At 45.9% G+C, this 288,358-nt stretch overlaps 2 protein-coding genes across 2 annotated transcripts in view; one reads left to right on the top strand and one right to left on the bottom strand.

Moving 5' to 3' along the window:
- The window catches only part of MAPK15 (mitogen-activated protein kinase 15), a 263,796-nt gene extending 246,645 nt beyond the window's left edge, over positions 1-17,151 (top strand). The window contains exons 12-15 of the mRNA XM_088461832.1: positions 3,689-3,974; positions 13,864-13,952; positions 14,586-14,750; positions 16,719-17,151. Coding sequence (XP_088317958.1) covers positions 3,689-3,974; positions 13,864-13,952; positions 14,586-14,750; positions 16,719-16,922 — 744 coding nt within the window. The 3' untranslated portion in view covers positions 16,923-17,151. The remainder of the gene's footprint in view (positions 1-3,688; positions 3,975-13,863; positions 13,953-14,585; positions 14,751-16,718) is intronic.
- A 29,998-nt stretch (positions 17,152-47,149) lies between these two features.
- On the bottom strand, positions 47,150-266,602 carry HGH1 (HGH1 cochaperone). Its single transcript, XM_088461833.1, has 7 exons — positions 266,518-266,602; positions 228,196-228,728; positions 176,954-177,054; positions 170,414-170,512; positions 116,308-116,399; positions 87,521-87,643; positions 47,150-48,101 (listed from the first exon to the last, which is right to left on the bottom strand). Exons 1-7 carry the CDS (start codon positions 266,530-266,532, stop codon positions 47,967-47,969), a joined length of 1,098 nt encoding a protein of 365 aa, XP_088317959.1. The 5' UTR covers positions 266,533-266,602; the 3' UTR covers positions 47,150-47,966.
- Positions 266,603-288,358: the final 21,756 nt, after the last annotated feature.

Below are 288,358 nucleotides of genomic sequence, written 5' to 3'. Positions count from 1 at the left end.
TGTCAGATTAATGCATCAGGTGTTGATTTCCCATAGTTGGATCATCAATTTTGCAAAATCCAACCTAGTTCATTGCTGTTTCTGGCCATAATTTTCAGTACCTCTCTCCAGAAGGTCCTCTGCCTCTGGACAAGAGTTTGTCATACAGTCCATGATTCGCTTGGGTTTGAGAAAGAAAACAGCCTTGACACACATTTATATGTACCTTTTGGGAATGTTCTCCTAATCTTTTAAATTGGTCCAGTTTAACAGGTTTCCATTCCAGGGAACTCCAGATCAACCTGCGTACTAAATGGAACAGATCTTCTTTTCTCCTGTTCCGGGGCATCCATCTTCCTCAAAGGCTTGATTGTTATTGCTCCAGGACCAGATATCCTGCTGCTCTTTTGGTTGATGCCATGGTTATTCCTTTGTGCATCCACTTTACATCATCTGAATTATTTTTTTTTGCAATATATTTTTATTAGGTTGAACCGGACAAAATGTATTATTATTACCAGTTATTTATATAGCGCACACATATTCCGCAGCGCTTTACAGAGAATATTTGCCCATTCACATCAGTCCCTGCCCCAGTGGAACTTACAGTCTATATTCCCTACCACATGCACGCACACATACATACTAGGGTTAATTTTGTGGGGAGCCAATTAACCTACTGTACCAGTATATTATTGGAGTGTAGGAGGAAACCAGAGCACCCGGAGGAAGCCCACGCAAGCACAGGGAGAATCTCTAAACTCCACACAGTTAGGGCCATGATGGGAATTGAACTCATGACCTTATTGCTGTGAGGCAGTAACGGTAACCATTACACTGTCTGTGCTGCCCCAAAATCAAAGCGAGATGTCCATAAGTATGATAGATATGTAAGAGTACACCTTTATATAAATGCAGAAATCGGTACAGTAAACAGAGGTACACAGCATATCATGGACTTTAAAATACTGTAGCCATAAAACATGACTAAACACATGAGACGAGACACGGGGAGGAAGGGGAGAGGATAGAAAGGGCAATTGGAAAAGTAAGACACCTAGTGTATCTATTGAGAAGATTCCAGCAAAAAAAAGGGCATAGAGACAGGATGCTGGAGGCACTTGGGTATTAGCTGCCTTATAAGTCGTGGAGGACTTAAATTCCAACCAAGAACACCAGATTCAGCGGGATGTTGTTTTTCATCTCCCAAAAGAAGGTCATTCATGTATAGGTCTAGTCTAGTGAACCATTCCTTTAATGAAGGTGGGGAAATAGACCTCCAGTGTACTGGAATGACTGCATTTGTGGCACTGTTAAGGTATTTGAGGAGGGATTACTTACATGAAGCCACAGTACCAGGGTATAAATTTAATAACTAAAAAGAGGAACTTCACTGCCAGTGATTGTTATAGAAAGGGTTATAACCTCCCAAAAGGGGTGGGGAATGGGGCAGTTCCATCAGGTATGTAGCGGGGAACATTCTACTGAGTTACATCTGCAACAACCGGCCGATACCCCAGGTTCGAATTTTGCAAGAGCAACGGGGCACCAATACCAGTGAGAGAAAACTTGTTGAGTTTCTATAACTGATTAACTTACAGAACTGGCAAATGTATTTAGAAAAATATTTTGCTGGTATCTGGTTGTACCCGCAAATCTCTTGCCCAATCCCCAATGAATTTAGGAGGTTCCTGAAATGAGTTTTCAATCAAAAATGTATTGCCCTTGGAGAGAAAATGTGTTGAATGCAAACGGGCCAGGCACATGTCCTCGAAAGCAGTTAAGGGTCTGTTACAGGTCAGCCGAACCTCCCAGCTTTGACCAAAGTGTTCAAGCTGCAAAAACCGCTATATCCCATCACCCGGCAATGACCATTTGGCCTGTAAGGCACTAAAGAACACACCCCATCATCCACCAGGTAGCCAACATATAGAATTCCACTCTGTATCCATTCCCGAAAAGCAGTATTTGGGATGCCTGGAGGGAAACTGGGGTTGCCAAACAGTAGGGTCAGGAGTGAGAATACAGAAGAAACCCAGGGCGGCCTCCTTAATTTATTCCATCTAGCCAACGTTGGGCCGACTAGTAGGATGTGAAATGACCGAAACCTTAGACCTCCAAGGAAATAGCAAAGTGGTAATAGGGAGAGAGTGGTCTTCCAGGTTAACCCACTGCTTGGCATCCCTGTTCTTGTCAAGTCATTGACCTGACTGAGCATAATAGCATCGTAGTATGTGGGTAAATATGGGATTTGAAGACCCCCCCCCATGTGTTTGCGTCTGAACAGGGTAGCGTGGTTTCCTACCCCTCCATGCAAAGTCCCTCACGAGGTTATGTAAGTCTCATCCACTCTTTGGGGACGTGGATGGGAGATCTTCTGAATTTAACATCTTGGCTGTTGATGCTTCCATATTGAGATCCAAGGGTTTTACTGAGTGTCATCCAGACGATTCTAAAAACTATGAAACTAGTTCCACCAAAGATTATCACTGGATTTGGCAGACTTATACATCCTGTTGGGAAGCTAAACATTTTCTTACATCTACCTTGCGCCTGCCTCATCTTTAGTTTTTGCAGGAAGGTTTGGATGCTGGCTTGAGTCTGGGATCATTCAGGTGTCGGCTTGTGTTGATAAAGTGCAAACCTTTCTGCAGAGGGTATTGCATGTTTAGTCCCTATTTGTTCCTCCCACTACTCCATGGGACCTTAATATGGTCCATTATTCCTTGCAGCGGTAACCCTTTTAGATTCCACTGTTTCTCATTTTTGTCACCATTGCTGCCGTCACAAGGGCAGTTCCCCTTTTTAGTATTTTGTGAAGATAGTTATGACCTATGGACAAATACCTCTTTCTTACCAAAGGTTGTGTTGACATTCCCTATTAATTCACAGATTGTAGCTTTAAGTAGGGGGAGGTCCCCTGAAGATTCTCTTCAATCTTTGGACGGTTTGTGCTTTAAAAATCAGATAAGCATACTTCCGACTTGCGTAGGATGGATAATTTGTTTGCTGTCTATGACCCTCACAAGTGGGGATGACCAGCTTCTAAACAGACTATTGTTCGTTGGCTTTGAGCTGCCATTCAACAGGGTTACATTGTTCAAGGTCAGCTGGTACCTCCCCGGATTATGGCTCACTCCACTAGGTCCCTAGGCACCTCTTGGGCTGCGTTTCATGGGGCTTCGACTGAACAGTTGTGCAGGGTGGCCACCTGGGCATCCATGCACACTTTTTTGCCAAATTCTACAGGTTTGACACATTGCATCCAGGAATTTGAGTTTTGACTGCTTGAGAGCGCTCCCTCCCTTGAGGACTGATTTCAGACGTCCCCAGTGTTCTAGTGTCTCCCAGTGGAAGGAGAAAGTGGGATTTTAGTACTTACTGTAAAATCAATTTCCCTGACTTTATGGAGGTGACTGGATGCACTTTCTGTTATTATTCTTGTTCTGCCCATATTTCTGTTGGCACAGTTTGTGTGTTCTCTCTTCCCTTTCTCTGTCTTGGGCTTAATTAGAATTAACTGAAGTCTGTGATCATCATATAGGGGGTTCAAAGCAATTCAGGCTCCACACACCACCATCTATACCACAGTATTTTAGCATCCACTATGGAAATGGACAAATGGGTTTTACCATAAGTACAAATCTGCTTTTTCATTCTGAAAGTAAATCTCAAATCACCTTACTGACCTGTTGCTGTTTTCCTGCAGATGATTCTTGAGAGAAAAATTAACACTCGGCGACAAAAACGAGAAACCCTGAAAGAGAGTGTGGACCCTGTGGCCAAACATTCCCAGGAGCCAAGTTGTGTACAAGCAAAAGAGGACACAGAAGCTGCTAGATCAGATACTGGCAGTGCTCCAGGATGTACTAGCCACACAGCTCACCATGCAACAGACCGCTTTACTGCGCCTACGGAGCATACAGACAGCATGCAATATGGCCCTAAACCTAAGGCTCCCATTTATAACCCTATAACGCACAGTGTGACACAGCGTATGTAATATAGACCTAGATCATAAGATGTGATCCATGCCATGCCTTGTGTACTTGCATTTACTGATATTCATCACCTGTCTTTTGAGTCAATCCATACAAAGTGGTCAAATTATGAATTTTCTGGTTGCGTGACCATTTTTTTTTTATTTTTTTATAATATTTTGTCGGTTATCTCCCCAATATGCCAATAGTTCAAGACCACTAAAAAAAATTTTTTTTTTTACTTGCTTCCTTGTCATAATTGTGGCCAGCTTTAATTCATGGCAGACAGTGATTATTGTGTTTCCAGGTATTTACATAAATGCAAATATATCAGGACTGGGATGTGGTAGAGCCTCTCAGCAACGTTTGGGCTACATTTTTGGTTTGATGCATAGATTACCTTATTTCACTTTAATGGTGTAAAAGAGGGCCTAACGAGAACAAAATATTTGTGAAAATATGATTATATGGAAAGAAATATCAGGTTTCAGTTATTTGTGAGACGTACATATGTACTAGTAGTTTGTTACCACAATTGCTGAAGTCTGAGATTTGTGTCCTACTGTGTTACCAACTTTAGCCCTAAAAATCTCGGGTTAATTGTTGGCTCAAGTCAAGGTTCATATGATATTAAGCTACTGTGACAATTTTAAGTTTGAGACTGAAGGTAGAATAAAGTTGTTGATACAGAAAATGTTTATTTTTTTACAGGAGCCATATACCTTTATAATACTGGACTTAATGTCTAAACTTAAAGGATTATTTTTAATAATAGGGCAGGAGCTACCATCGATTTGATCCTCTGTCAGAGAGCAAGATTAAATGCTACTTAGCTGCAACCTCTGGAGAGTATGAAGACGTCCAAGTGAGCAAGTCTGTCCCTCTCACAATCAGGATCAAAGACACCGATGACTATGTGTACGATGGACTGTGGTGACTGGGAGACGTGGATGACATCCGTGTACAGAACATGACATTCACCTGGTTTTCTATCATCCATCAGGACAAAGGACCACATTTCAGAAGAACAACAAGGACTTAACCTGGTTTCCGTTGCATTGTTTTCTCAGAATAGTTTTCAATCAATGGAGCTGACAACATCAACTGGATGATCACACAATATTCAGCCTAAACTTTCTGAGGATATTTCCCACCTACTGCTGGAAAAACAAATGTAGTCACTTGTGAGTACATAAAAAGTCTTATTAAATATATATGTCTAAATATAGTTTTTTTTTTTAATAATAGGGCATTAAGTCCAGTATCATAAATGTATATGGAGGTATGTTGTTTTTTTTTTTTTTTTTATCAATAACTTAATTCTACCTTCAGTCTCAAACTTGACATTTTCACAGTAGCTTAGAATCATATGAACCTTGACTTGAGCCAAAATTAAAATTTTTGCCAACCTGGGATTTTTAGGCCTCAAGTTGGTAAACTTTTGAAAAAATTTAATTTTCAAAATCTCAGTCTTCAGCATTTTTGGTAGCAAACTACGAGTACAGCCATGGCCAAAAGTTTAGAGAATGACACAAGTATTGGTTTTCACAAAGTCTGCTGCATATACTCCAGAATGCAATTAATTCATCTTATCACTCTTCATGACAAAGTCCCTCTTTGCCATCACAATGAACTTAATCCCAAAAACAAAATTTCCACTGCATTTCAGCCCTGCCAGAAAAGTACCAGCTGACATCATGTCAGTGATTCTCTCATTAACACAGGTGAGAGTGTTGACGAGGACAAGGCTGGAGATCACTCTGTCATGCTGATTGATTTAGAATAACAGACTGGAAGCTTTAAAAGGAGGGTGGTGCTTGAAATCATTGTTCTTCCTCTGTTCAGCATGATTACCTGCAAGGAAACACGTGCAGTCATTATTGCTTTGCACTAATTTCACAGGCAAGGATTTTACTGCTGGTAAGATTGCATCTGAATCAACCATTTATCGGATTATCAAGAACTTCAAGGAGGGAGGTTCAATAGTTGTGAAGAAGGCTTCAGGGTGCCCAAGAACATCCAGCAAGCACCAGGATTGTTTCCTAAAGTTCATTCAGCTGCGGAATCTGGGCACCACCAGTGCAGAGCTTGCTCAGGAATGGTAGCAGGCAGGTGTGAGTGCATCTTCACGTGAGGCGAAGACACTTGGATGATGGCCTGGTGTCAAGAAGGGCAGCAAGGAAGCCACTTCTCTCCACTAAAACATCAGGAACAGACTGATATTCTGCAAAAGGTACAGGGATTAGACTGCTGAGGACTGGGGTAAAGTTATTTTCTCTGATGAATCCTCTTTTAGATTGTTTGGGGAAATTGAAAAACGCTTGTCTGGAGAAGGAAAGGTGAGCGCTACCATCAGTCCTGTGTCATGACAACAGTAACGCATCCTGAGACCATTCATATGTGGGGTTGCTTCTCAGCCAAGGGAGTGGGCTCACTCACAATTTTGCCTAAGAACACAGCCATGAATAAAGAACGGTACCAACACCTCCTCCAAGAGCAACTTCTCCCAACCATCCAAGAACAGTTTGGTGAGGAACAATGCCTTTTCCAGCATGATGGAGCACCTTGCCATAAGGCAAAAGTGATAACTAAGTGGCTCGGGGAGCAAAACATCGAAATTTTGGGTCCATGGCCAGGAAACTCTCCAGACCTTAATCCCATTGAGAACTTGTGGTCAATCCTCAAGAGGTGGGTGGACAAACATAAACCTACAAATTCTGACAAACTCCGAGAAGGTGAGTGACTGCATGCCAGGGTGAATTGGAGAGGTCTTGAAAAAGAAAGGTCAACACTGCAAATATTCACTCTCTGCATAAACTTAATGTCATTGTCAATAAAAGCCTTTGACACTTATGTAATGCTGTAATGTTACCTCAGTATACCATAGTAACATCTGACACTTATGTAATGCTGTAATGTTACCTCAGTATACCATAGTAACATCTGACACTTATGTAATGCTGTAATGTTACCTCAGTATACCATAGTAACATCTGACACTTATGTAATGCTGTAATGTTACCTCAGTATACCATAGTAACATCTGACACTTATGTCATGCTGTAATGTGACCTCAGTATACCATAGTAACATCTGACACTTATGTCATGCTGTAATGTGACCTCAGTATACCATAGTAACATCTGACACTTATGTCATGCTGGAATGTGACCTCAGTATACCATAGTAACATCTGACACTTATGTCATGCTGTAATGTGACCTCAGTATACCATAGTAACATCTGACACTTATGTAATGCTGTAATGTGACCTCAGTATACCATAGTAACATCTGACACTTATGTAATGCTGTAATGTTACCTCAGTATACCATAGTAACATCTGACACTTATGTAATGCTGTAATGTCACCTCAGTATACCATAGTAACATCTGACACTTATGTAATGCTGTAATGTTACCTCAGTATACCATAGTAACATCTGACACTTATGTGATGCTGTAATGTTACCTCAGTATACCATAGTAAGATCTGACACTTATGTAATGTTACCTCAGTATACCATAGTAACATCTGACACTAATGTAATGCTGTAATGTTACCTCAGTATACCATAGTAAGATCTGACACTTATGTAATGCTGTAATGTTACCTCAGTATACCATAGTAACATCTGACACTAATGTAATGCTGTAATGTTACCTCAGTATACCATAGTAACATCTGACACTTATGTAATGCTGTAATGTGACCTCAGTATACCATAGTAACATCTGACACTTATGTAATGCTGTAATGTTACCTCAGTATACCATAGTAACATCTGACACTTATGTAATGCTGTAATGTCACCTCAGTATACCATAGTAACATCTGACACTTATGTAATGCTGTAATGTTACCTCAGTATACCATAGTAACATCTGACACTTATGTGATGCTGTAATGTTACCTCAGTATACCATAGTAAGATCTGACACTTATGTAATGTTACCTCAGTATACCATAGTAACATCTGACACTAATGTAATGCTGTAATGTTACCTCAGTATACCATAGTAAGATCTGACACTTATGTAATGCTGTAATGTTACCTCAGTATACCATAGTAAGATCTGACACTTATGTAATGCTGTAATGTTACCTCAGTATACCATAGTAACATCTGACACTTATGTAATGCTGTAATGTCACCTCAGTATACCATAGTAACATCTGACACTTATGTAATGTTACCTCAGTATACCATAGTAACATCTGACACTTATGTAATGCTGTAATGTTACCTCAGTATACCATAGTAAGATCTGACACTTATGTAATGCTTGTAATGTTACCTCAGTATACCATAGTAAGATCTGACACTTATGTAATGCTGTAATGTTACCTCAGTATACCATAGTAACATCTGACACTTATGTAATGCTGTAATGTTACCTCAGTATACCATAGTAACATCTGACACTAATGTAATGCTGTAATGTTACCTCAGTATACCATAGTAACATCTGACACTTATGTAATGCTGTAATGTTACCTCAGTATACCATAGTAAGATCTGACACTTATGTAATGCTGTAATGTTACCTCAGTATACCATAGTAACATCTGACACTAATGTAATGCTGTAATGTTACCTCAGTATACCATAGTAACATCTGACACTTATACTGAGGTAACATTACAGCATTACATAAGTGTCAGATGTTACTATGGTATACTGAGGTAACATTACAGCATTACATTAGTGTCAGATGTTACTATGGTATGTAATGCTGTAATGTTACCTCAGTATACCATAGTAACATCTGACACTTATGTAATGCTGTAATGTTACCTCAGTATACCATAGTAAGATCTGACACTTATGTAATGCTGTAATGTTACCTCAGTATACCATAGTAACATCTGACACTTATGTAATGCTGTAATGTTACCTCAGTATACCATAGTAACATCTGACACTAATGTAATGCTGTAATGTTACCTCAGTATACCATAGTAACATCTGACACTTATGTAATGCTGTAATGTTACCTCAGTATACCATAGTAAGATCTGACACTAATGTAATGCTTGTAATGTTACCTCAGTATACCATAGTAACATCTGACACTTATGTAATGCTGTAATGTTACCTCAGTATACCATAGTAACATCTGACAAATAGGTCTAATAACACTCAAGCAGCAAACTTTGTGATAACCAATATTTGAGTCATTCTCAAATCTTTTGGCCACGGCTGTACATATGTATAACTGAAACCAAGCTGAGATAATTTCACCCTGAAAAGTAATATTTGTTCTCTTTGGGCCCTCTTTTGCACCATTAAAGTGAAATAAGGTAATCTATGGGGTATATTCAATTAGCCACGGGGTTGTCCTCTGTGACTAATTGCTGTCCTAAACCCCTGCGGTGCGGGGAAAAGCTATTGAATTAAATAGCCTTTTCCCCGCACCATAAAATCGGGACTCACGCAGGTAAACACATTGATTCCGCGTAAACTGCGGAATCAATGTGTGTTTTTACCCACGCGCAAAGGCCGATTTAATTGTATTAACAAGGATTTTACCTCGCACCTCCAGGAGCAGCGTGGTAAAATCCGACTTTGGGGACTCCCGTGCGAGGAATCCTCGGCAATTGAATAAGACCGGCACAGCAATTAGTCGTGGGGACAACCCCGCAGCTAATTGAATATGCCTCTATGCATCAAACCAAAAATATAGTGTCTGCCGTGATTTAAAAATGGCCACCATTTCAAAAAGGAAGCAAGTAAAAAGAAATATTAGTGGTTTGGAAGTATTGGCATATAGGGGAGATAACAACGATATAAATGGTCATGCAACTGATGTTGGACTACATCATATGGGAGACCCTTGTACCTTCACCCTTTACTCCTCAACCTCTCTCTTACCCTCTTGCCTTCACCGCTTGCTCTGGCATTTATCTCTCGCCCTCCCCCCTTGCTCTGGCATTTCTCTCGCCCTCCTGAAGTCACCCCTTGCTCTGGCATTTCTCTCTCACCCTTCTGCCCTCACCATTTGCTCTGGCACTTCTCTCTCACCCTCCTGAAGTCACCCCTTGCTCTGGCATTTCTCTCTCGCCCTCACCCCTTGCTCTGGCATTTCTCTCTCGCCCTCCTGTCCTCACCCCTTGCTCTGGCATTTCTCCCTCACCCTCCTGAAGTCACCCCTTGCTCTGGCATTTCTCTCTCGCCCTCACCCCTTGCTCTGGCATTTCTCTCTCGCCCTCCTGCAGTTACCCCTTGCTCTGGCATTTCTCTCTCACCCCCTTGCCCTCACCCCTTGCTCTGGCATTTCTCCCTCACCCTCCTGAAGTCACCCCTTGCTCTGGCATTTCTCTCTCTCCCCCCTGCCCTCACCCCTTGCTCTGGCATTTCTCCCTCACCCTCCTGAAGTCACCCCTTGCTCTGGCATTTATCTCTCGCCCTCCCCCCTTGGTCTGGCATTTATCTCTCGCCCTCACCCCTTGCTCTGGCATTTCTCTCTCGCCCTCACCCCTTGCTCTGGCATTTCTCTCTCGCCCTCCTGCAGTTACCCCTTGCTCTGGCATTTCTCTCTCACCCTCCTGCCCTCACCCCTTGCTCTGGCATTTCTCTCTCGCCCTCCTGCCCTCACCCCTTGCTCTGGCATTTCTCTCACCCTCCTGCCCTCACCCCTTGCTCTGGCATTTCTCTCGCCCTCCTGCCCTCACCCCTTGCTCTGGCATTTCTCTCTCGCCCTCCTGCCCTCACCCCTTGCTCTGGCATTTCTCTCACCCTCCTGCCCTCACCCCTTGCTCTGGCATTTCTCTCGCCCTCCTGCCCTCACCCCTTGCTCTGGCATTTCTCTCGCCCTCCTGCCCTCACCCCTTGCTCTGGCATTTCTCTCTCGCCCTCCTGCCCTCACCATTTGCTCTGGCATTTCTCTCTCACCCTCCTGCCCTCACCCCTTGCTCTGGCATTTCTCTCTCACCCTCCTGCCCTCACCCCTTGCTCTGCAACTTCTCTCTCACCCTCCTGCCCTCACCCCTTGCTCTGGCATTTCTCTCTCGCCCTCCTGCCCTCACCCCTTGCTCTGGCACTACTGTCTCCTGCCCTCACCATTTGCTCTGGCACTTCTCTCTCGCCCTCCACCTTGCTCTGGCATTTCTCTCTCACCCTCCTCAAGTCACCTCTTGCTCTGGCATTTCTCTCTCACCCTCCTGCCCTCACCCCTTGATCTGGCATTTCTCTCTCACCCTCCTGCCCTCACCCCTTGCTCTGGCATTTCTCTCTCGCCCTCCTGCCCTCACCCCTTGCTCTGGCATTTCTCTCTCGCCCTCCTGCCCTCACCCCTTGCTCTGGCATTTCTCTCTCACCCTCCTGCCCTCACCCCTTGCTCTGGCATTTCTCTCTCACCCTCCTGCCCTCACCCCTTGCTCTGCAACTTCTCTCTCACCCTCCTGCCCTCACCCCTTGCTCTGGCATTTCTCTCTCGCCCTCCTGCCCTCACCATTTGCTCTGGCATTACTCTCTCGCCCTCCTGCCCTCACCCCTTGCTCTGGCATTTCTCTCTCACCCCCTTGCCCTCACCCCTTGCTCTGGCATTTCTCCCTCACCCTCCTGAAGTCACCCCTTGCTCTGGCATTTCTCTCTCTCCCCCCTGCCCTCACCCCTTGCTCTGGCATTTCTCCCTCACCCTCCTGAAGTCACCCCTTGCTCTGGCATTTATCTCTCGCCCTCCCCCCTTGGTCTGGCATTTATCTCTCGCCCTCACCCCTTGCTCTGGCATTTCTCTCTCGCCCTCCTGCAGTTACCCCTTGCTCTGGCATTTCTCTCTCACCCCCTTGCCCTCACCCCTTGCTCTGGCACTTCTCTCTCACCCCCCTGCCCTCACCCCTTGCTCTGGCATTTCTCCCTCACCCTCCTGAAGTCACCCCTTGCTCTGGCATTTCTCCCTCACCCTCCTGAAGTCACCCCTTGCTCTGGCATTTATCTCTCGCCCTCCCCCCTTGCTCTGGCATTTCTCTCTCGCCCTCACCCCTTGCTCTGGCATTTCTCTCTCGCCCTCCTGCAGTTACCCCTTGCTCTGGCATTTCTCTCTCACCCCCTTGCCCTCACCCCTTGCTCTGGCATTTCTCTCTCACCCTCCTGCCCTCACCCCTTGCTCTGGCATTTCTCTCTCGCCCTCCTGCCCTCACCCCTTGCTCTGGCATTTCTCTCACCCTCCTGCCCTCACCCCTTGCTCTGGCATTTCTCTCGCCCTCCTGCCCTCACCCCTTGCTCTGGCATTTCTCTCTCGCCCTCCTGCCCTCACCCCTTGCTCTGGCATTTCTCTCACCCTCCTGCCCTCACCCCTTGCTCTGGCATTTCTCTCGCCCTCCTGCCCTCACCCCTTGCTCTGGCATTTCTCTCGCCCTCCTGCCCTCACCCCTTGCTCTGGCATTTCTCTCTCGCCCTCCTGCCCTCACCATTTGCTCTGGCATTTCTCTCTCACCCTCCTGCCCTCACCCCTTGCTCTGGCATTTCTCTCTCACCCTCCTGCCCTCACCCCTTGCTCTGCAACTTCTCTCTCACCCTCCTGCCCTCACCCCTTGCTCTGGCATTTCTCTCTCGCCCTCCTGCCCTCACCCCTTGCTCTGGCACTACTGTCTCCTGCCCTCACCATTTGCTCTGGCACTTCTCTCGCCCTCCACCTTGCTCTGGCATTTCTCTCTCACCCTCCTCAAGTCACCTCTTGCTCTGGCATTTCTCTCTCACCCTCCTGCCCTCACCCCTTGATCTGGCATTTCTCTCTCACCCTCCTGCCCTCACCCCTTGCTCTGGCATTACTCTCTCGCCCTCCTGCCCTCACCCCTTGCTCTGGCATTTCTCTCTCGCCCTCCTCCCCTGCTCTGGCACTGCTCTCTCACCCTCCTGCCCTCATTGCTCTGCAACTTCTGTCACCCTCCTGCCCTCACCCCTTGCTCTGGCATTTCTCTCACCCTCCTGCCCTCACCCCTTGCTCTGGCATTTCTCTCTCACCCTCCTGCCCTCACCCCTTGCTCTGGCATTTCTCTCTCGCCCTCCTGCCCTCACCCCTTGCTCTGGCATTTCTCTCTCGCCCTCCTGCCCTCACCATTTGCTCTGGCATTTCTCTCTCGCCCTCCTGCCCTCACCCCTTGCTCTGGCATTTCTCTCTCGCCCTCCTCCCCTGCTCTGGCACTGCTCTCTCACCCTCCTGCCCTCATTGCTCTGCAACTTCTGTCACCCTCCTGCCCTCACCCCTTGCTCTGGCATTTCTCTCACCCTCCTGCCCTCACCCCTTGCTCTGGCATTTCTCTCTCGCCCTCCTGCCCTCACCCCTTGCTCTGGCATTTCTCTCTCGCCCTCCTGCCCTCACCATTTGCTCTGGCATTACTCTCTCGCCCTCCTGCCCTCACCCCTTGCTCTGGCATTTATCTCACCCTCCTGCCCTCACCCCTTGCTCTGGCATTTCTCTCTCACCCTCCTGCCCTCACCCCTTGCTCTGGCATTTCTCTCTCACCCTCCTGCAGTTACCCCTTGCTCTGGCATTTCTCCCTCACCCTCCTGCCCTCACCCCCTGCTCTGGCATTTCTCTCTCGCCCTCACCCCTTGCTTTGGCATTTCTCTCTCGTCCTCCTGCCCTCACCCCTTGCCCTCACCCCTTGCTCTGGCCCTCCCCCCATACTCTGGCATTTCTCTCTTGCCCCCTTCTAAGTTTCTCCCTTTTGCCCCTCCCACACTATGGCACTTTACTGTCTTTACTGCCTTAGCCTCTGTCTTCTGGTGTTTTGTTCTGACTCTCTCCCATACAAGTATCTGCAGTCTGTATAGTATTGTGCTATGAAATATGAATTTAATTTCGTTTGTGCATAAAGGAAACAACCAAAATGATCAGTAACAGTTTAGCGGTTTCCCCACCTAATAACATTGTAACTTGTTTTATATTTGAATCTCAGCTGGGTCTGGGCATTGGCGAGGTAACACACCACACAAGAAGTCAGGATGTCAGGAACAGAACGTGGCCTCACAGTCTGGCATGCATGGGGTAAGTTACTGCTGCGGGATGTAGTCAGGATACGCTATCCTGACACTAAACGCCAGACATGGGACTAAAGATAATCCCGACACCTATCATTAGCCCCATGACGAAATCCTGACACCCGGCATACTGAACGAAGGAAAGCCGGGTGTCTTAGGTTATAGCCGCGGAGTGGGGGTGGGGTGGGTTTAGCTTCAGTAACCCCCGGGGGCACTTGGGGTAAGGCACCCCCTCGGGGGCTAGGTTAGGGTTAGACACCCCCCTGGGAGGGTTAGATTTAGGGTGTGGGAAGAGGGGGTTAGGTTTACGCACCATCGTGGGGAGATTAGGGTTAGGCATTTAGGGGGGAGGTTAGGGTTAGGCACCACTAAGGGAGGGTTAGGGTACTTACCACACCCCTGTCTGTCTTCCGCTTACATACCGATTCCGCCGCTGCTAGGCACAGACAGGGAGAAGTAAACAGCTGCTGCCTTTATTATCGGTTATCTCCATCTTCTGTATATATTGTATTGTATGCCAAGGGATGCCATTTGGATGCCAAGGGATTGATCACAGTAAATGTTTATTTGTTCTACCATATTAAAATAACTGACTTTGGCTGATTAACTAAAAATAATGGATATATATTTTCCCATAAAGGTGAATAAAAACTTGGAACCAAGAGGAAAATCTGCTCCTATTGTCAGGGCTCGTTCTCTCTCACTAACCCAGCAAGCACGTGCCGCAGCTCCTAACAACCTTCTCACTCGGAAGGATGCAGCACCCCCAGGAGCAGTAAGCGTAGCAGCAGTTAGTGCCAGGCTGGTGAGTAATCGGGAGCATACAGCTGGTGTGACCGAGGTCCAATCTAGCCTGGTGAGTGTGGGAGGTGTGCATCTGGTGGCACTGGACTAGGCTGGTGGGTATGGGAGGTGGTACTGGACTATTCTGGTGAGTGTGGGAGGTGTGCATCTGGTGGGACTGGACTAGGCTGGTGAGTGTGGGAGGTGTTCATCTGGTGGGACTGGACTAGGCTGGTGAGTGGGGGAGGTGTGCATCTGGTGGGACTGGACTAGGCTGGTGAGTGGGGGAGGTGTGCATCTGGTGGGACTGGACTAGGCTGGTGAGTGGGGGAGGTGTGCATCTGGTGGGACTGGACTAGGCTGGTGAGTGGGGGAGGTGTGCATCTGGTGGGACTGGACTAGGCTGGTGAGTGGGGGAGGTGTGCATCTGGTGGGACTGGACTAGGCTGGTGAGTGGGGGAGGTGGTACACCTGGTGGGACTGGACTAGGCTGGTGAGTGGGGGAGGTGGTACATCTGGTGGGACTGGACTAGGCTGGTGGGTATGGGAGGTGGTACACCTGGTGGGACTGGACTAGGCTGGTGAGTGGGGGAGGTGTGCATCTGGTGGGACTGGACTAGGCTGGTGAGTGTGGGAGGTGGTACACCTGGTGGGACTGGACTAGGCTGGTGAGTGTGGGAGGTGTGCATCTGGTGGGGACTGGACTAGGCTGGTGAGTGTGGGAGGTGTGCATCTGGTGGGACTGGACTAGGCTGGTGAGTGGGGGAGGTGTGCATCTGGTGGGACTGGACTAGGCTGGTGAGTGTGGGAGGTGGTACACCTGGTGGGACTGGACTAGGCTGGTGAGTGTGGGAGGTGTGCATCTGGTGGGGACTGGACTAGGCTGGTGAGTGTGGGAGGTGTGCATCTGGTGGGACTGGACTAGGCTGGTGAGTGGGGGAGGTGTGCATCTGGTGGGACTGGACTAGGCTGGTGAGTGGGGGAGGTGTGCATCTGGTGGGACTGGACTAGGCTGGTGAGTGTGGGAGGTGTTCATCTGGTGGGACTGGACTAGGCTGGTGAGTGGGGGAGGTGTGCATCTGGTGGGACTGGACTAGGCTGGTGAGTGTGGGAGGTGTTCATCTGGTGGGACTGGACTAGGCTGGTGGGTATGGGAGGTGGTACACCTGGTGGGACTGGACTAGGCTGGTGAGTGGGGGAGGTGTGCATCTGGTGGGACTGGACTAGGTTGGTGAGTGTGGGGGAGGGGGGAGGAAATACACTTAGTGTGACTGAGGACTAGACTAGTGAGTAGGGGTTGTGTAGGTACATCCTATACTGGAGAGTAGTGGGTAAGTACACTTAGTGAGCCTGAGGTCCAGACTAGACTGGTGAGTGGGAGGGGTACACCTGGTGTGACTGGTGAGTAGAGGTTGTGTAGGTATGGGCCACACTGTAGAGTAGTAGATGACTACCACGGTGTGAGGTCCAGATTACACTGTTGAGTACATAGGGTATGATTTAGGTAAGTAAAGCTAGGTACATACTATGCTAAATCGGCCCAATAATTGTAATCGCATGATTGCCTCATTTATTGTAGTGTGTACACATGAGCGTTTAGCTGACGGAAACTGTAAATAAAAATCCCAGCTACAAACGCACTTCTACGATTATCCGATGTTCCGATATCATGCAGTGTGTGTGCATTCTCAATAATCTGACCATATTTCCTTAGATTTTTTCCTGATTTCTTCATCATCCTTGTGGGCGTACATGTGAAATTCACTAGGTAAATTGTATAGTGTGTACCGCAGATATTTGGTGCTTGAATTTGCCTAAAAATTGTCCCGATTTTCGGTTTGATCAAAAAAATTGCACGGTATGTACCTAGCTGTAGGAAGAGTCCAGACTGGTGAGCACTAATGTCTGTCATTGAGCTATGATGCAACCAGAGGATTCTACTAAATTTGTAGACTTGTCAGAGCCGATATTTTTGTTTTCTTCAATTTAGAATCAGCGCACTCCAATAGCCGGGGCTCGTGAGCTGCGATCCGCTCAGAAATTCAGCAGGAAAATGTTCCAGGGAACAAACAACATCGGCACAGCCGGTGACCCCAAGGCTTCTCTACAGAGTTACACACAGGCCTATGGGACCATCAGTAAGTCAGCGTTGCAGAGTCTGCCCTTACAGAACTGCTCACATGGGGACAAGTGATCGGGTAAAGAAACTTTTCTACTGTAAGCTGCTACTGGCCGTATCTTCCAGGGGCCGAGTATTACAGCTGTATGCGGGATCTCTCATCCAGCACCTAAGTGCCTGTTACTTTTGCTGTCCTCAGATGACATTTTGTTTCTGTGTCACATATAACATACCATATAATATGTGCCTTGTATATAGTCCAAACCTGGGACCACCGATCAGGCAATAAACAATGTGCAATAAATTCCAAGTGATGTATTTTCATGGGCGTCAAACCCTTTTGCGATGTGATATTTCTACCTGTTAGGGCTTCTTTTATACTGGTCCAATGAGACAATAATAGAGGTGGTTTCTTTATTCCAGCTGTCTTGTGTGGTTATTTTCTAAATGTTCCTGTGTATAGTGAAAGTACAATTTGTAAAGCATTACATTACTTCATGTGAAATAATATGATTGTTATATGCATCCTGAAAGACATAATTCAGCTGGTCATCCACTACCAGGATAGAAAATTGTGAGCAAATGGACGATTGTATAATGTATGGGAGGAAATGACAAACACTGGAAAACAGACAAATTGGTTAAAAGAAACACTGTGAGGAATATAGAGATATGGCACATAGCGCAAATTATAGTTTTAATGTCATAACAGATTGGTAATTACAAGCCATAGAATAACTGGTTTTCTAAATGTGAGGGCAGGAGAGCTGTCTGTCCTTAGTGTCTGTCCTTAGTGTCTGTCCTTAGTGTCTGTCCTTAGTGTCTGTCCTTAGTGCCTGTCCTTAGTGCCTGTCCTTAGTGCCTGTCCTTAGTGCCTGTCCTTAGTGCCTGTCCTTATTAGGTCATGTATCCTGGGAGTCCTGTTACAAGTTAATGAAAGGCAGGGAAGATGGTAACTAACCCTTTGACATGTAAATGGCACCTAGCTCTGTAGGTTCCTGAAAGGGCTTATTCTCACATTTCGGAGACACAGCTCAATTTTAAGAATTGTTAAATGTAATATGACTGTCACATGATAATTATTCCTGGAAGTGTACAAGGCAGGAAACCTTTAGGTTAAAGTATTACCCAGGTAAAGAAAATAACAGGGACAGGCTAAGTTCCCTGTTAATGAAATTAGGAAATACAACACAGATTTGTCTATCTTGGAGCCTGTCTGTGTCTCCTTTCCGTTATGGTAACGTTGTCACCAGGGCCTGTGTATTGCTCAGCCTTTGTGTCTGCATCTATAGACGGTCCGCACCATAGGGGGTAAAACAAATAGGAACCAGGCTGATGAGATATTCCGATGATTTATGTGACAAAAGTGATGTATCAGTGATAGCTGGAAGCTTGGGAAGTTATATACATATAACTGGACTCCATATCCAGGTTGTGTGCGATTCCCAGATCACTGAGACATAGTGCATTCCTGAGATATCTCCTATCTTCCAATCTCTATCACAACCACATCATATTTACGCTTGTATAACAGATATGGACCAGTAAGATGAACACCCCATATTGTAGGTAGTCCATCCACAGGGGAAGTTATTAGGTTTATTCTGTTATGAGTTTAAAGATATTTAAACTTAGATAATTGAAGGTCAGGAACCTCCCAGCTAATTCACCAATCAGAGCGGGTGGGTATGACCTCACCTGAGGTACGATGCGCTTCTGATAATAGGGATTGAAATCCTGTGTTCTGTGTTATAACTGGGGGATCAATTTGTCGCATTGAAGTTTAACCTGCAGTCTCTGTATTTCTTACCATCCCTCCTGGGCAGAACGCTACGTGTTTTCTAACGCAGCGTGTTTTCCGTAAGTCTACCTCTACCATTTTTATTTTATATTGCTGTATGTACCTTTGTAACCATTCTTTTCTCTGTAACATTCATATTTAAGCATTATACTACCTTTTGTGTAAATAAAGTATTCTCTATTAGTTTATTTCATATATGCTATGAAACCTCGTCTTTGAAGAGATTATTAGTGACGCTACACATATTGTTAAGTACAGGAAGCAGAGGGTTGGTGTCAGCGAACTGTGTGGTCGTCTGGGACGCCGAGTATGCGCAATTGTGGAGAGGTTAAGCAACAGATTAACTGCGTGGGGATCTTGTTGCTGAGCCTGTGCAATTATTGGGGTAATAGAGGACCGGTGGCCTCTTTGAATTGTTTCCTTCGGTGGTGGCAGTTTCGTAAGTAAGGTATTTGTATCACGGCGCTCTGTCTATAGCAGAGGTGCATCCTCCCACGTCAGGGATACTGGGTACGGGTCCCTGACAAATGATCCCTGACGTGGGAGGATGCACCTCTGCTATAGACAGAGCGCCGTGATACAAATACCTTACATACGAAACTGCCACCACCGATGGAAATAATTCAAAGAGGCCACCGGTCCTCAATTATCCCAATCTGTTATGACATTAAACTATAATTTGTGCCATTTCGCTATATTCCTCACACCTCCCCCTTTTAAGAGATGACATGGCGATTGACTGCTCTGTCATTCCCCAAGCTCATCTCCTACAAATTCCTTGTAAGGTATCACCTTAGCTTCTGCTATTGATTCTAACTCTTGGCAAAAGCTTTTCGTCTCAAATAAACAATTGACTTTTTCTTCAGGCAGGGGCTCTGACTGACTGACGGGGGCTGTGCCTGATCCCTCCTTTCTGGCTCTAGCCTGACACCCTCTCTGATCTCACAGGGATATCTGCTTTGACATCTAGGGAAACTCTATAAGCAGATTGCCTAATGGGAAGATGGTCTCCGGTGTTCACCTGGTGAACAGCGGGGATTGTCTTTCCCAGGATCCCTGTGAAGGAGGTTAAGGCTAAAAAGTGGCGAAAGCATTCGCTCAGCTGGGCCCACTGCGGCTTAGAAAGCCGGACTCCATATTCAGCATCTTCTATTGATCCTGCCTCCCTGGCTGTACCGACTATGTCCACTAGAGGGTCGATTTCACCATCTTCTGGCAGGGCCCAAGACTCCCTGTCATGATGAGCTTTTATCATGTTTACATGAAAAACTTTCTGTTTTTTCCTAACATGGTCTATAGTGACCACATAAGTCACGTCATTCAGGAGTTGGTGAATGACATATGGGCCCTCCCAGGCAACCTGGAGTTTATTTTGGGTCATTGAGACTAGCACCCAGACTCTCTGACCCATCTCATAAACTCTCTCCCGGGCAGTGCGGTCATACCACTGTTTTTGGTCCGCTTGGGCCTGCGCCATATTCTCCTGCACCAACCCTGTATGAGCTTTCATTTCCTCACTGAGTTTTATGACATATTCTACAACTGCGACTTCAGGGGTCTCTAATTCTGGTCCTGCAGGACCCACAGTTTCCCAATTACTGTACGTTTTGCCCCCTATAGGCACCACCTCAGGGTTACCTAAACCTAGTCCAACAGCTGTAGACATAGTATCTGCAGTCCCTACCTCTGGGTCTGAGCTATGCCAAGCTACAGGGCTAGATTCTGGCATTATAGGGTTAAATGTGGCAGAATCTTCACCCTGTTTAACTAGCTCACTGACCACACCAGTACCAAGTACAGAGTGAGTGGTTTCCACCATGCAGGACACACTAGTGTTGCAGGTGACCTTCTCATTCTCATACCTATTCTCTTTCTTTTCCAAGCATTGCATAGCAAGATCAGAATACACTTCTGCACAGTCATGTACATTTACATTTTGGTAGTTATCAAAGGCATTACCAATTATGTCAGCATTATCACAACCTTCTACACAACTGCAGGCTGTGGACCTGATCACTAGTGCACAGGAGAGAAGAATCCTCATTTCCTATCTCAACTATCTCAACTCTCTCACAGCAGTCTGTAGTATCCAAACAGTCCTCATTCTCAGTGACCTGTGACCTCTGGTGTGGGCTTTCCTGTCAGCAGAAATGGTCACTATTATATCGGAGAGCAGAAGCATTACCTCCTGCCTCATATATACCCTTGAACTCTGGTGAGGGTATGGGCTCACAGCTGGCCCCTCCTCGTGGGCTCTCATGTCAGCAAAAAGGTCAGTCTGCAGATGAAGATCTGCAGGCTGAACCCCCTGAGTGCACAGGCCTACAGCTATATACAGGGAACTCCCCACCTTCTGGAACATTGTATACAGCCTTCTCCCCACAAGTTCTAACAGGTTCAATATACATTTCTTCCTTATTCTCTAAATGTACCTCTAAACATAAATCATCAGTAGTACATTTTACCGCATAATCTGTACACAAACTCATGTCATGGCACAATTTATTATCAGCTCATACAACCTGTGGTGAATCCGGCAATTTCCCTAAGTCCACAAGATCATCAAAAGTATTAACAGCCAGTCCTCCGAGCTCCAGATGCAAGGTGGACTGCAAATTATCCACAACATCAGAATAGCTCTCATCAGTTCATGCCGTCAAAGCCAAGCAATGCAATTTGGGGTGACAGTATGGACCCTGAAGCAACAGATCTGGACTCAAAGGTAGACTATACGGAATGTCTGCCAACATGGCCCGAAGAATTTTATACCAATGATGGCCTGGCCAGTCTGGAGCCACCAGATTGACCGGCCGTGGCACCTGTCGAATCCTCTGAACTACCCTTGGTAACATTACCAGAGGAAAGATGTAACCCAGCTGGAACACCCAAGGTGCTTTCATGGCATTCACCAGAGATGCCTGAGGGTCCCGGGAGCCAAACCTTGTTGAAATGAGAAGCTATACAGTCTATGGCCCTCATTCATAGGCGGTCGCAAGAAGCGAGCGCTCGCTCTGAATGAGGGCGGCCGCTTGACTTTTCCAGTGCGGCCTCCCGGTCGCTAGCTAAGCTGTGGGTTACCACCCACAGCTTTAGCGACCGACCAGGTTGATGGTCGCGATGGTCAAGACCATCGCGACCATCGGGGCTTGCAACGAGACCCTAAGGTTGGGTCTCTGCCACCGCAAGCCCCAGGTAGCTTCCTGCTCTGATCGAGCAGGAAGCTCCCCACTGACATCACTGCTGATGTCAGTGCGGCCGCCCACAAAACGGCAGGCCTCCGTTTGTCAAACCACCCCCCCGCCACGCCTACAAAACGGGTCGATCAACATCGACAGCCGCCCCTTTTGTAGTGAGCTCCAGAGCCAGAGAATTGCTCTCGCTCCGGGGCTTGCGCACGCGCAGTGCGGCCGCTGCGTGTGCGCAGGGTCTAAACATCGACCCGGTTGCGAGCGCTCAGCGCTTGCGACCGGGTCTGAATGAGGTCCTATGTCTGGAGATCTCCATCTGGCAACTATTTCTGCAGACACCTCTTGGTGTAATTCCCATTCCCCTGGGTGCACACTGTGGCGACGTAAGAAGTCCACCCCTGGAATGTAAACTGCTGAAATAGCCGGAATCAATTTTCTGACCAATGAAGGATGTGAGAAACCTCCCTCATTGCTAGTGAGCTGCGTGTGCCACCTTGCTTGTTTATGTAAGCAACTGCTGTAGCATGGTCTGAATGGATTCGTACTGGTAAATTCTTTAGATAGCATTGAGCCTGAATCAATGTAGATTGAATTGCCCTTAGTTCCAGTATATTGAAAGGAAGAGCGGTCTCCTGAACAGGCCAAGGATCCTGTAAGTGTCTGTCCAGAACAACCGCCCCCCAGCCTGTTTGGACCATTGTCACCACAAAAGTCAGCCTGTCTTTTACTGACAATTGGCAACCCCTGTTTGGATTTGCATCCTGCAGCCACCACCGGAGAAATCGCCGGGTCTGCGGTAATAATCTGAACATCTGATTGTTTAATCGAGGGTCTGGTTTTACCCATCGATGAAGCAAATGGTTCTGTAGAGGTTGGGCATGGAATCTGGCAAAAGGAAGAGCTTCGAATAAAGCTACCATTTTCTTCATAGCCCTTAGAACCGATATATGAGTCATCTGTAAAATGGTCCTAATTCAAGATTGCAGATCCTAAATCTTTGCCTGCAGCAGAAACACTTTGACACTGAGTGTCGAAGAGAAGACCCAAAAATACCATGCTCTGAGATGGAATTAAATTTGATTTGGGAAAGTTGATGATCCATCCGAATCTCTGGAGCATGTCTAAGGTAATCTGAAGATGTTGTTGCAATAGAGCTATTGAGGGAGCTCTTAGCAACAAATCGCGTCCAGATAAGCCAACACATTTATCATCCTGAGTAGGGATATCATGTATGCAATAACCTTTGTAAATACTCTGGGGGTGGTGGCCAAACCGAATGGCAGGGTCTGAAACTGAAAATGCAGATGCCCTACTGCAAACTGCAGAAGATGTTGATGACCTTTCCATATAGGAATATGGAGATAGGCATCCTTGATATCTATGGAAGCCAGAAAATCCTCTTCCTCCATAGAACATGACTGACCTTATTGACTCCATCTTGAATTTCTCCGAGTGAAGATAAGCATTTAACCCAGAGGTTGAGAATGGGTCGGAATGAACCGTATGGTTTGTCTACTAACAAATATTGGATTACAACCCAAGGCTTTCCTGTAGTACTGGAACCGGAATAATTACTCTGGAGTCAGAAAGCACAGAAATTGCCTGCATGAGAGCCGCCTTTCTGCAACCATCCACAGGGAGAGCAGTGAAAAGAATCTTTTTGGAACAGGACCCTCCAACTCCAAAATGTAACCCCTGGTGACTATTCGACTTACCCAAAAATCCAGACTGGAAATGATCCAATTTTCCAGGAACTTGAGTAACCGACCTCCCACCAGAGGGAGGGACCCAGTCCTGTGGCTGTCATGTGGATCTACCTGCTGGCTTAGCAGCAGGCCGACTGGTGCCAGGGCCACCCTGTCCCCTAAAAGTCCCTCTTCGGGGACCCCTATGTACATCTCAAAGCCTGAACGCTTCCTCTGCCTTCATTCCGAAAAGAACAAAACCTAGGAGTTTTTGTTTTAGGTGTAGTTACAGGAAGGTAAGGACTTTTTCCTCCTGTAACCTGATATAGAATTTTGGTTAACTCTAGATCAAACTTCCTTCAAAAGGCAATGCTTCTAAAGCATGTTTTGATTCTATGTCTTTGCCTTCCATGTTTTAAGCCACAGCGAATGCCTAGCAGAAACGGCTAAGGCTGAAATATGAGACTGTACCTGAAAAGTATCTAATAAAGTGTCACCTATATAGGTTAGAGCTTCTGAAATCTGGTCAGCTAGGGAGTTAGCGTCAGATTCATCCTGTTTGAAACCAGTAATCATCTTATTTATCCAGGGACCGGTAGCCTTTACTACCCAGGCGCTGGCCAGAATAGGGCACAGCAAGGCTCTTCAACAAGGTGAATAAAGATTTCAGATTAGCCTCATTCTATCAATAGGATCTTTAAGAGTTCAGGACTGAGTAGTGGGAATAAACATATTCCTGACCAACCTGGCAATAGGAGCATCCACCATAGGTAAAATTTTCCATTATTTGGTATCCTCTTCCGAAAGAGGATAAAGACCCTTAAATTTTTTCTAAATACGAAATTTTGAATCTGGTTTTAACCAAGCTTCTCTTAATATTTCCCACAAAATGAGAAAATTCGGGGAAAACCTCAACCTGTTTCTACTTACGTTTAAAGAAAGAAACTGCAATAGTCTCAGGAAAAGCTGCGTCCTGTAACTGCAGAGTTTCCCTATCATCTATCAACATAAAGACTCCTGAATCTGACTGAGAAGATGCCTATATCTGGGAGGGTGACTCCCAGTCATAATCCAATTTCCCTTCTTCCTGGGAAGAGGTAGCTGAAGCCTCTACTCCAGGAAAATCTACAGAGGAATATGAACGTCTTAACTGCTGTAGCCCCTGTAGACGTTGCATTTTATTTAGTGACTTTGCCACATGTGTGAGACATCGTCCCATATTTTGGGCTCTACCGAGGGATCAGCCAAAGGAGGCGCTTGAGCACAGGGTATCATAATTTTCCTGAAAGTGACTTAATTCACCTGTGGCATCCGCCATAGACCTAGCCCAATCAGGCATCACCGACTATTAAGAGTAGAACCCAAGGCTTGCTTCTAGTACTGGAACCGGAATAATTACTCCGGAGTCGGAAAGTGCAGATTTTGCCTGCATGAGAGCTGCCTTTCTGCACCCATCCAAAGAGAAAGGAATGGAAAAGAATCATTTTGGAACAGGACTCTCCAAATCCAAGATGTAACCCCTAGTTACTATCTGATTTACACAAAAATCTGGACTGGAAAGAACCCAATTTTCCCACCAGAGGACGGGTCCCAGTCCTTTGACAGTCATTTGGATTGTCCTGCTGGTTTTGCAGCAGGGCGACTGGTGACAGAGACACCTTGTCCCCCAAAGGTCCCTCTTCGGGAAACCCTAGGCACACCTCTGAAAGCTTGAAAGCTTCCTCTGCCTTGAGTCCTAAAACAAGTCTTCTAGGTCAGTTCCTTTCGGTGTTGTCACAGGAAGGAAAGGACATTTTCCTTCTGTAACCTGAGCAATAAATTTAGTTAACTCTGAATCAAAGAACCTCCTTCAAAAGGCAATGACTCTGTCTGCCTTCCATGTTTTAAGCCATGGCGAACGCCTTGCAGAAACCGCCAAGGCTGAAATATGAGACTGTACCTGAATAAAATCTATTAAAGTGTCACCTATATAGGTTAGAGCTTCCGAAATCTGATAGGCCAGTGTTGGCTAACCTTGACACTCCAGCTGTTGTGGAACTATATATCCCAGCATGCCCTGCCACAGTTTTAGCATGCCCTAATAGCAAAACTGTAGCAGTGCATGCTGGGTTATGTAGTTCCATAACAGCTGGAGTGTCAAGGTTAGCCAACACTGTGATAGGCTAAGGAATTAGCTTCAGACTCATCCCGATTGAAAACCAGTTATCATCCGATTCATCCAGGGACTGATAGCCTTTATCACCCATGTGCTGGCTAAAATTGGCCGCAGCGATACTTCTGACAAAGTAAATAAAGATTTAAGTACAGCCTCATTCCTTCTATCCATAGGATCTTTAGGAGTTAAAGACTGAGTTGTGGAAATAACAGTATTGCTAACCAACCTAGCAATAGGAGCATCCACCATGGGTGGAATTTCCAAAGGTTTATATTTTTAATTTTTTTTTACATTTCTATTTTTTTGGGGATACGCCCATGCAAACGGTATCATTTTATTTACAGACATCGCAATCTGAGTGATACATTATCCTATATTCTGGGCCCATCTGGGCTCTACTGGGGGATCATACAAAGGAGGAGCTTGAGCACAGGGTATCATATAATTTTCCTGAAAGTGACGTAATTCACCTATGACGTCCGCCATAGATCTGACCCAATCTGGCATCACCAATTGTTCAGTCGAACATCCCGGTAATGAAGCCCACTGTGAACAACCAACACAAAGCGACCCTGGGTCCGTATCTTTTGCCAAATTTTTCTCACATTTTGTACAAGTATAAGCAGTGCCCTTGTCTGGCTTATCCCTACTGAGAAATAAAGACTAGTCTACTCCAAACAGATAGCTAGTTAAATTCTCATAGACAAAGTGTAGCCCTGAATGAATAGAAAGAGAGGTTAATCAAGACTCTTATCCAGCCATCTGTTGAGATGCAATAACCCCATGCTCTTAACAGACCAAATTATTTGGCAATAAACCAAAGGTAAATAAAATGTGACACATCCCTGTGTGTTACTGCCTACATTTCAGAGAGACAGTGCAGTAAAAATATGCTTATATAGCTATATGCACAGAACACCAGGTTAAATACAGAAGAGTAATAATCCCAGGTTACTCTTTAACTTGTCAGCTTCCATCCTCCCATGTTTGCTGTGAGTTCTACACAGACTTCAGCTGCTGCGGCTTTGCAGCAGCTTGTGCTAATAAAGGGGTGGAGGCCTGATGACATCACCCAGCAGCTTCTTCTCACACAAGCCACCTGCCTGATGACATCACCCGCTGTGCGACTGCAGCAGCGCCATACTGACTCTGGCCACCTGTTTTCCCTTAGCCTCCAGCGTTCCCTGGAAAGTACTTGTGGGCCAGCCCTGATGACATCACTGGTGTGTGCCTACACATGCAGCGGCATCCTGGAACCCAGCAAGCCCCTCACTCTTTTAAAGGCAGCATGTTGCTGCTCTGTAACCCCTCCAGTGTCAAAAATCTTACCTTTTTGCCTGCGGCCCCCTCAGATGTGTATCTGGCATGGAGAGAGACACAGGGACTATGTAGTTTGGGGACTTTGGGGGGCCATCTTAAGAGTGGGATACAGGTTCACACAGACCTCTAATCTACATAACTCCCTGCTAGTACTTAGTTCCTGGAGACAGGCAACAAGCACACAAACCAAAAACATTAAAATAAAGAATTAAAAGCTAGGATCCCATCTAGCCAGTGCCTTACTCCAAAGGCACTAAAAACAAGACTGAGCTTACGGTGGAAGGGGTGGGGTTATATAGGGGGTGGGAGACAGTTTTCAACTAGCTAGTGTCCGACTCCACCCTTCACTAGGCATCCCCCAGATGGATGAAAAAGGAAACAAGATTCCACAGTCACAACTGAACACATTTTTCATTTTCTCCTCAAAAAGGGGATTTATTGTCTTACCTTGTTCAATCCTTTTCTACGACGCCATAGGGGCACAGGGATCACTCTGGGTATAGCCTGGAGAGGAGAGTTTTGGCACCAAATAGTTATTTTTTTCCCAGCAGTCCCAGGCTCCCTCTCCACTTTAACCCACCCCCAGCCAGTCAGTTTAAGCCTATGACAGAAGCGAGGAATGTATCTGGCCACTACCCTAGTAGTGACTGTCTCATCTAAGATGACGAGGATCTCCCCTAATTACAGAAGGGTTCCAAAGATTCCTAGAGTCCGTGACAGCATGCCAGGAATGCAACCAGAGGACTGTCCTAGCTGCCAGAGGTTAAGACACTGTCAATGACCTAACAAAACTAGGTAGGAGCCCGTCTGCCCCAATAGAAACAAAAACTCCAATCTATATGTCCTCAAACTAATGCCACCCTTGCCAAACAGCCCCTAGCCCTAGCTACCCAAGCAAATGCCAGGGATGTGCACTAGCATAGATCATCTCAAGGAAACTATCCAGCTGCCCAAGCCAAAAGATCTAACAAGTTGGGCAGAAGAGCAACAACCGGAGGGGGGAGTCTCCCACATTGCCAGACCTGCTGCTGGTAGCAGATAAACTGAAGCCATGGAAGCACCTACTAGAGTGAGTCCATGACTCCGCTAGGAGGTCCTCATCTACATAAAAAAAGGAACATGGTCATCACACCCGCAGCTGACACTTAAGCACAAAGGCTCTGGACCAAGGGGCTGCTTGGAATTCCTGCTTAAAAGTAGATATTTCGTTACCAGCACTTTGGTTTGTCCTCGGAACAGGAAACTAGTGTCTCTGTTCCCTCAAAAAGTAAGAGTCACAACCAGACAGGACGTAGTGCTATTTGGCCTGCTCTGAGCTGTGCCATCACTGGCAAGCATCTGCCGTTCCTGGAGTGCATCCACTTGGCTCTGTGGCAGACAGGTGCAAACCTCCCCGAAGGAAATGTAATTGCAGCTCGGTGATTGATGCGTCTATATTAACCTGTTGAAATCTGGGCTGCACCTGAATACATACTGTCGGAGAGCTGGGCCAGGAGCTGCAAGCTGATTAGTTACCAATAACATCACCCGTAATAGCCTGGAAGCCTCTACCAGTTTCTTGGACTTGTAGCCATGGTCGAAGGAACCTCACGCAGTGTAGCTTTGAAATACTAAGCACAGAGGCCTGTGATAGGGATTCCTCTGTCATCGTGTTCGGAGAAAGTATGTCAAGTTCAACAGCTACGTAACACTGGAGCACCCCATTCCTTGGGTGCTTTAATCTTGGAAGACTTTTTTAGCAATTCAAGAGTATCCCCCATACAAAAGTATAAAACAGTGGTGTGTACTTTATGGGGTAAAGTGCCACAAATCGAGAAATAAGTGGGGCTATAGAGTAAGACTCAGATCACACTGCTGCTAAGCAAATTTCTTCTTCAGGGTCTATAGGGATCCACAGGGATGCCATGGGGATAATGTGGTTGGAGAGATCCAGGTACCAAACAGTTAAAGCTTTCAGCTCCCAGGATGCCTCGGTTCCTCCCTCATACAGTCAGGTCCATAAATATTGGGACATTGACAGAATTTTCATATTTTGTCCTCTATTCACCACCACAATGGCTTTGAAATGAAACAAACAAGATGTGCTTTACCTGCAAACTTTCAGATTTAATTTGAGGGTAATTACATCCAAATCAGGTGAACGGTGTAGGAATTACAACGGTTTCTATATGTGCCTCCCACTTTTTAAGGGGCCAAAAGTAGTGGGACAAACTAAACAATCCTAAATCTAACTTTCACTTTTTAATACTTTGTTGCAAATCCTTTGCAGTCAATTACAGCCTGAAGTCTGGAACGCATAGACATCACCAGACGCTGGGTTTCATCCCTGGTGATGCTCTGCCAGGCCTCTACTGCAAATGTCTTCAGTTCCTACTTGTTCTTGGGGCATTTTCCCTTCAGTTTTGTCTTCATCAAGTGAAATGCATGCTCAATCGGATTCAGGCCAGGGGATTGACTTGGCCATTGCATAACATTCCACTTTTTAGCCTTAAAAAACTCTTTGGTTGCTTTTGCAGTATGCTTCGGGTCATTGTCCATCTGCACTGTGATGCGCCGTCCAATGAGTTCTGAAGCATTTGACTGAATATGAGCATATAATATTGCCCGAAACACTTCAGAATTCATTCTGCTGCTTTTGTCAGCAGTCACATCATCAATAAATACAAGGGAACCAGTGCCATTGGCAGCCATACATGCCCACGCCACGACACTACCACCACCATGCTTCACTGATGAGGTGGTATATTTTGGATCATGAGCAGTTCCTTTCCTTCTCCATACTCTTCTCTTCCCATCACTCTGGTACAAGTTGATCTTTGTCTCATTTGTCCATAGGATGTTGTTCCAGAACTGTAATGGCTTTTTTAGATGTTGTTTGGCAAACTCTAATCTGGTCTTCCTGTTTTTGTGGCTCACCAATGGTTTGCATCTTGTGGTGAACCCTCTATATTCACTCTTGTGAAGTCTTATCTTGATTGTTGACTTTGACACATATACATCTACCTCCTGGAGAGTGTTCTTGATTTGGCCAACTCTTGTGAAGGGGTTTTTCTTCACCAGGGAAATAATTCTTCCGTCATCTACCACAGTTGTTTTCCGTGGTCTTCCAGGTCTTTTGGTGTTGCTGAGCTCTCTGGTGCGTTCTTTTTAAGAATGTTCCAAACAGTTGATTTGGCCACACCTAATGTTTTTGCTATCTCTCTGATGGGTTTGTTTTGAGTTTTCAGCCTAATGATGACTTGCTTCACTGATAGTTGCTGTCAACTCTCAATATGAGATCCAAAGAGCTGTCACTGATTCCAAATGCAAATGTCACACCTAGAATCAACTCCAGATCTTTTACCTACTTAATTGATAATGAAATAACGAGGGAATAGCCCACACCTGTCCATGAAAACAGGATTTTGGTACTTACCGATAAATCCCTTTCTCCGATTCCACAGGGGACACTGGAGTTCAAGACAGTGGGGTATAGACGGTGGTAGAGCAGAGCTTGGCACTTTAAATAATTTAAAAGTGTGACTGGCTCCTCCCCCTCTATGCCCCATCAGCCCCAGTTTAAGAACTGAGCCCGAGAGGAGACGGAGGACAAGAGAAAAGAAAACGAGGAGAAGGAGAAGACCACAGAACGGAACAAGACCGACTGAATGAGAACAGTGGAACCCATAACAGGGAACCATGCAGTCACACAACCATATAATGAACCCAACAAAACGTCAGGTACGCAGCGCTGGGCGGGCGTCCAGTGTCCCCTGTGGAATCGGAGAAAGGGATTTATCGGTAAGTACCAAAATCCTGTTTTCTCCTTCATCCACTAGGGGACACTGGAGTTCAAGACAGTGGGGACGTCCCAAAGCCAACCTCCTGGGTGGGAAGCGCGGAGAACTTGCTGACCCCTCGGCCAAACCGAAATAGGGACTGCCAAGAACAATAGGCCCAGCAGAGGCAGAGGATCAAGTGTCGTAGAGCACAGTAGACAAACACTACTCCTCAGGAGACAGTCACAGAAGAACTTCCACAGCGTACGCACATCGGAAGCCAAAATGAACAGAACGGCTGGCGAGAAAACAATCACAGTTGAGAAGCGGCTGAAAATAGACCAAACCAGACAGCTGGTAGCAGAGAGCCCCAACAAGAATCCATAGGAGAAGGGCAAAAAATGAGAAAAACTCGTGAATCGTACTAGAGTCTGCACAGGAAACTGCAACAGCTGCAGACAGCAGAATCCCAGCACCGCTGGTCATAATCATATAGATAGAAGTATGACAATACCAATCAACAGATACAAAGTTGATCCTGTCCACAGACTCCCAATAAAGAGTATACTGGGAGGTCAAAGACAAGACCGAACAATCGCTTGGAACGATAATTGAGGTCCCACTACAACAAAGTTGTGAACCAGCGGAAAGGTTACACCATAGAAGTCTCCAACGTGTGGAGATCCCACGGGACATGAGGCAGAGGCGAATACGAGAGGATGGAGACTACAATTCCTTTCAGAGGGTCAGACAGCAGTATAACCCATACTGAAAACAGGGATAAAAAGACAACTTCCAACCTGATGGAAGTGCGTAGTCAGTACCAACTGCCGGCCCGAACATAGTGTGAAAACAACCAGGAACTTAGCAGTAAAGGAGCACGAATGTAACCCCACCCAGGGAGAGCTACCAATATAGGGAAGCATCCCACACAGCAAGGCCAGGGCAGCAGGACAACCATGCAAGTACCCGTCAGGTACCTATTAGTGTGATAAAATATAAACATATACTGAACAGGAAAACCCAACCAGGCCCCCTGCGTGGAACATAGTGACTGTCACACTTATGTAAAGATGTGCACTAGCCCAGAGATGCGCTTTGGTCCATAACCCCAACAGATTCTAGTAGAATAGTGTCGCTAATCTCAATGTACAAACTATGCACCCACACACCAGGGAAACTCTAAAGTGTAGAGCCAACTGATTAAAAGAGCAGAGGGCTGCTAGGACAGCCGCTAGGCTCCGTATGGGAGATTAACGTTATGTATGTCAGGTTGCATGAAATAGGAGCATCTTCCTAGGCATTAGTGAGGTAAGCTCTTACCTGTGAGCGACCAGAAGCACTCTGGACGCTATGTAGAATGTCACTGACCTTTTATCACACAGCAACCCGCCATGTTAGGTATAAAGAGTAGCTTCAGTGGGCGAAGACCAATGCTCCACAGCACGGACCTTAGTCTGGAGAAGTGCAGTAGAAATTACTGTGGAAACTAATAAAATGTTAGTGGAGACAAGGTGGTCGTATAACAGGACTCTAAATTGAGCCTGTTCTGTGGGCGGCCCAAGGCCTCATGGTATGAATTGTACCTAAGGCCCTTTTGAGACTCATTTTATTGAGATATGCGACAAAAATATGGAGTACCGGAATAGATACTGAGAAGGGTACCTGTTCGGAAATATTAATACAAGTGCACCACTGTAGTTGTAATGAGAATAGATCCCCCGAATGGGGCGCGCCCCAGGACATGTATAGGGACCATACTGGAAGCAATGCCCAGGGAATTGTGACTATCACTATGTAAGCTGCAGAACATGATTCTAGTTTATAGAACCACCAAATAGGAATGGATATAGCCTACAGCTTATGGTAAACCCAGACGGCTACGCATCCGTGGAATAATAGGTAAACCTAATGAATGTGGAAGTATAAACATTATATATTCACACACACACACACAACCCAATTCTAGGGAGAGATAGTGTAAAGCGGAGTCATTGTACCAACTACCGCATCAGGAGCGTCCAGCCTCCAATCGTAGCATCTTTAATTATGCTAGTATGTTATGGTAAGGATAAGACGCGATATCCACATATGCATACGTGTACCTACATACAAGTTTAGTAGGCGACGATAAAATTTAAAATAGAACCTGAGCATAATTAGCGCCATGGATGGACAAATTCACTCCAGCATGTATATATTCTAAAGCAGGGCTGGTATAAAATACTCTATATATATATATATATATATATATATATATATATATATACACATACACATATATATATATATATACATACATACATACACACATATATATATACCGTGGCTTACCTCCACGCCGGGAGGCTGCTCATGTGGCCGTCATTCTGTTATGGCGTAGAGGCAAGATGTGTTAGCAGCGTGCTGTCCCAGACTGGTGTCGTTCCTGGGACTTCTGTTACTGGTGTACTCGCCTTATATATTATGAGCGTGCGTGCTTCAGGTGAGCTATTTTAGCTCCAGAATAACCCGTTTTTTGAAGAGGGAATCAAAAAGACGATCTCAGTTTAGGCAGAGTAGCTAGTACACCATGGAGTAACCTTCACAGGCTATGATATCAGGCCATTAGATTAAGCTAGGCGTCCTTTGTTATAAAGCCAAGGGGAAGCCTGACAGTGGGTAATACCCTGCGCTGCAATGGCGGCACTGTGTCCCGTCAGCCCAGCGCCTCTAGCCGGGAATGTGCACCGGCTGAGTAACTGGCCCCTCTCAGAACCGCATAACGCGGTGTTATAGTGCAAACAGGGGTTTACGCTAGTTCCCATTCTGCTAACAACTAGCTATGCACAGTAGCTAGCACTATACAGAACTGGAAGGTTTTAAAACCAGCCTATAATGTAGTATATGTGCTGGCACCTATATAAGCCTACAGCACCTGGTATTCCCAGGTGGTCTCCCATCGAAGTACTAACCAGGCCTGACCCTGCTTAGCTTCCAAAAACAGACGAGATAGAGCGTGTTCAGGGTTATGAGGCATAAGCCTGGGGATGGGACGCAATAATGTGCTAACCCTGGTTACGGGTAAGCTATAACCATAAGTTTTGGCCCCAGCAACCCGAACAATGACTAGTACAAGTACTATACATACTATATATCTTTAATTAGGTTAAGCCAGGTGCCCTTTATAGAACCAAGGGGAAGCCATGACAGGGGGTAACACCCGTTGCTTGCAAACTCCACACAGCTAGGACCACGGTGGGAAGAGAACCCACGACCTCACTGCTGCGAGGCAGCAACGCTAACCACTACACTGTCTGGCAAAATGGCGGGACCGTGTCCCGTCAGCACAGCGTATTTAGCTGGGAATACTCCTGTCATACAGTGACGGACATCCTATTATTTACTGAAGCACTCCCAAAAAGGGAGGGGTCTCGTAGGAAACCAGTGCTAAAGCACTCCCTGCTGCAGGTAGTGCACTGAGCTATACTGCTTGTGTGCAGGTAGATACTGCTGCCCATAATAGGGAAGCAGGGGCACTGTTGCAGTCGCTGGACTGTATGCATTCCTGAATTACCACACTGTGTGAGCCACTGATATACTCCAGTCAACACAGCGCTACTTGCCCCCGCAGTAGAACCGCATAAAAGCGGAGTAGTTGAAGGTCCAGCCAATGCCGATAACACGGGAGGAGCGATCATGGCTCCTACACAAGCGAGGGGGGCTTAATCATCATTTGGAGGAGCGGGCATGTAAAGTTGCTCAGCACAGCCAGGAACTGCGTAACGCAGCGTCTCCTCCTGTTAATAGATGAGAGCTGCTAATCGCTAAGGCAGTGCTGTATTATGCCTAGCCCGAATACTGAAATGGAGGGCCCAGGTCTGTAGCGCGTGGAGTGCGCGCCACCGGAAAGCCTTCTCCCTGTACAAGCACTGCAACAGCGCCCGCACCTCCCTGCAAGTGACAACGCAGCATACAGGGCGGGAGGGTGCGCGGTGCAACGCAGACCTCACCGCTGTCAGCCTACTAACAGCCATGCTGGGGAAGGGGCAGGAGACCCGGACTCTACCGATTTCAGCTATGGCAGGTCCTGTCTTCCAGCCTCTCTCCTGAGCAGAGGGGGCGGGGGGGAGGGCGGGGGGGGTGGGGGGGAAGTCAGCGCTTGCCCATCTGTGTTGGAACTGACTGCTGGCATTGCTCAGGCAGGATGTTCCAGAGCGTTGAACAGGGAAGCGCCATTATTACAGTGAGCAGCTTACTAACCTCAGGGATGCTGCTGCAGTGCAGACTACATGAGGGGGGATCCCGTACAAAGGCGCAGCTGTGCTCATTAGCTCTAACCGCAGCGTGGCACGCGCTGTCCTTGAGCCCAGCGTTTTGGCCTTGGCCGGGTCGCCGCTAAGCCCCGCCCCCAACGCCACATTAATGGCGGTAAATCAACCCCGTCCCGCTAACGGGGACTCTGCACTACAAGCGCTGTTATTTTCCAGCCTCTCTCTCTAGGCAGGCATAGCGCTGTGAGAGCCAGCGTCGGTGCTTCTTCAAATAAGCACCGGCACAGCAACCAACCGCTAAGAGCGCTGTACCACGCTCTACAGCGGCTAATGAGCATAAGCCAGCGCCGGTGCTTTCATACAAGCACCAGCGCGGCAACTTAGAGCCGCGTTGAGCGGCTCCTTAAGCCCCGCCCCAGCCTCGTTATGCAGGGCTATAATAGCGGGGCTGCAGACTCCCGTTATGGTAGCAGTGGGACGCAGCAGTCTTGCTTTATCCATCCCCTCATTTAAATAGGAGAGGGGGAACAGTGGCTAGGATAAGCCAGAGACCCGGACGCTGACTGCCGAGTGCAGCAGCGGGTCTCATCAGCAGCTCCGACACTGCCTGTTTACTGGCAGGGGAAGGAGGCTGTGTAACAGCCGCGCAGCGCGCGCTGTCCTGAGCCCAGCATTTTCGCCCACCACTCCAGCTAGTCAGGAGTGGTGGGATATACTTACGGGCTGTTGCGGCCGGGATGCTGGGCTGAGGGGGCGGCGAGGAACCCGGACACATGCCGGTGTCAGCAGTGGCGGGTCCTCGCAGGGTCCGATGACTCCATCTGCTGGTGCCCCCTCCTCAGGGTCACCGGACACAGGCTGCAGTAGCCGTGTGGTGCCCTCCCGGCGGCTCCCCCGTAGCAGTCTGCCTGTCCTCAATGCTTGAAAAATAAAAAATATGAAAAAGGCTGGAGACAGCCAGATGTGCGACCGGCTCTCTCGGGCACATTCTAAAAACTGGGGCTGATGGGGCATAGAGGGGGAGGAGCCAGTCACACTTTTAAATTATTTAAAGTGCCAAGCTCTGCTCTACCACCGTCTATACCCCACTGTCTTGAACTCCAGTGTCCCCTAGTGGATGAAGGAGAAATAGCTTTTGAGTTGATAGTCCCATTACTTTTGGCCCCTTAAAAAGTGGGAGGCACATATTGAAACTGTTGTAATTCCTACACCGTTCACCCAATTTGGATGTAATTACCCTCAAATTAAATCTGAAAGTCTGCAGTTAACGCACATCTTGTTTTTTTCATTTCAAAACCATTGTGGTGGTGAATAGAGGCCAAAATCTGAAAATTCTGTCAATGTCCCAATATTTATGGACCTGACTGTATATACCCCACCCCTAGCCACAGGCCTTTCAGTTGTTCGTTTGGTGTGGCAGGATAAAGACGAACCTTTGTAATGGGAATGCTTAGGCAGTCCTAAGCTTTTATTTTGTTTTACTTTTTTCATGTTTTTAGGTTGTCAGGACTAGCCATCTGAATTAAGGCGCATATACTGCGACTCCAACTACCTCCACCGGGCCACACCAGTAACAGGGCTGGTGATTACAGAGGGTCCCGGACTGCAACAGGACGCATGGAGATGTCAGTTAAGACTATTCCTAGCTTACAAAGAATCGTGCGCGGCAGTACTTGCTTCCGGAGATGCACCGGAAGCCGCTGCAGTCAGGGCCCGGGAGCGTCCATGTCCTTACTAGTACACAGGGGCCTTATCGTCTGACGCCGGGGATCGCCAGCAGATGCAAATCTGTTGCCATGAGGCCAGCGTACCAGGTTGGTTGTTGCAGCTTAGGGAAGGTAGGCACTTCTCCCCTGACCCAGTACCTACAAAGGATTTCGCGAGTCTGGGTTGCTTCGCCTACCCTCCACGTCTATACGAGATGCTCACGGTCCACTATCAGTGCGCTGCTGTAGCTGTTGGTCTCGGAAGGGTTTGGGTCATTCTCCCTGTACACCTCTCCCTTGGTTAAGGTATATAGTGCTCTATGTCCTACCATTCCTGGTGTTCGTGTAGTTTATCTACAGTCCATTGTAATTGTATTACATGTGCATTGTATGTAATATGTTTGCTAGCTGCTGTATTGACCTTATTATTTCTGTCTGTCAATTATAACTATCACTGTGTTTCTCTCCATCCCCTTGGGGTGGAGTTTTCTCCTTGAGTACTTCACATTCTTTAAAATTTTTGTGAAGACTGTCCAAAATAATTGCAATAAATGCATGTTATTAACATGTCAAAAGATAAAAGTAAACAGGAGGGGGAGGCCCCTGTGTTGGTTTCATGTAAGTCATGTACGGCCTACGTGTCCTCTCAGGATGTAAAGGATGGTTTGTGTGTTGTTTGTTATAAAGAGCCACCTCACCAGTCCAGTTTACTTGTCCCTGGACAAGAGCCATCTTGGGTATCCTCTTTGTCCCAGGTAATTAAGTAGTTTGTGGATCGTATGGCTGCTCCCACACTGCCTCCTTGGATGGGGTGTCCACAGCATGCCATGTTTGTGCCTCCTACAGTATGCATGCTTCCTGGAAGGATGTTGATGGCCATTCTAGTCAGATTATGGCAACATCTATTGTAGAAAGCAGACCGGTACTTACGAAGGTGCCTAAGCGCAAATTATCTTATTATTAGTCTGCTCAACATATGGATTCAAACGCATCATCAGAGGATTCAGATGATGCGCAAGGTTCCTCTCCCGGGTCTAGCTCGGGGGAGGAGGACCATCCATACACAGTGGATGTTTCTTTGGTGAGGGCAGTTAAATCAATCCTAGATAGTCAGGTTGATGAACCAGCTCCTAGTAAGAAGGCTCCAGTGTTTAATCACCACCAGAAGGTGGAAAAACTGAGTTTCCTATATCTGAACAGCTGAGATTATGGATGAGGCATGGGGTAACCCTGACAATCGGTTTTATGTGAATAAGAGAATAACATCGTTGTATCCTTACCTGGCTTCTGTATGTACTAAGTGTGAGGTACGTCCTACTGTGGATGCTCATGTAACGCACTTAGCTGAATTTCCATATGCTGGGAGCGTGCGGATCTGAATCTGGTTCTAAGTGACGTCAAGGCATCTGCTCGCAGAGCAAGACATAAGCACGTCCACTATGTCTTGGCGAACGATCACTTTGTGTTTACAGACACCCACCAGCCTGTCTTTAGCCGCCCACTTGCGTACGTCATCTCCAGGAAGTATATACAAGCATCGGGAACCATCGGATCTGACCGCAGCACTTGCGGTTGACTATACCCTACCGCAAGCACTGCGAGCAGTTCAGTGTAAAAATCAACCAGGTGACGTGTACTATGATGGTGCCTGTTAATTATGTACGCCCCAGAAATGGCGTTGAAACACTGGCACGCCTGCAACTCCACTCCCCCATTACTACTGCCCTGCCCGTTACCACCCACAAATGGCCTCTCCTGTCACTCATTCCACTGGGCAGTCATGGCAGGGCGAGTGAGCACATTCCGATCGCTTGTAGTAGTTTGCGCGCTGCAAGCTACATGCATGCGCAGATTAGCGAAAATTGTCAGCAATGAGCGGTCGCTTGCTAGCGAGCAGCTCTGAATCAGGCCCTTAATCAGAAATGTTACTTTGCCTATTCCATCAGCATCTTCTCTGAAGGATTCCACAGATAGAAAAATTGAGGCAATATTTTCTGGAGCGGTTACTCGTCCAGTTATGGCTGGAGCCTGGGTAGCCAAAGCTGTTGAAGAATGGATGGGGGGCATTGGAAGAATCTCATCATCTGTTCTCTGGTAGCATCTGGAAGTCTCTGATTTACAGGAAGCAGCTTCCTATCTGGGAGGAGCTGCAGTAGATGCTGGAATTTTAGCTTCTAAGGCATCAGCAGCTTCAATAGTGGCACGCAGGGCTCTTTGGTTAAGATCCTGGAAAGCTGATACAGGTTCAAAGAAGGCTCTGGAAGTCTTACATTTCTATGGAAAGGTACTTTTTGGAGCAGAGTTAGATAAAATAATAGCTTCTCTGGTGGCTTCAAAGTCAGCAGGTCTGCCATCTACGGCTACAATAAAGTCTAGACAGGTCTCTTTTTGGCCCTTCCTTCCTCAGGGATGAGCAAGAGAACTGTCTTCCTCTAAGCAGTCTAGTTTTTGCAAGACAACAAGGCGACAGACTAAGAGGTCTGGCCCAGCAAGACGTCCAGCTTCTACACTAGACGATAAATCCTTGGCATGATGGGTGGGCCTCCTCCTGGGAGATACCAAGGTGGGAGGCCGACTTCTTCATCCTGCAGATTACTGGCGTCAGACAACAGATGCCTGGGTCCGAGTAGTGGTCTCTCAGGGGTATGCTCTCACTTTCAGGAGGCATCCTCCCCACAGATCCTCCATCAGATGCGATCAAAGCCATTCACTCCCTGCTGCAGGCAGGGGTAATAATCCTGGTTCCTGTGACGCAACAAGGAAGGGGCTATTATTCCAATCTATTCTTGGTTCAGAAACCAAATGGGGATCATTGCCCTATTCTAAATCTAAAAACCCTCAACAGGTTTATCCATGTACCCAAGTTTCGTATGGAAACTCTACTGTCAATTACTTTGGCAATGGCGCCTGGAGATTATATGGTTTCCCTGTACATTTAGGATGCATATCTGCATGTTCCTATCATGTATCCCACCAACAATTTTAACGGTTTGCAGTCCTTCAGCAACATTACCAATTTCAGGCACTACTCTTTGGCATATCTACGGCTCCCAGGGTATTAACCAAAATAATGGCGGTAATGACGGCCTCTCTCAGGCGTCAGGGAGTCTGAATACTACCATATTTGGATGGCCTTCTGATATTGGCGCAGACTCCGATTGTTTTACAAAACCATCTTCAGCTTACCATAGCCTGAATAGAAAAGCACGGCTGGATCATCAACTGGAAGAAATCATCGCTTTCTCCACCACAGCAGATGGTGCATCTTGGAGCTCTTCTGGATTCTCAGGCACAAAGGGTTTTTGTGCCAGAGGACAAGATTGCGGCCCTATTATTGCATATACAAAAGCTGCTACACAAGCGAAGCGTATCCGTTCTGTTAGCAATGCAGGTCCTTGGATCAATGGTATCCACCTTCGACATGGTTGGGTATGCTCAGTTCTATTCCAGGCCTCTGCAAAGATTGATTCTTTCCAGGTGTAATGGACAGTATCATCTAATGGGGTCCCAGAGGATCCTTCTCACGCCAGAGGTTCGTCACTCCCTCCTGTAGTGGCTGAAAAAGGACCATCTGAACAAAGGGTGCCCATTTTGGATTCCAAATTGGGTGCTTCTCACTACGGACACCAGTCTTCGCGGATGGGGGGCAGTGACAGGTCATCACACCTTTCAGGGAATAAAGAAAAATCAGGAAAGTCATCTGCCAATAAACATTCTAGAACTACAAGCAGTATACAAAGCACTTATCATCATGGTTTAGGACCTGCTCCAGGGCAAACCGGTCCTGAACCCATCCGACAACGTGACTACAGTGGCCTATCTCATCCATCAGGGAGGCACAAAAAGTTATGCAGCCACGAAAGTAACAAAGGTTCTGATTTGGGCAGAACCTCATCTTCCGGCCATCTTGGCAATATTCATACTGGGAGTACACAATTGGGAATCTGACTTCCTAAGTCGTCAGGACATACACGCAGTAGAGTGGTCTCTCCATCCGGGAGTGTTTCAGCTCCTGGTAAACAAGTGGGGTCTACCAGAAACATCTCATGGCCTCACGTCGCAACCGCAAGGTCCCCAGGTACGGGTCCAGAGACCCATCAGCAGCCTTTGTGGACACACTGGCAGTAAGATGGGACTTCAAGCTGGTGTTTCTCTTTCGTACGATTTCCCTCCTCCCAAGAGTTCTCAGGAAATTCAAGCAGGAAGGCGGAACAGTAATACTGGTAGCTCCGGCTTGGCCCAGACGGCATTGGTTCACCGACATACAAAATCTATCCATAGACAGTCAGTGTCCTCTTCCTCTATGGCAGGATCTGCTAACGCAGAGTCCCTGTCGGCATCCGGACTTACCTCGTCTGGCTTTGACCACGTGGCTCTTGAATCTTCCTTCTTAAGTGCAAAGGGTTTTTCCAGTTCTGTAATTCAGAAAATACTTAGGGAAAGGAAGCCTGCCCGCATCTATTACTGGGTTTGGCATTCTTTTGGTCAATGGTGTTCCCACAGAAAATATGATCCTAAGGTGTTTAGGATTTCCAGGGTAGTGGATTTCCTCCATGCATGTTTAGAAAGGGGTCTACGCCTGGCCACTTTGAGATTGCCTTATTACCAGATGTTAGAATTTTTTTTAAAGTTCTGTGAGTTCAGCCTCCTTTTGTCCCACCAGTAGCACAGTGGTATTTGTCTTTGGTTCTTAAGGGGCTACAAGCTCCCCCATTTGAACCTCTGGAGTCTGTAGATTTGAAATGGTTGACAGCAAAGACACTTTTTCTCCTCTCTATCTCTTCTGCTCTCAGAGTCTCTGATTGGCAGCGGTCTCGTCACTCCCCATTTTTTATTTTTCACCAGGATAGAGCTGTTCTCCGTACAAGGGAATTGTTGTTCTAGCTTTTCAGGCTTCAGATCTTTCTGTAGGTGAAGCCTCCCTGGATGTAGTTAGTGCTCTCTGTATCTATGTGGAGCGTACAAATTCTGTTAGAATATCAGATGCTGTTTTTATTTTATATAGTCTGCACAAACGAGGATGGCAGCTAATGATCAGACTCTGGGGAGATGGCTACGCAGTTCTAACTCTCAGGTTTACACACAGGCTGATCTCCCTGTCCCAAACACAGTGGGCCTGATTCAGAGCCGTTCGCAAGCGGCCGCTCGTTCGCTCCGAGCGATGTTCGCACATCTGCGCATGCGTCGTTATGTGCATGCGCCAACCAGTCAGTGCGGTCGGAAAACGTGTGTTCGCAAAATTGCGAGTGCCTGCTAATTTGAGTGACAGGATGAGGCGTTTGTGGGTGGTAACAGGTGAAGGTGCTTAAAAACGGGGAGTGGAGATCCGAACGCAGGTGTGCCAAACGGTCAAAACGGGCGTTTTAAGGGTGTGCATAATTAACAAAGCAGCGTCCTCGGCCATGTCACTTGGTTGTCTCTTAGCCTGAACTGTTCGCATGATTGTGGTAGGAAAATCCAACCACAAGCACTGCGAGCAGTTCAGACGCCTTTTGATGTATTCGATTAATCAAATAGCGGAGATGACGTAGGATGCGAGCGGCCATCTTTACAAAATAGCGAGCGCATGTTTAGTTCACTCGCTCAGACATAGAGGCGTCAACAGACCGCAAAGAGCGAGCGCTCAATTTAAATAGCTGGCCTCTTTTTCTGAACGAGCGAGCGCAAATAGCGTCCGGCTCTGAATCAGGCCCAGTGACAGCACATTCTACTCGGACTGTAGGGATATCGTGGGCATTTAGTCGTGGTGCCTCTGCTGAACAGTTGTGTAAGGCAGCCACGTGGTCTTCTGTCCACACTTTTCTTAGGTTCTACGCCTTTGACACTATTGCCTCTCTGGATACTTCCTTTGGGCGTCAAGTTTTCATTTCTGCTCAGGAGCGTCCCCCACCCTAGGGGTCCTGATTTAGGACATATCTGTGGCATCCTTGTGGATCCCTATGAACCCTGAAGAAAATTAGTTATGGTAGACTTACCTAGGGTCCACAGAGAACACACCCTGACACACCTGGCTGCATGGGTAATGGTTTATTTTGGTCATGCATTCCCTCATCCTGTGTGTGTTTCTGGTGTATGATTGCTCTTCCTTCTCCTGCCTTGAGGCTTGTTAACAAAACTGAAGGCCTATGCCTAGGGGTGGGGTATATATATGGGGGCAGACCCAAGGCATCCTGGGAGCTGAAAGCTTTAACTGTTTGTTGCCTGAATCTCTCCAACCACATTATCCCCATGCTATCTCTGTGGACCCTATGGACCTCAAAAGAAAATGAGTTATTAAGGTGAGTCTACCATAATGGAGCGTACACACGGTCAGATTTGTCAGACTTGTCAGATGAACGACTGAACGATTAAACGATTTGAACGATTTGACCAAAGTTTTGAACGATTTGAACGATTGAACGATTTTTGACTGCATTAAAATGAATGGAATCGTCCAAGTCTGACTGCAAACCCATCAGATGTCAGATATCGTTATCTGACAAACGGGAACGTGCATCGTTGATCGTCCGTCGTTCAGGCATGTCAGATATGAACGATTTTCCTTCAGATATGAACGACTGAACGATTTTTAAATCGTTATCGTTCATATCTGAAGGAAAAATCTGATCGTGTGTATGCACCATTACTCTAATTCTCTTCTTCAGGGTCCATAGGGATCCACAGGGATACCGTAGAGATTGATTTATTTACTGATGGAGCTATCTCACTATAATGCATGAAGAACAGCAATTAGTCAGAAATCAAATACAAAGTATAATATTGCATTGTACTTCTGCACACATAACATTCAAGTACAGAACAAATTGACAATAGTGCTCAACAAACCAGCTCCAACAGATCAGGAAAAAGCTAAATGTATAATCAGACCAGCTATAATGAGGTATACATGGAGATGGGAGCCCCTACTCTCTGGAGATGTACAGAGGCATATATTTAGCAAAATGACATCCCAGCGTTTCTCTATAGGTGTGAGAGGAATCACTCTGGGACAGGCTATCTGATGTTAGCCCCTCCCCCACCCCTAGGCAAGTTTGATAACAGGAAGAGCCTACCTCTCCCTCTAGTGTGGACCCCTGGGCCATTGTCATCACTGCAGCTAGCGGTGTCCTGTTCCTTTACCAACGCCGCCAGTCGTCTCCACACTGGTGGTGTAAAGCCGCAAGCATGCTGCTCCCTGCAAGTGTTTACCTGTTCCCGACCGGCTGCAGGCGTCGGGATCGGTGATGTGCTGTCTCTCCTTGAATCCCGCGGCGGAAGTCATCGACCCAGTCACGGGAGATGCCGACACCGGTGCTGGGGTTGTCGGAGCGGCAGTGACGGCGTCGTATAGGACACCCTTCACTGCCCGCTCTGCAAAAATATAAAATAGATTAACAATAACAGGGGGCCACTTAAAAGCAGCACCCACAAAATGATGCCAGCTCCTGCTTGGCACCAAACTAAAACTTGGTGGCTTGGGGCAGGATATAGTGGAGATGGAGCCTGGGGCTGCTGGGAAAAAAATAAGTAACTACAGTGCCTTGCAAAAGTATTCACCCCCTTGGCTTTTTACCTTTTTTGTTACATTAAAAAAAATAAAATTCAGATTACAACCTGTAATTTATTTATGTGATGGATAGTCTAATTTGGTGAAGTGAAATGAGAAAAAAAAAAAAAATATATATATATATATATATATATATATATATATATATAAAAAAAGAATCTTTACATATGCCAATTCTCAGAATTATATTTATAATCACCCCCTTTGCTATGAAGCCCCTGGTGCAACCAAGTACCTTCAGAAGTCACATACACTACCGTTCAAAAGTTTGGGGTCACCCAGACAATTTCGTGTTTTACATGAAAACTTTTATTTATCAAATGAGTTGCAAAATTAATAGAACATATAGTCAAGACATTGGCAAGGTTCGAAATAATGATTTTTATTTTAAATAATAAATTTGTCCTTCACACTTTGCTTTCGTCACATAATGCTCTTTTTGCAGCAATTACAGCATTGCAGACCTTTGGCATCTAGCTGTTAATTTGTTGGGGTAATCTGAAGAAATGTCACCCCACGCTTCCTGAAGCACCTCCCACAAGTTGGATTGGCTTGATGGGCACTTCTTGCGTACTATACGGTCAAGCTGCTCCCACAACAGCTCAATGGGGCCGAGATCTGGTGACTGCGCTGGTCACTCCATTACAGACAGAATACCGGCTGCCTGCTTCTTCCCTAAATAGTTATTGCATAATTTGGAGGTGTGCTTCGGGTCATTGTCCTGTTGGAGGAGGAAATTGGCTCCAATCAAGCGCTGTCCACAGGGTATGGCATGGCGTTGCAGAATGGAGCGATAGCCTTCCTTATTCACAATCCCTTTTACCATGTACAAATCTCCCACTTAACCAGCACCAAAGCAGCCCCAGACCATCACATTACCTCCACCATGCTTAGATGGCGTCAGGCACTCTTCCAGCATCTTCTCACTTGTTCTGCGTCTCACAAATGTTCTTCTGTGTGATCCAAACACCTCAAACTTCGAATTAGTCTGTCCATAACAATCTTTTCCTTTTATTGGCCACAGACATTGGACAGAGGAAGATTGGAAAAAAGTAATATGAGAAAAAAAACAGTCTCAGTTATGGCTTTTTCTCTGCCACTCTGCCTAGAAGGCCAGCATCCCGGAGTCGCCTCTTCACTGTAGGACGTTGACACTGGCGTTTTGCGGGTACCATTTAATGAAGCTGCCAATTGAAGACTTGTGAGGCGTCTATTTCTCAAATTAAAGACTCTGATGTATTTGTCTTCTTGCACTGTTGTGCATCGGGGCCTCCCACTTCTCTTTCTACTCTGGTTAGAGCCCATTTGTGCTGTTCTCTGAAGGGAGTAGTACACACCATTGTAGGAAATGTTCAGTTTCTTGGCAACTTCTCGCATTGAATAGCCTTCATTTCTAAGAACAAGAATAGACTGTCGAGTTTCACATGAAAGTTCTCTTTTTCTGGCCATTTGGAGAGTATAATCGAACCCTCAATTATGATGGTCCAGATACTCAACTAGCTCAAAGGACGGCCAATTTTATAGCTTCTCTAACGAGCAAACCAGTTTTCAGCTGTGCTAACATAATTGCACAAGGTTGTTCTAATCATCCATTAGTCTTCTAACGTGCTTAGCAAACACAATGTACTATTAGAACACTGGAGCGATGGTTGCTGGAAATGGGCCTTTAAAAACCTATGTAGATATTCCTTTATCCTAGCTGCAAACGTCTGGTTTTTAGTCATTTACCACATTAAATTAATCAGAAATACATTCTATACATTGTTAATGTTATCATCATTGAAAATAACAGTGTTTTTCTTTAAAAAATAAGGAAATTTCTAAGTGACCCCAAACTTTTGAACGGTAGTTTAATTAGTGAAATGAAGTCCACCTGTGTGAAATCTAAGTTTCACATGATCTGTCAGTAAAAACACACCTTTTCTGAAAGACCCCAGAGGCTGCAACAACACTAAGCAAGAGGCATCACACCATGAGGACCAAGGAGCTCTCCAAACACGTCAGGGACAAAGTTGTTGAGAAGTACAATTCTGGGTTGGGTTATAAAAAAAATATCCAAATCTTTGATGATTCCCCCGGAGCACCATCAAATCCATCATCATCAAATGGAAAGAACATGGTACCACAACAAACCTGCCAAGAGAGGGCCGCCCACCAAAACTCACAGACCGGGCAAGGAGGGCATTAATCAGAAAGGCAGCACAGAGACCAAAGGTAACCCTGAAGGAGCTGCAGAGTTCCACAGCAGAGACTGGTGTATCTGTGCCTGTGACCACAATAAGCCGTACACTCCATAGAGCTGGGCTTTATGGAAGAGTGGCCAGAAAAAAGCCATTACTTAGTGATAAAAATAAGAAGACACGATTTGAGTTTGCCAGAAGGCATGTGGGCGACTCCCCAAATGTATGGAGGAAGGTGCTCTGGTAAGATGAGACTAAAATGTAACTTTTCGGCCCCCAAGGAAAACGCTATGTCTGGCGCAAACACAACAATCCCATCACCCCAAGAACACCGTCCCCACAGTGACACATGGTGGTGGCAGCCTCATGCTGGGAAACTGATTTGAGTCGAGGGAAAGATGTATGGTGCTAAATACAGGGATATTCTTGAGCAAAACCTGTGTCAGTCTGCCTGTGATTTGAGACTGGGACGGAGGTTCACCTTCCAGCAGGACAATGACCCGAATCATACTTCTAAAGCAACACTCCAGTGGTGTAAGGGGAAACATTTAAATGTGTTGGAATGGCCTAGTCCAGTGTTGGCGAACCTTGACACTCCAGCTGTTGTGGAACTATATATCCCAGCATGCCCTGCCACAGTTTTAGCATGCCCTAATAGCAAAACTGTAGCAGTGCATGCTGGGTTATGTAGTTCCATAACAGCTGGAGTGTCAAGGTTAGCCAACACTGGCCTAGTCAAAGCCCAGATCTCAATCCAATTGAGAATCTGTGGTCAGACTTGAAGATTGCTGTTCACAAGCGGAGACCACCCAACATGAAGGAGCTGGAGCAGTTTTGCCTTGAGGAATGGGCAAAAATCCCAGGGGCAAGATGTGTCAAGCTCATAGGGACTTCTCCAAAGCGACTTGCAGCTGTAATTGCCGCAAAAGGTGGCTCGACAAAGTACTGACTTTAGGAGGGGGTGATGCACGCTGAAGTTTTCTGTTATGTTGTCCTAATTGTTATTTGATTCACAATATAAAAAACCACAAGCTCACAGTTGTAGGAATGTTCTGTGTGTGAAATGAAGCACACCTACACACAATCCATTGTAATTCCAGGTTGTGAGGCAACAAAACATGAAAAATGCAAAGGGGGTGAATACTTTTGCAAGGCACTGTATTTGGTGCCCAGACTCTCCTCTCCAGGCTATACCCAGAGTGATCTCTGTGCCCCCTAGTGGAGGAAGAATAATTATCAAATTTAGGTTTATATTTATATAGTATGCAAAGCCAAGAATTAAGAAACTACTTACAATTTTTGTTTACGGAATATGGTACATTTTGTCTTGTAGAAAAAATTTACTCTTTTTATTCTACAGTTTTCAAAAACATTTTTATAAAATATGACTGAATTCTCAGCTTAGGAACTGAAATGAGTGGAACTGTGGTTCATCACCCCAAACACACAGGTCATTCCTATGACACTGATATTACAGTTCTACATTTCAGCCAAATTCTGCAGCAGAAACGTTGACTCTCCGCTGTTTTACGAAGCATCATTTGGGTCTAAGGCTACTTCTTCCTCTTCATCTAGTAGCTTCAGTTTTTCCTCCACCTCAGGTGGAACAGTTACTTCTAGAAGGTTTTCCATGCCAGGTGCAGGCTCATCACCTATCAGAACCTAGGACACAGAAAAACCTCATTAGCTATGTGGCATTACACATTATGGAGCAGTGAAAACAAACATCCCAAGCTGTCACACACACAGAGAACATAGACATGCTGTATATCATGGTAACCAGAAGCTGTCACACACACAGAGAACATAGGCATGCTGTATATCATGGTAACCAGAAGCTGTCACACACACAGAGAACATAGGCATGCTGTATATCATGGTAACCAGAAGCTGTCACACACACAGAGAACATAGACATGCTGTATATCATTGTAACCAGAAGCTGTCACACACACAGAGAACATAGGCATGCTGTATATCATTGTAACCAGAAGCTGTCACACACACAGAGAACATAGGCATGCTGTATATCATGGTAACCAGAAGCTGTCACACACACAGAGAACATAGGCATGCTGTATATCATGGTAACCAGAAGCTGTCACACACACAGAGAACATAGACATGCTGTATATCATTGTAACCAGAAGCTGTCACACACACAGAGAACATAGACATGCTGTATATCATGGTAACCAGAAGCTGTCACACACACAGAGAACATAGGCATGCTGTATATCATGGTAACCAGAAGCTGTCACACACACAGAGAACATAGACATGCTGTATATCATGGTAACCAGAAGCTGCCACACACACAGAGAACATAGGCATGCTGTATATCATTGTAACCAGCAGAAGCTGCCTGTGCTATCTATACACTCACACACACACACACAGAGAACATAGGCATGCTGTATATCATTGTAACCAGCAGAAGCTGCCTGTACTATCTATTCCCATCACATGTACATACACACACACACACACACACACACACACACACACACACACACACACACACACACAGAGAACATAGGCATGCTGTATATCATTGTAACCAGCAGAAGCTGCCTGTGCTATCTATTCCCATCACATGTACATACACTCACACACACACACAGAGAACATAGGCATGCTGTATATCATGGTAACCAGAAGCTGCCTGTGCTATCTATTCACATCACATGTACATACACACACACACAGAGAACATAGGCATGCTGTATATCACTGTAACCAGCAGAAGCTGCCTGTGCTATCTATTCACATCACATGTACATACACACACACACAGAACATAGGCATGCTGTATATCATTGTAACCAGCAGAAGCTGCCTGTACTATCTATTCACATCACATGTACATACACACACACACAGAGAACATAGGCATGCTGTATATCATTGTAACCAGAAGCTGCCTGTGCTATCTATTCCCATCACATATACATACACTCACACACACACAGAGAACATAGGCATGCTGTATATCATGGTAACCAGAAGCTGCCTGTGCTATCTATTCACATCACATGTACATACACACACACACACACACACACACACACACACACACACACACACACACACACACACACACAGAACATAGGCATGCTGTATATCATTGTAACCAGCAGAAGCTGCCTGTGCTATCTATTCACATCACATGTACATACACTCACACACACACACACACACACACACACACACACACACACACACAGAACATAGGCATGCTGTATATCATTGTAACCAGCAGAAGCTGCCTGTGCTATCTATTCACATCACATGTACATACACACACACAAACACACAAACACAGAGAACATAGGCATGCTGTATATCATTGTAACCAGCAGAAGCTGCCTGTGCTATCTATTCACATCACATGTACATACACACACACACACACACACACACAGAGAACATAGGCATGCTGTATATCATTGTAACCAGCAGAAGCTGCCTGTGCTATCTATTCCCATCACATATACATACACTCACACACACACACACAGAGAACATAGGCATGCTGTATATCATGGTAACCAGAAGCTGCCTGTGCTATCTATTCACATCACATGAACATACACACACACACACACAGAGAACATAGGCATGCTGTATATCATTGTAACCAGCAGAAGCTGCCTGTACTATCTATTCACATCATATGTACATACACACACACAGAGAACATAGGCATGCTGTATATCATTGTAACCAGCAGAAGCTGCCTGTGCTATCTATTCACATCACATGTACATACACACACACACAGAGAACATAGACATGCTGTATATCATTGTAACCAGGAGAAGCTGCCTGTGCTATCTATTCACATCACATATACACACACACACACACACACACAGAACATAGGCATGCTGTATATCATTGTAACCAGGAGAAGCTGCCTGTGCTATCTATTCACATCACATGTACACACACTCACACACACAGAGAACATAGGCATGCTGTATATCACTGTAACCAGCAGGAGCTGCCTGTGCTATCTATTCACATCACATGTACATACACACACACACACACAGAACATAGGCATGCTGTATATCATTGTAACCAGGAGAAGCTGCCTGTGCTATCTATTCACATCACATGTACACACACACACAGAGAACATAGACATGCTGTATATCATTGTAACCAGGAGAAGCTGCCTGTGCTATCTATTCACATCACATGTACACACACACACAGAGAACATAGACATGCTGTATATCATTGTAACCAGGAGAAGCTGCCTGTGCTATCTATTCACATCACATGTACACACACACACAGAGAACATAGACATGCTGTATATCATTGTAACTAGGAGAAGCTGCCTGTGCTATCTATTCACATCACATGTACATACACTCACACTCACACACAGAGAACATAGGCATGCTGTATATCACTGTAACCAGCAGAAGCTGCCTGTGCTATCTATTCACATCACATGTACATACACACACAGTCACACACACACACACACACACACACACACACACACACACACACACACACACACACACACACACAGAGAACATAGGCATGCTGTATATCAGTGTAACCAGCAGAAGCTGCCTGTGCTATCTATTCACATCACATGTACATACATGTACATACACACACACACAGAGAACATAGGCATGCTGTATATCATTGTAACCAGCAGAAGCTGCCTGTGCTATCTATTCACATCACATGTACATACAGCATGCCTATGTTCTCTGTGTGTGTGTGAGTGTATGTACATGTGATGTGAATAGATAGCACAGGCAGCTTCTGCTGGTTACAATGATATACAGCATGCCTATGTTCTCTGTGTGTGTGTGAGTGTATGTACATGTGATGTGAATAGATAGCACAGGCAGCTTCTGTTGGTTACAATGATATACAGCATGCCTATGTTCTCTGTGTGTGTGTGTATGTACATGTGATGTGAATAGATAGCACAGGCAGCTTCTGTTGGTTACAATGATATACAGCATGCCTATGTTCTCTGTGTGTGTGTGTGAGTGTGTGTGAGTGTATGTACATGTGATATGAATAGATAGCACAGGCAGCTTCTGCTGGTTACAATGATATACAGCATGCCTATGTTCTCTGTGTGTGTGTGTGTGTGTGTGTGTGTGTGTGTGTGTGTGTGTGTGTGTGGAGTGTATGTACATGTGATGGGAATAGATAGCACAGGCAGCTTCTGCTGGTTAAAATGATATACAGCATGCCTATGTTCTGTGTGTGTGTATCTACATGTGATGTGAATAGATAGCACAGCCAGCTTCTGCTGGTTACACTGATATACAGCATGCCTATGTTCTCTGTGTGTGTGTGTGACTGTGTGTGTATGTACATGTGATGTGAATAGATAGCACAGGCAGCTTCTGCTGGTTACAATGATATACAGCATGCCTATGTTCTCTGTGTGTGTGTGTATGTACATGTATGTACATGTGATGTGAATAGATAGCACAGGCAGCTTCTGCTGGTTACACTGATATACAGCATGCCTATGTTCTCTGTGTGTGTGTGTGTGTGTGTGTGACTGTGTGTGTATGTACATGTGATGTGAATAGATAGCACAGGCAGCTTCTGCTGGTTACAGTGATATACAGCATGCCTATGTTCTCTGTGTGTGAGTGTATGTACATGTGATGTGAATAGATAGCACAGGCAGCTTCTCCTAGTTACAATGATATACAGCATGCCTATGTTCTCTGTGTGTGTGTGTGAGTGTATGTACATGTGATGTGAATAGATAGCACAGGCAGCTTCTCCTGGTTACAATGATATACAGCATGTCTATGTTCTCTGTGTGTGTGTGTACATGTGATGTGAATAGATAGCACAGGCAGCTTCTCCTGGTTACAATGATATACAGCATGCCTATGTTCTGTGTGTGTGTGTGTGTGTGTATGTACATGTGATGTGAATAGATAGCACAGGCAGCTCCTGCTGGTTACAATGATATACAGCATGCCTATGTTCTCTGTGTGTGTGTGAGTGTATATCATTGTAACCAGCAGAAGGTGCCTGTGCTATCTATTCACATCACATGTACATACACACACACACACACACACACACACACACACACACAGAACATAGGCATGCTGTATATCATTGTAACCAGCAGAAGGTGCCTGTGCTATCTATTCACATCACATGTACATACACACACACACACACAGAGAACATAGGCATGCTGTATATCATTGTAACCAACAGAAGCTGCCTGTGCTATCTATTCACATCACATGTACATACGCACACACACAGAGAACATAGGCATGCTGTATATCATTGTAACCAGCAGAAGCTGCCTGTGCTATCTATTCACATCACATGTACATACACACACACACAGAGAACATAGGCATGCTGTATATCATTGTAACCAGGACAAGGACACAGAACATAGGCATGCTGTATATCATTGTAACAAGCAGAAGCTGCCTGTTCTATCTATTCCCATCACATGTACATACACACACACACACACACACACAGAGAACATAGGCATGCTGTATATCATTGTAACCAACAGAAGCTGCCTGTGCTATCTATTCCCATCACATGTACATACACTCACACACACACACACACACACACACACAGAACATAGGCATGCTGTATATCATTGTAACCAGCAGAAGCTGCCTGTGCTATCTATTCACATCACATGTACATACACACACACACAGAGAACATAGGCATGCTGTATATCATTGTAACCAGGACAAGGACACAGAACATAGGCATGCTGTATATCATTGTAACAAGCAGAAGCTGCCTGTTCTATCTATTCCCATCACATGTACATACACTCACAGTCACACACACACACAGAGAACATAGGCATGCTGTATATCATTGTAACCAACAGAAGCTGCCTGTGCTATCTATTCCCATCACATGTACATACACACACACACACAGAGAACATAGGCATGCTGTATATCATTGTAACCAACAGAAGCTGCCTGTGCTATCTATTCCCATCACATGTACATACACTCACACACAGAACATAGGCATGCTGTATATCATTGTAACCAACAGAAGCTGCCTGTGCTATCTATTCACATCACATGTACATACACACTCACACACACACACACAGAGAACATAGGCATGCTGTATATGATTGTAACCAACAGAAGCTGCCTGTGCTATCTATTCACATCACATGTACATACACACTCACACACACAGAGAACATAGGCATGCTGTATATCACTGTAACCAGCAGAAGCTGCCTGTGCTATCTATTCACATCACATGTACACACACACACACACACACACACACACACACACACACACACACACACACAGAGAACATAGGCATGCTGTATATCATTGTAACCAGCAGAAGCTGCCTGTACTATCTATTCACATCACATGTACATACACACACACACAGAACATAGGCATGCTGTATATCATTGTAACCAGCAGAAGGTGCATGTGCTATCTATTCACATCACATGTACATACACACACACACACACACACAGAACATAGGCATGCTGTATATCATTGTAACCAGCAGAAGGTGCATGTGCTATCTATTCACATCACATGTACATACACACACACACACACACACACACACACACACACAGAGAACATAGGCATGCTGTATATCAGTGTAACCAGCAGAAGCTGCCTGTACTATCTATTCACATCACATGTACATACACACACACAGAGAGAACATAGGCATGCTGTATATCATTGTAACCAGTAGAAGCTGCCTGTACTATCTATTCACATCACATGTACATACACTCACAGTCACACACACACACACAGAGAACATAGGCATGCTGTATATCATTGTAACCAGCAGAAGCTGCCTGTGCTATCTATTCACATCACATGTACATACACACACACACACACACAGAACATAGGCATGCTGTATATCATTGTAACCAGCAAAAGGTGCCTGTGCTATCTATTCACATCACATGTACACACACACACACACACACACACACACACACACACACACACACACACACACACAGAACATAGGCATGCTGTATATCAGTGTAACCAGGAGAAGCTGCCTGTGCTATCTATTCACATCACATGTACATACACTCACACACACACAGAGAACATAGGCATGCTGTATATCATTGTAACCAGCAGAAGGTGCCTGTGCTATCTATTCACATCACATGTACATACACTCACACACACACACAGAGAACATAGGCATGCTGTATATCAGTGTAACCAGCAGAAGCTGCCTGTGCTATCTATTCACATCACATGTACATACACTCACACACACAGAGAACATAGGCTTGCTGTATATCATTGTAACCAGCAGAAGCTGCCTGTGCTATCTATTCACATCACATGTACATACACTCACACACACACACACACACACACACACACACACACACACACACACACACACACACACACACAGAGAACATAGGCATGCTGTATATCAGTGTAACCAGCAGAAGCTGCCTGTGCTATCTATTCACATCACATGTACATACACACACACACACACACACACAGAGAACATAGGCTTGCTGTATATCATTGTAACCAGCAGAAGCTGCCTGTGCTATCTATTCACATCACATGTACATACACTCACACACACACACACACACACACACACACACACACACACACACACACACACACACACACACACACACACACAGAACATAGGCATGCTGTATATCAGTGTAACCAGCAGAAGCTGCCTGTACTATCTATTCACATCACATGTACATACACACACACAGAGAACATAGGCATGCTGTATATCAGTGTAACCAGGAGAAGCTGTCTGTGCTATCTATTCACATCACATGTACATACACTCACACACACACAGAGAACATAGGCATGCTGTATATCATTGTAACCAGCAGAAGGTGCCTGTGCTATCTATTCACATCACATGTACATACACACACACACACACACACACACACGGAGAACATAGGCATGCTGTATATCATTGTAACCAGCAGAAGCTGCCTGTGCTATCTATTCACATCACATGTACATACACACACAGAGAACATAGGCATGCTGTATATCATTGTAACCAGGACAAGGACACAGAACATAGGCATGCTGTATATCATTGTAACAAGCAGAAGCTGCCTGTGCTATCTATTCCCATCACATGTACATACACTCACAGTCACACACACAGAGAACATAGGCATGCTGTATATCATTGTAACCAGCAGAAGCTGCCTGTACTATCTATTCACATCACATGTACATACACACAGAGAACATAGGCATGCTGTATATCATTGTAACCAGCAGAAGCTGCCTGTGCTATCTATTCACATCACATGTACATACACACACACACAGAGAACATAGACATGCTGTATATCATTGTAACCAGGAGAAGCTGCCTGTGCTATCTATTCACATCACATATACACACACACACACACACACACAGAACATAGGCATGCTGTATATCATTGTAACCAGGAGAAGCTGCCTGTGCTATCTATTCACATCACATGTACACACACTCACACACACAGAGAACATAGGCATGCTGTATATCACTGTAACCAGCAGGAGCTGCCTGTGCTATCTATTCACATCACATGTACATACACACACACACACACAGAACATAGGCATGCTGTATATCATTGTAACCAGGAGAAGCTGCCTGTGCTATCTATTCACATCACATGTACACACACACACAGAGAACATAGACATGCTGTATATCATTGTAACCAGGAGAAGCTGCCTGTGCTATCTATTCACATCACATGTACACACACACACAGAGAACATAGACATGCTGTATATCATTGTAACCAGGAGAAGCTGCCTGTGCTATCTATTCACATCACATGTACACACACACACAGAGAACATAGACATGCTGTATATCATTGTAACTAGGAGAAGCTGCCTGTGCTATCTATTCACATCACATGTACATACACTCACACTCACACACAGAGAACATAGGCATGCTGTATATCACTGTAACCAGCAGAAGCTGCCTGTGCTATCTATTCACATCACATGTACATACACACACAGTCACACACACACACACACACACACACACACACACACACACACACACACACACACACACACACACACACAGAGAACATAGGCATGCTGTATATCAGTGTAACCAGCAGAAGCTGCCTGTGCTATCTATTCACATCACATGTACATACATGTACATACACACACACACAGAGAACATAGGCATGCTGTATATCATTGTAACCAGCAGAAGCTGCCTGTGCTATCTATTCACATCACATGTACATACACACACAGTCACACACACACACAGAGAACATAGGCATGCTGTATATCAGTGTAACCAGCAGAAGCTGCCTGTGCTATCTATTCACATCACATGTACATACATACACACACACACACACACACACACACACACACAGAACATAGGCATGCTGTATATCATTTTAACCAGCAGAAGCTGCCTGTGCTATCTATTCCCATCACATGTACATACACTCACACACACACACACACAGAGAACATAGGCATGCTGTATATCATTGTAACCAGCAGAAGCTGCCTGTGCTATCTATTCATATCACATGTACATACACTCACACACACTCACACACACACACAGAGAACATAGGCATGCTGTATATCATTGTAACCAACAGAAGCTGCCTGTGCTATTTATTCACATCACATGTACATACACACACACACAGAGAACATAGGCATGCTGTATATCATTGTAACCAGCAGAAGCTGCCTGTGCTATCTATTCACATCACATGTACATACAGCATGCCTATGTTCTCTGTGTGTGTGTGAGTGTATGTACATGTGATGTGAATAGATAGCACAGGCAGCTTCTGCTGGTTACAATGATATACAGCATGCCTATGTTCTCTGTGTGTGTGTGAGTGTATGTACATGTGATGTGAATAGATAGCACAGGCAGCTTCTGTTGGTTACAATGATATACAGCATGCCTATGTTCTCTGTGTGTGTGTGTATGTACATGTGATGTGAATAGATAGCACAGGCAGCTTCTGTTGGTTACAATGATATACAGCATGCCTATGTTCTCTGTGTGTGTGTGTGAGTGTGTGTGAGTGTATGTACATGTGATATGAATAGATAGCACAGGCAGCTTCTGCTGGTTACAATGATATACAGCATGCCTATGTTCTCTGTGTGTGTGTGTGTGTGTGTGTGTGTGTGTGTGTGTGTGAGTGTATGTACATGTGATGGGAATAGATAGCACAGGCAGCTTCTGCTGGTTAAAATGATATACAGCATGCCTATGTTCTGTGTGTGTGTATCTACATGTGATGTGAATAGATAGCACAGCCAGCTTCTGCTGGTTACACTGATATACAGCATGCCTATGTTCTCTGTGTGTGTGTGTGACTGTGTGTGTATGTACATGTGATGTGAATAGATAGCACAGGCAGCTTCTGCTGGTTACAATGATATACAGCATGCCTATGTTCTCTGTGTGTGTGTGTATGTACATGTATGTACATGTGATGTGAATAGATAGCACAGGCAGCTTCTGCTGGTTACACTGATATACAGCATGCCTATGTTCTCTGTGTGTGTGTGTGTGTGTGTGTGACTGTGTGTGTATGTACATGTGATGTGAATAGATAGCACAGGCAGCTTCTGCTGGTTACAGTGATATACAGCATGCCTATGTTCTCTGTGTGTGAGTGTATGTACATGTGATGTGAATAGATAGCACAGGCAGCTTCTCCTAGTTACAATGATATACAGCATGCCTATGTTCTCTGTGTGTGTGTGTGAGTGTATGTACATGTGATGTGAATAGATAGCACAGGCAGCTTCTCCTGGTTACAATGATATACAGCATGTCTATGTTCTCTGTGTGTGTGTGTACATGTGATGTGAATAGATAGCACAGGCAGCTTCTCCTGGTTACAATGATATACAGCATGCCTATGTTCTGTGTGTGTGTGTGTGTGTGTATGTACATGTGATGTGAATAGATAGCACAGGCAGCTCCTGCTGGTTACAATGATATACAGCATGCCTATGTTCTCTGTGTGTGTGTGAGTGTATATCATTGTAACCAGCAGAAGGTGCCTGTGCTATCTATTCACATCACATGTACATACACACACACACACACACACACACACACACACACACAGAACATAGGCATGCTGTATATCATTGTAACCAGCAGAAGGTGCCTGTGCTATCTATTCACATCACATGTACATACACACACACACACACAGAGAACATAGGCATGCTGTATATCATTGTAACCAACAGAAGCTGCCTGTGCTATCTATTCACATCACATGTACATACGCACACACACAGAGAACATAGGCATGCTGTATATCATTGTAACCAGCAGAAGCTGCCTGTGCTATCTATTCACATCACATGTACATACACACACACACAGAGAACATAGGCATGCTGTATATCATTGTAACCAGGACAAGGACACAGAACATAGGCATGCTGTATATCATTGTAACAAGCAGAAGCTGCCTGTTCTATCTATTCCCATCACATGTACATACACACACACACACACACACACAGAGAACATAGGCATGCTGTATATCATTGTAACCAACAGAAGCTGCCTGTGCTATCTATTCCCATCACATGTACATACACTCACACACACACACACACACACACACACAGAACATAGGCATGCTGTATATCATTGTAACCAGCAGAAGCTGCCTGTGCTATCTATTCACATCACATGTACATACACACACACACAGAGAACATAGGCATGCTGTATATCATTGTAACCAGGACAAGGACACAGAACATAGGCATGCTGTATATCATTGTAACAAGCAGAAGCTGCCTGTTCTATCTATTCCCATCACATGTACATACACTCACAGTCACACACACACACAGAGAACATAGGCATGCTGTATATCATTGTAACCAACAGAAGCTGCCTGTGCTATCTATTCCCATCACATGTACATACACACACACACACAGAGAACATAGGCATGCTGTATATCATTGTAACCAACAGAAGCTGCCTGTGCTATCTATTCCCATCACATGTACATACACTCACACACAGAACATAGGCATGCTGTATATCATTGTAACCAACAGAAGCTGCCTGTGCTATCTATTCACATCACATGTACATACACACTCACACACACACACACAGAGAACATAGGCATGCTGTATATGATTGTAACCAACAGAAGCTGCCTGTGCTATCTATTCACATCACATGTACATACACACTCACACACACAGAGAACATAGGCATGCTGTATATCACTGTAACCAGCAGAAGCTGCCTGTGCTATCTATTCACATCACATGTACACACACACACACACACACACACACACACACACACACACACACACACAGAGAACATAGGCATGCTGTATATCATTGTAACCAGCAGAAGCTGCCTGTACTATCTATTCACATCACATGTACATACACACACACACAGAACATAGGCATGCTGTATATCATTGTAACCAGCAGAAGGTGCATGTGCTATCTATTCACATCACATGTACATACACACACACACACACACACAGAACATAGGCATGCTGTATATCATTGTAACCAGCAGAAGGTGCATGTGCTATCTATTCACATCACATGTACATACACACACACACACACACACACACACACACACACACACAGAGAACATAGGCATGCTGTATATCAGTGTAACCAGCAGAAGCTGCCTGTACTATCTATTCACATCACATGTACATACACACACACAGAGAGAACATAGGCATGCTGTATATCATTGTAACCAGTAGAAGCTGCCTGTACTATCTATTCACATCACATGTACATACACTCACAGTCACACACACACACACAGAGAACATAGGCATGCTGTATATCATTGTAACCAGCAGAAGCTGCCTGTGCTATCTATTCACATCACATGTACATACACACACACACACACACAGAACATAGGCATGCTGTATATCATTGTAACCAGCAAAAGGTGCCTGTGCTATCTATTCACATCACATGTACACACACACACACACACACACACACACACACACACACACACACACACACACACACACACACACACAGAACATAGGCATGCTGTATATCAGTGTAACCAGGAGAAGCTGCCTGTGCTATCTATTCACATCACATGTACATACACTCACACACACACAGAGAACATAGGCATGCTGTATATCATTGTAACCAGCAGAAGGTGCCTGTGCTATCTATTCACATCACATGTACATACACTCACACACACACACAGAGAACATAGGCATGCTGTATATCAGTGTAACCAGCAGAAGCTGCCTGTGCTATCTATTCACATCACATGTACATACACTCACACACACAGAGAACATAGGCTTGCTGTATATCATTGTAACCAGCAGAAGCTGCCTGTGCTATCTATTCACATCACATGTACATACACTCACACACACACACACACACACACACACACACACACACACACACACACACACACACACACACACACACACACACAGAGAACATAGGCATGCTGTATATCAGTGTAACCAGCAGAAGCTGCCTGTGCTATCTATTCACATCACATGTACATACACACACACACACACACACACAGAGAACATAGGCTTGCTGTATATCATTGTAACCAGCAGAAGCTGCCTGTGCTATCTATTCACATCACATGTACATACACTCACACACACACACACACACACACACACACACACACACACACAGAACATAGGCATGCTGTATATCAGTGTAACCAGCAGAAGCTGCCTGTACTATCTATTCACATCACATGTACATACACACACACAGAGAACATAGGCATGCTGTATATCAGTGTAACCAGGAGAAGCTGTCTGTGCTATCTATTCACATCACATGTACATACACTCACACACACACAGAGAACATAGGCATGCTGTATATCATTGTAACCAGCAGAAGGTGCCTGTGCTATCTATTCACATCACATGTACATACACACACACACACACACACACACACGGAGAACATAGGCATGCTGTATATCATTGTAACCAGCAGAAGCTGCCTGTGCTATCTATTCACATCACATGTACATACACACACAGAGAACATAGGCATGCTGTATATCATTGTAACCAGGACAAGGACACAGAACATAGGCATGCTGTATATCATTGTAACAAGCAGAAGCTGCCTGTGCTATCTATTCCCATCACATGTACATACACTCACAGTCACACACACAGAGAACATAGGCATGCTGTATATCATTGTAACCAGCAGAAGCTGCCTGTACTATCTATTCACATCACATGTACATACACACAGAGAACATAGGCATGCTGTATATCATTGTAACCAGCAGAAGCTGCCTGTGCTATCTATTCACATCACATGTACATACACACACACACACACACACACACACACAGAGAACATAGGCATGCTGTATATCATTGTAACCAACAGAAGCTGCCTGTGCTATCTATTCACATCACATGTACATACACACACACACGGAGAACATAGGCATGCTGTATATCATTGTAACCAGCAGAAGGTGCCTGTGCTATCTATTCACATCACATGTACATACACACACACACACACACACACACACACACACACACACAGAACATAGGCATGCTGTATATCATTGTAACCAGCAGAAGCTGCCTGTGCTATCTATTCACATCACATGTACATACACACACACACGGAGAACATAGGCATGCTGTATATCATTGTAACCAGCAGAAGCTGCCTGTGCTATCTATTCACATCACATGTACATACACACACACACAGAGAACATAGGCATGCTGTATATCATTGTAACCAGGACAAGGACACAGAACATAGGCATGCTGTATATCATTGTAACAAGCAGAAGCTGCCTGTGCTATCTATTCCCATCACATGTACATACACTCACACACAACCACACACAGAGAATATAGGCATGCTGTATATCATTGTGACCAGCAGAAGCTACCTGTGCTATCTATTCACATCACATGTACATACACACACACACACAGAACATAGGCATGCTGTATATCATTGTAACCAGCAGAAGCTGCCTGTGCTATCTATTCACATCACATGTACATACACACACACACAGAGAACATAGGCATGCTGTATATCATTGTAACCAGGACAAGGACACAGAACATAGGCATGCTGTATATCATTGTAACAAGCAGAAGCTGCCTGTGCTATCTATTCCCATCACATGTACATACACTCACAGTCACACACACACACACAGAACATAGGCATGCTGTATATCATTGTAACCAGCAGAAGCTGCCTGTACTATCTATTCACATCACATGTACATACACACAGAGAACATAGGCATGCTGTATATCATTGTAACCAGCAGAAGCTGCCTGTGCTATCTATTCCCATCACATGTACATACACACACACACACACACACAGAGAACATAGGCATGCTGTATATCAGTGTAACCAGCAGAAGCTGCCTGTGCTATCTATTCACATCACATGTACATACACACACACACAGAGAACATAGGCATGCTGTATATCAGTGTAACCAGCAGAAGCTGCCTGTGCTATCTATTCACATCACATGTACATACACACACACACACACACACACACACACACAGAGAACATAGGCATGCTGTATATCAGTGTAACCAGCAGAAGCTGCCTGTACTATCTATTCACATCACATGTACATACACACACACAGAGAACATAGGCATGCTGTATATCAGTGTAACCAGGAGAAGCTATCTGTGCTATCTATTCACATCACATGTACATACACTCACACACACACAGAGAACATAGGCATGCTGTATATCATTGTAACCAGCAGAAGCTGCCTGTGCTATCTATACACTCACACACACACACACAGAGAACATAGGCATGCTGTATATCATTGTAACCAGCAGAAGCTGCCTGTACTATCTATTCCCATCACATGTACACACACACACACACACACACACACACACACACACACACACACACAGAGAACATAGGCATGCTGTATATCATTGTAACCAGCAGAAGCTGCCTGTGCTATCTATTCCCATCACATGTACATACACTCACACACACACACAGAGAACATAGGCATGCTGTATATCATGGTAACCAGAAGCTGCCTGTGCTATCTATTCACATCACATGTACATACACACACACACAGAGAACATAGGCATGCTGTATATCACTGTAACCAGCAGAAGCTGCCTGTGCTATCTATTCACATCACATGTACATACACACACACACAGAACATAGGCATGCTGTATATCATTGTAACCAGCAGAAGCTGCCTGTACTATCTATTCACATCACATGTACATACACACACACACAGAGAACATAGGCATGCTGTATATCATTGTAACCAGAAGCTGCCTGTGCTATCTATTCCCATCACATATACATACACTCACACACACACAGAGAACATAGGCATGCTGTATATCATGGTAACCAGAAGCTGCCTGTGCTATCTATTCACATCACATGTACACACACACACACACACACACACACACACACACACACACACACACACACACACACACACACACAGAACATAGGCATGCTGTATATCATTGTAACCAGCAGAAGCTGCCTGTGCTATCTATTCACATCACATGTACATACACTCACACACACACACACACACACACACACACACACACACATAGAGAACATAGGCATGCTGTATATCATTGTAACCAGCAGAAGCTGCCTGTGCTATCTATTCACATCACATGTACATACACACACACAAACAAACAAACACAGAGAACATAGGCATGCTGTATATCATTGTAACCAGCAGAAGCTGCCTGTGCTATCTATTCACATCACATGTACATACACACACACACACACACACAGAGAACATAGGCATGCTGTATATCATTGTAACCAGCAGAAGCTGCCTGTGCTATCTATTCCCATCACATATACATACACTCACACACACACACACAGAGAACATAGGCATGCTGTATATCATGGTAACCAGAAGCTGCCTGTGCTATCTATTCACATCACATGAACATACACACACACACACACAGAGAACATAGGCATGCTGTATATCATTGTAACCAGCAGAAGCTGCCTGTACTATCTATTCACATCATATGTACATACACACACACAGAGAACATAGGCATGCTGTATATCATTGTAACCAGCAGAAGCTGCCTGTGCTATCTATTCACATCACATGTACATACACACACACACAGAGAACATAGACATGCTGTATATCATTGTAACCAGGAGAAGCTGCCTGTGCTATCTATTCACATCACATATACACACACACACACACACACACAGAACATAGGCATGCTGTATATCATTGTAACCAGGAGAAGCTGCCTGTGCTATCTATTCACATCACATGTACACACACTCACACACACAGAGAACATAGGCATGCTGTATATCACTGTAACCAGCAGGAGCTGCCTGTGCTATCTATTCACATCACATGTACATACACACACACACACACACACACAGAACATAGGCATGCTGTATATCATTGTAACCAGGAGAAGCTGCCTGTGCTATCTATTCACATCACATGTACACACACACACAGAGAACATAGACATGCTGTATATCATTGTAACCAGGAGAAGCTGCCTGTGCTATCTATTCACATCACATGTACACACACACACAGAGAACATAGACATGCTGTATATCATTGTAACCAGGAGAAGCTGCCTGTGCTATCTATTCACATCACATGTACACACACACACAGAGAACATAGACATGCTGTATATCATTGTAACTAGGAGAAGCTGCCTGTGCTATCTATTCACATCACATGTACATACACTCACACTCACACACAGAGAACATAGGCATGCTGTATATCACTGTAACCAGCAGAAGCTGCCTGTGCTATCTATTCACATCACATGTACATACACACACAGTCACACACACACACACACACACACACACACACACACACACAGAGAACATAGGCATGCTGTATATCAGTGTAACCAGCAGAAGCTGCCTGTGCTATCTATTCACATCACATGTACATACATGTACATACACACACACACAGAGAACATAGGCATGCTGTATATCATTGTAACCAGCAGAAGCTGCCTGTGCTATCTATTCACATCACATGTACATACACACACAGTCACACACACACACAGAGAACATAGGCATGCTGTATATCAGTGTAACCAGCAGAAGCTGCCTGTGCTATCTATTCACATCACATGTACATACATACACACACACACACACACACACACACAGAACATAGGCATGCTGTATATCATTTTAACCAGCAGAAGCTGCCTGTGCTATCTATTCCCATCACATGTACATACACTCACACACACACACACACAGAGAACATAGGCATGCTGTATATCATTGTAACCAGCAGAAGCTGCCTGTGCTATCTATTCATATCACATGTACATACACTCACACACACTCACACACACACACAGAGAACATAGGCATGCTGTATATCATTGTAACCAACAGAAGCTGCCTGTGCTATTTATTCACATCACATGTACATACACACACACACAGAGAACATAGGCATGCTGTATATCATTGTAACCAGCAGAAGCTGCCTGTGCTATCTATTCACATCACATGTACATACAGCATGCCTATGTTCTCTGTGTGTGTGTGAGTGTATGTACATGTGATGTGAATAGATAGCACAGGCAGCTTCTGCTGGTTACAATGATATACAGCATGCCTATGTTCTCTGTGTGTGTGTGAGTGTATGTACATGTGATGTGAATAGATAGCACAGGCAGCTTCTGTTGGTTACAATGATATACAGCATGCCTATGTTCTCTGTGTGTGTGTGTATGTACATGTGATGTGAATAGATAGCACAGGCAGCTTCTGTTGGTTACAATGATATACAGCATGCCTATGTTCTCTGTGTGTGTGTGTGAGTGTGTGTGAGTGTATGTACATGTGATATGAATAGATAGCACAGGCAGCTTCTGCTGGTTACAATGATATACAGCATGCCTATGTTCTCTGTGTGTGTGTGTGTGTGTGTGTGTGTGTGTGTGTGTGTGTGTGTGTGTGTGTGAGTGTATGTACATGTGATGGGAATAGATAGCACAGGCAGCTTCTGCTGGTTAAAATGATATACAGCATGCCTATGTTCTGTGTGTGTGTATCTACATGTGATGTGAATAGATAGCACAGCCAGCTTCTGCTGGTTACACTGATATACAGCATGCCTATGTTCTCTGTGTGTGTGTGTGACTGTGTGTGTATGTACATGTGATGTGAATAGATAGCACAGGCAGCTTCTGCTGGTTACAATGATATACAGCATGCCTATGTTCTCTGTGTGTGTGTGTATGTACATGTATGTACATGTGATGTGAATAGATAGCACAGGCAGCTTCTGCTGGTTACACTGATATACAGCATGCCTATGTTCTCTGTGTGTGTGTGTGTGTGTGTGTGTGTGACTGTGTGTGTATGTACATGTGATGTGAATAGATAGCACAGGCAGCTTCTGCTGGTTACAGTGATATACAGCATGCCTATGTTCTCTGTGTGTGAGTGTATGTACATGTGATGTGAATAGATAGCACAGGCAGCTTCTCCTAGTTACAATGATATACAGCATGCCTATGTTCTCTGTGTGTGTGTGTGAGTGTATGTACATGTGATGTGAATAGATAGCACAGGCAGCTTCTCCTGGTTACAATGATATACAGCATGTCTATGTTCTCTGTGTGTGTGTGTACATGTGATGTGAATAGATAGCACAGGCAGCTTCTCCTGGTTACAATGATATACAGCATGCCTATGTTCTGTGTGTGTGTGTGTGTGTGTATGTACATGTGATGTGAATAGATAGCACAGGCAGCTCCTGCTGGTTACAATGATATACAGCATGCCTATGTTCTCTGTGTGTGTGTGAGTGTATATCATTGTAACCAGCAGAAGGTGCCTGTGCTATCTATTCACATCACATGTACATACACACACACACACACACACACACACACACACACACACACAGAACATAGGCATGCTGTATATCATTGTAACCAGCAGAAGGTGCCTGTGCTATCTATTCACATCACATGTACATACACACACACACACACAGAGAACATAGGCATGCTGTATATCATTGTAACCAACAGAAGCTGCCTGTGCTATCTATTCACATCACATGTACATACGCACACACACAGAGAACATAGGCATGCTGTATATCATTGTAACCAGCAGAAGCTGCCTGTGCTATCTATTCACATCACATGTACATACACACACACACAGAGAACATAGGCATGCTGTATATCATTGTAACCAGGACAAGGACACAGAACATAGGCATGCTGTATATCATTGTAACAAGCAGAAGCTGCCTGTTCTATCTATTCCCATCACATGTACATACACACACACACACACACACACAGAGAACATAGGCATGCTGTATATCATTGTAACCAACAGAAGCTGCCTGTGCTATCTATTCCCATCACATGTACATACACTCACACACACACACACACACACACACACACACACACAGAACATAGGCATGCTGTATATCATTGTAACCAGCAGAAGCTGCCTGTGCTATCTATTCACATCACATGTACATACACACACACACAGAGAACATAGGCATGCTGTATATCATTGTAACCAGGACAAGGACACAGAACATAGGCATGCTGTATATCATTGTAACAAGCAGAAGCTGCCTGTTCTATCTATTCCCATCACATGTACATACACTCACAGTCACACACACACACAGAGAACATAGGCATGCTGTATATCATTGTAACCAACAGAAGCTGCCTGTGCTATCTATTCCCATCACATGTACATACACACACACACACACACAGAGAACATAGGCATGCTGTATATCATTGTAACCAACAGAAGCTGCCTGTGCTATCTATTCCCATCACATGTACATACACTCACACACAGAACATAGGCATGCTGTATATCATTGTAACCAACAGAAGCTGCCTGTGCTATCTATTCACATCACATGTACATACACACTCACACACACACACACAGAGAACATAGGCATGCTGTATATGATTGTAACCAACAGAAGCTGCCTGTGCTATCTATTCACATCACATGTACATACACACTCACACACACAGAGAACATAGGCATGCTGTATATCACTGTAACCAGCAGAAGCTGCCTGTGCTATCTATTCACATCACATGTACACACACACACACACACACACACACACACACACACAGAGAACATAGGCATGCTGTATATCATTGTAACCAGCAGAAGCTGCCTGTACTATCTATTCACATCACATGTACATACACACACACACAGAACATAGGCATGCTGTATATCATTGTAACCAGCAGAAGGTGCATGTGCTATCTATTCACATCACATGTACATACACACACACACACACACACAGAACATAGGCATGCTGTATATCATTGTAACCAGCAGAAGGTGCATGTGCTATCTATTCACATCACATGTACATACACACACACACACACACACACACACACACACAGAGAACATAGGCATGCTGTATATCAGTGTAACCAGCAGAAGCTGCCTGTACTATCTATTCACATCACATGTACATACACACACACAGAGAGAACATAGGCATGCTGTATATCAGTGTAACCAGCAGAAGCTGCCTGTACTATCTATTCACATCACATGTACATACACACACACAGAGAGAACATAGGCATGCTGTATATCATTGTAACCAGTAGAAGCTGCCTGTACTATCTATTCACATCACATGTACATACACTCACAGTCACACACACACACACAGAGAACATAGGCATGCTGTATATCATTGTAACCAGCAGAAGCTGCCTGTGCTATCTATTCACATCACATGTACATACACACACACACACACACACACAGAACATAGGCATGCTGTATATCATTGTAACCAGCAAAAGGTGCCTGTGCTATCTATTCACATCACATGTACACACACACACACACACACACACACACACACACACACACACACACAGAACATAGGCATGCTGTATATCAGTGTAACCAGGAGAAGCTGCCTGTGCTATCTATTCACATCACATGTACATACACTCACACACACACAGAGAACATAGGCATGCTGTATATCATTGTAACCAGCAGAAGGTGCCTGTGCTATCTATTCACATCACATGTACATACACTCACACACACACACAGAGAACATAGGCATGCTGTATATCAGTGTAACCAGCAGAAGCTGCCTGTGCTATCTATTCACATCACATGTACATACACTCACACACACAGAGAACATAGGCTTGCTGTATATCATTGTAACCAGCAGAAGCTGCCTGTGCTATCTATTCACATCACATGTACATACACTCACACACACACACACACACACACAGAGAACATAGGCTTGCTGTATATCATTGTAACCAGCAGAAGCTGCCTGTGCTATCTATTCACATCACATGTACATACACTCACACACACACACACACACACACACACACACACACACACACACACACACACACACACACAGAACATAGGCATGCTGTATATCAGTGTAACCAGCAGAAGCTGCCTGTACTATCTATTCACATCACATGTACATACACACACACAGAGAACATAGGCATGCTGTATATCAGTGTAACCAGGAGAAGCTGTCTGTGCTATCTATTCACATCACATGTACATACACTCACACACACACAGAGAACATAGGCATGCTGTATATCATTGTAACCAGCAGAAGGTGCCTGTGCTATCTATTCACATCACATGTACATACACACACACACACACACACACACACGGAGAACATAGGCATGCTGTATATCATTGTAACCAGCAGAAGCTGCCTGTGCTATCTATTCACATCACATGTACATACACACACAGAGAACATAGGCATGCTGTATATCATTGTAACCAGGACAAGGACACAGAACATAGGCATGCTGTATATCATTGTAACAAGCAGAAGCTGCCTGTGCTATCTATTCCCATCACATGTACATACACTCACAGTCACACACACAGAGAACATAGGCATGCTGTATATCATTGTAACCAGCAGAAGCTGCCTGTACTATCTATTCACATCACATGTACATACACACAGAGAACATAGGCATGCTGTATATCATTGTAACCAGCAGAAGCTGCCTGTGCTATCTATTCACATCACATGTACATACACACACACACACACACACACACACACACAGAGAACATAGGCATGCTGTATATCATTGTAACCAACAGAAGCTGCCTGTGCTATCTATTCACATCACATGTACATACACACACACACGGAGAACATAGGCATGCTGTATATCATTGTAACCAGCAGAAGGTGCCTGTGCTATCTATTCACATCACATGTACATACACACACACACACACACACACACACACACACACAGAACATAGGCATGCTGTATATCATTGTAACCAGCAGAAGCTGCCTGTGCTATCTATTCACATCACATGTACATACACACACACACGGAGAACATAGGCATGCTGTATATCATTGTAACCAGCAGAAGCTGCCTGTGCTATCTATTCACATCACATGTACATACACACACACACAGAGAACATAGGCATGCTGTATATCATTGTAACCAGGACAAGGACACAGAACATAGGCATGCTGTATATCATTGTAACAAGCAGAAGCTGCCTGTGCTATCTATTCCCATCACATGTACATACACTCACACACAACCACACACAGAGAACATAGGCATGCTGTATATCATTGTGACCAGCAGAAGCTACCTGTGCTATCTATTCACATCACATGTACATACACACACACACACAGAACATAGGCATGCTGTATATCATTGTAACCAGCAGAAGCTGCCTGTGCTATCTATTCACATCACATGTACATACACACACACACAGAGAACATAGGCATGCTGTATATCATTGTAACCAGGACAAGGACACAGAACATAGGCATGCTGTATATCATTGTAACAAGCAGAAGCTGCCTGTGCTATCTATTCCCATCACATGTACATACACTCACAGTCACACACACACACACAGAACATAGGCATGCTGTATATCATTGTAACCAGCAGAAGCTGCCTGTACTATCTATTCACATCACATGTACATACACACAGAGAACATAGGCATGCTGTATATCATTGTAACCAGCAGAAGCTGCCTGTGCTATCTATTCCCATCACATGTACATACACACACACACACACACACAGAGAACATAGGCATGCTGTATATCAGTGTAACCAGCAGAAGCTGCCTGTGCTATCTATTCACATCACATGTACATACACACACACACAGAGAACATAGGCATGCTGTATATCAGTGTAACCAGCAGAAGCTGCCTGTGCTATCTATTCACATCACATGTACATACACACACACACACACACACACACACAGAGAACATAGGCATGCTGTATATCAGTGTAACCAGCAGAAGCTGCCTGTACTATCTATTCACATCACATGTACATACACACACACAGAGAACATAGGCATGCTGTATATCAGTGTAACCAGGAGAAGCTATCTGTGCTATCTATTCACATCACATGTACATACACTCACACACACACAGAGAACATAGGCATGCTGTATATCATGGTAACCAGAAGCTGCCTGTGCTATCTATTCACATCACATGTACATACACACACACACACACACACACACAGAACATAGGCATGCTGTATATCATTGTAACCAGCAGAAGCTGCCTGTGCTATCTATTCACATCACATGTACATACACACGGAGAACATAGGCATGCTGTATATCATTGTAACCAGCAGAAGCTGCCTGTGCTATCTATTCACATCACATGTACATACACACACAGAGAACATAGGCATGCTGTATATCATTGTAACCAGGACAAGGACACAGAACATAGGCATGCTGTATATCATTGTAACAAGCAGAAGCTGCCTGTGCTATCTATTCCCATCACATGTACATACACTCACAGTCACACACACAGAGAACATAGGCATGCTGTATATCATTGTAACCAGCAGAAGCTGCCTGTACTATCTATTCACATCACATGTACATACACACAGAGAACATAGGCATGCTGTATATCATTGTAACCAGCAGAAGCTGCCTGTGCTATCTATTCACATCACATGTACATACACACACACACACAGATAACATAGGCATGCTGTATATCATTGTAACCAGCAGAAGCTGCCTGTGCTATCTATTCACATCACATGTACACACACACACACACACACACACACACACACACACACACACACACACACACAGAACATAGGCATGCTGTATATCATTGTAACCAACAGAAGCTGCCTGTGCTATCTATTCACATCACATGTACATACACACACACACAGAGAACATAGGCATGCTGTATATCATTGTAACGAACAGAAGCTGCCTGTGCTATCTATTCACATCACATGTACATACTCACACACACGGAGAACATAGGCATGCTGTATATCAGTGTAACCAGCAGAAGCTGCCTGTGCTATCTATTCACATCACATGTACATACACACACACACACACACATAGAGAACATAGGCATGCTGTATATCATTGTAACCAGCAGAAGCTGCCTGTGCTATCTATTCACATCACATGTACATACACACACACACGGAGAACATAGGCATGCTGTATATCATTGTAACCAGCAGAAGCTGCCTGTGCTATCTATTCACATCACATGTACATACACACACAGAGAACATAGGCATGCTGTATATCATTGTAACCAGGACAAGGACACAGAACATAGGCATGCTGTATATCATTGTAACAAGCAGAAGCTGCCTGTGCTATCTATTCCCATCACATGTACATACACTCACACACAACCACACACAGAGAACATAGGCATGCTGTATATCATTGTGACCAGCAGAAGCTGCCTGTGCTATCTATTCACATCACATGTACATACACACACACACACAGAACATAGGCATGCTGTATATCATTGTAACCAGCAGAAGCTGCCTGTGCTATCTATTCACATCACATGTACATACACACACACACACAGAGAACATAGGCATGCTGTATATCATTGTAACCAGGACAAGGACACAGAACATAGGCATGCTGTATATCATTGTAACAAGCAGAAGCTGCCTGTGCTATCTATTCCCATCACATGTACATACACTCACAGTCACACACACACAGAGAACATAGGCATGCTGTATATCATTGTAACCAGCAGAAGCTGCCTGTACTATCTATTCACATCACATGTACATACACACAGAGAACATAGGCATGCTGTATATCATTGTAACCAGCAGAAGCTGCCTGTGCTATCTATTCCCATCACATGTACATACACACACACAGAGAACATAGGCATGCTGTATATCAGTGTAACCAGCAGAAGCTGCCTGTGCTATCTATTCACATCACATGTACATACACACACACACAGAACATAGGCATGCTGTATATCATTGTAACCAGCAGAAGCTGCCTGTGCTATCTATTCACATCACATGTACATACACACAGAGAACATAGGCATGCTGTATATCAGTGTAACCAGCAGAAGCTGCCTGTGCTATCTATTCACATCACATGTACATACACACACACACACACACACACACAGAACATAGGGATGCTGTATATCATTGTAACCAACAGAAGCTGCCTGTACTATCTATTCACATCACATGTACATACACACACACACACACACAGAACATAGGCATGCTGTATATCATTGTAACCAGCAGAAGGTGCCTGTGCTATCTATTCACATCACATGTACATACACTCACACACACACACCCACACACACACACACACACACACACACACACAGAGAACATAGGCATGCTGTATATCAGTGTAACCAGCAGAAGCTGCCTGTGCTATCTATTCACATCACATGTACATACACTCACACACACAGAGAACATAGGCATGCTGTATATCATTGTAACCAGCAGAAGCTGCCTGTGCTATCTTTTCACATCACATGTACATACACACACACACACACACACACACACACACACACACACACAGAGAACATAGGCATGCTGTATATCATTGTAACCAACAGAAGCTGCCTGTGCTATCTATTCACATCACATGTACATACACACACACACACGGAGAAGATAGGCATGCTGTATATCATTGTAACCAGCAGAAGGTGCCTGTGCTATCTATTCACATCACATGTACATACACACACACACAGAGAACATAGGCATGCTGTATATCATTGTAACCAGCAGAAGCTGCCTGTGCTATCTATTCACATCACATGTACATACACACACACACGGAGAACATAGGCATGCTGTATATCATTGTAACCAGCAGAAGCTGGCTGTGCTATCTATTCACATCACATGTACATACACACACACACAGAGAACATAGGCATGCTGTATATCATTGTAACCAGGACAAGTACAGAGAACATAGGCATGCTGTATATCATTGTAACAAGCAGAAGCTGCCTGTGCTATCTATTCCCATCACATGTACATACACTCACACAACCACACACAGAGAACATAGGCATGCTGTATATCATTGTGACCAGCAGAAGCTGCCTGTGCTATCTATTCACATCACATGTACATACACACACACACACAGAACATAGGCATGCTGTATATCATTGTAACCAGCAGAAGCTGCCTGTGCTATCTATTCACATCACATGTACATACACACACACACAGAGAACAGAGGCATGCTGTATATCATTGTAACCAGGACAAGGACACAGAACATAGGCATGCTGTATATCATTGTAACAAGCAGAAGCTGCCTGTGCTATCTATTCCCATCACATGTACATACACTCACAGTCACACACACACACAGAGAACATAGGCATGCTGTATATCATTGTAACCAGCAGAAGCTGCCTGTACTATCTATTCACATCACATGTACATACACACAGAGAACATAGGCATGCTGTATATCATTGTAACCAGCAGAAGCTGCCTGTGCTATCTATTCCCATCACATGTACATACACACACACACACACACACAGAACATAGGCATGCTGTATATCATTGTAACCAGCAGAAGCTGCCTGTGCTATCTATTCACATCACATGTACATACACACACACACACACACACACACAGAACATAGGCATGCTGTATATCATTGTAACCAACAGAAGCTGCCTGTGCTATCTATTCCCATCACATGTACATACACTCACAGTCACACACACACAGAGAACATAGGCATGCTGTATATCATTGTAACCAGCAGAAGCTGCCTGTACTATCTATTCACATCACATGTACATACACACAGAGAACATAGGCATGCTGTATATCATTGTAACCAGCAGAAGCTGCCTGTGCTATCTATTCCCATCACATGTACATACACACACACAGAGAACATAGGCATGCTGTATATCAGTGTAACCAGCAGAAGCTGCCTGTGCTATCTATTCACATCACATGTACATACACACACACACAGAACATAGGCATGCTGTATATCATTGTAACCAGCAGAAGCTGCCTGTGCTATCTATTCACATCACATGTACATACACACAGAGAACATAGGCATGCTGTATATCAGTGTAACCAGCAGAAGCTGCCTGTGCTATCTATTCACATCACATGTACACACACACACACACACACACACACACACACACACACACACACACACAGAACATAGGGATGCTGTATATCATTGTAACCAACAGAAGCTGCCTGTACTATCTATTCACATCACATGTACATACACACACACACACACACAGAACATAGGCATGCTGTATATCATTGTAACCAGCAGAAGGTGCCTGTGCTATCTATTCACATCACATGTACATACACTCACACACACACACCCACACACACACACACACAAACACACACACACACACAGAGAACATAGGCATGCTGTATATCAGTGTAACCAGCAGAAGCTGCCTGTGCTATCTATTCACATCACATGTACATACACTCACACACACAGAGAACATAGGCATGCTGTATATCATTGTAACCAGCAGAAGCTGCCTGTGCTATCTTTTCACATCACATGTACATACACACACACACACACACACACACACACACACACACACACACACACACACACAGAGAACATAGGCATGCTGTATATCATTGTAACCAACAGAAGCTGCCTGTGCTATCTATTCACATCACATGTACATACACACACACACACGGAGAAGATAGGCATGCTGTATATCATTGTAACCAGCAGAAGGTGCCTGTGCTATCTATTCACATCACATGTACATACACACACACACAGAGAACATAGGCATGCTGTATATCATTGTAACCAGCAGAAGCTGCCTGTGCTATCTATTCACATCACATGTACATACACACACACACGGAGAACATAGGCATGCTGTATATCATTGTAACCAGCAGAAGCTGCCTGTGCTATCTATTCACATCACATGTACATACACACACACACAGAGAACATAGGCATGCTGTATATCATTGTAACCAGGACAAGTACACAGAACATAGGCATGCTGTATATCATTGTAACAAGCAGAAGCTGCCTGTGCTATCTATTCCCATCACATGTACATACACTCACACAACCACACACAGAGAACATAGGCATGCTGTATATCATTGTGACCAGCAGAAGCTGCCTGTGCTATCTATTCACATCACATGTACATACACACACACACACACACACACACAGAACATAGGCATGCTGTATATCATTGTAACCAGCAGAAGCTGCCTGTGCTATCTATTCACATCACATGTACATACACACACACACAGAGAACAGAGGCATGCTGTATATCATTGTAACCAGGACAAGGACACAGAACATAGGCATGCTGTATATCATTGTAACAAGCAGAAGCTGCCTGTGCTATCTATTCCCATCACATGTACATACACTCACAGTCACACACACACACAGAGAACATAGGCATGCTGTATATCATTGTAACCAGCAGAAGCTGCCTGTACTATCTATTCACATCACATGTACATACACACAGAGAACATAGGCATGCTGTATATCATTGTAACCAGCAGAAGCTGCCTGTGCTATCTATTCCCATCACATGTACATACACACACACACACACACACAGAACATAGGCATGCTGTATATCATTGTAACCAGCAGAAGCTGCCTGTGCTATCTATTCACATCACATGTACATACACACACACACACACACACACAGAGAACATAGGCATGCTGTATATCATTGTAACCAACAGAAGCTGCCTGTGCTATCTATTCACATCACATGTACATACACACACACACACACACACACACACACACACACACACACACACACACACAGAACATAGGCATGCTGTATATCATTGTAACCAACAGAAGCTGCCTGTGCTATCTATTCACATCACATGTACATACACACACACACACACACACACACACACACACACACAGAGAACATAGGCATGCTGTATATCATTGTAACCAGCAGAAGCTGCCTGTGCTATCTATTCACATCACATGTACATACACACACACACACACACACACACACAGAACATAGGCATGCTGTATATCATTGTAACCAGCAGAAGCTGCCTGTGCTATCTATTCACATCACATGTACATACACACACACACAGAACATAGGCATGCTGTATATCATTGTAACCAGCAGAAGGTGCCTGTGCTATCTATTCACATAACATGTACACACACACACACACACACACACACACAGAACATAGGCATGCTGTATATCATTGTAACCAGGAGAAGCTGCCTGTGCTATCTATTCACATCACATGTACACACACACACACAGAGAGAACATAGGCATGCTGTATATCATTGTAACCAGGAGGAGCTGCCTGTGCTATCTATTCACATCACATGTATATACACTCACACACACACACACACACACACACACACACACAGAACATAGGCATGCTGTATATCATTGTAACCAGCAGGAGCTGCCTGTGCTATCTATACACATCACATGTACATACACACACACACACACACACACACACACACAGAACATAGGCATGCTGTATATCATTGTAACCAACAGAAGCTGCCTGTGCTATCTATTCACATCACATGTACATACACACACACGGAGAACATAGGCATGCTGTATATCATTGTAACCAGCAGAAGGTGCCTGTGCTATCTATTCACATCACATGTACATACACACACACAGAGAACATAGGCATGCTGTATATCATTGTAACCAGCAGAAGCTGCCTGTGCTATCTATTCACATCACATGTACATACACACACACACGGAGAACATAGGCATGCTGTATATCATTGTAACCAGGACAAGGACACAGAACATAGGCATGCTGTATATCATTGTAACAAGCAGAAGCTGCCTGTGCTATCTATTCCCATCACATGTACATACACTCACACACAACCACACACAGAGAACATAGGCATGCTGTATATCATTGTGACCAGCAGAAGCTGCCTGTGCTATCTATTCACATCACATGTACATACACACACACACACAGAACATAGGCATGCTGTATATCATTGTAACCAGCAGAAGCTGCCTGTGCTATCTATTCACATCACATGTACATACACACACACACAGAGAACATAGGCATGCTGTATATCATTGTAACCAGGACAAGGACACAGAACATAGGCATGCTGTATATCATTGTAACCAGCAGAAGCTGCCTGTGCTATCTATTCCCATCACATGTACATACACTCACAGTCACACACACACACAGAGAACATAGGCATGCTGTATATCATTGTAACCAGCAGAAGCTGCCTGTGCTATCTATTCCCATCACATGTACATACACACAGAGAACATAGGCATGCTGTATATCATTGTAACCAGCAGAAGCTGCCTGTGCTATCTATTCCCATCACATGTACATACACACACACACACACACACACACACAGAGAACATAGGCATGCTGTATATCATTGTAACCAACAGAAGCTGCCTGTGCTATCTATTCACATCACATGTACATATACACACACACACACACACACACACACACACACACACACAGAACATAGGAATGCTGTATATCATTGTAACCAACAGAAGCTGCCTGTGCTATCTATTCACATCACATGTACATACACTCACACACACACACACACACACAGAGAACATAGGCATGCTGTATATCATTGTAACCAGCAGAAGCTGCCTGTGCTATCTATTCACATCACATGTACATACACACACACAAACACACAGAACATAGGCATGCTGTATATCATTGTAACCAGCAGAAGCTGCCTGTGCTATCTATTCACATCACATGTACACACACACACACACACAGAACATAGGCATGCTGTATATCATTGTAACCAGGAGAAGCTGCCTGTGCTATCTATTCACATCACATGTACACACACACACACACACAGAGAGAACATAGGCATGCTGTATATCATTGTAACCAGGAGGAGCTGCCTGTGCTATCTATTCACATCACATGTACACACACACACACACACACACACACACACACACACACACACACACACAGAACATAGGCATGCTGTATATCATTGTAACCAGCAGGAGCTGCCTGTGCTATCTATACACTTCACATGTACACACACACACACACACACACACACACACACAGGACATAGGCATGCTGTATATCATTGTAACCAACAGAAGCTGCCTGTGCTATCTATTCACATCACATGTACATACACTCACACACACACACACACACACACACACACACAGAACATAGGCATGCTGTATATCATTGTAACCAGCAGAAGCTGCCTGTGCTATCTATTCACATCACATGTACATACACACACACACACGGAGAACATAGGCATGCTGTATATCATTGTAACCAGCAGAAGGTGCCTGTGCTATCTATTCACATCACATGTACACACACACACACACACACACACACAGAGAACATAGGCATGCTGTATATCATTGTAACCAGGAGAAGCTGCCTGTGCTATCTATTCACATCACATGTACACACACACACACACGGAGAACATAGGCATGCTGTATATCATTGTAACCAGCAGAAGCTGCCTGTGCTATCTATTCACATCACATGTACATACACACACACACAGAGAACATAGGCATGCTGTATATCATTGTAACCAGGACAAAGACACAGAACATAGGCATGCTGTATATCATTGTAAGCAGAAGCTGCCTGTGCTATCTATTCCCATCACATGTACATACACTCACACACAACCACACACAGAGAACATAGGCATGCTGTATATCATTGTGACCAGCAGAAGCTGCCTGTGCTATCTATTCACATCACATGTACATACACACACACACACAGAACATAGGCATGCTGTATATCATTGTAACCAGCAGAAGCTGCCTGTGCTATCTATTCACATCACATGTACATACACACACACACAGAGAACATAGGCATGCTGTATATCATTGTAACCAGGACAAGGACACAGAACATAGGCATGCTGTATATCATTGTAACAAGCAGAAGCTGCCTGTGCTATCTATTCACATCACATGTACATACACACAGAGAACATAGGCATGCTGTATATCATTGTAACCAGCAGAAGCTGCCTGTGCTATCTATTCCCATCACATGTACATACACACACACACACACACACACACAGAACATAGGCATGCTGTATATCATTGTAACCAGCAGAAGCTGCCTGTGCTATCTATTCACATCACATGTACATACACACACACACACACACACACAGAGAGAACATAGGCATGCTGTATATCATTGTAACCAACAGAAGCTGCCTGTGCTATCTATTCACATCACATGTACATACACACACACACACACACACACACACACACAGAACATAGGCATGCTGTATATCATTGTAACCAACAGAAGCTGCCTGTGCTATCTATTCACATCACATGTACATACACACACACACACACACACACAGAGAACATAGGCATGCTGTATATCATTGTAACCAGCAGAAGCTGCCTGTGCTATCTATTCACATCACATGTACATACACACACACACACACACACACACACACACACAGAACATAGGCATGCTGTATATCAGTGTAACCAGCAGAAGCTGCCTGTGCTATCTATTCACATCACATGTACATACACACACACACACACACAGAACATAGGCATGCTGTATATCATTGTAACCAGCAGAAGCTGCCTGTGCTATCTATTCACATCACATGTACATACACACACACACACACACAGAACATAGGCATGCTGTATATCATTGTAACCAGCAGAAGGTGCCTGTGCTATCTATTCACATCACATGTACACACACACACACACACACACACACACACACACAGAACATAGGCATGCTGTATATCATTGTAACCAGGAGAAGCTGCCTGTGCTATCTATTCACATCACATGTACACACACACACACAGAGAGAACATAGGCATGCTGTATATCATTGTAACCAGGAGGAGCTGCCTGTGCTATCTATTCACATCACATGTATATACACTCACACACACACACACACACACACAGAACATAGGCATGCTGTATATCATTGTAACCAGCAGGAGCTGCCTGTGCTATCTATACACATCACATGTACATACACACACACACACACACACACACACACGCTGTATATCATTGTAACCAACAGAAGCTGCCTGTGCTATCTATTCACATCACATGTACATACACACACACACACGGAGAACATAGGCATGCTGTATATCATTGTAACCAGCAGAAGGTGCCTGTGCTATCTATTCACATCACATGTACATACACACACACACAGAGAACATAGGCATGCTGTATATCATTGTAACCAGCAGAAGCTGCCTGTGCTATCTATTCACATCACATGTACATACACACACACACGGAGAACATAGGCATGCTGTATATCATTGTAACCAGCAGAAGCTGCCTGTGCTATCTATTCACATCACATGTACATACACACACACACACACACACACAGAACATAGGCATGCTGTATATCAGTGTAACCAGCAGAAGCTGCCTGTGCTATCTATTCACATCACATGTACATACACACACACACACACACAGAACATAGGCATGCTGTATATCATTGTAACCAGCAGAAGCTGCCTGTGCTATCTATTCACATCACATGTACATACACACACACACACACACAGAACATAGGCATGCTGTATATCATTGTAACCAGCAGAAGGTGCCTGTGCTATCTATTCACATCACATGTACACACACACACACACACACACACACACACACACACACACACACACACACACACACACACACACACACACACAGAACATAGGCATGCTGTATATCATTGTAACCAGGAGAAGCTGCCTGTGCTATCTATTCACATCACATGTACACACACACACACACACAGAGAGAACATAGGCATGCTGTATATCATTGTAACCAGGAGGAGCTGCCTGTGCTATCTATTCACATCACATGTATATACACTCACACACACACACACACACACACACACACAGAACATAGGCATGCTGTATATCATTGTAACCAGCAGGAGCTGCCTGTGCTATCTATACACATCACATGTACATACACACACACACACACACACACACACACACACGCTGTATATCATTGTAACCAACAGAAGCTGCCTGTGCTATCTATTCACATCACATGTACATACACACACACACAGAGAACATAGGCATGCTGTATATCATTGTAACCAGCAGAAGCTGCCTGTGCTATCTATTCACATCACATGTACATACACACACACACGGAGAACATAGGCATGCTGTATATCATTGTAACCAGCAGAAGCTGCCTGTGCTATCTATTCACATCACATGTACATACACACACACACAGAGAACATAGGCATGCTGTATATCATTGTAACCAGGACAAGGACACAGAACATAGGCATGCTGTATATCATTGTAACAAGCAGAAGCTGCCTGTGCTATCTATTCCCATCACATGTACATACACTCACACACAACCACACACAGAGAACATAGGCATGCTGTATATCATTGTGACCAGCAGAAGCTGCCTGTGCTATCTATTCACATCACATGTACATACACACACACACACAGAACATAGGCATGCTGTATATCATTGTAACCAGCAGAAGCTGCCTGTGCTATCTATTCACATCACATGTACATACACACACACACAGAGAACATAGGCATGCTGTATATCATTGTAACCAGGACAAGGACACAGAACATAGGCATGCTGTATATCATTGTAACAAGCAGAAGCTGCCTGTGCTATCTATTCCCATCACATGTACATACACTCACAGTCACACACACACACAGAGAACATAGGCATGCTGTATATCATTATAACCAGCAGAAGCTGCCTGTACTATCTATTCACATCACATGTACATACACACAGAGAACATAGGCATGCTGTATATCATTGTAACCAGCAGAAGCTGCCTGTGCTATCTATTCCCATCACATGTACATACACACACACACACAGAACATAGGCATGCTGTATATCATTGTAACCAGCAGAAGCTGCCTGTGCTATCTATTCACATCACATGTACATACACACACACACACACACACAGAGAACATAGGCATGCTGTATATCATTGTAACCAGCAGAAGCTGCCTGTGCTATCTATTCACATCACATGTACATACACTCACACACACACACACACACACACACACACACACACACACACACACACACACACAGAGAACATAGGCATGCTGTATATCATTGTAACCAGCAGAAGCTGCCTGTGCTATCTATTCACATCACATGTACATACACACACACACACACACACACACACACACACACACAGAACATAGGCATGCTGTATATCAGTGTAACCAGCAGAAGCTTCCTGTGCTATCTATTCACATCACATGTACATACACTCACAGTCACACACACACACAGAGAACATAGGCATGCTGTATATCATTATAACCAGCAGAAGCTGCCTGTGCTATCTATTCACATCACATGTACATACACACACACACACACACACACACACACACACACACAGAACATAGGCATGCTGTATATCATTGTAACCAGCAGAAGGTGCCTGTGCTATCTATTCACATCACATGTACACACACACACAGAACATAGGCATGCTGTATATCATTGTAACCAGGAGAAGCTGCCTGTGCTATCTATTCACATCACATGTACACACACACACACAGAGAGAACATAGGCATGCTGTATATCATTGTAACCAGGAGGAGCTGCCTGTGCTATCTATTCACATCACATGTATATACACTCACACACACACACACACACACACAGAACATAGGCATGCTGTATATCATTGTAACCAGGAGGAGCTGCCTGTGCTATCTATACACATCACATGTACATACACACACACACACACACACACACACACACACACACAGAACATAGGCATGCTGTATATCATTGTAACCAGCAGAAGCTGCCTGTGCTATCTATTCACATTATTATTATTATTATTATTATCGTTTATTTATATGGCGCCACAAGTGTTCCGCAGCGCCTTACAAGGTACATATCCAAAAAGTGACTTACAGTAAAATACAATACAATGAAGGACAAGGACATGGATAATATGCTTTGATACATAGGTGGCCATAACACCCACATAAGCAGCAAAGCATAGGCACCAAGTGTTAGGTGTCCTAGTGGTGAGTAAGAGGTAGATGAACATATAGTAAGGAGAAGCACAAGAGGGTAGAGGGCCCTGCTCGCAAGAGCTTACATTCTCAAGGGGAGGGGCAGACAGATGGGTGTGATACAGTTGGGGAAGACAGGGAGGAGGGAGCATGTAGTAGCAAGTTAGGATGAGAGCTGGAAAGCGTTGATGAAGTAGTGGGTCTTGAGAGCCCGTTTGAAGGATTGTAGAGAGGTGGAGAGTCTGATGGGGAGAGGGAGAGAGTTCCAGAGGTGGGGAGCGGCACGGGCAAAGTCTTGGAGGCGGGAGTGGGAGGAAGTAATCAGCTGGCAGGAGAGGAGGTGTGCATTTGTTGAACGAAGAGGGCGGACAGGAAAGTGAAGGGGGATGAGGTCAGAGATGTAAATGGGAGAGGAGTGTGTGAGGGCTTTGTAAGTGAGTGTGAGAACCTTGAATTGGGCTCTGAAGGGGAAGGGGAGCCAGTGGAGGGCTTGTAGGAGAGGGGAGGCAGATGTAGAGCGTTTGGAGCGGAAGATAAGCCGTGCAGCAGCATTAAGGAAAGACTGGAGAGGAGCGAGATGGGATTTGGGGAGGCCAGATAGGAGAAGGTTACAGTAATCCAATCTTGAGGTGACCAGTGAGTGTATTAATGTCTTAGTTGCATCCTGAGTGAGAAAGGGTCTGATCCTGGAAATATTTTTAAGATGGAAATGACAGGACTGTGAGAGGTTCTGGATATGTGGTTTAAAGGAGAGGGAGGAGTCCAGGATAGCTCCAAGACAGCGCACTTTGGGGCTAGAGGAGATAGTTGTGCCGTCAATTGATAAAGAAATAGTGGGAGGTGAGGTTATGTGGGAGGGTGGGAAGATGATCATCTCAGTCTTAGACATATTAAGTTTAAGAAATCGCTGGGACATCCAGGAAGATATAGCAGAAAGACAGTTGGAGATCCGAGTGAGGAGAGAGGGAGAGATGTCAGGGGAGGAAAGGTAGATCTGAGTGTCGTCAGCATAAAGATGATAATGGAGGTCAAAAGAGCTGATAAGTTCACCTGTATATCATTGTAACCAGCAGAAGCTGCCTGTGCTATCTATTCACATCACATGTACACACACACACACACACACACACACACACACACACACACACACACACACACACACACACACACACAGAGAACATAGGCATGCTGTATATCATTGTAACCAGCAGAAGCTGCCTGTGCTATCTATACACATCACATGTACACACACACACACACACACACACACACACACAGAGAACATAGGCATGCTGTATATCATTGTAACCAGCAGAAGCTGCCTGTGCTATCTATACACATCACATGTACACACACACACACACACACACACACAGAGAACATAGGCATGCTGTATATCATTGTAACCAGCAGAAGCTGCCTGTGCTATCTATACACATCACATGTACACACACACACACACACACACACACAGAACATAGGCATGCTGTATATCATTGTAACCAGCAGAAGCTGCCTGTGCTATCTATTCCCATCACATGTACATACACTCACACACACACACACACACACAGAACATAGGCATGCTGTATATCATTGTAACCAGCAGGAGCTGCCTGTGCTATCTATTCACATCACATGTACATACACACACACACACACACACACACACACACACACACACACAGAACATAGGCATGCTGTATATCATTGTAACCAGCAGAAGCTGCCTGTGCTATCTATACACATCACATGTACATACACACACACACAGAGAACATAGGCATGCTGTATATCACTGTAACCAGCAGAAGCTGCCTGTACTATATATTCACATCACATGTACATATACACACACACACAGAGAACATAGGCATGCTGTATATCATTGTAACTGCCTGTGCTATCTATTCACATCACATGTCACACACACACACAAACACACACACAGAAGTTGCTGGTGCTATCCATTTGCATCGGTGTGCGAATAAGACGCATTTGAAGGTAAAAAGTCGCGCCACAGGTACTCTGCGCTACAGAGTCACACGGAGCTCCCGCGCTGTGTGTGGCACGACTTGTAGCGCACGGAGGATAGATGTATGTTGACACATCTGTATAAACAGCAGAAAGGCAAGAGATAGCAGCTAATACCCCTGTTCATGTTAATAGCAGGTAGTAGATGGCGCTGACCTGTATGACCTTTTCACATGCCCTCTGCACATCCACCTGAGTCTCCCAGGAGTGCAGGGATCTTAGGATCAGATACGTTCCTCGATCTTTCAGGATACGGCGTCCGTCAGCGGTGGCGCAGAGCTACAGGAACAGCACAGGGAAGAGAGGACAAGTATGTAACACAACAAATGTATGGTGATATTCCTTACAGGCAGCGTTAGGAAAACCTGTGTAACAGACAAGCAGAGAGCAGATGATTGTTGTAGTAGAAAGCTGGAATTGCCAGTGATTGAAGTGCATACGTGTCTGTACATGGTTAGATTATTTTGTGCACATTATATGCTTACAATGAATATCCCTGTGTAGTGTTCATTCTAGCACCCTGCAGCTCCTCTTTCCTGACTGGGGTGTCACTTTGTGCTCTGGTGCTTCTAGCACACTTAGCTGATGCAATAAACTGCTGAGATACATACCAGTGTGCTAGAAGCACCAGAGCAGAGAGCGACACCTCAGACAGGAAAGGGGAACTACATGGGCTGTAACAGGTGCAGGGTGCTAGAATGAACACTTTCCCTGTGCAGAATAATAATAATAATAAATATTGTGACCCCACCCATGGCAGCCCTCAGTTACTGGGTTACATCTTATTCAGGTGAGAAAAGGTGACCCTCCTGCAAGGTATACACTGAGACTCTGCCTTTCCTTCATTGTCTGTAATTGACTCCCAAAACTGGTGGGCATAATGCAAACATGTGCCCATCTCTGCACGTGGGTGAACATACACTACCGTTCCAAAGTTTCGGTCACCCAGACAATTTCGTGTTTTACATGAAAACTGACTTTTTTTTTATCAATTTAGTTGCAAAATGAATAGAACATATAGTCAAGACATTGACAAGGTCAGAAATAATGATTTTGTCCTTCAAACTTTGCTTTCGTCACATAATGCTCCTTTTGCAGCAATTACAGCATTGCAGACCTTTGGCATCTAGCTGTTAATTTGTTGGGGTAATCTGAAGAAATATCACCCCACGCTTCCTGAAGCACCTCCCACAAGTTGGATTGGCTTGATGGGCACTTCTTGCGTACTATACGGTCAAGCTGCTCCCACAACAGCTCAATGGGGCCGAGATCTGGTGACTGCGCTGGTCACTCCATTACAGACAGAATACCGGCTGCCTGCTTCTTCCCTAAATAGTTATTGCATAATTTGGAGGTGTGCTTCGGGTCATTGTCCTGTTGGAGGAGGAAATTGGCTCCAATCAAGCGCTGTCCACAGGGTATGGCATGGCGTTGCAGAATGGAGCGATAGCCTTCCTTATTCACAATCCCTTTTACCATGTACAAATCTCCCACTTAACCAGCACCAAAGCAGCCCCAGACCATCACATTACCTCCACCATGCTTAGATGGCGTCAGGCACTCTTCCAGCATCTTCTCACTTGTTCTGCGTCTCACAAATGTTCTTCTGTGTGATCCAAACACCTCAAACTTCGATTCGTCTGTCCATAACACTTTTTTCCAATCTTCCTCTGTCCAATGTTTGTGTTCTTTTTCTCATACAGGTGGAGTCTCCCATATCCAAATATTCCGAAATACGGAATATTTTTGACTTGATAGATTATGAATCCTTTGATTTTTGATGGTTCAATGTACACAAACTTTGTCTAAGGCACAAATTATTAAATATATTGTATAAAATTACCTTCAGGCTCTGTGTATAAGGTGTATATGAACCATAACTGAATTTTATATATGTACACAAACTTTGTTTGAGCCACAAAATTATTGAAAATATTGTATATTATTACCTGCAGGCTGTGTATATAACACATAAATGAATTCTGTTTGTATATTTGGGTCCCATTCCCACGATATTTCATTATGGTATGCTAATATTCCAAAATACGGAATATTCCGTTATCCAAAATACCCCTGGTCCCAAGCATTTTGGATATCGGAGACTCAACGTGTATTAATCTTTTCCTTTTATTGGCCAGTCTCAGTTATGGCTTTTTCTCTGCCACTCTGCCTAGAAGGCCAGCATCCCGGAGTCGCCTAGCTGTAGACTTTGACACTGGCGTTTTGCGGGTACCATTTAATGAAGCTGCCAATTGAAGACTTGTGAGGCGTCTATTTCTCAAATTAAAGACTTTAATGTATTTGTCTTCTTGCACTGTTGTGCATCGGGGCCTCCCACTTCTCTTTCTACTCTGGTTAGAGCCCATTTGTGCTGTTCTCTGAAGGGAGTAGTACACACCATTGTAGGAAAAGTTCAGTTTCTTGGCAACTTCTCGCATTGAATCGCCTTCATTTCTAAGAACAAGAATAGACTGTCGAGTTTCACATGAAAGTTCTTTTTTTTTCTGGCCATTTGGAGAGTATAATCGAACCCACAAATGTGATACCCTAGATACTCAACTAGCTCAAAGGACGGCCAGTTTTATAGCTTCTCTAATGAGCAAACCCGTTTTCAGCTGTGCTAACATAATTGCACAAGGGTTTTCTAATCATCCATTAGTATTCTAACGCGCTTAGCAAACACAATGTACCATTAGAACACTGGAGTGATAGTAGTTGGAAATGGGCCTCTATATACCTATGTAGATATTCCTTTAAAAAACAGACGTTTGCAGCTAGTATAGTCATTTACCACATTAACAATGTATAGAGTGTATTTTTGATTAATTTAATGCTTATTTATTTATTACCAGTTATTTATATAGTGCACACATATTCCGCAGCACTTTACAGAGAATATTTGTCCATTCACATCAGTTCCTGCCCCAGTGGAGCTTACACTCTATATTCCCTATCACATGCTCACATACACACTAGGGTTAATTTGTGTGGGGAACCAATTAGCCTATCAGTATATTTTTGGAGTGTGGGAGGAAACCGGTGTACCCGGAGGAAACCCACGCAAGCACAGGGAGAACATACAAACTCCACACAGTTTGGGCTGTGGTGGGAATCGAACCTATGACCTCAGTGCTGTGAGGCAGTAATGCTAACCACCACACCATCTGTGTCTTCATTGAAAAAAAACAGTGCTTTTCTTTCAAAAATAAGGAAATTTCTAAGTGACCCCTAACTTTTGAACGGTAGTGTACACATTTAGTTCTGTGCAAGTATTGGCAATTACAGTCCATTCAGCTCAGCATGGAGGCCACATCAAAATCCTCCTCTAGGACTGGGACTTCTCTAAGCATGTTTCTCTAAGGCATTTGCTCCTGACCTGGACCTTTAGAAAGTGCAAAGAGATGACCTGTTTGTGCAACATCCTTTCTTCTAGAGATTCACCGACACGAGTCTAACCAGATCCAGTGTATTAGTGTGTGCAGTTCTGCACAGGACCTTTATTTGAGATAGTGAAAAATTGAAACTCAACTATAGCATATGGCAAATTAATAATAGAACAAGATAATACTCAAGTTGGGGGTGGTCCGCAGAGTCAGTAATGGTGAGCAATATCAGTGTGGCGCACGTAAAACTTTGTATTTTTTTCTACAGTTCTATTTTATTATGAGTACCTAATTAGAAAAATACACATATGATAATAAACACGAACAACTGCTACAGTCCAACACTAGAGTCACCCACCCTATACCAAGAACAAAAAAAGACAAGCTTTGTGCTTAATCTAGGAAAGTAGCTGCTGCCGGGCTTCCAGCAAATTCCTGTGATCAAGGTGAGTATTTACTCTTCAGGTGTAACTGTGATATGGTGTCACACGCTCACTGACGAATCTACCTCTCATACATGTAACAGATGAAGACAAAACATGGTGCAAAATCAAACATTGATTACAGACCCAAAGAATATCCTTACAGGTTAAACTCCCCATAATGATGAGAGATGCAGGTACATAAAGGCTTCTTTCACTCCAAACACAGGAACCTCCAAAATATACCAAGCACCCCTATAGTGCATTACTATAAAAACATGGATTTATTTACAAAAAAAACTAATAAAAAGGCGTATCATCCCCAAAGTGGTGAGACCTAAATCAATTACCAGGAAATGACTTGCGAGAGAGCCAAACAAACTCTCGTTCCTCACAGCCCGGGAAGTGGGAGAGGTGGAATGGAATGCCTTGATGGAAGCCAGACCCAGGTAACTAAAGGTGGTCACAGCCCACCCTACCAACGCGTTTCAGATGAAGATCCTTTGTCAAGGTGTACAAGCATACAACCCTCAGACTGGCCCATGCTGTGTGTCTCTCCACACACACCTACTGCCCCATCCCTCCCCCGCTCAGCCACTTACCCCAGGTGGCCGATCTTCCCAACTAAGGCTGCTCCATGTCCCTCGCAGTGAGAGCCTTATTCAATATATCATTTTTCTCAGTAAATATATTTGTAATGGGGCTACTGTAATGACATTTTCACCAAATGTCAGCAACAACCCATGCAATCCACGCATGCAAAGAAATCAAACCGCAACGACATACATATATAGCGTTCCCGCTAGGCTGTTTTAGTGGGGCGCGGCGTCCTGCCCTCCTTCTGGAGGGCAAAAAGCACCCTGCCCTCCAGGAGGAGGGCAAAAAGCGCCCTGCCCTAACAGCCTGCGGAAGCCGTTCTCACCCGCGGGACGCAGTGTCCCGCGGGTGGAGAAACATGCGGTGACCCGGTCACCGCCGGAGAATAGACGCCGGGCGCATGCGCCCGGCATCTATTCTCCCTGTCTGCAGGGCTTGGGGGCTGCCCGGCGTGTCCGTAAGTGCCGGGCACGCCCCCAAGAGTGACGAAAAGGGGAGGCGTCTTATAGACATGCCCCCTTTTCCGATGACCACGCCCCCTTCTCGGCCGCGCGCGCCTTGGCACGCACACGGGCATGCCCTCTCTAGCTCCGGCGCCCTGCCTGCTGCCGGAGCTAGAGGGAACACTACATATACTATATATATATATTGTATATGTATCTCATACACACACATACAGCATCCGGAAAGTATTCACAGCGCTTCACTTTTTCCACATTTTGTAATGTTACAGCCTTATTCCAAAATGGAATAAATTATTTTTGTCCTCAAAATTCTACATACAATACCCCATAATGACAACGTGTAAAAAGTTTGAGATTTTTTCAAATTTAATTTAAAAAACAAAACTAAGAAATCACATGTAGATAAGTATTCACAGCCTTTGCCATGAAGCTCAGGTGCATCCTGTTTCCACTGATCATTCTTGAGATGTTCTTACAGCTTAATTGGAGTCCACCTGAGGTAAATTCAGTTGATTGGACATGATTTTGAAAGGCATACACCTGTCTATATAAAGGTCCCACACTTGACAGTGCATGTCAGAGCACAAACCAAGCATGAAGTCCAAGGAATTGTCTGTAGACCTCCGAGACAGGATTGTCTCAAGGCACAAATCTTGGGAAGGGTACAGAAAAATATCTGCTGCTTTGAAGGTCCCAATGAGCACAGTGGCCTCCATCATCCATAAATTGAAGAAGTTCGGAACCACCAGGACTCCTCCTAGAGTTGCCTGGCCGTCTAAACTGAGCGATCGTGGGAGAAGGGTCCTAGTCAGGGAGGTGACCAAGAACCCGATGGTCACTCTGTCAGAGCTATAGCATTCCTCTGTGGAGAGAGGAGAACCTTCCAGAAGGACAACCATCTCTGCAGCAATCCACCAATCAGGCCTGTATGGTAGAGTGACCAGACGGGAGCCCCTCCTTAGTAAAATGCACATGGCAGCCCACCTGAAGTTTGCCAAAATGCACTTGAAGGACTCTCAGACCATGAGACACATAGATTGAACTCTTTGGCGTGAATGCCAGGCGTTATGTTTGGAGGAAACCAGGCCAATACCATCCCTACAGTGAAGCATGGTGATGGCAGCATCATGCTGTGGGGATGTTTTTCAGCAGCAGGAACTGGGAGACTAGTCAGGATAGAGGGAAAGATGAATGGAGCAATGTACAGAGACATCCTGGATGAAAACCTGCTCCAGAGTGCTCTTGACCTCAGACTGGGGCGACGGTTCATCTTTCAGCAGGACACCGACCCTAAGCACACAGCCAAAATAACAAAGGAATGGCTTCAGGACAACTCAGTGAATGTCCTTGAATGACCCAGCCAGAACCCAGACTTGAATCCAATTGAACATCTCTGGAGATCTGAAAATGGCTGTGCACCGACGCTTCACATTGTATGATTTTTAAACAATTTATTTGTATATTGTTGCGGAAGATAAATATTTGGACACCTACCAACCAGCAAGAATTCTGGCTTTCACAGACCTGTTACTTCTTCATTAGGAAGCCAGTGGCAAACGCAGGATTTTGAAAGGGGGGTTTCCAAATAATCGCCCGCCCTTCCTCCCCCCCAGCAGTAAAATAATATGGCACCTGGCTGCATTAAAAAAAAAAAAATACTGGGACTCCCAGCCCCCGTCACCCTACCTATCCCCCCCCCCCCCCCAGCAGTAGAATAATATGGCACCTGGCTGCAGTCACAAAAAAAAAAAAAAAAAATACTGGGACACCCAGCCCGCCCCCCACCACAGCAGAATAGCAGTAGCAGTAGAATATAAGTAGAATATAATAAGGGGGGGTGGGCGGGCGGCGGGGACTGGGAGTCCGAGTATTTTTTTTTTTTAATGGTGCCGCACCATTCAAAAAAAAAAAAATACTCGGACTCCCAGCCCCCGCCGCCGGCCCGCCTGCCCGCAAGATCCCCGGCGCTCCCCCGACACATACTGGCAGCTTCAACAATTCGGCGGCCACTTACATCTTGCGGCCGCCCGGCGCCGAACTCAACAGCTCCGGAGGCGCGGCAGTCCACAGAGCGCTGCTGACAGCTGAGAGGCGCTGATGTCACGGTGCCTGCCTGGGAACTGGCTGGGAGGGGCTTGCGTGCTTCAGCTTCCCCTACAGCCAGCCCAGGCAGTGTCACAGTATTTCTTAAAAAAATAATAATTTATTAAGCAACGCTGCTCGCCGGGTCGAACAGGGGGGGTTTCCAGGGACTCGGAAACCCCCCCCTGCGTGCGCGGGTGGAAGCTCATCTATCCTCCACTCGTTACCTGTATTAATGGCACCTGTTTGAACTGGTTAACTGTATAAAAGACACCTGTCCACACCCTCAAACAGTCAGACTGCAACTTCTCCACCATGGCCAAGACCAGAGAGCTGTCTAAGGACACCAGGGACAAAATTGTAGACCTGCACAAGGCTGGGATGAGCTACTCGACAATAGGCAAGCTGCTTGGTGAGAAGAGATCAACTGTTGGCGCAATTATTAAAAAATGGAAGAAATACAAGATCGCTGACAATCTCCCTCGACCAGGGACTCCATGCAAGATCTCACCTCGTGGGGTATCAATGATCTTGAGAACGGTGAGGGTTCAGCCCAGAACTACACGGGGGGAACTGGTCAATGACCTCAAGAGAGCTGGGACCACAGTCACAAAGGTTACCATTAGTAACACACTACGTTGTCATGGATTCAAGTCCTGCAGTGCCTGAAAGGTCCCCCTGCTTAAGCCAGCACATGTCCAGGCCTGTCTAAAGTTTACCCGTGACCATCTGGATGATCCAGAGGAGGATTGGGAGAATGTCATGTGGTCAGATGAGACCAAAATAGAACTTTTTGGCATAAACTCCACATGCTGTGTTTGGAGGGAGAAGAATGATGAGTGGCATCCCAAAAACACCATACCCACTGTGAGGCATGGGGGTGGAAACATCATGCTTTGGGGATGCTTTTCTGCAAAGGGGACAGGACGACTGATACGTATTACGGAGAGGATGAATGGGGCCATGTATTGTGACATTTTGGGGAAAAACCTCCTTCCCTCAGTAAGAGCACTGAAGATGCAACGTGCATGACAATGACCCCAAACACACTGCCCGGGCAACTAAGGAGTGGCTCCATAAGAAGCATTTCAAGGTCCTGAATTGGCCTAGCCAGTCTCCAGACCTCAACCCAATAGAAAATCTGTGGAGGGAGTTGAAAGTCCGTGTTGCCCGGCGACAGCCCCAAAACATGACACATCTAGAGAAGATCTGCATGGAAGAGTTGGCCAAAATACCTGCTGCAGTGTGTGCAAACCTGGTCAGGAACTACAGGAAACGTTTGACCTCTGTAATTGCCAACCGAGTTTACTTTACAAAGTATTGAGTTAAACTTTTTGATTGTCCAAATATTTATTTTCCGCAAGAATATACAAATAAATTGTTTAAAAATCATACAATGTGATGTCTGGAATTTTGTGTTCTGATTCGGTCTCCCACAGTTGTACCTATGATGGAAATTACAGGTCTCTCTCATCTTTTAAAGTGCAACAACTTGCACAATCGGTGGCTGCCCAAATACTTTATCTACAGTGGGGCAAAAAAAGTAAGGGTGTGAAGGATTTTAGTAGCGTTCAGGGTAAGAAATGGTCTGCTCCTCAGAACATTACAAAGGTGGAAGCAGAGAGAGGAATCACGAAAAGGCAGAATAGAGGATGACAGATGGGAGTGAAGAAACAGTTAATATTTGTGGAGCACAGAGGTCAATTAAGGATGTAGTGAGAGGAGCCAGGCACAGTGAGGCACAATTAAATATTGCAGGCATCCTTAAATTATAATTTGTGATTATGTAAATGTGTCAAGACAATTTAAACTAGTATGAAGGGTTAGCTGTAGTGAGGGAATACCGCTGTTAGTATGTATATGTACCAGGCACCACCCTGAGCCATACTGTACAAAAGTGAAGTTTTGGTTACTTAACGCTGAATAATTTTCTCGGAATCAAGCTTGGCATGAGGGGGTGCGAGGGGAGGAGAGGGAGGGAAGGACACTGGACCATGGGGCAAGAGCTGGTTCTATATCCTAAGCTCCTTCTCCCTGCAACCCCAGCATGCCAGTACAACTTTAAATGAGCCCATTAAGGAGAAGCAGTAACCCTGTGAATTGGTTATAACAAGAAACCAAACCAGTAGGGGAAAAAAAACGATCAAGAATAAATCAGAGCACGACTGATGGTGCGTACACACGGGATATCGATCATCCAGCACACCACCAACTCACCAATGACTATAGCGATGTGCAATCAACGATCGCAGGTCCCTACAGTAACCTGGTCGATATCGAGGTAGGTCTGCATGCACGGGCGATGGACGATATAGATATCGTCCATATGTGCCAGCGCATTGCAGGTCGTTTGGCACCAAAAAAATTAACGATATGAACGAAAACGATATGATCAATATCGTTATCGTCCATTTTAATCGTACCGTGTGTCCCACAGCCTGATTCAGAGAAAAGGATTCAATGGTAAGTAACTGAAAATCCCCTTTTCTCCTTCATTAATGCTGGAGGACACTACCATGGGACGATCGGTAGCCACTACCAGGGAAGGAAACGGTAAGGCTGCCTGACCGTGAGAACTAGACGCTCAAAGTGGGCATCGCCAGAGGAAAAAACATAAGAATGGTAAAAACAAGCTAACGTGTAGACAGAGGACCAGGTAACTGGATGGCAGACTTGTTCAGCCGAAGCCCCATGTGGCGCCACCCAGAAGGTCTCTACCATCCTAGTAGAATGAGCCAACACCAGAATAGGCTTGAGTGATGAACGAGTGGATCCAAACCGCAATGGTCTGCTTCCTAGCCAGCCAACCACATTTCTAAGCATCGTAAAGAACAAGCAGGGAATTGATGCGATGGATGGAAGAATTTTTGACCAAGTAGATGAAAAAGGGCCCAGATGACTTAAATACTGGAAAAGGAGAGTTATGGTAAAACTTACACTTGTTAACTCTCTTTCTTCAAAGTCCATAGGGTCCACAGGGAGACAATGGGGTGTAGGTAGGACTTGGAGGACCGGACACCAACAGCAAAACTTTTCAATCCTAGGATGCTCCGGTACTTCCTCCTATAACCCTGCCCACAGTCTGAGGACAACTCAGTTTTGTTAACAAGCCCAAGACAGGAGTAGGATAGGAGAGAAGGAAGACTGGCACACTGAAGAATCAAACAGAGATGGAAAGAAGTGACCAAGAGAAGAAACCAATAGAGGCAAGGTGCATCAGGATGGGTGCACCGTGGACTTCAAAGAAAGAGAGTTAACAAGTGTAAGTTTTACCATAACTCTCCTTTTCTTCTTCAGGGTCCATAGGGCTCCACAGGGAGTCCCAAAGCAGTTGTTCAAGGGTGGGGATGCTCCTGAGCTGAGAGGAGAAGCCTGCGCCCGAAGGAAGCATCCTGAGAGGCAAATGTATCAGAGGCATTGAACCTAAGAAAGATGTGGACAGAAGACCACGTAGCCTCCTTGCATAGATGTTCAGCAGAGGCGCCATGCCGGGCTGCCCACGAGGGACCCACAGAGCGAGTAGAATGAGCAGATACTGTAGCTGACACAGGAAGGCCAGTCTGCGCATAACCCTGTGAGATAGTCATGCGAATACATCTGGCCAGAGTTTGTTAGCTGGCCATCCCTTCTTGTGGAATCCATATAGGACAAAGAGGGAGTCCGATTTCCTGATGGAAGCAGTACGGTCCACGTAGATCTTCAGAGGACGGACCACATCCAAACATGCCTCACCTGCCGAGAGGTCTGGTGATTAAAAGGCCGGAACCACAATTTACTCATTTAGGTGGAAACTAGAAACCACCTTGGAAAGTGGGCGCTGTGAGGTTCTGATTTTGTTGTGGACCCGGGGTGGTGATAGGAGCAGACACAGAAGCAGACTTAAATGAAAAAGTGGAGTTTTCAATAAGTGGTTTAGAAGATATGGGAATGCAAATGAAAAAAGTCCAGGTATAGCACTAAAGTGCACTTGATAACTGTAGTGGGGGTTAATGAGAGAATGTCCAGATAGTGACAGGCAGGAACAGTCCAGTATACAAGTATGGTGAGCTGTAACAGAATGCAGGTATGATGAGCTGTAACTGAATGCAGGTATGATGAGCTGTAACTGAATGCAGGTATGGTGAGCTGTAACAAATGCAGGCAGAGGTAGTGAAGGTGCAGGGAAACAGCAGGTTCAGGTACTCAGGCAGGTGAAAAGGTATATGGAGGGTGCAGGGTAAGTCCAGCAGGTTGGAGCAGGCAAGGTTCAGGCTAGTAGCGTTTACAAGCAGGCAGGTAAGGCACAGGTACTCTCTCAGCCGCAGCTGAGAAACACATTGCACTGGCAAAGAAAGAAAGGCTCTGGACCTTCCTAAATACTCAGGGCCGCGCTGTGACTGGCTGGAATGAGCACATGACCTACCAGGATTGGACAGCTGGAATCACATGGCCGCAGGCAAGATGGCAGCGCCCATGCCAACGGAACGGAAACACCGCCAGACCTCACCAGGCCTAGTGACAATGTGCCCGCACAGAACCACGTGCAGTCAATGCCCCTCGCCAAACATCAGCACCGCTGCCAGAGACCCCCCGCCATAACGACCTCGCAGGTAATACCCGGTGACTACCATGCCGGAAAACCCTGGCCATGACAGGCGCGTTCTAAGAACAGCCCTGTCTTAATGAAAGATATCCGACGGGCAGATGCTATCGCCAGAAGAAACAGGGCCTAATTCAGACCCGCTCGCGACCGCTGAGCGCTCGCAAGCGGGTCGATGTTGGGCAAGTGCACATGCGCACGACGGAGACTGCTCTGTCGTGCGCACGCGCAAGATCCGAATAACGACGGCCGAGCCGTCGTTACGGGTCTCGCTCCAAAGGGGCGTGCTGTCGATGGTGAGTGACAGCACGCCCCCTTTGGTGGGCGTGCCGGGGGCGTTGCTGCCCAGACGGAGGCGTTCCCATGGGAACGCCTACCGTCTGGGGCCGGCCCCCCTGACATCACTAGTGATCACTAGTGATGTCAGTGGGAGTGCTTTTGGCTCTGATAGAGCCAAAAGCACTCCAGGGCTTGCGGCAACGAGACCCTACCGCAAGGGTCTCGTCGCAAGCCCGATGGTCGCGACCATCATCATGGACGCTCGCATAAGCTGTGAGTGGTAACCCACAGCTATGCGAGCGTCCAAGAAGCCGGTACCAAAAAAAAAAAAAAAACGCCCTGATTCAGAGCGGGCGCTCGTTCAGAGCGTCCAGCTCTGAATCAGGCCCAGAGTCTTCGCAGTGAGCCACTTGACATCCACTAATTACAAGGGTTCGAATGGAGGTTCCTGAAGTGCGTGGAGCATCACTGGCAAATCCCACGGAGCCACAAGGGGAGGTTGTATATGTAGAACACCTTGCAGGAAGGTGTGAACATCCAGTATAGGAGCAATTCTGTGCTGGAACCAGATGGAAAAACAGAGACCTGCACTTTCAGCAATGCTAGGCGGAGCCTAGATCCAATCCAGAAACTTTAAAAACTTGAGGGTCATAGTTTCTCGGGGCAAACACTTTTGGAAATACTGTATGTATGCCATACTCGGTGATAAATTCTGGCTGGGGCCGGTTTACGTGCTCTGAGCATGGTCTGGACCACAGAGCTGGAAAATCCCTTAGCCATTAGGAAGGATGTCTCGAGAGCCAAGCAGTTAAAGACAGATGGGCTAGGTCCGGATATAGACATGGACCCTGAGACAACACGTCTACTCATGGAGGAAGTTGAAGAGGAACGGCTATGGAGAGACTTTGAAGATCGGAGTACCAATGACACAGGGGCCAAGACGGAGCAATCAACAGAACTGTGCCCCCTGCCTTAACTTTTGAAGAACTAGAGGAAGCAGGGATATTGGAGGGAAGAGATACACCAAATGGAAAGTCCACTTCATGGACAATACATCCGCGAAGGCTGTGTCAGGGTCCCATGTCCTGGCTCCATATAGTGGAAGTTTGTGGTTGTGTCTTGAGGCCATGAGATCCACTTCTGCATGTAGAGACCACTCTCCTGCATGCACCTCGTGATGACTGAATAAATCCGCTTCCCAACTGAGAACCCCTGGAATGAATACTGCGAAGATGGCTGGGAGATGGCGTTCGGTCCATGTGAGAATGGGGACACTTCTGCCATTGCTGTCCGACTTCAAGTGCCTCCTTGGGTATTGAGGTAGGCCACAGCCGTGGCGTTGGACTGTAATTGTACTAGCCTGTCCTGAAGAATATTCTGAGCCAGAGTGTGAGCTCTGTAGATGGCACGAAGCTCCAGGACGTTGATTGGTAACACTGCGACTGGGGTACAGCGGCCCTGGAAGGAGTGCTGGACGGTCACTGTGCCCCACCCTTGCGTCCGTGGTGAGGAAAGTTAGACTATATTAATACACAATATTGCATACCGGCACTCAAAGCCAAAGTACACAAACCTATACACTAAATTGCGTACTGACTCTCAAAGCCGTAGTATACAAACTTGTACACTAAATTGCGTACCGGCTCTCAAAGCCTCATCAATTATTTTAATTCTGCTGCAACCGGCTCTAAGCCGCACCATCGGCTCTCAAAGCCTCATCAATTACTTTCTTTCTTCTACAAACTGCTTCAGGCAGCACCATCGGCTCCCAATTGAGTACTGTCTTTTACAACCGGCTCCAAGCCGCACCATCGGCTACCAAAGCAGCATCAATTGAGTACTTTCTTCTACAACCGACTCCAAGCCGCACCATTTGTTCATCAGCTACTTCATCGGCTCTCAAAGCCATATCACCTGTACCTCCAGCTGAGCCACTAGTTCACGTTGCACAATCGGATCCTAAATTACACCATCTGCACACCAAAAATTGCATCCTCGACTCTCAAGTCTTCTTGATAACGGATTCTGTTCCTGTCGTTCCTCTCTCCATTTAATCCCTTTGCATTTCCGTGTGAATCTCTATTACCCCGAGTTATAAGACCAGGCGATCGCCTACGTACCGGTGAACGTCTCATAGTTTTAAGGGAACAACGGACGGTTGTTATTGGCAGAAGACTTTGCTAACCTGGGTTTTAGGGGTTTCATACGGAGCAGGCTTTGGGATTCATAACAGACCCTTGTCTAAATAGGATGTCTGTAGCCACCAGGCTAGGGACAGGCAAAGCTCAAGGGAGGGGCCCATCTTCTGGGATCTGAGAAGATGGGGTAGCCCGTTCCACCTGGAGAGGATCAGGAGTTGTAGGGGCCTGCAGTGAAACTGAGCGAACTCCAACATCTCGAAAGTGGACACCATTGATGCCAAGGTCTGCATTGCAGAGTGAATTGACACTCGGCGACTGTGGAGCAGTCTGCGCACTCGGCCCTGTATTATTGAGATCTTGTCTGGTGTTAGGAAAATTCTCTGAACCTGAGTCCAGGAGGGCTCCCAAATGTACCATTCTCTGAGAAGGTGTCAGGGAAGACTTTTTCCAGTTATCAGCCAACCGTGTAGAAAGGCAATGGTTACCTGCAGATGGCGGTGAAGAATCTCTGGGGAGCTGGCCAACAGCAAGAGATCGTCCAAGTATGGGAGTAGTCTGATCCCTTGACGACGAAGAGAGGCCAACATAACAGTCATGATTTTGGTAAAGACCCGAGGGGCCGTTGAGAGGTCAAACGTCAGAGCATGAAATTGGTAATGCTGCTGTTCTATAGCAAACCGGATATTGTTGATGAGAAGGCACTATAGGTACATGTAGGTAAGCGTCTTCAATGTCCAGAGACATAATAAAATCCCCAGGCTCCATAGCTAGGATAATAGAGAGGAGGGTTTTCATACGAGGGGCTAAGGACAATACTTCTAAAATTATTGATATAATTCATTTTGTTAAAGGAACTAAGTCCCCTGTTGTCCTTCTCTCAACGGATGCGGAGAAGGCCTTCGACAGGATTGATTGGCGGTTCATGGAATGTCTTCTCCGATATATGGGGTTAGGCTCTCACTGTCTTCATCGTATTTTAGCCCTTTATAAATTTCCCACGGCCAGAGTACGGGTTAATGGGGCCTTTTCAGAGCCTTTCGCGATTAATAATGGTACATGTCAAGGATGCCCACTGTCTCCTCTTATATTTGTACTCTGCATGGAGGCATTGGTGAGGGCTATCCGGTGTAACGGGGATATTAAAGGTGTACAGATTGGAGACCATGAGTATAAATTGGCACTATTTGCTGACGATCTCCTTGCTACCATCTCTTTGCCGGTGACCTCTATCCCTGCCCTCATGCATGAGTTTGATAGGTTCAGTGGGATCTCTAATTTTAAAATCAATTTTTCCAAATCTGTTGCCATGAATGTATCAGCCTCTGACAGTACTGTGACAAGCCTTAGAAGTGCTTTTCCCTTTGTTTGGACTTCTTCTAGTCTTAAATATTTGGGTGTTCTTCTATCCCCTTCAAATAATAATTTGTACCAATTAAATTTTCCCCCTCTTATTCAACAATTTAAGACAGATTTCCAGAGATTGTCTCTACTGAAACTATCCTGGTTGGGTAAAATCAACACGGTCAAGATGTCTATTTTACCTAAAGTCTTATATCTGATGCAAGTGTTGCCTATTACCATACCAGTTTCCTTTTCTAGGGAATTACAAAGCTTAGTGGGCCATTTTGTTTGGGGCTCAGGTAGATCCAGACTATCACAGGCTGTATTAACGCAAAGTCGTTTGAAAGGTGGTCTGCAATTACCCCACTTTCTTACTTATTACTATGCAGTCCACTTGTCTAAGATTGTTGAAATGTCTAGACTATCTGCAGTCAAACAATGGACATGTATAGTAGGTCACACAGTAGGTAAACCACCCCATGTCCTTCCTTGGATTGTTAAATGTCCGTCTTTATCTCACCTGACACTAGGCCCCACCCTCCGCTGTTGGAACAAATTTAGACGCTCCCGCTCGTTTAGCCCAGGCGCTTCATTACCTACTCCACTGGTGGATAACCCAGATTTCCCCCCAGGTCTCATGGCATCTAATTTATCTGATTGGTCCACAAAGGGTATTACACGTATATCCCACCTAGTTGCACCTAGTGGATTGCGATCCTTTACAGATCTCCGGCAAATATATAATCTCCCATCCCGTTCATTCTGGGTATATCTCCAATTAAGACACTATGTTAACTCTCTTAAGGCTAGTGATCCTCGCTGGACTCCAACTAAGTTTGAAGTTTTATGTATGGCAGTAGATCCACCAAGACACCTTATTTCTTCCTTATATCGAATGTGTCTTGAGTACTCTAACCCATCTTTACCTTCTTATGTCTCTGCTTGGCATAGTGAACTAGGAAGGGAACTAACTGAGGATCAGTGGTCACAAATATTTGATTTTACTTTTGCTAGTTCCTCTTTACTTCAAGTTCTAGAAACCCAATATAAGATTTTGGCTGGATGGTATAGGCGCCCTGTTCACATTCATCGGATGTTTCCAAATTTATTTGATTTATGCTGGCGTGGGCACCCCTTTTCATCTTTTCATATTTGGTGGCAATGCCCAGCGTTAGCTGACTTCTGGAGGAAGGTTCGACTTATCGGAATTGATCACTGGTCTTTCTTTATCTGATAAACCTGAATTTTGGTTGCTAAATTTGTCTGACCTTCCATTATCTATATATAAAAAATCCATGTTGCGTCATCTGATGAATGCTGCGAGGGCTACTGTACCATGTTATTGGAGGTCTTCGACTTGTCCTCCCATATCTCGATGGTTCCAAAGAATAGACCAGTATATGTATATGGAAGACCTCTCATTATCTAAATCAGCTCCCCTGGGATTTGCGGACACTTGGCATTGCTGGCTGAGTTTTAAAGAGACTACTGAGTACAAAATAAATACTTAAATGCCTCTTAGGATATAGCGATATCCTCTTTTAATTTTCCCCATTCTTTTGCTATCTTTATATAATATTTTCTTTCTTAATTTTTATGTATTTTATTTTCTTAGTTATTTTGATTTCTAATATTATATTTACTTTTATTTTATTTTACTTAGTAATATCTGAAAGCACATACAAAACCATGCGATCTGAGACTTACTCTTTCTTGTTCTTTCATTTCATGCCTCATGATTATATTTGTCCATTGAATTCATATTGTTATTTGAATTTATTTGATGTTTCTGTAGGACGTTGCGGCCATATCTGTACCGTGCTGTTTTCGTTTGCAATAAAAACAGATTACATTAAAAAAAAAAACACTTAGGCAGCTGAAACTTTTTACCGGGCATATTCCAAGCCTCACTCATGTGATCAGATAGCTGGTCGGAGTGAGGGAACTCTGGTAAAACTACCTTTTGTTGTTTAAAAAGTGGCAGTTTTGCCTTAGGAGCGTGTTCTGTCTTCTCACCAGTGCAGGTATATTTAATTTAGAGGGGGCTCTTCATCTCCTGAGGGGGAGTCAGAGTGAGAGAGGTCTGCGTCTTCTGCCTACCGAGATGATACATCAGAATCTGATATCTGGGTGGTCTTGGAAGATAACAGGACGCGTAGTAGGTTCACTAGGTAGATGTTTCTCTTTTTGCAACATTTGCTGAAAAGCTGTAGAGGTAAACGCCAAACGCTGTACTGAGGTAGAAAGTACATATACCCATGGGGGAGGCAAAGATGTGCAGGGAGCACCCACTGTGGCCATCCCATAGGGGGAGCTACCACAGGGACTGCTAGGTGGTCCGCAATTTTTGTCAGCACCTGTGAAAAGGTAGCCCAGGGTGGGTCCTGAGCAGAAGACATTGGGGCTGATGGGCCCGGGGCAGTATAACAAGCTGTACAAAGACCATCCTGAATGAGGTCCCCTGGAGAGCAGAGCAGGACTTACAAGACACCAGAGTAGGAGCAGCAGCATCAGCCTGTTTGTTATTCTTTCCTCTGCCACATAGTCACAAGAAAAATACACAATCTGACACAGTGCAGTGAGCAACCAAGATGTATGTGTAATAATTATGCGATAGCCCTCACAAATATAGGGAAATGTGAGGCACAGTGAACCCCCTATACCTTAATATGCCAGGGTATAGAAGAATAAAAGGGAAAGGTATAAGCTGACAGTATAGAAAGTAGAGATCAGCGCTAGCACAAGTCACATACAAATGCAGGAAAAAAAAAAGCTGCAATGGATACTAAAATCAACTACACAGACCGCAGTGGCTGGTAGGATATAGCGCTGTATAACCTGGCCCTTGGGAGAGGTATATAGGGAGACTGGACCCAGCGTCTCTGAGGATGGTGAGGGTGAGCAACAAGGCCGCAGTGGAATAGCGTCGTAAGAGCGCCTTCTCCCTTTGCTGACTTTAACCATCTGGTCCCCTGGCCTCTAAAATATGCCCTGCGCCAGTGATATATATGCCCTGGTGGTCTAGTGGAGTCCTGGGCGAACCAGTGTCCACATCAGCGCCTCTGGTCTGTCTCCTGAGACCGGAGGCAAGACTGCACAAAGACGCGGGTCTCCGCAAGAGGGGATCCGCCTTACCTGTCCCCTGGATTCCGGGCTGCAGTCTGGGGTCCGGGGAGCCTCGCATGGAATAGCCTTCATTTCTAAGAACAAGAATAGATTGTCGAGTTTCACATGAAAGTTCTCTTTTTCTGGCCATTTGGAGAGTATAATTGAACCCACAAATGTGATGCTCCAGATACTCAACTAGCTCAAAAGGAAGGCCAGTTTGATAGCTTCTCTACCGAGCAAACCCGTTTTCAATCAATATTAAAAGGAAATAGAAATCAAATTTTACTGTTTGCCAGCACTTCCTCTTTATTCTTTTTTTTATCTTACAACAAAGTTCTTAGCACTGCTGATGGAGTGGGGGGGTTTCACCCACAAGAAGATCCTGGTGCATTCACAGAACTACCGACTGCTCCCCAATGAATGAACATTGAATGTTGGAGGGCATTTCTTTTTATAGATCTCTAATTCTTTGTTCCTACTTAACATGGTTTCCCTATCAGGTTTCCCTATTAAGATCAAAAGATTTCCAATTCAGGGTTCCTGCTATAAACATGTGTGACTATATAAATCCCTCTTCCAACTTCCCCCTTCCTGGATCAAAGTAAACATCACAATCCTTATCTCATCTTCTATAACACAACAAGAATCTTTAGAAGTAGAGCAAGTAGAGTAAAAAGAGGTCTGGTTTTAGGATTTACAATCCAGGACACTGGCCCTCATTCAGAGGCGCTCGCAAAAAGCGAGCGCTCGTTCTGAATGAGGGCGGCCGCTTTTATTTTTAAGCTGCGATCAACCTGGTCGCAGCTTAGCGAGCGACCAGGTTGATGGTCGGGGCTTGCGACGAGACCCTAAGGTTGGGTCTCGGCAGCCGCAAGCCCCAGGGAGCATCCTGCTCTGATCGATCAGGAAGCTCCCCACTGACATCACTGCTGATGTCAGTGCGGCCGCCCACAAAACGGCAGGCGTTCCGTTTGTGAAACCAACCCCCGCCCCACCAACAAAACGGGCCGAGCTGTCGATCAACAGAGACAGCAGGCCCTTTTGTAGTGAGCTCCGGAACGAGTTTCTCTCTTGCTCCGGGGCTTGCGCACACGCAGTGCGGTCGCTGCACGTGCGCAGGGCCTAAACATCGACCCGGTTGCGAGCGCTCAGCGCTTGCGACCGGGTCTGAACGAGGACCACTGACTCCAGGGGTCATAAAAAGGGAGAGGGCTAGTTCTTCACACATGACCTCACTCTATAAGGAATATGCATTCTTTTGTTATCTGCCAGCCATTCACTTGATTTACAATTTGCCTTTTGATAATCCCAGCCCTTCCTGATCTGCACATCGAATAGCAATTGACATACCATGTTTATACAGAATATAAAATGACAGATCATCATACAATATCATATTTTGGGAGGGCCTATTCACCATATGGACAAAAAAACGAGGAAGCAGAAACCTGGAAGTATAAACCCCAATCTCTTCACATAGTGATGACCAGACCCTGTAGTAATTGTGCAACGAATCCGGTTTCCGGGCCCTCAACATAGTATGGACCCCTTGTCTTTCAAGTTCCTGGACTAAAAAGCCAGGCCATTAAAGCCAATTGAGGTCCTTGTGCTGAAATGGACCCTGCAGCAGATCTGGCCATAGTGGAAGCCACCAACAAGAACCTACCGTCAACTTGAGAATATCAACTTACCAGGACCTGCCCGGCCAGTCCGGAGCCACCAGTATCACCATCACCCGGGATAGGGGGGGGGGGAGGATACACCAGACTGAAGTCCCACAGAACAGTCATGGATTCCACCATGAAAGTTCTCAGGTCTCTGGACCTCGCACAAAAGTTGTGACGAGAGGCCATGAGGCCCACATGCAAACCAAATGTTGGAAGACTTTCAGATGGAGTGACCACTCCCCCATGAGAAACGTGGTTCTGCTTAGGAAGTCCGCCTCCCAATTTCCCACACCTGGTATGAACACTGCCGAAATCGTTAGAACAAAGGCCTCCACTCGGACAGAATGCGGGCCTCCTCCTCCACTGCCCTTCTCATTCTTGGTGCTGCTCTGATGATTTACATACGCCACCGCCGTGACGTCGTCCGACTGAATGTGCACTGGACAGCCAGGATGGGCTGGGGCCCCAATAGAGCTAGATACATGGCTCGGAGCCCAAGCACATTGATCGGTAGTGCTGTCTCTGACAATAACAAAAGACCCTGAAGTTGCAGATATAACGTCACAGCACCCCAACCTAGGAGACACGCCTCCATGGTCACAATGACCTAATCTGGAATGAGAAACTGAGATAAAAAGGGACTCTATGCACCCCATCCAATTCCGGAGAATCTCCCACTCGAATTCCCCTGAGTGGAACCTGCCATACTGAATGATCTCGAAGGCCGAGACCATCAGGCCCAGTAGCTTCATGCACAATAAAATTGATGGATGAGGTACCAACAGTACAGTAGTGAAAATAAACTAGGAGTGTCCGGGCTTTGGAGTCTGTCGCCGTAGAGAGGTGTCGAGGACTACCCCCAAGAAAAGCAGGCACTGGCAAAGTATCAGGAGAGACTTCTCTAAATTCAGGATCCAGACGTGATCCTGAAGTACCTGTTCCATGCGGTCCTGGTATACCTGTAACTGGAAAGTCGAATCGACCTTCAAGAGCAGTCTAAATAAGGTATGATTGTTAAACATTCCCTGCACAGTAGGCTCACCATAACCGCCGTTATTTTTGTGAAAACGTGCATAGCCGTGGCTAAACTGAAAGGTAGAGCCTGGAATTGATAGTGACTAAGCAGACTGTGACCCGGAAGAGAGAGTGATGACCTGTTCAAATAGGAATGTGAAGATACGCATCCCTGACGTCTAGAGAGTCCAAAAACTTGTTTTCCTCCATGCTGTGGACCACTGATCTGAGAGAAGAGCGAAAAGCCTTAAAACGCGAAACCCGCGGTTTCGGGGTAGCCACAGGAAGAAAAGTACTTTTTCCCCCCAGTAGCTTGGGCATAAATAGCATCCAAATCGGGACTGAATAGAACACACTCACTAAAAGGGAAGAGATTACAATGAACGCTTGGATTCCATGTCCGCGTCCCAACCCCAGGGCCAAAGCACCCTCTGGGCCGAGACAGCCGAAGCCGAAACCCTGGAAGCTACCGGAGCACCGTTCTGTATGGCCTCGCACACAGGAACAGACAGAGCAGTGTGCTTAGCTAAACGCGCCACAGCAACGTCAAACTTGGGATGCTGCTCCCACTTGGTTCGCCGGAAGAGGATAAAGGTACGTAAACTTGTGAGGAACGGAGAACTTATTATCTCGCACCTTCCAGGTCTCCTCGAAGAGGTCAGAGAGAGCCAAAGAAGGAAAAATTACAATCCTCTTGCAGCAATGCTTGAATGGACCCACCTCCTTCGCCTGTGTATCCATATCCAAGCAGTCCAGACACTACCGTACCGCAGTAATGAGATCTTCCATTTCCAGGAGGACCCCATCATCCTCCATATCTGAAACCTCTAACGGACCCCTAGAAGAAGAAAGACTATTATGCGCCTCGTGCAGTCTAGAATTCTCAAAAACACATTCCAGATAAGAGGAAACTTTCTCAAATCCTGACACTGTACAACCATCGGCAAACGTTATGAGAATGACACAAGTATTGGTTTTCACAAAGTTTGCTGCTTCAGTGTTTTTAGACCTTTTTGTCAGATGTTACTATGGTATACTGAAGTAAAATTACAGCATTTCATAAGTGTCAAAGGCTTTTATTGACAATTACATTACGTTTATGCAAAGAGTGAATATTTGCAGTATTGACCCTTCTTTTTCCAGACTTCTGCAATTCGCCCTGGCATGCTGTCAATCAACTTCTGGGCCACATATTGACTGATGGCCGCCCATTTCGTGCCTAATCAATGCTTGGAGTTTGTCAGAATTTGTGGGTTTTCGTTTGTCCACCCGCTTCTTGAGGATTGACCACAAGTTCTCAATGGGATTAAGGTCTGGGGAGTTTCCTGGCAATAGACCCAAAATTTTGATGTTTTGTTCCCCGAGCCACTTAGTTATCACCTTTGCCTTATGGCAAGGTGCTCCATCATGCTGGAAAAGGCATTGTTCCTCACCAAACTGTTCTTGGATGGTTGTGAGAAGTTGCTCTTGGACGATGTTTTGATACCATTCTTTATTCATTGGCTGTGTTTAGGCAAAATTGTGAGTGATCCCACTCCCTTGGCTGAGAAGTATCCCCCCACATGAATGGTCTCAGGATGCTTTACTGCTGGCATGACAGAACTGATGGTAGCACTCACCTTTCCTTCTCCGTCAAGTGTTTTTCCAGATGCCCCAAACAATCTGAAAGGGGATTCATCAGAGAAAATAACTTTACCCCAGTCCTCAGCAGTCCAATCTCTGTACCTTTTGCAGAACATCTGTCCCTGATGTTTTTCCTGGAGAGAAGTGGCTTCTTTGCTGCCCTTCTTGACACCAGGCCATCCTCCAAAGGTCTTTGCCTCACTGTGCGCGAAGATGCACTCACACCTGTCTGCTGCCATTCCTGAGCAAGCTCTGCACTGGTGGTGCCCCAATCCCACAGCTGAATCAACTTTAGTAGACTGTCCTGGTGCTTGCTGGATGTTCTTGGGTGCCCTGAAGCCTTCTTCACAACTATTGAACCTCTCTCTCCTTGAAGTTCTTGATGATCAGACAAATGGTTGATTTAAGTGTAATCTTACTAGCAGCAATATCCTTGCCGCTGAAGCCCTTTTTGCGCAAAGCAATGATGACTGCACGTGTTTCCTTTTAAAGCTTCTCAATCTCAAGCGTCAACAATCTCACCTGTGTTAACGAGAGAATTACTGACATGATGTCTGCTGGTCCTTTTTGTTGCAGGGCTGAAATGCAGTGGAAATGTTGTTGTTGGTATTAAGTTCAATGTCATGGCAAAAAGGGACTTTTCAATTAATTGCAATGGGGGGCGGGGACTGGCGGGGGGCTGCACACAATGGGGGAGGAATCTCTGGAGAAGCAGAGGGGCCGGCAGGTCCATCTCAGACTGGCGGCTGCTAAAAGGCGTTTATGACTGGTTACATCAGATGCGACCATGTCAGGGAAAGCCCATGTGACCATGCCAGGCAAGTGGTTAAATCCTTTTCTTCGAGATCCATAGGGGACACAGGGACAATGCTGGCTATAGGGCTGTGCAGAAGGACTGGGCACCAAACAGTTAACTTATTTGACATCAGAACAGCCCAGCCTCCTTCTCCCATATACCCCAGCCCCAGCCAGTTAGCAAGCCTAAGGCAATAGTGAGAAAGGAGAAGGAAGACCGGCACACACACAGATTCAAAACACACTGTAGAAATGGACAGGGGAACCAGAAACTGAACAGAAGGTGTCAAAGGAATAAAAACTGAAAAATGTGTGGACAGAAGACCACATAGCTGCACTGCAAAGATGCTCCACCGAGGCATCCCGGTGAGCTGCCCGAAAAGTATCTACCAACCTAGTAGAATGAGCCGTCACCATGGCTGATGCAGGGATGTCTGCCGCCGCATACACGTGTCAGATATTCTAAAGGTGCCAACGGTCCAAGGTATGCTTCATTGCCAGCCAACCAAGTTTGTGAAAGCCATAGAGCACAAAAAGGGAGCGAACTTGCTGACCGACCTAGTGCAGTCTACATAGATCTGGAGGGCCTTCACCACATCCGAAAAGCCCACCTCTGGTGAAGAATAAGCCGGAACAACAATCTCCTGGGTGATGCGGAACCGAGAAACTACCTTCGAAAGGTAGCCTAACCATGTCCGAAGATCGGTCTGGTCTGAGGGAAAGAGCAGAAACAGAGAGCGACACGACAGCGCGCTCAAGTCCGATACTCTCCGGGCCGACGTGATGGCCAGAAGGAACAGAGTATTCCACATGAGCCGGGGAATGCCCACCGACTCTAAAGGCTCGAAGGGAGAAGACTGAAGAGCCCTAACCACTAAAGACAAGTCCCATGGAGACACTGGAGGAACAAAGGGGGGCTGCATGTGGAGGACTCCCTGAAAGAAAGTTCTGACGTCAGACAACAACGCAATCCGTCTGTGAAAGAGTACAGAGATGGCTGAAACCTTGACCTTCAGGGACAAAATCCTCCAAACCCGGTGATAAATCTTACCTGAAGCGGGTTTGCGGGAACAGAGCATGGTACGAATGACCAACCTGGAAAAGCCTTTGGCCCTCAGGACAGATGTCTGAAGGGACACCCCTTGAAAGTGAGATGGGCCACATCCAGATGGAAGCAGGGGCCCTGAGACAGCAGATTCCGCTGCAGAAGACGACACAGGGGAGCGTCAATAGAGAGGCTACTAGGATCACGGTGTCGCCTTCCACTTTCAATTTGGGGAAAACCCTCGAAATAAGCGAGATTGAAGGGAATATGCACATGAGATGAAAGACCCGAACCGCTAAGGCATCCACCAGAAGAGAGCCCGGATCCCTGGTGCGAGAACAGTACCTCAGCAGCTTGTGGCTGTGTCGAGTCAACGTCCAGTAGGCCCCAGCAATGAACCAGAAGCTGAAAGATGTCCAGATAAGGAGCCCAGGACGAGTGAACGTCTTGGCGGCTTAGAAATTCTGATTCCCAACACTGGAATGATGACCGCTACAGAGCTGGAAGATGAATATCTGCCCAGCTGAGAATGCGACTCACCTCCTTCATGGTGCCGCAACTGCGAATGCCTCACTGATTGTTGATGTAGCTAACTGCGGTTGCGTTGTCAGACTGAACCTTGACTGGGCGATGCTGGAGGAGTGGTTGCACACAGCCTGAAAGACTGTCCAGAGCTCCAGAATGTTGATCGGAAGGTGGCTCTCCTGAACAGTTACTGCCCCCACCCACGCAGACAGGCATCGGTGGTGAGAAGACAATTCTGAATCCAAAAGGGGTGGCCCTTGTTCAAGTGGGACAGCTGGAGCCACCACAAGAGGGAGAGCCGGACCTCCGAGAGAGGATGATGGTTTGCATCTTGATCTGGAGATAGCATCCATTCCATTGGGTCAGAACTTCCCTCTGAAGCGGCGGGAGTGAAACTGGGCATACTCCACCATTTCGAAGGGGGAGAGAAGTGATCCCAGGGTCCACATGAAGGAGGAAATGGACACTCAGCAATGATGCAAATATCGGCGCATCTTGTCCTGAAGCTTGTCAGCCAGAAGGAAGACTCTCTGCACAGTAAAGTCTAGTAAGGCCTCCGAAGGGAGCATCTGCTGAGACGCAATTAAAGAAGACTTTCTCCAATTGATGATCCACTCGTGAGATTGGAGAAGATCAATCGCCGGACGAAGATGTTCACCGAGGACTTCCAGAGTCTGGGCCAGGATGAAAAGATCATCCAGGTAAGAGAGAATCCTGACACCTCTGCGTCGTAAAAGAGGTGCCATGACCGCCATGACTTTGTGAAGACACGAGCAGCCGTGGAAAGATCAAATGGCAAAGAACAAAATTGGTAATGGTACCCCCGGACCGCAAACCGGAGGTAGCGCAGTTGACTGAGCCGGATAAAAACATGTAAATAAGCATCCTGAATGTCTAGGGAGGACATGAATTCCCCCAATTCCAGCGTCAGAATGAGAGATTGCAGAGATTTCATGCGGAACCTGGGGATCTGCAAGAAGCTGTGGAGAAACTTTAGGATGAGTATTGGCTGAAAGGAACTGTACAGCTTCTGAACCAAGAAGAGGTTGGCATAGAACCCCATGGACTCTCTGAGCCGGGTTACCGGAATAATTACCTTGTAGGTCAGAAGGTAGTGAACGAACTGCAGCAATGCTTTTGCTATTCCTAGATCCGCTGGAAGACCTGTGGAAAAGAACTCGGCCAAAGGACTGCTGACTTGGATGACGCCACCGTGGCAATAATCTAGTCCAATTCCGGACAAAAAAGGATGTCCCAAGAATAAAGAAGAGTATTTAAAGCCTTCTTAGAATTGGAGATGACGCGCCAGTAACGAAACCAGAGGGCTCTACTAGCCGTGGTGGAGAAAGCTGACACTTTGGAAGAGGCTGCTCTTGATACTAGTATCCTAACCTCCAGATAGGAGGCAGCCTCCTAGGGACAATAACTGGCTCCTGGGAGTACCAGAAGAGAGCTCCTCTTCTAGGGTGTCAGTCCAACTGCCGATGGCCTTAGCCACCAAAGTGGAAGCCACAGCAGGACGTGCAATAGCACCTGCATGGGAATAAATAACCTTAAAGAGAATTTTCAATTTACATTTCCATTTGTAACGCTGCTCAGTAGGAAGTGGATAAAAGGCCGCAATGCGCTTGGTGACCTGAAAGTGTCTGTTAGGAATGGTCCAAGCCTTCGCTAAGAGGTCCTCAAGCTGTTTTGACTTAGGGAACTCTACTAAAACCCGCTTTTGCCACTTGAAAACCGGAATTTTGGATCTAGGGACCAGTTCCTTGTCCTCGATTTGCAGGACAAGTTTAACCGCCTTAATCAAGGCAGCTACATCTACCTGAAGGAACGGCACCTAATACCCTCAAGGTCTGAGGAAACCACTGAGTCCAAAGCATAAGCAGACTGGTGGGGTAGTGCCTTCCCGTCTGGATGGTCCATGTTTGGAAGCATGGTCCTTAACCAGCATCTGCTGGAAAGAGGCGGATACTTGTGCCAAACCCTGAACTGACTGGGAGAAGGAACTCATTGATGGCAGTTTCAAAGCGGATGGCTGCAAATGACAGGTATAGTTCTCCTAAAAATTCAAAAATAGATTGGGGTCCGGGGGAGTGCCCAAGGAGGATGTGTAGCAGGTGTGCAAGAGAAGTAGGTGATGAGAACAGGAGGGAGGAGGGCCTTGTTCATGGAGCTTACAGTCTAAAGGGTAGGGGGAGACAGAAGGAAGACATAAGGAGTGAGCCAGTGTAAGGGGAGTTAAGAGGTAGACTACGTGGTGACATGGATAAGTGGAAGACGGATATGCTTTTATGAATAGGTGGGTTTTGAGCACATGCTTGAAGCAATGCAGGCTGGGGGATAGTCTGATGGAACGAGGGAGACTGTTCCAATGGTGGGGGAGCAGCTTGGGAGAAATCTTGAATTCTGCAGTGAGATGTGGTAACCAGACTGGAGGAAAGGCGGCTGTCATTGGATGACCGGAGAGGGCAGGAGGGAGTGTGTAAGGAGAGGAGTTTGGATATCTACTATAGTAGTGCCCCACTGTTAGCAGAGTGCCCTGGTGGTGTAGCCGGGGTGCGAGTGAATCTACACCAATGCAAGCAAAGGGCCGCCTTACCTGCTCCCCCGCGTCTGGCTGCTGCTGGGGTCCTCTGTGCTTGTGGAGGTCCAGGCCGGAATCCCTGCCCCGGCACCGGGGGTTGGTGGAGTGGACGCTCAGCGCTGCTTACGCAACATAACACTAAAATAAATAAAATAAAGATTGAGCCCCTTGTAATTGTGCCCCGTTCCTGCCAGCACCAAACAAACTGGCCAGGCTGGGGGCGGGGTATAGGAGAGCAATGAACCAGGGGGAGGAGGAGGCTGGGCAGCCCTGACATCAAAGACGTTAACGTTTGGTGCAGAGTCCTTCTGCGCAGCAATATACCAGTGAAGAAGAAATAAAAAGTTATGCTTTAATCTGTATATATTTTTAATTAAGAGTGCCTCAAAAATGAATTTGCATTTGACTCACGTTCCTGTGAATGCCCCCTTTTCAGAAATGAAATGACAAATATAATTTGTGTGGGTACTGCATACAAAATGAATGATATTGATGGCGGAATGTGACCAGCGCAGACATGAAAAATTAGGTTCAGCATATACCAAGACGACCTCTTCAGACTCAGGGTCTCATTCAGAGCCGCTCGTAAGCGGCCGTTCGCTCGTTCGGAGCGATGTTAGCACATCTGCGCATGCGTACGGATTGTAATACGCATGTGCGAACCAGTCAGTGCGGCCAGAAATCGTTTGTTCGCAATATAGCGAATGCCTGCTATTTTGAGTGACAGGAGAAGGCGTATGTGGGTGGTAACAGGGGAAGGTGCTTGAAAACGGGGAGTGGAAATCAGAACGCAGGCGTGCTTAAAGGTCAAAACGGGCGTTTTTAGGGTGTGCATAATTAAAACAGCAGCGTCATCGACCACGTCACTTGGTTGTTTTATAGTCAGAACTGCTCGCAAGATTGCGTTAGGAAAAACCAACCACAAGAATAGCGAGCAGTTCATACGCTGTTCGATGTACTCGATTAATCTATTAAATAGCGGACATGACGTATGGTGTGAGCGGCCAGGGGGCGTATTTTTCCAAAAAACGACCGCATGTTTTGTTCGCTCGTTCAGACATGGAGGCGTCAACAGACCGCAAAGAGTGAACGGTTCATTTGAATAGCCACCCCTTTTTCCTGAACGACCGTCCGCAAATAGCGTCCGGCTCTGAATCAGAACCTCAATGTGCTAGGAAGGATCCCTTCACCAGCTCTGAAGAGATTGTCAAAGCTTATAAATGGCAAGAAATGTTGTAGAATAAAATGTAAATAAACGGATATAAATTCTGATGAAAGCAGTGTATTATCTCACCAGCTGTAGGCACTCTATCAGCATCTTTCTTATATCGGGGTCCGGTTCCCGCTGCTTGTCCTCCGGAAGATACTGCAGATCGGGTGGGAGGACTGAAGGAGGAGAAAGTGACAGAATAAGGGAGAGAAGCAGCATTGAGTCATTTCTCAGACAGAATATTCAGGCAATTAAATGACAGGGAACAGGAAATGGGATAACGGGTCGCACCAAGACTCATATATTGTGTAGAACTACCCTGCTAGTTGTCAATAAGTGTCTTAATATCACATTAAAAGCAGGGGTGCAACTCACGGATATTTGGTATCGTACTAACAAACAAGAAAGAGAATCCCCATAGGAGTGCACAATGTCTTACCGTAACCAGTATAAAATATAACTTTTATTATTAATAACCACCTAAGTGGTAGGTTTAAAACACAACAAAATTAAAAAAATGAAGGAAGAAGTAAAAAATATGAGATATGGTAAGAACTTACCCTTGTTATCTCTATTTCTACGAAGTCCATAGGGTTCCACAGGATACCTTGGGTATAGGCGATGGCGGCAGACATCCAGGCACCACAGAGTTAAATTCTCAGCCTCCCAGGATGCACTGGGGTCCCTCTCCTATATCCCATCCCCGAGCCTCAGGCCACTCAGTTTCGTAACAAGCCATAGGCCGGAGCAGGAGCAAAAAAGAGAGAGAAGACAGTCTGGAACACACAAGAATCACATTCTCACCAGAAGGAGACGGAGAAACCGGTGACCAGAGCAAAGCCCATCTGCAGTACAGGTGCGACAGGGCGGGAGTCCTGTGGAACCCTATGGACTTCGTAGAAATAGAGATAACAAAGGTAAGTTCTTACCATATCTCATATTTTCTACTTCAGGGTCCATAGGGTATCCACAGGATACCTTGGGGATGTCCCAAAGCAGTATCCTTTAAGGGTGGGGACGCTCCTGTGCTGTAAGGAGAATCCGCCGCCCGAAGGAAGCATCCTAAGAGGCGAAGGTATCAAAAACATAATACCTTACAAAAATATGGACAGATGACCACGTGGCTGCCAATCACTGCTGAAGCACCACGTCGAGCTGCCCATGAAGGAACCACAGACCTAGTGGAAGAGTTTTAAAAGAGGATGGAACAGGAAGACCTGTGAATCCATCCTGCCAAAGCTAGCGCAGTGGCAGGCCAACCCATTTTATGGAAACCAGAAAGGACAAAACCGAGAGTCTGATTTCTTAAATGGACTGGTACAGTCAACTTAAATTCTTAGAGCCCGTACCACATCCAAAGAGGCCTCACCAGCAGAAAGGACTGGGGAAGTAAAGGCAGGTACTATAATTTCCTCATTGATGTGGAAACTAGACACCACCGTAGGTACAAAACCAGGGTAAGTGCGAAGCACTGCCCTGTTCCTAGGAAAGATGAGAAAGAGGGAGGTCTACATGACAGAGCCCCCCATTCTGAGATCCTACTGGCCAAATCAATGGCCAGAAGGAATACATTCCTAGCCATAAGCCATTTGAAGTCCACTGAGCCCAGTGGATCAAATGGCGGTCCTCAGAGAGCCCTAAAGACCACAGCCAAATCCCAAGGAGCCACAGGAGGAACAAAGGGATGCGGAATATAATGTATACCCTGCACAAAGGTGCGGACATCAGAGTAGCAATCCTACGATGAAACCAACAGGGCAGAAACCTGCACCGTCAGGTAAGCAAGGCGAAGACCGTTATCTAAGCCCACCTGTAGGAAAGCCAACACTCTGGATATCCGGAATACCCGAGGAGCCTAGCCTCTAGGGCGACACAACTGAAAGAAAGTATGCCATACCTGATGGTAAATTCTTGCAGATAAAATCTTCCGAGCTCTTAGCATGGACATAGGCCCTGTTAACTATAGAGCTGGAAAAACTCCTAGACCTTAAGAGAGCAGTCTCCACCGCCACACCGGCAAGGACAGACAACCCAGGTCTGGGTATCAGCCAGGATCCTGAGACAACAGGTCTGGTCGTAGAGGTAACAGCTTCGGAGTGTTAACTGAAACACTCCAAAGATCTGAGTAATAATGCCGTCTGGCCCACGCACGAGCTATCAGCAGGAGCGCGCCTCCTTCTTGCTATTACTGGAGGAAGGGATAATGGAGGGACGAGGTACACAACTTAGAAGGTCCACTGGACCAACATACGTCTACCATAAGAGTCTCATCTCTGAAAGGCTCCACTTGTTCACCAGAAGATTGAACACCTCCTGATGAAAAGGACATTTCCCTGAATGCACGTCCTGACGGCTGGGAAAGCCTGCTTTCCATCTGAGGATTTCTAAATGAACACTGCCGATGACGGCAGGGATATAGCCTTCCACCCAAGCCAGAATTCGAGACACCACTGTTAGTGTCGCCCGACTTCGGGAACCACCTAGGTGGTTTACATAAGCAATCATGATGGCGTTGTCAGACCGTACCTGCACGGTATTTCCGTGGAGGACCTGTCCTGCATGCTGGAGAACTGTGAATACTGCTCAGAGTTCTCAGATGTTTATGGAAAGCGCAAAAACTACTGGAGTCCACCTGCCCTGGAACAAGTGTGGACCCGTCACTGCTTCCCAGCCACGGATACTGGCGTCCGTTGTCAGGAGGACCCGGTGCGCAATCCCAAAGGGGGTGCCCCTTGTTTAGGTAAGCTTTCCGCAGCCACCAGCCCAGAGAGAGACAAACCTTCGGGGAAAGCACTATTGACTTTATTCTATGGGGCAACCCATCCCATCCGGAGAGGATCAATTTTTCTAGAGTGACACTGGGTACTCTCCACCATGTCGAACAGCGACACCCTGGAACCCAGAAACCACATTGCCGAGTGAATAGACACTCGGCGACTCTGCAGGCAACTGCGTACCTTTGCCTGTAATGCAGAGATCTTTTCATCAATCACAAAGATCCTCAGATGTTGGGATATGGAGCATCCTCTGTGAAGAATCAGAGAGGACCATTTCCAGTGTATCAGTCAGCCCTAACGTAGCAACACAGATATTGTCCGTTGCAGATGGCACTGAAGTATCTCTGGAGACTCTGGTAACACCAGGAGGTTGCCCGGATTGAGAATGCAAGGTCCCCCTCTTGAACCAAGGAACCCTTAAGAATTTGTTGAAGGATTCGAGGTTGAGGATGTCCAGGTAAGACCCATTGGGTTTCCGTACCAGAAAGAGGATGGAGTAATACCTCGTTCCCCTTTGGGGCAACGGAATAGGTACTATAACTCCTGCTTGTAGCATAGAGTGCAACACCCTCAAAAATTACAGGGCCTTGTCTTGAATTGACAGAAGACCTGTAATGAAAAACCGTCTGAGAGGCTTTCACCGGGAGGAGAGGACATACATTCAAGAAAATACTTCTCTTACCCCAGTGTCCGTGGAGGTCAGACACCAGCACTGGGCGAACTGGAGAAGCCGGCCTCCAACTCTGGGGTCCCCCGAGAGGAGGCCCGTCCCGTGAGGCTGAAGGCTTATAGTCCAACTTGGGAGTAGGACGTCTTGTAATCCAAGCCTGTTCTTATGGCTGAGCAGATTTCCTGGCTACTGACTGTCTTGGAAAGCTATATTTTAGACTTACCCTGGCCTCACAGGGCCGAAAAGACGAAGCCCCAGACCCCGATGGGACTGTAGCAGATGGCAGACAGGCAGACGTAGCTGCTGCCTGCGGGGCCACAATTGTGTCCAGATGAGGGCCAAACAGGACCTGTCCCGTAAAAGGCAAAGCATTCCAAATGGAATCTTCGTCCGCTTTCCAAGAGCGCAACCACAGGGAGTGGCGAGCCGCTACTGCTGCCGAGCCGCTACTGCTGCCGAGGAGATTCTGGAAAGGAGTAGGCTATATGTAAGACTGTCTCATTATGAACGTGGCTAAGTCTCTGAGAATTTGCCACTATCCACCTGCTCTGCTGGAGAGTCAGTGTGCAGAGATCCAGTTACCTACCCAGCGCTCCATGGCTCTGGACCCCCAGCACACGGCCATAGCCGGCCTGGAAGCCCCTCCAGCAAGGGAATAATTGGATTTTAGATATATTTGCACCTTGCAATGTGTAACCCTCCTTCAAGGAGGACCTGGAGGGCATGGGCCACGTAACACTCCTCACTAGGCGTGTAACATGAGAATCTACCCGTAACGGTAACTCCCATTCGGAAAAATAATTATCCGCAAAGGGGTATGCAAAAGGTCAACTGTTTTTGAGGCTGGAACCGCTTACCCGGATTTTCCACGCCTCCTCTAAATGATCCACCTGACCAGATAGAGGAATTACAGTGGCAACACCCTTATCCTTCAAGAAGGCATAGTTGGATTTAGCCACGGGGGATATGTAATAACCAAAGCCGCACGGACTGCCCGTATAAGGCCAGGTATATAGAATTTAGACCCAGACTACGCCTCCTTTGCACTAAGGGGCTCGTGTCTGAAAAAGTCAATAATGTCACCGTCATCAGACGTCATGTCCTTACCCGTCTGAGACCCGAAAGGCCGTTTAGAATGCCGAAATGGTGACTCCCCCTGTAAAACGTCCATCAGGTGCTATACCATTTGGACAATAAATTCACCCACACAGGCTCCTGCGAGACCTGGGGGGGCGAAAAACAGGATACACTGGGGTACCATCAACTGCCCAGGGACCCCTGCATGTGATGAGACCACCACTCGCTGCGATAACCCCTATGGGGAAACGCAGGGAGCGTTGCCCACAAGGGCTGTAAGCATCTTAGCCAGCAGAGAGCGGTCCCTTTTTGTGCAGGCACAGTGACAGAAATGGGGTGTGATATATAATACAACATGCCCTCCATAAACCCTCAGCGTCTACATATCCCTCCGCTAACTGCACATGATATCAGTACATTATATAGCTGGAAGAGGATATCCTCGTTCACTTTCAGACATGAGGATTGTGAACGGAGCGTATGTGACCTCCCACACCGAAAAACCACGTTTACTGTGAGGTAATAAACACCTTGCAACACCGCACCGCAAAGGCTGTAGCAGAAGAACAGGGATAGGAAAAGGCTGACAGTCAGAAATGAAAGTACAGGCAAACAGCGCTAGCATTTAAGTCACATACAATGCACAGATAACATCCTGCATTACAAGCACTGCGATCAACTACACAGACCAGAGCCTGGTAGGAAACACTGACCTTACACCGGAGGAGAGGTATGCGGGGGACCCGGACCGCAATGGCACCTGTAACAGCTTCCAGCAGCGTTTGCCATCCCCAGCACATGTAGTGAGAAAATGGCCACCGAGGAGCAGAGAGAAGGCAGGGCCCGGGGGAGGAGCGCTGACACAGCCCGCTCAGACCGCTGTGGAATGGCACTGTGCAGCGGGGGAGACGCCGGCTGTGAGACAGGGAAGGCGTTCTCCCCTGGCCTGCTATTAACCCCTGGGACGCCGCGCTGTACCGCACATGCTGCGGTCCGCTGTCCCTGGTGGTCTAGTGGAAGGCGCAGGATCAGTACCTGGCCCCACGCGCAGCCGGTCCCCAGGGAGCCCCCTGCCTGGGGACCAAAAAGGACTGTGTTACCGGCGGGAGCCCACCGCGGGACCCCGCCGCTTACCTTGTCCCCCGTGCATCCGGCCACAGTCCAGGTAGCCGGGGTCACCGCTAGCTGTGACCCCAGCTACCTACCAGCATCCCCGGATCGGTACCGGCGTTCTGGTACCGGCGGGGTGTAGGAGTGACAGCATGGACGTCAATACTGACTGTCCTATGCTGGAGCACTCTAGTTGTGCAGCCACAGCTGCGAAGAAATCTTCAGGGGCCTTAAAAAGACCCCCCTCTGTACGGTGCGACTGGTCCGGCCAGGCACCTACGAAAACTGAGTGGCCTGAGGATCGGGGGCGGGGTATAGGAGAGGGACACCAGTGCATCCTGGGAGGCTGAGAATTTAACTCTGTGGTGCCTGGATGTCTGCCGCCATCGCCTATACCCCAAGGTATCCTGTGGATACCCTATGGACCCTGAAGTAGAAATACATATATAAGCTCTATACACAGCAGGTTATAGTGACTATGAATACTCCTGCACGCTGCTAACACACCGCTATTCTGTATATTTAGAAATGTTGAAATCTTCCAGGTGTGAATTGCAGAAAGGTATTAGGAGGGCTAAAATTAGTTACTCCGCAAAGATTGAAGCTAGAAGTCATGATAACAGGAATCCGAGAAGCCTGTGGCAGATGATCCAGGATATTACTGGTTGTAAAATAAAAAAGGAGGTGATTAGCAATGACAATAATCTATTAGCTGAAGATTTGAACCTGTTCTACTCTAGGTTTGATCAAGAGAATAGTTTTTCTGTTACGCCCCAAATTCCCCGGGTGGGGGAGTCTCCTCTTATGTTGGAGGAGTATGATGTGATTAAATGTCTACGTCGGGTTGATTTGTGTAAATCAGCCGGCCCGGATGGGATTAGCGGTAAAGTCCTCAAGGGGTGTGCAGACCAGTTAAGTTGGATATTAACGGTCTTATTTAATTTGTCCCTTTTTAATTGTGTAGTGCCGAGATGTTTTAAGAAGGCAAATATTGTTCCAGTTCCAAAAAAGGGGGTAGTAAAATGCCTTAATGATTATCGCCCAATTGCACTAACTTCATTGATAATGAAATGCTTTGAAAGGCTGGTATTAGGACATATTCAATCTTTTTTCCCAGTAGATTTTGATCCTTTTCAGTTTGCATATAGGAAAAATCGTTGCACTGATGATGCGGTACTTACAGCACTTCACTCTATTTTAGCTCATTTGGAAGTGAGGGATTCTTATGTTCGGATACTCTTTGTTGATTTTAGTTCTGCTTTTAATACGGTTATTCCCATCTCACTAACATCTAAGTTGTTTGACTTGGGGTTAAGTGGGTCTATTTGTAACTGGGTTTTAAACTTTTTAACTGATAGACCACAAGTAGTTAGAATTGGAGGTGCTGTGTCGGGGGAAGTGTTGATTAAGACTGGTGTTCCCCAGGGTTGTGTTCTCAGCCCCCTATTATACTCGCTATTTACCCACGACTGCGTGTCGACTTCTGATTCTGTGAAAATCATCAAATTTGCTGATGATATTGCAGTCGTTGGGTTAATTAGCAGGAATGATGAGTCCCATTATAGGAAAGAGATCAAAAATTTGGTTTCTTGGAGTGGTGATAATCACTTGCTCCTAAATGGTGACAAGACAAAAGAACTGGTAATTGATTTTCGTAGGAGATGTTTAGAGCAGAAATTGCCAGTGTCTATTAACAACCAGGATGTTGATATAGTTGAGTCTTTTAAATTTCTGGGTATCCAGGTTGCGGCAGATTTGACATGGTCTTTAAATACACTGTCCCTAATTAAAAAGGCGCAACAGCGTTTGTTTTTCCTAAGACGTTTGAGGGCCTCGGGAGCTAGCAAAGTAACTATGCTAAACTTTTACAGATGCTCAATTGAGAGCATTCTGACGTTTGGTATCATTATCTGGTATGGCAACTGCACAGCGAGTGAAAGAAGTGCACTGGAACGGGTTGTTAGGACCGCCAGCAAAATCATTGGCGTGCAGTTGCCAACTATTCATGATGTTTATGGGCTTAGGGTTCTAAAGAGAACCAAAGGTATCATATCGGATCCAAGCCATCCATTTCATGAATTTTTTGATAAGCTCCCATCTTTAAAGCGGTTTAGAGTACTTCGGGCACGTACGAGTCGCTTGAGGGTTAGTTTTCTTCCATCTGCTGTGCGCATGTTGAATGCTATGATTGTATCTCTTTAGTTAATTTTAATTTTATTATTTTTGTGAAATTGTTTGTGATAACCTTTACCATGGATTGCTATTCACTGTTTTAAAAAAGTGCAATGTAATTTCGTCTGTCAAACTTGTTTTGCTGATGACAACAATAAATACAATACAATATACAGTCCTACTATATCAATCTACTGTATATTCCAAGCAGACATTGTATATGCTCGCAGCATCAGGTAAATAGTCATATGTGAGATTCAGATGCACGGTCTATGCTTTGCGACCACACATAATGTGCTACTAGGTATTCATAGTCACTATAACCCGTTGTGTATAGGGCTTATATATGTATGGAGAAAACACCTGGCGATTGCTCTGTTAAAATACATATACGAGGACACAGTGTGTATATACTATTATTATTATTATTATTATAAGTTTCTTATATAGCGCAGCCAATTCCATTGCGCTTTACAATTTGGATATACATTTATGAACATCTGATAAGATATTAAGGGACATGGATATCCTTGGATGCCTATGAATTTATTATAATATCCAAGACATTTGCCTTAATATAAGAATATAAGGTTGAATTACAATTATATGGCACCTTTGTATTCTTATTAAAGGTCGTCATACATTCAGCATACCATTGAGTAGGAATATTAAAGACACAAGCAACTGAGCAGCCATTAGCATTTCAGACTTTCACACATACTGTTTTTACTTCTTCCTTCCTTTTTTGTATTTTGTTGTGTTTTAAACCTACCACTTAGATGGTTATTAATAATAAGAATTATATTTTATACTGGTTACGGTAAGACATTGTGCACTCCTATGGGGATTATTTTTCTTGTTTGTTAGTAGAAAATTCAGGCAGCCTGGAGACCTGCAGCCACTACCAGTCCCAGCCCAACCAGTGCCAGCCTGACCCAGCCCTACCAATCGCAGCACGACCAGTGTCACTCCGACCCAGCCCTCCCAGTCCCAACCCGATCTTGCTCTACCAGACCCAGCCCTCCCAGTCCCAACCCGACCTTGCCCTACCAGTCCCAACCCGATCTTGCTCTACCAGACCCAGCCCTCCCAGTCCCAACCCGACCTTGCCCTACCAGCCCCAGCCCTACCAGTGCTATTAACCGCAGCACTTCCAGCCTAACAAATCACAGATTTCTCCAGAATATAAAAAAACCTAGCTTGGCAGTGGCAAAATTGGGGCCATTAAAAAAAAAATCTGCAATCACAGGTCCCAGCAAGTCTTCTCATACCTGAAGTGTACATTCATGCTGGGACTTGTAGTACTTGCTGGGATCCTGTAGTTCCCCAGCAAAAAACATGAATATATTTTTTTTACTATTTTATTACCACCACAGATCAATGGTGTCTTGATAGAGCCAACTGAGAATTTGGTAATTCAGCCACATGCTGAACAGGCAGGGGATAAGGGATATCACAACGCACACACACTGCCTGGCTGTCACCCTACACTATCACCATATCATCCATGCCTTTTCCTAACACCAGCACACCCACTCTGCCTGGCTGTCACCCTACACCATCACCATATCATCCATGCCTTTTCCTAACACCAGCACACCCACTCTGCCTGGCTGTCACCCTACACCATCACCATATCATCCATGCCTTTTCCTAACACCAGCACACACACTCTGCCTGGCTGTCACCCTACACCATCACCATATCATCCATGCCTTTTCCTAACACCAGCACACCCACTCTGCCTGGCTGTCACCCTACACCATCACCATATCATCCATGCCTTTTCCTAACACCAGCACACACACACTGCCTGGCTGTCACCCTACACCATCACCATCACCATATCATATCATCCGTGCCTTTTCCTAACACCAGCACACACACACTGCCTGGCTGTCACCCTACACCATCACCATCACCATATCATATCATCCACGCCTTTTCCTAACACCAGCACACACACACTGCCTGGCTGTCACCCTACACCATCACCATCACCATATCATATCATCCATGCCTTTTCCTAACACCAGCACACCCACTCTGCCTGGCTGTCACCCTACACTATCACCATATCATCCATGCCTTTTCCTAACACCAGCACACCCACTCTGCCTGGCTGTCACCGTACACTCTCACCATATCATCCATGCCTTTTCCTAACACCAGCACATCCACTCTGCCTGGCTGTCACCCTACACTATCACCATATCATCCATGCCTTTTCCTAAAACCAGCACACCCACTCTGCCTGGCTGTCATCCTACACCATCACCATATCATCCATGCCTTTTCCTAACACCAGCACACCCACTCCTGCCTGGCTGTCACCCTACACCATCACCATATCATCCATGCCTTTTCCTAACACCAGCACATCCACTCTGCCTGGCTGTCACCCTACACCATCACCATATCATCCATGCCTTTTCCTAACACCAGCACACCCACTCTGAACGGCTGTCACCCTACACCATCACCATAACATCCATGCCTTTTCCTAACACCAGCACAGCCACTCTGCCTGGCTGTCACCCTACACTATCACCATATCATCCGTGCCTTTTCCTAACACCAGCACACACTCTGCCTGGCTGACACCCTACACCATCACCTTATCATCCGTGCCTTTTCCTAACACCAGCACACACACTGCCTGGCTGTCACCCTACACCATCACCTTATCATCCATGCCTTTTCCTAACACCAGCACACCCACTCTGCCTGGCTGTCACCCTACACCATCACCTTATCATCCATGCCTTTTACTAACACCAGCACACCCACTCTGCCTGGCTGTCACCCTACACTATCACCATATCATCCATGCCTTTTCCTAACACCAGCACACCCACTCTGCCTGGCTGTCACCGTACACTCTCACCATATCATCCATGCCTTTTCCTAACACCAGCACATCCACTCTGCCTGGCTGTCACCCTACACTATCACCTTATCATCCATGCCTTTTCCTAAAACCAGCACACCCACTCTGCCTGGCTGTCATCCTACACCATCACCATATCATCCATGCCTTTTCCTAACACCAGCACACCCACTCTGCCTGGCTGTCATCCTACACCATCACCATATCATCCATGCCTTTTCCTAACACCAGCACACCCACTCTGCCTGGCTGTCACCCTACACCATCACCATATCATCCATGCCTTTTCCTAACACCAGCACACCCACTCTGCCTGGCTGTCATCCTACACCATCACCATATCATCCATGCCTTTTCCTAACACCAGCACACCCACTCTGCCTGGCTGTCACCCTACACCATCACCATATCATCCATGCCTTTTCCTAACACCAGCACATCCACTCTGCCTGGCTGTCACCCTACACCATCACCATATCATCCATGCCTTTTCCTAACACCAGCACACCCACTCTGAACGGCTGTCACCCTACACCATCACCATAACATCCATGCCATTTCCTAACACCAGCACAGCCACTCTGCCTGGCTGTCACCCTACACTATCACCATATCATCCGTGCCTTTTCCTAACACAAGCACACCCACTCTGCCTGGCTGTCACACTACACCATCACCTTATCATCCATGCCTTTTCCTAACACCAGCACACACACACACACTGCCTGGCTGTCACCCTACACCATCACCTTATCATCCGTGCCTTTTCCTAACACCAGCACACACACACTGCCTGGCTGTCACCCTACACCATCACCTTATCATCCGTGCCATTTCCTAACACCAGCACACCCACTCTGCCTGGCTGTCACCCTACACCATCACCATATCATCCGTGCCTTTTCCTAACACCAGCACACCCACTCTGCCTGGCTGTGACCCTACACCATCACCTTATCATCCGTGCCTTTTCCTAACACCAGCACACACACACACTGCCTGGCTGTCACCCTACACTATCACCATATCATCCATGCCTTTTCCTAACACCAGCACACCCACTCTGCCTGGCTGTCACCCTACATTATCACCATATCATCCATGCCTTTTACTAACACCAGCACACCCACTCTGCCTGGCTGTCACCCTACACTATCACCATATCATCCATGCCGTTTCCTAACACCAGCACATCCACTCTGCCTGGCTGTCAACCTACACCATCACCTTATCATTCGTGCCTTTTCCTAACACCAGCACACCCACTCTGCCTGGCTGTCATCCTACACCATCACCTTATCATCCATGCCTTTTCCTAACACCAGCACACCCACTCTGCCTGGCTGTCACCCTACACCATCACCTTATCATCCATGCCTTTTCCTAACACCAGCACACACACACTGCCTGGCTGTCAACCTACACCATCACCTTATCATTCGTGCCTTTTCCTAACACCAGCACACCCACTCTGCCTGGCTGTCACCCTACACCATCACCATATCATCCATGCCTTTTCCTAACACCAGCACACACACACTGCCTGGCTGTCACCCTACACCATCACCTTATCATCCGTGCCTTTTCCTAACACCAGCACACACACTGCCTGGCTGTCACCCTACACCATCACCTTATCATCCGCGCCTTTTCCTAACACCAGCACACACACTCTGCCTGGCTGTCACCCTACACCATCACCTTATCATCCATGCCTTTTCCTAACACCAGCACACACACACTGCCTGGCTGTCACCCTACACCATCACCTTATCATCCGCGCCTTTTCCTAACACCAGCACACACACTCTGCCTGGCTGTCACCCTACACCATCACCTTATCATCCATGCCTTTTCCTAACACCAGCACACCCACTCTGCCTGGCTGTCACCCTACATTATCAAAATCACCATATCATATCATCCATGCCTTTTCCTAACACCAGCACACACACACTGCCGGGCTGTCACCCTACACCATCACCATATCATCCGTGCCTTTTCCTAACACCAGCACACACTCTGCCTGGCTGACACCCTACACCATCACCTTATCATCCGTGCCTTTTCCTAACACCAGCACACACACTGCCTGGCTGTCACCCTACACCATCACCTTATCATCCGTGCCTTTTCCTAACACCAGCACACCCACTCTGCCTGGCTGTCATCCTACACCATCACCTTATCATCCATGCCTTTTCCTAACACCAGCACACCCACTCTGCCTGGCTGTCACCCTACACCATCACCTTATCATCCATGCCTTTTACTAACACCAGCACACCCACTCTGCCTGGCTGTCACCCTACACTATCACCATATCATCCATGCCTTTTCCTAACACCAGCACACCCACTCTGCCTGGCTGTCACCGTACACTCTCACCATATCATCCATGCCTTTTCCTAACACCAGCACATCCACTCTGCCTGGCTGTCACCCTACACTATCACCATATCATCCATGCCTTTTCCTAAAACCAGCACACCCACTCTGCCTGGCTGTCATCCTACACCATCACCATATCATCCATGCCTTTTCCTAACACCAGCACACCCACTCTGCCTGGCTGTCACCCTACACCATCACCATATCATCCATGCCATTCCTAACACCAGCACATCCACTCTGCCTGGCTGTCACCCTACACCATCACCATATCATCCATGCCTTTTCCTAACACCAGCACACCCACTCTGAACGGCTGTCACCCTACACCATCACCATAACATCCATGCCTTTTCCTAACACCAGCACAGCCACTCTGCCTGGCTGTCACCCTACACTATCACCATATCATCCGTGCCTTTTCCTAACACCAGCACACACTCTGCCTGGCTGACACCCTACACCATCACCTTATCATCCGTGCCTTTTCCTAACACCAGCACACACACAGCCTGGCTGTCACCCTACACCATCACCTTATCATCCGTGCCTTTTCCTAACACCAGCACATCCACTCTGCCTGGCTGTCATCCCACACCATCACCTTATCATCCATGCCTTTTCCTAACACCAGCACACCCACTCTGCCTGGCTGTCACCCTACACCATCACCTTATCATCCATGCCTTTTACTAACACCAGCACACCCACTCTGTCTGGCTGTCACCCTACACTATCACCATATCATCCATGCCTTTTCCTAACACCAGCACACCCACTCTGCCTGGCTGTCACCGTACACTCTCACCATATCATCCATGCCTTTTCCTAACACCAGCACATCCACTCTGCCTGGCTGTCACCCTACACTATCACCTTATCATCCATGCCTTTTCCTAAAACCAGCACACCCACTCTGCCTGGCTGTCATCCTACACCATCACCATATCATCCATGCCTTTTCCTAACACCAGCACACCCACTCTGCCTGGCTGTCATCCTACACCATCACCATATCATCCATGCCTTTTCCTAACACCAGCACACCCACTCTGCCTGGCTGTCACCCTACACCATCACCATATCATCCATGCCTTTTCCTAACACCAGCACACCCACTCTGAACGGCTGTCACCCTACACCATCACCATAACATCCATGCCATTTCCTAACACCAGCACAGCCACTCTGCCTGGCTGTCACCCTACACTATCACCTTATCATCCATGCCTTTTCCTAACACCAGCACACACACACACACTGCCTGGCTGTCACCCTACACCATCACCTTATCATCCGTGCCTTTTCCTAACACCAGCACACACACACTGCCTGGCTGTCACCCTACACCATCACCTTATCATCCGTGCCTTTTCCTAACACCAGCACACCCACTCTGCCTGGCTGTCACCCTACACCATCACCATATCATCCGTGCCTTTTCCTAACACCAGCACACCCACTCTGCCTGGCTGTGACCCTACACCATCACCTTATCATCCGTGCCTTGTCCTAACACCAGCACACACACACACTGCCTGGCTGTCACCCTACACTATCACCATATCATCCATGCCTTTTCCTAACACCAGCACACCCACTCTGCCTGGCTGTCACCCTACATTATCACCATATCATCCATGCCTTTTACTAACACCAGCACACCCACTCTGCCTGGCTGTCACCCTACACTATCACCATATCATCCATGCCGTTTGCTAACACCAGCACATCCACTCTGCCTGGCTGTCAACATACACCATCACCTTATCATTCGTGCCTTTTCCTAACACCAGCACACCCACTCTGCCTGGCTGTCACCCTACACCATCACCTTATCATCCATGCCTTTTCCTAACACCAGCACACCCACTCTGCCTGGCTGTCACCCTACACTATCACCATATCATCCATGCCTTTTCCTAAAACCAGCACACCCACTCTGCCTGGCTGTCACCGAACACTCTCACCATATCATCCATGCCTTTTCCTAACACCAGCACATCCACTCTGCCTGGCTGTCATCCTACACCATCACCATATCATCCATGCCTTTTCCTAACACCAGCACACCCACTCTGCCTGGCTGTCACCCTACACCATCACCATATCATCCATGCCTTTTCCTAACACCAGCACATCCACTCTGCCTGGCTGTCACCCTACACCATCACCATATCATCCATGCCTTTTCCTAAAACCAGCACACCCACTCTGAACGGCTGTCACCCTACACCATCATCATAACATCCATGCCTTTTCCTAACACCAGCACACCCACTCTGCCTGGCTGTCACCCTACACCATCACCTTATCATCCATGCCTTTTCCTAACACCAGCACACCCACTCTGCCTGGCTGTCACCCTACACTATCACCATATCATCCATGCCTTTTCCTAAAACCAGCACACCCACTCTGCCTGGCTGTCACCGAACACTCTCACCATATCATCCATGCCTTTTCCTAACACCAGCACATCCACTCTGCCTGGCTGTCATCCTACACCATCACCATATCATCCATGCCTTTTCCTAACACCAGCACACCCACTCTGCCTGGCTGTCACCCTACACCATCACCATATCATCCATGCCTTTTCCTAACACCAGCACATCCACTCTACCTGGCTGTCACCCTACACCATCACCATATCATCCATGCCTTTTCCTAAAACCAGCACACCCACTCTGAACGGCTGTCACCCTACACCATCATCATAACATCCATGCCTTTTCCTAACACCAGCACAGCCACTCTGCCTGGCTGTCACCCTACACTATCACCATATCATCCGTGCCTTTTCCTAACACAAGCACACCCACTCTGGCTGGCTGTCACCCTACACCATCACCATATCATCCATGCCTTTTCCTAACACCAGCACACACACACACTGCCTGGCTGTCACCCTACACCATCACCTTATCATCCGTGCCTTTTCCTAACACCAGCACACCCACTCTGCCTGGCTGTCACCCTACACCATCACCATATCATCCATGCCTTTTCCTAACACCAGCACACCCACTCTGCCTGGCTGTCATCCTACACCATCACCATATCATCCATGCCTTTTCCTAACACCAGCACACCCACTCTGCCTGGCTGTCACCCTACACCATCACCATATCATCCATGCCTTTTCCTAACACCAGCACATCCACTCTGCCTGGCTGTCACCCTACACCATCACCATATCATCCGTGCCTTTTCCTAACACCAGCACACCCACTCTGCCTGGCTGTCACCCTACACCATCACCTTATCATCCATGCCTTTTACTAACACCAGCACACCCACTCTGCCTGGCTGTCACCCTACACCATCACCTTATCATCCATGCCTTTTACTAACACCAGCACACCCACTCTGCCTGGCTGTCACCCTACACCATCACCTTATCATCCATGCCTTTTCCTAACACCAGCACACCCACTCTGCCTGGCTGTCACCCTACATTATCACCATCACCATATCATATCATCCATGCCTTTTCCTAACACCAGTACACACACACTGCCGGGCTGTCACCCTACACCATCACCATATCATCCGTGCCTTTTCCTAACACCAGCACACACTCTGCCTGGCTGACACCCTACACCATCACCTTATCATCCGTGCCTTTTCCTAACACCAGCACACACACTGCCTGGCTGTCACCCTACACCATCACCTTATCATCCGTGCCTTTTCCTAACACCAGCACACCCACTCTGCCTGGCTGTCATCCTACACCATCACCTTATCATCCATGCCTTTTCCTAACACCAGCACACCCACTCTGCCTGGCTGTCACCCTACACCATCACCTTATCATCCATGCCTTTTACTAACACCAGCACACCCACTCTGCCTGGCTGTCACCCTACACTATCACCATATCATCCATGCCTTTTCCTAACACCAGCACACCCACTCTGCCTGGCTGTCACCGTACACTCTCACCATATCATCCATGCCTTTTCCTAACACCAGCACATCCACTCTGCCTGGCTGTCACCCTACACTATCACCATATCATCCATGCCTTTTCCTAAAACCAGCACACCCACTCTGCCTGGCTGTCATCCTACACCATCACCATATCATCCATGCCTTTTCCTAACACCAGCACACCCACTCTGCCTGGCTGTCACCCTACACCATCACCATATCATCCATGCCTTTTCCTAACACCAGCACATCCACTCTGCCTGGCTGTCACCCTACACCATCACCATATCATCCATGCCTTTTCCTAACACCAGCACACCCACTCTGAACGGCTGTCACCCTACACCATCACCATAACATCCATGCCTTTTCCTAACACCAGCACAGCCACTCTGCCTGGCTGTCACCCTACACTATCACCATATCATCCGTGCCTTTTCCTAACACCAGCACACACTCTGCCTGGCTGACACCCTACACCATCACCTTATCATCCGTGCCTTTTCCTAACACCAGCACACACACAGCCTGGCTGTCACCCTACACCATCACCTTATCATCCGTGCCTTTTCCTAACACCAGCACATCCACTCTGCCTGGCTGTCATCCCACACCATCACCTTATCATCCATGCCTTTTCCTAACACCAGCACACCCACTCTGCCTGGCTGTCACCCTACACCATCACCTTATCATCCATGCCTTTTACTAACACCAGCACACCCTCTCTGCCTGGCTGTCACCCTACACTATCACCATATCATCCATGCCTTTTCCTAACACCAGCACACCCACTCTGCCTGGCTGTCACCGTACACTCTCACCATATCATCCATGCCTTTTCCTAACACCAGCACATCCACTCTGCCTGGCTGTCACCCTACACTATCACCTTATCATCCATGCCTTTTCCTAAAACCAGCACACCCACTCTGCCTGGCTGTCATCCTACACCATCACCATATCATCCATGCCTTTTCCTAACACCAGCACACCCACTCTGCCTGGCTGTCATCCTACACCATCACCATGTCATCCATGCCTTTTCCTAACACCAGCACACCCACTCTGCCTGGCTGTCATCCTACACCATCACCATATCATCCATGCCTTTTCCTAACACCAGCACACCCACTCTGCCTGGCTGTCACCCTACACCATCACCATATCATCCATGCCTTTTCCTAACACCAGCACACCCACTCTGAACGGCTGTCACCCTACACCATCACCATAACATCCATGCCATTTCCTAACACCAGCACAGCCACTCTGCCTGGCTGTCACCCTACACTATCACCTTATCATCCATGCCTTTTCCTAACACCAGCACACACACACACACTGCCTGGCTGTCACCCTACACCATCACCTTATCATCCGTGCCTTTTCCTAACACCAGCACACACACACTGCCTGGCTGTCACCCTACACCATCACCTTATCATCCATGCCTTTTACTAACACCAGCACACCCACTCTGCCTGGCTGTCACCCTACACTATCACCATATCATCCATGCCTTTTCCTAACACCAGCACACCCACTCTGCCTGGCTGTCACCGTACACTCTCACCATATCATCCATGCCTTTTCCTAACACCAGCACATCCACTCTGCCTGGCTGTCACCCTACACTATCACCATATCATCCATGCCTTTTCCTAAAACCAGCACACCCACTCTGCCTGGCTGTCATCCTACACCATCACCATATCATCCATGCCTTTTCCTAACACCAGCACACCCACTCTGCCTGGCTGTCACCCTACACCATCACCATATCATCCATGCCTTTTCCTAACACCAGCACATCCACTCTGCCTGGCTGTCACCCTACACCATCACCATATCATCCATGCCTTTTCCTAACACCAGCACACCCACTCTGAACGGCTGTCACCCTACACCATCACCATAACATCCATGCCTTTTCCTAACACCAGCACAGCCACTCTGCCTGGCTGTCACCCTACACTATCACCATATCATCCGTGCCTTTTCCTAACACCAGCACACACTCTGCCTGGCTGACACCCTACACCATCACCTTATCATCCGTGCCTTTTCCTAACACCAGCACACACACAGCCTGGCTGTCACCCTACACCATCACCTTATCATCCGTGCCTTTTCCTAACACCAGCACATCCACTCTGCCTGGCTGTCATCCCACACCATCACCTTATCATCCATGCCTTTTCCTAACACCAGCACACCCACTCTGCCTGGCTGTCACCCTACACCATCACCTTATCATCCATGCCTTTTACTAACACCAGCACACCCTCTCTGCCTGGCTGTCACCCTACACTATCACCATATCATCCATGCCTTTTCCTAACACCAGCACACCCACTCTGCCTGGCTGTCACCGTACACTCTCACCATATCATCCATGCCTTTTCCTAACACCAGCACATCCACTCTGCCTGGCTGTCACCCTACACTATCACCTTATCATCCATGCCTTTTCCTAAAACCAGCACACCCACTCTGCCTGGCTGTCATCCTACACCATCACCATATCATCCATGCCTTTTCCTAACACCAGCACACCCACTCTGCCTGGCTGTCATCCTACACCATCACCATGTCATCCATGCCTTTTCCTAACACCAGCACACCCACTCTGCCTGGCTGTCATCCTACACCATCACCATATCATCCATGCCTTTTCCTAACACCAGCACACCCACTCTGCCTGGCTGTCACCCTACACCATCACCATATCATCCATGCCTTTTCCTAACACCAGCACACCCACTCTGAACGGCTGTCACCCTACACCATCACCATAACATCCATGCCATTTCCTAACACCAGCACAGCCACTCTGCCTGGCTGTCACCCTACACTATCACCTTATCATCCATGCCTTTTCCTAACACCAGCACACACACACACACTGCCTGGCTGTCACCCTACACCATCACCTTATCATCCGTGCCTTTTCCTAACACCAGCACACACACACTGCCTGGCTGTCACCCTACACCATCACCTTATCATCCGTGCCTTTTCCTAACACCAGCACACCCACTCTGCCTGGCTGTCACCCTACACCATCACCATATCATCCGTGCCTTTTCCTAACACCAGCACACCCACTCTGCCTGGCTGTGACCCTACACCATCACCTTATCATCCGTGCCTTGTCCTAACACCAGCACACACACACACTGCCTGGCTGTCACCCTACACTATCACCATATCATCCATGCCTTTTCCTAACACCAGCACACCCACTCTGCCTGGCTGTCACCCTACATTATCACCATATCATCCATGCCTTTTACTAACACCAGCACACCCACTCTGCCTGGCTGTCACCCTACACTATCACCATATCATCCATGCCGTTTCCTAACACCAGCACATCCACTCTGCCTGGCTGTCAACCTACACCATCACCTTATCATTCGTGCCTTTTCCTAACACCAGCACACCCACTCTGCCTGGCTGTCACCCTACACTATCACCATATCATCCATGCCTTTTCCTAACACCAGCACACCCACTCTGCCTGGCTGTCACCGTACACTCTCACCATATCATCCATGCCTTTTCCTAACACCAGCACATCCACTCTGCCTGGCTGTCACCCTACACTATCACCATATCATCCATGCCTTTTCCTAAAACCAGCACACCCACTCTGCCTGGCTGTCATCCTACACCATCACCATATCATCCATGCCTTTTCCTAACACCAGCACACCCACTCTGCCTGGCTGTCACCCTACACCATCACCATATCATCCATGCCTTTTCCTAACACCAGCACATCCACTCTGCCTGGCTGTCACCCTACACCATCACCATATCATCCATGCCTTTTCCTAACACCAGCACACCCACTCTGAACGGCTGTCACCCTACACCATCACCATAACATCCATGCCTTTTCCTAACACCAGCACAGCCACTCTGCCTGGCTGTCACCCTACACTATCACCATATCATCCGTGCCTTTTCCTAACACCAGCACACACTCTGCCTGGCTGACACCCTACACCATCACCTTATCATCCGTGCCTTTTCCTAACACCAGCACACACACAGCCTGGCTGTCACCCTACACCATCACCTTATCATCCGTGCCTTTTCCTAACACCAGCACATCCACTCTGCCTGGCTGTCATCCCACACCATCACCTTATCATCCATGCCTTTTCCTAACACCAGCACACCCACTCTGCCTGGCTGTCACCCTACACCATCACCTTATCATCCATGCCTTTTACTAACACCAGCACACCCTCTCTGCCTGGCTGTCACCCTACACTATCACCATATCATCCATGCCTTTTCCTAACACCAGCACACCCACTCTGCCTGGCTGTCACCGTACACTCTCACCATATCATCCATGCCTTTTCCTAACACCAGCACATCCACTCTGCCTGGCTGTCACCCTACACTATCACCTTATCATCCATGCCTTTTCCTAAAACCAGCACACCCACTCTGCCTGGCTGTCATCCTACACCATCACCATATCATCCATGCCTTTTCCTAACACCAGCACACCCACTCTGCCTGGCTGTCATCCTACACCATCACCATGTCATCCATGCCTTTTCCTAACACCAGCACACCCACTCTGCCTGGCTGTCATCCTACACCATCACCATATCATCCATGCCTTTTCCTAACACCAGCACACCCACTCTGCCTGGCTGTCACCCTACACCATCACCATATCATCCATGCCTTTTCCTAACACCAGCACACCCACTCTGAACGGCTGTCACCCTACACCATCACCATAACATCCATGCCATTTCCTAACACCAGCACAGCCACTCTGCCTGGCTGTCACCCTACACTATCACCTTATCATCCATGCCTTTTCCTAACACCAGCACACACACACACACTGCCTGGCTGTCACCCTACACCATCACCTTATCATCCGTGCCTTTTCCTAACACCAGCACACACACACTGCCTGGCTGTCACCCTACACCATCACCTTATCATCCGTGCCTTTTCCTAACACCAGCACACCCACTCTGCCTGGCTGTCACCCTACACCATCACCATATCATCCGTGCCTTTTCCTAACACCAGCACACCCACTCTGCCTGGCTGTGACCCTACACCATCACCTTATCATCCGTGCCTTGTCCTAACACCAGCACACACACACACTGCCTGGCTGTCACCCTACACTATCACCATATCATCCATGCCTTTTCCTAACACCAGCACACCCACTCTGCCTGGCTGTCACCCTACATTATCACCATATCATCCATGCCTTTTACTAACACCAGCACACCCACTCTGCCTGGCTGTCACCCTACACTATCACCATATCATCCATGCCGTTTCCTAACACCAGCACATCCACTCTGCCTGGCTGTCAACCTACACCATCACCTTATCATTCGTGCCTTTTCCTAACACCAGCACACCCACTCTGCCTGGCTGTCACCCTACACCATCACCTTATCATCCATGCCTTTTCCTAACACCAGCACACCCACTCTGCCTGGCTGTCACCCTACACTATCACCATATCATCCATGCCTTTTCCTAAAACCAGCACACCCACTCTGCCTGGCTGTCACCGAACACTCTCACCATATCATCCATGCCTTTTCCTAACACCAGCACATCCACTCTGCCTGGCTGTCATCCTACACCATCACCATATCATCCATGCCTTTTCCTAACACCAGCACACCCACTCTGCCTGGCTGTCACCCTACACCATCACCATATCATCCATGCCTTTTCCTAACACCAGCACATCCACTCTTCCTGGCTGTCACCCTACACCATCACCATATCATCCATGCCTTTTCCTAAAACCAGCACACCCACTCTGAACGGCTGTCACCCTACACCATCATCATAACATCCATGCCTTTTCCTAACACCAGCACAGCCACTCTGCCTGGCTGTCACCCTACACTATCACCATATCATCCGTGCCTTTTCCTAACACAAGCACACCCACTCTGGCTGGCTGTCACCCTACACCATCACCATATCATCCATGCCTTTTCCTAACACCAGCACACACACACACTGCCTGGCTGTCACCCTACACCATCACCTTATCATCCGTGCCTTTTCCTAACACCAGCACACACACACTGCCTGGCTGTCACCCTACACCATCACCTTATCATCTGTGCCTTTTCCTAACACCAGCACACCCACTCTGCCTGGCTGTCACCCTACACCATCACCATATCATCCGTGCCTTTTCCTAACACCAGCACACCCACTCTGCCTGGCTGTGACACTACACCATCACCTTATCATCCGTGCCTTTTCCTAACACCAGCACACACACACTGCCTGGCTGTCACCCTACACTATCACCATATCATCCATGCCTTTTCCTAACACCAGCACACCCACTCTGCCTGGCTGTCACCCTACATTATCACCATATCATCCATGCCTTTTACTAACACCAGCACACACACTCTGCCTGGCTGTCACCCTACACTATCACCAGATCATCCATGCCTTTTCCTAATACCAGCACATCCACTCTGCCTGGCTGTCAACCTACACCATCTCCTTATCATCCATGCCTTTTCCTAACAACAGCATACACACACTGCCTGGCTGTCACCCTACACCATCACCATATCATCCGTGCCTTTTCCTAACACCAGCACACCCACTCTGCCTGACTGTCACCCTACACCATCACCATATCATCCGTGCCTTTTCCTAACACCAGCACATCCACTCTGCCTGGCTGTCACCCTACACTATCACCATATCATCCGTGCCTTTTCCTAACACCAGCACACCCACTCTGCCTGGCTGTCACCCTACACCATCACCATATCATCCGTGCCTTTTCCTAACACAAGCACACCCACTCTGGCTGGCTGTCACCCTACACCATCACCATATCATCCATGCCTTTTCCTAACACCAGCACACCCACTCTGCCTGGCTGTCACCCTACACCATCACCATATCATCCATGCCTTTTCCTAACACCAGCACATCCACTCTGCCTGGCTGTCACCCTACACCATCACCATATCATCCATGCCTTTTCCTAACACCAGCACACCCACTCTGAACGGCTGTCACCCTACACCATCACCATAACATCCATGCCTTTTCCTAACACCAGCACAGCCACTCTGCCTGGCTGTCACCCTACACTATCACCATATCATCCGTGCCTTTTCCTAACACCAGCACACACTCTGCCTGGCTGACACCCTACACCATCACCTTATCATCCGTGCCTTTTCCTAACACCAGCACACACACTGCCTGGCTGTCACCCTACACCATCACCTTATCATCCATGCCTTTTCCTAACACCAGCACACCCACTCTGCCTGGCTGTCACCCTACACCATCACCTTATCATCCATGCCTTTTACTAACACCAGCACACCCACTCTGCCTGGCTGTCACCCTACACTATCACCATATCATCCATGCCTTTTCCTAACACCAGCACACCCACTCTGCCTGGCTGTCACCGTACACTCTCACCATATCATCCATGCCTTTTCCTAACACCAGCACATCCACTCTGCCTGGCTGTCACCCTACACTATCACCTTATCATCCATGCCTTTTCCTAAAACCAGCACACCCACTCTGCCTGGCTGTCATCCTACACCATCACCATATCATCCATGCCTTTTCCTAACACCAGCACACCCACTCTGCCTGGCTGTCATCCTACACCATCACCATATCATCCATGCCTTTTCCTAACACCAGCACACCCACTCTGCCTGGCTGTCACCCTACACCATCACCATATCATCCATGCCTTTTCCTAACACCAGCACACCCACTCTGCCTGGCTGTCATCCTACACCATCACCATATCATCCATGCCTTTTCCTAACACCAGCACACCCACTCTGCCTGGCTGTCACCCTACACCATCACCATATCATCCATGCCTTTTCCTAACACCAGCACATCCACTCTGCCTGGCTGTCACCCTACACCATCACCATATCATCCATGCCTTTTCCTAACACCAGCACACCCACTCTGAACGGCTGTCACCCTACACCATCACCATAACATCCATGCCATTTCCTAACACCAGCACAGCCACTCTGCCTGGCTGTCACCCTACACTATCACCATATCATCCGTGCCTTTTCCTAACACAAGCACACCCACTCTGCCTGGCTGTCACCCTACACCATCACCTTATCATCCATGCCTTTTCCTAACACCAGCACACACACACACACTGCCTGGCTGTCACCCTACACCATCACCTTATCATCCGTGCCTTTTCCTAACACCAGCACACACACACTGCCTGGCTGTCACCCTACACCATCACCTTATCATCCGTGCCATTTCCTAACACCAGCACACCCACTCTGCCTGGCTGTCACCCTACACCATCACCATATCATCCGTGCCTTTTCCTAACACCAGCACACCCACTCTGCCTGGCTGTGACCCTACACCATCACCTTATCATCCGTGCCTTTTCCTAACACCAGCACACACACACACTGCCTGGCTGTCACCCTACACTATCACCATATCATCCATGCCTTTTCCTAACACCAGCACACCCACTCTGCCTGGCTGTCACCCTACATTATCACCATATCATCCATGCCTTTTACTAACACCAGCACACCCACTCTGCCTGGCTGTCACCCTACACTATCACCATATCATCCATGCCGTTTCCTAACACCAGCACATCCACTCTGCCTGGCTGTCAACCTACACCATCACCTTATCATTCGTGCCTTTTCCTAACACCAGCACACCCACTCTGCCTGGCTGTCATCCTACACCATCACCTTATCATCCATGCCTTTTCCTAACACCAGCACACCCACTCTGCCTGGCTGTCACCCTACACCATCACCTTATCATCCATGCCTTTTCCTAACACCAGCACACACACACTGCCTGGCTGTCAACCTACACCATCACCTTATCATTCGTGCCTTTTCCTAACACCAGCACACCCACTCTGCCTGGCTGTCACCCTACACCATCACCATATCATCCATGCCTTTTCCTAACACCAGCACACACACACTGCCTGGCTGTCACCCTACACCATCACCTTATCATCCGTGCCTTTTCCTAACACCAGCACACACACTGCCTGGCTGTCACCCTACACCATCACCTTATCATCCGCGCCTTTTCCTAACACCAGCACACACACTCTGCCTGGCTGTCACCCTACACCATCACCTTATCATCCATGCCTTTTCCTAACACCAGCACACACACACTGCCTGGCTGTCACCCTACACCATCACCTTATCATCCGCGCCTTTTCCTAACACCAGCACACACACTCTGCCTGGCTGTCACCCTACACCATCACCTTATCATCCATGCCTTTTCCTAACACCAGCACACCCACTCTGCCTGGCTGTCACCCTACATTATCAAAATCACCATATCATATCATCCATGCCTTTTCCTAACACCAGCACACACACACTGCCGGGCTGTCACCCTACACCATCACCATATCATCCGTGCCTTTTCCTAACACCAGCACACACTCTGCCTGGCTGACACCCTACACCATCACCTTATCATCCGTGCCTTTTCCTAACACCAGCACACACACTGCCTGGCTGTCACCCTACACCATCACCTTATCATCCGTGCCTTTTCCTAACACCAGCACACCCACTCTGCCTGGCTGTCATCCTACACCATCACCTTATCATCCATGCCTTTTCCTAACACCAGCACACCCACTCTGCCTGGCTGTCACCCTACACCATCACCTTATCATCCATGCCTTTTACTAACACCAGCACACCCACTCTGCCTGGCTGTCACCGTACACTCTCACCATATCATCCATGCCTTTTCCTAACACCAGCACATCCACTCTGCCTGGCTGTCACCCTACACTATCACCATATCATCCATGCCTTTTCCTAAAACCAGCACACCCACTCTGCCTGGCTGTCATCCTACACCATCACCATATCATCCATGCCTTTTCCTAACACCAGCACACCCACTCTGCCTGGCTGTCACCCTACACCATCACCATATCATCCATGCCATTCCTAACACCAGCACATCCACTCTGCCTGGCTGTCACCCTACACCATCACCATATCATCCATGCCTTTTCCTAACACCAGCACACCCACTCTGAACGGCTGTCACCCTACACCATCACCATAACATCCATGCCTTTTCCTAACACCAGCACAGCCACTCTGCCTGGCTGTCACCCTACACTATCACCATATCATCCGTGCCTTTTCCTAACACAAGCACACACTCTGCCTGGCTGACACCCTACACCATCACCTTATCATCCGTGCCTTTTCCTAACACCAGCACACACACAGCCTGGCTGTCACCCTACACCATCACCTTATCATCCGTGCCTTTTCCTAACACCAGCACATCCACTCTGCCTGGCTGTCATCCCACACCATCACCTTATCATCCATGCCTTTTCCTAACACCAGCACACCCACTCTGCCTGGCTGTCACCCTACACCATCACCTTATCATCCATGCCTTTTACTAACACCAGCACACCCACTCTGCCTGGCTGTCACCCTACACTATCACCATATCATCCATGCCTTTTCCTAACACCAGCACACCCACTCTGCCTGGCTGTCACCGTACACTCTCACCATATCATCCATGCCTTTTCCTAACACCAGCACATCCACTCTGCCTGGCTGTCACCCTACACTATCACCTTATCATCCATGCCTTTTCCTAAAACCAGCACACCCACTCTGCCTGGCTGTCATCCTACACCATCACCATATCATCCATGCCTTTTCCTAACACCAGCACACCCACTCTGCCTGGCTGTCATCCTACACCATCACCATATCATCCATGCCTTTTCCTAACACCAGCACACCCACTCTGCCTGGCTGTCACCCTACACCATCACCATATCATCCATGCCTTTTCCTAACACCAGCACACCCACTCTGAACGGCTGTCACCCTACACCATCACCATAACATCCATGCCATTTCCTAACACCAGCACAGCCACTCTGCCTGGCTGTCACCCTACACTATCACCTTATCATCCATGCCTTTTCCTAACACCAGCACACACACACACACACACACACTGCCTGGCTGTCACCCTACACCATCACCTTATCATCCGTGCCTTTTCCTAACACCAGCACACACACACTGCCTGGCTGTCACCCTACACCATCACCTTATCATCCGTGCCTTTTCCTAACACCAGCACACCCACTCTGCCTGGCTGTCACCCTACACCATCACCATATCATCCGTGCCTTTTCCTAACACCAGCACACCCACTCTGCCTGGCTGTGACCCTACACCATCACCTTATCATCCGTGCCTTGTCCTAACACCAGCACACACACACACTGCCTGGCTGTCACCCTACACTATCACCATATCATCCATGCCTTTTCCTAACACCAGCACACCCACTCTGCCTGGCTGTCACCCTACATTATCACCATATCATCCATGCCTTTTACTAACACCAGCACACCCACTCTGCCTGGCTGTCACCCTACACTATCACCATATCATCCATGCCGTTTCCTAACACCAGCACATCCACTCTGCCTGGCTGTCAACATACACCATCACCTTATCATTCGTGCCTTTTCCTAACACCAGCACACCCACTCTGCCTGGCTGTCACCCTACACCATCACCTTATCATCCATGCCTTTTCCTAACACCAGCACACCCACTCTGCCTGGCTGTCACCCTACACTATCACCATATCATCCATGCCTTTTCCTAAAACCAGCACACCCACTCTGCCTGGCTGTCACCTAACACTCTCACCATATCATCCATGCCTTTTCCTAACACCAGCACATCCACTCTGCCTGGCTGTCATCCTACACCATCACCATATCATCCATGCCTTTTCCTAACACCAGCACACCCACTCTGCCTGGCTGTCACCCTACACCATCACCATATCATCCATGCCTTTTCCTAACACCAGCACATCCACTCTGCCTGGCTGTCACCCTACACCATCACCATATCATCCATGCCTTTTCCTAAAACCAGCACACCCACTCTGAACGGCTGTCACCCTACACCATCATCATAACATCCATGCCTTTTCCTAACACCAGCACAGCCACTCTGCCTGGCTGTCACCCTACACTATCACCATATCATCCGTGCCTTTTCCTAACACAAGCACACCCACTCTGGCTGGCTGTCACCCTACACTATCACCATATCATCCATGCCGTTTCCTAACACCAGCACATCCACTCTGCCTGGCTGTCAACATACACCATCACCTTATCATTCGTGCCTTTTCCTAACACCAGCACACCCACTCTGCCTGGCTGTCACCCTACACCATCACCTTATCATCCATGCCTTTTCCTAACACCAGCACACCCACTCTGCCTGGCTGTCACCCTACACTATCACCATATCATCCATGCCTTTTCCTAAAACCAGCACACCCACTCTGCCTGGCTGTCACCGAACACTCTCACCATATCATCCATGCCTTTTCCTAACACCAGCACATCCACTCTGCCTGGCTGTCATCCTACACCATCACCATATCATCCATGCCTTTTCCTAACACCAGCACACCCACTCTGCCTGGCTGTCACCCTACACCATCACCATATCATCCATGCCTTTTCCTAACACCAGCACATCCACTCTGCCTGGCTGTCACCCTACACCATCACCATATCATCCATGCCTTTTCCTAAAACCAGCACACCCACTCTGAACGGCTGTCACCCTACACCATCATCATAACATCCATGCCTTTTCCTAACACCAGCACAGCCACTCTGCCTGGCTGTCACCCTACACTATCACCATATCATCCGTGCCTATTCCTAACACAAGCACACCCACTCTGGCTGGCTGTCACCCTACACCATCACCATATCATCCATGCCTTTTCCTAACACCAGCACACACACACACTGCCTGGCTGTCACCCTACACCATCACCTTATCATCCGTGCCTTTTCCTAACACCAGCACACCCACTCTGCCTGGCTGTCATCCTACACCATCACCATATCATCCATGCCTTTTCCTAACACCAGCACACCCACTCTGCCTGGCTGTCACCCTACACCATCACCATATCATCCATGCCTTTTCCTAACACCAGCACATCCACTCTGCCTGGCTGTCACCCTACACCATCACCATATCATCCGTGCCTTTTCCTAACACCAGCACACCCACTCTGCCTGGCTGTCACCCTACACCATCACCTTATCATCCATGCCTTTTACTAACACCAGCACACCCACTCTGCCTGGCTGTCACCCTACACCATCACCTTATCATCCATGCCTTTTACTAACACCAGCACACCCACTCTGCCTGGCTGTCACCCTACACCATCACCTTATCATCCATGCCTTTTCCTAACACCAGCACACCCACTCTGCCTGGCTGTCACCCTACATTATCACCATATCATATCATCCATGCCTTTTCCTAACACCAGCACACACACACTGCCGGGCTGTCACCCTACACCATCACCATATCATCCGTGCCTTTTCCTAACACCAGCACACACTCTGCCTGGCTGACACCCTACACCATCACCTTATCATCCGTGCCTTTTCCTAACACCAGCACACACACTGCCTGGCTGTCACCCTACACCATCACCTTATCATCCGTGCCTTTTCCTAACACCAGCACACCCACTCTGCCTGGCTGTCATCCTACACCATCACCTTATCATCCATGCCTTTTCCTAACACCAGCACACCCACTCTGCCTGGCTGTCACCCTACACCATCACCTTATCATCCATGCCTTTTACTAACACCAGCACACCCACTCTGCCTGGCTGTCACCCTACACTATCACCATATCATCCATGCCTTTTCCTAACACCAGCACACCCACTCTGCCTGGCTGTCACCGTACACTCTCACCATATCATCCATGCCTTTTCCTAACACCAGCACATCCACTCTGCCTGGCTGTCACCCTACACTATCACCATATCATCCATGCCTTTTCCTAAAACCAGCACACCCACTCTGCCTGGCTGTCATCCTACACCATCACCATATCATCCATGCCTTTTCCTAACACCAGCACACCCACTCTGCCTGGCTGTCACCCTACACCATCACCATATCATCCATGCCTTTTCCTAACACCAGCACATCCACTCTGCCTGGCTGTCACCCTACACCATCACCATATCATCCATGCCTTTTCCTAACACCAGCACACCCACTCTGAACGGCTGTCACCCTACACCATCACCATAACATCCATGCCTTTTCCTAACACCAGCACAGCCACTCTGCCTGGCTGTCACCCTACACTATCACCATATCATCCGTGCCTTTTCCTAACACCAGCACACACTCTGCCTGGCTGACACCCTACACCATCACCTTATCATCCGTGCCTTTTCCTAACACCAGCACACACACAGCCTGGCTGTCACCCTACACCATCACCTTATCATCCGTGCCTTTTCCTAACACCAGCACATCCACTCTGCCTGGCTGTCATCCCACACCATCACCTTATCATCCATGCCTTTTCCTAACACCAGCACACCCACTCTGCCTGGCTGTCACCCTACACCATCACCTTATCATCCATGCCTTTTACTAACACCAGCACACCCTCTCTGCCTGGCTGTCACCCTACACTATCACCATATCATCCATGCCTTTTCCTAACACCAGCACACCCACTCTGCCTGGCTGTCACCGTACACTCTCACCATATCATCCATGCCTTTTCCTAACACCAGCACATCCACTCTGCCTGGCTGTCACCCTACACTATCACCTTATCATCCATGCCTTTTCCTAAAACCAGCACACCCACTCTGCCTGGCTGTCATCCTACACCATCACCATATCATCCATGCCTTTTCCTAACACCAGCACACCCACTCTGCCTGGCTGTCATCCTACACCATCACCATATCATCCATGCCTTTTCCTAACACCAGCACACCCACTCTGCCTGGCTGTCACCCTACACCATCACCATATCATCCATGCCTTTTCCTAACACCAGCACACCCACTCTGAACGGCTGTCACCCTACACCATCACCATAACATCCATGCCATTTCCTAACACCAGCACAGCCACTCTGCCTGGCTGTCACCCTACACTATCACCTTATCATCCATGCCTTTTCCTAACACCAGCACACACACACACACACACACTGCCTGGCTGTCACCCTACACCATCACCTTATCATCCGTGCCTTTTCCTAACACCAGCACACACACACTGCCTGGCTGTCACCCTACACCATCACCTTATCATCCGTGCCTTTTCCTAACACCAGCACACCCACTCTGCCTGGCTGTCACCCTACACCATCACCATATCATCCGTGCCTTTTCCTAACACCAGCACACCCACTCTGCCTGGCTGTGACCCTACACCATCACCTTATCATCCGTGCCTTGTCCTAACACCAGCACACACACACACTGCCTGGCTGTCACCCTACACTATCACCATATCATCCATGCCTTTTCCTAACACCAGCACACCCACTCTGCCTGGCTGTCACCCTACATTATCACCATATCATCCATGCCTTTTACTAACACCAGCACACCCACTCTGCCTGGCTGTCACCCTACACTATCACCATATCATCCATGCCGTTTCCTAACACCAGCACATCCACTCTGCCTGGCTGTCAACATACACCATCACCTTATCATTCGTGCCTTTTCCTAACACCAGCACACCCACTCTGCCTGGCTGTCACCCTACACCATCACCTTATCATCCATGCCTTTTCCTAACACCAGCACACCCACTCTGCCTGGCTGTCACCCTACACTATCACCATATCATCCATGCCTTTTCCTAAAACCAGCACACCCACTCTGCCTGGCTGTCACCGAACACTCTCACCATATCATCCATGCCTTTTCCTAACACCAGCACATCCACTCTGCCTGGCTGTCATCCTACACCATCACCATATCATCCATGCCTTTTCCTAACACCAGCACACCCACTCTGCCTGGCTGTCACCCTACACCATCACCATATCATCCATGCCTTTTCCTAACACCAGCACATCCACTCTGCCTGGCTGTCACCCTACACCATCACCATATCATCCATGCCTTTTCCTAAAACCAGCACACCCACTCTGAACGGCTGTCACCCTACACCATCATCATAACATCCATGCCTTTTCCTAACACCAGCACAGCCACTCTGCCTGGCTGTCACCCTACACTATCACCATATCATCCGTGCCTTTTCCTAACACAAGCACACCCACTCTGGCTGGCTGTCACCCTACACTATCACCATATCATCCATGCCGTTTCCTAACACCAGCACATCCACTCTGCCTGGCTGTCAACATACACCATCACCTTATCATTCGTGCCTTTTCCTAACACCAGCACACCCACTCTGCCTGGCTGTCACCCTACACCATCACCTTATCATCCATGCCTTTTCCTAACACCAGCACACCCACTCTGCCTGGCTGTCACCCTACACTATCACCATATCATCCATGCCTTTTCCTAAAACCAGCACACCCACTCTGCCTGGCTGTCACCGAACACTCTCACCATATCATCCATGCCTTTTCCTAACACCAGCACATCCACTCTGCCTGGCTGTCATCCTACACCATCACCATATCATCCATGCCTTTTCCTAACACCAGCACACCCACTCTGCCTGGCTGTCACCCTACACCATCACCATATCATCCATGCCTTTTCCTAACACCAGCACATCCACTCTGCCTGGCTGTCACCCTACACCATCACCATATCATCCATGCCTTTTCCTAAAACCAGCACACCCACTCTGAACGGCTGTCACCCTACACCATCATCATAACATCCATGCCTTTTCCTAACACCAGCACAGCCACTCTGCCTGGCTGTCACCCTACACTATCACCATATCATCCGTGCCTTTTCCTAACACAAGCACACCCACTCTGGCTGGCTGTCACCCTACACCATCACCATATCATCCATGCCTTTTCCTAACACCAGCACACACACACACTGCCTGGCTGTCACCCTACACCATCACCTTATCATCCGTGCCTTTTCCTAACACCAGCACACCCACTCTGCCTGGCTGTCATCCTACACCATCACCATATCATCCATGCCTTTTCCTAACACCAGCACACCCACTCTGCCTGGCTGTCACCCTACACCATCACCATATCATCCATGCCTTTTCCTAACACCAGCACATCCACTCTGCCTGGCTGTCACCCTACACCATCACCATATCATCCGTGCCTTTTCCTAACACCAGCACACCCACTCTGCCTGGCTGTCACCCTACACCATCACCTTATCATCCATGCCTTTTACTAACACCAGCACACCCACTCTGCCTGGCTGTCAACCTACACCATCACCTTATCATCCATGCCTTTTACTAACACCAGCACACCCACTCTGCCTGGCTGTCACCCTACACCATCACCTTATCATCCATGCCTTTTCCTAACACCAGCACACCCACTCTGCCTGGCTGTCACCCTACATTATCACCATCACCATATCATATCATCCATGCCTTTTCCTAACACCAGCACACACACACTGCCGGGCTGTCACCCTACACCATCACCATATCATCCGTGCCTTTTCCTAACACCAGCACACACTCTGCCTGGCTGACACCCTACACCATCACCTTATCATCCGTGCCTTTTCCTAACACCAGCACACACACTGCCTGGCTGTCACCCTACACCATCACCTTATCATCCGTGCCTTTTCCTAACACCAGCACACCCACTCTGCCTGGCTGTCATCCTACACCATCACCTTATCATCCATGCCTTTTCCTAACACCAGCACACCCACTCTGCCTGGCTGTCACCCTACACCATCACCTTATCATCCATGCCTTTTACTAACACCAGCACACCCACTCTGCCTGGCTGTCACCCTACACTATCACCATATCATCCATGCCTTTTCCTAACACCAGCACACCCACTCTGCCTGGCTGTCACCGTACACTCTCACCATATCATCCATGCCTTTTCCTAACACCAGCACATCCACTCTGCCTGGCTGTCACCCTACACTATCACCATATCATCCATGCCTTTTCCTAAAACCAGCACACCCACTCTGCCTGGCTGTCATCCTACACCATCACCATATCATCCATGCCTTTTCCTAACACCAGCACACCCACTCTGCCTGGCTGTCACCCTACACCATCACCATATCATCCATGCCTTTTCCTAACACCAGCACATCCACTCTGCCTGGCTGTCACCCTACACCATCACCATATCATCCATGCCTTTTCCTAACACCAGCACACCCACTCTGAACGGCTGTCACCCTACACCATCACCATAACATCCATGCCTTTTCCTAACACCAGCACAGCCACTCTGCCTGGCTGTCACCCTACACTATCACCATATCATCCGTGCCTTTTCCTAACACCAGCACACACTCTGCCTGGCTGACACCCTACACCATCACCTTATCATCCGTGCCTTTTCCTAACACCAGCACACACACAGCCTGGCTGTCACCCTACACCATCACCTTATCATCCGTGCCTTTTCCTAACACCAGCACATCCACTCTGCCTGGCTGTCATCCCACACCATCACCTTATCATCCATGCCTTTTCCTAACACCAGCACACCCACTCTGCCTGGCTGTCACCCTACACCATCACCTTATCATCCATGCCTTTTACTAACACCAGCACACCCTCTCTGCCTGGCTGTCACCCTACACTATCACCATATCATCCATGCCTTTTCCTAACACCAGCACACCCACTCTGCCTGGCTGTCACCGTACACTCTCACCATATCATCCATGCCTTTTCCTAACACCAGCACATCCACTCTGCCTGGCTGTCACCCTACACTATCACCTTATCATCCATGCCTTTTCCTAAAACCAGCACACCCACTCTGCCTGGCTGTCATCCTACACCATCACCATATCATCCATGCCTTTTCCTAACACCAGCACACCCACTCTGCCTGGCTGTCATCCTACACCATCACCATGTCATCCATGCCTTTTCCTAACACCAGCACACCCACTCTGCCTGGCTGTCATCCTACACCATCACCATATCATCCATGCCTTTTCCTAACACCAGCACACCCACTCTGCCTGGCTGTCACCCTACACCATCACCATATCATCCATGCCTTTTCCTAACACCAGCACACCCACTCTGAACGGCTGTCACCCTACACCATCACCATAACATCCATGCCATTTCCTAACACCAGCACAGCCACTCTGCCTGGCTGTCACCCTACACTATCACCTTATCATCCATGCCTTTTCCTAACACCAGCACACACACACACACTGCCTGGCTGTCACCCTACACCATCACCTTATCATCCGTGCCTTTTCCTAACACCAGCACACACACACTGCCTGGCTGTCACCCTACACCATCACCTTATCATCCGTGCCTTTTCCTAACACCAGCACACCCACTCTGCCTGGCTGTCACCCTACACCATCACCATATCATCCGTGCCTTTTCCTAACACCAGCACACCCACTCTGCCTGGCTGTGACCCTACACCATCACCTTATCATCCGTGCCTTGTCCTAACACCAGCACACACACACACTGCCTGGCTGTCACCCTACACTATCACCATATCATCCATGCCTTTTCCTAACACCAGCACACCCACTCTGCCTGGCTGTCACCCTACATTATCACCATATCATCCATGCCTTTTACTAACACCAGCACACCCACTCTGCCTGGCTGTCACCCTACACTATCACCATATCATCCATGCCGTTTCCTAACACCAGCACATCCACTCTGCCTGGCTGTCAACCTACACCATCACCTTATCATTCGTGCCTTTTCCTAACACCAGCACACCCACTCTGCCTGGCTGTCACCCTACACCATCACCTTATCATCCATGCCTTTTCCTAACACCAGCACACCCACTCTGCCTGGCTGTCACCCTACACTATCACCATATCATCCATGCCTTTTCCTAAAACCAGCACACCCACTCTGCCTGGCTGTCACCGAACACTCTCACCATATCATCCATGCCTTTTCCTAACACCAGCACATCCACTCTGCCTGGCTGTCATCCTACACCATCACCATATCATCCATGCCTTTTCCTAACACCAGCACACCCACTCTGCCTGGCTGTCACCCTACACCATCACCATATCATCCATGCCTTTTCCTAACACCAGCACATCCACTCTGCCTGGCTGTCACCCTACACCATCACCATATCATCCATGCCTTTTCCTAAAACCAGCACACCCACTCTGAACGGCTGTCACCCTACACCATCATCATCATCATAACATCTATGCCTTTTCCTAACACCAGCACAGCCACTCTGCCTGGCTGTCACCCTACACTATCACCATATCATCCGTGCCTTTTCCTAACACAAGCACACCCACTCTGGCTGGCTGTCACCCTACACCATCACCATATCATCCATGCCTTTTCCTAACACCAGCACACACACACACTGCCTGGCTGTCACCCTACACCATCACCTTATCATCCGTGCCTTTTCCTAACACCAGCACACACACACTGCCTGGCTGTCACCCTACACCATCACCTTATCATCTGTGCCTTTTCCTAACACCAGCACACCCACTCTGCCTGGCTGTCACCCTACACCATCACCATATCATCCGTGCCTTTTCCTAACACCAGCACACCCACTCTGCCTGGCTGTGACACTACACCATCACCTTATCATCCGTGCCTTTTCCTAACACCAGCACACACACACTGCCTGGCTGTCACCCTACACTATCACCATATCATCCATGCCTTTTCCTAACACCAGCACACCCACTCTGCCTGGCTGTCACCCTACATTATCACCATATCATCCATGCCTTTTACTAACACCAGCACACACACTCTGCCTGGCTGTCACCCTACACTATCACCAGATCATCCATGCCTTTTCCTAATACCAGCACATCCACTCTGCCTGGCTGTCAACCTACACCATCTCCTTATCATCCATGCCTTTTCCTAACAACAGCATACACACACTGCCTGGCTGTCACCCTACACCATCACCATATCATCCGTGCCTTTTCCTAACACCAGCACACCCACTCTGCCTGACTGTCACCCTACACCATCACCATATCATCCGTGCCTTTTCCTAACACCAGCACATCCACTCTGCCTGGCTGTCACCCTACACTATCACCATATCATCCGTGCCTTTTCCTAACACCAGCACACCCACTCTGCCTGGCTGTCACCCTACACCATCACCATATCATCCGTGCCTTTTCCTAACACAAGCACACCCACTCTGGCTGGCTGTCACCCTACACCATCACCATATCATCCATGCCTTTTCCTAACACCAGCACACCCACTCTGCCTGGCTGTCACCCTACACCATCACCATATCATCCGTGCCTTTTCCTAACACCAGCACACACACACTGCCTGGCTGTCACCCTACACCATCACCTTATCATCCATGCCTTTTCCTAACACCAGCACATCCACTCTGTCTGGCTGTCACCCTACACCATCACCATATCATCCACGCCTTTTCCTAACACCAGCACACCCACACTGCCTGGCTGTCACCCTACACCATCACCATATCATCCATGCTTTTTCCTAACACCAGCACACCCACTCTGCTTGGCTGTTACCCTACACCATCACTTTATCATCCATGCTTTTTCCTAACACCAGCACATCCACTCTGCCTGGCTGTCAACCTACACCATCACCTTATCATCCGTGCCTTTTCCTAACACCAGCACATACACACTGCCTGGCTGTCACCCTACACCATCACCTTATCATCCGTGCCTTTTCCTAACACCAGCACACCCTCTCTGCCTGGCTGTCACCCTACACCATCACCTTATCATCCATGCCTTTTCCTAACACCAGCACACCCACTCTGCCTGGCTGTCACCCTACACTATCACCATATCATCCATGCCTTTTCCTAACACCAGCACATCCACTCTGCCTGGCTGTCATCCTACACTATCACCATATCATCCATGCCTTTTCCTAACACCAGAACATCCACTCTGCCTGGCTGTCACCCTACACCATCACCATATCATCCATGCCTTTTCCTAACACCAGCACACCCACTCTGCCTGGCTGTCACCCTACACCATCACCATATCATCCATGCCTTTTCCTAACACCAGCACAGCCACTCTGCCTGGCTGTCACCCTACACTATCACCATATCATCCGTGCCTTTTCCTAACACAAGCACACCCACTCTGGCTGGCTGTCACCCTACACCATCACCATATCATCCATGCCTTTTCCTAACACCAGCACACACACACACTGCCTGGCTGTCACCCTACACCATCACCTTATCATCCATGCCTTTTCCTAACACCAGCACACCCACTCTGGCTGTCACCCTACACCATCACCATATCATCCACGCCTTTTCCTAACACCAGCACACACACACACACACACACTGCCTGGCTGTCACCCTACACCATCACCATATCATCCGTGCCTTTTCCTATCACCAGCACACACACACTGCCTGGCTGTCACCCTACACCATCACCTTATCATCCGTGCCTTTTCCTAACACCAGCACACCCACTCTGCCTGGCTGTCACCCTACACCTTCACCATATCATCCGTGCCTTTTCCTAACACCAGCACACCCACTCTGCCTGGCTGTCACCCTACACCATCACCTTATCATCCGTGCCTTTTCCTAACACCAGCATACACACACTGCCTGGCTGTCACCCTACACCATCACCATATCATCCGTGCCTTTTCCTAACACCAGCACACCCACTCTGCCTCACTGTCACCCTACACCATCACCATATCATCCATGCCTTTTCCTAACACCAGCACAGCCACTCTGCCTGGCTGTCACCCTACACCATCACCATATCATCCATGCCTTTTCCTAACACCAGCACAGCCACTCTGCCTGGCTGTCACCCTACACTATCACCATATCATCCGTGCCTTTTCCTAACACAAGCACACCCACTCTGGCTGGCTGTCACCCTACACCATCACCATATCATCCATGCCTTTTCCTAACACCAGCACACACACACTGCCTGGCTGTCACCCTACACCATCACCTTATCATCTGTGCCTTTTCCTAACACCAGCACACCCACTCTGCCTGGCTGTCACCCTACACCATCACCATATCATCCGTGCCTTTTCCTAACACCAGCACACCCACTCTGCCTGGCTGTGACCCTACACCATCACCTTATCATCCGTGCCTTTTCCTAACACCAGCACACACACACTGCCTGGCTGCCACCCTACACCATCACCATATCATCCATGCCTTTTCCTAACACCAGCACACCCACTCTGCCTGGCTGTCACCCTACATTATCACCATATCATCCATGCCTTTTACTAACACCAGCACACACACTCTGCCTGGCTGTCACCCTACACTATCACCATATCATCCATGCCTTTTCCTAATACAAGCACATCCTCTCTGCCTGGCTGTCAACCTACACCATCACCTTATCATTCGTGCCTTTTCCTAACACCAGCACACCCACTCTGCCTGGCTGTCACCCTACACCATCACCTTATCATCCGTGCCTTTTCCTAACACCAGCACACCCACTCTGCCTGGCTGTCACCCTACACTATCACCATATCATCCGTGCCTTTTCCTAACACCAGCACACCCACTCTGCCTGGCTGTCACCCTACACTATCACCATATCATCCGTGCCTTTTCCTAACACCAGCACACCCACTCTGCCTGGCTGTCACCCTACACCATCACCTTATCATCCATGCCTTTTACTAACACCAGCAAACCCACTCTGCCTGGCTGTCACCCTACACCATCACCTTATCATCCATGCCTTTTACTAACACCAGCACACCCACTCTGCCTGGCTGTCACCCTACACCATCACCTTATCATCCATGCCTTTTCCTAACACCAGCACACCCACTCTGCCTGGCTGTCACCCTACATTATCACCATCATCATATCATATCATCCATGCCTTTTCCTAACACCAGCACACACACACTGCCGGGCTGTCACCCTACACCATCACCATATCATCCGTGCCTTTTCCTAACACCAGCACACACTCTGCCTGGCTGACACCCTACACCATCACCTTATCATCCGTGCCTTTTCCTAACACCAGCACACACACTGCCTGGCTGTCACCCTACACCATCACCTTATCATCCGTGCCTTTTCCTAACACCAGCACACCCACTCTGCCTGGCTGTCATCCTACACCATCACCTTATCATCCATGCCTTTTCCTAACACCAGCACACCCACTCTGCCTGGCTGTCACCCTACACCATCACCTTATCATCCATGCCTTTTACTAACACCAGCACACCCACTCTGCCTGGCTGTCACCCTACACTATCACCATATCATCCATGCCTTTTCCTAACACCAGCACACCCACTCTGCCTGGCTGTCACCGTACACTCTCACCATATCATCCATGCCTTTTCCTAACACCAGCACATCCACTCTGCCTGGCTGTCACCCTACACTATCACCATATCATCCATGCCTTTTCCTAAAACCAGCACACCCACTCTGCCTGGCTGTCATCCTACACCATCACCATATCATCCATGCCTTTTCCTAACACCAGCACACCCACTCTGCCTGGCTGTCACCCTACACCATCACCATATCATCCATGCCTTTTCCTAACACCAGCACATCCACTCTGCCTGGCTGTCACCCTACACCATCACCATATCATCCATGCCTTTTCCTAACACCAGCACACCCACTCTGAACGGCTGTCACCCTACACCATCACCATAACATCCATGCCTTTTCCTAACACCAGCACAGCCACTCTGCCTGGCTGTCACCCTACACTATCACCATATCATCCGTGCCTTTTCCTAACACCAGCACACACTCTGCCTGGCTGACACCCTACACCATCACCTTATCATCCGTGCCTTTTCCTAACACCAGCACACACACAGCCTGGCTGTCACCCTACACCATCACCTTATCATCCGTGCCTTTTCCTAACACCAGCACATCCACTCTGCCTGGCTGTCATCCCACACCATCACCTTATCATCCATGCCTTTTCCTAACACCAGCACACCCACTCTGCCTGGCTGTCACCCTACACCATCACCTTATCATCCATGCCTTTTACTAACACCAGCACACCCTCTCTGCCTGGCTGTCACCCTACACTATCACCATATCATCCATGCCTTTTCCTAACACCAGCACACCCACTCTGCCTGGCTGTCACCGTACACTCTCACCATATCATCCATGCCTTTTCCTAACACCAGCACATCCACTCTGCCTGGCTGTCACCCTACACTATCACCTTATCATCCATGCCTTTTCCTAAAACCAGCACACCCACTCTGCCTGGCTGTCATCCTACACCATCACCATATCATCCATGCCTTTTCCTAACACCAGCACACCCACTCTGCCTGGCTGTCATCCTACACCATCACCATGTCATCCATGCCTTTTCCTAACACCAGCACACCCACTCTGCCTGGCTGTCATCCTACACCATCACCATATCATCCATGCCTTTTCCTAACACCAGCACACCCACTCTGCCTGGCTGTCACCCTACACCATCACCATATCATCCATGCCTTTTCCTAACACCAGCACACCCACTCTGAACGGCTGTCACCCTACACCATCACCATAACATCCATGCCATTTCCTAACACCAGCACAGCCACTCTGCCTGGCTGTCACCCTACACTATCACCTTATCATCCATGCCTTTTCCTAACACCAGCACACACACACACACTGCCTGGCTGTCACCCTACACCATCACCTTATCATCCGTGCCTTTTCCTAACACCAGCACACACACACTGCCTGGCTGTCACCCTACACCATCACCTTATCATCCGTGCCTTTTCCTAACACCAGCACACCCACTCTGCCTGGCTGTCACCCTACACCATCACCATATCATCCGTGCCTTTTCCTAACACCAGCACACCCACTCTGCCTGGCTGTGACCCTACACCATCACCTTATCATCCGTGCCTTGTCCTAACACCAGCACACACACACACTGCCTGGCTGTCACCCTACACTATCACCATATCATCCATGCCTTTTCCTAACACCAGCACACCCACTCTGCCTGGCTGTCACCCTACATTATCACCATATCATCCATGCCTTTTACTAACACCAGCACACCCACTCTGCCTGGCTGTCACCCTACACTATCACCATATCATCCATGCCGTTTCCTAACACCAGCACATCCACTCTGCCTGGCTGTCAACCTACACCATCACCTTATCATTCGTGCCTTTTCCTAACACCAGCACACCCACTCTGCCTGGCTGTCACCCTACACCATCACCTTATCATCCATGCCTTTTCCTAACACCAGCACACCCACTCTGCCTGGCTGTCACCCTACACTATCACCATATCATCCATGCCTTTTCCTAAAACCAGCACACCCACTCTGCCTGGCTGTCACCGAACACTCTCACCATATCATCCATGCCTTTTCCTAACACCAGCACATCCACTCTGCCTGGCTGTCATCCTACACCATCACCATATCATCCATGCCTTTTCCTAACACCAGCACACCCACTCTGCCTGGCTGTCACCCTACACCATCACCATATCATCCATGCCTTTTCCTAACACCAGCACATCCACTCTGCCTGGCTGTCACCCTACACCATCACCATATCATCCATGCCTTTTCCTAAAACCAGCACACCCACTCTGAACGGCTGTCACCCTACACCATCATCATAACATCCATGCCTTTTCCTAACACCAGCACAGCCACTCTGCCTGGCTGTCACCCTACACTATCACCATATCATCCGTGCCTTTTCCTAACACAAGCACACCCACTCTGGCTGGCTGTCACCCTACACCATCACCATATCATCCATGCCTTTTCCTAACACCAGCACACACACACACTGCCTGGCTGTCACCCTACACCATCACCTTATCATCCGTGCCTTTTCCTAACACCAGCACACACACACTGCCTGGCTGTCACCCTACACCATCACCTTATCATCTGTGCCTTTTCCTAACACCAGCACACCCACTCTGCCTGGCTGTCACTCTACACCATCACCATATCATCCGTGCCTTTTCCTAACACCAGCACACCCACTCTGCCTGGCTGTGACACTACACCATCACCTTATCATCCGTGCCTTTTCCTAACACCAGCACACACACACTGCCTGGCTGTCACCCTACACTATCACCATATCATCCATGCCTTTTCCTAACACCAGCACACCCACTCTGCCTGGCTGTCACCCTACATTATCACCATATCATCCATGCCTTTTACTAACACCAGCACACACACTCTGCCTGGCTGTCACCCTACACTATCACCAGATCATCCATGCCTTTTCCTAATACCAGCACATCCACTCTGCCTGGCTGTCAACCTACACCATCTCCTTATCATCCATGCCTTTTCCTAACAACAGCATACACACACTGCCTGGCTGTCACCCTACACCATCACCATATCATCCGTGCCTTTTCCTAACACCAGCACACCCACTCTGCCTGACTGTCACCCTACACCATCACCATATCATCCGTGCCTTTTCCTAACACCAGCACATCCACTCTGCCTGGCTGTCACCCTACACTATCACCATATCATCCGTGCCTTTTCCTAACACCAGCACACCCACTCTGCCTGGCTGTCACCCTACACCATCACCATATCATCCGTGCCTTTTCCTAACACAAGCACACCCACTCTGGCTGGCTGTCACCCTACACCATCACCATATCATCCATGCCTTTTCCTAACACCAGCACACCCACTCTGCCTGGCTGTCACCCTACACCATCACCATATCATCCGTGCCTTTTCCTAACACCAGCACACACACACTGCCTGGCTGTCACCCTACACCATCACCTTATCATCCATGCCTTTTCCTAACACCAGCACATCCACTCTGTCTGGCTGTCACCCTACACCATCACCATATCATCCACGCCTTTTCCTAACACCAGCACACCCACACTGCCTGGCTGTCACCCTACACCATCACCATATCATCCATGCTTTTTCCTAACACCAGCACACCCACTCTGCTTGGCTGTTACCCTACACCATCACTTTATCATCCATGCTTTTTCCTAACACCAGCACATCCACTCTGCCTGGCTGTCAACCTACACCATCACCTTATCATCCGTGCCTTTTCCTAACACCAGCACATACACACTGCCTGGCTGTCACCCTACACCATCACCTTATCATCCGTGCCTTTTCCTAACACCAGCACACCCTCTCTGCCTGGCTGTCACCCTACACCATCACCTTATCATCCATGCCTTTTCCTAACACCAGCACACCCACTCTGCCTGGCTGTCACCCTACACTATCACCATATCATCCATGCCTTTTCCTAACACCAGCACATCCACTCTGCCTGGCTGTCATCCTACACTATCACCATATCATCCATGCCTTTTCCTAACACCAGAACATCCACTCTGCCTGGCTGTCACCCTACACCATCACCATATCATCCATGCCTTTTCCTAACACCAGCACACCCACTCTGCCTGGCTGTCACCCTACACCATCACCATATCATCCATGCCTTTTCCTAACACCAGCACAGCCACTCTGCCTGGCTGTCACCCTACACTATCACCATATCATCCGTGCCTTTTCCTAACACAAGCACACCCACTCTGGCTGGCTGTCACCCTACACCATCACCATATCATCCATGCCTTTTCCTAACACCAGCACACACACACACTGCCTGGCTGTCACCCTACACCATCACCTTATCATCCATGCCTTTTCCTAACACCAGCACACCCACTCTGTCTGTCACCCTACACCATCACCATATCATCCACGCCTTTTCCTAACACCAGCACACACACACACACACACACTGCCTGGCTGTCACCCTACACCATCACCATATCATCCGTGCCTTTTCCTATCACCAGCACACACACACTGCCTGGCTGTCACCCTACACCATCACCTTATCATCCGTGCCTTTTCCTAACACCAGCACACCCACTCTGCCTGGCTGTCACCCTACACCATCACCATATCATCCGTGCCTTTTCCTAACACCAGCACACCCACTCTGCCTGGCTGTCACCCTACACCATCACCTTATCATCCGTGCCTTTTCCTAACACCAGCATACACACACTGCCTGGCTGTCACCCTACACCATCACCATATCATCCGTGCCTTTTCCTAACACCAGCACACCCACTCTGCCTCACTGTCACCCTACACCATCACCATATCATCCATGCCTTTTCCTAACACCAGCACAGCCACTCTGCCTGGCTGTCACCCTACACCATCACCATATCATCCATGCCTTTTCCTAACACCAGCACAGCCACTCTGCCTGGCTGTCACCCTACACCATCACCTTATCATCTGTGCCTTTTCCTAACACCAGCACACCCACTCTGCCTGGCTGTCACCCTACACCATCACCATATCATCCGTGCCTTTTCCTAACACCAGCACACCCACTCTGCCTGGCTGTGACCCTACACCATCACCTTATCATCCGTGCCTTTTCCTAACACCAGCACACACACACTGCCTGGCTGCCACCTTACACCATCACCATATCATCCATGCCTTTTCCTAACACCAGCACACCCACTCTGCCTGGCTGTCACCCTACATTATCACCATATCATCCATGCCTTTTACTAACACCAGCACACACACTCTGCCTGGCTGTCACCCTACACTATCACCATATCATCCATGCCTTTTCCTAATACAAGCACATCCTCTCTGCCTGGCTGTCAACCTACACCATCACCTTATCATTCGTGCCTTTTCCTAACACCAGCACACCCACTCTGCCTGGCTGTCACCCTACACCATCACCTTATCATCCGTGCCTTTTCCTAACACCAGCACACCCACTCTGCCTGGCTGTCACCCTACACTATCACCATATCATCCGTGCCTTTTCCTAACACCAGCACACCCACTCTGCCTGGCTGTCACCCTACACTATCACCATATCATCCGTGCCTTTTCCTAACACCAGCACATCTACTCTGCCTGGCTGTCATCCTACACTATCACCATATCATCCATGCCTTTTCCTAACACCAGAACATCCACTCTGCCTGGCTGTCACCCTACACCATCACCATATCATCCATGCCTTTTCCTAACACCAGCACAGCCACTCTGCCTGGCTGTCACCCTACACTATCACCATATCATCCGTGCCTTTTCCTAACACCAGCACACCCACTCTGGCTGTCACCCTACACCATCACCATATCATCCACGCCTTTTCCTAACACCAGCACACACACACTGCCTGGCTGTCACCCTACACCATCACCTTATCATCCGTGCCTTTTCCTAACACCAGCACACACACACTGCCTGGCTGTCACCCTACACCATCACCTTATCATCCGTGCCTTTTCCTAACACCAGCACACCCACTCTGCCTGGCTGTCACCCTACACCATCACCATATCATCCGTGCCTTTTCCTAACACCAGCACACCCACTCTGCCTGGCTGTCACCCTACACCATCTCCTTATCATCCATGCCTTTTCCTAACACCAGCATACACACACTGCCTGGCTGTCACCCTACACCATCACCATATCATCCGTGCCTTTTCCTATCACCAGCACACACACACTGCCTGGCTGTCACCCTACACCATCACCATATCATCCGTGCCTTTTCCTAACACCAGCACACCCACTCTGCCTGGCTGTCACCCTACACCATCTCCTTATCATCCATGCCTTTTCCTAACACCAGCATACACACACTGCCTGGCTGTCACCCTACACCATCACCATATCATCCACGCCTTTTCCTAACACCAGCACACACACACACACACACACACACACACTGCCTGGCTGTCACCCTACACCATCACCATATCATCCGTGCCTTTTCCTATCACCAGCACACACACACTGCCTGGCTGTCACCCTACACCATCACCTTATCATCCGTGCCTTTTCCTAACACCAGCACAGCCACTCTGCCTGGCTGTCACCCTACACCATCACCATATCATCCGTGCCTTTTCCTAACATCAGCACACCCACTCTGCCTGGCTGTCACCCTACACCATCACCTTATCATCCATGCCTTTTCCTAACACCAGCATACACACACTGCCTGGCTGTCACCCTACACCATCACCATATCATCCGTGCCTTTTCCTAACACCAGCACACCCACTCTGCCTCACTGTCACCCTACACCATCACCATATCATCCATGCCTTTTCCTAACACCAGCACAGCCACTCTGCCTGGCTGTCACCCTACACCATCACCATATCATCCATGCCTTTTCCTAACACCAGCACAGCCACTCTGCCTGGCTGTCACCCTACACTATCACCATATCATCCGTGCCTTTTCCTAACACAAGCACACCCACTCTGGCTGGCTGTCACCCTACACCATCACCATATCATCCATGCCTTTTCCTAACACCAGCACACACACACTGCCTGGCTGTCACCCTACACCATCACCTTATCATCTGTGCCTTTTCCTAACACCAGCACACCCACTCTGCCTGGCTGTCACCCTACACCATCACCATATCATCCGTGCCTTTTCCTAACACCAGCACACCCACTCTGCCTGGCTGTGACCCTACACCATCACCTTATCATCCGTGCCTTTTCCTAACACCAGCACACACACACTGCCTGGCTGCCACCCTACACCATCACCATATCATCCATGCCTTTTCCTAACACCAGCACACCCACTCTGCCTGGCTGTCACCCTACATTATCACCATATCATCCATGCCTTTTACTAACACCAGCACACACACTCTGCCTGGCTGTCACCCTACACTATCACCATATCATCCATGCCTTTTCCTAATACCAGCACATCCACTCTGCCTGGCTGTCAACCTACACCATCACCTTATCATTCGTGCCTTTTCCTAACACCAGCACACCCACTCTGCCTGGCTGTCACCCTACACCATCACCTTATCATCCGTGCCTTTTCCTAACACCAGCACACCCACTCTGCCTGGCTGTCACCCTACACTATCACCATATCATCCGTGCCTTTTCCTAACACCAGCACACCCATTCTGCCTGGCTGTCACCCTACACTATCACCATATCATCCGTGCCTTTTCCTAACACCAGCACATCTACTCTGCCTGGCTGTCATCCTACACTATCACCATATCATCCATGCCTTTTCCTAACACCAGAACATCCACTCTGCCTGGCTGTCACCCTACACCATCACCATATCATCCATGCCTTTTCCTAACACCAGCACAGCCACTCTGCCTGGCTGTCACCCTACACTATCACCATATCATCCGTGCCTTTTCCTAACACCAGCACACCCACTCTGGCTGTCACCCTACACCATCACCATATCATCCACGCCTTTTCCTAACACCAGCACACACACACTGCCTGGCTGTCACCCTACACCATCACCTTATCATCCGTGCCTTTTCCTAACACCAGCACACACACACTGCCTGGCTGTCACCCTACACCATCACCTTATCATCCGTGCCTTTTCCTAACACCAGCACACCCACTCTGCCTGGCTGTCACCCTACACCATCACCATATCATCCGTGCCTTTTCCTAACACCAGCACACCCACTCTGCCTGGCTGTCACCCTACACCATCTCCTTATCATCCATGCCTTTTCCTAACACCAGCATACACACACTGCCTGGCTGTCACCCTACACCATCACCATATCATCCGTGCCTTTTCCTATCACCAGCACACACACACTGCCTGGCTGTCACCCTACACCATCACCATATCATCCGTGCCTTTTCCTAACACCAGCACACCCACTCTGCCTGGCTGTCACCCTACACCATCTCCTTATCATCCATGCCTTTTCCTAACACCAGCATACACACACTGCCTGGCTGTCACCCTACACCATCACCATATCATCCACGCCTTTTCCTAACACCAGCACACACACACACACACACACACACACACACACACACACACACTGCCTGGCTGTCACCCTACACCATCACCTTATCATCCGTGCCTTTTCCTAACACCAGCACACCCACTCTGCCTGGCGGTCACCCTACACCATCACCATATCATCCGTGCCTTTTCCTAACACCAGCACACCCACTCTGCCTGGCTGTCACCCTACACCATCACCTTATCATCCATGCCTTTTCCTAACACCAGCATACACACACTGCCTGGCTGTCACCCTACACCATCACCATATCATCCGTGCCTTTTCCTAACACCAGCACACCCACTCTGCCTCACTGTCACCCTACACCATCACCATATCATCCATGCCTTTTCCTAACACCAGCACAGCCACTCTGCCTGGCTGTCACCCTACACCATCACCATATCATCCATGCCTTTTCCTAACACCAGCACAGCCACTCTGCCTGGCTGTCACCCTACACTATCACCATATCATCCGTGCCTTTTCCTAACACAAGCACACCCACTCTGGCTGGCTGTCACCCTACACCATCACCATATCATCCATGCCTTTTCCTAACACCAGCACACACACACTGCCTGGCTGTCACCCTACACCATCAACTTATCATCTGTGCCTTTTCCTAACACCAGCACACCCACTCTGCCTGGCTGTCACCCTACACCATCACCATATCATCCGTGCCTTTTCCTAACACCAGCACACCCACTCTGCCTGGCTGTGACCCTACACCATCACCTTATCATCCGTGCCTTTTCCTAACACCAGCACACACACACTGCCTGGCTGTCACCCTACACCATCACCATATCATCCATGCCTTTTCCTAACACCAGCACACCCACTCTGCCTGGCTGTCACCCTACATTATCACCATATCATCCATGCCTTTTACTAACACCAGCACACACACTCTGCCTGGCTGTCACCCTACACTATCACCATATCATCCATGCCTTTTCCTAATACCAGCACATCCACTCTGCCTGGCTGTCAACCTACACCATCACCTTATCATTCGTGCCTTTTCCTAACACCAGCACACCCACTCTGCCTGGCTGTCACCCTACACCATCACCTTATCATCCGTGCCTTTTCCTAACACCAGCACACCCACTCTGCCTGGCTGTCACCCTACACTATCACCATATCATCCGTGCCTTTTCCTAACACCAGCACACCCACTCTGCCTGGCTGTCACCCTACACTATCACCATATCATCCGTGCCTTTTCCTAACACCAGCACATCTACTCTGCCTGGCTGTCATCCTACACTATCACCATATCATCCATGCCTTTTCCTAACACCAGAACATCCACTCTGCCTGGCTGTCACCCTACACCATCACCATATCATCCATGCCTTTTCCTAACACCAGCACAGCCACTCTGCCTGGCTGTCACCCTACACTATCACCATATCATCCGTGCCTTTTCCTAACACCAGCACACCCACTCTGGCTGTCACCCTACACCATCACCATATCATCCACGCCTTTTCCTAACACCAGCACACACACACTGCCTGGCTGTCACCCTACACCATCACCTTATCATCCGTGCCTTTTCCTAACACCAGCACACACACACTGCCTGGCTGTCACCCTACACCATCACCTTATCATCCGTGCCTTTTCCTAACACCAGCACACCCACTCTGCCTGGCTGTCACCCTACACCATCACCATATCATCCGTGCCTTTTCCTAACACCAGCACACCCACTCTGCCTGGCTGTCACCCTACACCATCTCCTTATCATCCATGCCTTTTCCTAACACCAGCATACACACACTGCCTGGCTGTCACCCTACACCATCACCATATCATCCGTGCCTTTTCCTAACACCAGCACACACACACTGCCTGGCTGTCACCCTACACCATCACCTTATCATCCATGCCTTTTCCTAACACCAGCACATCCACTCTCTCTGGCTGTCACCCTACACCATCACCATATCATCCACGCCTTTTCCTAACACCAGCACACCCACACTGCCTGGCTGTCACCCTACACCATCACCATATCATCCATGCTTTTTACTATCACCAGCACACCCACTCTGCTTGGCTGTTACCCTACACCATCACTTTATCATCCATGCTTTTTCCTAACACCAGCACATCCACTCTGCCTGGCTGTCACCCTACACCATCACCATATCATCCATGCCTTTTCCTAATACCAGCACACCCACTCTGTCTGGCTGTCACCCTACACCATCACCTTATCATCCGTGCCTTTTCCTAACACCAGCACACACACTCTGCCTGGCTGTCACCCTACATTATCACCATATCATACATGCCTTTTCCTAACACCAGCACATCCACTCTGCCTGGCTGTCAACCTACACCATCACCTTATCATCCGTGCCTTTTCCTAACACCAGCACACACACACTGCCTGGCTGTCACCCTACACCATCACCTTATCATCCGTGCCTTTTCCTAACACCAGCACACCCACTCTGCCTGGCTGTCACCCTACACCATCACCTTATCATCCGTGCCTTTTCCTAACACCAGCACACCCACTCTGCCTGGCTGTCACCCTACACTATCACCATATCATCCATGCCTTTTCCTAACACCAGCACATCCACTCTGCCTGGCTGTCACCCTACACTATCACCATATCATCCGTGCCTTTTCCTAACACCAGCACACCCACTCTGCCTGGCTGTCACCCTACACCATCACCATATCATCCGTGCCTTTTCCTAACACAAGCACACCCACTCTGGCTGGCTGTCACCCTACACCATCACCATATCATCCATGCCTTTTCCTAACACCAGCACACCCACTCTGCCTGGCTGTCACCCTACACCATCACCATATCATCCGTGCCTTTTCCTAACACCAGCACACCCACTCTGCCTGGCTTTCACCCTACACCATCACCTTATCATCCATGCCTTTTCCTAACACCAGCATACACACACTGCCTGGCTGTCACCCTACACCATCACCATATCATCCGTGCCTTTTCCTAACACCAGCACACCCACTCTGCCTGGCTGTCATCCTACACTATCACCATATCATCCATGCCTTTTCCTAACACCAGAACATCCACTCTGCCTGGCTGTCACCCTACACCATCACCATATCATCCATGCCTTTTCCTAACACCAGCACACCCACTCTGCCTGGCTGTCACCCTACACCATCACCATATCATCCATGCCTTTTCCTAACACCAGCACAGCCACTCTGCCTGGCTGTCACCCTACACTATCACCATATCATCCGTGCCTTTTCCTAACACAAGCACACCCACTCTGGCTGGCTGTCACCCTACACCATCACCATATCATCCATGCCTTTTCCTAACACCAGCACAGCCACTCTGCCTGGCTGTCACCCTACACTATCACCATATCATCCATGCCTTTTCCTAACACCAGCACATCCACTCTGCCTGGCTGTCACCCTACACCATCACCATATCATCCATGCCTTTTCCTAACACAAGCACACCCACTCTGCCTGGCTGTCACCCTACACCATCACCATATCATCCATGCCTTTTCCTAACACCAGCACACCCACTCTGCCTGGCTGTCACCCTACACCATCACCATATCATCCATGCCTTTTCCTAACACAAGCACACCCACTCTGGCTGGCTGTCACCCTACACCATCACCATATCATCCGTGCCTTTTCCTAACACAAGCACACCCACTCTGGCTGGCTGTCACCCTACACTATCACCATATCATCCATGCCTTTTCCTAACACCAGCACAGCCACTCTGCCTGGCTGTCACCCTACACTATCACCATATCATCCATGCCTTTTCCTAACACCAGCACAGCCACTCTGCCTGGCTGTCACCCTACACCATCACCATATCATCCGTGCCTTTTCCTAACACAAGCACACCCACTCTGGCTGGCTGTCACCCTACACCGTCACCTTATCTCGTAAAGACATCTTTTCTCCTACTCCATAACCAACACGACCAGCAGTCACCATCATAACAACCCAACACAACCTGTTATGCTGTACATGAGGACCATGTCTCATTACTGATAGGCACTTGAAATTGAACAATCATTTTGAAAAGCCCTCATTCATCTGTGCCCGTTACTTACTCTCCGTCTCCTCATCAGAGTACTCCTCTCCACCAGCCAATGGCAGCAACAAGAAAGGCAACAAATCCACATCATCACCCAGCAGCCAAGCATGATCTCCTGAAACAAACCACATAACTTATATTACAATATAACCAACAAAACAAGCATGGAATTGTAGAGCAGTTATGGCTCATTTACTGGCCTATAAATAAATTAGGGAAGTGCAGGTTCGGATAGGTTCGAGTTTGCACGTGGAGTTCGGATTTTTCCCTCCAAAAAAACGGAACTCAGAACGAGGCAAAACGTCATCTTACATGGACGAACATCATCATTCCTGGACAAAAGACCAGGAATGATGATGTTCGTCCATGTAAGATGACGTTTTGCCTCGTTCTGAGTTCCGTTTTTTTGGAGGGAAAAATCCGAACTCCACGTGCAAACTCGAACCTATCCGAGCCTGCACATCCCTAAAATAAATTAGACTAAATAACATTTATCTGCAATAATTACATAAAGAAAACGAGTAATTAGGATAGTAGGTGGCATAGGGATTGTAGATCTCAATGTACAATGTATCATATGTACAGTATAGACAATTACAGGGTGCAGCCCTTTGTGGTCGATGTGACACCTTCTAGAAGTTTTTATTAGAGACTGGGAGGAACAAAATGCTATAGTGAGTGTTATGGACAAGATTGAGATGAGTCTTCTCACTGACATACAGTTATTGTGGTGGACAGGGCGAGAGAGAAAATCCCCAGCATGAGCCGAGAGCTGGATTAGAGGGGTTTAGGGAGATGATGGAGCAGATTCCCAGGGGGTGCGGGGCCCGGGTCACAGCGAGGCCCAGGAGGTGCGGGGCCCGGGTCACAGCGAGGCCCAGGAGGTGCGGGGCCCGGGTCACAGCGAGGCCCAGGAGGTGCGGGGCCCGGGTCACAGCGAGGCCCAGGAGGTGCGGGGCCCGGGTCACAGCGAGGCCCAGGAGGTGCGGGGCCCGGGTCACAGCGAGGCCCAGGAGGTGCGGGGCCCGGGTCACAGCGAGGTGCGGGGCCCGGGTCACAGCGAGGTGCGGGGCCCGGGTCACAGCGAGGCCCAGGAGGTGCGGGGCCCGGGTCACAGCAAGGCCCAAAGGGTGTAGGGCCCGGGTCACAGCGAGGCCCAAAGGGTGTGGGGCCCGGGTCACAGCGAGGACCAGGAGGTGCGGGGCCTGGATCACAGCGAGGACCAGGGGATGCGGGACCAGGGTCACAGCGAAGCCCAGGAGGTGTGGGGCCAGGGTCACAGCGAGGACCAGGGGATGCGGGGCCAGGGTCACAGCGAAGCCCAGGAGGTGCGGGGCCAGGGTCACAGCGAAGCCCTGGAGGTGCGGGGCCAGGGTCACAGCGAAGCCCAGGAGGTGCGGGGCCAGCGTCACAGCGAAGCCCAGGAGGTGCGGGGCCAGCGTCACAGCGAAGCCCAGGAGGTGCGGGGCCAGGGTCACAGCGAAGCCCAGGAGGTGCGGGGCCAGGGTCACAGCGAAGCCCAGGAGGTGCGGGGCCCGGGTCACAGCGAGGCCCAGGGGGTGCGGGCCTGGGTCATAGCGAGACCCAAGGGGTGTGGGGCCCAGTTCGCAGCGAGGACCAGGGTGTGTGGGGCCCGGGTCACAGCGAGGCCCAAGGGGTGTGGGGCCCGGGTCACAGCGAGGACCAGGGGGTGCGGGGCCCCAAGTCACAGCGGGGCCCAAGGGGTGTGGGGCCCGGGACACAGCGAGGACCAGGGGGTGTGGGGCCCCAAGTCACAGCGGGGCCCAGAAAGTGAGCTTACATCACCACTCCTAAGGAGTCCCTCTCACCATCGGTAACAGGCGGTTACTGACTCCTCCCACTATGTATTGGGCAGGTACCTTCGCTGCCACCACCAGTCTCCTACCATCTGCACCTGGAACTGTCTACTTCTGGGTATGTGTGGACACGCTGCTGCATCACTTCCTAGGTAATGTTGGCTAATTCCCACTGGTCCCTCATTATGACCAGTCTGCAGGGAAGCTGGCAAAGGATTTCAGCTTGAAGACACTGGGCTCAATCCATAATAGCCGGAGAATGGAACAGCATCTTGCTCTATTCCGGTTGATACAAGTAGAAGCAGGCGTCTAAAAGCAAGATGTTTATTGCTCACAAGTTTTCTTAAAGAATAGGGGGTATATTTACTAAAGTGCAGATTTTTAGACGTGGAGTTGTTACCCATAACAACCAATCATATGCTAGCTTTTATCTTCAAGAAGGTGCTAGATAAATGATAAGTAGAATCCGATTGGTTGCTATGGGCAATACCTCTACTTCTAAAAACCCGCATTTTAGTAAATATACCCCTAAGTTCCTTGCGAAAAGTGCTTGGGAAAAATCACAGTATTACAGATGTCACAGAAGATACAAATTCAGAGTACGCAGGCCCTTCTTTTATCCTGCTCTTACACACAATACACACAGTACGATCTGTACCACCAGTGACGTGTAGAGGTGTTGGCTATATGTGAGTGTGGGGATAAAGCTGCATACACACAGTACGATCTGTACCACCAGTGACGTGTAGAGGTGTTGGCTATATGTGAGTGCGGGGATAAAGCTGCATACACACGGTACGAACTGTACCACCAGTGACGTGTAGAGGTGTTGGCTATATGTGAGTGCGGGGATAAAGCTGCATACACACGGTACGAACTGTACCACCAGTGACGTGTAGAGGTGTTGGCTATATGTGAGTGTGGGGATAAAGTTGCATACACACGGTACGATCTGTACCACCAGTGACGTGTAGAGGTGTTGGCTATATGTGAGTGTGGGGATAAAGCTGCATACACACAGTACGATCTGTACCACCAGTGACGTGTAGAGGTGTTGGCTATATGTGAGTGCGGGGATAAAGCTGCATACACACGGTACGAACTGTACCACCAGTGACGTGTAGAGGTGTTGGCTATATGTGAGTGCGGGGATAAAGCTGCATACACACGGTACGAACTGTACCACCAGTGACGTGTAGAGGTGTTGGCTATATGTGAGTGCGGGGATAAAGCTGCATACACACGGTACGATCTGTACCACCAGTGACGTGTAGAGGTGTTGGCTATATGTGAGTGCGGGGATAAAGCTGCATACACACGGTACGATCTGTACCACCAGTGACGTGTAGAGGTGTTGGCTATATGTGAGTGCGGGGATAAAGCTGCATACACACGGTACGATCTGTATCACCAGGGATGTGTAGAGGTGTTGGCTATATGTGAGTGCGGGGATAAAGCTGCATACACACAGTACGATCTGTACCACCAGTGACGTGTAGAGGTGTTGGCTATATGTGAGTGCGGGGATAAAGCTGCATACACACGGTACGATCTGTACCACCAGTGACGTGTAGAGGTGTTGGCTATATGTGAGTGCGGGGATAAAGCTGCATACACATGGTACGATCTGTACCACCAGTGATGTGTAGAGGTGTTGGCTATATGTGAGTGCGGGGATAAAGCTGCATACACACGGTACGATCTGTATCACCAGTGACGTGTAGAGGTGTTGGCTATATGTGAGTGTGGGGATATAGCTGCATACACACGGTACGATCTGTACCACCAGTGACTTGTAAAGGTGTTGGCTATATGTGAGTGCGGGGATAAAGCTGCATACGCACGGTACGATCTGTACCACCAGTGACTTGTAGAAGTGTTGGCTATATGTGAGTGCGGGGATATAGCTGCATACACACGGTACGATCTGTACCACCAGTGATGTGTAGAGGTGTTGGCTATATGTGAGTGCGGGGATAAAGCTGCATACACACGGTATGATCTGTACCACCAGTGATGTGTAGAGGTGTTGGCTATATGTGAGTGCGGGGATAAAGCTGCATACACACGGTACGATCTGTACCACCAGTGACTTGTAGAGGTGTTGGCTATATGTGAGAGCGGGGATAAAGCTGCATACACACGGTACGATCTGTATCACCAGTGACTTGTAGAGGGGTTGGCTATATGAGAGTGCAGGGATAAAGCTGCATACACACGGTACGATCTGTACCACCAGTGACGTGTAGAGGTGTTGGCGATATGTGAGTGCGGGGATAAAGCTGCATACACACAGTATGATCTGTACCACCAGTGACTTGTAGAGGTGTTGGCTATATGTGAGTGTGGGGATAAAGCTGCATACAAACGGTACGATCTGTACCACCAGTGATGTGTAAAGGTGTTGGCTATATGTGAGTGTGGAGATAAAGCTGCATACACACGGTACGATCTGTACCACCAGTGACTTGTAGAGGTGTTGGCTATATGTGAGAGCGGGGATAAAGCTGCATACACACGGTACGATCTGTATCACCAGTGACTTGTAGAGGTGTTGGCTATATGTGAGTGCGGGGATAAAGCTGCATACACACGGTACGATCTGTACCACCAGTGATGTGTAGAGGTGTTGGCTATATGTGAGTGTGGGGATAAAGTTGCATACACACGGTACGATCTGTACCACCAGTGACGTGTAGAGGTGTTGGCGATATGTGAGTGCGGGGATAAAGCTGCATACACACAGTACGATCTGTATCACCAGTGATGTGTAGAGGTGTTGGCTATATGTGAGTGCGGGGATAAAGCTGCATACACACGGTATGATCTGTACCACCAGTGATGTGTAGAGGTGTTGGCTATATGTGAGAGCGGGGATAAAGCTGCATACACACGGTACGATCTGTATCACCAGTGACTTGTAGAGGTGTTGGCTATATGTGAGTGCGGGGATAAAGCTGCATACACACGGTACGATCTGTACCACCAGTGATGTGTAGAGGTGTTGGCTATATGTGAGTGTGGGGATAAAGTTGCATACACACGGTACGATCTGTACCACCAGTGACGTGTAGAGGTGTTGGCGATATGTGAGTGCGGGGATAAAGCTGCATACACACAGTACGATCTGTATCACCAGTGACTTGTAGAGGTGTTGGCTATATGTGAGTGTGGAGATAAAGCTGCATACAAACGGTACGATCTGTACCACCAGTGACGTGTAGATGTGTTGGCTATATGTGAGTGCGGGGATAAAGCTGCATACACACGGTACGATCTGTACCACCAGTGACGTGTAGAGGTGTTGGCGATATGTGAGTGCGGGGATAAAGCTGCATACACACGGTACGATCTGTATCACCAGTGATGTGTAGAGGTGTTGGCTATATGTGAGTGCGGGGATAAAGCTGCATACACACAGTACGATCTCTACCACCAGTGATGTGTAGAGGTGTTGGCGATATGTGAGTGCGGGGATAAAGCTGCATACAAACGGTACGATCTGTACCACCAGTGACTTGTAAAGGTGTTGGCTATATGTGAGTGCGGGGATAAAGCTGCATACACACAGTACGATCTGTACCACCAGTGATGTGTAGAGGTGTTGGCTATATGTGAGTGTGGGGATAAAGCTGCATACACACGGTACGATCTGTACCACCAGTGACTTGTAAAGGTGTTGGCTATATGTGAGTGCGGGGATAAAGCTGCATACACACAGTACGATCTGTACCACCAGTGATGTGTAAGGGTGTTGGCTATATGTGAGTGCGGGCATAAAGCTGCATACACACGGTACGATCTGTATCACCAGTGATGTGTAGAGGTGTTGGCTATATGTGAGTGTGGGGATAAAGCTGCATACACACGGTACGATCTGTATCACCAGTGATGTGTAGAGGTGTTGGCTATATGTGAGTGTGGGGATAAAGCTGCATACACACGGTACGATCTGTATCACCAGTGACGTGTAGAGGTGTTGGCTATATGTGAGTGCGGGGATAAAGCTGCATACACACGGTACGATCTGTATCACCAGTGACGTGTAGAGGTGTTGGCTATATGTGAGTGTGGGGATAAAGCTGCATACACACGGTACGATCTGTACCACCAGTGACTTGTAGAGGTGTTGGCTATATGTGAGTGTGGGGATAAAGCTGCATACACACGGTACGATCTGTATCACCAGTGACGTGTAGAGGTGTTGGCTATATGTGAGTGCGGGGATAAAGCTGCATACACACGGTACGATCTGTATCACCAGTGATGTGTAGAGGTGTTGGTGATATGTGAGTGCGGGGATAAAGCTGCATACACACGGTACGATCTGTGCCACCAGTGACGTGTAGAGGTGTTGGCAATAGGTTGCCTGCAGCCAGTACCCGGTGGCCCACTGCTGCCGAGCGCTACAGCGCATTATTTACACTACCCCCATTGGGCTGCAGGGCTATGACAATTGTTCCGGCTACAACGGCTCCTTGTACACCCTGGAATGCTGGGGCACCAGGAGCTAAGCTGCAGCAGCTCTTGGTATACAGTCCCCCAGGTGCAGCACACCAGGTGTTAAGCTGCCTCAGCACATAGCATACTTTCTAAATTGGCACCTAGCACCGATTTGTCCATTTAAAGATTGCGCCGCTGCCACCATCTTGGCCACATGGGGGAAAGTGATACAGAATGGGTGCAGGGGCCCGGGTCACAGCAATACACACATAAGAATTTAAAGAGATGTAACTCACTGTGATTGAAGCAGCAGTTCCTCAGTGTCCCCACAATTCCCCCTCTGTGAATACCTGATCCTTGGCTATGGGTATATGGGAGAAGACGCTGTACAACACACCTAGGGAACAGGATAACCAACTATCAGATAGGAAAGATGTTAGCGGGACACTCACATACAGTAAATGCCTCATGTACAGGTGGAGGACAGGAACTTGGGGGAGTACACAAAAAAAAAATATAGAGGGAGAACACAATGTAATTATATTTGTGGCGTGGTTACAGCATGCTATGTAAATGTATTGGTGAAGTGGGGGAATTTGGTTCAGTAAACTAGTTAATCATGGATTGGCGTAGTGGGTGTACTTATGGTAAAATATAAGGTGGAGTTATGATTGTGTCCTGTTGCAGTTTAAAAATATCGAATAATTGCTTTAATGTTATCAGACATGATCCTATATCTGGCACCTAACATCTGTATGTGTTAAGCATGAGTAAAATTATTTTCATACAATAGGGTCCCATAAGGGACCACTGCCACTTCACGCAGGAAGAGGGCTGGCCCCCTGCCACTTCACGCAGGAAGAGGGCTGGCCCCCTGCCACTTCACGCAGGAAGAGGGCTGGCCCCCTGCCACTTCACGCAGGAAGAGGGCTGGCCCCCTGCCACTTCACGCAGGAAGAGGGCTGGCCCCCTGCCACTTCACGCAGGAAGAGGGCTGGCCCCCTGCCACTTCACGCAGGAAGAGGGCTGGCCCCCTGCCACTTCACGCAGGAAGAGGGCTGGCCCCCTGCCACTTCACGCAGGAAGAGGGCTGGCCCCCTGCCACTTCACGCAGGAAGAGGGCTGGCCCCCTGCCACTTCACGCAGGAAGAGGGCTGGCCCCCTGCCACTTCACGCAGGAAGAGGGCTGGCCCCCTGCCACTTCACGCAGGAAGAGGGCTGGCCCCCTGCCACTTCAAAGAGGGCTGGCCCCCTGCCACTTCACACAGGAAGAGGGCTGGCCCCCTGCCACTTCACACAGGAAGAGGGCTGGCCAACTGCCACTTCACACAGGAAGAGGGCTGGCCAACTGCCACTTCACACAGGAAGAGGGCTGGCCCACTGCCACTTCACACAGGAAGAGGGCTGGCCCACTGCCACTTCACACAGGTAGAGGGCTGGCCCACTGCCACTTCACACAGGAAGAGGGCTGGCCCACTGCCACTTCACACAGGAAGAGGGCTGGCCCACTGCCACTTCACACAGGAAGAGGGCTGGCCCACTGCCACTTCACACAGGAAGAGGGCTGGCCCACTGCCACTTCACACAGGAAGAGAGGGAACGACCACTTCTATATCACACAGGTAGAGAGGGAAAGACCACTGCTATATCACACAGGAAGAGGGGGCCAATCACACAAGTCACAGAGAAGAGACCACTGGTAGAGAGGGAATGACCACTGCTACACAACACAGGTAGACAGGGAACGACCACTGCTATATCACACAGGAAGACGGGGCCAATCACACAAGTCACAGAGAAGAGACCACTGGTAGAGAGGGTATGACCACTGCTAAATCACACAGGTAGGAGGGGAACGACCACTGCTATATCACACATGTGGAGAGGGAACGACCACTGCTATATCACACAGGTAGGAGGGGAACGACCACTGCTATATCACACAGGTAGGAGGGGAACGACCACTGCTATATCACACAGGTAGGAGGGGAACGACCACTGCTATATCACACAGGTAGGAGGGGAACGACCACTGCTATATCACACAGGTAGGAGGGGAACGACCACTGCTATATCACACATCTGGAGGGGGAACGACCACTGCTTTATCACACATGTAGGAGGGGAACGACCACTGCTATATCATACAGGTAGGAGGGGGAAACAACCACTGCTATATCACACAGGTAGGAGGGGGAAACAACCACTGCTATATCACACAGTTAGGAGGGGGAAACAACCACTGCTATATCACACAGGTAGGAGGGGGAAACAACCACTGCTATATCACACAGGTAGGAGGGGGAAACAACCACTGCTATATCACACAGGTAGGAGAGGGAAACGACCACTGCTATATCACACATGTGGAGGGGGAAACGACCACTGCTATATCACACAGGTAGGAGGGGGAAACAACCACTGCTATATCACACAGGTAGGAGGGGGAAACAACCACTGCTATATCACACAGGTAGGAGGGGGAAACAACCACTGCTATATCACACAGGTAGGAGGGGGAAACAACCACTGCTATATCACACAGTTAGGAGGGGGAAACAACCACTGCTATATCACACAGGTAGGAGGGGGAAACAACCACTGCTATATCACACAGGTAGGAGGGGGAAACAACCACTGCTATATCACACAGGTAGGAGGGGAACGACCACTGCTATATCACACAGGTAGGAGGGGGAAACAACCACTGCTATATCACACAGGTAGGAGGGGGAAACAACCACTGCTATATCACACAGGTAGGAGGGGGAAACAACCACTGCTATATCACACAGGTAGGAGGGGGAAACAACCACTGCTATATCACACAGGTAGGAGGGGGAAACAACCACTGCTATATCACACAGGTAGTAGGGGGAAACAACCACTGCTATATCACACAGGTAGGAGGGGGAAACAACCACTGCTATATCACACAGGTAGGAGGGGGAAACAACCACTGCTATATCACACAGGTAGGAGGGGGAAACAACCACTGCTATATCACACAGGTAGTAGGGGGAAACAACCACTGCTATATCACACAGGTAGGAGGGGGAAACAACCACTGCTATATCACACAGGTAGGACGGGGAAACAACCACTGCTATATCACACAGGTAGGAGGGGGAAACAACCACTGCTATATCACACAGGTAGGAGTGGGAAACAACCACTGCTATATCACACAGGTAGGAGGGGGAAACAACCACTGCTATATCACACAGGTAGGAGGGGGAAACAACCACTGCTATATCACACAGGTAGGAGGGGGAAACAACCACTGCTATATCACACAGGTAGGAGGGGGAAACAACCACTGCTATATCACACAGGTAGGAGGGGGAAACAACCACTGCTATATCACACAGGTAGGAGTGGGAAACAACCACTGCTATATCACACAGGTAGGAGGGGGAAACAACCACTGCTATATCACACAGGTAGGAGGGGGAAACAACCACTGCTATATCACACAGGTAGGAGGGGGAAACAACCACTGCTATATCACACAGGTAGGAGGGGGAAACAACCACTGCTATATCACACAGGTAGGAGGGGGAAACAACCACTGCTATATCACACAGGTAGGAGGGGGAAACAACCACTGCTATATCACACAGGTAGGAGGGGGAAACAACCACTGCTATATCACACAGGTAGGAGGGGGAAACAACCACTGCTATATCACACAGGTAGGAGGGGGAAACAACCACTGCTATATCACACAGGTAGGAGTGGGAAACAACCACTGCTATATCACACAGGTAGGAGGGGGAAACAACCACTGCTATATCACACAGGTAGGAGAGGGAAACAACCACTGCTATATCACAAAGGTAGGAGTGGGAAACAACCACTGCTATATCACACAGGTAGGAGAGGGAAACAACCACTGCTATATCACACAGGTAGGAGAGGGAAACAACCACTGCTATATCACACAGGTAGGAGGGGGAAACAACCACTGCTATAGCACACAGCTAGGAGGGGGAAACAACCACTGCTATATCACACAGGTAGGAGGGGGAAACAACCACTGCTATAGCACACAGGTAGGAGGGGGAAACAACCACTGCTATATCACACAGGTAGGAGGGGGAAACAACCACTGCTATATCACACAGGTAGGAGGGGGAAACAACCACTGCTATATAACACAGGTAGGAGGGGGAAACAACCACTGCTATATCACACAGGTAGGAGAGGGAAACAACCACTGCTATATCACACAGGTAGGAGGGGGAAACAACCACTGCTATATCACAAGGAAGAGGAGGACAATCACACAAGTCACAGAAAGTACATGTCCCACAGAAAGAGAGAAGCCCGCTGCTACATCACAAACCTAGAGAGGGGTTCAGATCTAGTGAAAGATAACAATATATTTATATAGGTCAAAGGGTCTTAGGAGTACAGTTGTTCATGATTCAAACAGGAATTCTTAAGGTCATGTCCCTCCAAGCAGACCATTTACCACGTTACTTAGAGCTGTGATTATCGAATCTTTGTATTCAGATACTTGGACTTCCAAAGTGCAGGTGGGCTGTATAACAATGAACCAATTGGGAGATCACGAGCACTTTGCCAATTTCGTTTTGCCTGATATCGTAGATGAAGAAGCAGCAGAAGTGATTACCAGTGGTGTAACTAGGGTATTTGGAGCCCTGGGCAAATTTGAAAAGGCCCCAAAAAATGGGCGTGGTCACTTAAAAATGGGGTGTGTCAGCAGTAGCAGTCCCCACAATGAAGTTCGCCCAGTAGTGGTACCCCCTTATGCAGTGCCCTTTATATAGTGCCCCCAGCAGTAGTCCCCCCCCCACCCATGCAGTTTTCCCAGTAGTGGTCCCCCTTATGCAGGCACCCAGTATTGATCCCCCCTATCTAGTGCCCCCTGTAGTGGTCCCCCCCAGTGCAGTGCCCCTAGCAGTAAGCCCCTTACATAGTGCCCCCAGCAGTAGTCCTCCCCCCATGCAGGCCCCAGTAGTGGTCCCCCCTATCCAGTGCCCCCTGTAGTGGTCCTTCCTATTACTGCCCCTAGTAGTGGTGCCCCCAGTAGTGGTCCCCCCAGTGCAGTGCCCCTAGTAGTTGGCCCCTTTTATAATGCCCCCAGTAGTAGTTCTCCCCCTTCCCCCCAAAGTAGTAGTCCCCAGTAGAGGTTCCCCCTCCCGATTAAGTGCCCCCAGTAGTAGCCCCCTCCCCCAGTAGAGGTCCTCCCAGTAAAGGTGCCCCCAAGTAGTAGCCAACCCCCCCTCCCCCGTTGTGCCCCCAGTAGTGCAGACAGGTTTAAAAAAAAAATATATATATATATATATATATATATATATATATAGACAAATATACTTGCTTGAATCCACGCTGCTGCTCCGGACCGTGACACCGCTCCAGCCGCCGCCCGCCAGTCCTCCCGGGCTGGCGCGCTCAGCATTATGGGAGAGACGTCATGATGTCATGACGTCTGTCCCATTACCCAGTGCAGGAGCCGGACGGAAGCCCGGCTCTTGCAGTGGGTGCTGCTGCAGTCAATGAGAGTCTATCTGACTCTCATTGGCTGCTGTTTAACACACGCATCGCCGCCAGCGCTGGCGGCGATGCGTGTTATGCACAGCCTGAGCCCGCCTCCTGGCGCTATTGGGCAAGCGCTCAGGGGGAGGGAACGGGCTCAGCTGTGCAGCACAGGACCGGCGCTGGAAGCCTAGCGCTGGTCCTGTGTAAATGTCTAGCGCTGACCGCACTCACTGCGGTCGGCGCTACACTGGCTAACTAGGGCGGGCCGGACCGTGGCCGGCGGCGCTCCCCCGCGCCACTGGTCCCACGGCGCCCAGTGCATGTACCCCGCTCGCCCTGCCCTAGTTACGCCACTGGTGATTACTCTCTTGAAGCCAGCTATAAGAAGACGTAAACCACACCTTTGCTGCACATTGAATCCTTATTTTTTGTTGGTTATTAAGATCTAGGCCCTCTGTCCTTTGAATGCAAGTTCTGCAGAGCTTTACGTTTCAATTGTGAAATAGTTGGCACAAAGACAAACTTTCACTTTAGTGGCTGTTACCACAATAAGAAAGTTCTCATGTCATTGACTCTCACCCATTACTTTAAAATTTTCTAAAGAAAGATGGCAACTTCAACAAATGCCATTTCTTAGACAACATCAGGAAATACAACACCGCAATGTCATTAGCTTCTTTTGTTGCAAATGAAGCTTTCTTATCTGTAGGACGTGACCCATATACTTTCAAGATCAATGGCCAGCTCAATTACAAATATGTCCCTTTGCATCCCCAGAACATTAATGAGTGATCTTCTGCACAACTTTATATTATCGACACTGCTGAAGCAACTGAAATGAGGATTGGACGGAACTCAACCTGCATTCCTAATCTGATGCCAAACCTGCATGAAATGATGCTCGAGATTAACCCTTTAGTCCATAAGTACAAGATGAAGGCAGAAGTTAAGAAGGTAGAGGGCCTGATTCAGACTTGGGAATACAGAGAGATATCTCTCTCAACTGTGAACCTGAACAAACCATACAGCAATGCAAGGGGTGTAAATACATACATTTTTTTACATGCAGGGTAAATACTGGCTGCTTTTGCATGTAGCCCGCAAATACTGCACAGCTTTATTATTACTTTACAATTTAGAGGTCAGTTTGGAAACACTCCTCCCAAATCTAAATCTCTCTGCACATTTTACATCTGCCCCCCTGTAGTGCAGCATAGTGTCACCAAGATGATCAGTTGAGAGAGATATCTCACTCTATTTCCAGAAATCCGGCCCAGAGAATGAACTGGCACTTATCTAAGGTAGGGAGCTAAATGAAGTTTGAATGTTTTTACTATCAGAACAGTCTGACATCCGTGACCAGCGCAAGAAAGGACACAATTTGCCTTCAGCGGATTAAATCGCTGCCATTTTCACAACCAAAGATGGCGATCCTCCAGGAAACTACGACTTCAAGGTCTTCTCTAAGGGAACTGGGACTGAATAACTGAAAAATATCAATTCACTGACCGATGCTAAACCCTTTACTGTTTCCTTACGGAGAACGTGGATGGGATTAGGCCGCATGAAAGACAGACCAACAGAAAAGTGACTGGACTGCAGTATGTGGCTTATAGAATGGATATCTGAAAATAATTTTCTGTTTTACACAACTCCGGCAAGTTGTGGCTACAGTACTTAGTCGATCAGTACATACGAGTTGAAGGTGAGCGTCTCATGTACAATAGGACACAGCTTAAATAAAATAAACTCAGAGTTGAGACATTCGCTGGCCTACAAGACTATCTATTCAACGAGGCAGCCAAGCGTGGAGTACAACCTGGGAAAATCGTCATCTTACCTTCTTCCTTCTAGGGTTCACCCAGAAACATGAACATGCATTACCAAGATGGCATGGCTTTAGTCAGAGCCTTCGGCAAACCATCACTGTTCATCACATTCACATGTAATCCGAAATGGAGAGAGATAACAGAGTCTTGGATACGTAAATCAATCCAACTACAGACATGACCTGAAAAGCTTTGAGGAGATTTTCAACAAGTTCTACCCGTAGTCCCTCAGTCAGCACGCGGAACCATTATAGAGAATTAACTGAAATCATGGCCACACTTTGAAAAGTATCTCCTGACACAGAACATGCGTACAAACCGTAATAAGGTAGCATTCACTGAATTGCTATCTGCGGTTGGTTCTGGCCGTGCCAATGTTCCAGATTCGCCTTTCAGCCTTTCAGTCAAACACCAAATGAAATGTTATGCAAGGGTGACATTATTGAACTAGCATTCAAACTCTATCTGAATATGAACTGAAAGACAGAGCAATCCTTTGCCTAAAGAATTCCCACTGTAATAAGATAAAAAACAAAATCACTGAACAACATCCCGGCGAAGAGCGCATTTCCAGCCTCGATACAGTTGTGACTGAAGATGAGAGTGAAAAAGTGCGCTATCCAGTTGAATTTTTGCACACAATCGAGATGAGTGGACTACCGCCTCACGTTGTACAACTGAAAAAGGGTGCAGTCGGGATGCTCATTAGGAACCTGGACACAAGAAAAAGTTTATTCAATGGGTCACGTATGATCGTAAAGTCGCTCTTCCAAAAATACAATTTCTGAGGAAATTTTGTGTGGAGAACATAAAGGGTCTAGGACAGGGGTCTTCAAACTTGGCCCTCCAGATGCTGTGGAACTACACATCCCAGCATGCACTGCACATAGTTTTAGCATGCTGTTATATCAAAAAGGTGGTAGTGCATGCTGGGATGTGTAGTTCCACAGCAGCTGGAGGGCCAAGTTTGAAGACCCCTGGCTAGGACATACACTTGCCAAAGTCGAAATATAACTGCCAGAACCAGTCTTCTCACATGGTGTGCTCTACGTTGCCCTATCTCCAGCAAAATCAAAGGATTCTGTTGCAGTAAAGATCACTCACGAACATGCACCTGGATTACCTGCCGCAAATGGATGGATTATCTTTACTTAAGTCTTTGTTTGACAAAAAAGTATTAAAATTTTTTTCAAAGTTTACAACAGTTGAAAACTAGCAGTCAATTTAGACGGGTTTCCATTAGTACACTATTATCATAGCAGTGAGAGAACGTATTATCCTAGCTGAGAGAATGAATATTATCCTAGGAGCAAGAAAGCATATTATCCTACCAGTAAAGGAGAGTAATCATACACTATTATCCTACCAGTGAAGGAGAGTAATCATACACTATTATCCTACCAGTGAAGGAGAGTAATCATACACTATTGTCCTAGCAGTGAGAGAGTAATCATACACTATTATCCTAGCAGTGAAGGAGAGTAATCATACACTATTATCCTACCAGTGAAGGAGAGTAATCATACACTATTATCCTACCAGTGAAGGAGAGTAATCATACACTATTGTCCTAGCAGTGAGAGAGTAATCATACACTATTGTCCTAGCAGTGAGAGAGTAATCATACACTATAATCCTAGTAGTGAGAGAGTAATCATACGCTATAATCCTAGCAGTGAGAGAGTAATCATACACTATTGTCCTAGCAGTGAGAGAGTGATCATACACTATTATCCTACCAGTGAAGGAGAGTTATCATACACTATAATCCTAGCAGTGAGAGAGTAATCATACACTATTATCCTAGAAGTGAGAGAGTGATCATACACTATTATCCTACCAGTGAAGGAGAGTAATCATACACTATTATCCAAGCAGTGAGAGAGTAATCATACACTATTATCCTAGAAGTGAGAGAGTAATCATACACTATTATCCTACCAGTGAAGGAGAGTAATCATACACTATAATCCTAGCAGTGAGAGAGTAATCATACACTATTATCCTAGCAGTGAAGGAGAGTAATCATACACTATTATCCTAGCAGTGAAGGAGAGTAATCATACACTATAATCCTAGCAGTGAGAGAGTAATCACACACTATTATCCTAGAAGTGAGAGAGTAATCATACACTATTGCCCTAGTAGTGAGAGAGTAATCATACACTATAATCCTAGCAGTGAGAGAGTAATCATACACTATTATCCTACCAGTGAAGGAGAGTAATCATACACTATTATCCTACCAGTGAAGGAGAGTAATCATACACTATTATCCTAGCAGTGAGAGAGTAATCATACACTATTATCCAAGCAGTGAGAGAGTAATCATACACTATTATCCTACCAGTGAAGGAGAGTAATCATACACTATTGTCCTAGCAGTGAGAGAGTAATCATACACTATTATCCTACCAGTGAAGGAGAGTAATCATACACTATTGTCCTAGCAGTGAGAGAGTAATCATACACTATTATCATAGCAGTGAGAGAGTAATCATACACTATAATCCTAGCAGTGAGAGAGTAATCATACACTATTATCCTACCAGTGAAGGAGAGTAATCATACACTATTATCCTACCAGTGAAGGAGAGTAAATCATACACTATTATCCTAGCAGTGAGAGAGTAATCATACACTATTATCCTAGCAGTGAGAGAGTAATCATACACTATTATCCAAGCAGTGAGAGAGTAATCATACACTATTATCCTACCAGTGAAGGAGAGTAATCATACACTATTGTCCTAGCAGTGAGAGAGTAATCATGCACTATTATCCTACCAGTGAAGGAGAGTAATCATACACTATTGTCCTAGCAGTGAGAGAGTAATCATACACTATTCTCCTAGCAGTGAGAGAGTAATCATACACTATTATCCTACCAGTGAAGGAGAGTAATCATACACTATTGTCCTAGCAGTGAGAGAGTAATCATACACTATTATCCTAGCAGTGAAGGAGAGTAATCATACAATATTATCCAAACAGTGAGAGAGTAATCATACACTATTATCCTACCAGTGAAGGAGAGTAATCATACACTATTGTCCAAGCAGTGAGAGAGTAATCATATACTATTATCCTACCAGTGAAGGAGAGTAATCATACACTATTGTCCTAGCAGTGAGAGAGTAATCATACACTATTATCCTACAAGGGAAGGAGAGTAATCATACACTATTATCCTAGCAGTGAAGGAGAGTAATCATACACTATTATCCTAGAAGTGAGAGAGTAATCATACACTTTAATCCTAGCAGTGAGAGAGTAATCATACACTATTATCCTAGCAGTGAAGGAGAGTAATCATACACTATTACCCTAGCAGTGAAGGAGAGTAATCATACACTATTGTCCTAGCAGTGAGAGAGTAATCATACACTATTATCCTACCAGTGAGAGAGTAATCATACACTATTATCCAAGCAGTGAGAGAGTAATCATACACTATTATCCTACCAGTGAAGGAGAGTAATCATACACTATTGTCCTAGCAGTGAGAGAGTAATCATACACTATTATCATAGCAGTGAGAGAATGAATATTATCCTAGCAGCGAGAATGATTATCCTAGGAGCAAAAAAGCATATTATCCTACCAGTGAAGGAGAGTAATCATACACTATTGTCCTAGCAGTGAGAGAGTAATCATAAACTATTATCCTACCAGTGAAGGAGAGTAATCATACACTATTATCCTAGCAGTGAAGGAGAGTAATCATACACTATTATCCTAGAAGTGAGAGAATAATCATACACTATTATCCTAGAAGTGAGAGAGTAATCATACACTATAATCCTAGCAGTGAGAGAGTAATCATACACTATTATCCAAGCAGTGAAGGAGAGTAATCATACACTATTATCCTAGCAGTGAGAGAGTAATCATACACTATTATCCTAGCAGTGAGAGAGTAATCATACACTATTATCCTAGCAGTGAGAGAGTAATCATACACTATTGCCCTAGTAGTGAGAGAGTAATCATACACTATAATCCTAGCAGTGAGAGAGTAATCATACACTATTATCCTACCAGTGAAGGAGAGTAATCATACACTATTATCCTAGCAGTGAGAGAGTAATCATACACTATTATCCTAGCAGTGAGAGAGTAATCATGCACTATTATCCAAGCAGTGAAAGAGTAATCATACACTATTACCCTACCAATGAAGGAGAGTAATCATACACTATTGTCCTAGCAGTGAGAGAGTAATCATACACTATTATCCTACCAGTGAAGGAGAGTAATCATACACTATTGTCCTAGCAGTGAGAGAGTAATCATACACTATTATCCTACCAGTGAAGGAGAGTAATCATACACTATTGTCCTAGCAGCGAGAGAGTAATCAAACACTATTATCCAAGCAGTGAGAGAGTAATCATACACGATTATCCTACCAGTGAAGGAGAGTAATCATACACTATTGTCCTAGCAGTGAGAGAGTAATCATACACTATTATCCAAGCAGTGAGAGAGTAATCATACACTATTATCCTACCAGTGAAGGAGAGTAATCATACACTATTGTCCTAGCAGTGAGAGAGTAATCATACACTATTATCCTAGCAGTGAAGGAGAGTAATCATACACTATTATCCTAGCAGTGAAGGAGAGTAATCATACACTATTGCCCTAGTAGTGAGAGAGTAATCATACACTATAATCCTAGCAGTGAGAGAGTAATCATACACTATTATCCTACCAGGGAAGGAGAGTAATCAAACACTATTATCCTAGCAGTGAGAGAGTAATCATACACTATTATCCTAGCAGTGAGAGAGTAATCATACACTATTATCCTAGCAGTGAGAGAGTAATCATACACTATAATCCTAGCAGTGAGAGAGTAATCATACACTATTATCCTACCAGGGAAGGAGAGTAATCATACACTATTATCCTAGCAGGGAAGGAGAGTAATCATACACTATTGCCCTAGTAGTGAGAGAGTAATCATACACTATAATCCTAGCAGTGAGAGAGTAATCATACACTATTATCCTACCAGGGAAGGAGAGTAATCAAACACTATTATCCTAGCAGTGAGAGAGTAATCATACACTATTATCCTAGCAGTGAGAGAGTAATCATACACTATTATCCTAGCAGTGAGAGAGTAATCATACACTATAATCCTAGCAGTGAGAGAGTAATCATACACTATTATCCTACCAGGGAAGGACAGTAATCATACACTATTATCCTAGCAGTGAGAGAGTAATCATACACTATTATCCTACCAGGGAAGGAGAGTAATCATACACTATTATCCTAGCAGTGAGAGAGTAATCATACACTATTGTCCTAGCAGTGAGAGAGTAATCATACACTATTATCCTAGCAGTGAGAGAGTAATCATACACTATTATCCTAGCAGTGAGAGAGTAATCATACACTATTATCCTAGCAGTGAGAGAGTAATCATACACTATTATCCTAGCAGTGAGAGAGAGTAATCATACACTATTATCCTAGCAGTGAGAGAGTAATCATACACTATTATCCTAGCAGTGAGAGAGTAATCATACACTATTATCCTAGCAGTGAGAGAGTAATCATACACTATTATCCTAGCAGTGAGAGAGTAATCATACACTATTATCCTAGCAGTGAGAAAGTAATCATACACTATTATCCAAGCAGTGAGAGAGTAATCATACACTATTATCCTAGCAGTGAGAGAGTAATCATACACTATTATCCTAGCAGTGAGAGTAATCATACACTATAATCCTAGCAGTGAGAAAGTAATCATACACTATTATCCTAGCAGTGAGAGTAATCATACACTATTATCCTAGCAGTGAGAGAGTAATCATACACTATTATCCTAGCAGTGAGAGAGTAATCATACACTATTATCCTAGCAGCGAGATAGCGTATTATCCTAGCAGTGAGAGAATAATCATACACTATTATCCTAGCAGTGAGAGAGTAATCATACACTATTATCCAAGCAGTGAGAGAGTAATCATACACTATTATCCTAGCAGTGAGAGAGTAATCATACACTATTATCCTAGCAGTGAGAGAGTAATCATACACTATTGTCCTAGCAGTGAGAGAGTAATCATACACTATTATCATAGCAGTGAGAGAATGAATATTATCCTAGCAGCGAGAATGATTATCCTAGGAGCAAAAAAGCATATTATCCTACCAGTGAAGGAGAGTAATCATACACTATTGTCCTAGCAGTGAGAGAGTAATCATACACTATTATCCTACCAGTGAAGGAGAGTAATCATACACTATTATCCTAGCAGTGAAGGAGAGTAATCATACACTATTATCCTAGAAGTGAGAGAGTAATCATACACTATTATCCTAGAAGTGAGAGAGTAATCATACACTATAATCCTAGTAGTGAGAGAGTAATCATACACTATTATCCAAGCAGTGAAGGAGAGTAATCATACACTATTATCCTAGCAGTGAGAGAGTAATCATACACTATTATCCAAGCAGTGAAGGAGAGTAATCATACACTATTATCGTAGCAGTGAGAGAGTAATCATACACTATTATCCTAGCAGTGAAGGAGAGTAATCATACACTATTATCCTACCAGTGAAGGAGAGTAATCATACACTATTGCCCTAGTAGTGAGAGAGTAATCATACACTATAATCCTAGCAGTGAGAGAGTAATCATACACTATTATCCTACCAGTGAAGGAGAGTAATCATACACTATTATCCTAGCAGTGAGAGAGTAATCATACACTATTATCCTAGCAGTGAGAGAGTAATCATGCACTATTATCCAAGCAGTGAGAGAGTAATCATACACTATTACCCTACCAGTGAAGGAGAGTAATCATACACTATTGTCCTAGCAGTGAGAGAGTAATCATACACTATTATCCTACCAGTGAAGGAGAGTAATCATACACTATTGTCCTAGCAGTGAGAGAGTAATCATACACTATTATCCTACCAGTGAAGGAGAGTAATCATACACTATTGTCCTAGCAGTGAGAGAGTAATCATACACTATTATCCAAGCAGTGAGAGAGTAATCATACACGATTATCCTACCAGTGAAGGAGAGTAATCATACACTATTGTCCTAGCAGTGAGAGAGTAATCATACACTATTATCCAAGCAGTGAGAGAGTAATCATACACTATTATCCTACCAGTGAAGGAGAGTAATCATACACTATTCTCCTAGCAGTGAGAGAGTAATCATACACTATTATCCTACCAGTGAAGGAGAGTAATCATACACTATTGTCCTAGCAGTGAGAGAGTAATCATACACTATTATCCTACCAGTGAAGGAGAGTAATCATACACTATTATCCTAGCAGTGAAGGAGAGTAATCATACACTATTATCCTAGCAGTGAAGGAGAGTAATCATACACTATTATCCTAGCAGTGAAGGAGAGTAATCATACAGTATTGCCCTAGTAGTGAGAGAGTAATCATACACTATAATCCTAGCAGTGAGAGAGTAATCATACACTATTATCCTACCAGGGAAGGAGAGTAATCATACACTATTATCCTAGCAGTGAGAGAGTAATCATACACTATTATCCTAGCAGTGAGAGAGTAATCATACACTATAATCCTAGCAGTGAGAGAGTAATCATACACTATTATCCTACCAGGGAAGGAGAGTAATCATACACTATTATCCTAGCAGTGAGAGAGTAATCATACACTATTATCCTACCAGGGAAGGAGAGTAATCATACACTATTATCCTAGCAGTGAGAGAGTAATCATACACTATTGTCCTAGCAGTGAGAGAGTAATCATACACTATTATCCTAGCAGTGAGAGAGTAATCATACACTATTATCCTAGCAGTGAGAGAGTAATCATACACTATTATCCTAGCAGTGAGAGAGTAATCATACACTATTATCCTAGCAGTGAGAGAGAGTAATCATACACTATTATCCTAGCAGTGAGAGAGTAATCATACACTATTATCGTAGCAGTGAGAGTAATCATACACTATTATCCTAGCAGTGAGAGAGTAATCATACACTATTATCCTAGCAGTGAGAGAGTAATCATACACTATTATCCTAGCAGTGAGAGAGTAATCATACACTATTATCCTAGCAGTGAGAGAGTAATCATACACTATTATCCTAGCAGTGAGAGTAATCATACACTATAATCCTAGCAGTGAGAAAGTAATCATACACTATTATCCTAGCAGTGAGAGTAATCATACACTATTATCCTAGCAGTGAGAGAGTAATCATACACTATTATCCTAGCAGTGAGAGAGTAATCATACACTATTATCCTAGCAGTGAGAGAGTAATCATACACTATTGTCCTAGCAGTGAGAGAGTAATCATACACTATTATCCTAGCAGTGAGAGAGTAATCATACACTATTGTCCTAGCAGTGAAGGAGAGTAATCATACACTATTATCCTAGCAGTGAGAGAGTAATCATACACTATTGTCCTAGCAGTGAGAGAGTAATCATACACTATTGTCCTAGCAGTGAAGGAGAGTAATCATACACTATTATCCTTGCAGTGAGAGAGTAATCATACACTATTATCCTAGCAGTGAGAGAGTAATAATACACTATTGTCCTAGCAGCGAGATAGCGTATTATCCTAGCAGTGAGAGAGTAATCATACACTATTATCCTAGCAGTGAGAGACTAATCATACACTATTATCCTAGCAGTGAGAGAGTAATCATACACTATTATCCTAGCAGTGAGAGAGTAATCATACACTATTGTCCTAGCAGTGAGAAAGTAATCATACACTATTATCCTAGCAGTGAGAGAGTAATCATACACTATTATCCTCGCAGTGAGAGAGTAATCATACACTAATATCCTAGCAGTGAGAGAGTAATCATACACTATTGTCCTAGCAGTGAGAGAGTAATCATACACTATTGTCCTAGCAGTGAGAGAGTAATCATACACTATTATCCTACCAGTGAAGGAGAGTAATCATACACTATTGTCCTAGCAGTGAGAGAGTAATCATACACTATTATCATAGCAGTGAGAGAATGAATATTATCCTAGCAGCGAGAATGATTATCCTAGGAGCAAAAAAGCATATTATCCTACCAGTGAAGGAGAGTAATCATACACTATTGTCCTAGCAGTGAGAGAGTAATCATAAACTATTATCCTACCAGTGAAGGAGAGTAATCATACACTATTATCCTAGCAGTGAAGGAGAGTAATCATACACTATTATCCTAGAAGTGAGAGAATAATCATACACTATTATCCTAGAAGTGAGAGAGTAATCATACACTATAATCCTAGCAGTGAGAGAGTAATCATACACTATTATCCAAGCAGTGAAGGAGAGTAATCATACACTATTATCCTAGCAGTGAGAGAGTAATCATACACTATTATCCTAGCAGTGAGAGAGTAATCATACACTATTATCCTAGCAGTGAGAGAGTAATCATACACTATTGCCCTAGTAGTGAGAGAGTAATCATACACTATAATCCTAGCAGTGAGAGAGTAATCATACACTATTATCCTACCAGTGAAGGAGAGTAATCATACACTATTATCCTAGCAGTGAGAGAGTAATCATACACTATTATCCTAGCAGTGAGAGAGTAATCATGCACTATTATCCAAGCAGTGAGAGAGTAATCATACACTATTACCCTACCAATGAAGGAGAGTAATCATACACTATTGTCCTAGCAGTGAGAGAGTAATCATACACTATTATCCTACCAGTGAAGGAGAGTAATCATACACTATTGTCCTAGCAGTGAGAGAGTAATCATACACTATTATCCTACCAGTGAAGGAGAGTAATCATACACTATTGTCCTAGCAGTGAGAGAGTAATCATACACTATTATCCAAGCAGTGAGAGAGTAATCATACACGATTATCCTACCAGTGAAGGAGAGTAATCATACACTATTGTCCTAGCAGTGAGAGAGTAATCATACACTATTATCCAAGCAGTGAGAGAGTAATCATACACTATTATCCTACCAGTGAAGGAGAGTAATCATACACTATTGTCCTAGCAGTGAGAGAGTAATCATACACTATTATCCTACCAGTGAAGGAGAGTAATCATACACTATTGTCCTAGCAGTGAGAGAGTAATCATACACTATTATCCTACCAGTGAAGGAGAGTAATCATACACTATTATCCTAGCAGTGAAGGAGAGTAATCATACACTATTATCCTAGCAGTGAAGGAGAGTAATCATACACTATTATCCTAGCAGTGAAGGAGAGTAATCATACACTATTGCCCTAGTAGTGAGAGAGTAATCATACACTATAATCCTAGCAGTGAGAGAGTAATCATACACTATTATCCTACCAGGGAAGGAGAGTAATCAAACACTATTATCCTAGCAGTGAGAGAGTAATCATACACTATTATCCTAGCAGTGAGAGAGTAATCATACACTATTATCCTAGCAGTGAGAGAGTAATCATACACTATAATCCTAGCAGTGAGAGAGTAATCATACACTATTATCCTACCAGGGAAGGAGAGTAATGATACACTATTATCCTAGCAGGGAAGGAGAGTAATCATACACTATTGCCCTAGTAGTGAGAGAGTAATCATACACTATAATCCTAGCAGTGAGAGAGTAATCATACACTATTATCCTACCAGGGAAAGAGAGTAATCAAACACTATTATCCTAGCAGTGAGAGAGTAATCATACACTATTATCCTAGCACTGAGAGAGTAATCATACACTATTATCCTAGCAGTGAGAGAGTAATCATACACTATAATCCTAGCAGTGAGAGAGTAATCATATACTATTATCCTACCAGGGAAGGAGAGTAATCATACACTATTATCCTAGCAGTGAGAGAGTAATCATACACTACTATCCTACCAGGGAAGGAGAGTAATCATACACTATTATCCTAGCAGTGAGAGAGTAATCATACACTATTGTCCTAGCAGTGAGAGAGTAATCATACACTATTATCCTAGCAGTGAGAGAGTAATCATACACTATTATCCTAGCAGTGAGAGAGTAATCATACACTATTATCCTAGCAGTGAGAGAGTAATCATACACTATTATCCTAGCAGTGAGAGAGAGTAATCATACACTATTATCCTAGCAGTGAGAGAGTAATCATACACTATTATCCTAGCAGTGAGAGAGTAATCATACACTATTATCCTAGCAGTGAGAGAGTAATCATACACTATTATCCTAGCAGTGAGAGAGTAATCATACACTATTATCCTAGCAGTGAGAGAGTAATCATACACTATTATCCTAGCAGTGAGAAAGTAATCATACACTATTATCCAAGCAGTGAGAGAGTAATCATACACTATTATCCTAGCAGTGAGAGAGTAATCATACACTATTATCCTAGCAGTGAGAGTAATCATACACTATAATCCTAGCAGTGAGAAAGTAATCATACACTATTATCCTAGCAGTGAGAGTAATCATACACTATTATCCTAGCAGTGAGAGAGTAATCATACACTATTATCCTAGCAGTGAGAGAGTAATCATACACTATTATCCTAGCAGCGAGATAGCGTATTATCCTAGCAGTGAGAGAATAATCATACACTATTATCCTAGCAGTGAGAGAGTAATCATACACTATTATCCAAGCAGTGAGAGAGTAATCATACACTATTATCCTAGCAGTGAGAGAGTAATCATACACTATTATCCTAGCAGTGAGAGAGTAATCATACACTATTGTCCTAGCAGTGAGAGAGTAATCATACACTATTATCCTACCAGGGAAGGAGAGTAATCATACACTATTATCCTAGCAGTGAAGGAGAGTAATCATACACTATTATCCTAGCAGTGAAGGAGAGTAATCATACACTATTATCCTAGCAGTGAAGGAGAGTAATCATACACTATTGCCCTAGTAGTGAGAGAGTAATCATACACTATAATCCTAGCAGTGAGAGAGTAATCATACACTATTATCCTACCAGGGAAGGAGAGTAATCAAACACTATTATCCTAGCAGTGAGAGAGTAATCATACACCATTATCCTAGCAGTGAGAGAGTAATCATACACTATTATCCTAGCAGTGAGAGAGTAATCATACACTATAATCCTAGCAGTGAGAGAGTAATCATACACTATTATCCTACCAGGGAAGGAGAGTAATCATACACTATTATCCTAGCAGGGAAGGAGAGCAATCATACACTATTGCCCTAGTAGTGAGAGAGTAATCATACACTATAATCCTAGCAGTGAGAGAGTAATCATACACTATTATCCTACCAGGGAAGGAGAGTAATCAAACACTATTATCCTAGCAGTGAGAGAGTAATCATACACTATTATCCTAGCAGTGAGAGAGTAATCATACACTATTATCCTAGCAGTGAGAGAGTAATCATACACTATAATCCTAGCAGTGAGAGAGTAATCATACACTATTATCCTACCAGGGAAGGAGAGTAATCATACACTATTATCCTAGCAGTGAGAGAGTAATCATACACTATTATCCTACCAGGGAAGGAGAGTAATCATACACTATTATCCTAGCAGTGAGAGAGTAATCATACACTATTGTCCTAGCAGTGAGAGAGTAATCATACACTATTATCCTAGCAGTGAGAGAGTAATCATACACTATTATCCTAGCAGTGAGAGAGTAATCATACACTATTATCCTAGCAGTGAGAGAGTAATCATACACTATTATCCTAGCAGTGAGAGAGAGTAATCATACACTATTATCCTAGCAGTGAGAGAGAGTAATCATACACTATTATCCTAGCAGTGAGAGAGTAATCATACACTATTATCCTAGCAGTGAGAGAGTAATCATACACTATTATCCTAGCAGTGAGAGAGTAATCATACACTATTATCCTAGCAGTGAGAGAGTAATCATACACTATTATCCTAGCAGTGAGAAAGTAATCATACACTATTATCCTAGCAGTGAGAGTAATCATACACTATAATCCTAGCAGTGAGAAAGTAATCATACACTATTATCCTAGCAGTGAGAGTAATCATACACTATTATCCTAGCAGTGAGAGAGTAATCATACACTATTATCCTAGCAGTGAGAGAGTAATCATACACTATTATCCTAGCAGCGAGATAGCGTATTATCCTAGCAGTGAGAGAATAATCATACACTATTATCCTAGCAGTGAGAGAGTAATCATACACTATTATCCAAGCAGTGAGAGAGTAATCATACACTATTATCCTAGCAGTGAGAGAGTAATCATACACTATTATCCTAGCAGTGAGAGAGTAATCATACACTATTGTCCTAGCAGTGAGAGAGTAATCATACACTATTATCATAGCAGTGAGAGAATGAATATTATCCTAGCAGCGAGAATGATTATCCTAGGAGCAAAAAAGCATATTATCCTACCAGTGAAGGAGAGTAATCATACACTATTGTCCTAGCAGTGAGAGAGTAATCATACACTATTATCCTACCAGTGAAGGAGAGTAATCATACACTATTATCCTAGCAGTGAAGGAGAGTAATCATACACTATTATCCTAGAAGTGAGAGAGTAATCATACACTATTATCCTAGAAGTGAGAGAGTAATCATACACTATAATCCTAGTAGTGAGAGAGTAATCATACACTATTATCCAAGCAGTGAAGGATAGTAATCATACACTATTATCCTAGCAGTGAGAGAGTAATCATACACTATTATCCGAGCAGTGAAGGAGAGTAATCATACACTATTATCGTAGCAGTGAGAGAGTAATCATACACTATTATCCTAGCAGTGAAGGAGAGTAATCATACACTATTATCCTACCAGTGAAGGAGAGTAATCATACACTATTGCCCTAGTAGTGAGAGAGTAATCATACACTATAATCCTAGCAGTGAGAGAGTAATCATACACTATTATCCTACCAGTGAAGGAGAGTAATCATACACTATTATCCTAGCAGTGAGAGAGTAATCATACACTATTATCCTAGCAGTGAGAGAGTAATCATGCACTATTATCCAAGCAGTGAGAGAGTAATCATACACTATTACCCTACCAGTGAAGGAGAGTAATCATACACTATTGTCCTAGCAGTGAGAGAGTAATCATACACTATTATCCTACCAGTGAAGGAGAGTAATCATACACTATTGTCCTAGCAGTGAGAGAGTAATCATACACTATTATCCTACCAGTGAAGGAGAGTAATCATACACTATTGTCCTAGCAGTGAGAGAGTAATCATACACTATTATCCAAGCAGTGAGAGAGTAATCATACACGATTATCCTACCAGTGAAGGAGAGTAATCATACACTATTGTCCTAGCAGTGAGAGAGTAATCATACACTATTATCCTAGCAGTGAGAGAGTAATCATACACTATTATCCTAGCAGTGAGAGAGTAATCATACACTATTATCCTAGCAGCGAGATAGCGTATTATCCTAGCAGTGAGAGAATAATCATACACTATTATCCTAGCAGTGAGAGAGTAATCATACACTATTATCCAAGCAGTGAGAGAGTAATCATACACTATTATCCTAGCAGTGAGAGAGTAATCATACACTATTATCCTAGCAGTGAGAGAGTAATCATACACTATTGTCCTAGCAGTGAGAGAGTAATCATACACTATTATCCTAGCAGTGAGAGAGTAATCATACACTATTGTCCTAGCAGTGAAGGAGAGTAATCATACACTATTATCCTAGCAGTGAGAGAGTAATCATACACTATTGTCCTAGCAGTGAGAGAGTAATCATACACTATTGTCCTAGCAGTGAAGGAGAGTAATCATACACTATTATCCTTGCAGTGAGAGAGTAATCATACACTATTATCCTAGCAGTGAGAGAGTAATAATACACTATTGTCCTAGCAGCGAGATAGCGTATTATCCTAGCAGTGAGAGAGTAATCATACACTATTATCCTAGCAGTGAGAGACTAATCATACACTATTATCCTAGCAGTGAGAGAGTAATCATACACTATTATCCAAGCAGTGAGAGAGTAATCATACACTATTATCCTCGCAGTGAGAGAGTAATCATACACTAATATCCTAGCAGTGAGAGAGTAATCATACACTATTGTCCTAGCAGTGAGAGAGTAATCATACACTATTGTCCTAGCAGTGAGAGAGTAATCATACACTATTATCCTACCAGTGAAGGAGAGTAATCATACACTATTGTCCTAGCAGTGAGAGAGTAATCATACACTATTATCATAGCAGTGAGAGAATGAATATTATCCTAGCAGCGAGAATGATTATCCTAGGAGCAAAAAAGCATATTATCCTACCAGTGAAGGAGAGTAATCATACACTATTGTCCTAGCAGTGAGAGAGTAATCATAAACTATTATCCTACCAGTGAAGGAGAGTAATCATACACTATTATCCTAGCAGTGAAGGAGAGTAATCATACACTATTATCCTAGAAGTGAGAGAATAATCATACACTATTATCCTAGAAGTGAGAGAGTAATCATACACTATAATCCTAGCAGTGAGAGAGTAATCATACACTATTATCCAAGCAGTGAAGGAGAGTAATCATACACTATTATCCTAGCAGTGAGAGAGTAATCATACACTATTATCCTAGCAGTGAGAGAGTAATCATACACTATTGCCCTAGTAGTGAGAGAGTAATCATACACTATAATCCTAGCAGTGAGAGAGTAATCATACACTATTATCCTACCAGTGAAGGAGAGTAATCATACACTATTATCCTAGCAGTGAGAGAGTAATCATACACTATTATCCTAGCAGTGAGAGAGTAATCATGCACTATTATCCAAGCAGTGAGAGAGTAATCATACACTATTACCCTACCAATGAAGGAGAGTAATCATACACTATTGTCCTAGCAGTGAGAGAGTAATCATACACTATTATCCTACCAGTGAAGGAGAGTAATCATACACTATTGTCCTAGCAGTGAGAGAGTAATCATACACTATTATCCTACCAGTGAAGGAGAGTAATCATACACTATTGTCCTAGCAGTGAGAGAGTAATTATACACTATTATCCAAGCAGTGAGAGAGTAATCATACACGATTATCCTACCAGTGAAGGAGAGTAATCATACACTATTGTCCTAGCAGTGAGAGAGTAATCATACACTATTATCCAAGCAGTGAGAGAGTAATCATACACTATTATCCTACCAGTGAAGGAGAGTAATCATACACTATTGTCCTAGCAGTGAGAGAGTAATCATACACTATTATCCTACCAGTGAAGGAGAGTAATCATACACTATTGTCCTAGCAGTGAGAGAGTAATCATACACTATTATCCTACCAGTGAAGGAGAGTAATCATACACTATTATCCTAGCAGTGAAGGAGAGTAATCATACAGTATTATCCTAGCAGTGAAGGAGAGTAATCATACACTATTATCCTAGCAGTGAAGGAGAGTAATCATACACTATTGCCCTAGTAGTGAGAGAGTAATCATACACTATAATCCTAGCAGTGAGAGAGTAATCATACACTATTATCCTACCAGGGAAGGAGAGTAATCAAACACTATTATCCTAGCAGTGAGAGAGTAATCATACACTATTATCCTAGCAGTGAAGGAGAGTAATCATACACTATTATCCTAGCAGTGAAGGAGAGTAATCATACACTATTGCCCTAGTAGTGAGAGAGTAATCACACACTATAATCCTAGCAGTGAGAGAGTAATCATACACTATTATCCTACCAGGGAAGGAGAGTAATCAAACACTATTATCCTAGCAGTGAGAGAGTAATCATACACTATTATCCTAGCAGTGAGAGAGTAATCATACACTATTATCCTAGCAGTGAGAGAGTAATCATACACTATAATCCTAGCAGTGAGAGAGTAATCATACACTATTATCCTACCAGGGAAGGAGAGTAATCATACACTATTATCCTAGCAGGGAAGGAGAGTAATCATACACTATTGCCCTAGTAGTGAGAGAGTAATCATACACTATAATCCTAGCAGTGAGAGAGTAATCATACACTATTATCCTACCAGGGAAGGTGAGTAATCAAACACTATTATCCTAGCAGTGAGAGAGTAATCATACACTATTATCCTAGCAGTGAGAGAGTAATCATACACTATTATCCTAGCAGTGAGAGAGTAATCATACACTATAATCCTAGCAGTGAGAGAGTAATCATACACTATTATCCTACCAGGGAAGGAGAGTAATCATACACTATTATCCTAGCAGTGAGAGAGTAATCATACACTATTATCCTACCAGGGAAGGAGAGTAATCATACACTATTATCCTAGCAGTGAGAGAGTAATCATACACTATTGTCCTAGCAGTGAGAGAGTAATCATACACTATTATCCTAGCAGTGAGAGAGTAATCATACACTATTATCCTAGCAGTGAGAGAGTAATCATACACTATTATCCTAGCAGTGAGAGAGTAATCATACACTATTATCCTAGCAGTGAAGGAGAGTAATCATACACTATTATCCTAGCAGTGAAGGAGAGTAATCATACACTATTATCCTAGCAGTGAAGGAGAGTAATCATACACTATTGCCCTAGTAGTGAGAGAGTAATCATACACTATAATCCTAGCAGTGAGAGAGTAATCATACACTATTATCCTACCAGGGAAGGAGAGTAATCAAACACTATTATCCTAGCAGTGAGAGAGTAATCATACACTATTATCCTAGCAGTGAGAGAGTAATCATACACTATTATCCTAGCAGTGAGAGAGTAATCATACACTATAATCCTAGCAGTGAGAGAGTAATCATACACTATTATCCTAGCAGGGAAGGAGAGTAATCATACACTATTATCCTAGCAGGGAAGGAGAGTAATCATACACTATTGCCCTAGTAGTGAGAGAGTAATCATACACTATAATCCTAGCAGTGAGAGAGTAATCATACACTATTATCCTACCAGGGAAGGAGAGTAATCAAACACTATTATCCTAGCAGTGAGAGAGTAATCATACACTATTATCCTAGCAGTGAGAGAGTAATCATACACTATTATCCTAGCAGTGAGAGAGTAATCATACACTATAATCCTAGCAGTGAGAGAGTAATCATACACTATTATCCTACCAGGGAAGGAGAGTAATCATACACTATTATCCTAGCAGTGAGAGAGTAATCATACACTATTATCCTACCAGGGAAGGAGAGTAATCATACACTATTATCCTAGCAGTGAGAGAGTAATCATACACTATTGTCCTAGCAGTGAGAGAGTAATCATACACTATTATCCTAGCAGTGAGAGAGTAATCATACACTATTATCCTAGCAGTGAGAGAGTAATCATACACTATTATCCTAGCAGTGAGAGAGTAATCATACACTATTATCCTAGCAGTGAGAGAGAGTAATCATACACTATTATCCTAGCAGTGAGAGAGTAATCATACACTATTATCCTAGCAGTGAGAGAGTAATCATACACTATTATCCTAGCAGTGAGAAAGTAATCATACACTATTATCCAAGCAGTGAGAGAGTAATCATACACTATTATCCAAGCAGTGAGAGAGTAATCATACACTATTATCCTAGCAGTGAGAGAGTAATCATACACTATTATCCTAGCAGTGAGAGTAATCATACACTATAATCCTAGCAGTGAGAAAGTAATCATACACTATTATCCTAGCAGTGAGAGTAATCATACACTATTATCCTAGCAGTGAGAGAGTAATCATACACTATTATCCTAGCAGTGAGAGAGTAATCATACACTATTATCCTAGCAGTGAGAGAGAGTAATCATACACTATTATCCTAGCAGTGAGAGAGTAATCATACACTATTATCCTAGCAGTGAGAGAGTAATCATACACTATTATCCTAGCAGTGAGAGAGTAATCATACACTATTATCCTAGCAGTGAGAGAGTAATCATACACTATTATCCTAGCAGTGAGAGAGTAATCATACACTATTATCCTAGCAGTGAGAGAGTAATCATACACTATTATCCTAGCAGTGAGAGAGTAATCATACACTATTATCCTAGCAGTGAGAGAGTAATCATACACTATTATCCTAGCAGTGAGAAAGTAATCATACACTATTATCCAAGCAGTGAGAGAGTAATCATACACTATTATCCAAGCAGTGAGAGAGTAATCATACACTATTATCCTAGCAGTGAGAGAGTAATCATACACTATTATCCTAGCAGTGACAGTAATCATACACTATAATCCTAGCAGTGAGAAAGTAATCATACACTATTATCCTAGCAGTGAGAGTAATCATACACTATTATCCTAGCAGTGAGAGAGTAATCATACACTATTATCCTAGCAGTGAGAGAGTAATCATACACTATTATCCTAGCAGCGAGATAGCGTATTATCCTAGCAGTGAGAGAATAATCATACACTATTATCCTAGCAGTGAGAGAGTAATCATACACTATTATCCAAGCAGTGAGAGAGTAATCATACACTATTATCCTAGCAGTGAGAGAGTAATCATACACTATTATCCTAGCAGTGAGAGAGTAATCATACACTATTGTCCTAGCAGTGAGAGAGTAATCATACACTATTATCATAGCAGTGAGAGAATGAATATTATCCTAGCAGCGAGAATGATTATCCTAGGAGCAAAAAAGCATATTATCCTACCAGTGAAGGAGAGTAATCATACACTATTGTCCTAGCAGTGAGAGAGTAATCATACACTATTATCCTACCAGTGAAGGAGAGTAATCATACACTATTATCCTAGCAGTGAAGGAGAGTAATCATACACTATTATCCTAGAAGTGAGAGAGTAATCATACACTATTATCCTAGTAGTGAGAGAGTAATCATACACTATTATCCAAGCAGTGAAGGAGAGTAATCATACACTATTATCCTAGCAGTGAGAGAGTAATCATACACTATTATCCAAGCAGTGAAGGAGAGTAATCATACACTATTATCGTAGCAGTGAGAGAGTAATCATACACTATTATCCTAGCAGTGAAGGAGAGTAATCATACACTATTATCCTACCAGTGAAGGAGAGTAATCATACACTATTGCCCTAGTAGTGAGAGAGTAATCATACACTATAATCCTAGCAGTGAGAGAGTAATCATACACTGTTATCCTACCAGTGAAGGAGAGTAATCATACACTATTATCCTAGCAGTGAGAGAGTAATCATACACTATTATCCTAGCAGTGAGAGAGTAATCATGCACTATTATCCAACCAGTGAGAGAGTAATCATACACTATTACCCTACCAGTGAAGGAGAGTAATCATACACTATTGTCCTAGCAGTGAGAGAGTAATCATACACTATTATCCTACCAGTGAAGGAGAGTAATCATACACTATTGTCCTAGCAGTGAGAGAGTAATCATACACTATTATCCTACCAGTGAAGGAGAGTAATCATACACTATTGTCCTAGCAGTGAGAGAGTAATCATACACTATTATCCAAGCAGTGAAAGAGTAATCATACACGATTATCCTACCAGTGAAGGAGAGTAATCATACACTATTGTCCTAGCAGTGAGAGAGTAATCATACACTATTATCCAAGCAGTGAGAGAGTAATCATACACTATTATCCTACCAGTGAAGGAGAGTAATCATACACTATTCTCCTAGCAGTGAGAGAGTAATCATACACTATTATCCTACCAGTGAAGGAGAGTAATCATACACTATTGTCCTAGCAGTGAGAGAGTAATCATACACTATTATCCTACCAGTGAAGGAGAGTAATCATACACTATTATCCTAGCAGTGAAGGAGAGTAATCATACACTATTATCCTACCAGTGAAGGAGAGTAATCATACACTATTGCCCTAGTAGTGAGAGAGTAATCATACACTATAATCCTAGCAGTGAGAGAGTAATCATACACTATTATCCTAGCAGTGAAGGAGAGTAATCATACACTATTATCCTAGCAGTGAGAGAGTAATCATACACTATTATCCTAGCAGTGAGAGAGTAATCATACACTATAATCCTAGCAGTGAGAGAGTAATCATACACTATTATCCTACCAGGGAAGGAGAGTAATCATACACTATTATCCTAGCAGTGAGAGAGTAATCATACACTATTATCCTACCAGGGAAGGAGAGTAATCATACACTATTATCCTAGCAGTGAGAGAGTAATCATACACTATTGTCCTAGCAGTGAGAGAGTAATCATACACTATTATCCTAGCAGTGAGAGAGTAATCATACACTATTATCCTAGCAGTGAGAGAGTAATCATACACTATTATCCTAGCAGTGAGAGAGTAATCATACACTATTATCCTAGCAGTGAGAGAGTAATCATACACTATTATCCTAGCAGTGAGAGAGTAATCATACACTATTATCCTCGCAGTGAGAGAGTAATCATACACTAATATCCTAGCAGTGAGAGAGTAATCATACACTATTGTCCTAGCAGTGAGAGAGTAATCATACACTATTGTCCTAGCAGTGAGAGAGTAATCATACACTATTATCCTACCAGTGAAGGAGAGTAATCATACACTATTGTCCTAGCAGTGAGAGAGTAATCATACACTATTATCATAGCAGTGAGAGAATGAATATTATCCTAGCAGCGAGAATGATTATCCTAGGAGCAAAAAAGCATATTATCCTACCAGTGAAGGAGAGTAATCATACACTATTGTCCTAGCAGTGAGAGAGTAATCATAAACTATTATCCTACCAGTGAAGGAGAGTAATCATACACTATTATCCTAGCAGTGAAGGAGAGTAATCATACACTATTATCCTAGAAGTGAGAGAATAATCATACACTATTATCCTAGAAGTGAGAGAGTAATCATACACTATAATCCTAGCAGTGAGAGAGTAATCATACACTATTATCCAAGCAGTGAAGGAGAGTAATCATACACTATTATCCTAGCAGTGAGAGAGTAATCATACACTATTATCCTAGCAGTGAGAGAGTAATCATACACTATTATCCTAGCAGTGAGAGAGTAATCATACACTATTGCCCTAGTAGTGAGAGAGTAATCATACACTATAATCCTAGCAGTGAGAGAGTAATCATACACTATTATCCTACCAGTGAAGGAGAGTAATCATACACTATTATCCTAGCAGTGAGAGAGTAATCATACACTATTATCCTAGCAGTGAGAGAGTAATCATGCACTATTATCCAAGCAGTGAGAGAGTAATCATACACTATTACCCTACCAATGAAGGAGAGTAATCATACACTATTGTCCTAGCAGTGAGAGAGTAATCATACACTATTATCCTACCAGTGAAGGAGAGTAATCATACACTATTGTCCTAGCAGTGAGAGAGTAATCATACACTATTATCCTACCAGTGAAGGAGAGTAATCATACACTATTGTCCTAGCAGTGAGAGAGTAATCATACACTATTATCCAAGCAGTGAGAGAGTAATCATACACGATTATCCTACCAGTGAAGGAGAGTAATCATACACTATTGTCCTAGCAGTGAGAGAGTAATCATACACTATTATCCAAGCAGTGAGAGAGTAATCATACACTATTATCCTACCAGTGAAGGAGAGTAATCATACACTATTGTCCTAGCAGTGAGAGAGTAATCATACACTATTATCCTACCAGTGAAGGAGAGTAATCATACACTATTGTCCTAGCAGTGAGAGAGTAATCATACACTATTATCCTAGCAGTGAAGGAGAGTAATCATACACTATTATCCTAGCAGTGAAGGAGAGTAATCATACACTATTATCCTAGCAGTGAAGGAGAGTAATCATACACTATTATCCTAGCAGTGAAGGAGAGTAATCATACACTATTGCCCTAGTAGTGAGAGAGTAATCATACACTATAATCCTAGCAGTGAGAGAGTAATCATACACTATTATCCTACCAGGGAAGGAGAGTAATCAAACACTATTATCCTAGCAGTGAGAGAGTAATCATACACTATTATCCTAGCAGTGAGAGAGTAATCATACACTATTATCCTAGCAGTGAGAGAGTAATCATACACTATAATCCTAGCAGTGAGAGAGTAATCATACACTATTATCCTACCAGGGAAGGAGAGTAATCATACACTATTATCCTAGCAGGGAAGGAGAGTAATCATACACTATTGCCCTAGTAGTGAGAGAGTAATCATACACTATAATCCTAGCAGTGAGAGAGTAATCATACACTATTATCCTACCAGGGAAGGAGAGTAATCAAACACTATTATCCTAGCAGTGAGAGAGTAATCATACACTATTATCCTAGCAGTGAGAGAGTAATCATACACTATTATCCTAGCAGTGAGAGAGTAATCATACACTATAATCCTAGCAGTGAGAGAGTAATCATACACTATTATCCTACCAGGGAAGGAGAGTAATCATACACTATTATCCTAGCAGTGAGAGAGTAATCATACACTATTATCCTACCAGGGAAGGAGAGTAATCATACACTATTATCCTAGCAGTGAGAGAGTAATCATACACTATTGTCCTAGCAGTGAGAGAGTAATCATACACTATTATCCTAGCAGTGAGAGAGTAATCATACACTATTATCCTAGCAGTGAGAGAGTAATCATACACTATTATCCTAGCAGTGAGAGAGTAATCATACACTATTATCCTAGCAGTGAGAGAGAGTAATCATACACTATTATCCTAGCAGTGAGAGAGTAATCATACACTATTATCCTAGCAGTGAGAGAGTAATCATACACTATTATCCTAGCAGTGAGAGAGTAATCATACACTATTATCCTAGCAGTGAGAGAGTAATCATACACTATTATCCTAGCAGTGAGAGAGTAATCATACACTATTATCCTAGCAGTGAGAAAGTAATCATACACTATTATCCAAGCAGTGAGAGAGTAATCATACACTATTATCCAAGCAGTGAGAGAGTAATCATACACTATTATCCTAGCAGTGAGAGAGTAATCATACACTATTATCCTAGCAGTGAGAGTAATCATACACTATAATCCTAGCAGTGAGAAAGTAATCATACACTATTATCCTAGCAGTGAGAGTAATCATACACTATTATCCTAGCAGTGAGAGAGTAATCATACACTATTATCCTAGCAGTGAGAGAGTAATCATACACTATTATCCTAGCAGCGAGATAGCGTATTATCCTAGCAGTGAGAGAATAATCATACACTATTATCCTAGCAGTGAGAGAGTAATCATACACTATTATCCAAGCAGTGAGAGAGTAATCATACACTATTATCCTAGCAGTGAGAGAGTAATCATACACTATTATCCTAGCAGTGAGAGAGTAATCATACACTATTGTCCTAGCAGTGAGAGAGTAATCATGCACTATTATCATAGCAGTGAGAGAATGAATATTATCCTAGCAGCGAGAATGATTATCCTAGGAGCAAAAAAGCATATTATCCTACCAGTGAAGGAGAGTAATCATACACTATTATCCTAGCAGTGAGAGAGTAATCATACACTATTATCCTACCAGGGAAGGAGAGTAATCATACACTATTATCCTAGCAGTGAGAGAGTAATCATACACTATTGTCCTAGCAGTGAGAGAGTAATCATACACTATTATCCAAGCAGTGAGAGAGTAATCATACACTATTATCCTAGCAGTGAGAGAGTAATCATACACTATTATCCAAGCAGTGAAGGAGAGTAATCATACACTATTATCGTAGCAGTGAGAGAGTAATCATACACTATTATCCTAGCAGTGAAGGAGAGTAATCATACACTATTATCCTACCAGTGAAGGAGAGTAATCATACACTATTGCCCTAGTAGTGAGAGAGTAATCATACACTATAATCCTAGCAGTGAGAGAGTAATCATACACTGTTATCCTACCAGTGAAGGAGAGTAATCATACACTATTATCCTAGCAGTGAGAGAGTAATCATACACTATTATCCTAGCAGTGAGAGAGTAATCATGCACTATTATCCAAGCAGTGACAGAGTAATCATACACTATTACCCTACCAGTGAAGGAGAGTAATCATACACTATTGTCCTAGCAGTGAGAGAGTAATCATACACTATTATCCTACTAGTGAAGGAGAGTAATCATACACTATTGTCCTAGCAGTGAGAGAGTAATCATACACTATTATCCTACCAGTGAAGGAGAGTAATCATACACTATTGTCCTAGCAGTGAGAGAGTAATCATACACTATTATCCAAGCAGTGAGAGAGTAATCATACACGATTATCCTACCAGTGAAGGAGAGTAATCATACACTATTGTCCTAGCAGTGAGAGAGTAATCATACACTATTATCCAAGCAGTGAGAGAGTAATCATACACTATTATCCTACCAGTGAAGGAGAGTAATCATACACTATTCTCCTAGCAGTGAGAGAGTAATCATACACTATTATCCTACCAGTGAAGGAGAGTAATCATACACTATTGTCCTAGCAGTGAGAGAGTAATCATACACTATTATCCTACCAGTGAAGGAGAGTAATCATACACTATTATCCTAGCAGTGAAGGAGAGTAATCATACACTATTATCCTACCAGTGAAGGAGAGTAATCATACACTATTGCCCTAGCAGTGAGAGAGTAATCATACACTATTATCCTAGCAGTGAGAGAGTAATCATACACTATTATCCTAGCAGTGAGAGAGTAATCATACACTATTATCCTAGCAGTGAGAGAGTAATCATACACTATTATCCTAGCAGTGAGAGAGAGTAATCATACACTATTATCCTAGCAGTGAGAGAGTAATCATACACTATTATCCTAGCAGTGAGAGAGTAATCATACACTATTATCCTAGCAGTGAGAGAGTAATCATACACTATTATCCTAGCAGTGAGAGAGTAATCATACACTATTATCCTAGCAGTGAGAGAGTAATCATACACTATTATCCTAGCAGTGAGAAAGTAATCATACACTATTATCCAAGCAGTGAGAGAGTAATCATACACTATTATCCAAGCAGTGAGAGAGTAATCATACACTATTATCCTAGCAGTGAGAGAGTAATCATACACTATTATCCTAGCAGTGAGAGTAATCATACACTATAATCCTAGCAGTGAGAAAGTAATCATACACTATTATCCTAGCAGTGAGAGTAATCATACACTATTATCCTAGCAGTGAGAGAGTAATCATACACTATTATCCTAGCAGTGAGAGAGTAATCATACACTATTATCCTAGCAGCGAGATAGCGTATTATCCTAGCAGTGAGAGAATAATCATACACTTTTATCCTAGCAGTGAGAGAGTAATCATACACTATTATCCAAGCAGTGAGAGAGTAATCATACACTATTATCCTAGCAGTGAGAGAGTAATCATACACTATTATCCTAGCAGTGAGAGAGTAATCATACACTATTGTCCTAGCAGTGAGAGAGTAATCATACACTATTATCATAGCAGTGAGAGAATGAATATTATCCTAGCAGCGAGAATGATTATCCTAGGAGCAAAAAAGCATATTATCCTACCAGTGAAGGAGAGTAATCATACACTATTGTCCTAGCAGTGAGAGAGTAATCATACACTATTATCCTACCAGTGAAGGAGAGTAATCATACACTATTATCCTAGCAGTGAAGGAGAGTAATCATACACTATTATCCTAGCAGTGAGAGAGTAATCATACACTATTGTCCTAGCAGTGAGAAAGTAATCATACACTATTATCCTAGCAGTGAGAGAGTAATCATACACTATTATCCTCGCAGTGAGAGAGTAATCATACACTAATATCCTAGCAGTGAGAGAGTAATCATACACTATTGTCCTAGCAGTGAGAGAGTAATCATACACTATTGTCCTAGCAGTGAGAGAGTAATCATACACTATTGTCCTAGCAGTGAGAGAGTGATCATACACTATTGTCCTAGCAGTGAGAGAGTGATCATACACTATTAACCTAGCAGTGAGAGAGTAATCATACACTATTATCCTCGCAGTGAGAGAGTAATCATACACTAATATCCTAGCAGTGAGAGAGTAATCATACACTATTGTCCTAGCAGTGAGAGAGTAATCATACACTATTGTCCTAGCAGTGAGAGAGTAATCATACACTATTATCCTACCAGTGAAGGAGAGTAATCATACACTATTGTCCTAGCAGTGAGAGAGTAATCATACACTATTATCATAGCAGTGAGAGAATGAATATTATCCTAGCAGCGAGAATGATTATCCTAGGAGCAAAAAAGCATATTATCCTACCAGTGAAGGAGAGTAATCATACACTATTGTCCTAGCAGTGAGAGAGTAATCATAAACTATTATCCTACCAGTGAAGGAGAGTAATCATACACTATTATCCTAGCAGTGAAGGAGAGTAATCATACACTATTATCCTAGAAGTGAGAGAATAATCATACACTATTATCCTAGAAGTGAGAGAGTAATCATACACTATAATCCTAGCAGTGAGAGAGTAATCATACACTATTATCCAAGCAGTGAAGGAGAGTAATCATACACTATTATCCTAGCAGTGAGAGAGTAATCATACACTATTATCCTAGCAGTGAGAGAGTAATCATACACTATTGCCCTAGTAGTGAGAGAGTAATCATACACTATAATCCTAGCAGTGAGAGAGTAATCATACACTATTGTCCTAGCAGTGAGAGAGTAATCATACACTATTGTCCTAGCAGTGAGAGAGTGATCATACACTATTGTCCTAGCAGTGAGAGAGTGATCATACACTATTAACCTAGCAGTGAGAGAGTAATCATACACTATTATCCTAGCAGTGAGAGAGTAATCATACACTATTATCCTAGAAGTGAGAGAGTAATCATACACTATTATCCTACCAGTGAAGGAGAGTAATCATACACTATTGTCCTAGCAGTGAGAGAGTAATCATACACTATTATCATAGCAGTGAGAGAATGAATATTATCCTAGCAGCGAGAATGATTATCCTAGGAGCAAAAAAGCATATTATCCTACCAGTGAAGGAGAGTAATCATACACTATTGTCCTAGCAGTGAGAGAGTAATCATAAACTATTATCCTACCAGTGAAGGAGAGTAATCATACACTATTATCCTAGCAGTGAAGGAGAGTAATCATACACTATTATCCTAGAAGTGAGAGAATAATCATACACTATTATCCTAGAAGTGAGAGAGTAATCATACACTATAATCCTAGCAGTGAGAGAGTAATCATACACTATTATCCAAGCAGTGAAGGAGAGTAATCATACACTATTATCCTAGCAGTGAGAGAGTAATCATACACTATTATCCTAGCAGTGAGAGAGTAATCATACACTATTATCCTAGCAGTGAGAGAGTAATCATACACTATTGCCCTAGTAGTGAGAGAGTAATCATACACTATAATCCTAGCAGTGAGAGAGTAATCATACACTATTATCCTACCAGTGAAGGAGAGTAATCATACACTATTATCCTAGCAGTGAGAGAGTAATCATACACTATTATCCTAGCAGTGAGAGAGTAATCATGCACTATTATCCAAGCAGTGAGAGAGTAATCATACACTATTACCCTACCAATGAAGGAGAGTAATCATACACTATTGTCCTAGCAGTGAGAGAGTAATCATACACTATTATCCTACCAGTGAAGGAGAGTAATCATACACTATTGTCCTAGCAGTGAGAGAGTAATCATACACTATTATCCTACCAGTGAAGGAGAGTAATCATACACTATTATCCAAGCAGTGAGAGAGTAATCATACACGATTATCCTACCAGTGAAGGAGAGTAATCATACACTATTGTCCTAGCAGTGAGAGAGTAATCATACACTATTATCCAAGCAGTGAGAGAGTAATCATACACTATTATCCTACCAGTGAAGGAGAGTAATCATACACTATTGTCCTAGCAGTGAGAGAGTAATCATACACTATTATCCTACCAGTGAAGGAGAGTAATCATACACTATTGTCCTAGCAGTGAGAGAGTAATCATACACTATTATCCTACCAGTGAAGGAGAGTAATCATACACTATTATCCTAGCAGTGAAGGAGAGTAATCATACACTATTATCCTAGCAGTGAAGGAGAGTAATCATACACTATTATCCTAGCAGTGAAGGAGAGTAATCATATACTATTGCCCTAGTAGTGAGAGAGTAATCATACACTATAATCCTAGCAGTGAGAGAGTAATCATACACTATTATCCTACCAGGGAAGGAGAGTAATCAAACACTATTATCCTAGCAGTGAGAGAGTAATCATACACTATTATCCTAGCAGTGAGAGAGTAATCATACACTATTATCCTAGCAGTGAGAGAGTAATCATACACTATAATCCTAGCAGTGAGAGAGTAATCATACACTATTATCCTACCAGGGAAGGAGAGTAATCATACACTATTATCCTAGCAGGGAAGGAGAGTAATCATACACTATTGCCCTAGTAGTGAGAGAGTAATCATACACTATAATCCTAGCAGTGAGAGAGTAATCATACACTATTATCCTACCAGGGAAGGAGAGTAATCAAACACTATTATCCTAGCAGTGAGAGAGTAATCATACACTATTATCCTAGCAGTGAGAGAGTAATCATACACTATTATCCTAGCAGTGAGAGAGTAATCATACACTATAATCCTAGCAGTGAGAGAGTAATCATACACTATTATCCTACCAGGGAAGGAGAGTAATCATACACTATTATCCTAGCAGTGAGAGAGTAATCATACACTATTATCCTACCAGGGAAGGAGAGTAATCATACACTATTATCCTAGCAGTGAGAGAGTAATCATACACTATTGTCCTAGCAGTGAGAGAGTAATCATACACTATTGTCCTAGCAGTGAGAGAGTAATCATACACTATTGTCCTAGCAGTGAGAGAGTGATCATACACTATTGTCCTAGCAGTGAGAGAGTGATCATACACTATTAACCTAGCAGTGAGAGAGTAATCATACACTATTATCCTAGCAGTGAGAGAGTAATCATACACTATTATCCTAGTAGTGAGAGAGTAATCATACACTATTATCCTAGCAGTGAGAGAGTAATCATACACTATTGTCCTTGCAGTGAGAAAGTAATCATACACTATTATACTAGCAGTGAGAGAGTAATCATACACTATTATACTAGCAGTGAGATAGCGTATTATCCTAGCAGTGAAAGAGAGTAATCATACACTATTATCCTAGCAGTGAAAGAGAGTAATCATACACTATTATCCTAGAAGTGAGAGTAATCATACACTATTATCCTAGCAGTGAGAGAGTAATCATACACTATTATCCTAGCAGTGAGATAGCGTATTATCCTAGCAGTGAAAGAGAGTAATCATACACTATTATCCTAGCAGTGAGAGAGTAATCATACACTATTATCCTAGCAGTGAAAGAGAGTAATCATACACTATTATCCTAGCAGTGAAAGAGAGTAATCATACACTATTATCCTAGCAGTGAAAGAGAGTAATCATACACTATTATCCTAGAAATGAGAGAGTAATCATACACTATGGGCCTGATTCAGAGCCGCTCGTAAGCGGCCGCTCGTTCGTCCCGAGCGGTGTTCGCACATCTGCGCATGCGTACGGTTTGTAGTACGCATGCGCGAATCAGTCAGTGCAGCCGAAAATCGTTAGTTCACTAAATAGCGAATGCCTGCTATTTTGAGTGACAGGATAAGGCGTATGTGGGTGGTAACAGGGGAAGGTGCTTGAAAACGGAGAGTGGAATTCAGAACGCAGGCGTGCTTAAAGCTCAAAACGGGCGTTTTAAGGGTGTGCATAATTAATACAGCAGCGTCATCCACCACCTCACCTGGTTGTTTTATAGTCAGAACTGCTCGCAATATAGTGGTAGGAAAAACCAACCACAAGAATAGCGAGCAGTTCATACGCTGTTCGATGTACTCGATTAATCAAATAAATAGCGGACATGACGTATGGTGCGAGCGGCAAGGGGGCGTATTTTTCAAAATTTCGACCTCAAGTTTTGCTCGCTTGTTCAGACATAGAGGCGTGAACAGACCGCAAAGAGCGAATGGTTCATTTGAATAGCCACCCCTTTTTTATTGAACGAACGACCGCAAATAGCGTCCGGCTCTGAATGAGGTCCTATTATCCTAGCAGTGAAAGAGAGTAATCATACACTATTATCCTAGCAGTGAGAGAGTAATCATACACTATTATCCTAGCAATGAAAGAGTAATTATACACTATTGTCCTAGCAGTGAGAGAGTAATTATACACTATTATCCTAGCAATGAAAGAGTAATTATACACTATTATCCTAGCAGTGAGAGAGTAATCATACACTATTACCATAGCAGTGAGAGAGTAATCATACACTATTACCATAGCAGTGAAGGAGAGTAATTATACACTATTACCCTAGCAGTGAAGGAGAGTAATTATACACTATTGTCCTAGCAGTGAGAGAGTAATCATACACTATTATCCTAGCAATGAAAGAGTAATTATACACTATTGTCCTAGCAGTGAGAGAATAATCATACACTATTATCCTACCAGTGAGAGAGTAATCATACACTATTATCCTAGCAGTGAGAGAGAGTAATCATACACTATTATCCTAGCAGTGAGAGAGAGTAATCATACACTATTATCCTAGCAGTGAGAGAGTAATCATACACTAGTGTCCTAGCAGTGAGAGAATAATCATACACTATTATCCTACCAGTGAGAGAGTAATCATACAATATTGTCCTAGCAGTGAGAGAGTAATTATACACTATTGTCCTAGCAGTGAGAGAGTAATCATACACTATTATCCTAGCAGTGAGAGAGAGTAATCATACACTATTATCCTAGCAGTGAGAGAGAGCAATCATACACTATTATCCTAGCAGTGAGAAAGAGTAATCATACACTATTATCCTAGCAGTGAGAGAGAGTAATCATACACTATTATCCTAGCAGTGAGAGAGTAATCATACACTATTGTCCTAGCAGTGAGAGTAATCATACACTATTATCCTAGCAGTGAGAGAGTAATCATACACTATTGTCCTAGCAGTGAGAGTAATCATACACTATTATCCTAGCAGTGAGAGAGTAATCATACACTATTATCCTACCAGTGAGAGTGTAATCATTCACTATTGTCCTACCAGTGAGAGTGTAATCATTCACTATTGTCCTAGCAGTGAGAGAGAGTAATCATACACTATTATCCTAGCAGTGAGAGAGTAATCATACACTATTATCCTAGCAGTGAGATAGCGTATTATCCTAGCAGTGAGAGAGTAATCATACACTATTATCCTAGCAGTGAGAGAGTAATCATACACTATTATCCTAGCAGTGAGAGAGTAATCATACACTATTATCCTACCAGTGAGAGAGTAATCATACACTATTATCCTACCAGTGAGAGAGTAATCATACACTATTATCCTAGTAGTGAGAGAGTAATCATACACTATTATCCTAGCAGTGAGAGAGTAATCATACACTATTATCCTAGCAGCGAGATAGCGTATTATCCTAGCAGTGAAAGACAGTAATCATACAGTATTATCCTAGCAGTGAGAGAGTAATCATACACTATTATCCTAGCAGTGAGAGAGTAATCATACACTATTATCCTAGCAGCGAGATAGCGTATTATCCTAGCAGTGAAAGACAGTAATCATACAGTATTATCCTAGCAGTGAGAGAGTAATCATACACTATTATCCTAGCAGTGAAAGACATTAATCATACACTATTATCCTAGCAGTGAGAGAGTAATCATACACTATTATCTTAGCAGTGAAAGAGAGTAATCATACACTATTGTCCTAGCAGTGAGAGCGTAATCATACACTATTATCCTAGCAGTGAAAGAGAGTAATCATTCACTATTGTTCTAGCAGTGAGAGAGTAATCATACACTATTGTCCTAGCAGTGAGAGAGTAATCATACACTATTATCCTAGCAGTGAGAGAGTAATCATACACTATTATCCTAGCAGTGAAAGAGAGTAATCATACACTATTGTTCTAGCAGTGAGAAAGTAATCATACACTATTATCCTAGCAGTGAGAGCGTAATCATACACTATTATCCTAGCAGTGAAAGAGAGTAATCATACACTATAATCCTAGCAGTGAAAGAGAGTAATCATACACTATAATCCTAGCAGTGAAAGAGAGTAATCATACACTATTAAAGATGACAGTTGTTTGAGCACACCCGATCTCCCGTCTACAGTGACAGAAGATCGTAGGGCGCCATTCAATTAATGCCTATTATTACACTGATCGCTCCCATATAGGTCGGGTTTAGCCACGTAATACGGCTACCCCTGGCCAAAGTGCTGGGCCCAAACAGGTTACTTTTTGCCCATTTCAGCTCGCACCCCCTTGGCGGTGCAAGCTGAAATGGTGCGCCGGCAGTTTTGTAAACAAGCCCAAGGCAGGAGAAGGAAGGACAATGGGCCTGATTCAGACCCACTCGCGAGCGGCTGTCCGCTCGCAAGTGGGTCGATGTTATGGACTGAGCATGCGCACGACGGAGGGAGCTCCGTCGTGCGCATGCGCCAGACGCGACGAGCGAAGGAAAGTCCTTCGCTCGTTGTGTTCGATCAAAGGGGGCGTGCTGTCAATGTTGATTGACAGCACGCCCCCTTTGGTGGGCGTGCCTCCCTGACGGGGGCATTCCCACGGGAACGCCTCCCGTCAAAAGCCGGCCTACTGACATCACTAGTGATGTCAGTGGGAGTGATTTTGGCTCTGATAGAGCCAAAATCACTCCGGAGCTTGCGGTTGAAAACCTCAACCGCAGGCTCCGGCTCGCAATTTCGATGGTCGCGATGGTCACGACCATCGCGGCCATCACAATGCACGCTCGTATAGCCTGTGGGTGGTGACCCACAGCTATACGAGCGTCCAGGAGGACGCTCCATTTTCATGGAGCCCGGCCCTCATTCAGAGCGTGCGCTCTGCTCAGAGCGTACGGCTCTGAATGAGGGCCAATGTACACTCTCACAGAAGATGAGGGAATGCGTGACCGAGAGAAAAACACCCAATGAAGCCAGGTGCGTAAGAATGGGTGCCCTGTGGACCTCAAAGAAAGAGAGTTAAAGGTAAGTCTACAATAACTTATTTTCTTCTTCAGGGTCCACAGGGATCACCATGGGGATGTCCTAAAGGAGTTCCCTTAAGGGTGGGGACGCTCCTGAGCAGAAAGGAGAATCCGCTGCCCAAAGGAAGCATCCTGAGAGGCAAAGGTGTCAAAGGCATAGAATCTGAGATTCTCAGAAGACCACCTGGCTGCCTTGCACAATTGTTCAGCAGAGGCACCAAATCGAAACACCCACGATGGTCCCACAGACCGAATAGAATGTGCATCTGTCTCTTTTTCTGCTTGCAGCACTACAAGTCTCAGCAGGTAGCTCCTCACATTGTGCTTAGGGTGTGCAATCTAGGGCCCATCCCCCTGTGGACAGAAGACCACCTGGCCACCTTGCACAATTGTTCAGCAGAGGCACCACGTCGAAACGCCCACGATGGTCCCATAGACCGAGTAGAATGTGCGGTCACCGTGTTTGGAACAGGGAGATCAGCCTGCGTGTAAGCCTGAGAGATAGTTATGCGCAGCCATTAAGCCAGCGTCTGTTTGTTAACTGGCCAGCCTCGTTTGTGTAAACCACACAACACAAAAAGAGCATCTGATTTTCTAATTGAGTTTGTACGATCCACATAAATAAGGAGAGCACGAACTACATCCAGGGAGGCTTCACCTACAGAAAGGTCTGAAGACAGGAAGGCTGGAACCACAATTTTTTCATTCATATGAAAACGGGATAATACCTTAGGAAGGTAACCCGCCTGTGTACGGAGGACAGCTCTATCCTGGTGAAAAATCAAAAAGGCGGAGCGACAAGAGAGTGCTGCCAAATCAGAGACTCTGTGGGCAGAGGAGATAGCGAGAAGAAAAAGTTCTAACATCCAGCAGAGAAGCGATGCTTTGCTGGAACCAAACTGACAGCGCAGAAACCTGTACTCTCAGCGTGGCCATGCGGAGACTGAGGTCTAACCCAGCCAGGAGAGAAGGATAGTTATGGTAAAACTAAGGACCATAGGGTCCACAGGGAGAAAGTTGGGGTGTAGGTGGAACCTGGAGGACCAGACACCAACAGCAAAGCTTTTCAATCACAGGATGCTCTGGTCCTTACTACTATACCCCGCACATAGCCTGAGGACACAGTTTTGTTAACAAGCCCAAAGCAGGAGCAGGATAGGAGAGAAGGAAGACTGGTACACTGAGGAATCACACTCACACAGAGAAGGAAACAAGTGACCAGGAGAAAAAACCCATAGAAACTAGGAGGGTCAGGGCAGGTGCCCTGTGGACCCTTTGGACTTCGAATAAAGAGAGTTAACCAAGGTAAGTTTTACCATAACTCTCCTATTCTTCTTCTTCAGGGTCCATAGGGCTCCACAGGGAGACATTGGGGATGTCCCAAAGCAGTTGTTCAATGTCGGGAACGCTCCTGAGCTGATAAGAGAACCCTACGACCAAAGGAAGCATCCTGAGAGGCAAATGTATCAAAAGCATAAAACCGAAGAAAGGTGTGGACAGAGGACCACGTGGCTGCCTTGCATACCTTCAGCTGAGTCGCCACACCGGGCTTCCCAGGAGCAATTCTGTGCTAAAACCAGATAGACAAAGAAGAGACCTGCACCTTCAGAGATGCTAGGCAGAGGCCTAGATCCAATCAAGCTTGAAGAAAGGCAAGAATTCTAGAAACCTTAAAAGACCTGAGGGTCATAGTTTCTTGGAGCACACCATTGGAAATTTGTATGCCATATTCTGTGGTAAATCCTGGCTGAGGCTGGTTTACAACGCTCTCTATAGACGTTCCTTTTCAGCTTCCTCCATGAGTAGACCTGTTGTCTCAGTGTCCGTGTATACATCCGGACCTAGCCCGTCTGTCTTACGTGCTTTTAGCATGGTTTGAACCACAAAGCTGGATAAACACTTAGCCGTTAGGATGGATGTCTCAAGAGCCAAGCAGTTAAAGACAGACGGGCTAGGTCCGGATGTATACACGGACACTGAGACAACAGGTCTACTCATAGAGGAAGCTGAAAAGGAACGTCTATAGAGAGCCTTTGAAGATCGGAGTACCAGTGACGTCTGGGCCAGACCGGAGCTATTAACAAGACTGCACCTCCCTCCTGTCTGAACTCGAGGAAGCAGTGATACTGGAAGGAAGAGATATGCTAAATGGAAGTTCCATTTCACTGTCAACGCGTCCACGAAGGCCGTGTAAGAGTCCTTTGTTCTGGCTCCATAAATTGGAAGTTTGTTGTTGTGTCTGGAAGCCATGAGATCCACCTCCGGAAGACTCCATTTGTCCACTAGAAGCTGAAAGACTTCTGGATGTAGAGACCATTCTCCTGCATGCATGTCGTGACAGCTGAGGAAATTTGCCTCCCAATTGAGAATCCCCGGGATGAACACTGCGGAGGTGGCTGGGAGATTGCGTTCGGCCCAGGTGAGAATGCGGGACACTTCTGTCTTTGTTGACTGGCTTGGAGTGCCCCCTTGGTGATTGAGCCGTGGCGTTGTCAGACTGTACTTGTACTGGCCTGTTTTTCAGAATATTCTGAGCCAGAGTGAGAGCTCTGTAGATGGGACGAAGTTCAAGGATGTTGATTTGCAACACTGCCTCGACTGGGGACTATCAACCCTGGAAGGAGTGCTGGCCGGTTACTGTGCCCCTCCCGCGGAGGCTTGCGTCCGTGGTGAGGAGAGCCCAGTCCAGGATCCAAAAGGGACCCTGGTTCAAATGGGAAGTCTGTAGCCACCAGGCTAGCGAAAAGCGAACCTCTGTGGGAGGCTCATCACCTGGGATTTGGGCAGATGGGGTAGCCCATTCCACCTGGAGAGGATTAGGTGTTGGAGGGGCCTGGAGTGAAACTGGGTGAACTCCACCATGTCGAAGGTGGACACCATTGATCCCAAGGCCTGCATTGCAGACTGAATTGACACTCTGCGATTGTGAAGCAGTCTGCGTTCTGTGCTGTGGTGCTAAAATCTTGTCCGCCGTTAGGAAGGGGTCTCTGAACTCGAGAGTCCAGGAGAGTTCCAAAATGTACCATCCTTTGAGAGGGTGTCAGGGAAGACTTTTTCCAGTTGATCAGCCACCCATGCATTTGTGGAAAGGCAATGGAAGCCTGCAGATGGCTGTGTAGTGTCTCTGAGGAGCTTGCCAACAGCAAGAGATCGTCTAAGTACAGGAGCAGTCTGATCCCTTGATGACGAAGAAAGACCACCATAACTGCCGTGATCTTGGTAAAGACCCGAGAGGCAGTTGAGAGGCCAAACGGCAGAGCCAGTAATTGGTAATGTTGCTGCAGAGTATCAACCCGGAGATATTGTTGATGAGAGGGCGCTATAGGTACATGTAGGTAAGCGCCCTGAATATCTAGGGATACCATAAAATCTCTAGGCTCCATAGTTAGGATCATAGAACGGAGGGTTTCCATACGAAACCTGGGCACCCTGATAAACTTGTTCATAGACTTGAGGTTGAGGATAGGCCGATGAGACTCATTGGGCTTCTGAACTAAGAAAAGGGTAGAATAATAGCCTTTGCGCCGTTGTGTGGAGGGGACCTGAATTATTACTCCTGAAATTCAGTAAGGACTGAATGGCTTTTTGGAGCAGCAGGGCCTTGGTTGAGTCCAATGGAGGTCCTGTGCAAAAGAACTGTTGGGGGGGTCATCTCAGGAAGGAGAGGGCGTATCCATGGGAGACCACTTCTCTTACCCAGGCATCTGACGTGGTTTGGGTAGTACCGCCCAGTCAGGCTTCAGGCTTGTCCTCAGACTTGGCAGGTGGACGTCTCGAAGCCCAGGCTTGTTTGGCCCTAGGCTTGGAGGCCTTGGCTGACGTCTGTTGTCGTGGAAAGGACTGACTGTTGGCTTTGCCTTGAGGGTGAAAGGACCGAACGGATGACGTCTACGCCTTTTATTAGATTATATGCAGAGGGCAGGAACGTCATCTAGTTAGTCACCAAAGTAGTCACAATTTTATCCAATTCTGGGCCAAATAGGATGTTTCCCGCATAAGGTAAAGACTCCAGAGCCCATTTTGATTCCGAATCCGCTTTCCAGGAATGTAACCAAAGAATATGGCGCACCACTACCGAAGTGGCTGATATCCTGGAGGCCAGTAGAGCCGTATCCATAGCTGCTTCACCTAAGAAGGAGGCTGCATCTCTAATGTAAGATATATAGGACAGCTGTTGCCTTCGAAGCATCAGGGAGAAAAGTCTCTTCTAGGGCCTCTGCCCAACTCTCAATGGCTTTTGCCACCCAGGCCATAGCCCTACCAGAACGCGTAATATCGCCTGTAAGAGAGTATATAGATTTATGACAAGCTTTTATACGTCCATCTGTGATCTCCTTCAAGGAGGTTGCAGTATATATGGGCAAGGTGGCATTTTTAACCAGATGAGAATACACCGTTGTGGGAACTTCAGTAGCTGGAAGCGGGTAAGAGGAACTGAACCGTTTTGGAATTTGAAACTTTTACCAGGCATATTCAAGCTTCACTCGTTATCAGATAGCTGGTCAGAGTGAGGAAACTCTGGTAAAATGACCATTTGTCGCTTAAAAAGTGCATGTTTTTTCTTAGGAGCGGGATCATCCTCCTCTATTTGCAGAATAGTTTTAACAGCTCTCACAAGAGAGGGTATATTTAGTTTAGAGGGTGGCTCCTCTTCTCCAGAGACGGAGTCAGAGTGAGAGAGATCTGCGTCTTAGGCTTAGTAGGTAAAGGTTTATCTTTTTGCAGTATCTTCTGAAAAACCATAGAGGTATTAGCCAAACTCTGTACTGAGGTACATGGGGGAGGCAAAGGATTTGCAGGGGGTACCTCCTACTGTGGCCATCCCATAGGGGGAGCTACCACGGGGACTACTACCTGGTCCACAAGTTTTGCCAGACTTTGTGAAAAGGCAGCCCAGGGTGGGTCCTGAGGGAGAGACACCGGGGCTGATGGACCTGGGGCTGTGTAACAATACAGAGACCATCCTGAATGAGGTCCGCAGAGCGGAACTTACAGGCTATCAGAGTAGGAGGAGCAGCATCAGGCTGTTTGTTATTCTTTCCTCTGCCGGACACAGTCACGAGAATAATAGAATACACAGTATGATACAGTGCAATGAACACCTTGCAGTATGTGTAATATGGCACAATGTAGTGAGCAACCACGCTATATATGACACAGTGTAGCGTGCAACCGCACTATATAGTATGTGAAAGTTTTCACACTTAAATAGCAGATGTGAGGTACAATGAACCCTCAATACCTTAGTATGTCAGGGTATAGTAGAAAAAAGAGACAGGTATAAACTGACAGTATAGAAAATAGCGATTAGCGCTAGTACAAGTCACATACAAACGCAGAAAAAATCATTACATGTCTGCAATGGGCACTAAAATCAACTACACAGACCGCAGTGACTTGTAGGATACAACGCTGTATAACCAGGCCCGTGGGAGAGGTATACAGGGAAACTGGACCCAGCATTTCCCGGAGACTTGCCTGCCTAAAATGGCAGCCATGCGTCTCTGAGGGGGCGGAGGGTGAGGGAGGAGAAGCTCAGGGAACACCAAGACCGCAGTGGAAAGGCGCCTTGAGCTGGGGGAGGGGCTGCAGGGAGAGCGACTTATCCCCTGGCTGACGTTAACCACCAGGTCCCATGGCCTTTATAATATGCCTCTGTGCCAGTATCATTATGCGCCGGTGGTCTAGTGGAGTAGTGGACTAGCCAGTGTCCACATCAGGGCCTCCGGTCTCAGGAGACAAGACTGCACTAAGACAGGGTGTTCCGCCTGACCTGTCTCCTGGATTACGGGCTGCAGTTTGGGGAGTCTGCTAGCTAGTCCCCCTCGGAGCCCTGCCGGGGGTACCTAGCACAGGCTTGGTGTCACGGCGCAGCGGAGGGGTGATGTGGCGGCAGTACAGATGTCCGGAGGACAGTCTGATGCTGCTCGCCCGTTTGGCAAAAAGTAAATTATATCATAAAATTAAAGCTTGGGTTGTTTAATGCAGCCCTCTGTTATAATGGTGGTCCAGCTCCTGCCGGACAGCAACAAAACTGAAGTGCCCTCATGCTGTGGGCGGGGTACAGGGGGAAGGACCGAGCATCCTGGGATTGAAAAGCTTTGCGGTTGGTGTCCGGTCCTCCAGGTCCCACCTATACCCCAATGTCTCCCTGTGGTGCCCTATGGACATTGAAGAAAAGCAAGTACCCTGGAAACCCCAAAAACCATAGGGTCATACTCTCTGTGGGAACACCATTGGCCAAAGAAGTGCCAAACTCTATAATAGATGCGGGCAGAGGAAGGCTTTCGTGCCCTAAAGATTGTCTGAATCACAGAGCTGGAGAAATCTTTGGCTCTTAAGATGGAAGACTCAAGAGCCACGCCGTCAAAGACAGACGAGGTAGGTCCGGATGCAAGCAGGGACCCTGCGCTAACAGATCCGGCCATAGAGGAATAAGGAACAGAGTGTCTATAGAAAGACTTCATAGATCAGTGAAGCAAAGGTGCCTGGGACAAGCAGGAGCTACCAGTATTACTGTGCAGCCTTCCTGCTTGAATTTCCTGAGGACCCTTGGAAGGAGGGAAATCGGAGGAAAGAGATACGCCAGCTTGAAGTCCCACCTCACTACCACCGCGTCCATGAAGGTGGCTGAGGGGTCTCTGGTTCTGGACCCATACCGGGGACCCTATAGTTGTGACGTGAGGCCATGAGGTCTACATCTGGTAGGCTCCATTTGTTCACCAGGAGTTGAAAGACTATTCTCCGGTGTGTATATCCTGACGACTTAGGAAGTCCGCTTCCCAGTTGAGGACTGTCGGGATGAATATTGCCGGAAGATGACGTTCTACCCAGATCAGAATGTTTGCCACTTCCCTCATGGCTGCCTGACTTTGCATGCCTCCCTTATGATTGAGGTAGGCTACTGTGGTCGTGTTGTCGGACTGCATTTGGACCGGCCTGCCTTGGAGGAGGTCCTGTGTCAGAATGAGCGCTTCGCATACTGCACAAAGCTCCAGGATGTTTATGGACAGATGACTTCCCAAGTTGTCCATCTTCCCTGAAAGTATAATGACCTGTCACCGCCCCCCATCTGCGAAGATTGGCGTCCGTGGTAAGGAGCACCCAACTTGGAATACAGAATGGGCGACTTTTGTAGCCACCATGAGAGAGAAAGCCGGACCTCTGGAGTGAGAAGGATCCTCTGGGACTGTATTAGATGATGCTGCCCGTTCCACCGGGAGAGAGTCAATTGTTGCAGAGGCCTGGAGTGGAACTGTGCTTATTCCACCATGTTAAAAGGTGGATACCATTGACCCCAGGACCTGCATCACTGAGAGAATGGATACCCTTCGCATGCATAGCAATTTGCGCACTCGCAATAATAGGGCCGAAATCTTATCCCTTGGCAGAAACACCCTTTGTGCCTGAGAATCCAGGAGTGCCCCCAGAGGTACAATCCGCTGTATTGGAGAAAGGGAGGACTTATTCCAATTGATGACCCAGCCATGCATCTTTAGACAGGCAATGGGCAGTTGGAGATGGCGTTGTAAAACAGCTGGAGACTGTGCCAATATCAGGTCCAAGTATGGCAGTAATCTGACTCCCTGACTTCTGAGGTGGGCTGTCATAACTGCCATTATTTTGGTGAAGACCCGAGGGGCCATTGACAGACCAAAGGGAAGTGCCTGAAATTGGCAATGTTGCTGCAGAACAGCAAACCGTAGAAATTGTTGGTGGGATGGCCAAATGCAGATACGCATCCTGAATGTCAAGGGAAGCCATAAAATCCCCAGGTTCCATTGCCAGAACAATTGACAGAAGAGTCTCCATATGGAACTTGGTTACATGGATAAACTTGTTGAGGATTTTCAGTTTTAGAATAGAGTGATGAGACCCTTTTGGTTTCTGAATAAAAAAACAGATTAGAATAATAACCCCTTCCTTGTTGAACCACAGGAACTGGGATTATCACCCCTGCATGCAACAGGGTGTAAATGGCCTCCTGGAGGGCCTTGATAGAGTTTGATGGGGGAGTTGTACAAAAAAAAACTTCTGGGAAGGACGCCTCCGGAAGGTGAGGGCATACGCTTGAGAGACCACTTCTCAGACCCAGGCGTCTCTTGTCGTTTGATACCAGGAGTCCGCAAATTGAAGAAGTCGGCCTCCCACCCTGGGTACCCCAGAAGGAGTCCCGCCCCATCAGGCAGAGGGTTTGTCGTCTGGCTTGGAAGCTGGATGTCTGACCACCCAAGACCTCTTAGTTTGCGGCTTGGTGGTCCTGCGAGAACTAAACTGTCTGGAGAAAGGCTGTCCCTTTGTTCTTCCCTGAGGGCGAAAGGACCGAAAAGAGGAATGCCTAGGTTTTCATGTAGTGGTTGATGGCAGACCGCCAGATATTGAGGCTGCCAGAGTAGCCACTATCTTATCCAATTCTGCTCCAAATACTATGTTTCTATAAAAAGGCAGGGATTCCAGAGCCTTTTTGGATCCTGCATCTGCTTTCCAGGACCTTAACCAAAGGGCGCCACGAGCAACAACCAAAGCTGCCGATGCTTTAGAAGGCAGGAGTCCAGCATCTATTGCAGCTTCTCGGAGATATACTGTATGTCAGCTGTTCTCTGGTAGCATCTGGTAGAGTGTCTTCCAATGCCCCCGTCCATTCTTCAAAAGCTTTGGATACCCAGGCCGCAGGGCACACGGGTGGCTCCTGTACAGGGGCTCGTAGACTGGACTGGTGAGGTGGTTCTGTATAACAAATAGCACACAAACCACCCTGTATAAAATCCTGAGGGGACAAGCCCACCAAACAGATTTTACATGAAACCAGCACCGGGGCCTCAGCCTCCTGGTTACCCTTAGACATAATAAATAAGTGGAAATGTAACAAGTATCAATAAATGTGAAGTACAATAGAGAAAAAAAAAATCCCCACACTTGTAGCAAAGGGTTGAGGAGAAATAGCAGTGATAGTTATACCTGACAGTACAGAAAATAAAGGCAACACAGCAGTGCTAGGATAAGTCACATACAATGGGCTCTGAATCAACTACTTAAAACACAAGGGCCTCATTTACTAACGAGTTTTATCACCAAAACGAGTGATAAATTTCACTATGTATGATAAATGGTGCTCCAGCCAATCAGCTCCCACTGTAATTTTTCTAACAGTTGACAGCTGGGAGCTGATTGGCTGGAGCATCATTTATCACTCGTTTTGGTGATAAAACTCGTTAGTAAATGAGGCCCTAGGTTTGCTAGGATTTGAGCACTGTATAACCTCTGGGGAGAGGTATACAGGGAGACCAGACCCAAACCCTCTTGAGACCAGCAGCTTCAGCAGAGCACTGACAGGTGGTCGCTGGGCGTCTCATATACAGAGGAGGGTAGGAGGTGTAACCCAGACGCAGGAAAACCTTGGATGGATCGCCGTCTGGGCTGGGGGAGGGGCTGCCGGGGAGAGCTTAAATCCCCTGTGCTGCATTAACCCCTGGGTGCACTGGTGTCCCATAGCAACCGCTACTACCTTCCCCCGGTGCTAGACAAATATTACCCTGGTGGTCTTGGTGGGGGAGTGGTCACACCAGTCGCCCCACTACAGCGACCTCCGGCGGGTCTCCACCGCCAGAGGTACAGACTGCCACATGCGGTATCCTGCAAGTGCCTTACCTGCATCTCCGTGTTCCAGGCCGTAGTCCTGGGTCCCAGCAACGCCGCTAGCGGAGCTCTGCTGGTGCCCGCTGAAATCACCAGTCCGGTTACTGGTTTTGTGGTGCTGGCGGAGGTAGACGGAGCAGCAGCATCGGCGTCCATTAGGTTGCGTAGTGCTGCTAAGCAGTCCCCTGTATAGAAGTTGCAACTGATCCTTCTGCACCAAACAAAAAACTGAATGCCTGCAGCCATGGTTTATGTGGAGGAGGACCCGAGGCATCCTGGGAGCTGAAAGCTTAACTGTTTGTTGCCTGGATCACTCCAACCACATCCCATGGTGATCCCTGTGGACCCCCTATGGACCCTGAAAAAGAAAGAGCTGTTTATACCATTATGTGTCACGGGTGCCAGGTACAGATTTCCTGCTGCTGAGATGTGGTGTGTGTTGCAGTTCCTGCAGTTGAACAGATCAGATCTCACTAGTGTTTGTTGATCTAGAAGTAACTCACCTAGTTCTGTCCAGTACATAGTCTCTGCCTTCTGCTAGCTGAGTCAGATTACACAGGAGAGGCCCCAGATAGTCTAGTTTGGCTGCTGGATTGTATTTGGGACTACATATCATTTCCAGAAGTTGGTTCAATCCCAAATGTTTTAGGGCAGAATTCACAGAACGGCAGGTCTCCTCCTCACGGCTCAGATTGCAGAGCGCTGTACAGACAGAGTCAGCATAAATATACTGAGGATCGCACAGACGAGCGATCAGCGTAGGGATCAGTGTGGGGATGTCTAGCAGAGCAAGGTGAGTGCATGGGTCAGAGGTCATATTCACCAGTATGCGATAAGAATCCTGGGCAATTGGTGGCGCTAGGTCAGAGGTCAAGTCCAGCAGAGTTTGTAGTAATCCCGGCAAATCACACAGACTCCTCCTCCCCTGAGGTGTCGCACTCACCCCAAGCACATACTCCAGGGCCTGGCTCTTTACATCGGCCCGAGTCCCCGGGTTCAGGAATGAAAGGAACTCGCAGCAAAGCGATGGCTCCATCTGAGGAGGGAACAGTGAGACATGAGCGCTACGGAGCACATAATACAACTGATAATGAGCAGACATAGAGACATTTCTATATTCTCTCTACAAATATTGGCTTTATTTATCAATCAATCTAGGAAAACAGATTTTTAGTCAATACTGCAGCATAGAATTAATTTAAAACTAGATGTCTGTAATGATTACTCATCTCTTAATCTGGGAACACGCTGGAGCAATGTCGTTCAGATTTGGCCAAATCAGAACGACAAATGGTGTAGTGTGTTATATGCGTGCTCCCGCAGTCACATGTGCTGCACATCAAACCTGCCAATATCCCATGATCGTTCCGTTCCCCATTAATTGCTGCAGCGTGTAACGGCAATCATGCGCTGTCCGGGGTGTCATTAACGGACGCATAAGTGCGCACCCGACATTAGCTTTGTGTACTAAAATCATGTAGATTTTGTCCAGTTTATGCAAATACTAAATACAATTATTGCTATAATGCATCAGTAATGTTTATTAGTGAGGCGTCAGACAGTTGATATAACAAGTCCTATATGACCACACTGAGCCATGTATGAAATAGTCATAATCACGCTGATTTTCTTGTGGTAGTAGTGTATACCTTTGTTAAGCACCTAAAAAATTGGGATATGTAATGTTAATTTAACCTAGCTTTTTTTTTATTCTGTCCCAGAACGGATGCATTTTAGCTGTAACTCGAAACATAAGGCAGATAAATTAATCTTGTTTAGATTTTTGGATTCGGGAGGAAAAGTTACCTTAGAATCCCAAATTTCTTGGTGATTCATTAATAAACACCCGTGATACTTCAATCAAACTGGAATAAATAAGCCGCGATTAGAGAATAGTGGTCGCCAACCCATCGCTCACGAGCTACCGATAGCTCACGGTTGGAATTTTAGTAGCTCGCTGTGACCGGACGCCTTTCGTCTAGGCCGTCCCTGGTCACGGGTTAGCGCTTTTGGACTCCCACTCACCGTCAGTGACCGCCTGTCACTGACTCCGCACACTGCACCGTGGGCGTTTAACGATGCTGCCACCACCAAACTCTACCATCGGCGTTTGGAACCGCTTATTAGGTACACTCAGGCTCCTATGTCGGCACCTGGAACCGCTTCTGCTGCGTATGCGTTTGACTAACTGCGGACACACCTCCTGTTTGGTGTCGGCTGTTCCCACCTGATCCCTCGCAATGGACCAGGTCTGCACGGTAGCTTGGCAGAGAGCTTGAACTTGGAGACACGGAGCTCTTACCCAGAACAGCAGGAGAACGGAATAGCGTTTTGGCACAATTCTGTTGGTCGCAGGATTGAGTCAATTGGTAAAGGCAAACGGTGTTTATTTGCTCAATATCTTAAAGAAGACCCTCCCTTCCATCTGAAGGGGAATATCACACAGAAGTCAAACAGCAATTCTCCACAAAGGATTTTCAAAGATGTACCACATACAGGAACCTTATCAGCAGCTCTTCTCCTCAAAGAAGTTACAGGGTTGTACACATACAGGGCTCACAGTCCCTCTTTTTATGTCATTCTAACACACACTTCCACAGGGAGTAAGTCTGCCCTGTGGTTTCCAACCAATTACCTTAAGTGCATGACCTGTGCATGTGCTGGCCACATGCACATTTAACATTGTCCCTTATGGACAGTGGGGAGTGGTTACTCCCCTGAGCCTGAGACTACCTGGTGTTTTGGTCACCACCCAGGAGTCAGCTCGTCTAGGGCCGGGGGAGGTTTTCCAAAAAACCATACTTCCAGGAATCTGCTAAGGGACCAGCCCAGTCACCTTTGCCTGAATATGAGCTCCAGAGGTGGGAAAGCAGGGTCCCCGGGCACACTTTCCTGGCCATGGAAGGGAAGCTATTTTGAAGCTGCCTGAAATGGTTAGCTGGCTGCCTTAGCCAGCTCCCTATGCACCTCCTCATACCACTTCCAGGCATGAGGCTGTATAGGGGAACATGTTATCTCCTCTGGAAGGGGCTGGGGGTTCCAGCAGCCCACGGAGGACTCTGGATCCCCTGGCTGTCCAGAGCATCACAGTTAAGTGCACTTTACTTAAATTATACATTTAAATACATTCACCGTTTGTGCCTGTGCCCAGCATCAGCCCAGGACCTCCTGTTCTGGCTCAGTGCTGCACATACATTTTAAATACATTTTGTGTTATAACCACATGTACATCTGTGCTATTTATACTGTGCCCAGTGCTCAGTGCTGGGCTCCCTTATTCCTGCAGTCCTGGACTGCTGGGGCTCCATCAGGGGTTAATCCTCCTGAGCACCGGTAATACATTTTAACATGGCGCCTAGCGCCCCTTTGTCCATTTAAAAATGGCGCCGCAGCACAGGGGTTAACCCCTTCAGTGTCGCGGCAGCCATTACCCCTGTGTGGCTGGCCTCCGGCCACACTTCTCGCCCCCCCCTCAAGCGGGCCACCAGAGGGCCATGTCCCAACGATTTGGCTCCTGGTCCCGCAGTCTCTTGGGGGGTTCAGGGAAGCTACCTGGGGGGCTTCGGCTCCGGCCTTGACAGTTCATCCATATTGCAGTGGGCCTTTCCTTGTCGGTGCACAATGTCCAAATAGTCACACTGAAGTCCAAGGCTCCACCACAACAGTCTGTCAGTTTCCCTTTTGGGGGGCCAGTCGCACACAGTGCTGAAGGTGGTCCAATGCCCAAACAATTGCCAACCACTGTGTTCCAATTGTGGCATACCCCACCTCCCACCATGGCAGTATCCTGCTCAAACAAGCTAAAGGGTGCTCCTGCCCATCTGGCTCCTCCTGACTCCGTACTTCTCCCAGTCCGTGCAATGACGCATTAGTTCGTACCACAATGTCCTGGTCCTGAAATTGCGCCATCTGCACTGGAGCTGGTATCAGAGCCTCCTTCAATGACTGGAATGCCAACTCACAAGCGGGTATCCAGTCCACTGACTTGGGGAGTCCCTCCCTGGTCAACTCTGTAAGGGGTGTCACTACAGTACTACAGTCAGGGACAACTTGCCCGTAGGGCAGTTTCTAAGGTCAGTACCTGTCTTGGGGTTGTGGGCCGGGGACAGTTTCCGGTTGCCTCCACCCCCGCTGGTCTGGGCCTACCACTGTCTCCCCCCACTCTATACCCTGGGCACTGCACTTCTGTCATCTCCACCTGGCATCTGTCTGTACTACCTGTCAGACCTGCCCTACGATCCTCCTCCAATGACCTATGACTAGGGGAACCTACCCTATCACCTAGGTCTCCTCTCACCACCTTGTCCGCTATCTGTTCCACAGTGATGGCGGGCAGATCACCAGCCTCTGAGCTCCGTGCGGAATCCACCACGGGTAGGCTGCGTGTCTTCCCCGATCTACTTGGCACAAGCAGGGGACCTTGCTCCCTAACTGGCCTATCCCCTTCTACCTTCCTGGCTATCCTGTACCTTAACCCTTCCCGCCAGGTCACACTCACTGCCGCTATCCCTGGAAGGCCACTGCCAGCTTTGCATGATATGCCTTGCAGATGTGGGTCAGCAAGCTGAGCTTCCCTGAACTCCTGTCTGGGGCCCTCACTTCCTTCTAAGTAGGCACAGTCTACAGGGGGATATGGGTTGGGATCGCTAGGGTCAATTTGGTTGAGTCAGTGTGGTCATTCATACTCACCGCCGGAGTTGGCAAACCACTAGGGACAGGAGCATCACTGGGCACCCTCACGAGCCGGAACTAACATCCTCTGCGTTGCTAGGGGACGTAGGCATACCAGAGGCAAAAGGCATGCTGGGTAGATGTGCTGATCTAGCCGCTGTAATCTTTTCCTCTGGGCTGGTTGATGCTGTGGTAAGCTGCGCTGGCAGTTGTCTAGCCGCTGTGGTCTTTTCCTCTGGGCTGGGCTGTTCTGGTGCAGTTGATGTAGACTGTGATCTGGAAACTTGACTAGGGCGATTGCGTCAGCAAACGTGGTAACGATTTCACCACCAAGGTCATTCCCCAGGACCACATCAGTTGGAAGGCCATCCATGACAGCAACATCCCTCAACTATGGGCCAGCTCCCCAGTCCAGGTAGACTCTCGCCACAGGTACCTCTCGCTCCATTCCACCTGCCACGGTCACTTTGGCAGTGCGACCTGGCAGTACTGTAGCAAGATCAATAAGGTAGGGACTCACAGCAGTGATTGAGGCCCCAGAGTCTCTTAATCCTTGTCCCTGCAGGGGCCCCACTTGAACCGTCTGCAGATGCCACCACATGTTTTGGGGTGGCCCCTTGGCCATGCAGGTGACTCTTTCCGTAGAGTCCACCTGATTCTCCACACACTCCATTGGACTGGCTGGAGTAGGAACAGTCTCTTTGGGGTCAGGCAAGCAAGCCGGGCTCCAGCACTCGGATTTGGGGCACCAGTCTGGGGTGCTTGGGGTGTGGGACAGTTCATCCTCAGATGTCAGATTTTCCCACAGTCATAACACTTCTTGACCAGTCGGGGCCCCGGTGGTCTCTGATGATTTGCAGGGACAGGGCGGGGCGATTGCTGGCCAAGAGCACCCGGGATGGAGGATGCCCGCTTTGGGAGGTGATGAGCAGAAGAGGGGTGTTCCCCTGGTTGTACAGTCCATTGGGGTCGGCTACTAGTCGGGCGCTTCTGCCCTTGTGGCCGAATTGCCACATACTTGTCTGCTAACTGGGCCGCCATCTTCAAGCTGGGTGGCTCCCGGTCTAGCACCCACTCCTTCACCTCTGGGGTGTAGCTGCGGTAGAACTGCTCTTGGCATAGCAGATCAATCAGTGCGTCCCAGGTAGTGGCACCAGATCCCTTCACACACTTCACCACGTACTGCCTCAGCTGGGTGGCGAACTGCTCATGGGTGCTGGTAGGGTTCTTGGGCAAGTCCCGGAACTTTTTCCTGTAGGACTCAGGAGTGACAAAGTATCGCTGTAGGAGGGCCCTTATGACTTCGTCATAGTCACCGCAGTCCTCGGTGGCCACTCCTCGATAGGCCTCCAGGGCCTCTGCGTGCAGTGCGGGCACCAGGTGTCTGACCCACTCCTGCTTGGGTAAATTGTGTAGTTTACAAGTCCTTTCAAATACTTGCAAATGTCCATCAATGTCCCCATCACTGTCTGCAAACTTGGCAAACTGTATACAATCTGATCCCAGTACAGCAGTCTGCAATGGTGCTTGGGGTGCCACGGCCTGTGGTGCCCGCTCGTCATGCCACATCCGAATGATGAGCATACGTTCTTGTTCCGGTGCCTTTTCTCCCAATTCCGCTAGCCGCTCCGCTAGGGTATCCATTCGTAGGGATCCCTGCCATGCTGGGGAATGCTGAGAAACATAACTGCTGTGAGAGGGGGCAGGACTTGTTGCTCTCACCACGTTCTGAGGGGTGTCCATTGTTACGCTGGCTGCACTTTCCACCTCCGTCTGATGCAACTCCTCCCAGCCCCTGAGTGCCTTCCTCATGTTGCTTGCGGTTGCACTGTAAGGGAGTGGAATGCCCTTTTCCTGGCACACCACCTCAAGATCATTCTTGGACGTTCTGCTGTAATCAGCCATCCTGCGCGTTCTCCTGAACTGCAGTTACTCCTCTCCTGAGTAACTCGGCTTCTCTCGTTGGGTGACCGAAAAGCCGCCTGGGATTATCCCACCGCTATGCCACCAGACGCCTTTCGCCTAGGCCGTCCCTGGTCACGGGTTAGCGCTTTTGGACTCCCACTCACCGTCAGTGACCGCCTGTCACTGACTCCACCCACTGCGCCGTGGGCGTTTAACGATGCTGCCACCACCAAACTCTACCATCGGCGTTTGGAACCGCTTATTAGGTACACTCAGGCTCCTACGTCGGCACCTGGAACCGCTTCTGCTGCGTATGCGTTTGACTAACTGCGGACACACCTCCTGTTTCTTGTCGGCTGTTCCCACCTGATCCCTCGCAATGGACCAGGTCTGCACGGTAGCTTGGCAGAGAGCTTGAACTTGGAAACACGGAGCTCTTACCCAGAACAGCAGGAGAACGCCTTATGGCGTTATCTTGCCTTGTAGCAATAGGTGATTGACACAGCCAGCAGCCCTGCCGCTTCACAAGAGACTGAGTACTTTGGGGGACGTGGCCGACTGTGAGCTCTCCCTTAGCGGCACTCCTGAGCCCACTTCAGATGAGCCTTCCACTCAAACATCTGGACCACTCGCGATACACCACCTGCTAATCCTCAGATGCGGGTCTCCGGTCTCTCTGCGAGCCCTCCATAGCCACGGCCCCGTCATGCTGTTGAGGTAGTTGGCTAAATTTCGGGGCCAGAAGTGTCTCAGCCTCCGCTGGACACCATGGACATTTCCTGCGGAAGCTCTCTGGTCGCAGCCGGGTGTGCGATTCCCCGATTGCCCCGTGGAGCCGCTTCCACTCCTTCAGGGGCTGTAGTTTGCTGCCTTTGGTCTTCAGAGTCTGGTGGCTGCAGGGACTAATGCGACCGCCATCTTAAACCCGGCTCCTGCACACTTCATTCTTGGCTACAATAGCCCCCTCCTGATACAGTCGGACACTGCATTAACCACTCAGTGAGTGCCATGATGGCTGGACCTGGCTGGGGCCGAGTGACTTGAGGCTTTGGTAATTAGCCAGATTTTATCTTTCAAAATTAAAATGTGGCTCTTGAAGAGGATTTATTTTTCTCAAGTAGCTCAGACCCCAGTTAAGTTTGGAGACCACTGGTTTTAAACATTGAAAAATCAATATTTCAGAGAAACTAACAGTTAGACAGATGAGATATTTGGCAGAAATAGAAGTTTTTTACATCCTCTCAACTAAAACAAATAGTAAAAATCTAAGATGGAAGGTGGACATGTAATTTTGCTTGGGGTGATCTGATGTGGAATGAACCTAAGGGAAGAAGACCTCTCACATATGTAATGTTCTCCATTTCATTTCCGCCAGGCCAGAGCAGGTAGCCCACTGCTTCCACTCACGGCCATTAGACTGCGCCTCATATCAGTCATACTGTCCAAAATCATTTGCAAGATGGCGGAGCTGGCGGAAACATGGTGAGACATTGAGGTGCGTAGTGTAATCAGATTTCTGCATGGAAAGGGCACAATTTGCGCTGCATTAAAGGTCTGACTCAGGAGGACAGACGCAATATAGTGATATTGGTGAGGAACTGAACATCTCAGTGGGTGCTGTGCACAGTATCATTCATAAGCAACTGGGGTACAGTAAAAAGGGTTCACGCTGGGTCCAAAAGCAACTCACAGAAGTTCACAAAACCAATAGGATGGGATTGCAGCTCGTGCATTTGACGGGGTTCCATGAGGAGGGAGCGCAAATCTGCAGCCTATTGTTACAGGCGATGAAACGTGGGAGCATCATGTGACACCGGAGACGAAAATGGGATTTTGGTACCTACTGGTAAATCCTTTTCTCTGATTCCACAGGGGACACTGGAGGTGCTTACGCAGGGGTATAGAGGCTGGATAGCTGGAGCCGGCACTTTAAATAATTTACAAGTGTGAAGCACCTCCCCCTCTATGCCCCACCAGCCCTCAGTTTAGAAAATGAAGGCCAAGAGGAGATGGAGAACAAGCGAAGAACACACAATAACTGATCATACAACATACGGAACAAGCCGAAGAGGCAGGCTAAGAGTGCAGAGGTGGACGTCCAGTGTCCCCTGTGGAATCAGAGAAAAGGATTTACCGGTAGGTACCAAAAATTCCATTTTCTCTTTCATCCACTAGGGGACACTGAAGGTGCTTACGCTGGGGACGTCCCAAAGTTTTCCCCACGGGCGGGAGCGCTCAGCGGCGCCTGCAGAACCAGGCGGCCAAAACGGGATGCCAACGTAGCAAACGTATCAAATTTGGAAAACCTGACAAACGTGTGAACTGAAGACCTAGTGGCCGCACGGCACAACTGTGATGTGGAGGCTCGTCTACTGGCCGCCCATGACGCGCCCACAGAACGTGTGGAATGAGCCGAAATAGACGAAGGAGGCCAACGGTCGGCACTAACATAAGCCTGATGAATAGTCAGCCGGATCCAATGTGCCAAAGTCTGCTTAGACGCTGACCAACCCCTGCGAACAGCATCATAGAGGACAAAAAGCGACTCAGACTTACGGAGGGATGCTGTCCTAGCAACATAGATCTGGAGAGCCCTAACCACATCCAAGGTAGAAGGACCACCAGAGTCCTCCACCAACGACGGTACCACAATAGGCTGATTAATATGGAAAGCCGACACTACCTTGGGAAGGAAGGCGGCTACCGTCCGGAGTTCTGCCCTATCAGCATGAAACACAAGGTAAGGTGGCTTATATTACAGAGCACCCAATTCCGAAACCCTACGAGCCGAAGAGAGAGCCAAGAGGAGGACCGTCTTCCAAGACAGGTACTTAAGATCAACCTCCTCCAAAGGTTCAAACATGGGCGACTGAAGAAACAGAAGCACCAAGTTAAGGTACCAGGGAGCTATTGGAAGTACAAAAGGAGGCTGCACGCGCAAGACCGCTTGAAGAAACATCTGCACCTCAGGAATGAAGACCAATTTCGGCTGTGATGATAATGCGCAGCCGAAACTGGCTTCCTGGCACGTAGCATGGTGGGAATAACCGCGTCTGGGATGCCTTTGCGTCTTAGAATATCGGTTTCAAGAGCCACCCCGTTAAACGCAGCTGCGCTAAGTTGTGGTGTATGAAAGGGCCCTGCTGTAGAAGATCCGGGCGCAGAGGAAGGGGCCACTGATCGTCCAACAACTTCTCCAAGGCCAGTTTGGAGCCACGAGAATTACAGAGGCTGTCTCTTGTTTTATCCTTTTTAAAAAACGAGGAAGAAGCGGAATCGGAGGAAAAAGGTAAACAAAGTCATAGATCCACGGACTTGTCAGAGCGTTTACTGCTTCCGCCTGCTGATCTCGACTTGACACGTATAATGGGAGCTGACGATTCAATCATGACGCCATGAGGTCCACCTGAGGACATCCCCATCGACGTATCAGCGCGTTGAACACGTCTGGATGAAGCTGCCATTCTGACTGGTTCTCGGCCCACCGGAGGATCTGAGTTACTTCTCGCATAGCCATGCGACTCCGAGTCCCTCCTTGGTGGTTGATGTAAGCGATGGCCGTCGCATTGTCGGACTGAACTCTTACTGGACGAGTCTTTAAAAACTCTGTTGTCTCTATCAGAGCATTGTAAATCGCCCTGAGTTCCAATACATTTATGGGCCACTACTGTTCTAGAGGGGACCATCGACCCTGAAAGTAATAATCGAGGACTACTGCTCCCCATCCTCGAAAGCTGGCATCCGTTGTTACGATGATCCAGTCCCACACTCCAAATCTTCTGCCCGCTAACAGATTGTTGGATCGTGTCCACCACAGAAGGGCTACTCTGGTAACCGGGCTCAGACGGATCTGTCAATGTAGAAGCAGATGAGACCCTGACCCCTGTGTTAGCAGGTCCAGCTGAAACAATCTGTAGCGCTTCGAAAGCAGCTACCATCTTCCCCAAGAGATGCAGACAAAGAAGCATTGACACCTTCTTTGGTTTGAGGACCAGTTGAACCAATAACCGGATATCCCTGGCCTTGTCTGTTGGAAGAAAAGTCCTCTGTGATTTCGTATCCAATATCATGCCCAGAAACAGAAGTTTCTGGGACAGACTGAGATTCAACTTCTTGAAGTTGATTATCCAACAGTGTTGGATTAGAGTGTGATATGTCAGTAAGGCATAATCTGATAGAAGAGACACCGATGGAGCCTTGAGTAACAGGTCGTCCAAATAAGGGATTATGTTCACTCCTGATGACCGAAGGAGAGCGATCATGACTGACATGAGGTGTGGTTCCCAGATGGGAACATGGAGATAGGCATCCTTGAAATCCAGGGATAATAGGAACTCCCCTGGTTCCAAGCTCGCTATGACTGACCTCAGAGACTCCATTTTGAAATGATACATCTTCAGATAGAGGTTCAAGGACTTGAGGTTTAAGATGGGCCTGACCGAGCCATCCGGCTTGGGTACTACAAACAGGCTTGAGTAAAATCCCATACCTCTTTGATGTTCCAGAACCGGAACTAGCACAGACGATACCACTAGATAGCCTCCTGTAGAACCCTGGCCTTGTCTGCAGGTGTTGGCAGACTTGTAGTGAAAAACTACAGGTGGAGGGGAGACTTCGAAGTCTATTCGGAACCCCAGGAAAATTAGTCTGCGGATCCACGGGTCTGTAGAGGTCTGGTGGTTCCAAACTTGTTGAAAGTTCTGAAGATGGGCTCCCACTGCAGAAGGTCCCAGGTGGGACGGAAGACCGTCATTCCACCTGTTTTTCCGCTGGTTTAGGCTCTGGTCTACGTGCAACCGTGTGTAGATGACCTCTACCCCTGCCACCTCTAGATTGCGGGGGAGCACCTCTGGTTCTACCATGAAAGGAATGCGGCACACGAAAGGAATGAAATGAAGGTCCATTGTAAGATCTCCTGGGGGTCGGAGCAGTTGACGGGAGGAAGGAAGACTTACCCCCCGAGGCCTGGGATATCCATTTGGCTAATTTCGGGCCAAAGAGCATATCGCCAGTGAATGGTAAACCCTCCACCGCACGCTTAGATTCTGCATCCGCATGCCAAGCGCGCAACCAGAAGGCTCTGCGCCCCGAAATCCCAAGTAAACTGCAGACTCACAGATGTGTTCTGCAAGTAGACGTAACTCTACCGGTTTGGACTCTGGTACCTCCAGAGCAATCAACTGGTCAGCCCAGCAAACCACCGCCTTGTTAACCCAAGCGGTAACAAGGGTGGGTCTAAGTTGAGCACCCGCTGCAGTATAAATAGATCTTAGCGTGGTCTCCAACTTACGATCCAAAGTACCTTTTAGTACTGTAGCACCCGGTACTGGGAGTGCTGTTTTCTTAGAGAGACGGGAGACGGACGCATCTACTGGAGGAGGTGCTGTTGAAGTTGCAGTGAGAACGGAAAAACCACCAAGCTTTTTGTTCATGAAATAATTCACACTCCTGGGATGCAGGAATTACATCCTTGGGTAACTTCAGGGTTTTTCTAACCGCCAAAATTAGAAATTCCACCCCGGGAGAGGTGGACTCCAATTCCTGAGAGGTACCGTCCTGCAACGCGTCCTCCAATTCTCCTTCGGTATCCTCCGTAGTGAGGAATTCTTCATCCGACTCCTCTGACTGGGGAACAGTCGTCAGAGTACGCTTTTGTGTCGGTCTCTGTTAGGAAGTGGAGGGTGCAGATGCCTCTGTACCCATAACCTGTACCAGAGTGTCTAGAGACTTGGTTAAATCAGCCACCCAGGGAGGCTGAGACTTACGTGCCTCAGCTAACTCTGACGTTAAATCCGTCATTCCTCCTACCATGTCAGCAGCCCATGGAGGAGCAGGCGAGTCCGTAATAGCCATAGGTGGATCTATTGCTATACAAGCATCACATAACGTGGATCCAGCGGCATGCGGCCTGGATAGTTTGTTGTTACACTTAGAACAGACAAACCTCTTTTGAGCCGCTTTTGTTCTGTTTGACATAGATACACACAGTCACCCAGAGGGACACCAGAAGTGAATTAGAAATAAAAAACAGAAGGCTGGTTGGGACACAGAGGAAGAGGTACTCCCTCCCACAGATTAGATTCCCTGCACTTACACCCCAGTGATTACTCACAGCCTCTTGCCAGGGATGTAGTCAGGAGAATCAGCCTTCTGCATGTGCTGCACACTACCTATAATGGAGAGATGCAGGCAACAGTGGGTTAAACAAACAGCAGCCACGCTGTTCTCACAGCCGCTGCCGTGTAAATGAGACAGGGAGACCGCGCTGTTAAGCTCCGCCCCCCTTCCTCAAACCCACAGGGGCTCTAATATGGCTGCCACTCTAAGTAATCACCTCCCCCTGCAGGCCCCGCTGTGCTCAGAAGCGGGGAGAGAGAGGGGAGATGCAATTCAATGAGCAGCGCTGTAGCCGCTGTTCAAGCCCCGCTGAATAGGAGCCTCTAGCTGCTCTGCAGTGGGAAGAGGGGAGAAGCTCTATTAACGGCGCCATAGCGCTTTCTGCATCCCGCGCTGGCCGCGGAGCAGGAGACGGGGGATGCGCAGGTGATTTACTCACTGCGCTGCCTGGACGGCTTCCCTCCGAACAGCACTTCCTTCTTGAGAGAGAGTCACCTGACCGGCAGCCGCTTCTGAAGACTGCCCAGCAGCCCTGCTTGTAGAAGTGGTGTGTGGTGGTAAGGAGCTGTCAGGGCTTTTAGTATAAGCACTGTGCACTCCTTCCTGCCTTCTATTAAGGACAGGGCCCCAGGTACCCGGACCCCGCCTTTAGAGAGGTGGCGAAGGGTACCTAAAAGGTGTAAAAAAAAAATGTTAGAAAATAATACAACTAATTAAATAAAATAAGTGTATTGCTGGAGCACAGCAGGTTGTGACCAGCTCCGTTGGCACATTTTCTAAACTGAGGGCTGGTGGGGCATAGAGGGGGAGGTGCTTCACACTTCTAAATTATTTAAAGTGCTCCAGCTATCCAGCCTCTATACCCCAGCGTAAGCACCTCCAGTGTCCCCTAGTGGATGAAAAAGAAAACACATCGTCACCATCTTCAGAGACATTCAAAACAACTTCAGCAGCAAAGAATTGTCATCTGTGGTGGACATGCTTGGCAGGTCAGATCTCTGCTCATCTCGAACATCTGACCTGCCCTTTAGACGCAGAAATCTGATTACACTACGAACCTCTATGACTGACCATGTTTCCGCCAGCTTACAACAACTGTTGGACAGTATGACTGATATGAGGCGCAGTATAATGGCCGTGAGTGAAAGCGGTGGTCTACCTGCTCTGGCCTGACGGAAAATTAAGAGTTTTGGTAGACTTACCTTTGTTAACTGTATTTCTTCAAAGTCCATAGGGTCCACAGGGATACCATGGGGTGTGTGTGGTTGGAGTGATTCAGGAACCAAACAGTTAAAGCTTTAGCTCCCTGGATGCCCCGGGCCTCCCCCACATATACCCCGCCCCCAGCCATAGACATACAGTTTTGTAAACAAGCCCAAGACAGGAGCAGGAAAGAGAAGGAAGACCATTACTCTCAACAAACACTCTCCCAGAAGATTAAGGAATCAGTGATCAAGAGACAAAATACCCAATGAGACCAGGTGAGTCAGGGTGGGCGCCCTGTGGACCCTATGGACTTCAAAGAAATTAGAGTTATGGTAGACTAACCTTGATAACTCCTTTTCTTCGAGATCATAGGGTCCACAGGGATACCATGGGGATAATGTGGTTGGAGAGATCCAGGCACCAAACAGTTAAAGCTTTCAGCTCCTAGGATGCCTCGGCTCTTCCTCCATATATACCCCACCCCTAACCACAGGCCTTCAGTTTTGTTAACAAGCCTCAAGGCAGCAGAAGGAAAGAGGAGAAGGAAGAGCAATCGTACACCAGAAACACTCTTGCACAAGATTAGGAAATCCGTGACCGAAAAAAATAAAATACCCACACAGCCAGGTGCGTCAGGGTGGGTGTCCTGTGGACCTCGAAGAAAAGGAGTTATCAAGGTAAGTCTACCATAACTCTAATTTTCTTCTTCAGGGTCCATGGGGATCCACAGGGATACCATGGGGGATGTTCTAAAGCAGTACCCCTAGGGTGGGGGACGCTCCTGAGCAGAAAGGAGAACTCGTCTGAGGCAATAGTATCAAAGGCATAGAACCTAAGAAAGGTGTGGACAGAAGACCACGTGGCTGCCTTACACAACTGCTCAGCAGAAAGACCACGACTAAATGCCCACGATGGCACTACAGACCGAGTAGAATGTGCTATCACCGTGTTTGGAACAGGGAGATCAGCCTGTGTGTACACCTGAGAGATAGTCATGCGTAGCCATCTCGTCAGAGTCTGCTTGTTAGCCGGCCATCCTCTTTTGTGAAAACCGAATAAAACAAAAAGAGCATCTGATTTTCTACTCCACATAGATACGGAGAGCACAAACTACATCCAGGGAGACTTCACCTACAGAAAGATCTGGAGCCTGAAAAGATGGAACTACAATTTCTTCATTTACATGAAGACGGTACACACTCCCTTGCACGAAGAACAGCTCTATCCTGGTGTAAAATAAAAATAGGGAGCGACAAGAAAGCGCTGCCAAATCAGAGACTCTGAGTGCAGAAGAAATAGCGAGGTGAAAAAGTGTCTTCGCGGTCAACCATTTGAAATCTACAGAGTCCAAAGGTTCAAATGGGGGAGTTTGTAGCCTGCACTCTCAAAGCGGCCAGGCATAGACACCGGTCTAAACCTGCCTGGAGAAAAGCCAGTACCCTGGAAATCCTAAACACCTTAGGATCATATTTTCTATGGAAACACCATTGAGCAAAACAATGCCAAACCCTGTAATAGATGCGGGCAGAGGCAGGCTTCCTAAGCATCGTCTGAGTTACAGAACTGGAAAAACTATTTGCTCTTAAGATGGAAGATTCAAGAGCCACGCCGTCAAAGCCAGACTAGGCAAGTCTGGACGCCGGCATTTGCAGATCCTGCCACAGACTGTCTATGGCTAGATTCTGTATGCCTGAGAACCAATGACATCTGGGCCAAGCCGGAGCCACTAGTATTACTGTTTCGCCTTCCTGCTTGAATTTCCTGAAAACTCTTGGGAGGAGGGAAATCTGAGGAAAGAGGTACGCCAGCTTTAAGTCCCATGTTACTGCCAGTGCGACCACAAAGGTTGCTGATGGGTCTCTGGACCTGGACCCGTACCTGGGGATCTTGTGGTTGTGCTGTGAGGCCATGAGATCTAACTCTGGCAGGCCCAATTTGTCCACCAGGAGTTGAAAGACATCTGGGTGTAGAGCCCATTCTCCGGCATGTATGTCCTGACGGCTTAGGAAGTCAGATTCCCAGTTGAGGACTCCAAGGAATGAACACTGCCGATATTGCCGGGAGATGACCTTCGGCCCAGACCAGAATGTTTTCCACTTCCCGCATGGCTGCCCAAGTTTGCGTGCCTCCCTGATGGTTGAGGTAGGCTACCGCAGTTGTATTGTCGGACTGGATCTGGACCGGCTTGCCCTGGAGGAGATCCTGCGCCTGAGTGAATGCTCTGTACACTGCTCGAAGCTCCAGAATATTTATGGGCAGACGACTTTCCTGGGTTGTCCACCGTCCCTGAAAATATGATGACCGTTTACAGCGTCCCATCCGCGCAGACTGGCATCTGTAGTGAGAAGCTCCCAATTTGGAATCCAGAAGAGGTGACCCTTGTCCAGATGGGATGTCTGTAGCCACCATGAGAGGGAAAGCTGAATCTCTGGATAGAGGAGGATCGTCTGGGACCGATTCAGATGATACTGCCCATTCCACCAGGAGAGAATCGGCTGTTGAAGGGGCCTGGAGTGGAACTGGGCGTATGCCACCATATCGAAGGTGGATACCATGGTCCCCAGGACCTGCATTGCTGAGTGAATGGATATCCTCCGATTGTGAAGCAAGTTGCGCACACGCAAGTGTATGTCACGGAGTTCGGTCAGCGCTGCACAGTGACTGACACACAGCCGCCGGCGCCGGCAGCTGTGTGTTTGTTTTGAGTGGCAGCCAATGAGAGTCTGTTAGACTCTCACTGACTGCCGCTGCGCCCACTGCAGGAGCTGCTCCATCTTCCGGCTCCTGCAGTGGGTAATGGGAGACGTCATGACGTCTCTCCCATAATGCAGAGCGGCCCGGCCCGGGAGGACGAACGGAAGAGCGGATGGCAGGAGCGGGTATTCAGGTAAGTTTTTTTTTTAGTTACATGTGGTACTAAAAGGGGGAGAGCACTACTGGGGGCACTAAAAGGGGGGATAGCACTACTGGGGGCACTACAAGGGGGGAGAGCACTACTGGGGGCACTACAAGGGGGGAGAGCACTACTGGGGGCACTACAAGGGGGGAGAGCACTACTGGGGGCACTACAAGGGCACTACAAGGGGGGAGAGCACTACAAGGGGGAGAGCACTACTGGGGGCACTAAAAGGGGGAGAGCACTACTGGGGGCACTAAAAGGGGGATTACTACTGGGGGCACAACAAGTGGGGGACTACTACTGGGGGCACAAGGGGGGTTTAATAGTGGGGGCACTACAAGGGGGGGATTACTACAGGGGACACTACTACTGGGTACACTACAAGGGGGGGGGACTACTACTGGGTACACTACAAGTGGGGGGACTACTACTGGGGGCACTACAAGGGGGGGGGGCTACTACTGGGGGCACTACAAGGGGGGGGGACTACTACTGGGGGCACTACAAGGGGGAGAGCACTACTGGGGGCACTACAAGGGGGAGAGCACTACAAGGGGAAGAGCACTAATGGGGGCACTACAAGGGGAAGAGCACTACTCGGGGCACTACAAGGGGGAGAGCACTACTCGGGGCACTACAAGGGGGAGAGCACTACTGGGGGCACTACAAGGGGGAGAGCACTACTGGGGGCACTACTGCTGGGGGCAATGCATAGGGGGGACCACTTCTGGGGGCACTGATTAAAGGGGCACTACATAGGGGGACCACTACTGGGGGCACTGCATAGGGGCTGTGGCCACTACTGGGGCACTGCATAGGGGCTGTGGCCACTACTGGGGGCACTGCATAGGGGCTGTGGCCACTACTGGGGGCACTGCATAGGGGCTGTGGCCACTACTGGGGGCACTACATAGGGGGGTGGCCACTACCGGGGCACTGTATAAGGGGGGGGTGTTACTAGGGCACTGTATAGGGGGGGGCACTACTAAGGACAATGCATAGCGGAGACCACTACTGGGGGCAATGCAGGGGGGGACCACTACTAAGGACAATGCATAGTGGGGACCACTACTGGGGGCACTGCAGAGGGGGGACCACTACTGGGGGCACTGCAGAGGGGGGACCACTACTGGGGGCACTGCAGAGGGGGGACCACTACTGGGGGCACTGCAGAGGGGGGACCACTACTGGGGGCACTGCAGAGGGGGGACCACTACTGGGGGCACTGCAGAGGGGGGACCACTACTGGGGGCACTGCAGAGGGGGGACCAAAGCATATTCTTGCATCTGGGCCCACCACTCTCTAGTTCGCTCACTGCCGGTGGTGGCTTTGTTTGCCCGGGGTTTTTTGGCTGCGGAGGGGTGGTCTTTCTAGGGGTTGGTTGCCTGGAGAGGTGGGTTAGCTGCTCAATAATGTGGCTGTGGGAGGGTGGTTTACCTGGGGTAACCTGTTAGTGGTGTGGCCATGGGGGTTGGTTGCCTGGGGTGTAGGTGCTCAGTAATTCTGCCCTGGGGAAGGGGGGGTCTGGCTCCTACATTTTCATCCTGGCTCCTAGGTTTTAGAAAAATGTGTCAAACCCTGGCTTAGGGGCAGCTGCTGATGGCAGAAGGGCAGATTTTGAGGCTGTCACGGTAGCCATAATCTTGACCAACTCTGCGCCGAACAGCCTGTCTCCAGAGAAGGGTAAGTATTTGAGTGCCTTCTTGGATCCTGTGGCTGCATTCCAGGACCATAGCCAAAGGACCCGGCAGACTACTAACGAAGTCGCAGATGCCTTAAAGGCAAGGAGTCCAGTATCCAACGCAGCTTCTCCCAAATAAGAGGCCGCTTCCTGAATATGTAGGCCAGTTGTTCCCTGGTAGCGTCTGATGGCAGTCTCTCTTCCAATGCCTCTTAGCCACCCAGACCGCAGCCATTGCTGGCCTAGTGATAGCGCCAGAAAGCGAGTAGACAGATTTGAGACAAGTTTCCAGTCTTCTATCCGTGGCATCCTTAAAGGAGTAATGGCAGCGTAGAGCTTCTGACTAAGCGTGCCACATGTGAATCAACAGTGGGAGGGACTTCCCACTTAGTACACTCCCTAGTAAGGAGAGGGTAAAAAGATGCTAGTCTTTTTGGGACCTGGAACCATTTGCCAGGAGTACCGCAAGCTGGGACTAGGACCAGTCTGGGGGCACTGCCTAAGGGGCACTATTTAATCCTGGGGGCACTGCATAAGGGACCAGCCTGGGGGCACTGCCTAAGGGGCACTATTTAATCCTGGGGTCACTGCATAAGGGGCCAGCCTGGGGGCACTGCATAAGGAACACTATTTAAGCCTGGGGGCACTGCCTAAGGGGCACTATTTAATCCTGGGGCACTGCATAAGGGACCGGCCTGGGGGCACTGCATAAGGAACACTATTTAAACCTGGGGGCACTGCCTAAGGGGCACTACTTAATCCTGGGGGCACTGCATAAGGGACCAGCCTGGGGGCACTGCCTAAGGGAACAGCCTGGGGTCACTGCATAAGGGACACTATTTAAGCCTGGGGCACTGCATAAGGGACCAGCCTGGGGGCACTGCATAAGGGACACTATTTAAACCTGGGGGCACTGCCTAAGGGGCACTATTTAATCCTGGGGACACTGCATAAGGGACCAGCCTGGGGGCACTGCATAAGGGACTAGCCTGGGGGCACTGCATAAGGGACACTATTTAAACCTGGGGGCACTGCATTAGGTACACTATTTAAACCTGGGGGCACTGCCTAAGGGGCACTATTTAATCCTGGGGGCACTGCCTAAGGGACCAGCCTGGGGGCACTGCATAAGGGACCAGTCTGGGGGCACTACTTCAGGGGCACTGCATAAGGGCAAAGCTAAACTACAGGGGGCAATGCATAAAGGGGAACACTACAGGGGGCACTGCATAATGAGCACTTTTGACTGAGCGCCAGTGGGGGAGCAGCCTGAGACCTGTTGGGCTGGAATGGTAAGGGAGATACCCCTTTTCCCGGCGCGCGCATAATTTCAAAGGCCCCCACCCGGCAATTTTTTTTATGCCACCCGACTGGAAAAAATTTCTGGGGAGAACACTGGCCTTTGATGTTTAAACTTGGGGTTTTAGGCTTAGGGGACGGTCCATATTCCTCTATATTTAGGATTGATTTAACTGCCCTCACTAAAGTAGGAACATCCACTTTTGAATGATGGTGCTCCTCGATCAAATGTGACTTGGAGAACCTTGTACATCATCTGCCTCCTCAGATGATGCGTCGGAATCCGAAAGTTGGGTAGACTGAGAGGATGATACAGTCCGCCTATGTGCTTTGGTGGCCCACGGTCTGTCCACTTGTAACTTTGGCTGAGTAGCGGCAGACGTATGAGCCATATTCTGAACTGAGTGGGCATAAACAGTCATCCAAGGAAAATGCATATGGGGTACAGACATAGTAGGCTGTAACAGCTATGGGTACCCTATGGTGGGAGGCAGCATGGGGACTTATAAGCGATCCACTAGCTCCGTCATAACCTGGGATAAGGAGGACACCCAAGGTGGCTCCTGGACAGGGGCTGGTAAGGTGGATTGGTGAGTAGTTTTATAACAATTAGCACACAGACCATCATGTATGAATCCTGAGAGGGAAAGCCTGCAAAACAGGATTTGCATGGAACCAGCACAATGCATATAAATATGCTTAGAACGGCACTAATCAACTACTCAAGTCTCCAAGGGCTGGTAGGATTTGTGCGCTGTATAACCTGGCCCCAGGGAGAGGTATACAGGGAGACTGGACCCAAAACTCCTGAGACCTGTAGCTTCAGAAAAGTCTCTGATCAGAAAAGCTCTGATTAATGGCTGCTGAGCGTCTCATATAGGGAGTAGGGTGAGGAGGAGCAGCTCAGAGGCGGGAAACCTCTTGCGAGGGATCGCGCTCTGGGCTGGGGTAGGGACTGAAGGGGGAGAGCCTGCCTCCCCGCTGCTGCATGAACCACCCGGTGCCGCTGGCCTCTAACATGGTCCCTGACGCCAACATTTAACTGCCCCGGTGGTCTAGTAAGGGAGCGGACGAACCAGTTGCACCACTGCAGCGTCCTTCGGCAGGTCGCCACCGCTGGAGGTAAGGACTGCACAATACGCGATTCCCCGCAAGCAGGGAGTCACCTTACCTGTACCTCTCCGTCTGCCCGGCTGCAGTCTTGGTTCCCCAGGGTCATTCAGTGTCAAATCAACACACTTTTTGTTAAAATTTTACCTCACCAGCTCAGATTTTGTTCAAATTTGGTATATGGAGAGTATTTATGTAGTCTAAAAAAATTGCTAATCTCATGCCATTTCCAAAATACGTTAAGTTTGCAAAATTCTGTCAAAAACTCACAACCAGCATATTTTCAGCTCTCCTAATTAAGCTGAATGGTCTCAGGATGCGTTACTGTTGGCATGACACAGGACTGATGGTAGCGCTCACCTATCCTTCTCCAGACAAGCATTTTTCCAGATGCCCCAAACAATCTGAAAGGGGATTCATCAGAGAAAATAACTTTACCCCAGTCCTCAGCAGTCCAATCCCTGTACCTCGTGCAGAATATCAGTCTGTCCCTGATGTTTTCCTGGAGAGAAGTGGCTTCTTTGCTGCCCTTCTTGACACCAGGCCATTCTCCAAGTGTCTTCATCCTGTGTCATGCCAACAGTAAAGCATCCTGAGACCATTCATGTGTGGGGTTGCTTCTCACAATTTTGAACACAGCCATGAATAAAGAATGGTACCAAAACATCCTCCAAGAGCAACTTCTCCTAACCAGAGTCCAGAGGTGGTAAATGCTTGGCGTTGGGAGGGCCGACCCGCAAGTGATATCGCTGGGCTGACCTCTCAACACCTCTGCCTCTAGGGGCATATATATCAAAGCTTGATGTGAGATAAAATTGTGAGATATATATCACCAACCAATCAGTTCCTAACTTACATTTTGCAGGCTGTGTTTAAGAAATGACAGTTTGGAGCTGATTGGTTGGTGATATATATTTCACAATTGTGTCTCACATCAAACTTTGATACATATGCCCACTAGTCCGTTCTGCCCTTCCGGAATTATTAGTCACTGGAGTCAAAGGTGGGTGTTGGATAGTCCGTAGATGGACTATAGGAGACAGTCAGATAACAAGAGATATGGTAAGAACTTACCTTTGTTATCTCTGTTTCTACGAAGTCCATAGGGTCCACAGGGTTGACCTTGGGGTATAGCTGGATCTGGATCCACGGGCACCACGCAGTTAAAGCTTTGCTGCTCCCAGGATGCACTTGGGTCCGTCCTCCTCTATACCCCGCCCCGGCCACAGGCACCTCAGTTGGTAAGCAGCTAAGGCCGGAGGAGGAGACTAAACAGAGAGAAGGAAGACTGGAACACACAAGAAACCATACTCACAGAAATGGGAGACGGAAAACCGGTGACCAGCCACACAGCCCATTTGAAGCCAGGTGCGTCAGGGCGGGCGCCCTGTGGACCCTATGGACTTCGTAGAAACAGAGATAACAAAGGTAAGTTCTTACCATATCTCTTGTTTTCTACTTCAGGGTCCATAGGGGGTCCACAGGGTTGACCTTGGGGATGTCCCAAAGCAGTTCAACTAAGGGCGGGGACGCTCCTGTGCTGAAAGGAGTACCCGGCGCCCAAAGGATGCATCCTGAGAGGCGAAGGTGTCAAACGCATAAAACCTCAAAAACGTCTGAATTGAAGACCAAGTAGCCGCCTTACACAGCTGAACAGCGGAGGCGCCACGTCTAACAGCCCAAGAGGGACCCACAGAACGAGTGGAATGAGCCTTAACAGAGGCTGGCACAGGTAAACCCTCCTGCGCATAAGCCTCACAAATAACTGAACGAAGCCAACGGGCTAACGTTTGCTTGTTGGCAGGCCAACCCCTCTTGTGAAAACCGAAGAGGACAAACAAAGAATCCGACTTCCTAACCGAAGCAGTCCGGTCCACATAGATTCTAAGTGCCCGGACCACATCCAAGGAAGCCTCACCAGCCGAAAGATCAGGTGACTGAAAAGCTGGCACAACAAGTTCCTGATTAATGTGGAACTTTGAAACCACTTTGGGCAAAAACTCAGGACGCGTGCGGAGCACTGCCCTGTCCTGGTGAAAAATCAGAAAAGGAGGGCGACAGGAAAGCGCCCCCAATTCTGAAACCCTCCTGGCCGAAGCAATTGCCAGGAGAAAAATGGTCTTAAACGTCAGCCACTTGAGCTCCACCGACTCAAGCGGCTCAAAAGGAGGACCCTGCAAGACCCTCAGTACCACCGTCAAGTCCCACGGAGCCACCGGAGGCACGAAGGGAGGCTGGATCCTGAGAACACCTTGGAAAAAGGTGTAAACATCTGGCAGTGTAGCAATCCGTCGCTGAAACCACACGGACAAAGCAGACACATGAACCTTCAGAGAGGCCAGGCGTAAGCCGAGGTCCAAACCCGATTGAAGAAATTCCAAGATTCTGGAAACCCGGAACACCTGCGGATCATAGTTTCTGGATTCACACCATTGAAAATAAGTGCGCCACACCCTGTGGTAAATCCGCGCGGAGGCAGGCTTGCGTGCCCTAAGCATGGTACCAATCACTGAACTGGAGAAACCCCTAGACCTCAAGACGGCTGTCTCAAGAGCCACGCCGTCAAAGACAGCCGACCCAGATCCGGGTAAAGGCAGGGCCCCTGAGACAACAGGTCCCGACGCTGAGGAAGAAGGTACGGAGCGTCGATGGAGAGGCACCTCAGATCGGAGTACCAAGGACGTCTGGGCCACGCCGGAGCCACCAGCACGAGCGTGCCGCCGTCCTGCTTGAATTTCCGCAGAACCCGAGGAAGTAAGGATATCGGAGGAAACAGATACGCCAGGTGAAACGTCCATTTCACCGACAGAGCATCTACCAGACAGGCGCCTGCGTCTCTTGTCCTTGACCCGTAAACGGGCAACTTGTGATTGTGACGGGAGGCCATCAAGTCCAGCTCCGGCAGCCCCCACCTGTCCACGAGTAGCTGAAACACCTCTGGGTGAAGCGACCGTTCCCCGGGATGCACATCGTGACGGCTGAGGAAGTCCGCCTCCCAATTGAGGACTCCGGGAATGAAGACTGCCGAGATCGCTGGAACGTGACACTCCGCCCAAGCAAGAATGCGAGACACCTCCGACATTGCTGCCCGACTGCGAGTTCCCCCTTGGTGATTGATGTACGCCACCGTGGTGGCGTTGTCGGACTGCACCTGAACCGCCCTTCCGTGAAGAGCGGGGCCGGACGACTGCAGGGCCCTGTACACAGCCCGCAGTTCCAGGATGTTGATGGGGAGAAGTGCTTCTTCCGCGGACCAACGACCCTGAAGCGATAATGAGCCGGTCACTGCCCCCCAACCCCGAAGACTGGCATCCGTCGTGAGCAGGACCCAGTCCGGGATCCAAAAGGGGCGCCCCTCGACCAGATGCACCGTCTGAAGCCACCAAGCCAAAGACTGCCGAACCTCCACGGACAACACCAGCATCTGAGAGCGGATCCGGTGAGGTAACCCGTTCCATTCCGATAGAATCAGCCCCTGCAGGGGCCGGGAATGGAACTGGGCAAATTCCACCATATCGAATGTCGACACCATGGACCCCAGAACTCTCATAGCTGAATGGACCGACAGGCGGCAACTGCTCAGGCAACTGTGTATCCGCAGCTGCAGGGAGGAGACCTTCTCTGGAGTCAGGAAAATCCGCTGCTGACGAGAATCCAGCAGGGCTCCCAAATGAACCATCCGCTGTGATGGAATCAGGGAGGACTTCTTCCAGTTTATCAACCACCCGTGTGCTTGAAGACAAGCAATGGTCAGGTGGAGATGTCGAAGAAGCACCTCCGGGGAGCTCGCCAGCAGCAGAAGATCGTCCAGGTACGGCAACAGACGTAGACCCTGACCCCGAAGGTGGGCAGCCATAACCGCCATCACCTTGGTGAACACCCTCGGAGCCGTGGAAAGGCCAAAAGGCAACGCCCGAAATTGGTAGTGATGGTTCAGGATAGCAAACCTCAGATACCGCTGATGTGCCGGTGCTATGGGCACATGGAGATAGGCGTCCTGGATATCGAGGGAGACCATATAATCCCCGGGTTCCATCGCCAGAATGATGGAACGTAACGTTTCCATCCTGAACCTTGGAACTCTGAGGTATCTGTTCAGAGACTTCAAATTCAGGATAGGGCGATGAGAACCATTGGGTTTCTGTACCAGAAACAGAGTAGAATAGTACCCCGTCCCGCGCTGAGACTGCGGAACGGGAACAATGACCCCTGCTTGTAGCAAGGATTCTATAGCTACCTGAATCTGACCAGCTTTGGTCTTGTCCAGAGAAGGACTCGTACAGAAAAACTGGTGGGGCGGCCTGAACCGAAAAGACAGGGCGTACCCCTGAGAGACTACTTCTCGAACCCAGGCATCCGTGGTGGTATTGTGCCAACACTGGGCGAATTGGAGAAGTCGGCCTCCCACTCTGGGGTCCCCCAGAGAGAGGCCCGTCCCATCAGGCAGCAGGCTTATCCTCCTGCTTGGAAGAAGGGCGCCGAGCACTCCATGCCTGCTTCTTGGGCTTGGGTGCGGCCTTGGTCGCCGAATGTCTCGGGAAGGACTGGCCCTTGGCCTTACCCTGAACCCGAAAGGACCGAAAGGCAGAGCTCCTCACTTTAGCCGGCGCAGAGGCCGAAGGGAGAAAAGCCGACTTGGACTTAGCCAAAGTATCCACTATTCTGTCCAAATCCGGACCAAATAGTAAATCACCATTAAAAGGCAAGGCCTCCAGACCCTTTTTTGAATCTGCATCAGCCCTCCAGGACCTCAGCCACAGGGAGCGCCGAGCAGATACCGCTGCAGCCGACACCCTAGAAGTGAGCAGGCTGGCATCCAAAGACGCTTCCCCAATATAGGAAGCTGCATCCCGCATCTGTCCCACTAACGCTCTCTGGATATCCGGAGCCTCATCAGGAAAGGTATCCTCCAAGGCATTGGCCCATGCCTCAATGGCTTTAGCCACCCAGGAGATAGCCATGGACGGGCGAGCCACCGCCCCGGAAAGAGAATAAATGGACTTTAAACAAGTCTCCACCTTCCTGTCCGTGGGATCCTTCAAAGAGGAGATAGACGGCAATGGCAACGTCGCGCTTTTGATCAAGCGGGTAACGTGGGAATCCACCGCCGGCGGAGTTTCCCATTTCCTGCAATGAGCTTCAGGAAAAGGATAGTTCGCCGCCAACCTCTTCTGTGGATGGAACCTCTTACTAGGTAATTGCCAGGCCGCCGCCATATGATCCGATAATTGATCAGACAGGGGGAACACAGTTGAGGTCACCTTGGCCTTTTTAAAATTAGGAAACTTCGACCTAGGAGCCGGCGCATCATCCTCAACATGTAGGATAGCCCGCACCGCCCTAACTAAGGCTGGAACATTAATGGAGGACTTAGCTTCCACCTCCTGCCCCATGACATCAGAGTCAGAGTCCTCATGGATTTCTCCATCATCTGAGGACACTTCCGAGTCCGACAACTGCGCAGCTAGTGAACTCACAACCGGACGTTTAGACACCCTTGGTGGCACATCACCTTGCAACATAGACTGAAACGCCGAGGATGAAGCCGCCAGACTCTGTACGGAGCTGGATAGAACATCCACCCAAGGCGGAGGAGCCGTCGGAGCAACACTCTGCAAAGGCACTACAGACTGACACGTCCCTGGGGAAGACTGCACATACACAGGCAGTCCCGAGTAAGGACCCACAGTCTGGGCCCCGGGGGAAGACCGCAACATTTGTGGAACCCTCGGGGAATGGGGGATGGTGGGCTGCGGTAACGCCCTAGAAGGGACCGCTGATGGGACCGATAACCGGTCCGCAATAGACGCCAGCACCTGTGAAAACATCGCCCAAGGAGGGTCCTGTGATACAGGGGGGTTGGAGGGGCCCGGTACCAGCTGGCACCGCCCGCACAGACCATCCTGAGATAAGTCCTCCCCATCAACTCCAGCAGCACAGCGTCTGCAGGAAAATAGCACAGGAGCCACAGAGCTCTCAGTCTCCTCATCCGACATGATACCGTAAATACACAAGAAATAGGTATCACCAGAGGAATTACGGTTTTAACACCCGCGCACTCACCAGTATGCGACACAACAGCCCAGATATGGTACTGTGTAGCACACAACAGTATGTGACTGACCCCACAAATACGTGTTTTATATAAGTGAGGGTCTCAGAAAAACGCCCTTCCCCCACACACCTGCCGGGCCGTAGGAGAAGGAAAGGGATAGTTATAAGCTGACAGTAAGGAGAATAAGTCACAGACAGGCAGCACTAGCAATAGTCACATACAATGCAGAAAAGTTATTCTCACTGCACCTTCCGCTACAATCAACCGCCCAGATTCAGTGTCTGGGAGGGCTATAGCGCTGTGTACACTGTCCTTTAGCAGGGGAGAGGTACACAGGGGGACCGGTCCACTTGATACCGCCTGGGAGTCTGCGATGTGCCAGTAAAGATGGCCGCCGGAGACCTCAGAGGAGGAGTGGCCGAGAGATAAGAGCAGCTCAGCGACGCCAGACTGCTTGTTGAAAGGCGCGCTGAGCTGAGGGGAGGAGCCGCTAGACAGGGAAGGCTGCCTCCCCTGGCTAGCAATTAACCCCCGGGTTGCCGGTCCCGCTACCAGCCTGATACCCTGGTGGTCTAGCGGACACGCGGGGTATTCCTCAATTGAGGGGGAGCCCGCCGCCGCCGCTAGCGCCTCCGGTCTGTCCCCAGAGACCGGAGGCTCCTGACTGCATTGAAGTATCCGCGGGCCGCCGCACGCGGCGACCCGCGGCTTACCTGATCCCCATCGTGTCCGGCAGCAGTCAAGGGAGTCCCCAGAGCCCGGCTAGTACAGGCTCTGGGGTCCCGCCGCGATCCCCAGAGCTGTACTGGCGTCGCGGCGCCAGCAGGGAGAAGGAGCGGCAGCGTGGACGTCCTAAAGGACAGTCTGATGCTGCCGCTCTAAAAGTGTAAAAAAAGAAGAAAAAATAAAAAATTTCTCTTTTAAAATAAAGCTTAGGGGCTGCTCCTGCAGCCCCACTGCGACAGGGTGACCCGACTCCGGCCGGGCACCAACTAAAACTGAGGTGCCTGTGGCCGGGGCGGGGTATAGAGGAGGACGGACCCAAGTGCATCCTGGGAGCAGCAAAGCTTTAACTGCGTGGTGCCCGTGGATCCAGATCCAGCTATACCCCAAGGTCAACCCTGTGGACCCCCTATGGACCCTGAAGTAGAAAGAAGCCATATGGAACAGGAAGACGTTTTCATTGAGGTAAGTAACATGCACGGGCTCTGGGCTGATATACAAGTTCATTAAGCTCATGAGTTCAAAGTAATTTTCTATATATAGCGGATAAAATAATACCCTGAGGACAGTATCGATAATAAGCTGAGGACAGTATATATGACAGAAGTATAATTAATGCACTGAGCAAAGTACAGATAATATGCTAACTATAACAGGCAGGCGACAGGGCAGCCCATATAACAGGCAGGCGACAGGGCAGCCCATATAACAGGCAGGCGACAGGGCAGCCCATATAACAGGCAGGCGACAGGGCAGCCCATATAACAGGCAGGCGACAGGGCAGCCCATATAACAGGCAGGCGACAGGGCAGCCCATATAACAGGCAGGCGACAGGGCAGCCCATATAACAGGCAGGCGACAGGGCAGCCCATATAACAGGCAGGCGACAGGGCAGCCCATATAACAGGCAGGCGACAGGGCAGCCCATATAACAGGCAGGCGACAGGGCAGCCCATATAACAGGCAGGCGACAGGGCAGCCCATATAACAGGCAGGCGACAGGGCAGCCCATATAACAGGCAGGCGACAGGGCAGCCCATATAACAGGCAGGCGACAGGGCAGCCCATATAACAGGCAGGCGACAGGGCAGCCCATATAACAGGCAGGCGACAGGGCAGCCCATATAACAGGCAGGCGACAGGGCAGCCCATATAACAGGCAGGCGACAGGGCAGCCCATATAACAGGCAGGCGACAGGGCAGCCCATATAAAACAGGCAGGCGACAGTGCAGCCCATATAAAACAGGCAGGCGACAGTGCAGCCCATATAAAACAGGCAGGCGACAGTGCAGCCCATATAAAACAGGCAGGCGACAGTGCAGCCCATATAAAACAGGCAGGCGACAGTGCAGCCCATATAAAACAGGCAGGCGACAGTGCAGCCGATATAACAGGCAGGCGACAGTGCAGCCGATATAACAGGCAGGCGACAGTGCAGCCGATATAACAGGCAGGCGACAGTGCAGCCGATATAACAGGCAGGCGACAGTGCAGCCGATATAACAGGCAGGCGACAGTGCAGCCGATATAACAGGCAGGCGACAGTGCAGCCGATATAACAGGCAGGCGACAGTGCAGCCGATATAACAGGCAGGCGACAGTGCAGCCGATATAACAGGCAGGCGACAGTGCAGCCGATATAACAGGCAGGCGACAGTGCAGCCGATATAACAGGCAGGCGACAGTGCAGCCGATATAACAGGCAGGCGACAGTGCAGCCGATATAACAGGCAGGCGACAGTGCAGCCGATATAACAGGCAGGCGACAGTGCAGCCGATATAACAGGCAGGCGACAGTGCAGCCGATATAACAGGCAGGCGACAGTGCAGCCGATATAACAGGCAGGCGACAGTGCAGCCGATATAACAGGCAGGCGACAGTGCAGCCGATATAACAGGCAGGCGACAGTGCAGCCGATATAACAGGCAGGCGACAGTGCAGCCGATATAACAGGCAGGCGACAGTGCAGCCGATATAACAGGCAGGCGACAGTGCAGCCGATATAACAGGCAGGCGACAGTGCAGCCGATATAACAGGCAGGCGACAGTGCAGCCGATATAACAGGCAGGCGACAGTGCAGCCGATATAACAGGCAGGCGACAGTGCAGCCGATATAACAGGCAGGCGACAGTGCAGCCGATATAACAGGCAGGCGACAGTGCAGCCGATATAACAGGCAGGCGACAGTGCAGCCGATATAACAGGCAGGCGACAGTGCAGCCGATATAACAGGCAGGCGACAGTGCAGCCGATATAACAGGCAGGCGACAGTGCAGCCGATATAACAGGCAGGCGACAGTGCAGCCGATATAACAGGCAGGCGACAGTGCAGCCGATATAACAGGCAGGCGACAGTGCAGCCGATATAACAGGCAGGCGACAGTGCAGCCGATATAACAGGCAGGCGACAGTGCAGCCGATATAACAGGCAGGCGACAGTGCAGCCGATATAACAGGCAGGCGACAGTGCAGCCGATATAACAGGCAGGCGACAGTGCAGCCGATATAACAGGCAGGCGACAGTGCAGCCGATATAACAGGCTGGCGACAGTGCAGCCGATATAACAGGCAGGCGACAGTGCAGCCGATATAACAGGCTGGCGACAGTGCAGCCAGTATAAAACACACTGGCGACAATACAGATAATATAATATGCTGAGGATAATATAAGACGCTGGAGACAGAACAGATAATATAACATGCTGGGGACAGTACAGATACTATAACACGCTGGGGACAGTACAGATACTATAACACGCTGGGGACAGTACAGATAATATAACACGCTGGGGACAGTACAGATAATATAATAAACGGGACAGTTCGTATAATAGGATTTTGGTACTTACTGATAAATCCCTTTCTCTGATTCCACAGGGGACACTGGAGTCTCAGTACAATGGGGTATAGGAGTGGGTTAACCTGGAGCTGGTTAAAAAAAACAAAACTAACAGTAGCTAGTTCCTCCCACTCTCTACACCCCCCAAGTCAGTCTAAAAACAACTGTGCCCGAGGAGAGCTGGAGGTAAGGAGAAGTAGACAGAAAAGCTATGATAATCACATACATGTAATAACACAACATTCACAGAAAAAAAAGCAACCGGCCAATCAGACGACCTAAATGCAAATAAACTGGTGAACCTGTAAAATCAGTAACAATGCAGAAAGAACAGCGCAGGGTGGGCGTCCAGTGTCCCCTGTGGAATCGGAGAAAGGGATTTAACGGTAAGTACCAAAATCCTATTTTCTCCTTCATCCACTAGGGGACACAGAGCTTACATCCCGGGTGGGAGAGCGCTGAGAACCCTGCAACACCGCGGAGGCCGTAAATGTATCAAAACGTTAGAACTTAAGGAAAGTATGCTTTCCTGACCAAGTAGCTGCTCTACAAAGCTGGTTTAAGGAAACCCCCCGAGCAGCCACCCATGAAGGATCTACCGAGCGCTTTGAATGCGCCGTAATGGGACTAGGTGGTTTTTTGGAAGCCACCACGTAAGCCTGTCTGATAGCTAGGCGAATCCATCTTGAAATGGTCTGTTTGGAAGCCAGCCAACCTGAACGGGCCAAATCAAACCGAATAAATAAAGCATCGGATTTACGGAGGGATGCAGTCCTGTCCACATAAATCCTAAGAGCTCTGACGACATCCAATAATCTTGAATTTGGAGAATCATCTTTGAATACCGGGACCACTATCGGCTGGTTTATATGAGTGCAGTCAGCACCTTGGGAAGAAAAGATTTCTGAGTGCGCAGCTCCGCCCTATCTTCATGGAAAATGAGGTAAGGAGGGCGACAGGATAAAGCACTTAGTTCTGACACTCGCCTCGCTGAAGCGAGTGCTAACAGCAGAACCACCTTCCAGGTTACTTAATTTCCACCCTGTGCAATGGCTCGAAGGCCTCAGACTGAAGGAAAGCTAACACTAAGCCCAAATCCCAAGGTGCAGTGGGCGGCACAAAAGGAGGCTGAATCCTAATGACTCCTTGGAGAAAGGTTTGAACATCCGGAAGTAAGGCCAATTTTCTTTGAAAGAAAATTGACAACGCGGATATCTGTACCTTCAAGAACCAAGACGAAGGCCCACTGTTAGACCAGCCTGGAGAAAAAGGAGGAGACGTGATACCCTAAAGACTGACGGAGTATAATTAAGTCCCTCGCACCAAACAACATATGTCTTCCATATGCAATAGTAATGCTGAGAGGTGACTTCTTTCCTGGCCCGAATCATAGTGGGAATCACGCTAGACGGAATCCCCTTGCTTCTGAGGATGGCCCTTTCAGTAACCAAGCCGTCAAACGAAGCCGCCTTAAGTCTTGATAAACAAACGGCCCCAGCAAAAGAAAATCCTCTTGAAGGGGTAGGGGCCACGGCTCATCTATTAGCAGATTCTGTATTTGCGAGTACCACGCTCTCCTGGGCCAATCTGGTGCTACCAGCAGTACCTTGACCCCTTCCTGCTTGATTCTTTGAAGCGAGGAATGAGTGGAAAAGGTGGGAAGAGGTATATGTAATGGAATCGCCACGGAGCTGTAAGTGCGTCCACCGCCGCAGCCCGAGGATCTCTTGTCCTGGAGTAGTAGACTGGCAACTGGTGTTTTAATCTTAATGCTATAAGATTGGCTTGTAGACAGCCCCACCTCAGAGTCAGTTGATGGAATACCTGATGATTGAGTGACCATTCCCCTGGATGGATGTCCTGCCGACTGAGGTAGGTGGCCTCCCAGTTCTCGACCCCTGATATGAATATTGCAGAAATCGCTATTGCGAATTCCTCTGCCCAAAGCAAAATCCTGCTTACCTCCCTCATTGCGGCTCTGCTTTTTGTGCCGCCTTGCCTGTTTATATATGCCACCGCCATGGCATTGTCCGACTGAACTCGGATCACCTGACCCCTCAATATGAGATGCGCCATCTGGAGGGCATAAAACACTGCTCTCAACTCCAGAACATTTATGGACAGTCTGGCTTCCTGTTGAGTCCAGTGCTCCTGAAAATGCTTCCCCAGGGTCACTGCTCCCCACCCTCTCAGGCTCGCGTCCGTGGTGAGGAGTATCCAATCCCACATCGCAAACCTTCTTCCCGCCAACAGGTGGGAGGGATTCAGCCACCAAATGAGGGATGTTCGTGTCTGAAGCGCCAAAAGGACCCTCTGATGGAGAAACAGGTGGGATCCTGACCACTGGGAAAGTAGATCCAACTGAAAAGTACGGGTGTGAAATCTTGCATATTGTATCGCCTCGAATGCTGCCACCATCTTCCCGAAAAGACTGATACAGAAATGTACAGACACTCGGCGATGTTGTAAAACCATGCGCACCAGGTGCTGAATGGAGGAAACCTTGTCCTGGGGCAAGAATACTTTTTGTTCCCTTGTGTCTAGTATCATTCCCAGGAATAGCAGGCGTTGTGTAGGGACCACGGAGGATTTCTTGAAATGTAGGATCCATCCGTGTTGCAAGAGAATACTCTGCGTTAGGTGAATGTCCCTTAACAGGCGATCCCTTGACGAGGCTTTTATCAAGATATCGTCCAAGTATGGAACAACCACAATACCCTGACGATGCAGAAGGGCCATAATTTCTGCCATAATCTTTGTGAACACCCTTGGTGCTGACGAAAGGGCCCGAAATCGAAAATGTGAGTCTAGTACAGCAAAACGAAGAAAAGCCTGATGTGGAGGCCAGATGGGGATATGGAGGTAAGCATCCTTTATGTCGAGGGATACTAAAAACTTGCTTCTCTCGAGACCCGCTATCACGGATTGGAGAGATTACATATTGAATTTTAAGACTCGAAGATGAGGGTTTAACTCATTGAGATTGAGAATGGGCCTCATGGAGCCGTCCGGCTTGGGCACCACGAACAAACTGGAACAAAACCCTTGTCCTTTCTGGTGGGTCGGAACATTCACTATTACCTGAGACAATAACAGTCTTTGTATTGCCTCCTGGATTACTAATTGTTTTTCTGCAACCAGGGGTAAACCGGTCTTGAAAAAACGAGAAGGGGGCCGATTCCTGAAATCCAGCTTTAGGCCATGAACAATGACGTCCCGAACCCAGGCGTCTTCACAAGACTGGTTCCAAATGTCCCTGAAACGTAGGAGACGAGCCCTGACCCTGGAATCCCCCAAATGAGAAGGGAGAACGTCATGAGACAGGCTTTGCAGCTGCTTTATCCTGCTGTGAGGTGGAAGCAGCTGAAGCCGATGCTCTACCCCGGCCTCTGGCATCCCTGGAGAAAGCCGGGCTCCTCTGGAACGCCCTCTAAATCTCCGTGGGGCACGAAAGGACGGACCTGCTGAGGGTCTTCTAGTAGGAGGAGGTGTAGCAGATGGTAGGAAAGTGGATTTCCCACCTGTAGGTTGTGAGATCCACTTATCTAATTCCGAGCCGAAAAGAACCTCCCCAGTAAAAGGGAGGGCCTCTACCGCTCTCTTAGACTCTGCATCTGCCTGCTATTGATGCAGCCTCAGAGCCCTTCTAGCTGATACCGCTAATGCTGAAGATCTGGCGGATAGACTGCAAATGTCCTTAGACGCTTCCCCCAGGAATGCAGCGGATTCTGCAATCTGTTCAGATAACTGAATTAGGTCGTCAGGTTGTGTTTCGGACCTAATCCCCTCCGCCAATTGCATAGCCCAGGCCTCAATGGCCTTGTTCACCCAGCAGCTGACTAGAGCTGGACGCATCAAAACCCCTGCTACTGTGTATAAGGATTTTAATGTTTGTTCCAGCCCTCTGTCCGAGGTCTCCTCTGAAGAAACAGCACCAGGCACCGGAAGCACGTCTTCTTAGAAAGACGGGCTACTGATGGGTCTACAGCAGGAGGAGTTTCACATAATCTCCTACTGTCCTGCGGAAAGGGGTAATAAGACAAATATTTCTTGGACATTTGAAATTTCTTATCTGGGTGTTTCCATGAGGTTGAAAGAATATCATCCAGCTCTTGCGATGCTGGAAAAGTAACAGACTGTTTTAACCTATTACCAAAAATAGTCGGTGTCACAGTTACCTCTACATCTTCCACATGTAACACCTGGCGTACCGCAGTAATTAAAGCATCTACGCCCTGTGATGCAGGTTCAGATTGCTCAGGAATGTGAATCTCCTCCTCTTGCACTTCACTGAAGCTCCTCTTCCTCTGATTCAACCCAATGTAAGGGGTTATGAATCAATCTCTTACTAAGGACCTGAGAAGATGCAGGGGGTGCCTGGGACATTGCTCTTGTAAGACCCTCTACAGATCTGGCCAGAAAGCGAGCCCAATCTGGTTCAGTTGCTGTCTGTTTAAGCCTCTCCCTGTCCTTGCGAGCTGCTTCCAACTCGGATGACAGGGTTGATATAACTGATGCTAAATGATCAGACCACATAGGCTGAATCTCATGTCCTGAGGCTGAGACATGCATTTATCACACAGTAAGGAAGCATTAGGCTGTCCCTGTGTGAATTTCTTCCCACAAGTCTTGCAGGAAAAAGATTTTTGGGCTGCCTTAGACCCCTTGGTATACATTCTGTAGTGTACTGTTCACCCACACACAGACAGTAGTATTACAATCACACTTAGGCTTTACTGAAAGGGGCACAGAGGGAGATAAGCAATGATCCCTACAGCGCTAAGTGAATAGTGCTGTATACAATAAATAGCAAGTGCTGATACACTGAGTACTAGCCTGACTCCAAGACACAGCCTGCTTTTTCCACGTTAGTAGTTAGCGTTCCCGCTAGGCTGTTTTAGCGGGGCGCGGCACCCTGCCCTCCTGAAGGAGGGTAAAAAGCCCCCTGCCCCCCTGAAGGAGGGCAAAAAGCGCCCTGCACTCACAGCCTATGGGTGCCGTCTTCACCCGCGGGACGCAGTGTCCCGCGGGTGGAGAAATGTGCGGTGACCCGGTCACTGCCAGAGAATAGACTCCGGACACATGCGCCCGGCAATTATTCTCCCTGTCTGCAGCGCTTGGGGGCTGCCCGGTGTGTCCGTAAGTGCAGGGCACGCCCCCAAGTATGACGAAAAGGGAACGCGTCCTATAGACACGCCCCTTTTTCATGACCACGCCCCCTTTTTGGACGCGCGCGCACAAGGTTGCCCTTTCTAACTCCGGCGCCCTGCCTGCCGCCGGAGCTAGAGTGAACACTAAGTAGTGCTTCTAAAATGGCCCCCCAGCGTTCTTTAGAAGTGCTGAGACTGATGGGAGGCAGGAGCAGAGGTAAAACTTCCCCCCCCCCCCCGCTATGGCGCCATTAGCGCAAGCAGAACGCCTATTATAATGTCCTGGCTCCTCTGCTAACCAGGGAGCCAGGAAACACTAACCTTAACCCTGCCTATGCTGCCAGCGGCGGGCATGTGCTGTGGAAGCCTGCAACGAGCACTGCAAGCAGTTTCGTCTCTGGGCTCCCCAGAGACTGAGGTCTCTGTAGCAGGAGACCTCAGCGCAAACCACGTGCAGCAGCGGTGAGGTCTTCCTGGCAGCTCCATCGGTGCAGACAGGCAGGAGCAGTGGGCTGCCTGTCTGTCCTCCTGCTGATTGGAGATCTTTTTAAGGTTAAATAAAGCCCTAAGGAGGCACACGTCCAGCTCCCAGGGCACACTTTTATAGACTGACCTGGGGGGGGCTCCCAGTTAACCCACTCCTATACCCCATTATACTGAGACTCCAGTGTCCCCTAGTGGATGAAGGAGAAAATATAGTACGCAGGGGACAGTTTGGATAATATAATATACAGGGGACAGTACAGATAATATAATATGCTGGGGACAGTACAGATAATATTATATACAGAGGACAGTGCAGATAATATAATATGCTGGGGACAGTACAGATAATATAATATACTGGGGACAGTACAGATAATATAATATGCTGGGGACAGTACAGATAATATAATATACTGGGGACAGTACAGATAATATAATATACAGAGGACAGTGCAGATAATATAATATGCTAGGGACAGTACAGATAATATAATATACTGGGGACAGTACAGATAATATAATATACAGGGTACAGTGCGGATAATATAATATACAGAGGACAGTACAGATAATATAATATACAGGGGACAGTGCAGATAATATAATATACAGGGGACAGTACAGATAATATAACATGCTGGGGACAGTGCAGATAATATAATATACAGGGGGCAGTGCAGATAATATAATATACAGAGGACAGTACAGATAATATAATATACAGGGGACAGTGCAGATAATATAATATACAGGGGACAGTGCAGATAATATAATATACAGGGGACAGTGCAGATAATATAATATACAGGGGACAGTACAGATAATATAATATAAAGGGGACAGTGCAGATAATATAATATAAAGGGGACAGTGCAGATAATATAATATACAGGGGACAGTGCAGATAATATAATATACAGGGGACAGTGCATATAATATAATATACTGGGGACAGTACAGATAATATAATATAAAGGGGACAGTGCAGATAATATAATATAAAGAGGACAGTACAGATAATATAATATACTGGGGACAGTGCAGATAATATAATATACAGGGGGCAGTGCAGATAATATAATATACAGAGGACACTACAGAAAATATAATATACAGGGGACAGTGCAGATAATATAATATACTGGGGACAGTGCAGATAATATAATATACAGGGGGCAGTGCAGATAATATAATATACAGAGGACACTACAGAAAATATAATATACAGGGGACAGTGCAGATAATATAATATACAGGGGACAGTGCAGATAATATAATATACAGGGGACAGTACAGATAATATAATATACAGAGGACACTACAGAAAATATAATATACAGGGGACAGTGCAGATAATATAATATACTGGGGACAGTGCAGATAATATAATATACAGGGGGCAGTGCAGATAATATAATATACAGAGGACACTACAGAAAATATAATATACAGGGGACAGTGCAGATAATATAATATACAGAGGACAGTACAGATAATATAATATACAGGGGACAGTGCAGATAATATAATATACAGGGGACAGTGCAGATAATATAATATACAGGGGACAGTGCAGATAATATAATATACAGGGGACAGTGCATATAATATAATATACAGGGGACAGTACAGATAATATAATATAAAGGGGACAGTGCAGATAATATAATATAAAGAGGACAGTACAGATAATATAATATACTGGGGACAGTGCAGATAATATAATATACAGGGGGCAGTGCAGATAATATAATATACAGAGGACACTACAGAAAATATAATATACAGGGGACAGTGCAGATAATATAATATACAGGGGACAGTACAGATAATATAATATACAGGGGACAGTGCAGATAATATAATATACAGGGGACAGTACAGATAATATAATATACAGGGGACAGTGCAGATAATATAATATAAAGGGGACAGTACAGATAATATAATATAGAGGGGACAGTGCAGATAATATAATATACAGGGGACAGTGCAGATAATATAATATACAGGGGACAGTACAGATAATATAATATACAGAGGACACTACAGAAAATATAATATACAGGGGACAGTGCAGATAATATAATATACTGGGGACAGTGCAGATAATATAATATACAGGGGGCAGTGCAGATAATATAATATACAGAGGACACTACAGAAAATATAATATACAGGGGACAGTGCAGATAATATAATATACAGAGGACAGTGCAGATAATATAATATACTGGGGACAGTGCAGATAATATAATATACAGGGGACAGTGCATATAATATAATATACAGGGGACAGTACAGATAATATAATATAAAGGGGACAGTGCAGATAATATAATATAAAGAGGACAGTACAGATAATATAATATACTGGGGACAGTGCAGATAATATAATATACAGGGGGCAGTGCAGATAATATAATATACAGAGGACACTACAGAAAATATAATATACAGGGGACAGTGCAGATAATATAATATACAGGGGACAGTACAGATAATATAATATACAGGGGACAGTGCAGATAATATAATATACAGGGGACAGTGCAGATAATATAATATACAGGGGACAGTGCAGATAATATAATATACAGGGGACAGTGCAGATAATATAATATACAGGGGACAGTGCAGATAATATAATATACAGGGGACAGTGCAGAGAACACTCACGGCTTTACAGCACATGTGGATGCTTTTCCGTCACATGTTTCACTGTCACATGACTACGTGGGCGGAGTTAATTTACTGATTCAAGAGTAAAAGACATTTGGTTCTTGTTGTTATGGAGGAGTCTGTGGTGTGGCCGGGTGGAGGCCATTTTGTCATAGTCCAGAGCATTTGCTAATAATATTTGTATAATTGCCGGTGTATGAATACAGGAGGTGACGTTGGCTTCTTATTCATTTTACAGATTCTTATTCCGAACATGTTATATTACTAAGTTTACATTGAATAAAAAAAAAGAGTTTCTATTACACAAATTACAACAAATTTGGCACTTCAAACTCAAACGGGGGATAGGGTTTAGGGGTAGGGTTACGGCTAGGGTTGGGATCGGTTAGTGGTAATGTGAGGGTTTAGGATTAGGGATGGGGTTCGGGAAGTGTTTAAGGGTACAGTGCAGATAATATAATATAAAGGGGACAGTACAGATAATATAATATACTGGGGACAGTGCAGATAATATAATATAAAGGGGACAGTACAGATAATATAATATACTGGGGACAGTGCAGATAATATAATATAAAGGGGACAGTACAGATAATATAATATACTGGGGACAGTACAGATAATATAATATACAGGGGACAGTGCAGATAATATAATATAAAGGGGACAGTACAGATAATATAATATACTGGGGACAGTGCAGATAATATAATATACTGGGGACAGTACAGATAATATAATATACAGGGGACAGTGCAGATAATATAATATAGAGGGGACAGTGCAGATAATATAATATACTGGGGACAGTACAGATAATATAATATAAAGGGGACAGTACAGATAATATAATACACTGGGGACAGTGCAGATAATATAATATACAGGGGACAGTGCAGATAATATAATATACTGGGGACAGTGCAGATAATATAATATACAGGGGACAGTGCAGATAATATAATATACAGGGGACAGTGCAGATAATATAATATACAGGGGACAGTGCAGAGAACACTCACGGCTTTACAGCACATGTGGATGCTTTTCCGTCACATGTTTCACTGTCACATGACTACGTGGGCGGAGTTAATTTACTGATTCAAGAGTAAAAGACATTTGGTTCTTGTTGTTATGGAGGAGTCTGTGGTGTGGCCGGGTGGAGGCCATTTTGTCATAGTCCAGAGCATTTGCTAATAATATTTGTATAATTGCCGGTGTATGAATACAGGAGGTGACGTTGGCTTCTTATTCATTTTACAGATTCTTATTCCGAACATGTTATATTACTAAGTTTACATTGAATAAAAAAAAAGAGTTTCTATTACACAAATTACAACAAATTTGGCACTTCAAACTCAAACGGGGGATAGGGTTTAGGGGTAGGGTTACGGCTAGGGTTGGGATCGGTTAGTGGTAATGTGAGGGTTTAGGATTAGGGATGGGGTTCGGGAAGTGTTTAAGGGTACAGTGCAGATAATATAATATAAAGGGGACAGTACAGATAATATAATATACTGGGGACAGTGCAGATAATATAATATAAAGGGGACAGTACAGATAATATAATATACTGGGGACAGTGCAGATAATATAATATAAAGGGGACAGTACAGATAATATAATATACTGGGGACAGTACAGATAATATAATATACAGGGGACAGTGCAGATAATATAATATAAAGGGGACAGTACAGATAATATAATATACTGGGGACAGTGCAGATAATATAATATACTGGGGACAGTACAGATAATATAATATACAGGGGACAGTGCAGATAATATAATATAGAGGGGACAGTGCAGATAATATAATATACTGGGGACAGTACAGATAATATAATATAAAGGGGACAGTACAGATAATATAATACACTGGGGACAGTGCAGATAATATAATATACAGGGGACAGTGCAGATAATATAATATACTGGGGACAGTGCAGATAATATAATATAGAGGGGACAGTGCAGATAATATAATATACTGGGGACAGTACAGATAATATAATATAAAGGGGACAGTGCAGATAATATAATATAAAGGGGACAGTACAGATAATATAATATACTGGGGACAGTGCAGATAATATAATATACTGGGGACAGTACAGATAATATAATATACAGGGGACAGTGCAGATAATATAATATACTGGGGACAGTGCAGATAATATAATATAGAGGGGACAGTGCAGATAATATAATATACTGGGGACAGTACAGATAATATAATATAAAGGGGACAGTACAGATAATATAATATACTGGGGACAGTGCAGATAATATAATATACTGGGGACAGTGCAGATAATATAATATAGAGGGGACAGTGCAGATAATATAATATACTGGGGACAGTACAGATAATATAATATAAAGGGGACAGTGCAGATAATATAATATAAAGGGGACAGTACAGATAATATAATATACAGGGGACAGTACAGATAATATAATATAAAGGGGACAGTACAGATAATATAATATAGAGGGGACAATGCAGATAATATAATATACTGGGGACAGTGCTGATAATATAATATAAAGGGGACAGTGCAGATAATATAATATAAAGGGGACAGTACAGATAATATAATATACAGGGGACAGTATAGATAATATAATATACAGGGGACAGTGCAGATAATATAATATACTGGGGACAGTACAGATAATATAATATAAAGGGGACAGTACAGATAATATAATATACAGGGGACAGTGCAGATAATATAATATACAGGGGACAGTACAGATAATATAATATAGAGGGGACAATGCAGATAATATAATATACTGGGGACAGTGCTGATAATATAATATAAAGGGGACAGTGCAGATAATATAATATAAAGGGGACAGTACAGATAATATAATATACAGGGGACAGTATAGATAATATAATATACAGGGGACAGTGCAGATAATATAATATACTGGGGACAGTACAGATAATATAATATAAAGGGGACAGTACAGATAATATAATATACAGGGGACAGTGCAGATAATATAATATACTGGGGACAGTACAGATAATATAATATACAGGGGACAGTACAGATAATATAATATAGAGGGGACAGTGCAGATAATATAATATACAGGGGACAATACAGATAATATAATATAAAGGGGACAGTGCAGATAATATAATATACTGGGGACAGTGCTGATAATATAATATAAAGGGTACTGTGCAGATAATATAATATAAAGGGGACAGTACAGATAATATAATATACTGGGGACAGTACAGATAATATAATATAAAGGGGACAGTACAGATAATATAATATACTGGGGACAGTACAGATAATATAATATACAGGGGACAGTGCAGATAATATAATATACTGGGGACAGTGCAGATAATATAATATAGAGGGGACAGTGCAGATAATATAATATACTGGGGACAGTACAGATAATATAATATAAAGGGGACAGTGCAGATAATATAATATAAAGGGGACAGTACAGATAATATAATATACAGGGGACAGTGCAGATAATATACAGGGGCCAGTGCAGATAATATAATATAAAGGGGACAGTACAGATAATATAATATACTGGGGACAGTACAGATAATATAATATACAGGGGACAGTACAGATAATATAATATAGAGGGGACAGTGCAGATAATATAATATACTGGGGACAGTGCTGATAATATAATATAAAGGGGACAGTGCAGATAATATAATATAAAGGGGACAGTACAGATAATATAATATACAGGGGACAGTATAGATAATATAATATACAGGGGACAGTGCAGATAATATAATATACTGGGGACAGTACAGATAATATAATATAAAGGGGACAGTACAGATAATATAATATACAGGGGACAGTGCAGATAATATAATATACTGGGGACAGTACAGATAATATAATATACAGGGGACAGTACAGATAATATAATATAGAGGGGACAGTGCAGATAATATAATATACAGGGGACAATACAGATAATATAATATAAAGGGGACAGTGCAGATAATATAATATACTGGGGACAGTGCTGATAATATAATATAAAGGGTACTGTGCAGATAATATAATATAAAGGGGACAGTACAGATAATATAATATACTGGGGACAGTACAGATAATATAATATACAGGGGACAGTACAGATAATATAATATAGAGGGGACAGTGCAGATAATATAATATACTGGGGACAGTGCTGATAATATAATATAAAGGGGACAGTGCAGATAATATAATATAAAGGGGACAGTACAGATAATATAATATACAGGGGACAGTGCAGATAATATAATATACTGGGGACAGTACAGATAATATAATATACAGGGGACAGTACAGATAATATAATATAGAGGGGACAGTGCAGATAATATAATATACTGGGGACAGTGCTGATAATATAATATAAAGGGGACAGTGCAGATAATATAATATACAGAGGACAGTACAGATACTATAATATACAGGGGACAGTGCAGATAAGATAATATACAGGGGACAGTGCAGATAAGATAATATACAGGGGACAGTGCAGATAATATAATATACTGGGGACAGTGCAGATAATATAATATACAGGGGACAGTACAGATAATATAATATAGAGGGGACAGTGCAGATAATATAATATACTGGGGACAGTGCAGATAATATAATATAAAGGGGACAGTGCAGATAATATAATATACAGGGGACAGTACAGATACTATAATATACAGGGGACAGTGCAGATAATATACAGGGAACAGTACAGATAAAATAATATACAGGGGACAGTACAGATAATATACAGGGGACAGTACAGATAATATAATATACAGGGGACAGTGCAGATAATATACAGGGGCCAGTGCAGATAATATAATATACTGGGGACAGTGCAGGTAATATAATATACTGGGGACAGTGCAGATAATATAATATACTGGGGACAATGCAGGTAATATAATATACATGGGACAGTACAGATAATATACAGGGGACAGTACAGATAATATAATATACAGGGGACAGTACAGATAATATACAGGGGACAGTACAGATAATATAATATACAGGGGACAGTACAGATAATAAACAGGGGACAGTACAGATAATATAATATACAGGGGACAGTGCAGATAATATACAGGGGCCAGTGCAGATAATATAATATACTGGGGACAGTGCAGGTAATATAATATACAGGGGACAGTGCAGATAATATAATATACTGGGGACAGTGCAGGTAATATAATATACATGGGACAGTACAGGTAATATAATATACTGGAGACAGTGCAGATAATATAGTATACTGGGGACAGTACAGATAATTTAATATACTGGGGACAGTACAGATAATTTAATATACAGGGGACAGTACAGGTAATATAATATACTGGAGACAGTGCAGATAATATAGTATACTGGGGACAGTACAGATAATTTAATATACAGGGGACATTGCAGATAATATACTGGGGACAGTACAGATAATATAATATAAAGGGGACAGTGCAGATAATATAATATACTGAGGACAGTACAGATAATTTAATATACAGGGAACAGTACAGATAATATACAGGGGACAGTACAGATAATATAATATAGAGGGGACAGTACGGATAATATAATATACTGGGGACAGTGCAGATAATATAATATACAGGGGAGATTACAGATAATATACTGGGGACAGTGCAGATACTAAAACATGCTGGGACAGTACAGATAATATAATATAAAGGTGACTGTACGGATAATATAATATACTGAGGACAGTGCAGATAATATACCGGGGACAGAACAGATAATATAACATGCTGGGGACAGTACAGATAATATAATATAAAGGGGACTGTACGGATAATATAATATACTGGGGACAGTGCAGATAATATAATATACAGGAAACATTGCAGATAATATAATATACTGGGGACAGTACAGATAATTTAATATAAAGGGGACAGTACGGATAATATAATGTAAAGGGGACAGTGCAGATAATATAATATACTGGGGACAGTACAGATAATAAAATATAAAGGGGACAGTACGGATAATATAATATAAAGAGGACAGTGCAGATAATATAATATACAGGGGACACTACAGATAATATACAGGGGACAGTACAGATAATATAATATACAGGGGACAGTACAGATAATATAATACATGTTGAGTCTCCCATATCCAAATATTCCAAAATATGGAATATTCCGAAATACGGGGGTTTTTTTTGGCATGACTGAGATAATGAAACCTTTGATTTTTGATGGCTCAATGTACACAAACTTTGTCTAAGACACAAATTATTAAAAATATTGTATAAAATTATCTTCAGGCTGTGTGTACAAAGTGTGTATAAAACATAAATGAACTTAATTTCTGTACACAAACTTCGTTTAAGCCACAAAATCATTGAAAATATTGTATAAAATGACCTATAGGGCTGTGTGTATAAGGTGTATTTAACATATAAATGTATTCTGTATGTATATTTGGGTCCCATTCCCAAGATATTTCATTATGATATGCAACTATTCCAAAATACGGAATATTCCCTTATCCAAAATACCCCTGGTCCCAAGCATTTTGGATATGGGAGACTCAACCTGTATACTGGGGACAGTACAGATAATATAAAGGGGACAGTGCAGATAATATACTGGGGACAGTACAGATAATATAATATAAAGTGAACAGTGCAGATAATTTACTGGGGACAGTACAGATAATATAAAGGGGACAGTACAGATAATATAATATACTGGGGACAGTACTGATAATATAAAGGGGACAGTGCAGATAAGATAATATACAGGGGACAGTGCAGATAATATAATATACTGGGGACAGTACGGATAAAATAATATAAAGGGGACAGTACAGATAATATACTGGGGACAGTACAGATAATATAATATACAGGGGACAGTATAGATAATATACAGGGGACAGTACAGATAATATAATATACAGGGTACGGTGCAGATAATATGCAGGGGACAGTACAGATAATATAATATACTGGGGACAGTGCAGATAATATACAGGGGACAGTACAGATAATAAAATATACAGGGGACAGTGCAGATAATATAATATACTGGGGACAGTGCAGATAATATAATATACAGGGGACAGTACAGACAATATAACATGCTGGGGACAGTACAGATGATATAATATACTGGGGACAGTGCAGATAATATAATATACAGGGGATAGTACAGATAATATACAGGGCACAGTACAGATAATAAAATATACAGGAGACAGTACGGATAATAAAATATAAAGGGGACTGTACTGATAATATAATATACAGGGGACAGTACAGATACTATAACATGCTGGGGACAGTACAGATAATATAATATAAAGGTGACTGTACGGATAATATACTGGGGACAGTGCAGATAATATAATATACAGGGGACAGTACAGATAATAAAACATGCTGGGGACAGTACAGATAAAATAACATGCTGGGGACAGTACAGATAATATAAAGGGGACAGTACGGATAATATAATTTACTGGGGACAGTGCAGATAATATAATTTACAGGGAACATTGCAGATAATATAATATACTGGGGACAGCACAGATAATATAATATAAAGGGGACAGTACGGATAATATAATGTAAAGGGGACAGTGCAAACAATATAATATACTGTGGTCAGTTCAGATAATAAAATATAAAGGGGACAGTACGGATAATATAATATAAAGAGGACAGTGCATATAATATAATATACAGGGGACAGTACAGATAATATAATATAAAGGGGACAGTGCAGATAATATAATACACTGGGGACAGTACAGATAATATAATATAAAGGGGACAGTACAGATAATATAATATACTGGCGACAGTACAGATAATATAAAGGGGACAGTGCAGATAATATAATACACTGGGGACAGTACAGGTAATATAAAGGGGACAGTACAGATAATATAATACACTGGGGACAGTACAGATAATATAATATAAAGGGGACAGTACAGATAATATAATATACTCGGGACAGTACAGATAATATAAAGGGGACAGTGCAGATAATATAATACACTGGGGACAGTACAGATAATATAAAGGGGACAGTGCAGATAATATAATATACTGGGGACAGTACGGATAAAATAATATAAAGGGGACAGTACAGATAATATACTGGGGACAATACAGATAATATAATATACAGGGGACAGTACAGATAATATACAGGGGACAGTACAGATAATATAATATACAGGGTACGGTACAGATAATATAATATAAAGGGGACAGTACAGATAATATACTGGGGACAGTACAGATAATATAATATACTGGGGACAGCACAGATAACAATACAGGTGACAGTACAGATAATATAATATACAGGGTACGGTGCAGATAATATAATATAAAGGGGACAGTACAGATAATATAATATACTGGGGACATTATAGATAATATAATATAAAGGGGACAGTGCAGATAATATAATATACTGCGGACAGTATAGATAATATAATATAAAGGGGACAGTGCAGATAATATAATATACTGGGGACAGTGCAGATAATATTATATAAAGGGGACAGTAAGGATAAAATAATATAAAGGGGACAGTACAGATAATATACTGGGGACAGTACAGATAATATAATATACAGGGGGCAGTACAGATAATATACAGGGGACAGTACAGATAATATAATATACAGGGTACGGTGCAGATAATATAATATACTGGGCACAGTACAGATAATATACTGGACAGTACAAATAATATACTGGTGACAGTGCAAATAATATAATATACAGGGGACAGTACAGATAATATAATATACAGGGGACGGTGCAGATAATATAGTATACAGGGGACATTGCAGATAATATACTGGGGACAGTACAGATAATATAATATAAAGGGGACAGTACAGATAATATAATATACTGGGGACAGTACAGATAATAAAATATACAGAGGACAGTACAGATAATATAATATAAAGGGGACTGTACGGATAATATAATATTCTGGGGACAGTGCAGGTAATATAATTTACTGGGGACAGTAATATAATAAAATATAAAGGGGACAGTACGGATAATATAATATAAAGAGGACAGTGCAGATAATATAATATACAGGGGACTGTACAGATAATATACAGGAGACAGCGCAGATAATATAATATAGAGGGGACAGTGCAGATAATATAATATACTGGGGACAGTACAGATAATATAATATAAAGGGGACAGTACGGATAATATAATATAAAGGGGACAGTGCAGATAATACAATATACAGGGGACAGTGCAGATAATATAATATACTGGGGACAATACGGATAATATAATATAAAGGGGACAGTACAGATAATATACTGGGGAAAATACAGATAAAATAATATACAGGGGACAGTACAGATAATATACAGGGGACACTACAGATAATATAATATACAGGGTACGGTGCACATAATATAATATAAAGGGGACAGTACAGATAATATAATATACTGGGGACAGTACAGATAATATAATGTACAGGGGACAGTGCAGATAATATTAAGGGGACAGTGCAGATAATATAATATACAAGGGACATTGCAGATAATATACTGCGGACAGTACAGATAATATAATATAAAAGGGACGGTGCAGATAATGTAATATACTGGGGACAGTGCAGATAAGAAAATATACAGGGGACAGTACAGATAATATAACATGATGGGGACAGTACAGATAATATAATATAAAGGGGACAGTACGGATAATATAATATACTGGGGACAGTGCAGAAAATATAATATACAGGGGACAGTACAGATAATATAACATGCTTGGGACAGTACAGATAATATAATATACAGGGGACAGTACAGATAATATAACATGCTGGGGACAGTACAGATAATATAATATAAAGGGGATAGTACAGATAATATAATATACTGGGGACAGTGCAGATAATATACTGGGGAGAGTATAGATAATATACTGGGGACAGTGCAGATAATATAATATACAAGGGACATTGCAGATAATATAATATACTGGGGACAGTATAGAAAATATAAAGGGGACAGTACGGATAATATAATATAAATGGGACAGTGCAGATAATATAATATACAGGGGACAGTACAGATAATATAATATGCTGGGGACAGTACAGATAATATAATATACTGGGGATAGTGCTGATAATATAATATAAAGGGGACAGTGCAGATAATATAATATACAGAGGACAGTACAGATACTATAATATACAGGGGACAGTGCAGATAATATACAGGGAACACTACAGATAAAATAATATACAGGGGACAGTACAGATAATATACAGGGGACAGTACAGATAATATAATATACAGGGGACAGTACAGATAATATACAGGGGACAGTACAGATAATATAATATACAGGGGACAGTGCAGATAATATACAGGGGCCAGTGCAGATAATATAATATACTGGGGACAGTGCAGGTAATATAATATACGGGGGACAGTGCAGATAATATAATATACTGGGGACAGTGCAGGTAATATAATATACGGGGGACAGTACAGATAATATAATATACAGAGGACAGTACAGATAATATACAGGGGACAGTACAGATAATATAATATACAGGGGACAGTACAGATAATATACAGGGGACAGTACAGATAATATAATATACAGGGGACAGTGCAGATAATATACAGGGGCCAGTGCAGATAATATAAGATACTGGGGACAGTGCAGGTAATATAATATACAGGGGACAGTGCAGATAATATAATATACTGGGGACAGTGCAGGTAATATAATATACGGGGGACAGTACAGATAATATAACATGCTGGGGACAGTACAGATGATATAGAGGGGACAGTACAGGTAATATAATATACTGGGGACAGTGCAGATAATATTATATAAAGGGGACAGTATGGATAAAATAATATAAAGGGGACAGTACAGATAATATACTGGGGACAGTACAGATAATATAATATACAGGGGGCATTACAGATAATATACAGGGGACAGTACAGATAATATAATATACAAGGTACGGTGCAGATAATATAATATACTGGGCACAGTACAGATAATATACGGGACAGTACAAATAATATACTGGTGACAGTGCAAATAATATAATATACAGGGGACAGTACAGATAATATAATATACAGGGGACGGTGCAGATAATATAGTATACAGGGGACATTGCAGATAATATACTGGGGACAGTACAGATAATATAATATAAAGGGGGCAGTACAGATAATATAATATACTGGGGACAGTACAGATAATAAAATATACAGAGGACAGTGCAGATAATATAATATACAGGGGACAGTACAGATAATATAATATAAAGGGGACTGTACGGAAGATATAATATTCTGGGTACAGTGCAGGTAATATAATTTACTGGGGACAGTAATATAATAAAATATAAAGGGGACAGTACGGATAATATAATATAAAGAGGACAGTGCAGATAATATAATATACAGGGGACTGTACAGATAATATACAGGAGACAGCGCAGATAATATAATATAGAGGGGACAGTGCAGATAATATAATATACTGGGGACAGTACAGATAATATAATATAAAGGGGACAGTACGGATAATATAATATAAAGGGGACAGTGCAGATAATACAATATACAGGGGACAGTGCAGATAATATAATATACTGGGGACAGTGCAGATAATATAATATACTGGGGACAGTGCAGGTAATATAATATACATGGGACAGTGCAGGTAATATAATATACTGGAGACAGTGCAGATAATATAGTATACTGGGGACAGTACAGATAATTTAATATACTGGGGACAGTACAGATAATTTAATATACAGGGGACAGTACAGGTAATATAATATACTGGAGACAGTGCAGATAATATAGTATACTGGGGACAGTACAGATAATTTAATATACAGGGGACATTGCAGATAATATACTGGGGACAGTACAGATAATATAATATAAAGGGGACAGTGCAGATAATATAATATACTGAGGACAGTACAGATAATTTAATATACAGGGGACAGTACATATAATATAGAGGGGACAGTACAGATAATATAATATAGAGGGGACAGTACGGATAATATAATATACTGGGGACAGTGCAGATAATATAATATACAGGGGAGATTACAGATAATATACTGGGGACAGTGCAGATAATAAAACATGCTGGGACAGTACAGATAATATAATATAAAGGTGACTGTACGGATAATATAATATACTGAGGACAGTGCAGATAATATACCGGGGACAGAACAGATAATATAACATGCTGGGGACAGTACAGATAATATAATATAAAGGGGACTGTACGGATAATATAATATACTGGGGACAGTGCAGATAATATAATATACAGGGAACATTGCAGATAATATAATATACTGGGGACAGTATAGATAATTTAATATAAAGGGGACAGTACGGATAATATAATGTAAAGGGGACAGTGCAGATAATATAATATACTGGGGACAGTACAGATAATAAAATATAAAGGGGACTGTACGGATAATATAATATAAAGAGGACAGTGCAGATAATATAATATACAGGGGACACTACAGATAATATACAGGGGACAGTACAGATAATATAATATACAGGGGACAGTACAGATAATATAATACATGTTGAGTCTCCCATATCCAAATATTCCAAAATATGGAATATTCCGAAATACGGGGTTTTTTTTTGGCATGACTGAGATAATGAAACCTTTGATTTTTGATGGCTCAATGTACACAAACTTTGTCTAAGACACAAATTATTACAAATATTGTATAAAATTATCTTCAGGCTGTGTGTACAAAGTGTGTATAAAACATAAATGAATTTAATTTCTGTACACAAACTTCGTTTGAGCCACAAAATCATTGAAAATATTGTATAAAATTACCTATAGGGCTGTGTGTATAAGGTGTATATAACATATAAATGTATTCTGTATGTATATTTGGGTCCCATTCCCAAGATATTTCATTATGATATGCAACTATTCCAAAATACGGAATATTCCCTTATCCAAAATACCCCTGGTCCCAAGCATTTTGGATATGGGAGACTCAACCTGTATACTGGGGACAGTACAGATAATATAAAGGGGACAGTGCAGATAATATACTGGGGACAGTACAGATAATATAATATAAAGCGAACAGTGCAGATAATTTACTGGGGACAGTACAGATAATATAAAGGGGACAGTACAGATAATATAATATACTGGGGACAGTACTGATAATATAAAGGGGACAGTGCAGATAAGATAATATACAGGGGACAGTGCAGATAATATAATATACTGGGGACAGTACGGATAAAATAATATAAAGGGGACAGTACAGATAATATACTGGGGACAGTACAGATAATATAATATACAGGGGACAGTATAGATAATATACAAGGGAAAGTACAGATAATATAATATACAGGGTACGGTGCAGATAATATACAGGGGACAGCACAGATAATATAATATACTGGGGACAGTGCAGATAATATACAGGGGACAGTACAGATAATAAAATATACAGGGGACAGTGCAGATAATATAATATACTGGGGACAGTGCAGATAATATAATATACAGGGGACAGTACAGACAATATAACATGCTGGGGACAGTACAGATGATATAATATACTGGGGACAGTGCAGATAATATAATATACAGGGGATAGTACAGATAATATACAGGGGACAGTACAGATAATAAAATATACAGGAGACAGTACGGATAATAAAATATAAAGGGGACTGTACTGATAATATAATATACAGGGGACAGTACAGATAATATAACATGCTGGGGACAGTACAGATAATATAATATAAAGGTGACTGTACGGATAATATACTGGGGACAGTGCAGATAATATAATATACAGGGGACAGTACAGATAATAAAACATGCTGGGGACAGTACAGATAATATAACATGCTGGGGACAGTACAGATAATATAAAGGGGACAGTACGGATAATATAATTTACTGGGGACAGTGCAGATAATATAATTTACAGGGAACATTGCAGATAATATAATATACTGGGGACAGCACAGATAATATAATATAAAGGGGACAGTACGGATAATATAATGTAAAGGGGACAGTGCAGACAATATAATATACTGTGGACAGTTCAGATAATAAAATATAAAGGGGACAGTACGGATAATATAATATAAAGAGGACAGTGCATATAATATAATATACAGGGGACAGTACAGATAATATAATATAAAGGGGACAGTGCAGATAATATAATACACTGGGGACAGTACAGATAATATAAAGGGGACAGTACAGATAATATAATATACTGGGGACAGTACAGATAATATAAAGGGGACAGTGCAGATAATATAATACACTGGGGACAGTACAGGTAATATAAAGGGGACAGTACAGATAATATAATACACTGGGGACAGTACAGATAATATAATATAAAGGGGACAGTACAGATAATATAATACACTGGGGACAGTACAGATAATATAAAGGGGACAGTGCAGATAATATAATACACTGGGGACAGTACAGATAATATAAAGGGGACAGTGCAGATAATATAATATACTGGGGACAGTACGGATAAAATAATATAAAGGGGACAGTACAGATAATATACTGGGGACAATACAGATAATATAATATACAGGGGACAGTACAGATAATATACAGGGGACAGTACAGATAATATAATATACAGGGTATGGTGCAGATAATATAATATAAAGGGGACAGTACAGATAATATACTGGGGACAGTACAGATAATATAATATACTGGGGACAGCACAGATAACAATACAGGTGACAGTACAGATAATATAATATACAGGGTACGGTGCAGATAATATAATATAAAGGGGACAGTACAGATAATATAATATACTGGGGACATTATAGATAATATAATATAAAGGGGACAGTGCAGATAATATAATATACTGCGGATAGTATACATAATATAATATAAAGGGGACAGTGCAGATAATATAATATAAAGGGGACAGTGCAGATAATATAATATACTGGGGACAGTGCAGATAATATTATATAAAGGGGACAGTATGGATAAAATAATATAAAGGGGACAGTACAGATAATATACTGGTGACAGTGCAAATAATATAATATACAGGGGACAGTACAGATAATATACTATACAGGGGACGGTGCAGATAATATAGTATACTGGGGACAGTACAGATAATGTAATATAAAGGGGACTGTGCAGATAATATAATATACAGGGGATAGTACAGATAATATAATATAAAGGGGACTGTACGGATAATATAATATACTGGGGACAGTGCAGATAATATAATATACAGGGGACAGTACAGATAATAAAATATAAAGGGGACAGAACGGATAATATAATATAAAAAGGACAGTGCAGATAATATAATATACAGGGGACAGTACAGATAATATACAGGGGACAGTGCAGATAGTATAATATACAGGGGACAGTACGGATAATATAATATAAAAGGGACAGTGCGGATAATATAATATACAGGGGACATTGCGGATACTATAATATACAGGGGACAGTGCGGATAATAGAATATACAGGGGATAGTACAGATAATATAACATGCTGGGGACAGTACAGATAATATAATATAAAGGGGACAGTACAGATAATATAATATACTGGGGACAGTGCAGATAATATAATATACAGGGGAGAGTGTAGATAATATACTGGGGACAGTGCAGATAATATAATATACAAGGGACATAGCAGATAATATAATATACTGGGGACAGTATAGAAAATATAAAGGGGACTGTACGGATAATATAATATAAATGGGACAGTGCAGATAATATAATATACTAGGGACAGTACAGATAATAAAATATAAAGGGGACAGAACGGATAATATAAAGAGGACAGTGCAGATAATATAAAATACAGTGGACAGTACAGATAACAATACAGCTGACAGTACAGATAATATAATATACAGGGTACGGTGCAGATAATATAATATAAAGGGGACAGTACAGATAATATAATATACTGGGGACATTACAGATAATATAATATAAAGGGGACAGTACAGATAATATAATATAAAGGGGACAGTGCAGATAATATAATATACTGGGGACATTACAGATAATATAATATAAAGGGGACAGTACAGATAATATAATATAAAGGGGACAGTGCAGATAATATAATATACTGCGGACAGTATAGATAATATAACATAAAGGGGACAGTGCAGATAATATAATATACTGGGGACAGTGCAGATAATATTATATAAAGGGGACAGTGCAGATAATATAATATACTGGGGACAGTCCAGATAATATAATATAAAGGGGACGTTGCAGATAATATAATATACTGGGGAAAGTGCAGATACTATAATATACTGGGGACAGTATGGATAAAATAATATAAAGGGGACAGTACAGATAATATACTGGGGACAGTACAGATAATATAATATACAGGGTACGGTGCAGATAATATAATATAAAGGGGACAGTACAGATAATATAATATATTGGGGACAGTTCAGATAATATACGGGACAGTACATATAATTTACTTGTGACAGTGCAAATAATATAATATACAGGGGACAGTACAGATAATATAATATACAGGGGACATTACAGATAATATAATATAAAGGGGACAGTGCAGATAATATAATATACTGAGGACAGTACAGATACTAAAATATAAAGAGGACTGTGCAGATAATATAATATACCGGGGACAGTACAGATAATATAATATAAAGGGGACTGTACGGATAATATAATATACTGGGGACAGTGCAGATAATATAATATACAGGGATCATTGCAGATAATATAATATACTGGGGAGAGTACAGATAATATAATATAAAGGAGACAGTACGGACAATATAATGTAAAGGGGACAGTGCAGGTAATATAATATACTGGGGACAGTAAGATAATAAAATATAAAGGGGACAGTACGGATAATATAATATAAAGAGGACAGTGCAAATAATATAATATACAGGGGACTGTACAGATAATATACAGGAGACAGCGCAGATAATATAATATAGAGGGGACAGTGCAGATAATATAATATACTGGGGAAAGTACAGATAATATAATATAAAGGGGACAGTACGGATAATATACTGGGTGACATTAAAGATAAAATAATATACAGGGGACAGTACAGATAATATACAGGGGACAGTACAGATAATATAATATACAGGGTAATATAATATACTGAGGACAGTACAGATAATATAATATAAAGGGGACAGTGCAGATAATATAATATACTGGGGACAGTGCAGATAATATTATATAAAGGGGACAGTGCAGATAATATAATATACTTGGGAGAGTACAGACAATATAAAATAAAGGAGACAGTACGGATAATATAATGTAAAGGGGACAGTGCAGGTAATCTAATATACTGGGGACAGTAAGATAGTAAAATATAAAGGGGACAGTACGAATAATATAATATAAAGAGGACAGTGCAGATAATATAATATACAGCGGACTGTACAGATAATATACAGTAGACAGCACAGATAATATAATATCGAGGGGACAGTGCAGATAATATAATATACTGGGGAAAGTACAGATAATATAATATAAAGGGGACAGTACGGATAATATAATATAGAGGGGACAGTGCAGATAATACAATATGCAGGGGACAGTGCAGATAATATTATATACTGGGGACAGTACGGATAATATAATATAAAGGGGACAGTACAGATAATATACTGGGGACAATACAGATAAAATAATATACAGGGGACAGTACAGATAATATACAGGGGACAGTACAGATAATATAATATACAGGGTGCGGTGCACATAATATAATATAAAGGGGACAGTACAGATAATATAATGTACAGGGGACAATACAGATAATATACTGGGGACAGTGCAGATAATATAATATACAGGGGACATTGCAGATAATATAATATACTGAGGACAGTACAGATAATATAATATAAAAGGGACGGTGCAGATAATGTAATATACTGGGGACAGTGCAGATAAGAAAATATACAGGGGACAGTACAGATAATATAACATAATGGGGACAGTACAGATAATATAATATAAAGGGGAAAGTACGGATAATATCATATACTGGGGACAGTGCAGATAATATAATATACAGGGGACCGTATAGATCATATAACATGCTGGGGACAGTACAGATAATATAATATAAAGGGGACAGTACAGATAATATAATATACTGGGGACAGTGCAGATAATATAATATACAGGGGAGAGTATGATTAATATACTGGGGACAGTGCAGATAATATAATATACAAGGGACATTGCAGATAATATAATGTACTGGGGACAATATAGAAAATATAAAGGGGACAGTACGGATAATATAATATAAATGGGACAGTACAGATAATAAAATATAAAGGGGGCAGAACGGATAATATAATATAAAGAGGACAGTGCAGATAATATAATATACAGGGGACAGTACAGATAATAAACGGGACAGTGGAGATAGTATAATATACAGGGGACAGTGCAGATAATATACTATACTAGGGACAGTATAGATAATATACTGGGGACAGTGCAGATAATATAATATACTGGGGACAGTACGGATAATATAATATGAAGGGGACAGTGCGGATAATATAATATACAGGGGCCATTGCAGATACTATAATATACAGGGGGACAGTGCGGATAATATAATATACAGGGGACAGTACAGATAATATAACATGCTGGGGACAGTACAGATAATATAATATAAAGGGGACAGTACAGATAATATAATATACTGGGGACAGTGCAGATAATATAATATACAGGGGAGAGTATAGATAATATACTGGGAACAGTGCAGATAATATAATATACAATGGACATTGCAGATAATATAATATACTGGGGACAGTATAGAAAATATAAAGGGGATAGTACGGACAATATAATATAAATGGGACAGTGCAGATAATATAATATACTGGGGACAGTACAGATAATAAAATATAAAGGGGACAGAACGGATAATATAATATAAAGAGGACAGTGCAGATAATATAAAATACAGGGGACAGTACAGATAACAATACAGGTGACGGTACAGATAATATAATATACAGGGTACGGTGCAGATAATATAATATAAAGGGGGCAGTACAGATAATATAATATACTGGGGACATTACAGATAATATAATATAAAGGGGACAGTGCAGATAATATAATATAAAGGGGACAGTGCAGATAATATAATATACTGCGGACAGTATAGATAATATAATATAAAGGGGACAGTGCAGATAATATAATATACTGGGGACAGTGCAGATAATATTATATAAAGGGGACAGTGCAGATAATATAATATACTGGGGACAGTGCAGATAATATAATATAAAGGGGACGTTGCAGATAATATAATATACTGGGGAAAGTGCAGATAATATAATAAACTGGGGACAGTATGGATAAAATAATATAAAGGGGACAGTACAGATAGTATACTGGGGACAGTACAGATAATATAATATACAGGGGACAGTACAGATAATATACAGGGGACAGTACAGATAATATACAGGGTACGGTGCAGATAATATAATAAAAGGGGACAGTACAGATAATATAATACACTGGGGACAGTACAGATAATATACGGGACAGTACAGATAATATACTGGTGACAGTGCAAATAATATAATATACAGGGGACAGTACAGATAATATAATATACAGGGGACAGTGCAGATAATATAGTATACAGGGGACAGAGCAGATAATATAATATACTGGGGACAGTACAGATAATATACGGGTCAGTACAGATAATATACTGGTGACAGTGCAAATAATATAATATACAGGGGACAGTACAGATAATATAATATAAAGGGGACAGTGCAGATAATATAATATACTGAGGACAGTACAGATAATAAAATATAAAGAGGACAGTGCAGATAATATAATATACCGGGGACAGTACAGATAATATAATATAAAGGGGACTGTACGGATAATATAATATACTGGGACAGTGCAGGTAATATAATATACAGGGAACATTGCAGATAATATAATATACTGGGGAGAGTACAGACAATATAAAATAAAGGAGACAGTATGGATAATATAATGTAAAGGGGACAGTGCAGGTAATATAATATACTGGGGACAGTAAGATAGTAAAATATAAAGGGGACAGTACGGATAATATAATATAAAGAGGACAGTGCAGATAATATTATATACAGGGGACTGTACAGATAATATACTGGAGACAGCGCAGATAATATAATATAGAGGGGACAGTGCAGATAATATAATATACTGGGGAAAGTACAGATAATATAATATAAAGGGGACAGTACGGATAATATAATATAGAGGGGACAGTGCAGATAATACAATATGCAGGGGACAGTGCAGATAATATAATATACTGGGGACAGTACGGATAATATAATATAAAGGGGACAGTACAGATAATAAACTGGGGACAATACAGATAAAATAATATACGGGGGACAGTACAGATAATATACAGGGGACAGTACAGATAATATAATATACAGGGTGCGGTGCACATAATATAATATACAGGGGACAGTACAGATAATATAATGTACAGGGGACAATACAGATAATATACTGGGGACAGTGCAGATAATATAATATACAGGGGACATTGCAGATAATATAATATACTGAGGACAGTACAGATAATATAATATAAAAGAGACGGTGCAGATAATGTAATATACTGGGGACAGTGCAGATAAGAAAATATACAGGGGACAGTACAGATAATATAACATGATGGGGACAGTACAGATAATATAATATAAAGGGGACAGTACGGATAATATAATATACTGGGGACAGTGCAGATAATATAATATACAGGTGACAGTACAGATAATATAACATGCTTGGGACAGTACAGATAATATAATATACAGGGGACAGTACAGATAATATAACATGCTGGGGACAGTACAGATAATATAATATAAAGGGGACAGTACAGATAATATAATATACTGGGGACAGTGCAGATAATATAATATACAGGGGAGAGTATAGATAATATACTGGGGACAGTGCAGATAATATAATATACAGGGGACATTGCAGATACTATAATATACAGGGGACAGTGCGGATAATAGAATATACAGGGGATAGTACAGATAATATAACATGCTGGGGAAAGTACAAATAATATAATATACTGGGGACAGTGCAGATAATATAATATACAGGGGAGAGTATAGATAATATACTGGGGACAGTGCAGATAATATAATATACAAGGGACATAGCAGATAATATAATATACTGGGGACAGTATAGAAAATATAAAGGGGACAGTACGGATAATATAATATAAATGGGACAGTGCAGATAATATAATATTCTAGGGACAGTACAGATAATAAAATATAAAGGGGACAGAACGGATAATATAATATAAAGAGGACAGTGCAGATAATATAAAATACAGGGGACAGTACAGATAACAATACAGGTGACAGTACAGATAATATAATATACAGGGTACGGTGCAGATAATATAATATAAAGGGGACAGTACAGATAATATAATATACTGGGGACATTACAGATAATATAATATAAAGGGGACAGTGCAGATAATATAATATAAAGGGGACAGTGCAAATAATATAATA

The sequence above is a fragment of the Taudactylus pleione genome, unplaced genomic scaffold, assembly GCF_031769625.1.
Source record: "Taudactylus pleione unplaced genomic scaffold, aTauple2 ptg001108l, whole genome shotgun sequence".
NCBI classification, from domain to species: domain Eukaryota; kingdom Metazoa; phylum Chordata; class Amphibia; order Anura; family Myobatrachidae; genus Taudactylus; species Taudactylus pleione.
This window is presented reverse-complemented; position numbering and strand designations above follow the sequence as displayed.

Bases quoted from the DNA above. Each gene is read 5' to 3' on its own strand.
- HGH1 (XM_088461833.1), bottom strand. The intron at 170,513-176,953 runs GTGAGTTACATC...GGTTTGTTTCAG, and splicing joins GAACTGCTGCTTCAATCACA to GAGATCATGCTTGGCTGCTG. The intron at 87,644-116,307 runs GTGAGATAATAC...CTGTTCCTGTAG, and splicing joins TGATAGAGTGCCTACAGCTG to CTCTGCGCCACCGCTGACGG.